The following is a 288,358-nucleotide window of genomic DNA, read 5'->3' as shown; positions in this document are numbered from 1 at the left end:
ACAGAGATTCTGATCTAATTAGTTGGAGTGAGTCCTGAGCATTATTATTTTTAAAAACTGGGACGCGCGCAGTGGCTCACGCCTGTAATCCCAGCACTTTGGGAGGCAGAGGCGGGCAAATCACGAGGTCAGGAGTTCGAGACCAGCCTGATCAACACAGTGAAACCCTGTCTGTACTAAAAATACAAAAATTAGCCAGGAGTAGTGGCATGCGCCTGTGGTCCCAGCTACTCGGGAGGCTGAGGCAGGAGAATTGCTTGAACCTGGGAGGCAGATGTTGCAGGGAGCCGAGATTGAGCCACTGCACTCCAGCTGGGGTGACAGAGAGAGACTTCATCTCAAAAACAAAACAAAACAAAAAACTGAACACACACACACACACACACACACACAATCCTCAAAACCGTAGACACAAAGTTGTGGTAGTTACTCCATTATACACAGAACGACAACAACATTTCACATTGCTCACAGATGCTTTTCAGAATCGATTGACAGGGAAGGCTTCTACCAACTCCAGAACCCACAACTTTTTTTTTTTTTTTTTTTTTTTTTTGAGACGGAGTCTCGCTGTCGCCCAGGCTGGAGTGCAGTGGCGCAATCTCGGCTCACTGCAGGCTCCGCCCCCTGGGGTTCACGCCATTCTCCTGCCTCAGCCTCCCGAGTAGCTGGGACTACAGGCGCCCGCCACCTCGCCCGGCTAAGTTTTTGTATTTTTAGTAGAGACGGGGTTTCACCGTGTTAGCCAGGATGGTCTCGATCTCCTGACCTCGTGATCCGCCCGCCTCGGCCTCCCAAAGTGCTGGGATTACAGGCGTGAGCCACCGCGCCCGGCCCAGAACCCACAACTTTTGTTTGTTTTCAGTGGTGGTGGCCTCCCAGGAGCCCACTTGACTGTGTGTGCACCGCGATTTTTGGTGAATGGAGTTCATAATGACAAAACTTACTACAACTTGGAATGCAGCTGGCTTTGCCCGCATGGTCCCTCTCTGTCGCTGTGGCTGCCCTGTGGTGGGCTCACCTGGGGGAATTGGAGGTGGGAGGCAGGTGAAGGGTCAAGCTGCCTTAGGCAGGCAGGGACTCTCTGTTGGTGGCCACTGCTCCTGCCAGGGTGGCTTCTCTGCAGGACCCTCCCCTCTCACTGTAGGGCCCAGGGTGTGTCCAGCCCCAGGGTTTTGCACCAGCCCTTGTGGTTTCCAGGTGGTATTTTTTTGCATGATCTCCTTATTAAACTCTCCTCCACTTACCCTAGTGGAGGAGGCCTTTTCCACTTTCTGCTAGGACGCTGACCCGAACGAGGGACTGAAGTGAAGAGTGTGGTCAGCTTTATCTCTGAGGCACACTGTGGGCTGCGTGTCCCAGAGGAATCTGCAAGCAGGCTGAGAGGGACAGGTGCAGCACCGCTTGGGGCGCTGAGCTGTGGCTGGGAGTTGGCAGCCAGCGTGATGATCTTGGGGAGGATGGAAAATTAAAATAGGTGGCGGCATGTTTTGAAATACATGAGGGCACTAAAAACATAGTGCAGCCAGGGAAGAAAGTCCAGAACCACTTTCGTGCACTCACACCACACACTCACACACGCCACACTCACACCACACACTCACGCCACACTCATACCACACACTCACACACGCCACACTCACACCACACACCCCCCACACATGCCACACTCACACCACACACACTCCACACTCACACCACACACACACGCCACACTCACACCACACACTCACACGCCACACTCATGCCACACACTCATGCCACACTCAACACCACACACTGACCACATACACACAGCACACAGCACACACTCACACACCACACTCACCACATACATCACACAGCACACACCACACACACCACACTCATCACATACACCACGCACACTCACGCCACACTCACCACATACACCACACACAGCACACACTCACACCACACACACGTCACACTCACCACATACACCACACACACCACACACACCACACTCATACATGCCATACTCGTCACATACACACATCACACACAGCACACACACCACACACTCACACATGCCACACTCACCACATACACACATCACACACACCACACACACCACACACTCACACACGCTACACTCACCACATACATCACACACAGCACACACACCACACTCACCACATACATCACAAACAGCACACACACACCACACTCGAACACGCCATGTATATCATACACTGACACACACCACATAAACACACAGTACACACATCATATGCATTACACGTACCACACATATCACACACACAACACATAGCACACACTCACACTCACATACACCACATAAACACACCACACACCACACATGCCACACTCACCACATACATCACGTACACCACACACACCTCATACATATACCACACACACATGCCACACATACCTTACACTTACACTCACACACAGCATATAAGCACAAAGCACACATGCCACACACACCACACTCACACATGCTACACACCACACACACCACATAAACACATACCACACTCACGCACACTACACACACCAGGAACACCACACACACCACACACCACATAAACACACAGCACACACTACACACACACCACATACACTCATACCACACACCGCATAAACACACATACACACTAATGCACAATACACATATCACACACTCACAATCACACACACCACGTAAACAACACACACTCACACACACTTTACTTACACATTCCACACACCACACACACTCATACCACATCACACATCATATAAACACACACATCATATAAACACACACTCACACATCTCATACACACCACATACACCACACACTCACACATACCATACACACACCACATAAACACACCACACACTCATAAACACACCCTGCACCACACACATCACTCACATATGCCACATACATTCACACATTTACACACACCACATACATACATACTGTACACACATATCACACACACAAACACGCCCCACACTGCACACACCCCTCACAGACACCATGCACTCACACTCACATAGACCACACAACCGACATAAACACACACATTCTCACACACACCAGACACACACACACACACACCCCACACTACAACGGGGCAAGCACATCTAAGCCTAAGACACAGCAACTTGGAAGGTGCCGGGTGGAAAAGGGAGTAGGAGAGGGATGGAGAGGTCTGAAGGGGGCAGCGACATGAAACTGGAGACACTCCTTGCACACACGGATGCTAATTACATTCCACAGACTGAGGAGTGCAATTGACTCAACTCGCTCTACTGGAGGCTCAAAGCATGCGTTTTATAAAGGTATGCTAGCCACTGTTTGGGGGCAGTTCATCAATTACAAAAATCCGTGTTTGGTTTTCTTAAGAAATACTGCTTCTGATATTTTTATTGCCTTTGTGTTTTGCAGAAGGCTTGGCTTTGGCCAAAGAACGTGGAATTAATTCCTCCACTCTGTGTTATGGCAAAACATGTGTTACCATGGTTTCTTAAAACAAAATTTCAATTAGCAGATGGAGCTACTGAGAGGAAAGTCTTATTGGGGTAGAAATTTGGAGCAGAATTAAGGCAAAAATAAACACATTTCAAAGCCCTACCATTTAGAATGATAATGAATTATTGCCAACAGTATGGTGGTGTATCAACTATTGTGTTAAACATTCTTAATTGATATATATCTCACAAAAATTAGTAAATTCAGTACCAGAGTTTAGTTTACAATGTGCTTTATTTTAGTCTATAATATTTTTAAACTTGGAGAATGTTGGATAGAGGTAGATGAAATACAGGAACTTATTTAGAATTCATTGTGGATGATCAAAGACTATTGAAACATGTTGAAATGTTGAAATGAATCAACAGAGATGTTCTAAATCATCACCAGAATTTAAATTATGCTATCTTTGTAGAGTATGTTAAACATTGGAAAATTACAAGGTGAAACTTAAAGTCAGTGGTTTGTTATTACTAACAATTTGTTCTCCCAGGGTAATATAATATTAGATGAGCACATGGCTGTTTAGAACAAAGACTGCATTTCCCAGCTTCCCTTGCAGCTACACATGTTTGTGTGACTCACATCACAAAGGGCTTCAGAATATTTCAACTTCTTGGAGCAGTCCTTAAGATCCAGCAACCTTCACCCTTTGCTGTCTTCTTCATTCATTGCTTCCTCTTGCTTTCCAGCATGTGGTGCTGCTAAAACCTCTAGGCTTGATTTATGTGTGAGAGAAATTAACTTCCACCTACAAGAAGTAGAAACTATCTCGAATTTACTTGTCACTTGCAGAAGAACCTAATTCTAAGTGTTGCAAATTCTTCCATGAATTCAATAGGTTTGAGACTTTAAAAGAGAAGCTGGTGTACTTGACAAGTTCTCATGGAAGACATTGAATATCATGGTTTATAGGGAAACTCAGATACCTGGTTAGCACATGCTCTGTTCACCCACTGTTTCCTGGTACCCACTAGGAATAGGTGGGCATGTGACTATGGACATCAGTCAAAGACTTGTGTAAGTAGAAACTAGCTCATATTTCAGGCAGTTATGTTTGGGGTCAGGGTTGGTGAACAAGATGAATCTGCATCATATAGATCCATTTGTAAAAGGGATCTCCTGCATTTGATGGAGTCTGTTGACACCACCTTATTCTGTTACTCAGCAGACCTTTGGTTTGGTGTAATGCTGCTGCCAGGCTTCAGGCATCCTGAATCACGTGTGTGACCCTCCTGCCTGATTGCTTCTCTCCAGTGCTCTCTAGCTGATGAGGATATGGCCATTTATCTAGTGTGGCAAGCTATGGATAGATGATAGATAGATAGATAGATAGATAGATAGATAGATAGATAGATAGATAAGAAAACAAACTCCAAATCCTGATTTTGGGGGGTAATCCAATATCTGGGGTTTGGGGAGAGGAGAAGGAGTCACCCAAAGCAAGGAGGAAAATGGGGAGGAGAGCATACCCAGCTCTGCCAGATGGTGCTGGGTTAGACAGGGAAGGGGACTGGATCCCTGGATTGGGAGAAGTGTGCATTCCTTGGTGACGTAGATAAGGGCAGCTGTGGAAGACTGCACTGGGGCCATGGGAGGGTGGGCAGAGAGAACACAGAGACCATGCTTACAAGGACACTTGCTATATAGTATAAAATGAAGAAGTGATATGAAGAGGGGTGGTGGCCTGAAAGGGAGGTGGAACCAGGAAAAGAATGCAGTTGAAGAGGAAGTCTGAGGAATCTTCTCTTTAGTTCTGCTAGACTATTGCTTTGGGATCTGTTTTGAAGATGATGATAGATAGATAGATAGATAGATAGATAGATAGATAGATAGATAGATAGAATGATAGATATAGACAGAAGATAGAAAGAAGATAGAAGATGGATAGATGATAGAAAGAGATGATTGATAGAGATAGATATAGATAATAGATAGATAGGTTTGATAGATGATAGAGATGAGGGCATCTACTCAGAGGCAAGGGCCTGACTGGGAGAGCTGCTCCCAGGCTGGTGCCTGAACTTGGCCTGGGCTGTAGAGGGCTTCTACCTACACAGACAGAAAGTCACGTCCCCCTGGCTGCCCCACCTGCTGTCCCCCACCCCCTCCCCCCCCGGGGATTTCAGGGTATTTCATAAAGGGATTTAAGTCGAAACACTTCCCCTTGCCTGAGACATTTTCTATTCTGGGAAAAAAGATATCTGCTGATGAAATGCACTGTGGGATTCAGACTTTTCTTTAGGAACATACTGTATTGTTTTGCAGACACCTGTCTTATTCTGAAAACAGGAAGAAAATTTAGAATAGGTCTCATCTAAGAGAAGAATAAGGAATGTAATTCAATGGCGTCAATGCTGTAAAGTAGGTTCCAAATGAAGAAAATTTAAAGCAACATTTAAGAGAGAGGTAACTGGTTGCAGGAAGTGAAAATTAAAGCAAGATTTTTTTCCTAATGAAATCTGTCAGAACTAGATGTTTTTTGATGTTTTTGTTGCTGCATCACAAGGAAGTGATTTGATGTATTTTAGACTACATCCTGAGAGTGTGTGGGGTGTGTTAGAATACAGACATCGTGAAATGCATGGAAATTTTGGGAGGGATACACCAGGGTGCAGGTAACTTTGAGAGCGAAGCTAGTCCTCCCTCGGAGGCGTGAAGCCTCTGGATTGGAAGAGTTAAGACGTGAACCCAGGAGGAGACATTGATTTACAAAATGGGCCACAATTTGAAATTGCACTGGGGGTTAGGGCCCCTGTTGGAGGGCAAAGATATGTAGGCAGGCTGCTTCCCTGCAGGTCCAGTGGACCAGCAGAGAGCAAGCTCCTGATTGTTTCTGACTCTCCCAGGCAGCCCAGGAGAAGCCAGGCCAGTTCTGCAGGAGGGAGGCCAGTGAAGTGTCTCATCTACTTAGCACCAGGAAAGTCAGGACATTAAAACTGGGTAAAGGAAATGTCCTTTTCCTGGACTATTTCACCTGGTGACAAAGACTCTCCTTGACCAAATGCTAGTCAGGCTCCTCTCCTCTGAGCCCTCTTCCCAGCTAGTTCTCAACGTTTAGACTCCTGTTCTTCTTTGCTGCACTCAGTGCTAGCAATAATCCTGTCAAGTGGGTTTAGCCAGAACCCCTCTCCCTCAATACCTGATGATTCTCCATATCCAACTGGGTTCTTCATCCTCCACCAGCCCTCAGGTCATGTGTGGTCACACCAGCCTGTCTTCTGCAAGAACCCTTTTAGGTCACTTTAGCCAGATTCCCCCATCACCCCTGATGTTCCCTCTTAGTCATTTTCCATCCACTGGACCCCATCCTGCTCCTTGGCTATAAACTCCCATTTTTCTTTATTGTATTTGGAGTTATAATTTGGAGCCCAATTTCTCTCTCCAATTGCAAAACCCCACTGTGGTGGTCCGTATACTTGCCATGATCGTTCCCTCTGAATAAAGTCTGCTTTCCCATGCTTTAACGAGTGTCATGAATCACATTTTTCTTTACCCCTTGCTACATGTTTAGATGGATCCTGCACCTGGATACCTTCTCATGAATCTGGGCATGTCTAGCCTCTGGGGACAGGGGAGCAAAGCTGCCCTGAAGCAGCTCTCAGCACCTCTGCAAGGCCACTGGCCGTGCCCACACTTGTTCCAGTTCACTTGCTGGCTGGGATGTGGTGAGCCCTTTCTTATTTTTAAGTCTTGTTTTTAATGTAAGCCTGTGCTTACATTATGAAATTGTTTCTTCAGCTACTCTGTGGTAACATAGCTTGGTAAATTACATAGGTTTATGAATATGTGTGTGTTACTAAAGATTAGCAGTGAGCCCAAACAGGATGAAATAATGGAAGTGGAAGTCTCTGATGTTAAAACCTTCAAATTGAGTTTTAAGACTTTGGAAATTGCTTCCTTCTGATAGAGCAATACTTATTTTGTGGGCTTTTTTTTTTTTTTTTATGGAGTCTTGCTCCGCCAGGCTGGTGTGCAGTGGCACAATCTTGGCTCACTGCAACCTCCACCTCCCAGGTTCAAGCAGTTCTCCTGCCTCAGCCTCCCAAGTAGCTGGGATTACAGGCATGCACCACCATGCCCGGCTAATTTTTTATATTTACTAGAGACGGAGTTTCACCATGTTGGTCAGGCTGGTCTCGAACTCCTGACCTCAGGTGATCCACCTGCCTTGGCCTCCCAAAGTTCTGGGATTACATGTGTGAGCTATTGTGCCTACCCACGTGGTGTTTCAGTGACAGTATTATCTGTTCCTTTAAGTGGGGAGAACAGTAAGACTGTGGGTCAATGGAGATAATTTTAGTGTTTAATTTTTTACAATTTGGTACATTTGTTTTAATTGCTTAGGAAGTTTACTGACTGGATGAAATATGAGGAAAATAAAAGCAAGTTTGTTCAGGGTGGATCAATGTTTTTCCCAGCTTCCTCTTTAGACATTCTTTGTCTTGCCTCTTAAGAGAGTGGAGAGGGGACCTAATAAGTGGGGGGCTCTGAATGCCTTCTGGGGAATTTGGACTTTATCTGATGTCCTTTCATGTGCCATTGTGTGTGTTTAATTTTCTAGTCCTGCTTTACATGAATTATGTTTACAACTTAATGAGATCTATTTTTAGTGACTGCATCAGAACTTTTATAGCCAATGATATTGACTTTTAAAGTGAAACTGCCTTTGCAGAATTATAATGAGAGAAATCTAACATGACTGACTCCGTCTTTCTTCCAACCTCACAGGCTAAACTATTTTTTTTGCATATTTTAGCACAGAGGCCAAGATAACCATAAGAGGAATGTAGTTTATAGTTCAACTTAGAGGCAAGGGAAACTGACCTGCCTCCTTGTCAGGAGGCTGAAGCCATTCATAAGAGGAGGTTAGAATTATGATAGGGCCTGAACTTTGCTAAAGAATAGGCAGCATTGAACAATGACCTGCCATTGCTGAGCATGTTTTCCTGTAAGTTGCTGACTGCCCTGGAGTCATGTAACTGGGGGTTGCAAGATTCATAACTTCCTCAATTACTCCTATAGATAACATAATTATAGTGAAAACTAAAGAACTGGTCTTTGGGACATTTTTTCAGATTTAGCATCTTAGTAAACCAAGAGACACCACCTGGTCTTGAGAACCTCCCTTTCCCCTGGATGACTCAGCTGCAGGAAGACAGCTTTAGAGGCTCCTGTGATTTCATCCGCAGCCAATCCATTGTTCCAGTGCCCCAGGCTCCTGCTCACCAAAGTACCCTTAAGAAACCCCAGCCTCTGAATCCTCAAGGAGACGAGTTTGAGAAATTTCTCCCTGTTCTCCTCGCTTAGCTGGCCCTGCCATTATTAAATTCTTTCTTTGTTGTAACACCTACTGTTCTCAACAAAACTGTGGTTTTGTTGTTGTTATTGTTTGTTTATTTCAGGGAATCAGGCAACAAGAACCTGTTGGGCTGTGACAAAAGTAGGCATTAGGGAAACTACATTTTTATTTTAATAATTTTTGTGATTTACCAAAGCATTTTTAGAACCAGCTAATTTTTTTCCATTCTTCCCTCTCCCCTCCCTTCCTTTATCACTTATTGAACATCTAGATGGTATAAAATGGATGTGGGTAATTTTAGGTGTCACTTTGACTAGGCTATGGTACCCAGATAGGTGGTCAAACACAAGTCTAGAAGTCACTGTGAAGGTATTTTTTTTTTTTTTAGCTAGATTAACATTTAAATCAGCAGGCTTTGTGTAAAGCATGTGGCTCTCCATAATGTGGGCAGTCCTCACCGAATCAGTTGAAGGACTTAAGAGAACAACACCAACCGCCCCTGAGAAGGAGGAATTCTGCCTCCAGACTGGCTTGCTACTTAAGCGGCAGCACAACGCTTCCCTAGGTCTCCAGCCTTCTGGCCCATCATGCAGATTTTGGACCTCACGTTATAGGTTCACAATTGTGAGAGCCAATTCTATAAAATAAATCTTCCCCCCCTCTCTCTCTTTTGCTACACACACACACACACACACACACGCACACCCTATTGGATCTGTTTCTCTGGAGAATGCTAATATAATAAATGAATTCAAGTCCATTAAGAAGCATTTGTTGACAACGTGATGGGAATGATCCTGACCTTTGTGCAAGTCCATGCAACCAGGGAGCAGACTATCACAGACCAGTGTGATGGGCACAAAGAGATATGTGTGTGGAGTGTCAGGGGAGACTGTGGCTAGAAGCGACAATGTTGGCTTGGTGGTAGGATAAGGCTTTTTAGCAAAAGGCATGATTAGGGCTGGGTATTGAGTTGATTGATGCTCATGTCCTGTAAGAACACCAGTCATGGCCCACACCTGGAGGGACAAAGTGAATGAGGACTGAGGGGCCTCCAGGGGATTGAGGGGTGATTCTGGTCAGCACACAGAGCTTGGTACACACAGTGGGGAGAGTCAGTTGGATTGCTGCCTTTGGAATCAACCAAGCCATGAATCCTGACCCTCAGGTGACTTGACTGATGGCTTTTGCAAATAAATTTTCTCTAACTGTATAAATCCAGAGTATTAGGCAGTAGGCAGAGTTCCTGGGAGGCACAGTGGACCATGACTTGCTGCTACAACCAGGAACAACCAGGAACAGTGCAGCCAGAGAAATCACCCAGCAGCATCACGGGCCCTGCCCTTGAGGCCACAGTCACAGGGAGCAGACCCTGAACTCACTCCCAGTCGTAGCTTCCTGGACATGCCAGCCTCATTTGCCTTCTTATGAGCGTTCCACGCTCTGTACAGGGAAGGCATGACACAGGTGTGGGAAGGCTGCTGGGGGAGCCTGTCTACAGCAGGAGCCATGGCCAGCTGCTCAGAGTAAGCCCAGGCCACAGCCCTGCTCCTCTGCTCCTCTCATCTTTTTTTTTTTTTGAGACAGAGTCTCACTCTGTCACCAGGCTGGAGTGCAGTGGTGTGATCTCGGCTCACTGAAACCTTTGCCTGCCAGTTTCAAGTGATTCTCCTGCTTCAGTCTCCCCAGTAGCTGGGACTACAGGTGCACGCCACCACGCCCAGCTAATTTTTGTATTTTTAGTAGAGATAGGGTTTCACCATGTTGGCCAGGATGGTCTTGATCTCTTGACCTTGAGATCCACCCTCCTCGGCCTCCCAAAGTGCTGGGATTACAGGCATGAGCCACCGTGCCCGGCCTCCTCTCATCCTTTAATTTCTGCATTCAGTACATGTCCTGCAAATGCCTGCTTAGCACAAGTCCTGGTCAAAGGAAGTTTTCTTTGGAAAAATAAGTACCTTAAGTTACACTTGGAAATAGGTTAGAAATGGTGTCACATTGTGCATCCCCAGTGTCCTCTAGCCAGCGATCACTGCAGGCTGTTTCAAGGAAACCTTCTACAGCAAGTGGAGGGGAGACTCTCATTAGAGATGAAACTTCCTGCCAAATACAGCCAAAATACATGCTATTGAAGCACGGAACACTTTTGTCCCTAACTCTAAGCTATTTTCTTTATCTCCATTGATTATAAGTTCTCATTTTCTTTACAACATAAAATTTTAATACTATATAATTCTAGTGATTTAGTTATCACTAGAGAATTATTTCTATGAGTGTGTGTGATTTCACCTATTTTTATGTCTAGGTAGTTCAGGATTTACTTATTCTGTGAAAAATCACTTGTCACTGTGGTGCCATCAGGTCAAAATATAGTTTTGATGTTACAGATTTTGCAACCTCATTGTGGTGGACGTCTGCCTGTGGACTTCCCTTCCTGAAATAGATTCCCAAGGCATTCCAGGTAATACAGGTTAGGGTGGTAAATCACACTTTCCCACCTTCCCCATGCCAAGGATGACCCGTGGCCTCAGTTGGCCCTGCCCAGCTCTTTTCAGGGATTGGTGTGGTTATTGGCGGGGGGAGGATTTTGCTCTTCTCCTTGGATGTTGTATATGGTAAACAATATGAGCCTGGAGTTGCCCCTGGCAATCTTTGCCCTCAAGTGGAGAGAGCTGGCCTGAGGTGAACGTGACAGAGAGGAGAGCAGCCCCAAAAATTGGAGAGGACAGGTCTCGGTGACATCATTTGAATCCCCAGGGCCAGCCACACCTGAACCCAGACTCATGCCTCTAAGCCAATGAATCACTTCCAGTTTTTCTTTGCTTAAGCTAGTTTTAAAAAATTATTAAAGTTAAAAAAATTTTAAATTGTGGTAAAACGCACACAACATAAAATTTAGCATCTTAACAATTTTTAAGTGTATAATTCAGTGGCATTAAGGACATTCATATTGTTGTGCAGCTAACACCACCATCCATCCCCAGAACTCTTTTCATCTTGCAAAGCCAAAACTCTGTTCCCATTAAACAGCACATCCCCATTCCTCCTCCTGCAGCCTCTGGCAATCACCATTCTACTTTCCATCTCTATGAATGTGACTACCCTAGATACATTTCATATGAGTGAAATCACACAGTTTTTGGTTTTTTGTGATTGACTTATTTCACTTAGTATAATGTTGTCAAGGTTCACCCCTGTTGTAGCATGTGACAGAATTTCCTTCCTTCGAAAGGTTGAATAATATTTCATGGAATTGATGTAACACATTTTGTTTATCCATTCACCTGTCAATGGAGGAGGGTGACTTCCACATTTTGGCTATTGTGAACAATGCTGCTATGAACATGGGTGTATTATTATTAAACTTTTAAATTTTGAGATCATTACAGATTTGTTACAGTGGGTAGTCAGACACGAGCAGGGCAGGAGAGGGCCCCATCACCCAGGAATGTCAGGTGACCATCAGGTGATGGTCAGGTGGTTGTAAATTGTCTCTCTAAAATAATAATTGCTCTAATTGGTCACAGCCGGTGCCAGGGAAAGGCAGTCTCCTAGGAAACAGAAAAACACCTAAAGCTGGTGATCAGCAGCTTCCTGATAAGATCTCAGGAGTTGAGTGAGTGGGCTCAAGCATGTACAATAAGAGGCAAAATGGCAGAGTTTAATTGGTATATGACCTTCCCCAAGGAACACTCGACTGATAAGGGGAAAACGCTTCAAGTGAGTATGTGTACAACTTCAGCAAACACACTGCACATGCAGCCCCTTCCACGTGCTGGCAGGTCACTGCACATGTGGACAGCCCACCCCAAGGGAAGAATTAGGGGAGAGGTAATGCAACCCTGGAAGCATGCCAACATCTAAGACCCAAATCAAAGGTCAAACCATACCCTTGAATCTCTCAAGTTGCCTCTTGGCCCTCTTCCGAGTGTGCTTTACTTTCGTTCCTGCTCCAAAACTTTTAAATAAACATTTACTCCTGCTCTAAAACTTGCCCCAGTCTCTCACTCTGCCTTGTGCACCTTCGCCAAATTCTTTCTTCTAAGGAGGCAAGAATTGAGGTTGCTGCAGACCCATACGTGCTGCTGCTAACATACTTTGGTGCTGTGTGACTTGGGTATGTTCCCTAGTGCTAACAGATTCACATTGTAAACAAAAATAAAATCCTAAGCTCCTCAACCAACCAAATAGACACTTTCTGGGCCAAGGGAAACCTGAAAAACTAAATTTCAGGCCATAATGGGAAGGGAGAGATTAGACACCCTCATTATACCCCCTCACTTTTGAAGCCTAGGCACAGTTGACCAGCATTAATATTAAAATAGAGACCATAAGACTGACAAAACAGACTCTTTGGCAATAAGGTACCAAATTCCAACCTGACTCTGGTATAGCCTCACATACAGATAACAGGCCCTAAAGGAAATTAAAGTATTTCACCCCAAAATATATTTCTTTGACATATTTTGAAATGGTCCAGCAAAGCCGTGTGTTGTGGGGAAATTTGCCTCTGTAGAGAATTTCCTTTCCTTTCTAGTATTTCCTAGATCTAGGAGAGATTTAATGAAGAATCTGATACCTTTTCAGGTCTGAAAGGAAACATTTACCATGTACTCTCTCTGAAGCTTGCCACTTAAGAGGCTTCATCTACATGACAGCTTCATGTACATCTCAGCTCCCACAATGCCCCTCGTCTTAACTTCAAGTGTTTCTTTATGCTGACTTTACCTCTTTCGGCAAAGTTTAACTTTTCAACCATTTGCCAATCAGAAAATCTTTGAATCCACCTATGACCTGGACCCTTGTCTCTGAAATATATAGGCCGAGGCGGGTGGATCAATCAGGAGTTCGAGACCAGCCTGGCCAACATGGCGACACTCGTCTCTACTAAAAATATAAAATTAGCCAGGCATGGTGGTGCGTGCCTGTAATCTCAGCTACTCAGGAGGCTGAGGCAGGAGAATTGCCTGAACCCGGGAGGCAGAGGTTGCAGTGAGCCGAGATCACACCATTGCACCCCAGCCTGGGTGACGAGCAAAACTCCATCTCAAAAAACAAAAACAACAACAACAACAAACTCAAGCTATACCTCACCATCTCTGGTGCACTTTCTCAGGACCTCTTGAGACTGTACCCCAGACCATGATCATTCATAAAGTCTCTGATAAATCCCTTTAAGTATTTTACAGACTTTGGCTCTTTTGTCAACAACATGCAGTTGTAAGAAATAATAGAGATAGAGAGATCCTCTGTATTGTTTACCCAGTTTTTCCCAGTGGTAACATCTTGACAAAACTATAGTACAATATCACAGCTAGGGAAACTAATAAAAAAAATAGAGAAGATCAACAAAATTAAGGTTTTTTTTTTAACAAAAGCAATAATGAAGGAAAATGTTGGCATTGATACAATCCACTCCTCTTATTCAGTTTTTTTTTCTGTTTTATTTTACATGTACTTGTTTGTGTATGTGTGCCTGTGTGTAGTTCTGTTACCAGAAAGAGGTCCTGATCCAGACCCCAAAAGAGGGTTCTTGAATTTTGCAAGAATTCAGGGCAAGTCCATAAAGTGAAAGCAAGTTTATTAAAAAAGTAAGGGAATAAAAGAATGGCTACTCCATAGGCAGAGCAGCCCCGTGGGCTGCTGGTTGCACATTTTTATGGTATTATCTTGATTATATGCTAAATAAGGGGTGGATTTTTCATGCCTGCCCTTTTTAGACCATGGAGGGTAACTTTCTGATGTTGCCATGGCATTTGTAAACTGTCCTGGCACGGATGGGAGTGTAGCAATGAGGATGACCAGAGGTCACTGTCATTGCCATCTTGCCTTTGGTGGGTTTTAGCCGGCTTCTTGACTGCAACCTGTTTTATCAGCAAGGTTTTTATGACCTTATCTTGTGCTGACCTCCTATCTCACCTTGCGACTAAGAACACCTTAACCTCCTGGGAATGCAGCTCAGTAGGTCTCATCCTCATTTTGTCCAGTTCCTATTCAAGATGGAGTTGCTCTGGTTTAAATACCTCTGAAGGTTTTATGCAATTTTATCATATATGTAGGTCTGTGTATCCACCACCACAGTCGAGATATGGAATAGTCCATCCCTACGAGCATCCCTGTGTTCTCCTGTCATGCTCACCTCTCACTGCCTCCCTCCACCTTCCATAGTGCCTGGCAACGACTAATCTGGTTTCCACTTCTATAATTTTGTCAGTTGGGGAATGTTATTAAATGGAATCATACAGTAGGTAATCTTTTGGGATTGGCTTTTTAATTTAGCATAATCTCTGGAGAGTCATCCAAGTTGTTGCTTGTATCAATCATTCATTTAAAAAAATACTGAGTAGTATTTTGCACTATACCACACATACTGCAGTTTATTCACTCATTGAAGGACACTTGGGCTGTTTCCAGATTTCAGCTATTACTAATAAGGCTGCTATAAATATTCGTGTGTAGGTGTTGTGTGAATATAAGTTTTTGTTTCTCTGGGATAAATGCCCAAGGATACAAATTGTGGATCATATGGTATTTTTCAGGTTTGGTTATATAAGAAACTGCCAAACTGTTTTCAGGGTGGCTGTACCATTCCATATTCCCAGCAATGTAGGAGTGACTCAGTTTCTCTGTATCATCCCCAGCATTTGGTGTTGTCACTAATTATTATTCTGATAGATGTATATGTAGTGATATCCCATTATGATTTAAATTTGCATTTCCCTAATGACTAATGGCATTAGACTTATTTTCATGTGTTTATTTGCCATCTGTATGTCCTCTTCAGCGAAATGTCTGTTTACATCTTTTACCCATTTTCTAATTGACTTTTCTTAATTGTCAAGTTTTGCAAGTTCTTTGTTTATTCAGGATACTAGTCTTTGGTTAAATACATGGTTTGCAAATATTTTCTCCTGATCTGTAGCTAGTTTTTGCCCTCTTAAAATTTATTTTTGAGTTTTCAGTTTCTCTGGTGACTTTTTTTTTCTCCCTCAATTTTTCCGAATTATTTTCTCTACTTCTAGTCTCTCTCTGGTTGTTTCTTCCTGTTAAGGTTGGTGGAAGGATAACAGGAATAGGGGGAAAGAGGAATACAACAGAGGGGGAAACTGAAATAGTAGATTTGAAAATTAAGATGAAGAAGAATTAAAATTTCTATCCCTGGAAGGAACCTCGGGGAACTGGTGACAGTTGGTGCCATTTGGGAGACAGGCTGGTAAGTGGGGCATACTTTCCATGATTGAATCTTCGATTCCTCATGATGTGTTACTTACTTGTAAACATCTCTGTGTCTCTTTTCTTTCTGTCTTAGCAAAAGCAGAATATAACTTCCAAACAAATACAGAAGAAAAAGAATAGGAAGAAAGGATTACCAATTTAATTGAAAGTAAACAGAAAACTAAATCAGATTAAATAACCAACCAAATATGTCTGTAATCACAAGGAATGAAAATGGATTAAACACATCCAATAAAAGAAATTTCATTTGAAATAAGAAACATTTATGTTCTATGGTTTATGAGAGAGACACCTAAAATATAATAAGCAAGATATGTTGCCAGGGATGTGGTATACAACTTTTTCTGATAGTAACCAAAAGAAAAATGGTAGAGAAATACAAAATTTGGATAAAGTAGACTCTGTCATTACTTGATGATGAAAGAATAATTTACCAGGACGACACACCAATCTTGAAATTATGTGACTTAATAACTCATCTTCAGGGTCTATAAAGCCCAAATATACAAAGACAGTGGCAGATTTTAACATCTCTTTCAGATTAATCAGACAAATATTTAGTAAAGATATAAAATATTTGAAGGGCAAAATTAAAAGCTGCAACTAAATCGTATTCTTAGAATCTTGTGCCAAACAAATAATTGCTAATATTTGTTGACTACTTACCATGTGTGAGGCAACATTCTAGGTTCTTTACATGACCAACTCATGCTAAATCAGAATGTAATGAGGAAACTGAGGCAGAGATAAGTTGAATAATTAACCCAGGATTACTCAGCTAGTAAGTACAGAGCTGGAATCCCTACTCATCTGATTCTGGAACCCAAACTCTGGAATTAGAAAAATTAGATATTAATGAATCAGCCATTCAACTCAAGAAGGTAGACAAAGAGAATACGGTAGACCCAAAATAGTAGAAATAAAGAAGTAATAAATGTGAAAATGTAAATTAAGGAAATTGGACACTAATTTAAAAAATAGAGATGATCAACAAAATTGTTATTTTTGAACAAAAGTAATAATAAAGAAAAATACTTCGCTAACCAAATCAGGATACAAAAAACAGAAAGCTTTTAAACAATGTTAGTAAAGAGAATGGGGCATAATTATTAATATAATACAGACAAAAAAGAGTAAGAGAATATAAGGATTAGGTTTGTATCAATGAGTTTAAAAACTTAGATGAAACTGGCAATGATCAAATAACCAAAGCTGACACAAGAAGAAAGAAAAAACTTTAATGGTCCTGTAATTGGTTAAGAAATTGAGTTTGTAGTGAAAGGTCTATCCATAACTTTCACCCTTCACCTTTTTCCCAGGGTCAGATAATTTATTAATGTGCTTTGTCAACATCAAGGAACATATAATCTCTATTTTATAATAGTTCTGGAGAATGCAAAATGAACTCTGGTTCCCTAAACCATGGGATTGGTATATAATATTTTTTCTTAAAAAGATATAAAAAGCATAACTGACATACAATAAATTGCACATGTCTAAAGTGTAGAATGTGATTAATTTTGACATACGAATATGCCTGTGAAACCACTACGATGATTAATATAATTAACACATCCATCATTCTCCCTTCATAGTCTCACTCCTGCTGTTCCCCACCTCCCCCATCCCTAGGCAGCCACTCATCTGTTTTCTGTCACTGCTTATGAGTTTGCATTTTCTAGAGTTTTATGTAAAGGAAACTCCCTTTTTGTCAGCGTCTTTCACTTCACCTGATTACTTTGAGATTTATTGATATTGTTATGTGTATTAATATTTCATGCCTTTTCATTGTTGAGCAGTATTACATGGCTATGCCATGATTTATCAATTCATCTGTTGGGTTAGTTCCAGTTTTTGGGTATTACAAATAAAACTGCTATGAACATTCATGTAGAAGTCTGAGTATATTTCTCTTGTGTAAATATCCTTCATTTCTCTTGTATAAATAGGAGTAAAATTGCTGGGTCATATGGTATATGTGTGTTTAAATTTTAAATAAAATGCCTCACTGCTTTTTTTTAAGTGGTTGTACCATTTTACATCCCCACTAGCAGTGTATGAGAACTCCAGTTTCTCTGCATCCTCATCATCAATTGGTATGGTTTTCTTTTTAAATTGTAGATATTCTAATAGGTATGTAGTGGTATCTCATTGTAGTTTCAATTTGCATTTCCCTAGTGATTAATATTGTTGAACTTCTTATGTGCTCATTTGCCATTTTTATATTTTCTTTGGGTGAAATGTATTCTAATATTTTGTTCATTTTTTATTGAGATGTTTGTTTCTTACCTGCAAAATCATTATCAAAATAACATGATTATCTTTTTATACCACTAAGTTTTGGGGTATTTTTTGATGCAGCAATAATAACCAGAACAGCTTGTCAGGCTAGAGGGTGCAAGAGACTACTCTACAATTGGCAAGAGTGCAGGAACCTGGAGCGCCTGACCACTGGGAGGACAATGGGCCTTCCCCTGGTGAGTCTGTGAGGGGACCACCAAAATCCAGAGACACAGCAAGAGCAGTCTGGGAGACAGGATGTGTTGCCCACATTCAGGGAGTTGCAGTAGGAGGGATCTCGCAGGGCCACCACCTAACTGCTTCGAAAGGGCTTGTTTTAGGTCGGGCTGCTATAACAAACTGCCATAGACTGGGTGGCTTAAACAATAGAAATTTATTTCTCATATTTCTGCAGACTGGAATTCCTCAATCGGGTGCCAGCATTTTTGGGTTATGGGGAGGGCTGTCTTCTGGGTTGCAGACTGCCACCTTCTTGTGTCCTCACGTGGCAGAGTGCAGAGAGGAGAGGCAAGCTGTCTCATGACTCCTGTAAGGGTACTTATCCTATTCGTGAGGGCTCCACCCTTATGAGCTCATCTAGTCCTAAATACCTCTCAAAGACTCCCCCCTCTAATACCATCACATTGTGGGGTAGGGCTTCAACATAGGAATTTGGTGGAGATACAGACATTCAGTTCCTTACAGTGCTTCTCAGAGGAGGAGTTGGCATTTGATGGCAGCCAGTCCCAGAAAGGACTTAGTCGTTTTGCAATAGTTTCTGTCAGGTAAAGACTCTTGCCCCATCACCTTTCTCTGGCTGAGCCCAGGTAAGTCAGAAAGACTAGCCAGCCAGTGGGGGCGACAGTGACAAGCAAGAAGGAGGAAGCATGACAGCAGGTTCCTTCTGCAGCTCTGCTCAGGGAGAGAAAACAGGGCTACCTAAATGAGACTGCGCTGGTCACTTAAAATGACTGTAAGATTTTTTTTTTTTTTTAACTTGGAAGTGGTCTGCAGGTTTGGGGGCCTGCCCAGGCAGAGGCAATGTTGATGAACATCCTCTGCTGAGTAAATTTTTAAAGAGATAATGGGAAAGCAAAAACAAAGTTGTGTTTTTGTTACATTGTACCAGTTGAGCTTGTTGGGTGTGTTTTATAAACATGCACAACATATGCCTTTTTAAAGGGTCTGTAATATCCAACATGCAAAGAAATATTGAAAAGCATTTACTGTCTATTTAGGGCTGGCTAAGTAATGCACAGCAGTCAGCAACTGGTTGAAAATAATTTTTCCTCTGGCATTTCTCTATTATTGCTATTTATATGCAGGGCGTCTTTATTTTCATATGATATTGCACACCTATAGGAGGCAATGCTGGTTGCTTTTTCTCATTATACTGAGGTAGGGAGATGGAGAGTTGGGATATAAGTGGGTCACTAAAGGGAGCCTGGAGAGGTTGTCCTCAGGGAGGGAACAAGCACTGATTGCAGGAGTCTTTGGAGGAAGTGGGAGGGAAGGCAGGCAGAATGAGCCATCCAGATAGGCTCCTGGGAAAATGGTGTCTTCCCCGAGGGTCTGGACCCCACGCGCTGCACTCAGGGGAAAACCTGGGTCCAAGGTGGCAAAGCTTAGCCATGGGGTGGTTAGTCTAGGTGAGGGTGGGCAGTTCCAAACACCCAGAGCAAGGAATGGGATCCAGAGCTGGTAAGTGGAGCAAGTCAGTGCCCCCGAAGCTAAGCTTTCATACCGCATTGCACAGACTCACCTGATGTTTCCTAAGACCATTCCTTTTGAAAAAGCCAAATACTGTCTTGAGAGAATTAAGGTGAAAAAGGCAGAGACAAACAATGGTGGGGACCAGAAATCAAGGAAAAATCCAGAAGGGGAAAAAATGTTAGTGGTGTCGATCCCATCCTCCTCGCTCTGGCAACCACTTCCTACCTTTGGAATTTTGGGAACCTCAACGGGAAAAATGCTTTTTTTTCTCAGCGTCCATCCACTTAATTTTGTGCTGTGTTGCTATTTCGTCCAGTGTTGAATGTTTATATATTAAGTTTTCAGGTGTTTAAAATTAATAGAGTTTATGGTACCAGAGATTCCTATGACAACATTGGAATGTTTCAAATAACATTGCTGATAAATATGCATGCAAAACTCATGTTTCTGTGGAAGAAAAAGTCTGATGGAGGAGTTTGCATTTTCATTCTCTTGCCTTGTGGGAAATCCAGAGGGAGGATGTCAAGTACGATGATAAAGACATGAGATCGATTCTCCCACACTTCACCTGGTGGCAGCCTCCTTCCTTCATAGTCACTCTCCACTGAAAATTCTGCTTTAACAGGTGAGGGGTGGGATGTTGTTATCTAGGTGCTATACCATCTCAGAAATGCCTCATTAGGGGATTTTGTTGTGGGAGCATCATAGAGTGTGTTTACACAAACCTAGATGGTCTAGCCTACTACACACCTAGGATATACGGTTTGTTCCTGGGCTACAAACCTGTGCAGCATGTGACTGTACTGAACACTGTAGGCAATTGGAACACAATGCTAAGTACTTGGGTATCTAAACACAGAAAAGGTACAGTAAAAATGTGGTATTATAACCTTATGGGGCCATGGTCATATTTGCAGTCCATTATTAACCAAGATGTTCTTTTCAGTGCATGACTGTATTGTAATTTGCAGGAATTTTATTTTATATTTGCAGTCCCTGTAACACAACATTTGAATAAACGAACCAACTATATCAGAGCTGTTAAAAAGGGGCATGAAGTAGAAGCAGCGTGGAATATGGAGTCATTTTTTCCCAGGAGAAACACTGAACAATGGAAGCCCACTGACAACTTCAGTTCCCTCCCCAGCACCGCCTCTCTTCTTCCCTTTTCATCTTTAAAAAAAGAAAAGGCCGATTTGGATTCATGCCTTGGGAAGCCCTTGCTTGAGCTCTTTATTGCCGAATGGTCCTTGCTAGATGATCTTTCTCTCTTGGGAGACGCGGTAACGAGATGACAGGACAGATCTCGCTGTGTCACAGTTCTATGTTGTGTCAATAACATCTACTTTCCCCGATGGGAAAGATGAGATTCGCTCTCAGTACCTTTGGTTAGAGTATTTCCGATTTCAGGGGTTTCTGTAGCCAGCGCTGTGGTTTTGGGCGAGACGAACCGCACGCTCTTTGGGTTCGGTGAGGTCTCTCGGTGCGCCCCCGTGCGCCCTGGGCGTCCGCCGGCTACTGCAGCACCCACGTGCGCCCAGCCTCCGCCGCTGCCTCCTCAGCCCGCAGGGTTTACCCTTGGGGAGAATTTGACAGAAGTAGTCACTACTCGGCAGATTAACCCTATGCAGATCGGGCTCCGTTTCCATAACCACCCAAGTCAAACCGCTCCTGGAGTGCAGGGTGAGGGTCTAAGTGGCACACGTTCGCCATTAAAATGACAAAGACCCAGGGCCGAATAGGAATCGCTTATGAATCGGACGAGCTTCTCGGTGAAATTAAAATGGATTAAAATCCTCTTACTAATAAGAACTTAGAAACGATAATGCAGAAACAATTCATAGCCTGCTTTGCGCGTTGACATGAGCAGTGGCATTTCAGGAGATAATGGTACAGCAATGGGCGGTGGGGGGGGAAGCAGTCAGATCTTCCCAGGGAAAAATGTCCTTAATTGGCTGCCATGGGTGGTGTGTATTAGCAACCACTAGAAAAGGCAGCACAGACTTAGAAATTGGCTTCCTTTTTTATTGTTGCCTTCTACCAAAATATAATTAGTACACTATAACCAAAGTACGTTTATACATAAAGTATATTGCTGCTATATGCAGGACTAAACAGTTCAAATTTCCTGCAAGTAATTTAACTATTTTGCATTCTCAAGTTTCTTTTTTAAAAATGAGGTTAGTGAAACCATATTCAACAATCATTTAAAAACAGACATATTTTGTAAATGTATTTTAAAATATATGTGTAATGTCACAGTGTTCACATATAGTGTCGCAAATAGCTTTTTGAATTATTTGTAATTTCAAAAGACATTTTCATTTTAATCCTGAGGTTAGTTTGTTCATTAAGAAAAAACAAGTGATATATTAAAATAAGTATAGTTTAATAGAAGGAATGAAAGATGGTTAAATAAAAATAAGTATAGTTTACATAAAATTTAACCTTTTTAAGTAGACTATATGAAATCACATGACTTCCCTTGTCTGATCCCTCCATCTATGTTTAAGATCAATTCCTATTGAATGGAAATTTTTATTCTTTCCTCTTTTTATGACTTTTTATTTTGCCCACTCACAACATGAGAGGATTTAAAATTTTTTCACATTGAAAAAAATGTTCAAATATGATAACAGATCATTTTCTAAAGTGTGGATAAAAATATTTTTAATGTATTTAAGTATATTATGAAAAACATTTTAATTTTTAAAAATTTAATGCCAAAGTCTAAAACTCTCTCAAAATTAGCTATTTAGACCTGGGAAAGCAAACACAGCAGAGATATTTGAGGTGAGAATTGAAGGATGAATAACTTTTCAGAGTGGAGTGGGCAGGAGATAGAGAAGCCAGCCTGTGTGCAAGAGCAGAAAAGAAGGACATAAAGTCTGAGTCTCGTAGGGCAAAAGGGCCACGGGGCATCAGACTCAGGTTTCAGAGTGAATCCTGTTTAACTAGCAGGTGACCCTGGTAGATTACGTAGCCTTCCTAAGCCTTAATTGCCTCACACTAAAATGCAGAAAACAAAAGTAACTGTCCCACAGGATTGTTGTGAGGACTACATGGGCATAATTACCTGAGGCTCATCCAAGGTGCTGCTTGACTCAGTAGCTCATTCCTTTTGATTACTGAGTTACTACTCAGCATGGATGTATCACAGTACCACACACTGAAAGACACTTCGGTAGTTCCCCCTTTTTGGTTATTGCAAATGAAGCTGCTGCTGTGAACATTTGTGTACAAGTTTCTGCATGGAAATAAGTTTTCTTTCCTCTGGGGTAAATGCGTAAGAGTGCAACTGCAGGGTTACATGGTAAGTCCATTTTTAGTTTTGAAAGGAAAGGCCAGACTACTTTCCAGAATGGTTGTACCATGTTGTATTCCCACCAGCAACATATGAATGATCCAGTGTCTCAGCATCTTCATGAGCATTTGTTATTATCACTATATTTTATTTTAGCTATTATAATAGGAATGTAGTGATAGTACTTTATGGTTTTAGTTACATTTTCCTAATAACTAATGAAGTTGAACATCTTTCCATGTGCTTGTCACTTGTATATTCTTTCCAGCAACATGTGTCTTTATATCTTTTGTCCATGTTCTGATTGTTCACAGTTTTTAATGTCAAGTTTTGAGAGTCCTTTATATATTCTTGAGATGAATCCTCTGTCAGATATGACACTTGCAAATATTTCCCCTATTGTAACTTGTCTTTTCATCTTAACAGAGCCTTTTGCAGAGAAACATTTTTCATTTTGAAAGGTTCAATTTTTTTTAAATCAATTTTTTCATCCATGCATTGTGCTTTTCAGGTCAAATCTAAGTACTCTTTGCCTAGTTCTAGTCACAGATTTTCTCCTCTTTTTTTTCTAGAAGTTTTATAATTTTACACTTTAAGTTAATGATCCAATATGAGTTAATTTTTAAAAATAAGGTATGAGTTTTATCTGTATTCCTCCCCCAACTCCTTGGAAGTTCAATTACTCCAGTACAATTTGTCACAAAGACTGTCCCTCCACCATTGAATTGCTTTGGTTTCTTTGTACAGACCTAGTTTGGAATTCTCTATTCTATTTCATTAATCTATGTGCCTATCTCTCTACTAGTACCACACTGCCTTGTAGATATAATCCTGAACATCAGGAAGAGTGATTCTTGCTCCCTATTATTTTTTTTCAGAATTGTTTCTGCAATTCTAGCATCTTTCCCTTGCCATAGAAATTTTAGAATAAGATATTATATATATATACCTTTTCTGATAAGAATTGTGTTAAGTCTATAGATCAATTTAGGAAGAATTGACATATTTTCTATGATAAGTCTGCTGATTTATGAACAACACTATGTCTCTCCAAATATATATGTATATATTTTTTTGAGATGGAGTTTTGCTCTTGTTGCCCAGGCTGGAGTGCAATGGCACAATCTTGGATCACTGCAACCTCCACCTCCTAGGTTCAAGTGAGTCTCCTGCCTCACCCTCCCCAGTAGCTGGTATTACAGGCATGCACCACCATGCTCGGTGAATTTTGTATTTTTAGTAGAGACGGAGTTTCACCTTGTTGGTCAGGCTGGTCTCAAACTCCTGACCTGAGGTGATCCACCCACCTTGCCCTCCCAAAGTGCTGGGATTACAAGCATGAGCCACTGTGCCCAGCTCCAAATACTTAGATCTTCTTTTATTTCTTTCATCAGGATTTAAAAAAATTTTTTATCATAAATCTATGATAGAAATGCAAGTGACTTTTGTGTGTTATACATAGATCTTATATCCTGTGATCTTAAGGATTTATTAGTTTAAGAAGGTTTTTGCAAATTCCTTGGGATTTTCTAGGTAGACAATTATGTCATTTGAAAGTAGGAACCATTTTTTTTCCTTTTCCATCTGAGTGCCTTTTATTTCTTTTTCTTGCCTTATTGCAATGCCTAGAACTTCCAATGCTCTGTTGAATAAGAGTGGTGAGAGTAAATATCCTTGTCTTATTACTGACCTCAGTCTTTCACTGTTAAGTGTGATATTAGTTGTAGATGTCTTTTATTGGTGCTCTTTATGAGGTTGAGAAAGTTTTATTTTATTTATATTTTATTTCTGACAAACTGAGAAATTTTAATTATGAATGAATGTTGGAGTTTCTCAAATATTTTAATTGCATTCATTGACATAATCATATCAATGATTTGTAGCCTGTTAATATGGTAGATTACATTGGTTTTCATTGGTAGATTTCACCGATATTAAACCAGCCTTTTAATACATTGTTGGATCCAATTTGGGTTGGATTCCAAACAAGGGATTTCAATTCATGAAATATTAAGGAGATGCATGAGAGATACTGGTCTTAGTTTTCTTTTTCTATGCTGTTTTTGTCTGGGTTTAGCTAAAACCCAGTATTACCCTAATGGTTAATACTGGCCTCATAAAATGAGTTGAGAACTATACCTTCCTCTTCTATTTTCTGGAAGAGAGTGTGTAGAATTGGCATTAATTCTTTACATGTTGGTAAATTACTCCAGTAAAAACATCTGACTTTGAGATTTCTTCTGTGGGAGCTCTTAAATTACAAATTCAATTTCTAGTGGCTATAGGACTACTTAGGTAATGTATATCAATTTGGCTGGGTTTTAGGTTTTTTGTGGTTTTTGAGGAATTGGTACATTTCTTCTAAATTGTTGGCTATATGAATGTAAAGTTGTTCATAGTAATATTCTCTTATTTTTATTTTAATGGCTATAAGATCTGTTGTGATATCCTCCATTTCATTTCTCATGTTGGTGATTTATATCTTCTCTTTTTTATCTTTGTCATTTGCTAGAGGTGTATCAATTTGATTGATTGTTTTCAAAGAACCAGCTACTTGTTTTGTTGATTTCCTCTATTGTTTTCCTGTTTTTAATTTCATTGATTTTTTTCTCTTCACTTTATTATTTTCTCCCTTCTGCCTTCCTTGAATTCGTTTTCCTCTTCTTTTTCTAGTTCCTGAGGTAGGAACATAGATATCTGATTTGAGACCTTTCTTATTTTCTAATAAAACTATTTAGTAGTATACATTTAACTTTTGACACTATGTTTATTTGCATCCCACAAATCTTGGTAGGTTGTATTTTCTTTCTCATTTGATTTTGTGTTTTAACATTTCCTTTGAGGCTTCCCCCTTTGACCCATGGATTTGACCCACACATTTAGGACCGCTATGTTTTTTGCTGGATGGATCATTTTATTATCATGCAAGGTTCCTCTTGATCCACAGTAAGTTTCCTTGCTTTGAAGCCTACTTTATCTGATATTGATATAGCCATTCTTATTTTCAATGTTTGCAGGATATATTTTTTTCTAGCCTACATTATTTATTTGAAGTGAGTTTCTTGTAGATAGCATATAGTTATAGTGTTTTTTAATCCACTCTGCTCATCTCTGTATTTTCTTTTTTTGTTGTTTTTGTTTGTTTTGAGATGGAGTTTCGCTGTTGTCATCCAGGCTGGAGTGCGATGGCACAATCTTGGCTCACTGCAACCTCCGCCTCCCAGGTTCAAGTGAGTCTCCTGCCTCAGCCTCCCAAGTAGCTGGGATTATAGGCATGAGACACCGCACCTGGCTAATTTTGTATTTTTAGTAGAGACAGGGTTTCACCATGTTGGTCAGGCTGGTCTCAAACTCCTGACCTCAGCTAATCTGCCCTCCTTGGTCTCCCAAAGTGCTGGCATTACAGGCATGAGCCATTGCGCCCAGCCCACCTCTGTGTTTTCACTGGTGAATTTAGATAATTTATGTTTGAACTTATTACTGATAGTCCCAAGTGTACTATTTTATTATTTGCTTTCTGTTTATTCTTTCTGGTTCTCATTCCTCTGTTTCTTTCTCTCTTTCTTTTTCTCCTTTCTGTGGATTACTTGAACTTTTAGTTTCATATTTATTTATTTAAACTAGAGTGTTTTAGTATATTGCTTAGTACAGTTTACTTGGTGATTGAGGTAGGTATCACAATATACATATGTAACTTATTACAGCCTACCATTACTGACATTTTACTAATTCAACTGAAGTCAAGAAAAACTAATTCCGTTGAGATCCCTTTATTCTCTGCAATTTCTAAGCATAATTGTCTTAAATATTTCCTCAACATACATTGAGCACTGCATCAGATGTGTTATAAGTTTTGCTTCAATCACAAAACATAGTTATGGAAACTCATGATGTAAGGATAGGCTATCATATTTACCTCTAATTTAAGCCATTCTGTTGCTCTTTTTTTCATTTCTAAGGGCCCGCCCACTTCTGTTGCCATTTTCTTTTGTTTGGAGAGCTTTCTTACCTATTTTTAAAGGGTAAGTCCTCTAACAACAAATTATCTTAGTTTTCTTTCACCTGAGAATGTCTTTATTTTCCCTTCCTTCCCAAAGGATAGTCTTTACCAGATATTGAATTCACAATTAATAATTCTTTTCTTTCAAAACTTGAAAAATGTTTACTTCCTCTGGCCTCCACGGTGTACTATGAGGAATCTACTGGCATTTGAACTGGTGTCTTTCTATAGGTAATATGTCATTTCTGTCTGCTATTTTTGAAGTTTTTTTTGTCTTTATTCATCGGAAGTTTAATTATAATGTGTTTTGGTGTGGATTTCTTTGAGTTTATCAAATTTGGATTTTGCTCAACTTCATAGGTATATGGCTTCTGCCAAACTTAGGAAGTTGTCACGTATTATTTATCTGAATACTTTTTGAGCTTTACACTCTTTTTCCTCTCCTTCTGGAACTCCAATAATATGAAGATTAGATTTTTGTTGTTGTTGTTACTGCGTCACAGATCTCCAAGACTCTGTTTATTGTTATTTTTTAAGTATATTTTATATCTGTGGTCCTGGCTAAGCAAATTCTATTGATGGGTCCTTACGTTCATTGATTGTGTCCTGTCATCTCCACTCTACTACTGAGTCAATCAGTGTGTTATTTAAAAATTTCAATTACTACATTGTTTAGTTGTATAATTTTCATTTGATTCTTTTTATAACTTCTAATTCTTTGCTGAGATTTTCTATTTTTTAACACTTGCTTTGAGATAATTTGTAATTGTTATTCCCAATTCTTGGTAGGATGAATACTTTTCAATTGTATTGGGGCATAGGATTTATTATGTTAGGGGGATCTGTATTTATTATTTTTATAGATTTAGGGGTGTAAGTGCAGTTGTGTTACATGGATATATTGCATCTGGGCTTTAATATTCCCATCACCTGAAGAGTGTGCATTGTACTGAATAGGTAGTATTTCATCTGTTAGGAGACTGTTGATACTATTTAAGCCCTCTATTTTGGCAGGTAGTTATCCTGTTTAAGTTTTTAATATACCGTATACTTTTTAAATGTCATATTTAAGTTTAGTGTGTAGGTTCTAGTCTACTTTCATGGGCTATGGGTGGCAGGTGTTTTTTCAGAGCTTTTACAATGTTATTCTGATCTGCTTCATCTTTTGGTGCTGCCAGAGCTCCTACATGATCCTGCTGTTGTCACCTGCAGGAAAAGAAGGCTCTTCCACGGGCTGCCTGGTGTTGCTGGCCACTTTTGAGGCCACTTTGTAGGGTAAGGAGCAGGCTCTGCTGGGCTTGGGTTTTCTTCCCTGGCTGGAGGGTCAAGAGATGCTGGTCTCCACTGTTGCAGGCCCTGCAGGTGGACTGTTCCAACTGCCTGTGCTCTGGTTGTGGAATTGTGTTTGGGTTGCCTGCTGGGGCTCTGAAGCTGCCACTGGGTACAGGATCAGCCAGCCAAGGCCATCAGGTCCCTGTTGGAGGTCCCTACTAGGTCTCTTGGGATCTTCTTTCCCTTGTCCTTTGGTGGGGGGTTGGGAGGTGGCTATCTTTATTGTTGGTTTTATTTTGTGGTTGTTTTATTTCCTTTTCTGTGTTTTTCTTTTTGCCTATACCTGTTGCTTCCAGGTTGCAGATTTTTTCAAGGCCTATTCTGAGATATATGAGAGTTAAAAAGAAAACCCAGGGAACTCACCACATTGTCATTCCTCAAGTCCTGAAGTCCATAGTCAGTTGCTTTCTTTATTCCTGCTTTCAAATTCCCTTTGTCATTATCTGCTAAGTTATTTCCAGGGTTTTTAATTGTATTTACAGGGGAGGAACAGGGACAACTGAGTCTACGAGATCTTCTTCTGGAGCCAGAAGTCTGCAACTGACATTTTTAAAACCTAGATTATTAATTTTGATAATATGTGTCCAATTGAACTGAGGGTTTTTTCCAAGCAAAAAGATCATTGCAAAATAGTAGATTTCTCTGAAAGGTTTCCAGAGCTTACTTCTAGGCTCAAGGTAGGCCAGAGGTCCAGGTAGGTGGGATGCCCAGAGTCACCAGGAAATTCCTCTGGGTGGGAGGCATGGCCTGGTTCTGGTGCTCCACTGTTTCCCAACACTCGATGAAAAGCAGTAGAAAGGCTTTTTCTCCTTTCAAGAAAAAGAGGCAGTGGTGCATACACACATATTCCTCACTTGTAGGTATTTTATTTTTGAACTTTTTCCTCTATTATTAGCAGTTTTTGATTTTTATGACAACAGCCTACATACTGAGAGGTCAAATTTCAGTAACTTTCATTAGTTAGAAAGGCGGGGAACAAAACTAATTGAACTTGCCCCCTGTAAGAAGTTCTGGGCCAGTTTAAACCAGTCAGTATAAATCAGAAGGAGGTTCACTGCATGGATGGAGGGAAAGAGAGCTCCTAAGCTAACAAGAAAGGGTCACCAGCAGACTTAGAAAAAGGCTGGTCGGTTGGCAGGTTTTAGAGAGGAGCAGAGGGAAGCAGCAGGAGATGCCCGGTGGGAGGAAAAAGGGTCACATTTTTCTGACTACAGGGGTGGTGAGAGTGAGTCTAGGGCTGGATGGAGCAAATGCTTGCTAGGTTTCCTGGGCAACAGGCCCCTCCCTTCTGGCAGTCTATTAGGCTCTGAAAGGCTACAGGCAGATAAAGCTACACAGTGATAGAAGAGCATGCCTGGATCAGCTGACTCCTCAGAGAAGGCCCTGGGAAACAGCATTTCAGAAAGGCGCCCATGAAGGAGGACTTGGGGAGACAGGGGACAGGGAGGCTGGGGGCCCACTGGGCCCTGCATGGCTGCTGCAGCTCCTTCGGCTTGGGTGCATGGATGTACACACAGACTGGGAATTTGTGAAGCCACTTTGCCTGGCTTAGCAGGGCTGGGAACTGAAAGCCACCCTGCAAGGCAGGGACTGCCATTCTCATTTGCTAAAGAAGGATCAGCCAAGGCAGGACGCCTGCACGTGGCTGCCCAGCCAGCAGGCAGCAGCGGGACAGGGCATCTTCTGGAATCTGTGGGGCTGCCTTCCTCTGGAAAATGGTGACCCAGGAGGAGAAACAGAGAAAGAGAAAAATCATAGCCTAATTACCAAGCGCTTTTGCATTCCACTCGGTAGGGGTGGCCCTGAATCCTTCATTCCGACCTTTTTCTTTCCTGCTGCAGAGAAGTCCAGCCTGGGCAGTTGAGGGATGTCTCAGATAGCATGGATTAAAAGCAAGGGAGGAGGCCAGGGCTGCAGGAGGCAGGCGTCCAGGAGGAATTCTTCCAAGGGGAGGTTAGAAACATCACTGCAAAACAATGTCTGTGTATAAATTATAAAGTACTGTGATGTCAGAGAACATGGAAAGTGCCCTGGATACTGTTACAGAAGATGGTTGACTCTTTAACATATTTGAGAGAGATTCACACCCTCAAAGATAAATACAAAAGTAGAACCCAGTATTCATGCCTGATACCTTTTCTCCCATTGTGTGGCCTTTGGGGGTAAATAAATAAAATGTGTCCATTTCTTCTGGGAAAATGTGGCAAATCAATGATGAAATCATAGCAGTAAGGTCCTCAGAACCCGTCAAAAATGTCATATGTCCAGTCAGTGTGAGAATTTGGACTCTACTCACCAAGGAGGCTGTTGTGGAGAGGGCCAGAAGAGCAAAATGGCCCAGAGTCACGTGGTTTTTTGAAGGGTGGGGAGAGTCTCTCTTTGGCATTCTGGAATAGTCCTGCTCAAGCCATGTGGTTTATGTGGCACTGGTCCAGCCCTGGACAAGCAGATGTGTGTCCTTCGGGCACAGTGATGGGCTCAAGTTCTGGCCTGTCACTCATACCAGACAAACCATTTTTCCTGGGAGTTTAGCTCAGAAAATCCCTCACTCTCTCTGGATGGTGATGACGAAAGGAATCCCATGCATCAGGAGCCAAAGGAGCATCTTGCTTCCACCTGGAGAGAGAGTACCTACTTGAGAATGAGGCCAAGGAAGGCCAGCAGGGAGGGAGAGACAGAGAAGAGAGAAAGAGGAGTGCTGATATCACTTGAACACCTGGATCCTGCCGTGTCTGATGCTAGATACACCCGCTTTGGATTTCCCAGCCACACAAGCCAACACATTTCCCTTTTTAAAAAAGCTTATTTGAATTGGGTGTCTGTTACTTATAAATGAATGAGTCCCAATGAATACTGCTAGTGTAAAATATAACTGTTGTGCCAGAGTGGTCTGGAATTCTCAGCTGGGTTGCCCCTAAATGGATTCCACTGTTAGATTAAACACACGAACCTTTCACGAAGGCCTCATAATACTCTTAATAGCTTCTCAGTTGGCTAACTAGAGTCAAGATGGCTCTGATCACCAGCTAGCAGCAAGAGGGCCACTGCCTTAAACCTAAATAGTGAGGTGCAGTGCACTGAATTGTATCCCCCACAATTCAAATATTGATGCCCTCGCCTCCAATGTGATGGTATTTGGAGGTGGGGCCTTTAGGAGGTAACTAGATTTAGATGAAGTCTAAGGGTAGAACTTCCATGATGGGATGAGTGTCCTTATAAGAAGAGACAAAAGAGCTTTCTCAGCTCTCTTTCCCTTCCCTACATCAAGAAGGTGGCTGTCTGTAAGCCAGGAAGAGAGCCTTCACCAGAACCTGACTATGCTGGCACCCCAGTCTTGGACTTCCAGCCTCCAGAATGGTGAGAAATAAATGTCTGTTGTTCATGCCCCACAGTCTATGGTGTTTTGTCATAGTAGCCTGAGAAGACTAAGACAAGGGACTTAGAGAAGTCCCAGGAGTTGGAACTGGCCTCTTCAACTCTTGATGTGCTAAATCCTTTCCTTGGGAAGTGTAGCCCCACACCTCAGAGGGCAGGCTTCCTTCAGATGGAATATGACTTTAGTGCAGTGGTGTGAGCCATTTCTTGTTAAGCTTCATCTACTGACCATTCCCTTCCCCTGTCTTCCTTGTGTTTTTCTTCCTGAAGACAGAGAGAGGAGGAAGCAGGAGCCAGCACCATCAAAAGGCACTCGGAACACTGTGGAGGGAGGGAGGGAGGGAAAGAACTGAACTAGTGGAGAACAGCCTGTGACTTCTATCAAATGATGAGGCCCATAGGTCCCCAGAGATGAGAACCTCTGCCTTCCTACGCTGGAGGAGCTCACCCAAACTTCCTGTGTCCACAGTGTGCATTTGGGCTGTGAAGTGCACTGGGAACAATCCATGTTCAGGGCTGACTCAGGGATCTCTCATGTTTTCCATGGGGACGTCCCTCCACCAGAGATATAGAATCACTGTCTACCCTGTTTGCTTGGGCTACAGAAGAGACCAACAACCTTTTTTTTTTTTTTTTTTTTAAATAAAAAGGCAGATGGTAATATTTCAGTCTTGGCAGGCCATGCAGTCCTGTCATAACCACTCAGCGCTGCTGTTGCGGTGTGGACAGTATGCAGACAGAATGTGAACACATGGGTGAGGCTCTGTGCCCAGCTGCCTTTATTCATTAGTTTGATTTTCATATAATTTTCATGTGTCATTAAATAGTATTCTTTTGACATTTTTCTTCACCATTTAAAAAGGTGGGAACCATTGTGTCATGACCAAATTCATGACACTTTTGAGACTTTCTTCTCTTAGTTTTGGTCATTTCCTCCAAGTTGCTTCTTCCTGTTAGTCTCCTGATCTTTCTTTAGGAAGAGACTTGCCCCAGATGCACGTGGCTGCTGCTCACTTTGGGGTAAAGGCATTGCAGAGGTGGTTGGGAGCTTTGGGGCTTGTTCTGGGCATGTCACTTGCATATTCTGCCACATGGGGATTTAGGGGGCCTTCACAGGGGACTCCCCAAGGTCAGCACCCTTTGATTTCCTCTTGGGTTCCTCTTGGGCCCCTCTTGGGACAGAGTGCACACAAGGTTAGTTTTCTGTCAGAGGATCCCAGCCTGGCTGCCAGTTTCTGGGAGCAAAGTGGAAGAAGAAAGCTGGCAAGTTCCCCACAGTTAGGACTCAAGCATTCCTTATACCCCCATTTTCCCTAAGACTCCCCCCACCCTCAACCATACCTGGCACATGCCAGCCCAGAAGCCTCCAGAGAACTACCCTTCAGTCTTGCGTTGGTTTGGAGAGGAGGACAGCTGGGATCTAGTGGGTCCTGTCCTGCCAAGCCATCTTCCTCTTCAGGCTACCTGTTACCTCACTTGCAGAGGTCTCTGGGGCCTCCAGTTTCTGAGCCTGTTAGGTGCTCTATAGTGAAACTCAGGCTGCTGCTCATCTCTGCACAGCCAGCTTAGAATCCAGCTCTCCTGGGCCTGCAAAACCAGATGCTTGCCAATGCCCCCAGTTCTGTTGCTGTTGTCTCTCTCCCATTCTCTTTTATCTTGTAGATTTGTGCCTTAAAAAAATCTATTTATTATTGCTTTAGCATAGTCTTGGGAGGGGATGGAATTAAAGGCATGTGTTTAATCTGCCATCTTTCCCTCAAAATTCCAGTGAGTTTTACTGAAATACTCCATGTGCAAAATGTTTATAATTAACACCTGACTATAAAGTAATGAGACTGAGATAGCTTATGAAGTCTATGTTTTTACTTTATAAGCATATATGACTTAAAAAGATTTTTGTAAGTCTACCAATTGGGTGATTGGGTCAATGATCTATTTACCATCTATTTCCTCATCTTCTTCCTCATGAGCACTCACCATCTGAGGCAGCATTGTGCAGCCAGTGTGCTGAATTTTGCAGACTCCCTTGTGCCGGAGGTGGCTCCATGGCACAGTGTTGGCCCTTGAGACATAAACCTGCTGTAGGTTTCTGGGAAAATTTGGCTAGCCTTTCTTCCTTGTTGCTTCCTTCTCCTTTCTGAGTGGAATGTGGAAGTGATGGCTGGAACGGCAGAGCCATCTTTCACCCTTGACTTGAGAAAAAGACCACGATAATACATACTCTTCTGCTCCTTGACCTACTGATATAATGCTAGGACTGCGTGGCTCCTGATGGCTTTTTGTATAAAGAAAAAATAACTCCTAATTAGTTTAAACCTTGGTTTTGCTAGGTTTTCTCTTACAGCTCCAAATACATTCCTCAATAATATTTTTGATGAACACAAGACAATATGGAAGTCTTCCTTAGAGCCTGACTGGGCTCTAGTTGCCTGCCGGCTGCTGCTATTGTCTGTTCTCCTGAAGTCAGCTGCTCTCTAGTATCTAACATCAATGTAAAGAACCTAAAATGATGCTCTATGGCTTTCAGAGTCTTCAGTAGCCTAGAGAAACCATAACGGATAATGTTTTCCCTGGGGGAAAAAAAAGAGTGTGGCGATTAAAATCTGCAGTGGTCCCTTCTGTCCTCAGGGAGATGATAATGTCTGGGAATGCAATGGCCTGACAGGGACAGGTGAACTGTGTTTCTGAAGCTGATGCAACTGGCTGTGATATGGTACTCCAGTGTGTGGGAAAGACAGCACCTACAGGAGGACCTTTCTGTTCTGCAAGTTACAACTTAACCCTCCTGAAAGGGCAGTGATCTTACACTGGAAGCAAGTATTACAATGGCAATTCTTCACCTTAATTTTAGGATAAAAGGGGGAATAACACCAAAATAAAGCTAATGTGTGGAGCTTAAAGACAAGGGAAACTCAAGATTGTATCTTGGATGGCATTCATATTTACAATAATTTCCCATATCATCTACTACACACATCAGAAGGATTAATTATGACCATAGCTGGAGGAAATCATTCATCACAATAATACTTAATCACACTTTGTAATTTTTATTTATTAAGGCAAGGGAGTTTGAAACACATTTAAGAAAGTTTTTCGTGAGAAAGAATTGTAAAAAGTTTTATACTTTTACTGCATGGCTCTGCAAATGATTGAGTAAGGCATCCAGATGATCCTTGTATTCCTTTGCTGGGGCTGCCATGACAAAGCACCACAGACATTTATTTTGTGGGCTGGAAGTCCCAGATCAAGGTGTCAGCAGGGATGGTCTCGCTCCTTGGCTTGTAGATGGCATCTTCTCTTGTGTCCTTACATGGTTGCCCCTCTGTGGGTGTCTGTGTCCTCATCTCCTCTTCTTATGAGGACATGGGTCATACTGGATCAGCACCCATCTTAATGGCCTCATTTTACCTGAATCACCTCTTTAAAGGCTCTGACTCCAAATACAGCCACATTCTGAGATAATGGGGTTGATGCTGGTGTGGGGTGGGGTGTGTGTATGTTTGCATGTTTTGTGCAGGTGTGTGCTGCATGGTGTGTGTGTAGTGTGTGGTGTGTGTCTGTGGTATGTAGGGTGTGAGTGTGGTGTGTAGAGTCTGTATGTGTGTAGAGTCCCTATTTGTGTGTCTGTATGACATGGAGTCATGCACATGGCCTGAAGACATCATCCCTGGACAAAGGAGGCGGACATCGTCCTGGGCCATCTCTATTTAGGGAAGGAAGGGTGCACTGACTGAACATGGAGAAGTTGGATAAGAGTGGATGAGATTCTCACCTTGGGTTGTGTGATGTGCATTGCGGTAGAGATGGGGTCCTGTAGCATTTTGCCTCTTCAGGATGAGTCAGCCCTCAAGAGCCAATCTTCCTGTTTTGGAGTGGAGTTATAAGGAAGGTGGTCGCCTGGGGTGGGGTGTCTCCCAGAGCCGCTGACTCAGTGCGTCAGAGCCAGCAAGTTCACTTCTTGGCGTCCCCTCACCTATCCCTCATCAGGAAGTTTCCTTGGCCTCTCCATAAGCCACCAGATGGGGTGATGACTGCCTTTGGGTTTGTGAGAATGCTGTGGAGCAGGCCTGTGAAGGGCTTGACAGCCCACCTGCCACGTGGTCAGTGCTTGGCAAGTGGCTGCTGATTTGAGTTTTTGTTTTCCAGCCTTGGGGTTGTAGAAACAGGGAGGGCCATGGAGGGGCAGGTCCTAAGACCCATGCACACTCCCCCATCACCAGCCCTCATTCCCCATCAAGACAGGCCAGCTTCAAACCTGTTTCTGTGAAGCTCGGTCCCTCTGGCTTTTCATTGCTCTGCTTTTTCTGCAGGGAAAGTTCATTGGTTGCTTTTTAACCGTCCTCACCAAGGTCACACACAGCAGCTCCTGGGGCCAAGCACAGGGCTTCCTCCAGGTTTTCAGAAGCTGACCTGACCAGGCACGCAGGGCCAGGGCCAGGTGTTCACCCAACTTAGGCCTCGCAGGGGCTTGTCAGTGTGACAGCTTTCCCACAGTCATGAACTGAAACTTTTTCTTTTGCAAATGCAGAAAGGGCCAGTTAATTAAAAGGGAAACACTTGGGCAATTCATTTTCACTTTTTTCCACATTCATTTTTCATTTTGCAGATATTTGTATATCGAATCTGAATGTTGAGATACAGTTTCTGAGTGAAACTGAAGGCCGACTGCACAGGAATAGCCTGGACTTAGCCAAGAAGGAAGGTTGGGACTGATGATAAAACTGTCAACTCTACAAGGTGCATATTCATTCATCAGCATGGAAACCAGAAGAGCTTCAGGGGACATAGGGTTCTTTGGAATGGGGAATTTCAGGTGCACTGTGATGGCTGGTCATCCTGAGGCAAATGCCCTGACCACTAGCTCTCTTCTCCACACCTTCCCCTGGTCCGGGTGAGTGTTGAGAGTGCAGGAATAGGTCCAAGGCAGCAGGGAAGGAGGTGGGGCAGAACAAACCCCCCAGGAGCGGGCATTCATTCTGGGCTGGATGAAACTCCACGCTTACACCCGCCTGAGAGTTCCTGGGTGGCTAGGCTTGCCCTGGCCACTTGTGGCTGCCTCTCCTGGCGCTTCAGCATCCTGGCTTCTCGATTTCACCAGGTGGCCCCAGAACAGACCCCCTGGTGGGGATTGGCTGAGGCATTGAGAATTGCATCTGGCTGGTACTTCCCTTTTGTCACCACGCATGTAGCTGGAGGGTTGGAGAGTTGGTATCAGCATGGCTCTTCCAAGGCAGTGGGTGCCCAAGGTAGCTAGGAATGCCTGTCTCCTGATGCAGTACATTTTCCCAGTTTGCACTGGATGAGTCCCGCATAAGGTTTTCAGGGGTTTTCTGATCAAAGACAACCACCATAGTATCAACAGGAAGGTCCTCTTTCATTATACAGAGTCAGGAGCTAAAGAAAATGCAATCAGGAAATGAGCCACTTTAAGGAATTATCCCTTACAATAATAAAACTTGTCCCTAACAAATAACACAGTCCATGAAAGTTGACTGGGTGGAAGATTCTGGATTCCAATCAGGATTTCTGATGAAATGTTACACAATCTGTTTGCCAGAATACGATTTCAGAGACATTGAAAGGGAGACTCCAAAAATATTTTGATTTGCTTCATTTGGGGCTTTCTAAACATTTACTGTTTAATATCTTTCAGATTAATGATTCAAATGCTATTTATTTCTGACAACTTATGTTTGGTTTATACTTGCCATTTATAAACATTCAACAAAAGCAGTCTCGTGGCATTTTAGTAGTGTTTGTAATTGCTATTATTGTTTTTTCTTATGATTCTAGCGTCGCTAAGTCACAGGATGATGGTGAACAGGTTCTAAAAGGAAGGTCGATGTAATTGAAACAGCATGAAAGCCCAGAGGATAACCTAGGAAGTGGCCATAGTTCTCCTTCTCACAGGGACAATCTCTAACAGTTTCTGGTGAATGCATTGTGAGTAGATGAAAGAAAATGGCACTAAATTAAATCTAAATGTTCCAGCCAACCTGGCCTCTTGGGCTAACACCATCTCAATGCTGCAGATAACACGCTGATGTACTTACGGGGTCCCCCCTTAGCAACAGAGTTGCCATGGAAACACATTGTGACTCGCTGAGAGGAAGCAGACATAAGGAGACAGGAGGAGTTCGCAGGAATTTCTCATTGAAATAATTACAGTAGTTCTCAGCGTGTTTAAGAAATGAATGCGGCATGTTTTCTTAAAAAAATTGTTTTCAAAGCCTGCTTGTGACATTCTTGCATCCAAAGAATTTTGCTCAAATGCTTACTATTTTAAATCTAAATCATAATGTATTTTTTGAAAAGCATGATTGAGAAACAATTGGAGGGCAATTATTTTTTCTAGAATATGGAGAGACATATGTGTTTTAAATGTTTACCTAGATATGAAAATCCCATGGAAGGGGCTGGCTGTGTTTGTGCACAACAGGAAGGAGGTGTATGGTGCCGTTTGTTTGCTTTGTTTTTTGTTTTTGTTTGTTTGAGACTGAGTCTTGCCCTGTTGCCCAGGCTCGAGCGCAATAGTGAGATCTTGGCTCACTGCAACCCCTGCCTCCCGGGTTCAAGTGATTCTCCTTCCTCAACCTCCCGAGTAGCTGGGATTACAGGCATGCACCACCATGCCTGGCTAATTTTTGTATTTTTAGTAGAGAAGGGGTTTCGCCACATTGGCCAGGCTGGTCTTGAACTCCTGACCTCATGTGATCTGCCCGCCTCGGCCTCCCAAAGTTCTGGGATTACAGGCGTGAGCCACCACACCCGGCAGGTGCCATTTTTATAACAGGTTTGTCAAAGAGCTAACTGGATTTTGTGTTCATTGAGCCACTATGTACCATTTGTACTTTTGCTTAAATACTATTTATAATGAATGATCACTTTTTGTGGTTGATTCCATTTATCCCAGCATAGGCGGATCATGTCAGTGCTGGAACTAGAGTTGACCTTCAAAATGTCTGATCTTTTAAGAAATTTTACGGTTGCTATGAGAATATACAATTGAGTCTAAATCCTCTACCATTTAGGGATCCTGGGTGTGGTGGTTTTAGTTCACTGTGTTAACCACAGCAGCATTTTAGCTGAGAGGTGCTGTGTCCACTTGCCCCTGGAGTTTCTGTGGGCTCTGCCATCAGAGTATCATACCTTGGACTAGAAACCAAAGACCAGCTGGAGTCAAGGCTTGAAAATCAAGTAACGGTACAATTCTAACTAAATCTAGTTAACCAATGGCTGGGTTCCTTTTTCTGCAAAGAGACTTTGGAAGCTGATTGTGTGACTGTGGACATCTTAGAGAGTCCCTTGACCATCACTATGTACTGCAAAGAAAGTGCTTGAGATACTTTATTCTTTTTTCATATTTACCAGCAACAGGATAAGGGAGGATTTTTAAAAACTGTTTTTGTGTTGTGATAAAATATGCACAACATTTGGCATTTTAGTTGTTTTTAACTGTACAATTAGTGGCATTAAGTACATTTACAGTGTTGTGTACCCATCATCACTATCCATTTCTGGAACTTTTTCATCATCCCAAATGGAATCTCCATTCCCATTAAACACTAACTCCCCTCCCAGCCACCATTCTACTTTCTGTCTCTGTGAATTTGACTACTCTTGGTACCTCGTATAAGTGGAATCACACAGGATTTGTCCTGTGTCTGGCTTATTTCACTCAGTATAATGTTCTCAAGTTTCATCCATGTTGTAGTGTGGGTCAGAACTTCCTTCCTTTTCAAGGCTGAATAATTTTCCGTCACATGTATGTCCACATTTTGTTTCTGCATTCGTTAATGGACATTTAGGTTGCTTCCACACTGTATCTATTGTGAAAAACAGTGCTGCTATAAACACGTTTCTACAAATATTTCTTTGAAACCCTGCTGTTAATTCTTTTGGGTAGATACCCAGGAGTGGAATTGCTGGGTGCTGTGGTAACTCTGTTTAACATTTTGAGGTACCACCACAATGTTTACCACAGCAGCTGCATGATTTTACATTTCCACCAGAAGTGCATGAAGGTCCAATTTTCCCCCTACCTTTTTGATAGTAGCCATCCTAATGGGTATGAAGTGGAGGAGGAAATATTTTTAGGAGAAGGTGGTAGGAGTTGGGGCAGAGACCCAATGGCCAATGTGGCTTTGCCCACAGGACCAGCTCTCCCTCATTCTGGAACAGACGAAGGACACTGTCTATCCTCCAACCCCTGCCACGGCCATGGGGATAGCCTGGCTCCCCTTCTCATGGAGAGCCTCCCCTTCATGTTTTCACTTATCTTTTTGAGCCAGGGAAGATCACGGTAGGAAATCATAGTTTTATGTCTGGGTTAATTTAGTCTATACTGTGAATAAAAAGAAAGTGTTTGTATAGAAAAGTGTAACTTTTGAGAAAAGAAACTGAAAAGCAAACTCAAGTGGGGTGCCCCTCTGCTGTGGATGTGGATGGAGATTTGAATGGCCACAGCCCCTACTATTCACCACTGCTGCCATCTGTCCACACTACCCTCGAAGAAAGAGACACAAGACTTAGCAAACTAAGCTCAGTGCTGACTCAACTCCTTGAAGTCTTTTCCCAGGCCCTTGGTCAGTTGAGGGTCAACATTTGATTTCTAATATGGTAAACATCTAAAGGAAAGGACCCCTCTGGAGTGTTTTCATGAAGCTATTTGTTGAGTTCAGATGCCACCCAAGGGGAATTGTCCTGAAAATTCCTAGGAGGAATGTGTTACAATCCCGCTTCATTTCCTCCAGGACCTCCTGGGTTGTAAAACCCTGTTTTGTTTCAGAAATCGCAATCACTTGTGGGGAACGGCTGCTGTTTATGCAGGACCTTGTGGGGTTAATGCTGGTCTAGACTGAGAGGAAAAAGCCCTTGTTGGAAGTGCTTTCATGGTGTCAGCAGAAATTTTGCCTTGTACCCTTTTAAAAGGCTGGAAGAAACAGAGGCTTCACAAATTTTACTAGGGCTAAGCGTGTCGGCTCATCTTCCTGCTTCACCAGGTGGAATGCCGCAGGTTCAGGGATCGGGCCCCCCCTTCCTTTTTGTTACAGAACTCTGAAATGGTGCTCAGCATTTCTTTAAACACTGTCTTGTTTGGACAACTGCGGCCTGGCCTATCTTCTGCGTCCCTGTCTTCCACTCTCAGGGAAGCTCAAGCCCTACTGTTGATCTTCTCTCCTTACTGGGCTCTTCTTCTACGTCCTTCCTCTTGGTACACAGAACATCTGCCCACTCACACTCTGAACCTGTCCCTTTCTCCATCCTCACCACTGAATCCAGCCCTCCCTCCCTATCACCTGGCTGCCCCTCCACGCCTCAATCCAGTCTTGACCCAGCACTCAGAGGGACCCTCTGGAATGCAAATGACAACATGGCAGTGCTGGGCTTCATACTCTTCCATTGTCTCCACTCCCAGTGCCCCTGCCTGGGAAGTCTCGCTTGATCTAGTCCCTGGCCTCCTTGCCTCCTGGTCACCTGCACACTCATTCCCCACCAGATCCAGCGGAGCGCCCATCTCCCCTGCCTCCAGCAGTTGCTGGGGACGCCTTTCCCCCAACCTGAGGGGCTCAGTGGCAGTTAGAAAGGCAAGTCATTGGAAAGGCCCCCAGGCTCGCCTGGTAAAACCCGAGCCTGGAGCCTCACTTGCTATTCTCCAAAACCACTCCTCACTCTCATATTGTTCCTCAGCATTCCTACCACAATGGTGGAATTACATGCTGATGTAAAAAATTTTTACTTCCTCCATTCTATTAATCTAAATGTTGCATGCTAAATATATTCTATCTTGCATTTTTTGGGGGAATTACTTTGTATTTTTGTCTGCATTTAAATTTTCAAATGTTTGATTGTACTTTTAATTTTGATAATTAAAAGTACATGATAATTGTGGATTTGCATACAATTGTAAGAAATAATACTGAGAGATTCCATGTACCCTTTACCCAATTTCTTCAATGGCCACATCCTACAAAACTGTAACAGGGTATCACAGCTAGAGTGCTGATATTGATACAGAACATTTCCATCACCACAACATGATCTCTCATGTTGCCTTTTTTTTTTTTTGAGATGGAGTCTAGCTGTGTCGCCCAGGTGGGGCACAGTGGCACGATCTCGGCTCACTGTAAGCTCTGCCTCCCAGGTTCCTGCCATTCTCCTGCCTCAGCCTCCCCAGTAGCTGGGACTACAGGCACCCGCCACCACACCCGGCTAATTTTTTATATTTTTAGTAGAGATGGGGTTTCACCTGTGTTAGCCAGGACATGTTGCCTTTTTATAGCCACGCCTACTTCCTTCCACTGTTGTCCTCTCTTTAACCCTGGGGCAAGCACTAATCTGCTATTTCTATGATTTTGTCATTTCGAGAGTGTTACGTAATGAAAACATACAGTATATAATATTCCGAGATTGGCTTTTTCACATAGTATAATTATCCAGAGATTCCATCCAGGTTGTTGCGTATATCAACAGTTTGTTATTTTTATTGTTCAGTCGTATTCCATAATATGGACACACCAAATTTGTTTAACCATTCACCTGTTGAAGGACACCTGGGTTGTTTCCAATTTTTGGCTATTACAAATAAAGCTGTTATAAACATTGGTCCACAGGTTTTGTGTGCACATAAGTTTTCATTTCTCTGGGATAAATGCCCAGGAATGCAATTTCTGGGTCATGTGGTAGTTACATATTTTGTATTTTAGGAAACTGCCAAGCTGTTTTCTGGAGTGGCTGTACATTTTACATTCTCACCAGCAATGTCTGAGTGATCTAATTTCTCATTGTGGTTTTAATTTGCATTTTCTAATGGCTAATAATGCTGAATATTTTCTATGTGCTCATTTGCTATCTATGTGTCTCCTTAGTGGAATGTCTGCTTATGTCTTTGGTCCATGTTCTAATTGGATTATTGGGTTTTTCCTGTTGAGTTTTGTGAGATCTTTCTATACTCGAGCTACTAGTCCTTTGCTGGATATGTCGTTTGCAAATACTCTCTTCCAAACTTGCCTGTTCATCCCTTATTTTCCTAAATGTCTCCTTATTTGAATGTAAATTCTATGAGATTCTAGGGAATTTCATGAGATAGACCAATGTCACCTTAGTTACTACAATGTCTCAGTCACCAGAGACATGCCAATTAAATGGAGAGTGAGGAGTAAATGTAAAAATGGTAGAATGCCTTTAATGAATTTTATTTACCTGAAATCATTGTACACATGGTTTTTTTAATTTTGTTTTGTTTTGAGACTGAGTCTTGCTCTGTTGCCAGGCTGGAGTGCAATGGCGCGATCTTGGATCACTGCAACCTCCGCCTCCTGGTTCAAGCAATTCTTTGCCTCAGCCTCCCAAGTAGCTGGGATTACAGGTGCCTGCCACCATACCCAGCTAATTTTTGTATTTTTAGTAGAGATGGGGTTTCACCATCTTGGCCAGGCTGGTCTTGAACTCCTGACCTCGTGATCCACCCACCTCGGCCTCCCAAAGCGCTGGGATTATAGGCGTGAGCCACTGTGCCTGGCCATACACATAGTTTTAAAAGTGTTTTTATTGCTTTGTTTCTGATTGCAGATAATACGTATCAGTTATAGAAATGTGGAATGTGAGCATAAGAAAAAGAAATGATTACTTGTGACACCATCATCAGAGGTAACTATGTTTGTATACATATACTAACGTACAATACATATACATATTTGGATCTATGCATATGTATACAAACATTACATAAAGAGATAGTTGGGTCTGGCATTTGATTTTATCCCTGTTAGTCTTTTGTGGATTCTGACAGTTGCTACAAGACTTCTAGGTCACAGACAACATTATTACTCACAGCACAGCAAGCAGCCGGACCATCAGCATGTTTGTGTCAGTTCCTCTTGCTCCCAAGTCCCATGAGGCTGACACAGTGAACCCACACAGCACTTGCACAGGCAGTGAGTTGCACACAGAAGAAGAATGCAAGCTTGGAGGAATCTGTTGCTTTTATAGCAAGCAGTAAGCAAACCTGCTCCTTATTCCAGAGGGAAACATGATCTCATCCTTCAGTGCAGCTTGCTGCAAACACAACCTTGAGAAGTGGCCTTGGCAAAGAGTATTTAGGGCCTCTTTTTTTTTTTTTTGAAATGGAGTCTTGCTCTTTTGCCCAGGCTGGAGTGCAGTGGTGCAATCTTGGCTCACTGCATCCTCTGCCTCCCAGGTTCAAGTGATTCTTCGGCCTCAGCCTCCCAAGCAGCTGAGATTACAGGCACCCGCCACCACACCCAGCTAATTTTTGTATTTTTAGTAGAGATGGGGTTTCACCATGTTGACCAGGCTGGTCTCAAACTCCTGACCTCAGGTGATCCATCTGCCTCGGCCTCCCAAAGTGCTGGAATTACAGGCGTGAGCCACCATGCTCGGCTTGGGGCCTCCCATTCTTGTCATACCTGGTAAGATGTGTAGAAGCATGAGAGATGCATACGGGACTGTCTCTCTCAACACATACATTTCATATAAGGAGCATAGTTCATAACGTTTTGTAACAAGATTATTTTCCATGTAGCAAAAATATATTAACATTTTGTATAAAATGCATACAACTATAATATACATTACATGTACACGTCTATGTATATATCACTTTAAATATTTGAGATCAGAGTACTTGATGTTTCCTTTTTTTTCTTTCTTTTTTTTTCTTTCTGAGACAGACTCTCGCTCTGTCACCCAGGCTGGAGTGCAGTGGTGTGATCTTGACTCACTGCAAGCTCTGCCTCCCGGGTTCACGCCATTCTCCTGCCTCAGCCTCCTGAGCAGCTGGGACTACAGGTGCCCACCACCATGCCCGGCTAATTTTCATGTTTTTAGTAGAGGTTGGGTTTCACCGTGTTAGCCAGGATGGTCTCCATCTCCTGACCTCATGATCTGCCTGCCTCGGCCTCCCAAAGTGCTGGGATTACAGGCATGAGCCACCGTGCCCAACTGAGTACTTGCTGTTTTCTGATGTGCTTTTTCATTTAACCAGATACGTTAAAATAATTTATAATTTTTAAAGATTGCATATTATTGCAAATGAGTATGCTGTAGTTTATTTAAATGAATTTCTATTGTATGTTTAAATTGACAATACAACTTTTATAGAAAATTTTCTTGATCATAACATGATTTTAGAATAGGAACTAGCTGGGAAGTTCTACCTTACTTTGGGGTTGTTAATGAGACAGGATGGGTTGGAGGTTAAAAGCACTGGGTCTGCAGTTGAACATACATGGGTTGGAATCTGGCCACCACTTACAGCTGTGTGGCCTTAGCTATGGTTTTAACCTCTTCTGAGTCTATTTTCTCATCTGTAAAATGGAATAACAATTCCTACAGGTCTGCTGTCAGGCTTAAAAGAGATCGTCTTTGTAAATTCTTACCTCAGCTTCTGTGCTATGGACTGAATGTTTGTGTCCTCCTAAATTCATCTGTTGAAATTCTAATCACAATGTGATGGTGTTAGGAGGTAGGGCACTTGGGAGGTGATCACATCATGATGTGTCCGGAATTGGTGGGTTCTTGGTCTCACTGACTTCAAGAAAGAAGCCGCAGACCCTTGCAGTGAGTGTTACAGTTCTTAAAGGTGGCGTGTCCGGAGTTTGTTCTTTCTGATGTTCGGATGTGTTCGGAGTTTCTTCCTTCTGGTGGGTTGTGGTCTTGCTGGCTCAGGAGTGAAGCTACAGACCTTCGCGGTGAGCGTTACATCTCTTAAGGCAGCACGTCTGGAGTTGTTCGTTCCTCCTGGTGGGTTCGTGGTCTCACTGACTTCAGGAGTGAAGCTGCAGACCTTCATGGTGAGTGTTACAGCTCATAAAGGCAGTGTGAACCCAAAGAGTGAGCATCAGCAAGATTTATTGCAAAGAGGTAAAGACCACAGCTTCCACAGCGTTGAAGGGGACCCCAGCGGGTTGCCACTGCTGGCTCCGGCAGCCTGCTTTTATTTCCTTATCTGGCCCCACCCACATCCTGCTGATTGGTCCATTTTACAGAGAGCTGATTGGTCTGTTTTACAGAGAGCTGACTGGTCTGTTTTGACAGGGTGCTGATTGGTGCATTTACAATCCCTGAGCTAGACACAAAAGTTCTCCGCCTCTCCACCAGAATAGCTAGATACAGAGTGTCGATTGGTGCATTCACAAACCCTGTGCTGGACACAGGGTGCTGATTGGTGTGTTTACAAACCTTGAGCTAGATACAGAGTGCTGATTGGTGTATTTACAATCCCTTAGCTAGACATAAAGGTTCGCCAAGTCCCCACCAGAGTAGCTAGATGCAGAGTGTCCATTGGTGCATTCACAAACCCTGAGCTAGACACAGGGTGCTGATTGGTGTGTTTACAAACCTTGAGCTAGATACAGAGTGCCGATTGGTGTATTTGCAATCCCTTAGCTAGACATAAAGGTTCTCCAAGCCCCCAGGAGACTCAGGAGCCCACCTGGCTTCACCCAGTGGATCCCACACCAGTGCTGCAGGTGGAGCTGCCTGCCAGTCCCGCGCTGTTCGCCGGCACTCCTCAGCCATTGGGTGGTGGATGGGACTGGGCACTGTGGAGCAGGGTCGTCGGGGAGGCTCCGGCTGCACAGCAGCCCACATGGGGCGGGGGTGGGGGGGAGGCTCAGGCATGGTTGGCTGCAGGTCCCAAGCCCTGCCCTGCGGGGAGGCAGCTAAGGCCTGGTGAGAAATCAAGCACAGCAGCTGCTGGCCCAGGTGTTAAGCCCCTCATTGCCTGGGGCTTGCGGGCCAGCTGGCCGCTCCAAGTGCGGGGCCCGCCGGGCCCACGCCCGCCCAGAACTCGCGCTGGCCCGCAAGTGTGCACGCAGCCCCGGTTCCCGCCTGCGCCTCTCCCTCCACACCTCCCCTCAAGCTGAGGGAGCCGGCTCTGGCCTTGGCCAGCCCAGAAAGGGGCTCCCACAGTGCAGCGGTGGGCTGAAGGGCTCCTCAAGCGTGGCCAGAGTGGGCACCAAGGCCGAGGAGGTGCCCAGAGCGAGTGAGGGCTGCAAGGGCTGCCAGCACGCTGTCGCCTCTCAATGGGGGCAGAGCTTCATGAGGGGATGAGGACCCTCATAGGCTAAAGAAACCAGAGTGCTTTCCTTCAACCATGTGAGGACACAGTGAGGAGGCACCATCTGTGAACAAAGAAGAGAGCCCTCACCAGTCATGGAATCTCTGAGAACCTTGATGTTGGACTTCCAGCCTTCAGAACTGTGAGAAAGAAATGTCTGTTGTGTATAAGCCCCCCAGTCTGTGGTATTTTGGTATAGCAGTCTGAATGGACTGAGACAATCTGACATTTAATAATACATACTTGCATAGTTGAGAGGAATCAAGCTTCTTGAATAGAGCAAACAGCTATGGACTATGCTTGCCTCAAACAGAAGCTATTGTTGATTGGACCCATTCATTCTTGCTTTTGCTAAACTACATTTTCAAGAAGTTGGGAAACATTGCGGATGCATCATCTGCTTGAGTGTAGAAAAGATTTTGAACTAGGAAAAGGTGCAAAACCTGCCAGGTGAGAGTCACAGTAATGTGGTGTATTAGTCCGTTCTCACACTGCCATAAAGAATCGCCCAAGACTGGGTAATTTCTAAAGAAAAGAAGTTTGATTGGCTCACAGTTCTGCATGGCTTGGGAGGCCTCAGGAAACTTACAATCATGGCTGAAGGGGAAGCAGGCACATCTTACATGGCAGCAGGTGAGATAGTGTGTGAAGGAAGTGAAGGGGAGAGAGTCCCTTATGAAACTATCAGATCTCGTGAGAACTCACTCACTATCGTGAGAATAGCATGGGGGAAACCAGCCCTATAATCCCATCACCTTCCACCAATTCCTTCCCTCGATACCTGGGGATTACAATTCGATATGAGATTTGGGTGGGGACACAAACCCAAACCATATCATGTGGTCCTCCCTAGTACTCAGCAAGACTGGGAGACAGGTGACTGAGGAGAGCCTTCTGTAGCTCAAAGTCTTCATCAGTACTGACCATTTCAGCCCAGTGTTCAGGAGAAATTCAGGGAACTGTTGAAGCAGTGAAGACCAAGAGATAAAAGTGCTTCTGTGGAAACCTCTGTCACAAGGGTTGGAGGCTGTGGGGATTTGCACAGCAACACTGTGTGACAGAGGAGAGAAGATATGAGGGAGCAGCTGCCAACGTTCACAAAGATTGCCATGGATGGGGTCATCTGCTCAACACATTCTCTAGGTAGAGAGCACATCTGTTTTTGAAAGTGAAATGGTAGTCCTTGTTTCAGAAAAGAGAACAAGAGTTTAGCATTTTTGAGGGATCACCCCCTTTGGTGGAAGTCATCTGATATGAGTGAATTTGGACCTGTGAATAGTGGAGATAAGCCCATTCCAGAGCAGGGCATGGGGTGACCATGTGGAGGAGATGACAGTGGATTCTACTTCACAGGGTGGACCCAGGCTTGCCTGCACTGCTCTGGCCTTTGCCACCTGGATGCCAGGCACCTTCCAAATAGCTCATGGTGATTCCTAGCAGGCACTCAGTTCACATTTGCCAAGAACCCAACAAATGGAAGGAGTGCTTCAGCCTTTCCTGCACTTTGAAAATATCACTGTCCCTAACTCTGGCATTCTTCTTGAAAAAAGAGAAAAAACTTTGCAATCCTCCATTTAAATTTAAAACTAGGGGTATAAACATTAAAAAAGAGAAAAAAAGAAAGGTCAATATGAACCTCTTGGTTTCCTGGAGGCAAAGGAAAGCAGGAAGATTCTCATATATTGTATAGATAAGGGTATGAGGATTAAAAATGCAGTTGTTGTCAATTGCTTTGTAATTTACAAAGCACTGTCATACTCACTGTCCTCATTTAGAAAAAAAAAATGGCTGTATGGAATGGAATTGTGATTCTCATTGTGTAAATAGAGAAAAAGTTTAGAAAGGTGATAAAACTGGCACAAGCCCACCTGAGCAGTGGCAGATGGCCAGTGGGTGCTGGTAAATGCTTAATAACCACTTTACTGGAAAGCAAACCAACCAACCATGATCAGTAGTATTTGCTGATATCTGTGGTATAAATGCCCTACTGTGGCCAATTTCAAACCACTGATGATTCAACGTGAAGCTCACGCAGTCAGTAAAAATTTAACAATTGGCTCTAATGAGATGATACAGGCTGGCTACCTCATGCCACTGGTTGGCAAAGAACTTGAGTTCGTGCATGTCTGTCTTTGTCCCAAAAGCTTCCGGTGACACCTCACTGCCAGGGGAAAGTTAAGAGTAATAATTTGCATTCAGAGGAAAGAATGAGGAAGGGCTTAAAATTGATAAGAAATTTTGCATGACATATGGTATTGCATGAACCAGTATTTGAGACCACCTTTGCAAAAATTATGACAATAAGAGAAACCTGACATAGCTGACTCCATCTTGCTTCTAACCTCACAAGCTAACTGTCTTTGCTCATTCCTGGGTGTAGGCCAAGCTAACTGTAGGAAGAATTTAGTTTATAGTTTAACATTAAAACAAAGATGATAACAGTCCTTTCCCAAAACTAACCCCCTCCATGCTCAGGGACTGAAACAGCCTTTGTAAAACTAATACATTAGCCACAAGGTTAGAATTATGGTTCAGGAGTCATGTAGCTAGAGGTCACAAGATTTGTAACCTCCCCAATTGCTCCTATAGATAACATCATTATGGTGAAACTTAAGACTGGCGTTTGAGGTACTTTTCAGACCTTGCATTTTGATGGGCCAGCTGGGGCCACCTGAACAGGTAATCCTTACCCAGGAACTGACCCAACTAGTCCTGTGACCCCCACCCAGGAACTGACTCAACATAAGATGACAGCTTGAACCCCCTGTGATTTAATCCCCAACCCAACCAATCAGCACTCCCCATTCCCCCGCCCGCAGCCTGCCAAACTATCCTTGAAAATCCCTAGCCTCTGAATTCTTGCAGAGGTGGATTTGAGAATTATCTCCAGTCCTCCTTGCCTGGCTGGCCCTGCAATTATTAAACTCTTTCTGTCCTGCAACACCTGCTGTTCTCACTGCATTGGTTTTTAAGGGTGGTGGGCAAGAAGAACCCATCAGGCTATAACATCTTTCCTGAGCCTTTGGATGTGGAATTCTTTCTACTTGCATTCTAAGGCTGAGCATCAGTTCATTTACATGAGTTGTGTTGTTCCTCCCTTTAGCGTGATGATAACACAGTCGCTGTATCTACTGGTTTTGTGGCAGGCCTTGGTTTTTATCAGCCCAACTATATTTCTCACATTTCTGCAAGACCCCCACAGCCTTCACAGGTGGGAGGGGAGTGGCTGGACCTCTTGTGAGGCTCCTGTGGCAGATTTTCTATGTGTGTTGAGCTGCTGTCCATTGTGTTTGGGTTTATAGAAGGCATGAGAGCGTGTTGCTAAGGAGACAGCCTTTCAGGGAGGGACCCAGTGGGAGTTATTCCACAGAGTGTCATGGCTGGGGATGGCTGCACATCCTGCAAATTCAGGGTCTCTGCTACCTGATAATGCAGCAGGAGGTATTGCCAGCGCAAGTGGCAAGTGGCCCACCACTGTGATAGTGGTGACCCTGCTGCATGAACGAGATGAGGCTACACCAGATGCTGTACCAGGGAAATCTCCCATCCTCGCTGTGGGAAAATCAGTGTGCCATCTTCTCAGGGCTTTGACCGTTAGAAACATAATTTGTAATTTTAAAGTCATCTCAATCCCACCTGTGCCCTTTAAGGAAGAAGATAGAGGTAGTTAATTACTAACATTGATATTTGCAGTTAACCTGGATGCAGATTTTGGCTTCCTGACTATAGGCTACTCATCAGCATGCAATTCTGTTGGAAAAATAGTTTTTTCGGGCTTTCTGGTAAAATAGACTCACCCCAGAGTTAGAGTGTTGTGGAAACATGGTAGCTATATTAGTTAGGGTTTTTTGGAGACACAGAACCAATAGGATATGTGTGTGTGTGTGTGTGTGTGTGTGTGTGTGTGTGTGTGTGTGTGCATGTTCTGTCTGGCTGAACTCCTGGTGGAGGCACCCCAAAAACAGTGGCAAGGGAGTTCCCATAAGCGACTCTGACTCAGGGTAGAGGGTTCGTTTTTACATGTTTAGCAACATGTTTGATCTTTTCATGTTTTGGGCACAACCTTAACAACTTTATCAGTGCCTGGGAACATTCAAAGTGTCCGCATGAGTTCGAGCCTGCAAGAGAAAACATGCAGCCAGCTGGGTCACAGAGTGGTCAGGCCTGTATTTCTTAGTCAACACAAGGAGAGGAAGTAGGGGAAAACTGAGAGGCCCTGCAATATGTGAGGGGATTTATTACAGGAACTGGCTCATGATTACGAAGGCTGAGAAGTCCCATGACATGCCACCAGTAAGCTGAAGGCCCAGGAAGGCCCATGGTATAATTTCAGTCTGAGTCTGAGGCTCATGGTGGTGTGGAGCTCCAAAGTTTGAGGGCAGGAGAAGACGAATGTCCCAGCTGCTCCAGGAGAGACAGAGAATTCACTCTTCCTCCACCTTTTTCTTCTATTCAGGCCCTCAAGTGATTCGAGGGTGCCCAGGCTGGTACGGGTAGATCTCCTTCACTCAGTCTACCAAGTCAAATGTTAACTTCTTTCCGAAACACCTTTCCAGGCACACCTGAAAATAATTTTCTCAATTAGTTCAAAGGCACCTTTTCTGTTTGCTTACATTGGGATCACCATGGCAAATTTTGGTGGGGGATGAGGATAATTGCCCCTAATGAAGTGTGACTGTCCGTTAGAACATGACAGACCTTGGAGAGTGGACTCTCACTCTCCTCTCCCCAGCCTGGACTGGACTTGAACCACAAACCCAGGTGATTCCTTTAGATCCCAAGTTGCGATTCACGTTTCCCTCTCTGTTTTTAATTGATGATTGATAATAACTCCATTTGCTGAACAAGCTCTGTAAGAGTGTGCAAAATAGTACTGTTCTACACAGGTAAAGAATACGCATGCCACTTTCATGCTCATCATTGGTGTTTTTGGATCTTATTCAGGACTTTAAAAAATCCTCAGAACTTTTTTCATTTTTCCATTTTAGTGTGGGAATGAGGCATCAGAATTGGGTGGAGAGACTGAATGAAAGTCTTCAACTCTGATTAAGTTAGTATTTTAACCCTAAATAGATTCACTTTTTTTTAAGGGAATTGTTAAATTTTTCTTCTCTTATATATTTATTTTTAAAATAAAAATTGTGTATATCTAAGGTGTCCTATGTAATGGCTTGATATACCTAAACAATGTAAAACAATTACTATAGTCAAGCTAATTAACATATCCAGCACCTCACATAGTTACCTTTGTTTTTGTGTGTGGTTACAACACTTACTACCTCTCTTAGCAAATTTCAAATGCATGGTACATTATTATTAACTATAGTCACCATGCTGTTCTTTAGGTCTCTAGACTGTTTATCCTACATAACTGCAACTTTGTACCCTTTGATGTCTCCCCTGCCCTGCCCACTTGCCCCTGGTAACCCCATTCCATTTGGAATTTTTTTGTCTTTTTAAATTATAAAAGTAATACAATATACAATACAGAAATGATGGACTTGGGTTACACTTTGCTGGCTGACTCTATTGTCTTTTCTCACTCTGCCAACATCCTTGTTCTGCACTAGCCTCAAGCATCAATGAGATGGCCTCTCTCCTCCCCACAACTGGAAGATGCAGGGCAATTCTGATGGTGGCCGTATACGAATAAGAATATGTAACTAACCTGCACATTGTGCACATGTACCCTAAAACTTAAAGTATAATAAGAATAAAATAAAATTAAATAAATAAAAAAAAGAAAATAGAATGAGAGAAAGTCACAAGAAGTACTGTGAAAGCAATTAACTGAAGCCCTCAGGAATGGGCTTAGTCCCCTTATTATAGAGGTCCCATTGAGCTCCCTCACCCCTTCCTCCATGTGAAGACACAGTGAGAAGGCGCCACCTATGAACCAGGAAGATAGCCCTCCCCCATCACCGAATCTGCCAGTGCCTTGGATCTTGGACTTTCAGCCTCCAGAATTGGGGGAAATAAATTTCTGTTGTTTATAAACCACCCAGTTTTTATGGTATTTTGCTATGGCAGCTGGACTAAGACACCTTCTCTTCTGCTCCCCCAGGCCCCCAAATTCTAAGAAGCCCCAAACCGGCCTGCCAACCCCTATCTCTTAGGCAGCATAATTACTCTATTTGTGCTCATCATCTCTTAATTCTTACCATTTATTACATTGTGCCAAGCTGGCTGTATACATGGAGTTCCTGCTTAGATTGAAAGGAAGTGTATTAGTTCTCATGCTGCTGATAAAGACATACCCAAGACTGGGCAATTTACAAGAGAGAGGTTTAATGCACTTACATTTCCAAATGGCTGGAGAGGCCTCACAATCATGGTAGAAGGTGAAAGGCACATCTCACATGGTGGCAGACAAGAGAAGAGAGCTTGTGTAGGGAAACTCCCCTTTTCAAAACCACCATCAGATCTCGTGAGACTTACTCATTACAAGAACAGCACAGGAAAACCTGCCCCCATGATTCAATTACCTCCCACTGAGTCCCTCTCACAACACGTGGGAATTCAAGATGAGATTTGAGTGGGAACACAGCCAGACCGTATCAGAGAAGTGCCTGCTTTCATTACCATTGTCATTGATTAGCATACTGCAGGGCACGTGATGGAAGCACTAGGAAGCTTTGTATAGGAATAAAGTTTTAAACAAAATCTTTTGTGTCACAGTGTATAAAATGTACAACTTGGTGCTTTTCCCTCCTTTAAGCAAGCCAAATATCAGGATGAGATAATGCTGTAGCCTAGTCCTCTTTAGGCAAATTTAATGTATGAAATCAGCACTAAAAATGCTTTTCAAAAAGAATCTCATGTTACAACTATGATTTCTTAAAAATGAAGGATGTTCTGGTGGAGAAATCTGGTGGGCATATCTTTCACCAAAAACTTAAACTTAACCAATACTGGGTCAAACGAACATGATGAGATGCTCTAGGGATGACATGGCACCCTTGTTATTGGGAAATGCACATGGAGAGAGTTGGGGGTGAAGTGCCATGATGTTTGCAGTGTGCTTTCAAAGGGTTAAAAATGTGCTCAAATAGGAAGACAGCAAGCGAATATTGCAGAAGGCAAACAATTGTGAATCATGTGAAGGACACATTCCTCTTTGATCTACTCTTCCAACCCTTCTCTAGGTTTAAAAATTTTCACAATGGAAACTTGGGGTTGGAGAGGGTGGATGGAGAAAGCTGCAGGGAGACTGAAGCCTCTGATGAGGGGGGATGCCCAGGAAGCTCTGACTTGGAGAATGTATCATGACAAGGTGTCTGGCCTTTGGTCTGCAGACCAGGCGTTTCATGTGGTAATGACACCCAAGTTCTTCTGTCCATCCAATCACCATCTCTCATCATGGGAGATGGCAGGGGGCAGACATTTCCGAGGGGGTCATTCTGCTTCCAGTCTCACCTGTCCAGTCTATTCTCCATCCTACTTTCCAATGCTGTAAACCCAGTCCTGTGACCTGATGGTTTATCATACTTCCAGAGGTTCCCCCTAAACCAAAGAGTTAGTGCAGATCCTTAGTTCTGCCTGAGGGGCTCTCTAGCCTTCTCCCTGACTCTCCTCCAGCAGGCAGACATCCCTGTGACTCGGACTCAACATCTGGCTTACAGGCTTGGTTAGCCTCCAGTCTGGTGACCTTCTTGTCACATCACCTTGAGGCCTCTTCTGGGTCTGACCTTGCCCCAACCAGCACAGTTGTGTCCCCTCCTCCATTCCCTGTGCTCTATGAAGCTCTGATGCAGATGCCCACTATCTGCAGTGCACTCACCATGCCTTATCAGTCTGCCCATGTGTACCCAGCCTCCCTGTGTGAAGGCAGGCTGTGCGGTTCCCCATACGTAGTGTAGTGCCCAATGAGGACTGAAGGGAAGACACCTGTAGGTCAGAATCCTGACTAGGTAATTTACTGGGAACTACAACATGCAGTTCAGGGTTCTACCAGTGCAGAGTTCCCCAGGCCAGCACATCCTCCTCCTACAGGAAACAACACAGTAACACTTGGGTTACTTCCACTTGGAGCAACTGTGTTACTTGAAGGACACTTGGGTTACTTCAACTTTGGGCGACTGTGAATAATGCCGCTATGAACACGGGTTTACAAATATCTTTTCAAGTCCCTGCTTTCAATTTGTTTGGGTATAATACCAACTAGTGGAATCCTTAGATCATATGGTGATTCTATGTTTAATTTTTGGAGGAACTGCCATGTTTTTCATGGTGGCTGTGTCATTTTAAATTCCCAACAACAAAGATTCCAATTTCTCTATATCCTTGCCAACACTTATTTTCTGAGTTGTTTTTTTTAATAGTAGCTATCCTAATGAGTGTGAGGTGGTATTTCATTGTGGTTTTGATTTGTATTTCCCTAATGATTAGTGATGTTCAGCATCTTTTCATGTAGTTATTGGACATTTGTATATCTTTGGAAAAATGTCTTTAAAATTCCTTTCACCATTATTTTTATTTTATTTTATTTTATTATACTTTAAGTTTTAGGGTACATGTGCACAACGTGCAGGTTTGTTACATATGCATACGTGTGCCATGTTGGTGTGCTGCACCCATTAACTCTTCATTTAACATTAGGTATATCTCCTAATGCTATCCCTCCCCCCTCCCCCCACCCCACAACAGGCCCTAGTGTGTGATGTTCACCTTCCTGTGTCCATGTGTTCTCATTGTTCAATTCCCACCTATGAGTGAGAACATGTGGAACATGCGGTGTTTGTTTTTTTGTCCTTGCGATAGTTTGCTCAGAATGATAGTTTGCTCAGAAGTTTCCAGCTTCATCCATGTCCCTACAAAGGACATGAACTCATCATTTTTCATGGCTGCATAGTATTCCATGGTGTATATGTGCCACATTTTCTTAATCCAGTCTATCATTGTTGGACATTTGGGTTGGTTCCAAGTCTTAGCTATTGTGAATAGTGCCGCAATAAACATACATGTGTATGTGTCTTTATAGCAGCATGTTTTATAATCCTTTGGGTATATACCCAGTAATGGGATGGCTGGGTCAAATGGTACTTCTAGTTCTAGATCCCTGAGGAATCGCCACACTGACTTCCATAATGGTTGAACTAGTTTACAGTCCCACCAACAGTTTAAAAGTGTTCCTATTTCTCCACATCCTCTCCAGCACCTGTTGTTTCCTGACTTTTTAATGATCGCCATTCTAACTGGTGTGAGATGGTATCTCATTGTGGTTTTAATTTGCATTTCTCTGATGGCCAGTGATGATGAGCATTTTTTCATGTGTCTTTTGGCTGCATAAATGTCTTCTTTTGAGAAGTGTCTGTTCATATCCTTTGCCCACTTTTTGATGGGGTTGTTTGTTTTTTTCTTGTAAATTTGTTTGAGTTCATTGTAGATTCTGGATATTAGCCCTTTGTCAGATGAGTAGATTGCAAAATTTTTCTCCCATTCTGTAGGTTGCCCATTCACTCTGATGGTAGTTTCTTTTGCTGTGCAGAAGCTCTTTAGTTTAATTAGATCCCATTTGTCAATTTTGACTTTTGTTGCCATTGTTTTTGGTGTTTTAGACATGAAGTCCTTGCCCATGCCTATGTCCTGAACGGTAATGCCTAGGTTTTCTTCTAGGATTTTTATGGTTTTAGGTCTAACATTGAAGTCTTTAATCCATCTTGAATTAATTTTTGTATAAGGTGTAAGGAAGGGATCCAGTTTTGGCTTTCTACATATGGCTAGCCAGTTTTCCCAGCACCATTTATCAAATAGGGAATCCTTTCCTCATTTCTTGTTTTTGTCAGGTTTGTCAAAGATCAGATAGTTGTAGATATGTGACATTATTTCTGAGGGCTTCATTCTGTTCCATTGATCTATATCTCTGTTTTGGTACCAGTACCATGCTGTTTTGGTTACTGTAGCCTTGTAGTATAGTTTGAAGTCAGGTAGCTCCTTTCACCATTTTTAAATCAGATTGCTTATTTTCTTTGTTGTTCTTGAGCCATAGTATTTTTTAGAAAAATAATCTAGATATTAATCCCTTATCAGGTGTATCATTTGCAAGTATTTTCTCCCATTCCATGGGTTGCCCTTTTACTACATTGATTGCATTCTTTGATGCACATAAGTTTCTAACTTAGATGCAGCCCTATTTATCTATTTTTTCTTTCATTGACTGTACTTTTGGTGTCATATCCAGGAAATCATTGCCAAATCCAACGTCCTGAAGTTTTTCCCCTGTTTTTTTTTTTCTAAAAGTTTAATAGTTTGAGGTCTTATATTTAGGTCTTTGACCGATTTTGGGTTAATTTTTGTATATGGTGTAAAGTAAGGGTCCAACTTTATTCTTTTGCATGTGAATATCCTGTTTTCCCAGCATCATTTGTTGAAATGACTGTCCTTTCATCAATGAATGGTCTTGGCACCATTGTCAGAAATCATTTGACCATATATGCAAGAGTATATTTTTGAGCTCTCTATTCTGTTTCATTGGTCTATATGTCTGTCTTTATGCCAGTACCACACTGTTTTGATTACTGTAGCTTTGTAATATTTTTGAAATAAGAAAGTGTGATATCTCTTTTTTTTAAATTAAAAATTTTTTTTATTTCAATAGCTTTAGGGGTACAAGTGGTTTTCAGTCACATAGTTAAATTGCACAGTGGTGAAGTCTGGGCTTTTAGTGTATCCATCACCCAAATAGTGTGCACTGTACCCAACAGGTGATTTTGTATCCCTTTCCAACCTCTCTCCCTCCCCCATTCTGAGTTTCTAATGTCTGTTATACCACTCTGCATGCCTTTGGGTACCCATGGCTTAGCTGCCACTCATAAGTGACAACATGAGGTATTTGGTTTTCCATTCCTGAGTTACCTCAGTTAGGATAATGACCTCCAGTTTCATTGAAGTTGCTGCAAAGACATTATTTCATTCTTTTTTAATGGCTAGGTAGTATTTCATGGTATACATACATATACATATATATATGCATGTATATACACATATGCATATGTGTATATTTTATATATATATATCTCTCTCACATTTTCTTTATCCATTCATCTGTTGATGGGCACTTAGGTTCATTCCATATCTTTGCAATTGTGAATTGTGCTGCAACAAACATATGAGTACAGGTATCTTTTTAAATATAATGTTCTTTTTCAAGAATACTTTGGCTATCAGATCTCTTAATATTCTGTATGAGTTTTAGGATGGACTTTTCTATTTCTGCAAAACAAAACAAAAGCACCATTGAGAGTTTGATGAGATTGCATTAAATATGTAGATTACTTTGGGCATATTGACATTTTAACAATATTAAGCCTTCCAATCCATGAACATAGATGTATTTTCATTTATTTGTGTCCTCTTTATTTTAGTAACACCTTGTAGTTTTTAGTGTTCAATTCTATCACTTCCTTGGTTAAGTTTACTCGTAAGTATTTTATTATTTTTGATACTATTATAAATGAAATTGTTTTCTTAATTTCCTTTTTGGATTGTTCATTTTTAGTGTACAGAAACACCACTGACTTTTGGATGTTAACTTTGTATCCTGCAACGTTTCTGAATTTGATTATTAGTTCTAACGTGTGCGTGTGTGTGTGTGTGTGTGTGTGTGTGTGTATAATCCTTAAGATTTTCTACATATAAGATCACATCATCTGCAAACAGGGATAATTGTACTACTTCCTTTCCTATGTTTATGCCTTTTATTTCTTTTCCTTGACTAATTTCTCTGGCTAGAACTTCTAGTACTATATTGAGTAGAAGTGGTGAAAGCTGGCGTCCTTGCTAAGCTCTTAGTCTTTTATCATTGAATATAATGCTAGGCGTGGGCTCCTCGTATATGGAATTTATTATGTTGAGATTGTTTTATTCTACTTCTAGTTTGTTGAGTGTTTTTTTGTCATAAAAAGGTGTTAAAATTTTTTGAATGCTTTCTATGCATCAAATCAGATGACCATGTTGGGTTTTTTTCCTTTCATTTTGTTTATGTGTATATTATATTGATTGCTTTTCCTATGTTGAACCATTCTTGCATTCTAGGAATAAATTTCACTTAGTCATGGTGTATAATCCTTTAATGTGCTGTCGATTTCTCTGTGCTAATATTTTGTTAAGGATTTTTTTCATCAATATTTCTCAGATATATTTATCTGTACTGTCTTTTTCTGATTAGTGTCTTTGGCTTTGGTATCAGGATGATATGGTTTGGATCTGTGTCCCCACCCAAATCTCATGTTGAACAGTAATCCCCAGTGTTGGAAGTGGGGCCTGGTGGGAGGTGATTGGATCATGGGGTCAGTTTCTCATGGTTTAATACCATCTGCCTTGGTGGTGTTGTGGTGAAAGTGAGTTATCATGAGATCTGGTTTTTTAAAAGTGTGTCGCACCTTCTCCACTCTCTCTTCCTCCTGCTCTAGCCATGTAAGATGTGCCTGCTTCCCCTTCACCTTCTGCCAAAATTGCAAGTTTTCTGAGGCTTCTCTGAGCAGATGCCTGCCTCATGCTTCCTGTATGGCCTGCAGAACCATGAGCCTCTTTTCTTTGTAAATTACCCAGTTTCAGGTATTTCTTCATAGCAATGTAAGAACAGACTAACACACAGAGCAATGCTGCCTTATAGAAGAGTTTGGAAGTATTCTTCCTCTTCTAATTTTTGAAAGAGTTTTAGGAGAACTGGTGTTAATTCTGTTTTAGATGTGTGGTAGTATTCTTGGTAAACCCATTTTGCCCTGGGCTTTTCTTCACTGGGATGCTTTTGAGTATTGATTCAATCTGATAACTAGTTATAAGTTTGTTCAGGTTGTCTATTTCTTTATGATTCAGTATAAGTAGATAGTGTGTGTCTAGGAATTTATCAATTTCATCTAGGCTTTCTAATTTGTTGATCTATAATTGTATAACAATTATGTATAATCCTTTTAGTGTCTGTAAAATTGATTGTAATCTCTTTTATTTCTGATTTTAGTTATTTTAGTCTTCTCTCTTTTTAAATCTCAGTGTAGCTAAACGTTTGTTTTGTTGATTTTTTTGAAGAACGAACTCTTGATTTTGCTGATTTTTCTCTGTGGTTTTTCCAGTCTCTATTTTGTTTAATCTCTGCTCTAATCTTTTTTGTTTTCTTTCTTGTGTTAGACTTGGGCTTAGTTATTTTTCTTTTTCTAGTTCCTTAAGGTAGATTGTTGATTTGTAATTTTTTTGATTTTTAAAGAAACAGCGATAACTTTTAAAATTTTCTTTTTAATTGACACATAACAGTTGTACATATTTATGAGGTACAGCGTGATGTTTTGATACATATATACATTGTGTAAAAATCAAATCTGAGTATGTAGCATATCTATCACCTTATACATTTATTATTTCTTTGAGGTGAGAACATTCAAAATCCCTTCTTATAGCTATTTTGAAATATACAATGCAATATTGTTAACTGTAGTCACCCTACTGTGCAATAAAACACCAGAACGTTTTCCTCCTATCAAACCAAAAGATAGTACCCGCTGGCCAGTCTCATCTTATCTCCCTCTCCCCTTCCCAGCTTCTGATAACCACCATTCCACTCCCTACTTCTATGAGATCAACTTCTTTAGACTCCACATATGAGTGAGATCATGTGCTATTTATCTCTCTGACCTTGTTTATTAAACTTAATATGACGTCTTCCAGGTTCATCCACATTGCTACAAATGACAGGATTTTACTTTTTTTTGTGGATGAGTAGTATTCCATTGTGCATATGTACCAAATTTTATTTATCCATTCATTTGTTGATGAACTCAGACTGATTCCATATCTCGGTTATTGTGAATAATGCTACAGTAAACATAGCAGTGCAGATATCTCTTTGACATACTGATTTCATTTACTTTGGACATATACTCAGTAGTTGGATTGCTGACTCACACACAGTTCTATTTTTAATTTTTTGAGGAGCGTCCCTACTGTTTTCCATAATGGCTGTACTAATTTACATTTCCACTAACAGTATATAAGAATTTTCCTTCTTCATATCCATGCCAGCATTTGTTATTTTTTGTCTTTTTGATAATTGCCATTCTAATTGGAGTGAGGCGATATCTCATTGTAATATTCATTTGCATTTCTCTGATGATTCATGGTGTTGAGCATTTTTTCATATATCTGTTGGTTATTTGTATATCTTCTTTTGAAAAAAATGTCTACTTAGGTTTTGCTATACTTGGGATGTTTGCCCCCCCGCCCGAAACCTCATGTTGAAATTTGATCTTTGGCCAGGTATGATGGCTCACACCTCTAATCCCAGCACTGTGGGAGGCCAAAGCAAGAGGTAGGTGTTCAGGAACAGCCTGGGAAACATAGAAAGACTCTCTCTACAAAATATAAAAAAATAAAATTAAAGAAAGCAATTTGATCCTCAATATTAGAGGTAGGGCCTAATGAAAGGTGTTGAATGGCTCATGAATGGCTTGGTGTCATCCTTGAGGTAATCAGTGAGTTCTTGATCTATTAGTTCCCATGATTGCTGGTTGTTAAAAAGAGCTTAGCACCTCCTTTCTCTCTCTTTTACTTTTTCTCTTGCCATGTGATCTCTGCATATGCTAGCTCCTCTTTGCCTTTGGCCTTAAGTTGAAGCAGCTTGAGGCCCTCATCAGAAACAGATGTTGTAGCCACGCTTCTTGGTCTACAGAACTGTGAGCCAAATAAATCTCTTTTCTTTATAAATTACCCAGACTCAGGTATTCCTTTATAGTAACACAAACAGAGTAAGAAAGATCTTTTACCAATTTTTAAATTGGATTTTTTTTTTCTTGCTATTGAGTTGTTCAAGTTCCTTATATGTTCTGGATATTAACCACATGTCAGATGCATAGTTTGTAAATATTTTCTCCCATTTTATAGATTGTCTTTTTATTCCATGGATTGTTTCCTTAGCTGTGCAGAATATTTTTAGTTACATATAATCTAATTTGTCTATTTTTTGCTTTTATTGCTTGTGCTTTTCAAGTTATTGAAAAAACTCTTGCCCAGACTAATCTTATCTTAATAAACATTTTCCCTATGTTTTCTTCTAGTACTTTTAGTGTTTCAGGTCTAACATTTAAGTCTTTAATTCATGTTTAGTTGATTTTTGTATATGGGGAGAGATAGAGGTATACCTTTATTCTTCTGCATGTGGATGTCCAGTTTTCCCTGTACCACTTACTGAAAGGATTGTTCTTCCTTCATTATGTGTTCTGATGCTTTTGTGGAAAATCAGTTGGCTACAAATATATGAATTTATTTCTGTATTCTCCATTCTGTTCCATTGATTTATGTGTATATTTTTATACCAGTATCATGCTGTTTTGGTTACTGTAGTTTTGTCATATATTTTGAAGTCAGGTAATATGATGTCTCCAGCTGTGTTATTTTTGCTCAATATCGCTTTATTTGAGGTATTTTGTGTTTTCACAATAATTTGAGAACTGTTTTTTGTATTTCTGTGAAGACTGTAATTGGTATTTTTATAGAGATTATATGCAATCTGTGGATCACTTTGGGAAGTGTGGGCATTTTAACAATATGAATTCTTCCAGCCTATGATATGGAATATCTTTCCATTTATTTGTGTCTTCTTCAATTTCTTTCATTAGTGTTTTGTTTCAATATGAAGATCTTCTACCTCCTCGGTTAAATTTGTTTCTAAATATTTTATTTGTAGCTCTTGTCAATGGGATTGTTTTCTCAATTTCTTTTTCATATAGTTTGCTATTAGTGTACAGAAATACTACTGATTTTTGTATGTTAATTTTGTATCCCACAATTTTGCTGAATTTCTTTAATAATTCAAAACTGCGTTTTAGTGGAGTCTTTAGGGTTTTCTACATGCAGGATCATGTTGTCTGCAAATGAACAATTTAACTTATTTCTTTCCAATTTGGATGCCTTTTATTTTTTTCTCTTGCCTGATTACTTTTCTTTTTTTCAAATGTAATCATTTACAGGTTTACATTTTCCTCTTAGTACTATTTTTGCTAGACCCCATAAACTTTAGTATGCTGTGTTTTCATTTTCATTTGGCTCAAGATATTTTCTTATTTTCCTTATAGTTTCTTCTTTGACCTATTGGTTATTTAAGAGTGTATTGTTTGATTTCTTCATATTTGTGGATTTTTCAGTTTTTCATCTGGTATTGATTTCTAGTTAAATTTCGTTACAATTAGAAAAAATACTTTGTATGATTTCAGTGTTTTAAAATTCATTAAGACTTGTTTTGTGGTCTTACGTATTATCTGTCCTGGAGAATGTTCCATGTGTACTTGAGAAAAATGTGTATTATCCTTTTGTTAAATGGAGTGTTCTCTGTTTGTGTGTTAGTTGATTTAGTCTATAGCATTGTTCAATTACTCTCATTCTTTATTGATCTTCTGTCTGGTTTTATTCATTATTGATAGTGGAGCATTGAAATCTCCTACTATTATTTTAGAGCTATTTCTCCCTTCAATTCTGTCAATGTTTGCTTCATTTATTTAGGAGTTTTGATGTTTGGTGCATGTATGTTCATAATTATTATATCTTTTTGATGAATTGACCCTTTTATCATTATATAATGTTCCCTTTTGTCTCTAGTAACAGGCTTTTGACTTAAAGTCTATATTTTTCTGATGTTAGTATAGCCACACCTTCTTTCTTTTGGTTACTATCTGGATAAAATATCTTTTTCCAGCATTTCACTTTCAACCTATGTGCATCCTTAGACCTAAAGTCTCCATTATGCAGCATAGTTTTAGACAGAATACTGTCTTAAAATAAAATTTATAGAATTTCAAAGGCAACCAATTAAGTTGTCCCTCAGTATACATGGGTGCTTGGTTCCAAGACACCTCCCCTCACAACCTCATGGATACCAAAATCCACAGATGCTCAAGTCCCACAATCTGTCTTGCTAAACCTGTGGATATGAAGAGTTGGCCTTCCATATCTATCAGTTCTGCATCCCTCAAATAGTGTATTTTTGATTTGTGATTGGTTGACTCTGAGGATATAGAACTTGCAGACATGGAGGGCTGACTGTGTATGAAATGTAATTATCAATATTAAAAAACATGTCATATACTAATATAGATGCTTCTTTATTAATTCATAAAATATCCAGATATAGTGGTGGTAATTATTACTACTATAATTTTGGGGGAGTAAGAAACATAAATGATATTTTAAAAGATATGTAGCAACTGTACTGTGATAACCAACTACTGTGGCTATTGCCTGCATCTATATGTTATTGAAATGCTAAATTACACTTAATGACTCATTTTCCTCCCACTGACATTCCATGGACCCCAGGTTAAGAAGGTAGCTTTCTTAGAAGAATGTCCTTTGGTAAGGTCAAATACTCACCATATCACTAAATGAAAAAAATGGGAAATGAAGCCACATGATTTTATTCATGTGGAAAAATATACTCAGAGAATAAAAGAGCAGACAATGTTAGCCATGGTTTAATTTTCTTCTTTATGTGTGCCTGTATTTTAGGTGTCTATTTAAATGATCCCAGAAGCCCTGTTCTTCTCGTTTTATAACACGTAATTTCATGATTACCTGTTCTACATTTATCTTCTCACTTGGTCATGGGGCCATGTGGGCAGGCCCCGTTGCTCTTGAGCATGGTAGGTGGCATTCCTTCATAGTAAAGGCTCTGGGCCTTTCTTTAGTCAAGCTCTGGACTATGTGGCTTTAGGATTTATTGTTCTTCATTCATTACCATACATTGGGGTGGTCTTTCCTGAGATGTGAATGAGCTTGTAATGTGTTCCAGGCAGAGCTGAGATGATGAAGATACAGAGATGCTTAGGGCAGCCTAGCCAGTAGACATGAGTGGCTGTGGAACACTGCATTGCCATTCACCAATCATTGCTCTCCCTCCCTGGAAGGATTGTGTAGCTCCACCCTGCTGTACTCAGGCATGGCCATATGACTTGCTCTGGCCAGTGAAATGTAAGCAACTGTGATTTATGTTGCTTCCTGGTGGAAACTTGAAGGGCTGCATGAGCATTGCCAGCACTCTTTCTTTTGCATACAGTTGTGTGCACAAAGTCCAGATAGAGTTTACTTTGTCTGCTTCATTCCAGAGAGTAGACAACAGGGGACAGAGCCCCATCTGACCAGGGATGGATGTGTGGAGAGAGGAGTAAATGAGCCATGGAGATGTTGAAGTCTTTTGTTGCCATAGTATAACCTAGTCTATCCTGAAAATACCAAGCCAATCACATGTTGACCTATAGCTTTATTCTCCTATCAATTAACATAGTCATTACAGGTGGCGTGGATACTAGGTAGTATTAAGTAACGGTTGTTCTAAACCCCCATTTGGAACATTTGGATTTGAAAGGCTGTCTCCTCCTGGAACACAGCCCTAGAGCCAGTGTCTAATGCAGGGAGGGAAATACAAGGCAATGCTAACCTATAATCACAACTAAATATTATCAGACAGTAGCCTGCAGGCTCAGGGTATGAAAATGTTCACATATGTATTACAGATTATATATCACTCATATATTATTCACGTATAGCATTACAGATTACTGTGGTATTACAGATCATTATCTATCACTCATGTTTTATTATATTATTCATATGTAGCATTACAGGTTATTATCAATCAGTTCTCTGCTATTCTCTGTCTTTGAAAGGGAGATTTCAGGTGATGCTAAATGCAGTCATCTCCTTTTAAATCCATCCTAACTCTTTAAAGATATTATACTTTTCTGGTTTGATAAAAGCTGCCAGGAAAACCAAACACAATCAGCAAAACCTGCAAGAAGGTCACACAAAAATTGTTCAAGTTTTTAAACAAATGACTTTTTAGGGTAGGTCATGGATTAATATTAGGCACCAATTTTCATTAGTTTTTGTGCGAATTATTCTCTCAATGTTATATTTTTGTGACTATCATTCCACATTTGCACACTCCAAGACTCTCTCCAGATGGGAGTCAGTCACACCACCACTGACTAACCTTTAATGTTGAGAAGTACCCTAAGGGAATAACTTCTACTGCAAAATTTAATGTCATGGGTACAGTTCCTTCAGAGAAACCTCAAAGTATAGGGCACTTAATTTCAACAACTTAATAATTATCTCTCTTTTGCTAAAGTTGCAGATCCTTTATTTTGTCAGATCTCTTTCTCCCTATCTCACGCCACTCCACCCCAACAGCTACGCTGCTAGCAAGGTGCAGGGCAGCTGACTTGATGTAACATCTTGTATGAGAAACAAATGATTATAAGGCCTAGCCCATAATATCACTGGGAGAATCACAATGGAAATGGTTTTATATAAAGTAATATCTTAGTTTCTGTTTTTTATAAATGTATTTCCACACACCTTTTCTTAAAACAGGTTTTTTTCAGGCATGAGTTACATGCTATAAAATTCTCTCATTTCAAATGTACAATTCAATATCTTAGTAAACTTACAGGATTATAAAACCACCACCACAATCCAGTTCTAAAATGTGTCCTTTACCCTTTGTCATCAGTTTCTGATCCTGCCCTGGACCAAGCCTCTGGTATGTACTGATCTGCTTTCTGTCTCAATAGATTTGCCTTGTCTAAACATTTCATAGAAATAAAAGAAATCATACTGGTGGTCACCTATGGCCTGGATGTGTAGAGTGGGAAGGGGACTGGGGAGATCAAACTGCTTTTTAAACAGGCTTCCATCCAAGCCTCCTCATTTTAGCACCTGCCCTGCTTTTGCACTTACTTCCCAAGTACCCGGTGTTACTCACTCCTAAAGCTGCAGAGGTCAGTCATTCACAGCTGAGCCTGGAGTCAGAGTGGCTGGAGCTGAGTCCTGGCTATAGCCTTAACTGGCTGTGACCTTGGCAGGTTACTTAGCTGCCCCATGCCTCAGTTTTCTTATCTGTGAAACAGGGATAATGACAGTACCTACATCATTAGCGTGAAAACACATTTAAAGTACTTAGAAGAGTGCCTGGCACATATTTTTTGGCTATTCCTATTATTTTGAGGGGTTCTTGGTTTAAATTCTTGGCTTTTTAAATTAGGATGTGGCCAGGGCTGGGAACTCTGTTGCAGAGGGACTTTGCGTCACGGGGTTCTCCTGAGCTCCACGAAGCTGCTGTGTCAGCAGCTCTGCTAGGATTTTGTCTTGCTAGCCCTCTCAAGGCTGACCATCTTGCTGTTCCCCAGATTCTGGGCAGGCAGATATGTTCAGTCTATTCTATCCTATGCTTGGAATGTGTCCAGAAATTTTATTTTCAGTTTGGAATTACAGAATTGCACAGTGGCTGAGCAGTCAGAAGGCCTTGTTTAGGTGGGAATCAACTGAGTATCACTGCCATCACCTGGGAGCCACCCACACCTACTGAGTCAGGAACCCTGGGGTGGGACCAGCGGTCTGTGGGTAAAGAGCTTGCTGGAGCATTTGGAAGCTTGCTTAGGTTTGAGAACCACAGAACATGGAATGGCTGCTCGTGGCTTGTAGTGGGAAACACAAAGTCTTGGTGGTCTCCGCCTCTCTAAGTTCTTCAGGTAGGGAAGGCCTTTCTGGAGTGTCTGCTATCTACAGACTGACGCCCCTGTTTCACTGTTACTGATTCTTATATGAAAGACAAATAGAACATATGTAAATATTGTACCAATGTAGGCTTTCTATGGATATGAATATATAATTATGCACATAAATTAACCACATGAAAGTAAAATAATACATATAATTAATTTACATAAATATTATACCAGTATAGGTTATGTGTAAGTATATATAATTATGTATATATCCTAATGCGTAGCATGTTATATGATATATATAAATTGTATCACATAATGTAACTATATTATACATAATTATATGTGCAAAAATATTTATCAAGAAAGATAAAAATGGTAAACATTTGACAACTGTAGGGAAAGCTCACACAGAGTCCAACAGAAATGATCTAATTAAAAGTAGCTTAAACATTACTGTGTCTCCAGAACTGAGACTCAAGTTTAGAGCAGGCCACTAAAAATTTTTTTGTATTTAAAATAATTTAAAATACGTATTATATAATTATAAATTAATATATGTTTATATAATTATAAATTAATATATTTATTCACATATATAATATTATATAAATATATACATAAATTTAGAGGCAGGCTGTCACTCTGTCACCCAAGCTAGGCTGCAGTGGGGCAATCATAGCTCACTGAAGCCTCAAACTGCAGGGCCATTTGTTGATGGAAGGTGTAGGTAAAGTTAAGCAAGGTTCAAGTGCACAGGCAGACTGCCTACCACTGAGGTCTGGTAAATCTCTACACTTTTTATTTGGAGCCAACCAGTCAGAATATAGTGAGAAGGTTGACATTCCTTCCACCAATCAGAAGCCACAAATTCTTGAATAACCATATTACAACTACTCAATGAAACACCATTTCCAACTATGAAGATAGCAAAGATAGCAAAAACCAAAGCTGCTGAGTTTGCAGGAAAATTCATATGCTCCTAGTGATTACTGCCAGTGGTGAAAACTGACAAAACATTTAGCAACATCAATCGAGAGTTGTAGAAATGTTCATTTCCTTGTGAATTAGGTTCAGAAATAATTCAGTGGATATAATAAAAGCTGCATGCGCAAAGGCTCTCTTTTATGTCAACATTTGCAGTACTGATAAGTTAGAAACAACCAAGTGTCCAGTGATAGCAGAGGGCCTAAGGGAATGATCATGTCTTGACACCATGGACTATTATTCAGCTGTGAAACGTATTTGTGGAGATTATATTATACAACAAAACGTCTCTAAAAGTAGGTCTTTTAGAGGGAAAATGAGGAAACAGTAAATTGTTTCTACATAAAACTAGATACGCATATAGTCAAGGAACTGAAAGGAATACAGAGTCTCGTTTAAATTTTTCTAAATGAAGCAATTCTTCTTCAGGAAAAGCTGTAATTTATTGTTTTACAAATGACATAAGGTTCTTACATATTTCAATCCAGCAACTATTTTTGAGCACACGGTGGCCTCCTAGCTATACCGTATAGTGCAAATTCTTGTAATTCCCTCTTCTTTTTCTGATGAATTGTCCCTTGGGATTCTCCCTTCTGAAACAAGAATTGATTTCCTAGCATTGTCTGCTTTACAATGTTTCTGTTTTCTTCCTCTCCTCTCATATCTCCCCTAACTAGGCCAGCATGGGCCTGGGGATGGACGTTTCCCAAGATTTATTTCATCCCTTTTCTATATATGAAGTAGGCAGTGACTTAAATGTTAAATATTTGAGGTAGTGGATATGTTGTCTAGCTTGATTGAAATATTCTACATTGTTTTCATAAATCATAACATCTCTTTGTGGCCTGTACATGTATACAATTATAAATTATTACTTTACAGTAAAAAAGTAGGCAGTGACATGTCGATCTTTCCCCAATAATAATAAAAATACCTCATGCTGAGCCCACATGGCTCTTGTGTTCTGCCGTCTGATAACCATGGCAACAGTGTAAGGCAGTGGTAGGCTGTGTTTTTTTTCTCCCTTCATAAGGGTGGGAACTGAGCAGTGGCAGAGCTGGAATGAGGACCCTCTTTGTGTGTTATTTTTGTGGGAGCACTGGGTCAGGCTGGCTTTGGTGTGACTCACTGCTCTGTTGCCTGCTAGAAAGTCACCTGGTCTCTCCTGGCCTCATTGTTCTTATCTGTAAAATGGGGTGATAATAGGACTGTCATCGTAGGGTCATGAGGAATAATGGACCCACAGGAAGCACTCAGCATGGTGCCAGGCCCAGTGAGCAGTAGCCTTTGAGGAACTGTGGCTCCCACCCCAACTCCCACATGTGTGTGGGGAGTTGAAGCTGCTTGGAGGGAGGGATGATAATTTGAAACTTACGTCATTGGAACCTTAGAAATACAGAATATGGAGGGCGATGAGGGCTGGTGAGCCAGCGCTCTGACCCATCCTTGGAGCTGGCTGAGGCTCAAGGCCCTTCTCTGAGGACAGGGAGCCTGGCCCCGGCCTCCAGTTGTGAGGAACTCTCCTTGGTGCTGAAGCATTGGGTTCCACTGTTGGGAGCCCTGTTCCAGATTATTCTTAACCACAGGTATTCCTACATCCAGTCCTGCTCTCCATTCCCACAACAGGGAATGGGCATGTGGTCCCCTGAGGGTCCCTGCAAAGAGTACGTCTGCCCCTCTGCCTGGGTACCCCTCCCTCTACTGTCAATATGAGGTGTGGCTCTTCTGTCTTCTAAACAACTTGTGCCCTCATTTGCTCTTCCCTGAGTGCCCAGCCATCTCACCCTTCCCACATTGTCCTGGAGAAGCTCTCTTCTGTTTCAGCCTCCTCCCAGGATGACTCCAAACTCTGGCTTCAACAAAACTGGAACTCCCCACCCCCCAACACTGTGGTGAGGCTGATCCTTCTCCCCACCTACACCTCAAGAGGCACCATTAGGGACCTGCTCCCATGCACCTCTCCATGATGTGCACCCCAAGGCCCCAGGTTGCAATCTTCCCAGGGCCTTGAGAGCACTGTGCCTGCGTTTGATCCTCCTTCAGTGGCCATCCTATCCTTCTCTACCCCACATCCATTCCTGACTCCTGCTGGCTGTGTCCTCCAGGCCCTCCCTCCCGTGCCTTCATCCTAGAATGGACCCTGTAGCTAATGATTCACTGTCTTCCATTTCATAAACAGGCAGATGGATGCCCATATCTGGGCTCTCTATGACTGGTTCATGGTGCCATGCAGCAATCCCTTGCTTATCCTGACACATTGGCAGCACCTTTCGCCCCCCTCAGTGGCCATTCTGTACCTTCAACTGCAACTCAAATGCCTTACAGAAATGAAATCATCTCACTTTTTAAGTACATCCCTGCCTTTTATTCATGGTGAAAGTCAGGTGTAACGTCCAAATCAGACATAAAAGCTTTGAGCTTCCTACCATCGCCACAGACAAATTGACGTGCAGACACACTCAGCATGCACTTCCCCTCAGCCTTCCAGTCTGCTCTGTGCCTGGGGGCTGCCTCTCCCCATGGTCCCATCACCAAGCTCCCTGGACCTCTGGCTTCCCATGGATGTGGCCAATGGGAGGCACCAACAGGAGATAAGAGTAGGGAAAGAGACAGTCTGGGTATTTCCCCTCTCTGGCCTCCTCTCTGTCAGTAACTTTTGCCCTCTGAAACTTCAGCTGCCTCTGACAACCTCCACTCCAAAGTTCCAGCTGGGATTCTCCTGGCTCCAGTGACTCAATTCCCTTTCTGTTGCTTTGGTCCTGGAGCTGGAGATGGCCTCTGAGTCTTGTGACTCAGAGATGATATATCCCTGGCATATCACCATCCTTTGGGGCTATGTTAACCTCATCTTTATGTCTGTTATATTAAAGTCTCTGCCTTTGAACCACTTCAGAGGGGAGGGACTCCTGTTTCCTACTTTGGACCCTGAATGGTCTGCTCATCAAGTCCTCCTTCCCACCAGAGGATGAGATATCCCACCATCCCCACAGGGCAAGAGCTACCCAGGCTCTTGACCTGTCTCCTTCCTGCATTGATTTCTCCCACTCTGCTCTGCTCCCTGCCCCTAAACACACTCCTAACTCTTCCATCCCCTGCTTTGTACTCTTCTGCTCTACTGCTGGCTACTACCCTATGTCCCACCTTTCATTTCATTCCATCTTTTGGAAAGTATGATCTTTTCATTCATTTCTGGTCTCATTCAGCTGGCACCATCCTGCTACCTAAGCAGAAGCCTCTCCATCCCCATTGTTAAGATGTCGGGTGATGGCTGATCACCACCTGCCAAGGATGGGTCTCAGCAGGTACCTTACACAAGCTGTCTGAATAGGGGTGATGCTGGGTCATGAACGTGGCTTTGGAGTAAGACTATTCTGTCAGTTCCTCACTGTATTAGTCCATTCTCACACTGCCATAAAGAAATGCCTGAAACTGGGTAATTTATAAAGAAAAAAGGTTTAATTGGCTGACAGTTCTGCAGGCTGTATGGGAAGCATGGCTGGCGAGGCCTCAGAAAACTTACAATTATGGCGGAAGGTGAAGGGGAAGCAGGCACATCTACATGGTAGGGGCAGGATGAAGAGAGAGCAAAGGGGGAGGTGCTGCATACTTTTAAACAAGCAAATCTTGTGAGAATCCTATTATGAGACAGCACTGGGGGACAGCTAAACCATTAGAAACTGCCCCCATGATCCAGTCACCTCCCATTAGGCCCCACCTCCAACACTGGGGATTACAATTCAACCTGAGATTTGGGCAGGGACACAAATCCAAACCATATCACTCACCCAGTGTGGCTCTGGCACATTTTGTAACTCCTCTGATTCTTGGTTTCTTTTCATTCAAAACAGGCTGTAAACCATCTATCTATATCTCTCTATAGCAGGCATGCATTGGTGCCTAGGGACACTCAGTCAAGGTGGTTATGACTGTCATCATTACATTTGTTAACTATCACTGGTTTTTCTCTTGAAACTCTCCTCCATGACATTCATCAAACCAGGTTTCCATATTTATTCTCCAAATTATGACCGTTTTTTTTTCTTAGCTCCCATCTGGGAAGTCTGGCATTTGCAAGTTTCCACTTCCAGCCCTGACTGCTCTTCGGCTCTGGCCATCTCTACATGGAAGATCCCCACCCCTCACACACATTCAAGCCCAGCCCTTGCCTTTCCCCATGACCTGCCTGTCATGGGGATGCTCCTCATCCTCATGGCTAACATTCAGCTCAACCCAATGGTCCAAGTTAGAAACGTGGGCTTTGCTTGGCATTCCTTTCTTTGGGAGAGGCTGGGCTGCAGGGTGCCATGGGCACACAGCCTTCACATCAACTTTTTCTGGGGGTGCTCAGCTGTGGGGTGCCACCTGCTGGAGGCTGTTCCTCCCTGGGCAGCCCACACTAAAGAGGTGAATGTGGGAGAGAGTGAGGGAGTGCGTGAGAGTGAATGAGGAGCCCTGCAGGCCAGGGGATACTCTCTGTGGATGGCACTCTTTCTCCAGAACTCTTGGAAGGACGAGGTGTGTGGGGCCTGGGTCACAGCCCACTTCTGCCTCTGCTCCCTCCTGCAGCCTCCCCTGCTTTCTGTGGAGCTTGATCTCTAATAAGCATCTTGCATTCCAAACTCTGTCTTAGCTTCTAGCTGCAGACAGCCTACCCAGCCTCGCTCTCTCTTACACTTCCTCATCACAGAGACAGATCCTTTACCTTCCCAGCTATCTTGAATCCATCCCTCTCTTTCCAGCTCCACTGCTCTTGCTTTCATTCAAGCCCTTGTTCTTTTTAACTTGTCCTGTTGTCTCCTACCTCCTCTCAACTTCCCAGAGCCACCCCAAGTCACTATCAAAGTGGTCTCCATAAAAGGCAAACCTGACTATGTGACCCTCTCTCAAGCCCCTTGTGTCCATTTGTTCTTGCATTGCTAAGAAGGAATGCCAGAGGGTAATTTATAAAGAAAAGAGGTTTAATTGGCTCATGGTTCTGCAGACTGTACAGGAAGTATGGTGTTGGCATCTGCTTGGCTTCTGGTGAGGGCCTTAATTGTGGCAGGAGGTGAAGGCGGAGCAGGAGTGTCACATGGCATGAGCAGAAGCAATAAAGAGAGTGAGAGGGGAGGCGCCACATTTATTTTATTTTATTTTATTTTATTTTATTTTATTTTATTTTATTTTATTTTATTTTATTTTATTTTATTTTTATTGTTTTTGAGACAAAGTCTTGCTCTTTTCGCCCAGTCTGGAATGCGATGGTGCGATCTCGGCTCACTGCAAACTCCTCGTCCCGGGTTCAAGCGATTCTCCTGCCTCAGCCCCCCGAGTAGCTGTGATTACAGGGGCCTGCCACCATGCCCGGCTAGTTTTGGTATTTTTAGTAGAGATGGGGTTTCACCTGTTGGCCAGGCTGGTCTCGAACTCCCGACCTCAGGTGATCCATCACCTCGGCCTCCCAAAGTGCTGGGATTACAGGCATGAGCCACCACACCAGGCCGCCATATTCTTTTATCCAAGCAAATCTCATGTAAGCTCAGAGCAAGAACTCACTTATCACCAAGGGAATGGTGCTAAGCTATTCATGAGGGATCCACCCCCATGATTCAGTCACCTCCCACCAGGCCCCACCTCCAACACTGAGGGTCACATTTCAACATGAGATTTGGAGGGGACACACATCCAAACCTCATCACCCCTCTAAGCCTTTATGAGTGCCCAGCCTCCTGACCTCCTCACCAACCCAACCAACCTACCAGGGATTCTGGGAGACTCTGGACTGCTCAGGCCTGGAGCCCTTGCCCACACAGTTTCCTCCTGTGAAGTCACCTGGAGGATGCCTCCACTGGGGTCAGGGGTCACCTCCGCATCCTCAGGACAAGCTCACTCCTTTGGTCAAGTTTTTGTATCTCACACATATTACAAAATTCACATAGTCTTAACTAGGTTATAACATTAATTTCAGATCTTCTGCCTTCCAGAAGGCAAAACCACTTTCCCCAGGGCCCAGCTCATGGCACCTTCTCAGAAATTTGTGGATTCTCCCTCAGAGCCTCCAGAGGAACCAGCTCGGCCCACACCCATGCTGGATCCCAGCATGACCCATTTGGACTTCTTACCTACAAACTGGAAGATAATAAATTGTGTTATTCTAAGCCATTGATTTTGTGGTCATTTGTTACGGCAGCCATAGAAAGCAAATACGTGTTTAAGCATTGATTTAAAAAAGAAAAACCACAACATACTGGAAAGGCTCTCATTGTAAATTGCCCCAGACTGCCTGGCTTTGGTGAATCTCAAGGCTGACTTTAAAATGGAGTTTTTTTTTCCTGCTTCCTTCCATGGCTATCAAGCAAGCCAGCAACAGAAAATTTCATTTACATTTAGCATTTTCTGTCCCAGTGGTCTCCTCTCTCATCTGTCTCTATGTTGATCAAGAAGATATGTGGGCTTTCTGGTACAGGGTCTAAAATAAACATGAACAGCTCCCCAGAAAGGGCAAAGGGTTTTCTCATGAGTAGGGTGTGTGAGCTTCTGTGTGGGCTGCACAGCCTCCTTTTGATGCTGAGAGGCCTTCGGGTTTTTCTTTTTCCATCTTTCTGCTACGTTCCAAAATGTTGATACTATTTTCCAGGTAAGTGAGGTTTTACCGTACTACTGTGTTCTTGGAATATTAATTTCTGTCTTTGATTATATATCTTTTCATATATAGTAAATTTATGTTGCTATTTATATTTTAAAATGACCAATTTCCCTCCACTGGCCTCATAATAAAAGAAATAAAAGTCTCCTGTTGGCTAAACGTTAAGTACATAGCTTTGGATTTTTTTTCCTCCCTGGAGCCTCAGAACGTGTACAGGTGTCCTACATGCCTTTTACAAAAAAAGAATCAAGGGCTAGGAACCTAGGTTTTGAACGTGCATTCAATGTACATTCATAATAAAAGCTGAACGACTGGCACATTCATGGTTGCTCCTTGATGTAAATGAACGGCTGAATGAAAGTTTAGGGGCACAGCTCACCTCCAAGAGAGACCCTCTTCACACTTAGACCTGACCAAGGGATCTTGAATTCCCTTGTAAAACTAGCTTTTCCTCTCCATAGCAGCTGGCCTCTTCCTCCCGGTATCTTTGTAATCCGGCTGGGTGTTTTTTTTTCTTTTTCTTTTTTTTTTTCCCACACTGCCGTTGGATAAAAGATCCCGCCTTTGATTGAAATGGAATCTTCCACTATTGAGCAAGCCTTTGTTGAATGAGTCATCGGGGCGGCCGCTCATTGGCTGAGGCCGCTGGAGCCCAGGGGATTGCCTGGCACCGGCTGCAAGGCCCTGCTTCATTCACAGAAACGCTGGCTCGCTCGCTAGCCTTTTCATTCACACAAACAGCATTTCATTCACATTTTGCGGTTTTTGTCTGCATCTAATGAAGATCTCGCTTTGGGAATGATAGGGCTGTTTCGCTACAGATCTGGGGAGGACTCTGATAACCATCAAAATCATCTATGGGGTGTGCAATTGCTGTTGCTATGCAAGCTAGGGAAAGGGAACAAATGAGTGCCGTGTAGCTGTTCTGCTAGGGCTGCGGCACAGGAGGCGAGCCGTGGGGACGCGTTTCCTGTACCGGGGACGCCGCGGCTCCTCTGCGCTCTTGCGTCCTAGGGGTTGGCCTCACCCGCTCGCCCGCCATGAGTGGCGCTCATTAAACTCTGCTCCATAGAGCAGGGTTCAAGACTCAGGACCTCACGTGCCCCACATGTTCGGTCATGGGAGTGAGAGGACTCAGGGTGACCTGAGAGTGTGCTAGAGCTGAATTTATTCGCTTGCTCAGAAGTTGCGGGAAAACTTTGATAGTGAGTGTTTCACTGTGGAGCAGGTGATCCTAATGCATGAGGAAGCCTGGCAGAGCCCACTGAGGTCAAGAGTCAGAGGGCTTCAGTCTCGGGCAGACCTCTGGGGACAGCGAAAGCCTTGCTCTCCTAACTGAGAGGAAGAAGGCCTGTGCATTTTACTTGCAAGCCCGAGCCTGACTCCTGAAAAGAAGGCATATTTTCCTCCTTGTGGATTTGATGTGCAATAAGAACAGCTGCATTTTTTCCTTCCTGACTGCAGGGTTGCAAGCAGCAACTGAAGGAACATTGAAATGTATTTGTAGCATTTCTTAGGCGTTTTTCCAGAGCTTAAACACATTCAGTAGGATTAAAGCTTCAAATGCAGCCCCTTTTTTGGAATGGATTTCTGGAGCCTGTTGCCACTCGTGAAAGAAGCACTCTTCTTTTTTGGAAGTGGATATTCAACTTAACCCTGGCTGAGAAAGACTGCTGTAAATGAGCAGGGAAGACCCCTTGATTGGCACTGTGCAGAAGTTCATATGCAGATTTTTTTTTTTTTTTTTTTTTGAGGAACTGCATTGCCACAAAGACACTTGTCATCGCTGCTCTGTTAATTTGAAAAGAAAAAGCAAAACCCAGGAAATTGGTATTTTACAGTCACCTGGGGGTGAATATCCTTTTTGTTTTTTTCTATTTAAAAATTCCTGCTGCCTTCCAAGTCAAGATTCATCAGGATTCGCTGAAGATCTGATTCTTAAAAAGCCTTCGTCACATTTTAACGCATCGCTGTTAGACACTTTTACAGGCTCACACAGATGGGCTGAGCAGGGACGAGCAAAACCTAACAGAATAATGGGTTTCAGAAAGTTCATTTGACGATTTGAAGGAACTGGATTGGATTTACCTTTGGCACAAATGCAGATTGCGGGGGATGGGAAGGTGAAAAATCAAAGGTTGGAAGGAAATATCTGGGAAGGTAGAAAAAGGAAATTTGAGAATTGATTGGCTATAGTGTGCTGTCAGCGGGTGGATGTCGTTTTTTTCTTCTTTTTTTCCTTTTTTTTCTTCTGCTACAGGAAGTGATTTGCAGTGCTCACCGAGCCTTTGTTGAGAAGGGTCTCCTCTCAGAGTGAGTCATGCTTTTGCTGTGAGCAGCCCCAAGCAGCTGGGCGCTCCATCAGAGGCAACTATGACTTTTGCAAAGCAAACGTGCAACCCCAAGCAGCGGTCTCCCGGGCCGGGGCTGCGCGGCCGCCGCTGTGCTGGCTTTTAACGGTGGGAGGGCACCATCCTCTTGCTCTGCTCTCGTTCTCCAGAAGGCTGTCCCGGGGCCCCCACTCTCCGTCCCGCTCCGGGGACAGTGGCTCGCCTGCTATGCGCGGCAGCCCGCGCCGGGGCCGGCACCAGCAGCGCCCGGGCGGATGCAGCGAGCCCACGGAGGGGCATGCTTCCACGCACCAAGTATAACCGCTTCAGGAATGACTCGGTGACATCGGTCGATGACCTTCTCCACAGCCTGTCGGTGAGCGGCGGCGGAGGCAAGGTTTCGGCGGCGCGCGCGACCCCGGCGGCGGCTCCCTACTTGGTGTCCGGCGAGGCGCTGCGCAAGGCGCCCGACGATGGGCCCGGCAGCCTGGGCCACCTGCTCCACAAGGTGTCCCACCTGAAACTCTCCAGCTCGGGCCTCCGCGGCCTGTCGTCGGCCGCCCGGGAGCGGGCGGGCGCGCGGCTCTCGGGCAGCTGCAGCGCGCCCAGCCTGGCCGCCCCGGACGGCAGTGCGCCCTCGGCGCCCCGCGCCCCGGCCATGAGCGCCGCCAGGAAGGGCCGGCCCGGCGACGAGCCGCTGCCCAGGCCCCCTCGGGGGGCGCCGCACGCCAGCGACCAGGTGCTGGGGCCCGGAGTCACCTACGTGGTCAAGGTGGGTGCGGGCGCGGGCCGCCCTGGGGGCTGGGGGTTCTGGGGCCAGTTCGGGGCAGACTCCTTCATTCCCTGAAGCCCGGGGTGCGGGGCGCTCCCGCGACTGTCACGTTAGAGGCAAGCAAATGCGCACTCCTTAGCAATCAGCTCGCTTGACAGCGGTGAGGAGGGAACTACAAATGCGCTTTTCCCGCATCCATTGGGAAAAGGTTTACCACTCGGGTGGCCCGCTCCGTCCCGGTTTTCCCTAGGCTCCACTTTTTTGGCACGCCTTTGCCACCTGGCTTACCAGATGTCTGACCAGTGTCATGGGCGCCCAACCCTGGGCAGCGGGGGTCCGGCCTGCCTAGTATCTAGGAAACGCGCTGGGGAGAGCTGGGCAGCCCCCGGGAGGAGAGATGCACGGAGTGGCGGCCCTACTCCTGCTGTGTCTTCCCCGGCGGGAGGGTGGGTATCTTGTTGCCCCCCGCAGCAAGAATTCCCAGCTCCTTGCAGAGCAGGCCAAATGCTGTGCTGCTTTCTCTTCGACGGGCTTTACTTTCTCACCCAGTCCAGGTTTTCTTGGGGTTTGTCTTTCATTCCCTAAGGAAAGGTTCTGGTTTACAGCAGCGGAATGAGAATTCTGGGACTATTTTTCTGGTGACTGTAGTCTTCCATTTAAATGTGCTAAAAGGGAACTAGGGCGCTGCGCTTGGAGCCACAGGCTGGAAAGGAGTTTTTTCCTCCAACACAAAGATGATAAAATCACGATGTAGTCAATAAAATTCCACCCTTATGCAAGCATGTTATGATATTTAAGGAAAAATGCTCAGCACAGTTCAAGTAATCTGCCACGCGGTTATTTCCTTCTGCCGGTTGGGCAGCTCAGAGCTTTAACAGCCTCCACAGCCGAGCAGACAGGGGTTAAGGATGGAAGTTGCAGTATTTCAATCCTGCCACTCCAAGGCATGGCTTTGTATTGAGAAAGAAATGAGACACAAACTCTATCCCCACCGTGTCCTCAATAACACTGAGAAACCCCCAGGATGTCTGTTCCGTAAATATTGGCTGCAGATTCCAGTGTAAAAATTAAATAGAACACATCCTCAGGTAAAATGCAGTGTCTGGTAATTTCGGAACCAAAATATTAACAGAAATACTTAACTTTGTGGATTGCCTTTAACTATATAAAAAGTACTTACAGATGAATGTGGCCATTGTTGTTAAAAGAGGGCTTCTTCACCTTTTCAGTCTGCTTTTTAATTTAACCTTCAAACTATGGATTATTATATTTTACCAAAGGGGTATAGATGAGCATAATATATGCATATTTGGTTGAGTTTATTTTAAGAGGTACTGAATATTCTTCTTGTTTTGCTTATTTAAATTATATAACCAGGGGCCAAAACAAAAAGAAAAAAACAAACCAAACCAAAAATCCCTGACAGCTTTGAGGTTGTGTTTACTTCTGGGGTGTTAGCATAATTGCTGTTTTAAAAAGCCTACATTTCAAATAGACAAATAGACCTTGGCAAAGCTTTTTCTACCTGTCATATTAAACAGAGTAGTTTTCAAATTGAGGGAGAATTCTCAAACTTATGGCTTTAAATTTTTGTTTTAATCACTTTGCTTAGAACTTTGCTTTTGCTTTTTAAAGAAGGAAGGCCAGCATCAAGTTTGAAAGGTCAAATGTGGCAAAATAATGATGAATGTACGAAAATAAGACGGCTCTGCGTCGACAATCTGTTGCTGTAAGGTTTGTGACTTACTGGCAGCATCAGCAGTAGTATTCATAGTCAAAGGGCTGGATCTGCACAGAGCTTGTCTGTGTCTTGGGGTTACTTTGTGTTGCCTCAAATTTAAGGGGTTGCAGTGATGGGTTGAGGGGTGCATGGCATGACTAATTAGGGCTCTGTACCATCCATGTTTTGGTTCCTTGTTCATTAGCAGCCATGAATGGTGCTGTGATGTGAACATAAACGCAGGCATTGTCCTCTGCTGTCCTGGAGAAGTTTGAAATCACGCAGAAAGAAAACCAGATGCTAAAGTGTGTGTGCATGTTTGATTCAAATTATCACATGGCCCTCTGTTGGCGCACATGTGCAAATTCCCGCATTGCCCATGTTGAGTTTAAAACCTCGAACTTATTTTATTGAAAAATTGTTAAACTGAAAACAATCTTAATTTGGCGTTATTTAGAATTTTTGAATAGTTCTACCGGTATCCTTACTTTAAAAGATTTCTGGTAGATAGAAATGGGCCATCTTTATCATATGACTAGATACCAATAGTAAAATATAAAGGTTTAGGGTTTGGGAAAGGATGCATTATTCTCTTTGATATAATTTTTTTCTAAATTAAAAATAAAGCCCCCAAATGTTTTCTAGTTTCCTGGAAAATTTATATACTGTATTATAGATTTTCCCCCTCAAAGAAATACCTACTTACAGGTGATATTAGGATATTGCACATATGAATTATAATTCAAAAATATTTCAACTTAATCTGAGAACAGGGACTGTAAAATACAGAAGTCTGGTGAATTTTGATCATCTAGGAAACATTAAACTATTTGAGCAACAGCTTAGAATGTGAATTAATGAAGGACTTAAAATTTAAACATGGAAGAAGTTCCTGAGCAACAGTAGAATTCAAAGCTCAAAGCATGTCTAATTGGTCCATCATTGAGTTTGCTGCTAAATAACAGAATGGGGCTATGCACACAGAAAGGCTGCAGCTTACTCTGCCTAGAGGTTTATATTCTTTTCAGCTGGGCCTCATTGGCAGCACCTTTTTACTCCCCTAAGTATCTTGACATTTCCTTTTTTCTTTTGGTGACGTAAAAGAAAGAACAAGGAACTATGCTCTTGATAGAAAAGAAAAATCCAACAGCAAAGAACAATGACTATTTTCATTAAATTTCCATTTTAAAAGTATTTGATATTTGGACCTAAAAGAAATACCAATGAGTATTGATTACGGTGCTGCCCACCTTTAAATTATCTTATCCTAAAGTCAAGCCTGGGTAGGACCCCAATCACTCAAGGAGGCTGCTGGTCTTTAGCAGGTTCAAAAGGCAATATCCTGGTCCTCCACCTTCTCTGTCCTCAGATCCACGGTGGGGAAACTGTAGGAAGGAATATGAACAGTGCAGGGGACAGGAGGCAGGGGTTCAGTTTTTAAAGAGCCAGTGGGCCATCTGAAGACAAGCACAGCCTTGACATTCAGCTCTGAAACTGCCTGCTGGAGGGGCGAGGCTGGAGCAGGAAGCAATGCTGTGTGGGCTGCACCGGGTTTGCCTTTGGCCCCAGCGTGGTCCCCAAAAGACGGGCTCCTTCTTAGAGCACATCACAGCACAGACTTCAAAAGGATAAGAAGTGACCATATTTAGAAATGACCCAAGTGCCAAGGGCAAGAATCAGGAGGCCCAATGTAAAAGCAATGGTTTTAGGTGCCCACTGCTCAGAGCTATTCCAACAGCGTCAGCATTCAGTGAGCCAGCAGATTACGCCATTCATAAACACCTGTGAAGGCTCCAGCGAAGTTACATAGGTTTCAGCTTGTGGAGTGTTGTATATTTACTGACAGTGAAAATGGCGAGCTATTTATAGGAGATTTAACGATCAGAAAAGTACTGCATTATTTCCTGATACACTGGACCCTTCCTGATATGCTTCCCTTTTGGAACAAAGCTCTGTTTTTACAAGGACTCTTTAAAAATTATTTTATTACTCCCATTTGTGCATCTAATGATATTTGGGGTGGTATAAATCATTTGCTTTATTTGTAAATGCTCTACTGCCTTTTATAGGTGGTCTTCGTAAATTACATTTACTCAAAAATTTATTCTTAATTTTTTTCACTTGACAAAGTGTATAAAAATATCTTAAATTTTCATTTTCTCAGAGCTGTATTCTTTTGGTAACTGTGAGCAAAGATCATACAAAAGTTATTTTAACTATATTAAAATAACTATATCAATTCTACTATAATATTGTAGAATTTTATTTTACCTCTAGACTGAAAAATTGATTTTGATGTGGAGTTGAACTTTAAAAAGTTGATTTTTTTCTCAAAATTCTTTCGAAATCTTATGATATGGATGGCTTACACGTAAATATCTAAATGGTTTGAAAAATAGTTTAAGAATTTCTTTTGACATTAATATATAAAGTTATTAATTTGATCTGGATAGTGAGTTGTCTCTTTTTATGTGACACAAACATAGATGTGTTAAAGGCACACACACACCACACACATATACACAAACCACACACACACCTCACATATACACACACATATGCACATACACACCATGCACCCACACACAACCATACAGACACTGCACACACACAACACACACACCCCACAGCCCACAGGTAGATGACTTGTGATGACTTTGGATGGGGGCTGTTTTCTTTCTTGTTAGAAAATAGGAAATGTCATATTTCTAGAAATACCCAATTATCTCAGTCATTTCTTTTATATTCATGTTTAAGAAAAAGATAAGCTACGACAAAACTTCCATCCTATAAAGAACAGATGGCTGCTTCTCTGCCTCCGCACGGTGTCTTACCTTTGAGTATATGTCATAGTTTTGAGGAATATATGATTACTATCATTAAAGCAGAGTCCTGGGAACAGAAAGCCTGGGCAGCAAACACGTGAACCCACTTGCAAGACTGGCTTTCCAGCCAACAGGCTGGCCCTGCAGGATGTGCCGGTGCTGCTGGCCTGCAGTGCCTGGCTTAGGGTAGGGGACATTAGAGCAGACACCTGGCCTGGTGAAGGTCCTGGACTGGTGAAAGGCAGGACACCTGGGCTGCAGCTCCACCGCCAGCTTAGTGTGGGGCTAGAGCAGTCAGCTCACCTCTCTGGACCTGGCTGTCCCTGGCTGCAGCAAGTTGAAGGCAGGGTTGTGCTGGGGTTGGTCTCTATGGGTTGGAGGCCTGGCCGAGGCAGAAATGGTGGCATCTGTATTGTTTTTTGCACCAGCATCTAATGTAATTGGAAGAGACGGGCCCAGGGAAGCACACTGCAGTATCAGGAGTGTGCTCACCTGATGGACACCTGCTGGATCACTGGGGCCAGGGCCAGACCCTGCAGTACAAGGATCCAAGTCCATGGTGGGGCTCAGAGGAAAGCAACAAGGAAGAGCCAGCATGTTCAATGAAAATACCCAAGGGCAGTAGAGTTAGTGAATTATTTAATTCATAAATAAAATGGTTTCAGATGCAATGGAAAGAAATGACCAGTTATGTGTGTTTCCTGGGTAAAGGACAAGAAAACAATTTTGCAATTTATCATAAGAGTTCTATAGTATGTGGTGGAAAAATAATATCTTTAAGGTGGGAGGCAGTGAGCATAGGAACAGCCTACTGAGTGGGTGGATGTTGACCATCGTGTGTGTGTGTGTCTGTGTGTGTGTGTGTCTGTGTGTGTGTGTCTGTGTGTGTCTGTGTCTTCGTGTGTGTGTGTGTCTGTGTCTGTGTGTGTGTGATGGGGTGTGGGGATGTGCAGCTGCACAATATGCCTTACAAGTTGGTTTTGGTCTTACAAGTTCATAATTACTCATTTTCTGTTGAGTTAAAAAACAAAACAAAACATTTTGACCCCACTGTGATTTTGCCTCTCCCCTCCCAACCAAAACAACAACAGTGTGACAAGGATCCACTGAGGGTCCACTGGGAGTAATTAATCCATGTCTCCCAGTGCTAGAATTGGTGAATTTTCCCTGAGTGGCCACGTCAGAGTTGCAGAGCAGTCACGGTTATAAATAAGCAGAGTGGCACCAGTTACACTGGGGTCAGAGGGATTAGGCATCCCTATTTGGACCATTTGAACCCCAGTGAGATACCAGGGGCCAAAGGCCATGTTTCCATGGTTACAGGCCATGCTGATCTTCTTTGTCTTTGTGAGGAGAGTTGGTGAGAAGGTGCCGGATATACCTCAGCCCTCCTGTACCACCTGACATGACTGGAAGAGGCACTGCTCTTCTTGGCTGGCGAGCATCTTCTCAGCTCTGGATGGCACCTCTGGCGGGTTTCTTTTTGAGGCAGGTGGCAGCAGTTTAGTTAGATCCATGGATTCTATGATCTATGGATTCTGGGCTCAGACATGCCTTGCTCTGCACCTCAGCTGGTCTGGCAGATACCACTGCCATCTAGTGAAGATTTGGGTTTCTAGCCATGAGCCCAGGTGCCTGTGAGGATCTGCAGTGAAGCCTAGATGCTGGAAGAAGCTGCAGAAAAGGGAAATCGAGGAGACAGCTTGAGCAGGTGCCTTACCCTGTCCATTGGAGCTTCCAGGTGCCTGATGCCTCAGCAGCTGTCTGGATATCTGAAGCTCCTCAAAACCAAGAAGAAAAATGTTCAAAGAGCTCATTGTTATAATGCTGCTTACTTCAGACTTGAAGCCATCCTTGGATATCATCTGAAATGCATGGTTTCCCCGAAGTGGAGAACCCCTCAAAAGAGGCTTTGCTCACTTTCGTCTATTGAATAGGCAGAAAAAGAAGCAAACAGTCCATTCCAAATTTCAAGAATTTAAACTCGTATGAACCCTTCAAACTCTGGAACTTGGCCTTCACCCAGCCTCACATCAGAAGTGCTCTCTACTCTGAGGTCATTCTGACAAACTTCATTTTATCAAATTCCATTAAATATAATTGTTTGGCAATCTACTGACAATAGTGCTTTTTGCTTTGCAAACATTAAAAATTTCCACTGCCACCTGCCCAAATAGAAACTTTCTGTTTTTTTCAAAAAAAAAAAATCAAAATATGGTTCTAGCTCTGTTGACAAGGAATTTACCCCTAAGGTGGTATTTAGCAGAGGTACTGTATACTCTGGGCCTCTTACAGTTTACCAAAGCAGGAGTCACAGATGGCTTTTATTTCTTAAGATAAAATGATGAAAACCTAGTTGTTTTGAGTGTTCTTTGCCTGGAAGACACAGCCCTTCACAATGACTTATTGTCCCTCCGGAAGATGGACAAAATGTAAGTGAATTATGAGGGGTTTGTGTACAATCATCCCTTGAGATCTGAGGGGGATTGGTTCCAGGAACCCCATGGATACCAAAATTCGAGCATGTTCAAGTCCCTGATATAAACTGGTGCAGTATTTGCAAATAACTTATGCACATCTTCCATACACCGTATACTATAAATGTAATATCTCTAGATTACGAATATCTATTATAATGTAAATGCTACACAAATATTTGTTATACTGCATTGTTCGATTTGTGTTATTTTTAATTTTTGTATTCTTATTTTTATCATGTATTTAAAAAAATATTGTCATGAATTTGGAGGGCCAACTGTATTCCATTATTCCCTAGCATATGCACTTGTTTATTTCTGAGATGGAGTCTTGCTCTGTCGCCCAGACTGGAATCCAGTGGCCTGATCATGGCTCACTGTAGCCTTGACCTCCCAGGCTCAAGCGATCCTCCCTCCTCAGCCTCCCGAATAGCTGGGACACAGGCACACACCACCATGCTTGGCTAATTGTTTTACTTTTTGTAGAGATGGGGCTTCCCTATGCTGCCCAGACTGGTCCTGAACTCCTGGCCTCAAGTGATCTGTCTGCCTCAGCCTCCCAAAGTGTTGGGATTACAGGCATGAGCCACTGTGCCAGGCCGACATATGCATCTTTCTAGGATTAAAGTGAGTAGTGCAGGTGTCTCTTCTGGCCATGGTGGGCCCTCCCTGCTGATTTTGACTGCATGAGCTATGCTTCAGGCTGGCAAAAATACAGGTTGGCCCATGCCAGGCACATTGTTTAGTTCCTGGATGTGCCCCTGTGCTGTACCATGTCGAATCCCAAACAGGAGCCCCTCACCACCCAGGATTTAGCGCATCCCTCCTTGCTGCCTCTCCCTCTTGAGTCTTGGTTTGGACGCCTCGGATCTTCCCAAGGAAAAGGCCTCCACAACCCACTCAGCAGGAAAGGCCCCTAAAAACTGGCAGCAGGAGAAAGAGAGCCTTGAGCCCATTTGTCCTGCCCATCCCTGACCTGGCAGGAGGGGTGAGGGAGCCTAACCCGCCTCACACTGATCTCCACCTCCTCCGCTTGCAGCCCTGCCTGTCTTGCAAGGTCACCTGCCAACCTTGTAACATGCCTTGTAAACCACCCTTTTATGAAATTTAAACATTTATTATGAGGATTTTAAAACATACATCATCATAGGAAACATATAAACACAACAAAATAGAGAGAATGGTAAAATGAGGCCCCAGGGACAAATGGCCCGCCACCCAACTTCAACAGCCATCAGCTCAGTGCCATCTGCACCCCACCCCCGCCTTGCACTATTTAGGAGTGGTTTCCAGACTTTCGGGTTTTGCCTGTTGCTCTTCTGTGGACTTGTGTGGGCCTGCCTTTGCCCTGGTGTGGGTCAAGCAGTGGCCTGGATGTCCAAATTCCTTCTAGACATGAAGGCCCTCCTCACGCAGTGGGAATGAGGGCCTCAAGTTGGCACGTGGTGACTGTCCTTCAGGAATGAACTTACAAATGTGTTAGTGGAGCTCTAGAATTGTGCAGGTCTGGGTGGTGCCTCCGCCTCAGTGCTTGGAGAGCACACCATGTTCTTGACTAATAAGTTGCAGCCTTGGGCTTAACAGTGATACCAAATATGGCCAAGTGGTTCAGGGTCCCGTTATGTGCTCAGACGTCCTGGATTTGACTCTGTGGTCCCTGAGAAGCACTGAGAGCTGTGAGGAGGGGCAGGCCTCCTAGTCCTCAGGTGGGGAGGTGGGAGTCACACCTCTCAACCTCCTCTGCTCAGTGTCCGGCAGGGCCTCTTCCAGCATCAGAGGAGCCTTCTGGAAATGGGTGTTCTCCCAAGTTGTTTTTAATAGTATTAGTCAGGGTTCTTCAGAGAAACAGAACCAAGAGTTGCTTATTAAAAAAGAGATTTATTATAAGGAATTGGCTTGCATAATTTTGGAGGCAGGCAAGTCCCAAGATCTGCAGGGTGGGCCAGACCCAGGAAAGCTTATGGTGTCAGTTCCAGTTCTGATGCTGTCCTGCTTGAGACCCAGGAAAAGCCAATGTTTCAGTCTGATCTGAAGGTGGGAAAAAATAGTGTCCCAGCTTGAAGACAGCCCAACAAGAGGAATTCTCTCCTATCCAGGGGAGGGGTCAGGCTTTTTGTTTTATTCAGGCCCTCAACTGATTGGACAAGGGCCACACAAATTGGGGAAGGCCATCTGTTTATTCAGTTTATTACTGATTCAAATGTTAATTTTATCAAAAAGGAAAAAACTCTCACAGACACACCAGAATAATGTTTAACCAAATATCTGGGCATCTCATGGCTCAGTCAAGTGGACATATACAGTTCACCCCCAAAATATACATAAACTCTAGAAGTATTTTCTAGAGTGGCCACTAGCTGACCTGAACCACTTGTAGGGATTTCTATTTCTTAACAATATGGAAATATGGGATAAGGAATGATCAAATAAACTTGCCTGAAAGAGTCTCAGATGTTATTATTATTCCTGTGGGCATCAAATAGAGAAACTTTTTTTTTTTGAGACAGAGTTTTGCTCTTGTTGCCCAGGCTGGAGTACAATGGTGCAATCTCGGCTCACAGCAACCTCTGCCTCCCGGTTCAAGCAATTCTCCTGCCTCAGCCTCCTGAGTAGCTGGGATTACCGGCATGCATCACCACGCTCAGCTAATTTTGTATTTTTGGTAGAGAAGGGGTTTCTCCATGTTGGTCTGGCTGGTCTCGAACTCCCGACCTCAGGTGATCCACCTGCCTCAGCCTCCCAAAGTGCTGGGATTACAGGCGTGAGCCACCGTGCCCGACCCAAATAGAGAAACATTTTCAAATTCCTCAAATGTTTGTTTAGGGTTTACTATAGATGGATGCTAGAGTAGGGGTCTGAGCTACAAGATGGATAAACTGTGACTCTGCCCACAGGGAGAGCTGTAGGTAGGTCTTTATGGGGCTAAGTGGCAAGGGCCCATGGCTGTGGTTCGCAAGCTGGCTCAGGGTGTGGGGGCCCGGGTGGCCGCCTGCCCCTGGAATCACACCTGATATGGTCCCTCGAGGTGGGGGCAAGCCCAGCAGCAGGGCATGTAGCCACCTTACATTGATGCTTTTGAGTCACAGCCAGAGGCAGAGGCACCCAGGAGGGGAAACACGCTTCTGTATCAAGGTGTTTCACCAGTAAAATGGAAAAGCCATGGGGTTTTTCCCCCTAATTTGCAAACAATAATAGCATAATAATAATTTATAGATGTGATTTTCTCAATTTAAGATTTGCTGTCATGGAAGTTCTAAAAAGTATACTCGTGCATGTTTCTATTTGGGTTTGACCAAATTAAAGAACAAATAGCAAGTAAGTACTCTCAGAAAATGGAACTAGGCAGGGTGATGCCTCTTTTGGGAAGTTGGGCTGAGAACAGAAGGTCACGGTCAGGTGGGTGAGCTGGGAGGGCCTGGGACCTGGCAGGTGCCCCTGATTCCCTCCTGCTTCCCACATGCTGAGAAGCCTCCTTTCATCCTCTGACTTTCCACATCCATATGACTGATGGGATCATGGTACCCCTTGCTTGGTCAGCCCGCCTCTCCCCTTCCTTGGGCTGAGTTCTCCAGGGTCTCCTCTGGTCTCTGGGATAGAGAAACTGCTTTTTAAAGGATTGTTATTTGTAAGAAGGTGATGGCTGCACTATCTAGAGAACTGAGCTGTGACTTTTTTCACTGGAAGTAGCAACTCCTGTAATAGATGAGAACCTCATTTGCAGAATGGCTTATTAACTCAGGTGAGAGGAGAAAATAAGACTCACAAATAACAGCCAGAGGGGAGAATTCTGATGTCCGGGTGTTGACCACAACCCCTGTCACCCTCATTGCCCTCCCTCCCTCCCTCCTGCTGGACCCCCAGGGCAGGGGTGTGCTGGCCAATGGTTAACATCTGGCTCTCAGGACAAAAAAGTCATGATTTGAAGTTTTGCCAGCTTTCGTGCTGTGAAGAGCCACTGCCCTGCTGCCACTGGGAGACGGGAAGAGGAGTGCAGTAGCTCAGCTGGTAGAGTCTACACCACACAGTACAGTGGATTCAACCTCAAGGTGCAGACAACAGCAAAGTGTAATACAGTCATTAGAAGGTGCTGCGTTTTTAGTACTTATTACCTTCGCCTGTCTTATAATTACATATACAGGGAGAGAGACACACTCCTGAGGTCTGTTCCCCGCTAAATCAGCCTTTCCTGCATCCTGCCTCCACTTGAAGCCCTCTCTCTTCCCTTGCGCATCCTTTCCTTCCCACTTCACTTCCTCTCTTCTTATTCACATCAACATGCAGTGATCGGCTTCTCCCAGTCTGTGGATAGTGATCTGGAAAAGGTTCATTGGTGCCCCCTCGTATGAAATCTAAACCCCTTTTCGATTCTTTTGCCGCCTGACCTCCCTCCCCGCAGACCCTGATGCTGTTGGCTCACAGCCTCTCCCTGGAGGACTCCCAGTCTCGGCCTTGAAGCGTTTTCTCCTTTGGTTCTTGTGCAGTCCTCTTGTCTTCCCATTTTTGTTTCTGGATTTTTTCCAGTCTTGCCATCCCCATCCACCCATTCACTAGTGTATTCCTTCATCAATTTTTAAATCAATTGTTTTATTCAACGGGTATCTATTGAACCCCTATTCTGTGCTAGGCCTGTGCTAGGATTGGGGATAGAGTGGTGGATTTTTTGCTTCCTGCTCCTTCAGTGCCAGTTGGGGAGACGGAGGAGAGAAAATACCAGGGGCTGCACTAGTTGTGGTGACATGGAAATCAAGGATGGCTTCTCCCAGATGATACTGAAATGGAGCCCAAATAATGGGTGGGATTATCTGGCATGTGGATGGGACATGTGTGTGTAGGTGTCAGTGCATGAGTGTGTGGGCCCATCTCCAGGAGGCGACAGAAGCAGAGTGCGCCTGCGTGGCTGGAGTGTGTGGAACCAGACGGGGTGTGAGGTCAGACCTACAGCTCACTGGACTTTGGCAAGTATGGTGGGAAGCCACTGGCAATTTTCCAAAAGATTATTCTACCTTCTGTGTGGAGAAACCATCGGAAAAGTAAGAATGAAAGTAGAGGCAATTAGAAGACAATTAGGAGTGATGTTGGAAGCTGAGACAAGCGTCATGGGCTCAAGGCTACTGAAACATCTACCCAGGTCTGTGTCGCTAACTGGTGGTGCAACCTGCCCATCTACCATTTCGGAGGCCTTTTAAGTGTAGCATGTCTCAAAATAAATTCACAATTTTTCCCTCTGGCATCTGTTTCTTGTTCATGTGTCACTGCACTGTTCATCCTCTCCCCAAATCTGAGACCCCCCAAGTCATCACTGAACACTTCCTTTTTCTAAGCCTCTTACATCTGTTGTCACCAACCTCTCATTTCCACCTCTAAAGGGTTTCAAGTTTTTCTTCTTTTCCCTTCCTTTTATTCTGATTCATGCCCTCACCATTTTTTTTTTTTTTTTTGCCTTGATGATTGCAATAAACTACTGATCTTGCCAGAAAATTGCTTTGGGAAATACTTTTCTTATTAAATTAGAGAAAAAAATGATACAGCCTCTCTGAAATGTTTCAAACAATACACAAATGTTTGGGGTGAAAAGTGAAAGTTTCCTCTCAGTTCTCTTCCTGACACTTACTAATTTTATTCTTCTCAGAGATAATCCCCAAAAATGATCTGCTACTTATATTTCCAGGGTGTGTGAAAACACACACACACACACACACACACAAACACGTCTTTTTCTTTTCTTTCTTTCATCTTTTCTTCTTTTCTTTTACACAACACAAAACATTCTACATATATTGATCTGTGACTTGCTTTTCTAACTTTATATGCTTTGGAGATCTTTCAATATTAGTACCTATAATTCTGTCTCTTTTTTTGGCATTCACTTGGCAATCAAATTATGGGTGAACTAAAATTTATTCCAACAGTTCCCTATTGTTAGACAGGTAGACAGTTTCTAATTTCTCGCAAATTATAAAATAGTGAATATTCTTCTATATTCATCTTTCCACTTGGAGAGATATTTTTCACTGTGTGTATACTAAGTTTATTCCTTTCCTTCTCTTATTGCCTTGGCTGGGGTTTTGAGTGCAGTTATCAATTCTATTGGTGAAGGCTACTTTGTTGCTCCTGGCTACAAAGTGAGCTCTTCTGTATTCAAATATCAACAACATTTACTATTATATACATTTTTACAAGTTAAGAAAATTTTCCTATGATCCTAGCTTTTTAGAAATCTGAAATGGTTGCTGAATTATATCAGGTTTTTTTCAGCATCTAGTAAGATAAATATGCATTTTTCACCTTTTTCTGTAAATGTGGTGAATTATTTATCTTTCTAAAATACATGTCTGTCATCTCATCTGCCTAATTAAAAGCTCTCTGCTGCTTGCTTGCCTTGCTTACAGAATTCAATCCAAATTCCTTATTATGAGTGTAAAAACTTTCAGTTTGGCTTCATCTTACTTCTGGAGCCTCATCTCCTGTGCCCCTACCCCCCGATACTCCAACCATATGGAGAAACTTGTTTTCTCCCAAACCAGTTGCACTTTTGGGCTTAGCTCAAACTCTTCCCCTCTGGGCCCCTTCTCTCCTTCTCATCTTGGCCTAAAATAATGCTCTTTGTCCTTCAAGACTCAGCTCACATAAGCAAACAGTTCTGTCCTGCCTCTCCCTTTCAGACAGCTGGTGCCCTCTGCTCAGGGTCTCCAGAGCTCTGTAGCCTTCAAGTCAATCCATATGAAGTGAGACTCTATCAGATGCCCAATGCCGGAGCCCCTGAGAATCCAAGATGAATTGGATGAATGGTCCCACTCTCAGGGAAACCATAATCTAGGTGGGCTTACATGTGTGTGGCATCAGACCATGAATTTTGATATGTGATATGTTATGGACTGAGTGTCTGTGTCCTCCCAGAATTAATCTGTTGAAATCCTAAACCCTAATTCGATGGTGTTAGGAGGTGAGGCCTTTGGGAGGTGATTAGGTCATAGGGGTGGAGCTCTCATGAATGGGATTAGTGCCCTTATAAAAGAGGTCCCAGAGAGCTTGCTTGACCTCTTTCTACCATGTAAGAATGCAGCAAGAAGACAGTCTTCTGCAACCAGTGAGCGAGCCCTCACCAGACACTGAATCTGACAATACTTTGATCTAGGATGTCCAGATTCCAGAATGAAAAATAAATGTGTGTAGTTTAAGCCACCCAGTCTGTGGTATATTTTTTTTCTTTTCTTTTTTTAATTATACTTTAAGTTTTAGGGTACATGTGCACATTGTGCAGGTTAGTTACATATGTATACATGTGCCATGCTGGTGCGCTGCACCCACTAACTCGTCATCTAGCATTAGGTATATCTCCCGATGCTATCCCTCCCCCCTCCCCCCACCCCACAACAGTCCCCAGAGTGTAATATTCCCCTTCCTGTGTCCATGTGATCTCATTGTTCAATTCCCACCTATGAGTGAGAATATGCGGTGTTTGGTTTTTTGTTCTTGCGATAGTTTACTGAGAATGATGATTTCCAATTTCATCCATGTCCCTACAAAGGACATGAACTCATCATTTTTTATGGCTTCATAGTATTCCATGGTGTATATGTGCCACATTTTGTTAATCCAGTCTATCATTGTTGGACATTTGGGTTGGTTCCAAGTCTTTGCTATTGTGAACAATGCCGCAATAAACATACATGTGCATGTGTCTTTATAGCAGCATGATTTATAGTTCTTTGGGTATATACCCAGTAATGGGATGGCTGGGTCAAATGGTATTTCCAGTTCTAGATCCCTGAGGAATCTCCACACTGACTTCCACAATGGTTGAACTAGTTTACAGTCCCACCAACAGTGTAAAAGTGTTCCTATTTCTCCACATCCTCTCCAGCACCTGTTGTTTCCTGACTTTTTAATGATTGCCATTCTAACTGGTGTGAGATGGTATCTCATTGTGGTTTTGATTTGCATTTCTCTGATGGCCAGTGATGATGAGCATTTTTTCATGTGTTTTTTGGCTGCATAAATGTCTTCTTTTGAGAAGTGTCTGTTCATGTCCTTCGCCCACTTTTTGATGGGGTTGTTTGTTTTTTTCTTGTAAATTTGTTTGAGTTCATTGTAGATTCTGGATATTAGCCCTTTGTCAGATGAGTAGCTTGCGAAAATTTTCTCCCATTTTGTAGGTTGCCTGTTCACTCTGATGGTAGTTTCTTTTGCTGTGCAGAAGCTCTTTAGTTTAATTAGATCCCATTTGTCAATTTTGTCTTCTGTTGCCATTGCTTTTGGTGTTTTAGACATGAAGTCCTTGACCATGCCTATGTCCTGAATGGTAATGCCTAGGTTTTCTTCTAGGGTTTTTATGGTTTTAGGTCTAACGTTTAAGTCTTTAATCCATCTTGAATTGATTTTTGTATAAGGCGTAAGGAAGGGATCCAGTTTCAGCTTTCTACATATGGCTAGCCAGTTTTCCCAGCATCATTTGTTAAATAGGGAATCCTTTCCCCATTGCTTGTTTTTCTCAGGTTTGTCAAAGATCAGATAGTTGTAGATATGCGGCATTATTTCTGAGGGCTCTGTTCTGTTCCATTGATCTATATCTCTGTTTTGTCACCAGTACCATGCTGTTTTGGTTACTGTAGCCTTGTAGTATAGTTTGAAGTCAGGTAGTGTGATGCCTCCAGCTTTGTTCTTTTGGCTGAGGATTGACTTGGCGATGCGGGCTCTTTTTTGGTTCCATATGAACTTTAAAGTAGTTTTTTCCAATTCTGTGAAGAAAGTCATTGGTAGCTTGATGGGGATGGCATTGAATCTGTAAATTACCTTGGGCAGTATGGCCATTTTCACGATATTGATTCTTCCTACCTATGAGCATGGAATGTTCTTCCATTTGTTTGTATCCTCTTTTATTTCCTTGAGCAGTGGTTTGTAGTTCTCCTTGAAGAGGTCCTTCACATACCTTGTAAGTTGGATTCCTAGGTATTTTATTCTCTTTGAAGCAATTGTGAATGGGAGTTCACTCATGATTTGGCTCTCTGTTTGTCTGTTGTTGGTGTATAAGAATGCTTGTGATTTTTGTACATTGATTTTGTATCCTGAGACTTTGCTGAAGTTGCTTATCAGCTTAAGGAGATTTTGGGCTGAGACAATGGGGTTTTCTAGATATACAATCATGTCGTCTGCAAACAGGGACAATTTGACTTCCTCTTTTCCTAATTGAATACCCTTTATTTCCTTCTCCTGCCTAATTGCCCTGGCCTGAACTTCCAACACTATGTTGAATAGGAGTGGTGAGAGAGGGCATCCCTGTCTTGTGCCAGTTTTCAAAGGGAATGCTTCCAGTTTTTGCCCATTCAGTATGATATTGGCTGTGGGTTTGTCATAGATAGCTCTTATTATTAGTCTGTGGTATATTTGTTATGGCAGCCTGAGCTGACAAGGACATGATGTAAGGCCATGGATTGTGGGACGGGTGTTCAGCCGATGTATTAGCCCATTCTCGCATTGCTGTGAAGAAATACTCAAGACTGGGTAATTTATAAACAAAAGAGGTTTAACTGGCTCTGCAGGCTGTACAGAAAGCATGATGTTGAGATCTGCTAAGCTTCTGGGGAGACTTCACAGCAGAAGGTGACGTGGGGAGTAGGCACATGGCAGAAGCGGGAGCAAGAGAGAGAGAAGGAGGGCGCCTACACTTTTAAATGACCAGATCTCACGAGAATTCACTTGCTATCGCCAGAACAGCACAGTGGGGATGCATGAAGGGGGTGGTGCTAAACCATTCATGAGAAACCTGCTGCCATGATCGTATGGGGTCCTACGAGGCCCCACCTCCAACATGGGGATTATATTTCAACATGAGATTTGGGTGGGGACCAGATCCAAACTCTATCAGCCAGCCTCTCCCAAAGCTTCCCTAGAGCAGGAGCCCGTGTTAAATACTTCATATGCGACAGACGACAGAGGAATGGGAGCAGCTGCAGGGCACTGGGGGATGTGCCTGATCAACAGCAACTGGTCCAGAAGGTGACCTGGAGCCTATTTGTATACTGCTGGGGATTAAGAACATAATTCCATGGAGGCTTATTTTGAACTCTGTTCTATTAGTAAATTCCTTGGTAATTGTTCCTTCCATGAACTATGTATGCCACAGCCCACCCAAAATCTTTAAAGGCTGTTTGGTAGTTGGAAAGCATTATTAGCAGGCCCTTGAATTCTGTGTTCTCCTGTCCTTTCTCTTGACAGCTAATTACAGAAAGGTTTCCGTAAGAGACTCAACTTTAATGACAGCCATGAGAGATCATTATTAAGATAAAATATTGTATAGCCAAATTTTACCAGCACATTTCCAAACAGAAAGCTAAATAAACTCCTTAACACTTTCACTTGCCCCCACCTCTAATTAAAATTACATGGATTTATGAAAAAGAAAGGGGGAAATGAATGGATCAACAAGTATTTTTTGAAAGCTCAATTACACGTCTTGTTCTGTGGAAGGTATTGCAGGTTGTTAAAGAGGCGCAGGGTGATTGCCTAAAAGGAACTTTTAATTCAGTTGAACGGGGAAAAAAAATCTATGTTCTAAAAAGGTGTTAATTATGTGGTAAGAGATCAGTGGTGGGCTGGGGTTATCAGAAAATGCCTCGCCAAGGAGGTGGGATTTATTCTGGGTCTGGAAGGACTATCCAGATCTGGGTAGGTGGAGGAGTGGAGGGTGTTCACAGCAGGAGAATCAGAGTGAGAAGCTCTTTGGAGGTGGGAGGGTGCACAGTGTTTGCCAAGGGGATGGGGAAGATGTGCCACTGAAGGATGGCTGTAGTCAGGGACACCTGACACTACATATCAGCTGTCATTTGTCTGTAACATGGGCTGTAGCCCCTTAGAGTTGGAATGCACTCAATCAGGGTTAAAATCCTTGGGAAGCAGGGTCTGTGCGAAGTCCTCCCATGGCCGGGATTTCCCTATTAGATGAAGTGACCAGTGTGTTGCTGGCCATTGAGCCTTGCACTCCATGACCTCTGTGACGGTTAATACTGAGTGTTAACTTAATTGGATTGAAGGATGCAAAGTATTGATCCTGGGTGTGTCTGTGAGGATGTTGCCCAAGGAGATGAACATTTGAGTCAGTGGGCTGGGAAAGGCAGACCTTAATCTGGGTGGGCACCATCTAATCAGCTGCCAGCATGGCTAGAATATAAAGCAGGCAGAAAAACTTGAAAAGGCTAGACTGGCTTGGCCTCCAAGCCTACATCTTTCTCCTGTGCTGGATGCTTCCTGCCCACGAATATCCGACTCCAAGTTCTTCAGTTTTGGGACTTGGACTGGCTCTCCTTGCTCCTCAGCTTGCAGGCAGCCTATTGTGGGACCTTGTGATCGTGCGAGTTAATACTTTATAAACTCCCCTTTATATATATGTATCTATTCCATTAGTTCTGTCCCTCTAGAGAACGCTGACTAATACAACCTCCCTTCATCTGGGTGACATTTGCCCTCTCAAGCCCGGCAGAACGGAGCTCCTTCCTTACCAGATGACAGTCCTTGAAGTAGCTAAAGAGGTGTTTTTCCTTAGCCTTCTCTTCTCCAAGCCAAACATTTCTCACTTCCTCAACAGTTGTGATCCCACTGTATCTAGATTCTCTTATTGTTTACATTCTGGTTTGTAAATTAAATTTAAGACACCCTGCTCATAGTAAGGAATGAGGTTGAGTTACTGTGTTGGCCACATTTGGCCTATATTCTATCTGTAGAGTTTTGTCCTATCCTAAGAATAATTTGGTCTTTAGTTCATGTGCCTACATGACTAAGAGATAATTTAATCTTTGTCTAAGATATCACTACTCTTTTTTAAAGAAAAGATGGTAGAGCTTTCTTTATGGCTTATTATGACCTACAAGCAGAATTATTGATGGTTTTCAAAGTCACACATTCTTTTCTCAAAAGGCCTAATACAGACTCATGTCTACCCTGCACACTTCTACCCCCTACTATATGCTATGGTCCACTTGACTACTATGAGTTTCCAACTATCAGCCTCTGTCATCAAAATTCAGGCTTGTAATTGAGAAAGCCGGTGGAATTTTCACTGAGGATTATTTTGCCCACCCAACAAAGCAAATGTCACACTACAGAGTGGTAGGGTAAATTCTGGTACATTTACACTATGGAATAGTACTATGTAGCCATTTCTAAAAGTGAACTAGAGTCCTATTACAGTTGATTTGAAAAGATTTTTACAAGGAATTGTTGAGTGAAAACAGCGTGGTGAAACAAAGCATGTGTATGAACCCATCCTTGTAACAGAAGCAATCACAAGAAAGCATGTATATATCCACAATTATAGTTGGAGACTTCAACAGCCCGCTAGACAGAATAATCTAGTAATTGATACCACTAGCCATTGATGGAACTACTAGACAGAAAATCGCAAGGATGGACAAAAGCTGAACAAAATAATCAACCAACAGGATCTAACGGACATACATAGAGCCTTCCACAAAATCACAGCAGAGTAAACATTCTTTTCAAGTGTTCATGAAACATTCACCAAGATATACCATGTTTTAGGTCATAAAACAAATCTAACCAAATTTAAAAGAATTAAAGTCATACAGAGCATGGTCTCTGATCACAATGAAATTCAATTTAAAATGGAACTAAATTAATAATTGATAATAGAAAAACAATAAGAAAATCTCCAAACTTTGAAATTAAACAACATGGCTGCAAATACTTAATGAGACAAAGGAGAAGCTTCAAAGGAAATACAAAAAATACATAGAATTGAATGAAAATGAAGCCACAACATGTCAAAATATATGGGACATAGCAACAGTGCAAAGAGGAAAATTTATAGCACCAAATGCTTACCTTAGAAAACAGAAAAGTTCTTCAATCAGTAATCCAGCTGTCTACCTCAAGAAACTAAAAAAAAGGGTTAAAGCAAGCAGAAGGAAGGCAATAACAAAGATAAAAGCAGAAATCAATAAAATTAAATATAGGAAATCAATTGAAAAAATCAATGAACGCACAATCAGATTTTTTGAAAAAAATTGATAAAATTGATACACCAGCCTGGGCATGGTGGCTCACACCTATACATATCCTATGCACTTTGGTAGGCGAAGGTGGGAGGGTCACTTGAGGCTCAGAGTTTGAAGCCAGCCTGGGCAACATAGCCAGATCCTATTTCTGCAAAAAAAATTTTTTTTAAATTAGCCTGGCGTGGTGGCAGGATGCCTGTAGTCCCAGGTACTCAGGAGGCTGAGGCAGGAGGAGCACTTGAACTTGGGAGTTGGGGGTTGCAGTGAGCTATGATTGCACCACTGCACTCTATCCTGGGCAACAGAGAGAGATCCTGAATAAAAAAAAAATTGTTAAACTTAGGAAGATTGACAAAAATTAAAAAAACATTTTGGCAATATATTAGTTTCTTGTTGCCAATCTAACAAATGACCACAAATTTAGTGACTTAAAACAACAGAAATTTATCTTACAATTCTGGAGGTCGGAAGTCTGCCCTGAGACTTACAGGACCACAGTCAGGGTATCTGCAGGGCTCATTTGTTCTGGAGGCTTCCGGGGAGAGTCTGCATCTTGTCTCTGGAAGCTTCTAAGGCTTCTAGCTGTGAGAACGCTTTGGCCTGTGGCCACATTAATCTCTGCTTCCATTATCACTTTGTCTTTTTCTCACCTGTGGTCAGATTTTCCTTTGCTTATCTCTTATAACGACCCTGTGGTTATATGTATGGGCCACCCGATAATCCAGAATGATCTTTCTATCTCAGGATGTTACTGAACTGAACTGGGGTCCACTCACCCAGTGCAGTAGGGCCAAATATTTATTGAGGTTTGTAGTGGGAGAAAGGAGGGTGTTAGCGGGAGGGTATTTAAGTGTAACCCTTACTTGTAGGGTGCCAAGTAAGGAGAATTGGGTTGCTTACGCTTGACACCCGACCTCCCAGATGGCTTAAACGTAAGGGTTTATGGAGGCAGGGAGGCATAAGTTATAGGCAAGGTCATAAATCAACACAGGGAGGCTATACATTGGTTTGACTTAAAAAGACAGGACATCTCCAAGCAGAGGCCCACAGGTCATAGGTGGATTCCAGGATTTTCTGATTTGTGATTGATTAAGGAGTCAAAGCTTTGTCTAAGAATGTGTGATCGGCAGAAAAGAAGGTGAGCTCTGGTTCATAGGCATGACCTTCTCCAGGCCCCTCAGGAAGAAATTTAGAACAAAGAATAGCAATCAGAGTTGAGTCCTCAGCCTCTCCTTACCTGAGATCTGTGTGCCAGTGGCTCCATTTGGTGGGGTCTAGGTTTCTGGAAAACAACTCAGGGACATATTTTAAGATGTTGTCTTTGGTTTTTACAGGGAACCAAACATCTTGTGACTTTAGTTTGTTTGGCTATTAAGTTTTTTTTTGTTGTTGTGGTTTATTAAGTTTTTATTTACTTTTTTAGGACTAGTTAAGTGACTGGAAGTTTTTTGAATGCACCGAAGATTAAAAAAATTATGTCTTTGGGGGCCCACAGGCTCCTAAGAGGGGTTCCTGCTCTGTTTTAAGGATCCTTAACTTAATCATATCTATGATGTTTCAGTTCAGTTTCAGTTCAGGGTCTTCCCTGAAGTTATTAGATGTCAACTGGGACTGTAATCGTCCGAAGGTTTGACTGGGGCTGGAGGGTCCACTTCAGGATGGTGAACTCCTATGACTGGCAGGTGGTATCTGGCTATATGCAGGAGGGCTCAGTTCCTTTCCACATGGCCCGCTCCATATTTTTCCCATAGGGATTCTTGAGTGTCCATATGACATTGTGGATGGCTTCCCCCAGAGTATGCAGCAATCAAGGCAGTAATAGATTTTATGACCTAGCCTTGGGAAGCACACACTGTCACCTTCACAGTATTTTATTGGTCACATGGGTCAGCCCCATTCAATGGGGGAGGGCACTCTATAAGGGCACAAATGCCAGGAGGCCTCAGAAACATAAATATTTTTGCTATGGGTATAGATTCATGGGTTTTAGGCTGGAAGAAACCACAAAAATACCCTGGTTGACAGTAAGAATCAGTCCCATTGATGATAAAAGATGGAATTTAAAAGCTTAATAGGGACAATTTTCTTCTGCAAAGAGGTAGATGGGGTGGCATGAATTTCTTGTGTTAGAGACAGTTTTAACAGATGAACCCTCAGGTGCCAAGTCAGTTAACCAGAGCTGGGTTGACAATCAGGGATTTAGGAGGGAAAAACCCAAGGCAAGGAAAGTCCTTGTGAATGTGACCAGGTGGAGAAACAGGTAGATGACGATTTGCCAACTCCATGTTCAGGGGCTGAGCTGAGGCCAGAGTCGGCAGCTGGTATTTCTTCTCCAATGGGCTACTTAGGGTGGCTTTTTGGGCTCAGTGGCACTCCAGAACAAGTCTAGCATATTGGCTGGTGGTAGCAGGACCTTACTGACATTCCATATGGAATGGAGCTGGAAGCAGTCCTGTGAGGTCTGGGTGACACTCGCACATCCTGTAAGGATGGAGAAGCAATGGACTAGGGAGCTGAGACCCCCAAGACCATCATTCTTGCCCAGGCTTCAGAGACAACTGAACTTCTTCTTGGTCATTCACACCAGACTGGAGATGGCTGAGTGGTTGTTCCGTAAGAGCAAGGAGAGAGAAGCCGGCTCCGGGAATTAAGGGCGTGTGGCATCGGGTAGAATGCAAGCCAAGCATTCAGAAATGGTCCAGTCCAGTGAAATGGAGGCTTGTATTGAGTCTGGGGCCCAAGGCTGAGAGAAGGCTGGCTCCGTCGAACCAGAAACAGCACTGAGAACCTGGCTGGTGGCACCGGCTTCAGCTGCACAGAGAGGGGGTCAGCAGGCCACACAGGGTCATCCTGACCAGCAGTCTTTTTTGTGGGGTGTCGTGAAGAAAAGCAATGCTCAAGGGTAGATAACGAATTTTCTAAGACTGAGCAGCCAGCTTAGTGGCAGAGTGAAAATGAGAATAGAAGTGGAAGTACACTGGAATGAAGATGGCTGCTTAGTTTTATCTGCCTCACCCACTAGCTAGAACGTGGCTTTAGCCATAATACCAATATGTATTTTTGGAACATTCCTTTGCTCTTTTCCTTTGACTTTGGATAGCAGATGTGGTCTATTGCATTGCTGTGATTTTCAGATGAAATCAAGCACAGTGGTTTACTTTTAACCAAACCCCAGTCATACTTCCTCTCTCTGACTCAGCTTCCTTGTCGTACGTAAGATTGATGACACACGCCACCAGCTCACATTTACAAAGGCGTTCTAGGTCTTTTGATGAACACCTATATGGCATTTATATTAATATAATTTTCTCTGTGAGAGGAGAGATTTAAATGAGAGTTGTCTTAGTAGCTGAGGAAACAGATACATGATTAGGGGAATAGCTAATTTCTTGCCTGATGTAATGTATGGAAACTGAGAAAAGCCTGGAAAAGGAGGTTGGAAAACTGAAAGTGGGTGGGCACCACTTTTCACACCCAACCCTCTTTCCATGCCCAAAACACCGTGGGGCATCCCCTCCTCACAGGGCCTGTGTGCTGGGCTGCACTGACATGCATTCCGGCTCAGAGTTGGCTTCACCCTTAACAGCGGGTACTGGGACTCTGTGGACACATGGACAACTTTACTTAACTCTAAATCGGGGTGTCCAGTGTTTTGGCTTCCCTGGGCCACATTGGAAGAAGAAAAATTGTCTTGGACCACACATAAAATACATTAACACTAATGATAGCTGATGAGCTAAAAAAAAAAAGAAAAATCACACACAAAAAAATCTCATAATGTTTTAAGAAACAGAACGGCTTCCAACCAGTTAGTAACCTCCCAGGGGTAACCACTATTCCAAGCCATCCTGGGCCACATATAGCCCATGGCCAAGGGTTGGACTAGCTTGTTTAAGCCCTCCACTTCTCTTGGATGATGCCTGTCATATGGAGGTGCACCTGCACCTCAAGTTCTTTATCTGTAAAATGGGTGTAACGGCAGCACTCTGTTTATAAGGTCGTCAGGAGGAACGAAGGGAATGTCTGTGAAAGGCTCTGCGGAGTGCCTGGCAGGTGGCAGAGGCTCACTGAAGGTCCGCAGTCTGAGCCATCCCCAGTCCTACTGTTAAACCCAGAGCTCACTTCTCCAAAGCCCCATGAGTCAGGGCCAACCTCGCCTTTAGTCATATTTCCTTTATTCAAGAGAGAGTACTGTGATATCACATGATAGTGACTCCAGCCGTGTGTCAGCTCAGCCTTTTAGCTCAAGTGAAATTTGTTCTGCTGAAGGTGATGTCGTGGCACCGTTCTTGCCACCCTTGAGGTGGACAGGAGGTTGAGACTTGCTGGGGTGAAAGCTGGAGTGACTGAGGGGCCTCCCTGGCCCAAATGAGGGTTCTCAGCTTTACAGCTTTGGGAAATCACTTTTGGGGCCACAGCAGTAACAGCATGAGCCAATCACAAAAGGCAAAGGACAAAGTGATAACCAGGGAGGAGTTTTGAAATGCTCTGAGTGAGAGCAGCGTGGATGAAACGCTGTGAGTGAGAGCAGCATGGATGTTGGGGTAGGTGATGTTTGTGGTGTTAGTGCTGAAGTAGGCGATGTTCATAAAAAGCTCCCAGCGGCCGCTGCCTTATAAGTAGGGCATCAGACAACATTCTCATAATACCAAGTTATTCTGGGGGGATTGCCTATGAATGATTTTAACTTTTTGATGCTTGTTTGTATTTTCCAAAATTTTCTGCAATGAACATACATTATTTACTAGGAAAAGGTGAGTGTTAGAAAGAAAATAATTTCAAGGACCCCTTAAAATAAATGATTTTTTAATTCTTTTTTACTGAGCACAACATACATAGTAAACCACAAAACCTTAAATAATCAGCTCAACGAGCACATATTTATACACACATCACACCAGTGCAAACATCAACAGACTAAGATCTAAAGCAAATTTCCAGTCCCACCCCCTGAGTTCTTTTGTATTTGATACCTCCCAGGGGTATCCACTCTTCTGACTTCTGTCACCATTGATTAGTTTACGGCAATTATCTTTTAAATTAAACAATACTAATAATATTTGGTCAAATTAGCACTATTAAGTATAGCCCATTTTTTCTAAGTATGGATTGTATCTTTTAAATCAATTCAAGGTATTATTTAGAAGAGAGTTCATAAATATATAACTTTGATGGTGCAGAATCCTGTATAAAGTACATTAGACAAATTAATTTATGAAAAGTAGAGTTTCCCTTTGCTCAAATACATATAAATGCTTGTAATAAATCATCTTAATTTTAACATTACTGAATCAAGTCATTTTGGAACTTCACATTATTCCAATGCCAATATCAGACGGATGTGCCATGTTATATAAGCTGGAGAGTGGGCAGTGGTTGACTTTAAAGAATTGTGAGAAGGTGCGATTGCACACAGGCATCTAGAACATGTGTGGTGGACTTGCTAAGACAGTTGGACATAGATATTGAGGATGTCTATGGTGGACCCACTAAGACTGCCAAGCCACAACTAACTTGAGCAATTCTGAAGGATTTTGAAAACGTAAATATTCTGGAGCAGAATTTTGCTTGAATTTCAAATGGTCCTGTAAATTGATTTCATTTGACCTCTATTTTTTACAGTGCATGGTAATTGATCTATGCCCAGGCCAACTGGCCACCACTGGGAGAGGAAGAACAACCCATAGGATTCGGCTTAAAGAGATGCCCAATTCACAGGACTGTGGATTCTCCCGTTTTTAACAAGTGACAATTCACTAAGTCAGAGTTAAGACTTAGGAGCTTGATTGCAGTGTTAGTTTACATCCCATATCTTTAACTCTAATTTTCCAGAGAGCAATATGTAACATATGGCCACTTCCCCTGACATAATCTGAAGCTACTCAAATCACTAGGGGCTGGCTCCGCTAACAATATAATCCTAGAAAGAGAATCATCAAACATTATTGCAAATCCAGAAGTCTGGGCACAACCTTACTGAATCTGAATACTTTTAGTACTGAATCTGAATACTTTTAGTTAATAATATTTAGCTTTCTTTTATTAGGGCAATACATGCTAATTGCAGAAAAAGAAGGACATAAAGAAAAACATAAAGAAGAAAATTAAAATCACCTATAATCATAATCCTCCATGATGATGTCTTAAAATGTCCATGAATTATTTTAGCCCTTATTTTTATTTATGCAAATGTGAGATCAGGCTCAATGATTCCCCAAATTGTTAAATATTATTGGCAGACATAATTTTTAATAGCTGCATAATATTCTATCCTGGAATATGTAAAGAATACTTACAACTCAACAATAAAAAGAAAAATAACAGAATTTAAAAACAGCCCCAAATTTGTCTTAGTCTGTTCCTGCTGCTATAACAAAAATACCTTAAACTGGGTAATTTACAAACAACAGAGGCCTGAAGTCCAAGATCAAAACACCAGCAAATTCAATGTCTAATGAGGGCTTTCTGCTTCATGAATGGCTCCTTCTCATGTCATTCACACATGGCAGAAGGGACAAGTGCTCCCTTCAACCTCTTTTATGAGGCCACTAATCCCATTAATGAGGACAGAGCCCTCATGACTTTATCAGTTACCAAAAGGCCCAACCTCTTTATATTATCACATTCAGCAGCAGGTCTCAATGTATGAATTTTGGGGGGACACTAACATTCAGACCTTATGAGGATTTGAATAGACATTTCTTCAGAAAAGACATACACCAGCCTGGGCAACATAGTGAGACCTCATGTCTACAAAACATTTTAAAAAATAGCCAGGCACCGTGTCACATGCCTGTAGTCCCAGATACTCAGGAGGCTGAGGTGGGAGGATTACTTGGTCCCAAGAGGTTGAGGCTGCAGTGAGCAGTGACCACAGCACTGCACTCCAGCCTGGGAAACAGAATAAGACCATGTATCAAAAAAGAAAAAAAAAAAAAGACATGCAGATGGCCAATAATCACATGAAAAGATGCTCAACATCTTTACTCATTAGGGAAATGTGAATCAAAACCATAATGAAATGCCACTTTATACCCTTTAGGGTATAACAAAAAAAGCTATAATTAAAAAAATGGACAATAACAATTATTGGTGGAATTGAGAAATCAAAACCCAGCTTAAAATACACAGCTGGTGGGAACATAATATAGTACAGCTGCTTTGGAAAACATTTTGGCAGCTCCTCAAGTTAAATACAGAATTACCATAAGACCCAGCAATTCCACTCACAGGTATATACCCAAGAGAACTGACAATGTATATTTACACAAAAACTTGTACACAAATGTTCATAGCAGCTTTATTTACAATAGCCCCCAAATAGAAACAACCCAAATGCCCATCAATTGCTGAATAGATGAACAGAAGGTGGTATATACATACAACGGAATAGTATTCAGCCATAAAAAGGAGTGAAGTACTGACCATGCTACAACATGGTGAATCTTGAAAACATTATGCTAAGCAAAGGAGCCAGACACAAAACGGCACATATTGTACTATTCCATTTACATGGACTGTACAGATTTGGCAAACCTATAGAGACAGAAAGTAGATTAGTGATTACCAGGGACTGAGTGTGGGAGAGGATGGGGAGTGGTTGTTAAGGGGTATGGGTTTTTTTTTGGGATTATGAAAAAAGACTATAGAATTAAATGGTGATGGTTGTACAGCATTGTGAATACAATAATCTCCTCTTATCCCTGGTGGCAATGTTCCAAGACCCCCAGTGGGTATCTGTGATCATGGATAATACTGAACCCCATACGTGCTATGATTTTTCCTATACATACATACCTTTGATAAAGTTTAATTTATAAATTATTCACAGTAAGGGATTAACGACAATAACTAATAATACATCAGAACAATTATGATGACAAGTCAGCATCACTACTCTTGCACTTTAGGGCCATTATTCAGTAAAATAAGGGTTCCTTGAACACCAGCACTGCAGTACCATGACAGTCAGCCTGATAACTGGGATTGTTACTAAGTGACTAAGGGATGGGTAGTATAGGCAGCCTGGAGATGCTGGGCAAAGGGATGATTCACACTGCGGGTGGAGCAACTGGGGCTTCATCATGCTGATCAGAAGAGTGTGCAACGGAAGACTTATTAATTGTTTATTTCTGTAATTTTCCATTAATATTTTTGGACCCCAGTTGATTGTGGGGAACTGAAACCACAGAAAGTGAAACTACAAATAAGGGGGATCTACTGTATACTCAAAATCACTGAATTGTACACTCTTAAAAGGTGAATATTTATGGCATGTGAATTATACCTCAATATAAAATACTTGTAAAAAGTACAGCTATATTAAATAAAATGAACCAGAGGTATGTGGGAATTTGACTTCATTAGAGTTCTAGGATCTAAAGGTAGGTAGCAGTTATCCAGATGAAGAGGGGAGGAAAAAAGACTTTAGACGACAGGATCCTAGTGTGAAAAGGTCTTAGGAAGAGGGGTGCAGAGAGATTGATCATGCCTCTTCTTCATGCATTTTTGATTATTTCCCTAGATTAAGTGAAAAGGATGGGACATTAAAATTTAAATAAAATGTAATTTCTGAAGCATTTTATAATGCTTTATTTTACAATGAAGTTCATTGTAAAAATTATAATATTCAGAGAAGTAACAAAATGAAAAGAAGCCACCTTGTAGTCACATCCTGCAGAGCTGGCAGAGGGAGGAGAAGGAGCCCTAGTGCACTATGAGTGGATGTGTAAATTGGTGCAAATTTTAGGAAAAGCGAATTGAAAATCCTTACCACACCAGTGTGCGGTGGAGACTAGTCATTGTTTAGAATGCAGCATGTCTAACTTGCTTTGATTATGCACACAGCGATGCCACTTGTCCAAAATCCATGCCCTCTCATGTAATTCTCACCATATTCCATTCTTCAGGCGAGTAAACAGAGACTCCACAAGCTCAAGTAATTTGCTGAATGTTCACACATAACATTCCATGAAGTGGGCCTTTAACTGAGGGCTGTATGACTCCAACTTCTATTCTTTTCTTACTAAAAAGCAGAACGCAGAAATACATGCAAGTTTTATAGGGCTTTGTCATATGCCAGCCCAGGGAAAGTGACGTATGCCTTTCATAAATCTGTAGTCTCAGGCTTTTTAAAGAACAAAAGATAGAGTGAAATTTGGAGTCAGTGACTTTTTCTTCTTCTATGTGAGTGCTTGGCACATAGAAACAGTTAATCAATGTTGAATGGTGTAATTGTGGTAAATTCAGCTTAAAAGTGTACTACCAGGTAATATTTACACTTAGAGATTAGGTCATTAACTTATAGAATATCCATTCATCTTATATAACCTGTGATTCAGTTTGGAAAATGTCAACTTATTGATCTATTAGGAAATACATCTGAGCCCCAGTTGAAAGTTACCTGTATCCTTTTCAGCGTATTGCTCTAGACAGGAAACAATGGGTACCCAGGTAAACTGAGAGAAAAAGTTGAAATTTATAGCAATGGTGCTATATAGTCTTCTTTTCTCCCCCAAAATCTGTGCAGTTTTTTCAACAATGTCTTTTGAAATAATTACAGAGTCACAGGAGGTTATAAATAGAATGCACTTTTTACTCCTTTCTTTCTTTGCTAAGATCAGATTCCATTTTTTTAACCCTCATTGTTCTTGAACTACAATGTCCAAGTTCTCAAACATCCACCTGAATTCATATAGCTGAGGGGAAGGCCTATTTAATCGCGAAATATCGAAATTCCAGACTGATTTCACAGAAACGCAATCAGACAATGTTCAAGTTCATTACAAATTGCAAACCAATACAAATTGGTGCTAATAAGTGAAATAAAAAGTTAATGAAGAAATTATGATTCATGAGATTCCTGCATTATCAAATGAAGTACTATCAGCTTTCCAGTCCTACTCACTAGGGGTTTATCAAGAGCGTCTTTAACTTCATTAGCCCTTAGTGAATACATTCAACAACATTTATTTTGTACCCATTACATGTGAGGCCTTAGTCATAGGCAGAGGAGCGAAGGCACAGCCTGCCCATGTGAGTGACAAAATATACACCTGGGTTCTGGAGCCTGTGCTGGGTGTCTGGGTGATGGGGCAAGGCTGACACCGACTCAACATTTCGGAGGTGAGCTGGGGTGTCAGGCTATCATCAGGGAGGAAGGGAATGTCAACACCAGAGAGCCTTAAAGCTTTAGATTTCCTTTGTTTTGAGTTTCAGCAGCATGATTTCCTTATATTCTCGGTGCCTACCTTTTTGGTGTAATAAAAGGGGAAAAAGGCATCGTGCAAACTGGCAAAGAAGTCAATGTTAACAGGACACAGAGCGTTCTATTTCAAGATCAGAAAGGTTTTTACTCGAGGAGTGAGGAGGGCTTTCTTGGCCACATGATATTTGATACAGATCATTAAGGATTGAAGAGATCTGAGAAGTGGAGAAGGGGAAGCGGAGAGGGAGGGAGGGAAGGAAAAAAGGGATTCCAGGAAGGAGGAATCGCATATGCAGAAATGGAAGGGGCACAATGTTGCTGAAAATTCAGTTTGGCAGGAGGATGGGTGGGGAGTTGGCACAAGAAGGGCAGAAGGTGGGTGAAGCCAGGCTGGTTATTTATTCATGTTTATTACCTACTTTCCTGAGCAAAGTGAATTATCAGTGAATGTAGAACCTCACTAATTTTGTTCACTGGTGCCCTACCCAGCACCAAGATGAGTGTGGCACAGAGTGAGGCTTGGTCAACATTTACTGAATGAATGGTGAGGGTTGAAGGGCTTTTTTTTTTTAATTTTTTTTTTATTTTGCCAGTTACAGAAAGGCTGTTGCATGCAGTTGAGGCTCTTCTATTCTCATTTCTATGCGATATTATATTTCATGAACATATCACAATTTGTTCATTCATTACGCTGTTGATGGATATTTGCTTCTTTTCCAGTTTGAGGCTATTATGAATAATGCTGCTATGAATATTTTTATACATTTGTTTTGGTGGACATACGGGTTAATTTCTCTTGGAGTGGAGCTGCTGGGTCATAGGACATGCACATGTTCAGCTTTGGAAGAAAATGCCAAACATTCGGAAAATGGTTTCCAAAGTGTTTACCCAAATTTATACCCGTGCTAGCAGTGAATGAGAGTTCCTATTACTCCACATCCTCAACCACACTTGATAGTGTATATTTCACTTTACCATTCATGTGTATTTTTGCCACTACAAATGACCTTAAGTTTTAATGCACACGTTTAAACTAGTATTTTTCTGGCACTAGTTCTGACATCTGAAGGTAGGCAGGACTCCAGCCCAAAGGAGATGAGGGCCTCTGCCTCCTTTCCCTTCCCCTCATTGCCATTCTCCCTCTCCCATGTTCACCCCACCTTCTAGGTTAACATGGGATTTTACTTCCAGTCTATTCCTATATTAAAACACAACCACAGCACTTATTTAGACCTAATTAATTTCATTGATTATTCAACATTGCTTCTTGCTTTCCATTTCTTTTTCTTGGATTTATGTTAATTCTTGCTTGAGTACAGCCTCAGTTAATTCTTTCAGGGAGTGTTTCTGGGTGGTCAGGTTTTTTTTTGTTTTGTTTTGTTTTGTTTTTGGAGACAAAGTCTCGCTCCGTCACCCAGGCTGGAGTGCAGTGGCGCGATCTCAGCTTACTGCAACCTCCGCCTCCCAGGTTCCAGAGAGTCTCCTGCCTCAGCCCACCAAGTAGCTGAGACTACAGGCACCCACCACGACCCCCAGCTAATTTTTGTATTTTTAGTAGAAACGGGGGTTTCACCATGTTGACCAGGCTGGTCTTGAACTCCTGAACTTGTGATCCGCTCGCCTCAGCCTCCCAAGGTCACCTTTTTGAATCTGAAAATGTTCACTACTTTCCCCTCATCCTTGCAGTATATTGTAGCTGCATGCTGAAGTCCAAGTTCAAAATTCATTTTCCCTCAGAATTTTGAGGATGTTGCTTTATTGTGTTTCATGTTTAAAGTTGCTGATGAGAAGTTTGTTGTCCATGTGCTCATTCTTTTTAAAAAAAGTAATATATATTTTAAAACTGTGGTAAAGTATACATATAAAACTTAACAGTTTAACCATATTAAATGTAAGTTCAGTGGCATTAAGTACATTCACATTGTTGTCTCGTTCTTTCTTACTTTATCTAATACTAATCCCCTATTCCCGAGGACTTTAGAATGTTCTCTTTATCAGTGTTGTTCTAACATTGCACCAAGAATGGAAGATTATTTTCATTTATTTAAAAAAAATCTTGTTAGGCATTTAGTGCAACTTTTCAAATGAGGACTTGGGTCTTCAGTTCTGGGAAAGTTTGTCCTATTACTCCTCCTGTGTATTCTTACTTCTGTACTTTGTATTTGATGGACACCGGAACAGCCGAATCTATCTTCATATCTCTTACATTTTCTTTTACTCATCTTATCGTTTTGTCCATTTGTGCTGTTTAGTGTTCACTGTGGTTGATTCCTCAAGGTCCATTTCCCATTGTGTAGCAGTAGTATGTTTTTGGAGTTGTGCACTGTCTCTAGGGGTGGTCTTGATTACTTTAAGCGAATCATTGTAATCATTTTCCCCTTGGAAATAATTGGTTCAGGAAGCAGAATGAAGTCCATCTATACAAGGCATTCTCTTGGCAACTTTTACTTTCGGTCTCTTAGTGCTCTCTGTGCTAATGCGTCAGTCCTCTGATGTATGCATGGTGTTTGTGAATTTCCTATTCAGTCCTATCCTGATTGGCTTTCCCTTTTTCAGGGATGCCTTAATATAGTTGGTCCACCAACATGCCACTTCTTCTGTTTTAGGGATTTGCTTATTCTTTACAACTCTTCTGTACTCCTGGGGATGTGGGTGGAGGGAGAGGCTGCTGTGTGCATGCAGACTGCCAACATCATCCGGAACCTTCAGTCGATTTTTAAATGGGAAAAAAAAATTCTCTCCATCATGATATACATGTATTTCCTTCTTGATTTCCTTGGGTTGGTGAAACCTATTTGTATTTTAGGATGCTGCCGTTTGTTAAAGAAAGGATATATCCTCGCCAGCCCTGTATGGTGTGGAGTGAGAGGGCATCCCCACATCCTGGCGTCCTGTTCAGATTCACACCAGAGTTGTCATCTTGGGGATACACTGCATTGAGACCAAAAAAAAAAGGCTCATGACATAATTAACAAAAAGTACCAAAGCAATAAATACTTAACAACTTTGAAAAACTACAGAAAGCATACTTGTAGGACTTTCAGGATGAGTTGATGTTATATTTAAAAATCCAATAAATACATTAAAAATATATTTTAAGAAAATGATCAAAAACCAAATTCCCCTTAATTCCATCACACAGAAGTAGCCCTGGTCAGCAAATGGTTGAGGTCAAGAGTTAGGTCTAATGTGATGTAGTCTGGGCTCAAATCCTGGCTCCTCCAGTGAAACCTGAAGCTCAGAATTCCACCTTTCTAAGACACTATGTGGTCTCTGACCAGATCATTAGCATTAGGCTCCACCCAGAGCTACTGAGTTAGAAATTCTGGGGTGGGGCCTAGCAGCTTGCGTTTAACAAGCCGTCCTGGGGTGCCAGTGCATACTCCAGTTTGAGAGCCATCCTGTTAGGCATCAGTTTCTTTTACTTGTTCTTTCTAATTGCATAAGTAACACATGAATACATTCCTGTTGGAAAAATTTAACACTGTAAGACATACATAGAGTAAAAAATCAAAAGTCACTCTTCCCCACACCAGGCATGAATCCTTCTGATGGTCAGTGCAGTTCCTAGCCTGGTGTCTGTCCTTATAGACTTTTCTGTGCGTATGCACACATATTTTATTATGACTTACCCTACCATTTCTCAGGTTCATGGAACTTCAAGCTATACTTTCTCTTTCTTTAAATAAGACCTTTTATGGATAGATCCTTGTGAAAACTCAGAATCAGGCCCTGATATTGAAGAGTGAACACTAGGGCTCAAGAGACAAACCACACCACCACCCTAAGGCCCCCAAGAAGGGTGCAGGACACTTTGATGGAGTCCAGACATATATCAGTGGCTTAAAGGTTTAGTGGTACTTCCCTCTCGCCTGAAAATGAGGGATATATGTTTTGAGTATGACCTTACAGTTTACAAAGCACACTGACACACTAACCCCGAAAAAGGCCAGTCTGCCCCTTGGGTCCCTGGAGGTTCCAAGCAACAGGCAATAGCAAGATCAATTTCAGAGCGGCAGCATTCATTCAGCCCTAAAAGCCATCTCTGACCAACCAGTTCTCCTGTGACTCAGGAACACAAAAAAAATTTCTGTTATACTTGGACCCCCATCCCTCTGTCTCTAACTTTTCAGATTCTGTGGAAGCTTCTGCAATTCTGCCTACAATGATGCGTTTCCCAACTCCCTTCACCTTCTGAAACTCCTGGGTGGAAGTGTCAGAGGCATTTGAACCAGAGCAACTCCATCTTGAATATGGGCTGGATAAAATGAGGCTGAAACCTGCTGGGCTGGATTCCCAGATGGTTAGGCATTCTAAGTCACAGGATGAGATAGGAGGTCGGCACGAGATAAAGGTCATAAAGACTTTGCTGATAAAACAGGTTGCAGTCAAGAAGGTGGCTAATTCCCACCAAAACCAAGATGGCAATGAGAGTGACCGCTGGTCGTCCTCACTGCTACACTCCCACCAGTGCCATGACAGTTTACAAATGCCATGGCAACATCAGGGAGTTACCTTATGTGGTCTAAACAGGGGAGGCATTAATAATCCACCCCTTGTTTAGCATATCATCAAGAAATAACCATAAAAATGGGCAACCAGCACCCTTTGGGGCTGCTCTGTCTACGGAGTAGCCATTCTCTTATTACTTTACTTTCTTAACAAACTTGCTTTCACTTTTGCCTATGGACTCACCTCAAATTCTTTCTTGTGCGAGATCCGAGATCCAATATCCCTCTCTTGAGTCTGGATCAGGACCCATTTCTGGTAACATCTTTCTGGTGACCATGGAAGGGACAATACTGAGGAAGCCCCCAACCCAAAGGCTAATTTGGGGTAAGTGGTGGGGTCCGGTAACATCTTTCTGGTGAACTCCAAAGGTATGATACTGAGGAGACCCTCGACCCGAAGGAAAATTATCTGTACACACACCAATTGGCTGACTTTGGGCAAGTGGTGTGCATATATGTGAGTAAAGGATGGGATTGGGTTAGAGGCCAACTTAGGGGAGTTAGAATCTCTCCTAAGACAGAGTGGGTAAAAGACACCCCCCGCCTTTTTTTTTTTTTTTTTTGACAGAGTCTCACTCTGTCGCCCAGGCTGGAGTGCAGTCGTGCGATCTCACTGCAACCTCCTCCTCCTGGGTTCAAGTGATTCTCCTGCCTCAGCCCTGAGTAGCTGGGATTACAGGCACCCACCACCACACCTGGCTAATTTGTGTATTTTTAATAGAGATGGGATTTCACCATGTTGGCCAGGCTGGTTTTGAACTTCTGGACCTCAAGTGATCCACCTGCCTTGTGGGATTACAGGCACCCACCACCACACCTGGCTAATTTTTGTATCTTTAATAGAGATGGGGTTTCACCATGTTGGCCAGGCTGGTTTTGAACTCCTGGACCTCAAGTGATCCACCTGCCTTGGCCTCCCAAAGTGCTGTTATTACAAGTGCAAGCCATCGCACCCAGCCTTAAAGGCCCCTCTTAATAAAAGGCAAGGAAACTCGACTGAACTTGGGTTCAAGGCCCAACTTAAGAAGGTTAGAGTCATTCCTAAGATTTAGGGGGTTGGAGGAGCCATTTAGTAAAGTCCTTCTGGGCTAAGAATGGATTTGGCACCATGGGATGTTAATTCCTATTCTTTTTTAATTAATCTGCCTTACATTCTTTGCTGATGGCTGTGGGCGACAGAATTAGGCATGTACAGGATGAAGGGACATGGGGAGCTTTTTTCTCCCTAAAGGGGAAACATGAGAGCTGATGGAACTGCTGGAAAAGATCCCTCCTATGACCGACAAATGGCCACCTGAACTTTTCAGTGTTGCTGCAATAGATGGGTCTTTCTCTGGCCTCCCTGACCTCTTCGCCTCCCCCACCCTGCTGCAGACAACGCATTTCTCTCTCTCTTTTTCCTTTCCTATATTTTTTATTATTCAGGGTGATCATCTTGCCCTGTGACCGCAAGTTGAAACTGCTGGTCAGAGGTTGGATTAATGATGACAGGGCCCAATCAGGAGCAAGTTTGAGCCATAGTAGTTTGACATTGGGTGCTAAGCAGGGCAGCTAGTGTCTGCTTTGTCACATGTATTTTTCTCCGGCCAGAACAGAAAAAGACAATTTTCCTTTATAATGTGGCTTGGCCCCCAGGGCTGTGGTGCAGCCCACAGGTCACTAGGGCTGTTCACTAGGGAAAGGGAACCCAGAAGCCTGGCATGCTGGCAAAAGGGTAAAAATTTCTTACCAGTCAGACTTCTGGCCTCTCTCTCTGTGCAAACCAGTTGAATGAATGGTAAAAATCACTGTTTATCTCCTTCATAAAGTTTTGATTAATGGAAAAAAGATTTGTGAGGCTACTCTTAAGCTGTGGTGAATCTGGCATGATTTGTGTGTCTTTCTGTATTGTTCTGTCATAAAGAAGGGTACCGTAGGATAGAACACAGCCCTGGGACTCCACAAGCTCGCTGTTCAAGACAGCCCAGCAAACTGGTCAGTTATGTCCTTGGGAGCTTGACCTTGTAAATACGTGGCAGTACTTTCTCTTGGTCTCTGCCATTACAATGGCATCCCAACTTCAGGGTCAATTCCCTGCTTAGGGAATGAGTTCTTTCTTGTTTGATATCTGCATGACCATTACCATTTGTTATTCTCTTCTCCTCCAAAAACTGTCCTGTATTTTCCTTTCACTGAGCCAGAAATATTGGCTGTTTGGCCTGGCTAAAGTCTGGTAATAAGAAATTTACCATGACTTTTTAAAAGAGCGCTATGGTTAAAAATCAGCTTAATTAATTTAAAATATGGATATCTAAACTATATATATTTAAAAGGGCTTTATCTTTTTCCCCTTCTTGAATCTTGTTCTTTCTGAAAAAAGTTTTTCTCCTCAGTCGACTGAACTGTTTTTCTTCATTTTGTCTTTTTGCCACTGTTAATGCCGACATAAGAGAACCTGAGATAATTACTAACAGCCTAGAACTCCTGGAGAAAAACAGAGGAAGTGCCACGGACCCTGTTTTGGGAAAATTCTCTTTTTTTTCCTCATGAAACCCCAGGAATTAAAAGCAGTTAGTTTCCTCTCAAAATCTAAGGCTTTGTTCTGTTTTGCATTGCCGTATCTGATGTTTTTGACTTTTGCAGGTATCAGAAATTGTTTTGCATTATGAGAGAATTTGGTGTGTAATAACTAGGTAGGAAATATACTTTTGGAGATGGCTAATGGCAGTTATTGGGAAATACTCAGCTGTGCATGCTTGGATAAGAAACACATGCTCTTGGCCACCTAGGAAGTATGGAGATGCGCCCCCCCACCCACCACCACCGCCACTGAGAGATAAGACTTCCATGGGGAGGGGCTGATTCCTTCTTTTTGGGATCCAAGATCTGGTATAAAAGCAGGACCCTTAATCTGGGGGGGGGAATCTGTTTGCCTTCCAGCTGTCCCTGCTTATTAGCCCTAGAAAATGCATGCTTTCCTGGCTCTGGGCTCCACCCTGAAGCCAGTAATCCAATTAAGAAACTGGTAAATGAAAAATCTTACAACTACTGGGTCTTCTTCTGTCATGTATTTATGTGTGTTGTGTGTTTGTGATATAAAAAAGAAGCTTTCATTGGTTTAAAAACAATGACTGCTTAAATCAAGCATTTTGTCAGAAAAGTAAAAAGTCTAATGGCTTTTAGTTCATGTGACTTTAGTACTCTTCAAGAAATGACAGTTTTAAAAATTATTGGTAAAATTAAAATGTCTTCAAAATTTAAACATTTGGTCTAAATTACTCAGGTCAGATATTAGGCTTGCTAAATGCTTTAAGGTAATAAACTGTTTCTTTAAGTTTTGAAAATTGTTCAATTTACCTACTTTAGAGCATTAGATTCTAAATAAGGCCTAGGGACATATGGAGAGCCATGCTCCCTAGCTAGGCTCAAGAGTCAGCCTTTATCAGCCCTTTTGCAATAGGACAGAATTGGAGAAACTGGTAATTTTACCAACGCTTTGACTGTAATGGTGTTCTTTCCTTTAAGGAATCAAACTTGATTTGTAAAGCTAATAAAAGCCCCTTGAAGAAACTGGCCTCATGCCTAGTCTACAGCAGTCTCTGTACAGAATTCCTGACCTGTGTGATAAGTAAAGAATGGCACTTATCTTAGGCCCAGGAGCCCCAAGTTATCTTGGGATTTCAAAAGGAAAGGAATTGACACAACTCATAGGTATTTGAGGGTACAAACCTATGGCAGGGCTCAGCTTTATAAAAGTCTTATCTGAGATTCCTTCTATGGAACAGAGTTTCACAAAAGCCAATTTAAAAACAGCTTATGTGAAAAATAATTATTCTTACTGCACTTTATACAAATAATCAGGCCAAGTGTAATAAAGCAAAACAGTCTTACCATGATTTGTCCTTAGTAACAATGGTAAACTGGATAGAGAAAGATTATGTTTCAAGAACTATGGTACACTTGTTATTAGATTCTAGTCTCATTGGTTGTTTTTGAGTTTTTTCTTCAACTTAGGCTGATCTGGCTCATTCCTGTGAACCAACCAGCAATCTCTGACTGCTGCTCAGAAGAAATAAGAGGGATGGGTAATGTAAAAAACATCTGGATAAAATCAATATTCTAATTCTGGGTGCATTAGAATCAGCTAACAATCCCATATCAGCCTGGTTCCAACAGTTTCCCAATTCATGGAAAGACTTCTAGTTTAGTTTACTTGAAATAATTGTACTTATTTTGCTTTACTGCTGTGGAATGTATTACTGTTGTACTCTTCGTGTAGGAATGCAGGATAAGCTTACTCAATGTTTTCTTAAATTGAATACTTATTAATCTTCCAGATACCACCTTTTCTCAGAACTCAAGAGTCATGAATCACCCTTACTATACTGATGCCTCCTGACAGAGCTCCTTTCTATGCCTAATATAAGAGACCCTAATAGGCAGGAATATCATCACCTCTAATCATCCTGAAGAAGTTACAGAAGATGGATCTTTATCCCTCCGCAACCCTTAGGATTAAGGGTTCTCTTAGAAAAGGGAGAGGGGAAATGTCAGAGACATTTGAACCAGAGCAACTCCATCTTGAATAGGGGCTGGATAAAATGAGGCTGAAACCTGCTAGGCTGGATTCCCAGACGGTTAGGCATTCTAAGTCACAGGATGAGACAGGAGTTTGGCACAAGACACAGGTCATAAAGACCTTGCTGATAAAACAGATTGCAGTCAAGAAGCTGGTTAAATCCCACCAAAACCAAGATGGCAATGAGAGTGACCTCTGGTTGTCCTCACTATTACACTCCCACCAGCTCCATGACAGTTCACGAATGCCATGGCAATGTCAGGAAGTTACCCTATATGGTCTTAAAAGGGGAGGCATGAATAAACCACCCCTTATTTAGCATATAATTGAGAAATAGCTATAAAAATGGGCAACCAGCAGCCCTTGGGCCTGGTCTGCCTATGGAGTAGCCATTCTCTTATTCCTTTACTTTCTTAATAAATTTGCTTTCACGTAGTTCTATGGACTTGCCTCAAATTCTTTCTTGTGCAGATTCAAGAACCCTCTCTTAGGGTCTGGATTGGGAGCTCTCTCCACCAGTAGGACAGATCTGCTGTCACCCTTGCCCTCAGATGCATGTTCTTTGTCCCCCAAGTCTCTGTAGCTGGCAGCTCACGGCTTCCCAGGGCAAGGCGAGAAGCATCAGAGTCTACAAAGGGTGACATCTATGACTAATCTTTCCCAACTCTGGTTTGGCTTCCTGCCCTTTCAGTGCGTTTGCAGCCTGCACAGACTCATAGTTGCAGAGGAAAGTCTTTGTGAAGACTCTGTTACAAAATAATGGCTTTGTCTTTGTACTATGGGCTGTTATCGTTCTTTTCTTATGGATTGAAGGAGCAACGTGTTTCATTTATTTTCCTCTTGCTCCTGATGAATTGAGTTTGCTTTTGGGGTCTTTGTAAGTTGCAGCTCTTCTGATGACTCTGATTTCTTGCCTACACACTCTCATTATTTCTTTGAATTCTTTAGCAAGCTAGCTCAGTTTATTCTATCACTGACATTCTCATTTCTGTTACAGGAACTCTGTCTCCACCCCTAGACGTTTTTGCTTTTAATATTTCTCATTCAGAAAGCTAATTTTATTCTGTGCCCTTGAGTTATTATTTTTAATAATAGTGCAGTTTGCTAATATTCCTGTTTCCCAATAAAAAAGTTTCAGAAACTTGATTGGAATTTTTTTATCATGAACTTGAGTTTTCACAAAGTCTGTCTGCCACAATTGTACCATCAATTTCTTAAGATTTGGGATTTTTTGGATGTCCTAATTGGAAGTTGTGTATCTAAGGCTTATTGCAGTTAACTGGAGGTGCCAAAAACCATAATGTGTTGAGATCCTCAAAGTAATCTTGAGTTTGAGAAATAAAACACACTGAAACTTAAGCCATTTTTAGCTAAGTGTGAACTGTTGCTGAGCCCTTAGCCATGTGTATAAAGATGCTCCTGAGAATCTGGACTAAAGTGGAAAAACAATGGTATCTCCATGACATGGTTTAGCTTTGTGTCCCCCCACTAAATTTCATGTTGAATTGTAATCCCGATTTTGGGGGAGGGACCGGGTGCAAGGTGATTGGATCCTGGAGGTGGATTTTCCCTTTGCTGTTCTCATGATAGTGAGTATGTTCTCACAAGATCTGGTTGTTTAAAGGTATATCCACCTCCCCCTTCACTCTCTCTCCATCCTGCTCCAAGCATGTAAGATGTGCCTGCTTCCCCTGTACCCTTCTACCATGATTATAAGTTTCCTGAGGCCTCCCCAACTATGCTTCCTGTACAACCCGTGAAACTGTGAGTCAATTAAACCTTCTTTCTTCATAAATCACCCAGCCTCAGGTAGTTCTTTATAGCAGTGCAGAATGGTCTAATACACTCCAGCCATATTGTTACCTGAAAGTGGTCCCAATCCAGACCCCAAGAGAGTATTCTTGGATCTCGCACAAGAAAGAATTCGAGGCAAATCCATAGAGTAAAATGAAAGTAAGTTTATTAAGAAAGTGAAAGAATAAAAGAATGGCTACTCCGTAGGCAGAGCAGCGCCAACGGCTGCTGGTTGCCCATTTCTATGGTTATTTATTGATAATATGCTAAACAAGGCATAGATTATTCATGAGCTTTCTGGGAAAGGGGTGGACAATTCCAGGAACTGAGCATTCCTTCCCTTTTTATATAGGGTAACTTCCTGACATTTCCTGGCATTTGTAAACTGTCATGGTGCTGGTGGGAATGTAGCAGTGAGGAGGATCAGAAGTCACTCTCATCGCCATCTCTGTTTTGGTGGGTTTTAGCCAGCTTCTCTGCTATAAGCTGTTTTATCAGCAAGGTCTTTATGACCTGTATTTTGTGCTGACCTCCTATCATACCCTGTGACTTAGAATGCCTTAACTTCCTGGGAATACAGCCCAGTAGGTCTCAGCCTCATTTTTTCCAGCCCCTATTCAAGATGAAGTTGATCTGGTTCAAATGCCTCTGACATGTTTCTCCTCTCCTTTTTCTAAGAGAACCCTTAATCCTAAGGGTTGAAGAGGGACAAAGATCCATCTTTTGTAATTTCTTCAGGCTGAATAGGGGTAATGATATTCCTGCCTAACTACTGGGGCTCCTCAGGGTAGAGAGGAGCTCAGTCAGAAAGCATCAGTTTGGTGAGGGTCATTCATGACTCTTGAGCTCTGACAAAATGTGATATCTGGAAGATTAATAAGTGTTCAATTTAAGAGAATATTGCGTAAGCTTATCCTGCATTCCTACACAAGGAGTACGACAGCAATATATTCCACAACAGTAAAGCAAAATAAGCAAAATTATGCCAAGTAAACTAAATAAGAAGGCTTTCTATGAACTGGAAAATTGTTGAAACCAAGCTGATATGGGGTTGCTAGCTGATTCCAGTATATGCTGAGAATTAGAATATTGATCCAGATTGTTTCTACATTACTCATCCATCTCAATTCTTCTGAGCTGCAGCCAGAGATCACTGATTGATTCACAGGAATAAACAGAGTCAGTCTAAATCGCAGAAAAAAAACCCTCAAAAACAACTGATGAAACCAGAATTTTATAACAGGTGTACCATAGTACTTGAAACATAATTTTTTCTCTCTCTCTATTATCCCACTTTTACTCAAGACAAATCATAACAGACTGATTTGTTTGCAAAAATAAGCCTTAGTCTTATACTTGACCAGATTATTTGTATAAGGTGCATCAAAAATAATTTTTTTTAAATATGCTTTTTAAATTGGCTTTGATGGAATTCCTTTTCTATAAAAGGAATCTTAGATAAGACTTTTTTTTAAAGCCAAACCCAGCCATGGGTTTGTACCCTCAAATACCTGAGTTAAATAAATGCTTCTTCTTTTGAGGTCTGAAGAAAACTTGGGGCTTCTCAGCCTGTCAGAAAGTGACATTCTTTACTTACCACAGGTCAGGAACCCTGCACAGGGACTGCTGTAGAAAAGGTATGAGGCCAGTTTTCCCAAGGGGCTTTTGTTGGCTCTACAAGTCAAGTTTGATTTCGTAGAGGAAAGCACACCGTTTGAGTCAAAGCCTTGGTAAAATAACCAGTTTCTCTAATTGTTTCCTGTTACAAAAGAAAACATGATTGTTGTACTTATGCAAATATTTATATTGCCATAAATTAAGATTACTCAAAAATAATTTCTAAATTCTGGAGAAATCACATAAAGAGAAACAAATATGCTCTGAATTTTGTTTACAGGAGTATACTTTACTCAATTGCTAAAGGCTGTAAATACCTCAAAAGAAAAGTTTCCTTAACTCTGGAAAACAAAACAAAAGATCAGCTACATTTTAAGCAAAAGTCAGAAAGATTACTTCAGTCTTCTATTAGTTCAGCCCATGCAGTTAATTTCTGTTCTGCTTGATATTAATAAACATTTCAGCTCTCCATGAGAGCCCTTAAAGATTTTTCCTCTATTCTAATGTTACAATCTCCAAAGTTATCAGAAACCTGCATTCGTTAGTACCTGTCAAATTCTATAGCTGATTATAAACCACCTTTTGAAGAGGATCAAAACAAGAAAACAATTGTCTGTGGATGGCAAAGAGTCTTAGGACAGCCACTATTAAAGTCACAATTGACAAGGAAATTTTGGTTACATCTATGGCACACAATAATTTAACATAACAACTATAATTATTAGACAAATCTATTCAATCTTAATCAGTTCAACTGTAAGGCAAGATTCTTATAAACCCTTTATAATCCCTTAACAATTTTCAGTAAAGAGCAGATCAGTGCTCTGAGAAAATCCTGTTGTGCTTTTATTTTAGTGTTCAACTATTATTCAGAAAAACTGAATAATACCCCCTTTAACTCTAGATAATATGTTCACACAAAGAATCTTTTTAACAATTAATTTTTTAATAAACTTTCCACAACTTGTTCAAACCTTTAATATTTTTCTATCTCACTTTAAAAGAATCCTTTTACCCTTTAAACACAGGCAAGAAATCCACATTCCCAGGCCTTCTTATAATCTTTTACCAAAAGTATATTCTACTTTCCTTACACTCCTTGCATATTGTAGAACTGTTTCTTTAGTAGTCTCAAACACATATTGCACTGTTAACTTTTAGCAACTTTTACTTTTGGTGAAAAACCTGGTTCATAAGTGATTATAATTATGTGCCAGGTGTGGAGCCTAGGACACCAGACAGAAGTGCTGTAAGAGCTGACTCTTTCCAGCATGGCTAAGGGGCATGGCACTTCACATGTCCCCAGGCCTCATCTAGAATCTAATGCTTCAAAGTAGATATTCTGAACAATTTTTTTATTATACTTTAAGTTCTAGGGTACATGTGCATAACATGCAGGTTTGTTACATATGTATACATGTGCCATGTTGGTGTGCTGCACCCATTAACTCATCATTTACATTAGGTTTATCTCCTAATGCTGTCCCTCCCAGCTCCCCCCACCCCATGACAGGCCCCAGTGTGTGATGTTCCCTACCCTGTGTCCAAGTGTTCTCATTGTTCAATTTCCACCTATGAGTGAGAACATGCAGTATTTGGTTTTCTGTCCTTGCGATAGTTTGCTCAGAATGATGGTTTCCAGCTTCATCCATGTCCCTACAAAGGACATGAACTCATCCTTTTTTATGGCTGCATAGTATTCCATGATGTATATGTGCCACCTTTTCTTAATCCAGTCTATCCTTGGTGGACATTTGGTTTGGTTCCAAGTCTTTGCTATTGTGAATAGTGCCACAGTGAACATACGTGTGCATATGTCTTTATAGCAGCATGATTTATAATCCTTTGGGTATATACCTAGTAATGGAATCACTGGGTCAAATGGTATTTCTAGTTCTAGATCCTTGAGGAATCGCCACAGTGTCTTCCACAATGGTTGAACTAGTTTAAAGTCCCACCAACACTGTAAAAGTGTTCCTGTTTCTCCACATCCTCTCTAGCACCTGTTGTTTCCTGACTTTTTAATGATCGCCATTCTAACTGGTGTGAGATGTTATCTCATTGCGGTTTTGATTTGCATTTCTCTGATGGCCAGTGATGATGAGCATTTTTTCATGTGTCTGTTGACTGCATAAATGTCTTCTTCTGAGAAGTGTCTGTTCATGTCCTTTGCCCACTTTTTGATGGGGTTGTTTGATTTTTTTCTTGTAAATTTGTCTAAGTTCTTTGTAGATTCTGGATATTAGCCCTTTGTCAGATGGGTAGATTGTAAAAATTTTCTCCCAGTCTGTAGGTTGCCTGTTCACTCTGATGGTAGTTTCTTTTGCTGTGCAAAAGCTCTTTAGTTTAATTAGATCCCATTTGTCTATTTTGGCTTTTGTTGCCATTGCTTTTGGTGTTTTAGACATGAAGTCCTTGCCCATGCCTATGTCCTGAATGGTATTGCTTAGGTTTTCTTCTAGGGTTTTTATGGTTTTAGGTCTAACATTTAAGTATTTAATCCATCTTGAATTAATTTTTGTATAAGGTGTAAGGAAGGATCCAGTTTCAGCTTTCTACATGTGGCTAGCCAGTTTTCCCAGCACCATTTATTAAATAGGGAATCCTTTCCCCATTTCTTGTTTTTGTCAGGTTTGTCAAAGATCAGATGGTTGTAGATGTGTGGTATTATTTCTGAGAGCTCTGTTCTGTTCCATTGGTCTATATCTCTGTTTTGATACCAGTACCATGCTGTTTTGGTTACTGTAGCCTTGTAGTATAGCTTGAAGTCAGGTAGTATGATGCCTCCAGCTTTGTTCTTTTGGCTTAGGATTGTCTTGGCAATGCAGGCTCTTTTTTGGTTCCATATGAACTTTAAAGTAGTTTTTTCCAATTCTGTGAAGAAAGTCGTCGATAGCTTGATGGGGATGGCATTGAATCTATAAATTACCTTGGGCAGTATGGCCATTTTCACAATATTGATTCTCCCTATCCATGAGCATGGAATGTTCTTCCATTTGTTTGTGTCCTCTTTTATTTCGATGAGCAGTGGTTTGTAGTTCTCCTTGAAGAGGTCCTTCACATACCTTGTAAGTTGGATTCCTAGGTATTTTATTCTCTTTGAAGCAATTGTGAATGGGAGTTCACTCATGATTTGGCTCTCTGTTTGTCTGTTAATGGTGTAGAGGAATGCTTGTGATTTTTGCACATTGATTTTGTATCCTGAGACTTTGCTGAAGTTGCTTATCAGCTTAAGGAGATTTTGGGCTGAGACGATGGGGTTTTCTAAATATACAATCACGTCATCTGCAAACGGGGACAATTTGACTTCCTCTTTTCCTATTTGAATACCCTTTATTTCTTTCTCTTGCCTGATTGCCCTGGCCAGAACTTCCAACACTATGTTGAATAGGAGTGGTGAGAGAGGGCATCCCTGTCTTGTGCCAGTTTTCAAAGGGAATGCTTCCAGTTTTTGCCTATTCAGTATGATATTGGCTGTGGGCTTGTCATAAATAGCTCTTATTATTTTGAGGTATGTCCCATCAATACCTAGTTTATTGAGAGTTTTTGGCATGAAGCGCTGTTGAATTTTGTTGAAAGCCTTTTCTGCATCTATTGAGATAATCATGTGGTTTTTGTCTATGGTTCTGTTTATATGATGGATTACATTTATTGATTTGCGTATGTTGTACCAGCCTTGCGTCCTGGGGATGAAGCCAACTTGATCATGTTGGATAAGCTTTTTGATGTGCTGCTGGATTCAGTTTGCCAGTATTTTATTGAGGATTTTTGCATCGATGTGCATCAGGGATATTGGTCTAAAATTCTCTTTCTTTGTTGTGTCTCTGCCAGGCTTTGGTATCAGGATGATGCTGGCCTCATAAAATGAGTTAGGGAGGATTCTCTCTTTTTCTATTGATTGGAATAGTTTCAGAAGGAATGGTAACAGCTCTTCTTTGTACCTCTGGTAGAATTTGGCTGTGAATCCATCTGGTCTTGGACTTTTTTTGGTTGGTAGGCTATTAATAATTGCCTCAATTTCAGAGCCTGTTATTGGTCTATTCAGGGATTCAACTTCTTCCTTGTTTAGTCTTGGGAGGGTGTATGTGTCCAGGAATTTGTCAATTTCTCCTAGATTTTTTAGTTTATTTGAGTAGAGGTGTTTATAGTATTCTCTGATGGTAGTTTGTATTTCTGTGGGATAGGTGGTGATATCCCCTTTATCATTTTTTATTTCGTCTATTTGATTGTTCTCTCTTTTCTTCTTTATTAGTCTTGCTAGTGGTCTATCAATTTTGTTGATCTTTTCAAAAAACCAGCTCCTGGATTCATTGATTTTTTGAAGGGTTTTTTATGTCTCTATCTCCTTCAGTTCTGCTCTGATCTTAGTTATTTCTTGCCTTCTGCTAGCTTTTGAATGTGTTTGCTCTTGCTTCTCTAGTTCTTTTAATTGTGATGTTAGGGTGTCAATTTTAGATCTTTCCTGCTTTCTCTTGTGGGCATTTAGTGCTATAAATTTCCCTCTACACACTGCTTTAAATGAGATTCTGGTATGTTGCGTCTTTGTTCTCGTTGGCTTCAAAGAGCATCTTTATTTCTGCCTTCATTTCATTATGTACCCAGTAGTCATTCAGGAGCAGGTTGCTCAGTTTCCATGTAGTTGAGCAGTTTTGAGTGAGTTTCTTAATCCTGAGTTGTAGTTTGATTGCACTGTGGTCTGAGAGACAGTTTGTTATAATTTCTGTTCTTTTACATTTGCCGAGGAGTGCTTTAATTCCAACTATGTGGTCAATTTTGGAATAAGTGCAATGTGGTGCTGAGAAGAATGTATATTCTGTTGATTTGGGGTGGAGAGTCCTGTAGATGTCTATTACATCCACTTGGTGCAGAGCTGAGTTCAATTCCTGGATATCCTTGTTAACTTTCTGTCTCGTTGATCTGTCTAAGGTTAACAGTGGGGTGTTAAAGTCTCCCATTATTATTGTGTGGGAGTCTAGTCTCTTTGTAGGTCTCTAAGGACTTGCTTTATAAATCTAGGTGCTCCTGTATTGGGTGCATGTATATTTAGGATAGTTAGCTCTTCTTGTTGAATTGATCCCTTTACCATTATGTAATGGCCTTCTTTGTCTCTTTTGATCTTTGTTGGTTTGAAGCCTGTTTTATCAGGGACTAGGATTGCAAGCCCTGCTTTTTTTTGTTTGTTTGTTTTCCATTTGCTTGGTAGATCTTCCTCCATCCCTTTATTTTGAGTGTGTGTGTGTCTCTGCAAGAGAGATGGGTCTCCTGAATACAGCACACTGATGGGTCTTGACTGTTTATCCAATTTGCCAGTCTGTGTCTTTTAATTGGAGCATGTAGCCCATTTACATTTAAGGTTAATATTGTTATGTGTGAATTTGATCCTGTCACTACGATGTTAGCTGGTTATTTTTCTCGTTAGTTGATGCAGTTTCTTCCTATCATTGATGGTCTTTACAATTTGGCATGTTTTTGCTGTGGCTGGTACTGGTTGTTCCTTTCAATGTTTAGTGCTTCCTTCAGGAGCTCTTGTAAGGCAGGCCTGGTGGTGACAAAGTCTCTCAGCATTTGTTTTTCTGTAAAGGGTTTTATTTCTCCTTCACTTATGAAGCTTAGTTTGGCTGGATATGAAATTCGGGGTTGAAAATCCTTTTCTTTAAGAATGTTGAATATTGGCCCCCACTCTCTTCTGGCTTGTAGAGTTTCTGCCGAGAGATCTGCTGTTAGTCTGATGGGCTTCCCTTTGTGGGTAACCCGACCTTTCTCTCTGGCTGCCCTTAACATATTTTCCTTCATTTCAACTTTGGTGAATCTAACAATTATGTGTCTTGGAGTTGCTCTTCTCGAGGAGTATCTTTGTGTCATTCTCTGTATTTCCTGAATTTGAATGTTGGCCTACCTTGCTAGGTTGGGGAAGTTTTCCTGGATAATATCCTGCAGAGTGTTTTCCAACTTGGTTCCCTTCTCCGTGTCACTTTCAGGTACACCAATCAGAGGTAGATTTGGTCTTTTCACATAGTCCCATATTTCTTGGAGGCTTTGTTCATTTCTTTTTACTCTTTTTTCTCTAAACTTCTCTTCTCACTTCATTTCATTAATTTGATCTTCAATCACTGATACCCTTTCTTCCACTTAATCAAATCAGTTACTGAAGCTTGTGCATGTGTCACGTAGTTCTCGTGCCATGGTTTTTAGCTCCATCAGGTCATTTAAGGTCTTCTCTACACTGTTTATTCTAGTTAGCCATTCATCCAATCTTTTTTCAAGGTTTTTAGCTTCTTTATGATGGGTTCGAACATCCTCCTTTAGCTCAGAGAAGTTTGTTGTTACTGATCGTCTGAAGCCTTCTTTTCTCAACTTGTCTAAGTCATTCTCCGTCCAGCTTTGTTCTGTTGCTGGTGAGGAGCTGCGTTCCTTTGGAGTAGAAGAGGTGATCTGATTTTTAGAATTTTCAGCTTTTCTGCTCTGGTTTCTCCCAATCTTTGTAGTTTTATCTACCTTTGGCCTTTGATGATGGTGACGTACAGATGGGGTTTTCGTGTGGATGTCTTTTCTGTTTGTTAGTTTTCCTTCTAACAGTCAAGACCCTCAGCTGTAGGTCTGTTGGAGTTTGCTGGAGGTCCACTCCAGAACCTGTCTGCCTGAATATCACCAGCGGAGGCTGAAGAACAGCAAATATTGCAGAACAGCAAATGTTGCTGCCTGATCCTTCCTCTGGAAACTTCATCTCAGAGGGGCACCGAGCTGTATGAGGTGTCAGTCGGCCCCTACTAGGAGATGTCTCCCAGTTAGGCTGCTCAGGGATCAGGGACCCACTTGAGGAGGTAGTCTGTCCATTCTCAGATCTCAAACTCCGTGCTGGGAGAACCACTACTGTCTTCAAAGCTGTCAGACAGGGACGTTTAGGTCTGCAGAAGTTTCTGCTGCCTTTTGTTCTGAACAATTTTTAAAAGTCAAAGTAGCAGTTTGTGACTTTAAAACCATTTAGCAAACCTAATATCTGACTTGTGTAATTTAGACCAAATGTCTAAATTTTGAAGACAATTTAATTTTACTAATAATCTTTAAAACTGACTTTATTTCTCAAAGCTTACTAAAGTCACATGAACCAAAAGGCATTATATTTTTTCTTTTTCTGATAAAATATTTTATTTAAACTCTTATTATTTTTAAACCAATTAATCAAAGCCCTTTCATATGTAGACATCACGCACACAACACATAAATACACTGGCAGACAGAAGAAGATCCAGTGGTTGTATTTTTCATTTGCCAGTTTCTTAACTGGATTACTTGTTTCAGGGTGGAGCCCTCAGAGGAACAGGGGTAGGAAAGCATGCAGTTTCTACAGCCTAATAAGCAGGCACAGCTGGAAGGTAAAACAGATCTCAAAAATTAAGGGTCCCATTTTTATACTGGATCCTATACCCCCAAAAAGAGGGAATCAGCCCATCTCCTTTGGGAGTTTTATTTCTCAGTGGTGGGGGGGGGTGGAGTGGGGACATTGCCATACCTTCTAGGTGACCAAGAGCATACTTCTCTAATACAAACATGCGAAGAGGCAAGTATCCCCCCATAACTGCCATTAGCTATCCCTCAAAGTATACTTCCTACCTAATTATTATACACCAAAGCCCTTTCATAATGGAAAGTAATTTCTGACACCCTCCAAAGTCAAAAACGTCAGATAACACAATGCAAAACAGAACAGATCCTCAGATTTTAAGCAGGATCTATCCACTTTTAATTCCTGGGGTTTCATGAGGAAAACAGAGGTTTTTTCCAAAACAGGTTCTGTGGGGCATCTCCTGTTTTTCTCAAGGAGCCCCAGGCTGTTAGAGCTTGAATATCCACTTTAAATTAAGCTGACTTTTAACCATAGCACTGTTTTAAAAAAATTCTTTTAAATCTCTTATTACCAGACTTTAGCCATGCCAAACTGCCAATATTTCTGGCTTTTGAACTGTACCAAAGGTAACCTCCCAGGTGCTTAGAGAAAGGAAAAATTCAATAAGGGAAGCCAGAAGTTGTTCATCATGGAGGGGAAGAGAATTTAAAAAATGACAAAGGTCACACAGATATCAAACCAGAAAGGACTCATTTCTTAAGCCAGGAATTGAACCCTGAACCCAGGCCACCACTTTGAAAAGAAAACCTTTAGCTACTGAGCTACAGTACTGGGCAGTCTCCATTGCTTTTCCCAGGAGTCTAAAGTGGTGAATTTTGAGCTTGCAAAGGCTTTTAACTGCTTAAGACAATTTTTAGGGCTAACTGTGATGTGAATTCCAAAATTCCTGTTCCCTGGATGGCAGAGACTAAGAGAAAGTACCACCACATGGTTACAAGGTCAAGCTCCCAAGGACATAACTGACCAGTTTGTTGGGTCATCTTGAACAGCAGGCTTATGGGGTCCTAAGCCCATGTCTATACTAAGGTACCCCTCTTTCATAGCACAAACTATAACAGATTCATGACAGCTTAACACTAGCCTTGCAAATCCTTTTTCCAATGAATCAAAACTTTACAGAAGAGATAAACGGTGATTTTTATCATTCATTCAGCTGGTTTGCACAGAAAGAAAAAAAGGGAAGGGAGAAAAATATTCCCTGCATCAAGGGTGGGGAAAGTGAGGACCCCAGGGAGACCAGAGAAAGACCCACCCATCTCAGAAATGCTGAATCAAGAGTTCAGGAGGCAACTTGTCCATAGCGAAGAGATCTTTTCCAGCAGTTCCATCAGCTCTCAAGTTTCCCCTTTTGGGGAGAATAAAGTTCCCCATGTCCCATGATCTTGAACATGCTTAATCCCATCACCTAAGCCATCAGCAAAGAGTGCAAGGCAGATTAATTAAAAGAGAATAGCAGTTAATATCCCATGGTACCAAACCCATTCTTAGCAGAGAGAGACTCTACCGAATGGGGCCTCTAACCCACTAAATGTTAGGAAGAACTCTAACCTTCCTAAGTTGGGCCTTGAACCCAAGTTCAGTCACTCATCCTTGCCTTTTATTAAGTGGGGCCTTTAACCCACTTTGTTTTAGGAGAGTCTCTAGCTCCTCTAAGTTGGGTCTCTAACCCTATCTCATCCTTTACCCAAGTATGGGCACTCTGCTTACCCATAGTCAGCCAACTGGTGTTGTGTGCAGATGATTTTCCTTTGGGTTAGGGGTCTCTTTAGTATAGTCTCTTCCATGGTTCGCAGGAAAGATGTTGCCTGAACGTGGTCCTGATCCAGATCCCAAGAGAGGGTTCTTGGATCTCGCACAAGAAATAATATGAAGCAAATCCATAGAGTAAAATGAAAGCAAGTTTATTAAGAAAGTAAAGGAATAAAAGAATGGCTATTATATAGGCGGAGCAGCCCCAAGAGCTACTGGTTGCCCATTTTTATGGTTATTTTTTGATTATTTGCTGAACAATGGGTAGATAATTCATGAGTTTTCTGGGAAGGCGGTGGGCAATTCCTGGAACTGAGGGTTCCTTCCCTTTTAAGACAATATAAAGTAAGCTCGTGACGTTGCCTGGCATTTGTAAACTGTCATGGCGCTGGTGGGAATGTAGCAGTGAGGACAACCAGAGGTCACTCTCATCACCATCTTGGTTTTGGTGGGTCTTCTTTACTGCAACCTGTTTTATCAGCAAGATCTTTATGACTTGTATCTTATGCTGACTTCCTATCTCATCCTGTGACTAAGAAAGCCTTAACCTTCTGGGAACGCAGCCCTTTAGGTCTCAGCCTCATTTTACCCAGCTCCTATTCAAGATGGAGTTGCTCTGGTTCAAACGCCTCTGACAATATGGTGTGCCAGGAGCTGTGTGAGATACTTAGACTTAAAATAAATCCAGGAAGTAGACACCACCATCACTGTTCTCATTTAAGAAAAATGAGGCTCAAGGAGACTTAATTGAAAAAAAAAAACTAACATTAAACAATTAAAGAACCAAGATTTGAACTTATCTGTCCTGAACACAACACTGATAAGACAAAGCAAACTCGGAAATTTAGATGTCTCGTACAGGCAGATCTCACACTTGACTGGACATCAGAATTTCCTGGGAAGCTCGTGGGAGGTTTGGGGTTTGTGTTCTTAACAAGCTCCTGGTTGATGTTGATGCTGCTGGCCTGAGCACTTGGAGACCCACTGCTGCAGACCCACAGCTCCCATGTAAGTTGTTCCATGGTACCCTTCCTTGAATCCCAGAAGTTTATCTCTAATTCTGGCTTCTGTGTATTTCTTTTGCTGCCCCACATGATGACTTTCTCGGGCATGACTAGTAAATTCTAAGGTCTTTGAATGCAATGCAAGATTTAGTTACTCCCTACCAGAACATCCTAACAGGTGCAGATACACATTTATTAATTGAGTGATGAGGGAGATATTTTTTTCCTTTTTTCAGATTTCTTATTTTTTTTTTTATTTTACTTTAAGTTCTGGGATACATGTGCTGAATGTGCAGGTTTTGTCACATAGGTAGACATGTGCCATGGTAATTTGCTGCACCTATCTACCTGTCATCTAAGTTTTAAGCCCCGTGTGCATTAGGTATTTGTCCTAACGCTCTCCTTCCCCTTCCCCTCACCCCCTGACAGGCCCCGGTGTGTGATGTTCCCCTCCCTGTGTTCATGTGTTCTTGTTGTTCAACTCCCACTTATGAGTGAGAACGTGCAGTGTTTGGTTTTCTGTTCCTGTGTTAGTTTGCTGAGGATGATGGTTTCCAGCTTCATCCATGTCCATGCAAAGGACATAAACTCATTCTTTTTTATGGCTGCATAGTATTCCATGTTGTATATGTGCCACTTTTCTTTATCCAGTGTATCATTGATGGGCATTTGGGTTGGTTCCAAGTCTTTGCTATTGTAAATAGTGCTGCAGTAAACATACTTGTGCATGTGTCTTTATAGTAGAATGATTTATAATTCTTTGCATATATACTCAGTAATGGGATTGCTGGGTCAAATGGTATTTCTGGTTCTAGATCCTTGAGGAATCGCCACACTCTTCCACAATGGCTGAACTAATTTACACTCCTACCAACAGTGTGAAAGTGTTCCTATTTCTCCACATCCTTGCCAGCATCTGTTGTTTCCAGACTTTTTAATGAAAGCCATTCTAACTGGCATGAGATGGTATCTCATTGTGGTTTTGATTTGCATTTCCCTGATGACCAGTGATGATGAGCTTTTTTTTTTTCATATGTTTGCTGGCAATGCAGGAGTTTTTATATGTAATTAGGAAGCAAACACTTCTATTATTAGCTACAATTGAATGATTGCTTAAATATTTTAAAGTCATTTAAGAGACCCTTTTTGCCCAGTACCAGATGCCTAAAAGGCAAATTAGTCAGCATACTAACAATAAAATGTTCATATTATAATAGATTTTCCATCAGGTCTAGCATGGATGACATTCCCATTTATGGGCCCTTCTTGGAAACAACAGGCCTGGGCACATCATAATTCCAAATGGACCTCAGAAGATGGCTCTAATAGACACTGAAGGTAGAAATCACCAGGGTTAATTATCCATGAATTCTTATAAATTCCTCTGGCCAGGAAAGTTTGGTGGCTGAGAAACAGGAGGACGGAATGATGTATAGCTCTCTGAAGCTGGATTTGACTTTGTCAAAAACAAAAAGCAGCCGGTACTCCCCGCAGTTCTAGTGACACCCCCAGATCTTGACACACTGGCTTGGCTGGGATCACACACCCACCCCTGACCAATTCCTGAAGCCAGGAGGATGGATTTCAATGATGAACATGGACAAGCCCACCTGAGACTTATTGGAGGAAGAGGGCTGGCTGGTCTCACTGCCTCCCCTTCCCTCTTCCATCTCTCATCAGAATGAGATGACCCTCAAGAGGATCATTGAGGAGGGAGGTTCCAGATAGTTTCTAATTGGAGTCACCAGACATCTGTTGATTGCTCTGTGAGCAATTCTGATCACACCATGGAGGTCCAATTTTATTAAGCATGGTCTTTTTTGGTGGAAAATATTTTTAGTTTTTTTATTATTTGAAGTTGTGCAAGTAATTAGTAAACACATTCTTTTTACAACATGTTTAAACAAAACAGAAGTATAACCACAGGACCAGCTGAAGCTGATTAACCATTGCTTAAGTTGTTAGCAATGGTGGAGAGCAAAAATTGCATCATATAGCCCATGCATGTGCAATAGGGAAAAGCTTCAAACTCCTAATTCGTAACACCACCCACCTGGCAGATTGGCTGCATTGGCATCACCTGGGACTAGTTAGCAATCCCATAAAAGCATGACCCACTCCCAATATGCGGAGTCAGATTTGAGCCTTGCCTCCTGCCTCCTTGCCAGTTGACTTGCCATAAAGCCTTTCTTTTCACAAAAGCTGGCGCCATAGTATTGGTTTCTATGCTGATCGGGAAGCAAGCCCATCCCTTGGTAACAGAAGTATTTAGAGGTAAAAGACCTCCTTCCCACAATTCCTACTCCCCCACCTGACTCCCCACCCTAGCAGCACCTGCTCCATCCAAGTCTCCTCTCTGCTCACTTGTCTCCAAAGGTTGACTCAGTGAGCCAAGTCTTCTCAGGTTCATACCCTTAGGTGGCCCTTTCCCATGAATCTGGCTGACTCCGTGACTTGCTTTAACTAATAGAATGTGGAGGGAGTGCTGGTGTCTTTTGGAGAATCTAAGTTTGCATCATTTTAAAAATGGCTGCATTTGGTCTAAAATCCCCAACATTTAATTGAATCCCTAAGCCATATGGTAGATTTGGAAATAGGTGTTGTCAAGCCTTCTAAAAGTGAATTTCAAGGTATTACCAACAAAGGTTGTTTTTTTCCATTCAGCCCAATGCATTTGGTAGACAATTTAGATGAGTGGATTGGCCACATGATATGGCAATGACGACAATTTTAAAAATGCATCATTTCTCTGCATTGGCATTCCTGCCAGCTAGTGACATTCCAGGAGCTTTTAGTGAATTAAAGCTTCATTTGCCTGAAGAGGGTAGCAAAGTTACTGACTGCTTCAGAAATAATTATGTGCATGATAGGATAAGAGGACATTTATGCAATGGTATTGCTGTTCTGTCACTGGTATTATTTTCACCAATAATGGTCTGTGTATGAGTGCATGTGAAATGGATTCCCAGGTGTCCAAAACAACATAGAAGCATGGCTCAGAAGATGAAAAAATTTAATAGGGAATGCTTGTGTTGGGGTATATAGAATTGTGGAAGAATTTCAAGAGCATCACCATGGAGAAAATGAATGTGAATTTATTCTCCAAGGAGAGCCATGACCTAAAAGAAAAAAGCAGTAGTTTCTCATGATGCAAGGCTTCCAAATATAGTTACTGATAGTGAAAGTTGGCCAGCTCTTATGGACTACCTCTGTGCAATTGCTGTAATTTATCCTCATAATACACTTCTTCATGTCGAATTTTCTTTTTAGGTTTATAAAGTCCTTAAAACCTTTTCCCCCATTACTTTAAATTGTTAGCATTATTTGTTTATAATTCACCATACTATGCATTTCATCTTTGCATCATTTCCAATACTGGAAGTATAAATTGTATAAAGACTTTTAGAGAGTTCTAATTCTTTTTATGCATTTTCATGCAAATTTGACTCTACACTAGTGCAGTATCACAACATTGACTGTGTGTAAGCATTGTGTGTGTACTTAAAAACATTGAAACTTCCAGCCAGCACAGTGGCTCACACTTGTAATCCCAGCACTTTGGGAGGCCAAGGTGGGCAGATCTCCTGAGGTCGGGAGTTTAAGACCAGCCTGACCAACATGGAGAAACCCCATCTCTACTAAAAATACAAAATTAGCCGAGCGTGGTGGTGCATACCTGTAATCCCACCTACTCGGGAGCCTGAGGCAGGAGAATCGCTTGAACCCGGGAGGCAGAGGTTGCGGTGAGCTGAGATCGTGCCATTGCACTCCAGCCTGGGCAACAAGAGCGAAACTCCATCTCAAGAAAAAAAAAAAAATAGAAACTTCCTCCTTTTTGTACATTTGCATTGGTGAAAGAATTTCTTGATCTCAGTTCTTTGGGTGAGTGCATATGTGGTAATGACACATCACAGTTTTTGATTGATCTCATTAAAAGACTTAGGTTGTCCATCACAATAGTTCATATGACAGCAGTCATATAAGCTTTAAGAGTATGAATATGATTTGTAGGCCCATAACTTATGCCCAGGTAACTGTTGTTTAGCATGCCTAAGTGTTTATGCTTGCAAAAATACGTATGTTATTATTGCCTACTTTATTGTGTAAAGTGGCCTGTGAAGTGTTCAGTGGTTTTTATATGTTTCTCAAATAAATCCTCTTTTAAAATGTAAATAAATTTCTTTTAAATAATTTTTAATTTTTATTTTAAATAATTTTTAGTTTTAAATAAATTTTATGTTTATTTTATTTTAAATAATTAATTTTTTCCGGAATTGTATCTTTGGGAGTTTGATCTTTCTGGGATTTCAACATTTGGGGTTATGGCATTCCAGATTTTATCTCTCGGAATTATGGCCCAGACTCTAAACTCTATATGGGAAAGAAAGTAACAAATATCTTTATGGTTTTATGCACTTACACATGAATAGAGTTCTACAAATAAAGTTAGTGGGTCAAAGGGCAAGTGCATCTTGTATATCCATAGATACTTCCATATAGTTTTCCAAGAAGGCTTCATCAAAGTACATTTGCTCGAAGAATATGTGAGAAGGCACATTTTCCTGTGTTCTCACCAAATTTGACCATTCTGCTGGGTGAAAAATTGTATCTTTTTCAGTGTTAATTTTAATTTCTCAGATTACTAGTCTTTACAGATGTATATTGGCCAATTGCCTTTCTTCTGTGAATTTCCTTTTTGTACCCTTTGCCTATTTTTTTCTATGGAGTTGATGGGCTGACTTAATGACTCACAGAAACTCTTTGAGTACCCTGGATATTAAAGGTTTTGTTTAATTTATTACATTTTTCTCAGTCTTTCACTTGCCTTTTCATGCTACCTATGTCATTTGTTTTGTTTTACAAAAACTATTGATTTTCATGAGTTCACTTATGGCCTTTGAGTTTTAGGTCTTGTTATAAAAATATTATTCTCTAGATTCTTATAATGCTTTTATATCTTGTTTCTTAGGTTTGGCTCTTTAACCATTTTAGCGTTTATATTTGTGTATGGGGTACGCTGGACATGCTGGGGGGAATATCCCATTCTACACCACAGTAACACACGCCTTACACAACCTTGCACAATGGCGCTGGGCTAGGCTGCATTGCTCCATGGATTCTCTTCTTAATGTACTAGCTAATCACAGCATCACCTTATGGCTCATCCTTTCTTCAATGGTTCCCATGGACATGTGTGCTCTTTCTCCTGGACTGTCTTCTAATTCCTTGTATGACTCGCCTGTTCCCACATTATTTTCACCAGTTCCTTTTTATCTTCTTCAGAAATTTCTTTGTGTTCTTAAGGATCATCTTTTATTACATATACTTTAGAATTAATTTCCCATGTTCTGGGGGAAAAGTGCTGTTGGAACTTAATTGTCATCACAGTCAAATTGTAGATTAATTTGGGGAAGAATTGGCATGTTTTCTATTGAATCTTCCAATCCAGAAAGCATGACATGTCTTTCCACATAAGCAGGTTTTCTTTTATTCACTCACCTTTCATTAAAGTTTTCTTCTATTTGATTTTGTACATTTCTCATTAAATTCATTTTATGTTTTTTCGTTCTTGCTATTGTAAACAAGATATTTCCCCATATTAAACCCCTGTTTTCTTTTGCTAGCATTTGTCTGATATAGAATATGTTTTATATATCTAGTATTTCCTTTGTCTTCTTTTCATCACTTTGTTTAACCCATACATATTTTTAACCTGTGAAGGGCTTTGACTTTTAATTGGCAGGTTTGATGCATTTATGGTTATTGTAATTAGAGGTATTGGGAACTATTACTGATGTTTATACTTTATCTTTGCCTTTCATCTGTGCATATTCTACTTGTATCCCTTCTTTTTATTGGCTGGGCTATTTTTGTTTCTTTCTTTTGTTCTATAGTAGTTTGAAGGTCTCTTATTCTATTCTTATTTTTACAGTGATATATAATTTTTTACACACATATATAAACATAATTTTTTACTGTTACCTAGAACTACTCAGTTCCGGACCTACCTCCACAAAACTGAACAGCGCTTGGCATGCTATACCTTTTCTTCTCCCACCTCTCCTGGCCATCGTTCCCTTACCTTCCATGTTTAGATCTCCTGAGATACTAGTTTCTGATCATTGTAAAAAATACATATTTAAAGTTACGCATCAATAATTATTAAGGCATAAGGTGTATCTGCAACTTTTACTGATTCTTTTATCGTCATTGTTTCTTGCAGCCCACATCCTCCTCTTCTTTGTATTCATTGTTTTTCTGGAATAATTCCTTCAGAGTGTCTGTGGGTGGTTAAATTTCTGAGTCCTCGCTTTGCCCTCCTACTGGGATGCTAGTTTGGGTGCATATAAGATTCTTGGCTCAATATTTCTATTCTTCAGACTTTTGATGATGTTATTTGTCCTCATGTATTTGGTGCTGAAAGAGAACATTAACATTCCACACCTCCTTCCTTTTTAAGTAACCTGTCTTTTTTTTTTTTCCTACTCCTGGAAAACTTTTAGAATGTTTCTCTCTTGATCTGTGTGTCTGAAATTAGGCAACTGTGGTCCATGAGTGCATGTTTCTTTGCATTTCTCCTGGGAGCCATGAAAATGTGACCAACCCTGTCTCTAACACTAAACATTTTGTTTTGCTGATATTTGAATATTTCTTTTCTTCTTTTTAAAATTTTCTTTTTCTGGAATTCCTATGAGGCAGATGCATCTAAACTCTAACACTTTACATTTCCATTTGTGTTTCAGTCTTTTTGGCACTAGGAGATTTTCTGGGCTCCATTGTTTAGCTTTCATAATCCAGTTTTGTGTATCTCTGGAGCCCACTGCTTGAGTTTTCTCTTTTTACCCTAAGTCAATAGATTTTGTCTCTGTTAGCAAAAAAAAAAAAAAAATAGGTAGAGACGGAATGGAAAAAATTAAACTCTCACTCCCTGTGGTGACCAACACTTTAAAAAAAAAGTGCCTTGGAATACAATGTAGAAGAAAAGTATAGACTGTAATATGAAATTTCAATCAGAATCTAAATCATTTTTGAGGGGTAAGGAAACTTCACAAAATGATTTTAAATCTCTTCAGAAAAAAAATACATACAAGAGACAGCAGTTGACAAATGAAGAGAACAGAATTCAGGTAAAAGTCCACACAGAAATAGGTATTTAATATACTGTCAAGTTGGCACCTCAGTTCAGGAATAAATGGATGACTTATTAAATAAATGGTATGAACATGAGTGACAGTCCATCTGGCAGCTAAATATCATAACTCTTCCCATATCCTATGTAGACAAATGCATTCCGAATGAATTGAAAAGCTAAATGAAAAACATTAAATAAAACAAATAAATGAATGCATAAATAATAAATATTATTAAAATAAAAGGAGAATATTAGTAAGAACTTAAGGTTAGGAAGACCTTCTTAAGGAAAACAAGACTCTCAGAAGCCATCTAGAAAATGACCAACATATATGATTATTGTAATTACTACAGTCATAATTTTCTTTTTTCCCAAAATACCTCTAACAACTGAAAGCAATAATTTTTGTCAGATAAAATGTAGATGCCACCAAAAGAAAGATGATTGAATAAGAAGTTAATATCAATTAATCTAAAAGAAAAAGATAAATAACTGAATTGAAAACTGGGCAGAAAGATATGAACAATCAAATAACAGAAAAAGAAATGCAAATGGCCAATAAGCATGTGAGAAAAATCACCTTATTAGATTTGAGGGAAATGCAAACTAAAACAAAATGAGTTACTTTTGCTCATCCTTGGCAAAGATTCAAAAAATTGACACTGCAGTACTGGGAAGGACAGAGACCACTATGCTTGCTTATGCCGGGTGATGAGAGGACAAATTGCTGCACATCTTTGAGAGGGCAATTCAGGTCTGCGACGTTGGTGCTGGTATTCACATTCACTGCAAAGGTGGTGTTGCTGGTAATATAACTACAAGAAATTAGGCCCAGGCTACACATAACTCTGTAAAAGAAGTGGTGGTATTTACATAATTCTGTGACTATATGTTAGTGGGTGGTAACCACATCACTCTTCAATGTACATTGTGATATTTACATAAATCTGCAAACTCGGTTGTGATCTTAACATAACCCTATGACAGAGGAGCAGGGCATCATCCCGAAAATCTGTGATGCTGATTATGGTCATATTTACATAACTCTGCAATGTTAATTGTTATTCATGTGATAGTGGTGATGGTGGCATTTCCTTGATTCTGTGCTGGTGGATGTGGTATAAACAGCACTCTGTTATGGTGTCGGTGGTACTTACATAACTGCAGTATTGTCATGGTATCCACATAATTCTGCCATGTTGTTCATGGTATTCATATTTCACCTTGTGACATTGATGGAGGTATTCACATAATTCTGTGATGTTGATGGCGATATTTACATAACTCAGTGATACTGTTCACGGTATTCACATAGCTGTGACATGGGAGGTCATAGTATTCATATAACTCTGAGTGTTGGAATTGACAATTTTGCATCATTGTTTATGGTGTTCACATAACTGTGATGCCAGTTGTGGTTTTCACATCTTTTGGTGTTGGGGTGTTGGTGTTGGTGGTATTCACATATTTCTGCAGCTTTGGTTGTGGTATCCACACAACTCTGTGGCATTAGCCACAGTATCCATAAACTCTGTGGTGGTGGTGGTGGTTGTATTCACGTAACTCTGTGATAGTGGTGGTGGTGTATCCACATCACTCTGTGATGTTGGTTGTATTCACATAACACCATGATGGTGGTCACAGACTGCAAAGTTTGTCATGGTGTTCACATAACTCTGCAACGTTTGTTGTGGTGTTGACATAATTGTGCAACACCGTGGTACTGTTAGTCTCATAACATGGTGACGTTGTTGGTGATGTTTATGTAATTCTCCACTCATGGTTGTGGTATTTACATGACTGCAATATTGGAGTTGATGGTGGGGTTCACATAACTGTGAAATTTGTCATAATAGTCCCATACTGCAACCTTCATCACAGTATCACGTAATTTTGCAACATCGATGGTGGTACACACATAACTGTGCTATGGTTCTGCTGCTGATAGTCACATAATTATGACATTAATTATGGTACTTGCCTAACACTGTGACATTGGTGGTGGTGGTATTTACATATTTCTGCAATGTTTGTGGTGCTATTCACATAACTGTGATATTGATCATTGTATTCACATAGTTCTGTGATAATGGTTGTGGTTGTGTTACTCTAAGTGCAAGAGTGGTGGTTGTATTCAGGTAAATCTGTGACATTGTCATTGCTGTTCATGTGACACTGCAGTGTTGTTGCTGGTGGTCATATAACTCAATGACATTACTCATGGTGTTCACACAATCTTTTGAAAGTGGTCCTGGTATTTGCATGACTCTGCAATGCTGGTGGTAGTAGGGTTGACATGCACTGTGCAGTTCATCATGATGTGCATTCAACTCTAAGATGATTGCTGTGGTATTCACAGAACTGAGATTCATCATGGTGTTAACATAATTATGCATTGGTGCTGCTGGTGGTATGCACATGGCACTGTGACATTGCTGATGATGGTATTTACATAATTCTCTATTGGTGGCAGTGGTATTCACATGAACCCATGACATTTGCCATGATAGTCACACAATTTTGCAGCATTGGCGGTTGTGGTATTTATAATATCTCTGACAGTGAATGTGGTGTTCCCATAACTCCCTTGCTGATTATGGAATTCACATAATTTTGCATCATTGTTGTTGGTGGTATTCATGTAGCTCTGTGGTGTTGGTTATGGTGGTATTCACAATATTCTGTGATATTGGTCATGGTTGTAAACAGATAACTCTGCAAAGTTGGCTGTGTCATTCCAATAAATCTGTGAGGTTATCAGTGGTGGCATTGACATGACTCTGCAATGACAGAGAAGACAGTACTCATCTAACTTTGAGATGTCAGTCATGTTATTCGTATATGCTGTGAAGTTGATGCAGGTGGTACTCTACTCTGGTGGTCATGATATTCATATAACTGTGATGGTGGTCATGGTATTCAAATAACCCTGTGACTTGGTTGTGCGAGTCACATAACCCTGTGACAGTAGTGTTGTTGGTATTCCCATAACTGTGTCATTGGTTGCCTATTTACATAGCTCTGTCATGTTGAACGTGGCATTCATATCACGCTGCGACATCAGTGGTAGTGGTATTCACCTAACTTTATGATACTGGTGGGGATTATATTCACATAACTGCAGTGTTGCTGCTGGTGGTAGTCTTATAAACATGTAATTGTGGATGAGGTTGCAAATCATAACTCTGCAACAATGGTGGGGGTATTTATATAACTCTGCAACATTGGTCATAGTTTTCACTTAACTCTGTAATAATGGATGGAGTATTTGCATAATTCTGTGACTCTAGTCATGTTATTTATATAAATATACTCATCACCTAGCATCCACAGAGTGGTTTCAGGACCCTCTAGGATACCAAAATCCATAGATGCTCAGATCTCTTATATAATATGGTATAGTATTTACATGTAGCCTGTGCACAGCCTCCTTTATACTTTGAATCCTCTCTAGATTATTTACGATACCTAATATAATATAAATGCTATGTAAATAGTTGTTACTATATTGTTTATTTGCACTACTTTTATTGTTTTTTTTTCTATTTTCAATCCACAGTTTGTTGAATCTGTGAATGTGGGACCTGCACACATGTAGGGCTAACTGTATACGTCCATGGGGGGACAGGTATTTTCAAAACTCTGTAATAATGGTGGTAGTGTTAACATAACTCTGAATTGTTCATAGTTTTCAAATAACTCTATGGCATTGGCATGATATTTACGTAATTCCACAATGATAGTGGTAGTGTTCGTGTAACTCTGCCACGTTGGTTTTTTTGTGGTATCTTCATAATTCTCATAATTCTGGAACAGCATGGTGGTGGTGGTATTCCCGTATTCCCACAATTCTATGACATTGATGTTCATGGTATTCACATAACTCTGTTGTCAGTTGTAGTATTCATATAACTTTGTGACATAGGTGGTGGTTTTCACGTAACTCTGCAATGGTGGCTTTGGTGTTTGGATAATTCTGTGGCTTTGATGCTGGTGGTATTCACATAACTCTGTGACATTGGTCCTATTATTCACATGAACCTGTGATGTTGGTTGTTGTAATCACATAACTCTGCAATGTTGATGGTAGCCTAATTCATATTTCTCTGACATTGGTCATGGAATTCACATAACTGTGATGGTAGTGGTGCTATTCAAATATCTGCCTTGGTAGTGGTATTCTCTTAATGCTGCCACAGTGGTTGAGGTATTCAAGTAATTCCATGATGATGTTTTTGTGGTAGTCATATAACTCTAATGGTGTTAGGTATGGTAATCCCCCGAGTCTGCAAAGTTTGTTGTGGTCTTCACATATCTTAGTGACAATAGTGATATTGGTGGTGGTGCAATGGTGGGAGTAATAATCACATTTATGGGTGTATAGACAGGCTCAGATAAATTTAAAGTTATAAGAAGATATGACAAAGCCAGCCTCCAATTCACATTTTCTAAATAATTCAAATGCAGTTTTTTCTTTTTTTCTTTTTTGAGATGGAGTCTCGCTCTGTCGCCCAGGCTGTAGTGCAGTGGCATGATCTCGGTTCACCAAATGCAGTTTTTTCTGTACCATACCATGAGATCTCCTTCTGCTAAATCTAAGGCATTTATCTAAAACATCTGTATCTTCAAACTCCCCAAAGGCTTTGGAACATAACTATTGGATCTAGCTCTTTATCCATAACTTTAGCTATGTCCATATACTTACACATATACATTTTCATGTGTGAAACTGATCAAAATTTAGCTATGCATTTAGATGTATAAATCTGAGCTTCTAAAAATTTATGATCATGCAGAAGATCTGGTAAACCAAAGTAAATCACCTTTGAGGGTAATCTATAGTTCATAGAACCCAAAATATATTTATCAGATAATGACATTTAATGTTGATGAAAATGTTGGTCATATCATGTTTTCATTCTTTCTCTAAAAATTGTAAACCTGTAGAAGCCTCGTAAAAGACTAGAAATGCAATGTTGAGGTCTGGGTGGTGGTTTCATGGCAAATATATGTTTAAACAATCATTGAATTAAACATTTAAGATCCCTGGATTTCACAGTATATAAGTTATACTTCCATAAAAACTTTAAAAAGTGTACATCCAAATAAGATGAAAATACTAACAGGTTTTAGAAAAATCCAGTGTAGTGCCAATCTAACCACTCATGATATTTTCTTGTGGCTGTGAGTTATTGCTTTTATAGAAACAAAACAAAGCCTCACCCTAGAATTTAAAGTTAAAATGTGATTTAAGAAATGTGTATGGCTCCCAAAAATGCCCTTGTATAGTTAGGAGTTGTCTCTTTATCTCAAATCTCAGGGCTCACGATTTACATTTTTTCCCCTTGCAGTACTTGGGGTGCATTGAAGTTCTGCGCTCAATGAGGTCTCTTGACTTCAGTACAAGAACACAAATTACCAGGTAAGCCCTCTTGAAAATGGACTCCTGTGATTTTACTTCTGAAGGAAGGATCTCAGAGATTAACAGCTGACACATTTTTAGAAGAAAAGACCGGCCCTTGGAGGGTTAGTGGCTGGTGACAGTGAGTCAGTACTGTCCTCATCTCAAGACATGTGCTTGTTAGTCCATGTTTGTGATGTATATCTCTCAACCAAAGTACCTTGAAGGACACTCTGCCCTTGCACGCTCTTTTTATAATTTAGCTGCAGACATATGGAGCAGCTGAGTATTTATGTTTGTTTCTTTAATGTGTGAAACTCTAACACAAGATTGGTATTTTAAAATGTACTGAACCATGTTCTTTTTAAAAAAGAAAATCAAGATGTCAAGAGAGACTTTCCAACAGTATACACAGAGAGTAAGATGCATAGAATTGGAAGCAGAAACAGCCATGGGAGTAGGTCATTCAGCAAGCAGACCAATTCTTTAAGGTGTCTGTGACTTTGAACAGGTTTTGTATATTCTCCACCACCAAGTAGAATCAAAACTTCTTCAGGGGCAGTATTTAAGCACTGGTTTTTTAAAAATAAAATCTTATACTCTAATATAGCTCCCAGTAGAGCTTACACCTTTAGAAAAATGCCAGTTTCAAGCCAGCTTGAAGAGGAGAATTGGAAAGCTAGGACAGAGTCTGTGAAACTGCTACATTTCTGTGGTCAAGGAGCTTAGGTTCATTTGGTACTTATGCAGTAGCTTAATTTAAATAGTCACCTCAGAAAAATGCCTCATATTTACTTGATTCAAATCATTCTATTGTATATGTTTGGATTAGCAAACCAAGTCTAAAGATTGAGCTTTAGAAAGCAACTGGTTTAGTCATTAGCTGCTAAGAAACATACACACCTCAATTCTGTTATAGGTACCATAATAATACCTCTTCCTCCTCACTGAAGAAATTCATGGTCAAAGAGTTAATGTTTTGTTTTTTTTTTTTCTCTTTCCTAAGTGCCTTGAGACATGTAAGTTGTGAATGTACCAACATCAGTAATCTACCTGAAGGAAGGAATCCACCTCCACATATTTGTAGAAAATGGTTCATGAACATTTCAAAGACAATGGAATGATGTTTTGAATAGACAGCACTGTGGTTAAAAGAAAAGCTTGAGTGTTTCTTAGTCAGTCATTTATTCACCTTACCCATGAAAAGGTATGCCAGTGGCATCACGGTGGGCAGAACACTGTGCCAGTGACTGGAGGAATATGGGAACTGTGTGAAATTGGTCATGTTCTCCTGTGTGGTGATAGTTTTTAAAGGAATGACAGTCAATTGGGAGAGAACTGTCAACCATTCCTACTGGGTTTCCTTTCTAGATGCTAGGATTTCTGAGGTGATTTCATGCCATTTTAGTTCTCCTGATGTAATTATTAAGCATCTACTGCTGATTGTGCACACACAACACACTGGACAACGTGACTCTCCGGCTTTGCTAGGCCTCTCAGTGTTGGAGAAAGGTGTATACATAAATGATTGAGGGGCATTTGAGGGGCACAGAACAAGTCCTGCTCCTTGGGGTAGTGGTGGGGTGGGGGAACAAGTGAATAATTACAGTTTGCTCTTTGATGAGGATACAACTCCTGGGACTCTCTGTGGTAGAACCCAAATGGACAGAAGTAATAATAACATTGTAGAAGAAAGCAGTTGGAACAGACACTGATGGGTTTGGAGGTTTTGATGTCTTTCTTCAATCCCATTCCATTTAGATTTTTGGGAAGGTGAAGCAGCATAATGGGACAAGTGGAGCATTATTCTTGTACTTAAGAAATTTGGTGTTGAATTCTAATTGTGCCAGAATTGCCTTGGGTTTTATTAGACCTCTTGAAAGCTAAATTTGCTCGTCTCCATGATGCTTTCTGTCTCTTGCATCATTTTCAGTAGGTGACATGTTTCTTACTTTAGCTAATAGCTGGAGGTCACTCAAAGGAAACAATTTGACAAATCAACTTCAGAATGAAGCACTTTGCATCCAGTTGAAGAATACACAGCAATGTCTTGCAGATGTAGCACACTGTGGAGCTTTTAAGGTCTCCATGGTAACTAAGTGTTCAACATACCTGTGATTAAACTCCACTGCCATGGTTTACTTTATATACTAAAGAAATTCTTGGAAGTTTATAGGGAAATCTAATGTCCTAATTAAGTTATATTATACAGGCACCAGGAAAACTGGTTTCCAAAGGCACTCCAGTCACACCTTTTATTAAAAAATATTTTTATAAGCAGATAATTAATCCCTAATTATCTGTTTAATTTAAAATTTTGCCCCTACGGCTGGGCTTCACTCCCAGCATTTCACTTTGTATACACAAATGTGAGGACTCCACTTCAGAATTGAGGTGATTTGAAAACTCCCCAGGAATATGTATAAAATCTTCTTAGTTTGAAAGCCAAATCAAACTTGTGAAAGGAAAACATCTTTCTTTTGGAAAGGTGTTTCCTTTTTGTTCTTTTTCAGTGTATTGGCTGGGTTCTGAGGAGAAATTTATCACTCATGTCAGTGTATGTGTATATTGCAGTTCAGAGTGTTGCTTGCTTACCTTAATAAAACAATGAGGCATAGGTATAAATGAAGGAACATGCAGGTCAGCTGTCAGTGCATGAGTGGACTGAATGCTATGAAATTGCATACTTTTCTGTTGGATGTTTCATGGGAGAGACTTTGCTTAGAAGTTAGCTGAGTAATCATGTGATCTTGGTATGAGTGTTAAGCATTCAGCATGGCTTTGAGTCTGAACAAAAGAGCAAACAAGCCCTGGTGAGATGAAGAAGGGAGCAGGAGCCTGGAGATGCCTGAAGATGTTGGTGAGAATCACAACCTGGAGTGCATGGGGGTGGTCTCCTCACCAACCCTTGGCACAGTGGGTTTCATCTTCACCTTGAAGGAGAGCAGGCCAGACAAGATCTCAGCACAGCTTCGCAACTGCGTCCACCCTCTCTTCTCTTCTAAGAGTTCACTTGGAAGGCTTGGCAAAACTCAGCTCTCAGGTCACTTCTGGCTTCCAACATTCTATAAATGCTCTCAGAAAACAAAAGTCCAAGGTAAAAACTTTCACCACACAATCCTTTCACTCCATCATGTCTCTGAGCACCCTTATCCATGTACATTCCGTCCCAACTCTATGTATGTATTCTGTGTGCATGAGCCTGGGTGTGCACCCTCGCTGGACTTCCTGAAAGGGAGGGGCCAACCAGACTGCATGCTGGGCACCATGACCGGAGGAGGGACCCCCTTCACCCATGCATCCTCTGCGACCCCTCTACCTCTCTCTTCAGACATTTCTGGGTTGCATGGACCTTTAATCACAAGTTCATTTGGGGATGGAAACAATGCATATTGTGCAGTATTAAGACAGGCTGCATTTACTAACAAGATATTTATGTTGTTTGTAGAGGATTTCCTATCCCCAGGACCTGGCCCAGGCTGAGAGAAGCTGTGTGGAGTGGAAGATGGACATTGAGGAAGAAGGGCAGGTAAGGTCAGGCCTCCTTGGAACCTCAGAGAATGTCAGAAGTCGAGGAATGCTTTGAAGGTTCTATTACAACTGCCCAGTTAAATGATGTGTATTCCCAGATGCAGGGCAGTGGGATCTGAATATTTTTTGTTCAGATTTTTTGGTAATAATTTCTTCTTTGAGAGTGGTTAGCACGAACTCTACTAAGTGGACATGAATTGGCTGCAGCTGTTCTATGCTAATGAAGGGCATTCTGTTAGTGTTAGGGCGACTTTCTCATTTTTGCAAACACTGGGATGTAACTCTGAAGAGTCTCATATTTGGAAATCCATTGTATAAACCATGCTAAGATGTTTTTACAACTGGTGCAGGGTAAAGAAATCAATGTAGACTTTTATTCATGGGCTTCCTTAGATCTGATAAGAAATCTTATCCGTAAATTAGATTTCAATTAATCTTAAATTAGACTTCAGTCATGCATCAGGGATAGGTGTGTATGTGTGTATGTGTGTGTGTGTGTGTGTGTATGTATATGCATTTTTTTTGAGACAGTGTTTCACTCCTGTCGTCTAGCCTGGAATGCAATGGTGCAATCTTGGTTCACTGCAACCTCTGCCTCCCAGGCTCAAGTGATCCTCCCACCTCAGCCTCCTGAGTAGCTGGGACCACAGGTGCATGCCACCATGTCCAGCTAATTTTTGTATTTTTTTTTTTTTGGTAGAGGTGGGGTTTTGCCATGTTGACCAGGCTGCTCTCTAACTCCTGGGCTCAAGTGATCCATTCACCTCAGCCTCCCAAAGTGCTGGGATTACAGGCATGAGCCACCGTGTCTGGCCAGGGATAGTTCTGAGAGATGCGTCATTAGACAATTTTGTCATTGTGTGAACATCGTAGAGTGCACTTAGGCTAGATGCTCTCACCTACTGCACACCTAGGCTATATAGCATAGCCTATTGCTCCTAGGCTACAAACCTGCACTGCATGTGTGACGTACCAAATTCTGTAGGCAATTGGAACACAATGGTAAGTATTTGTGTATCTGTCATATGCGAGCATAGAAAAGGTAGAGTGAAAATACACTATTATACTCATGGGACCACCTTGATGTAGTTGGCTCATCATTGACTGAAATGTTTATGTGGTACATGTACTTGATTATGATATTTCAGAATTCCTTTTTCACTGCAAAATAAATACCTTTAATGTTGATTTAAATTAAACATGCCAGGGAAAGGGAAAAGAGTGAATCTATTTTTGTAGATTCTCTGAGGCTGGTTGAATTTCGGAATTAGAACAGAGAGCAGTCATGTGAATTACCTACCACCCCACCCCACCCCCAACCCTGATCCCTGTGCATTTGGGTGGTGCAGAATGGCTAGCTTTTGGATTTTAGCCTTACAGGCTCTTACTAAATGTGCTTATTCTAAACATGTTTCATGGCCAAGCCTCTCTCAGCCTGCACCTGCAGAGGGGTGAGGCCTGGCAGGAAGGGGTTGATGCTGTCCTGGTTTAGAGTCCTTTTTGAAAACACCAGCTTGCCTGTGTGCATGTGCATCCCGCCTTTGGAATAAAGTAGGCTGGATGCCTCCACTTCACTTCTGCACTATTACTCTGATTTTAACACCAGCTAGAATAATACTGTACCCTCGTGTTGGCTTCATGGGCATTTGTGTGCAAAAATGCATTAGACATAGGGGTGCAGGGATTATGAGTCCTCAGGGACCACAACCCAGGAAAGGAGCCCAGAGTCACAGGGCAAGGGGCCACATACTTACTGCAGTCATGGGATACTACCCCAGAAACATGGAAGAGGGTCCTTGCGGCCTGGGAGACTTCCCAGAGGAGGGAGGGAGCACTTAAGCCAGAGTGAATTTCTTCCTCAACAATATGGCAGGTGTACGACTTGGGCCGAGTTCTCCAGCCAGCCCATCAGGGTGACTGGAATGTAAGTGGTCACTCCTGACAGTCCCTTAGCTGGTCCAACTCTGTGCAGCAGTTCTAATGCTTGCCAAAGAGTAGGGACCTGAGTGAGGCTCAGCGAAGGACCATGGAGACAGTCTGAACCCATTAGGCTGGAGCCTTCCTGCCGTTAGAACACCAGCAGAGCCCTGAAACAGGGATTGGGGCTCTGCTTCCTCCAGGCCTCATTCTGCTCTATTTTCGTGTTCAGTCCCTCAACCATAATGCATCTAGTAGGTTTATTTTTCATTTGTGAGGTTAAACAGACATCACTGTGGAAATGTCTGATCCAGCTGTGGTGAAGGGAAGGGACCCACAAGCCGTTTTCTTGGTTAGACCGAAGGTATCTTCAGTTGCATTCCCCCAGCAGCCCCTGAGACTTGGTGCCAGGAGGCTATTTGGGAGGATACCTAGGGAGCAGTGGCAGGGGTGGGCACAGCCAGTAGGAAGGGAGAACCACCCCCAGGACCATCTGGAGCAGGGTCCCGCTGTGGGCGCTGGGCCCTTTGGGGAAGTGCGTAGGAACTGGGGAAGCTAGGATGTCTGCTCACCGACTGCCTCCCCTCACTACTGAAGGACAGTCCCCTGCTCCTCCAGGCTGCCCTGTGTGGGCTGAGAAAGCTGGAGAAGCCACCACTGAAGGGGCGGAGACTAGATGCAGGCACTCCCAGGAGCATGGCAGCATTTACGGGACTGTCCATGTGGCTCAGAGTGTCAGGGCCTGCCAGGCGACAGCGCTGGCTGGAGCCACACAGTGTCAGAGCACTTGGCTCCCATGTCTGACTCTCTAAATTAGATTTTTTGGTTGAGGCACCTCTGAACAGCTGCCTGGTCCAGTCTTTGGACAGCAAACTCCTGACCCCTTGGAGCAGAGCCTGTTGATGTAGGGTGAGCTTCCTACTCTTAGGGGATGAGGAAAGGGTTCCTGGGTACCAGCCCACACTAATACTCAGCAGAGACACTCATTCCACCAATGAGATTGACCTCTCTAGGGCTGGGGTCCTCATCCAGAGAACATGCATGACACCCCTGCTTCGAGGCTTGTTGAGAGACATAGAAATGAGACCTGAAAGTGCTGTGGCTGCACCTGGCACATAGTGGATGTTCAATAAATCTGCATGGGGTTATTACCATGAATATCCTTTTGCTACTCACTCCTGATAAAATTCTGTGTATAATAATATCAGTTGCTGATTGGTATTGTTATTATTAATATCTACCAATTCATTCCAGGGTGTTTTTTCTAACTGAAGGGAAAGATTGGTTTGATGCAACAAACTGAAGTTATTGAAAATATGTGGTGATGTGGCATTAATTTTCACTTGAGCTGATATTGTCTAGTATTTCATTCTGTGTTTCTGCTTTACTAATTCTAATGATGATGATGAGGATGACACTAGGATAGAATACTTACCCTGCTCCAGACACTGCACTAAGGTGTCATTCATACATTCAACAAATATTTATCAAACACATACCATGTCTAGTCACTGTTTAGATATTGAAGATAAAACACTAAGTAAGTGCTTACCTTCTGTTATGGGGAGAGGGAAATACACAAACATATACATAAGTAGGATATCAAGGTGAACCATATGAACATGCCATTTTTATAGATGAAATGATCCAGTATCAGCAATTTTATATAGTTCAGCACGGTAATTTCAGATAGCGATGAGGGTGTGTGTGGTCTTTTCTCAGTAACCTTGGGAGGCAGATTGTGTGTATTTTGGGGATGAGGATACAGGATCCGAAAGTTTATGCAAATTGTCTGAGACCAGATAGCTAGGAAAGGGCAAAGTCAAGATTTGAGCTAGAACAGTCTGAACCCAGAGACTACAGTCAGGAGTAGCAGTTATACTGCTGCTTGAGTAAGGGGGCTCACATCCTTCAGAAAGGCAGGAGGACTGGCAAACCCCACAAGTACAGAGGGGCATCATTACAAGACCATCAAGATGGATTTGCTGACCACTGTGGTGTGATGGTCTTGAGCAGGGTACAAAGAAAATGAGTGTAAGGTTAGAGTCTGTGAGAGGCACTTGCAGTCGGCTGGGATGCAGTGGGCAAGTGCATGTAAGAAGGGTCAGCTGTAGGGGCAGCATTGCCTCTGTGAAGACTGCACTGCCTGCATTCACCTGACTGTGCTCATCCCGGGCATGGCGACGTCCCTCCTTTCTGTGCTTCAGAAACTCTTAGTTGAATTTCCCCAAATAGTAAAAGGATATGTAACAACATAGAAATCTTCTTTAAAAATTGAATATGAATAATTTATAGAAAACATAAGGCCCTCACTACCTCAAATAGCAAATGAAGGGTGGGATGGGGTGGGGAAAGGTTGGATTGGAGGGTGAGAGGATAGATAAACTGAGGAAGGATGGGCTTGGTGTGGGGATGAAATGGGCGACCCCCAAGGTGGTCCTGCTACCTAGCTCAAGGTGGTGACAGCAAAGTACAGAAGATCTCTGTCATCACAGCAGTGGGAAAGCACTTCTCACCTAATGTGGGCTCCGCTGCAGCACAAATTCCTTTAAGAATCCATCAGGTTGGTTGCAGAGGGGCCACAGAGCTGGTCTGTATTCTGTGGGCACTCTGACTTGGCACAAGGCCCTCAAAGATTTGCTACACATACTTAAATCATTTCATTTTTTAGAATAGTGGTTCTTGGACTGGAGCATACATACATCAAAATCACCTGCAGAGTTAGTTACAACACAGATTGCTGAGCCGACCCCACAGAGTTTTGTGATTCAGTAAGTCAGAGGTGGGGTGTGAGAATGTGAACTTCCAAAAAGTTTTCAGGGGTTGCTCATGCTGCCCATCCAGGTACCCCAGTTTGAGAACCAGTATTTAAGAGTTCTATTTTTAACTTTGGAACCATTTGCAGCTACCATCTATGAAACCACAGCTTTGAAAACGAGTCTGTTTATTTTTTTTTTCAATTGATCCCACTCATCCAGAAATTTTAAAAATGGAGAACATAGATGACTTGGTGACTGAGAATGGTTTAAATAGAATCCATAAAATGAATCCGTGGTGTTCATTCCCCTACTCTCCTTGAGAACCATCTGGCATGGTGCATTTTTATAATCCTCATGCCAGAAGCACATTTGTGTCAAAATGTACCTCTCTGATTGCTCCTTTTCTGTCTTTTCCTCTGAGTTCACTTATCACCCAAACATATCATTCCATAGGGATCCCTTTGCTCCTGACAGAGGCAGCCTCTGGTAGTAGGTTTAGAGTCTGACTATCTGGGTTTTTGTCTAGGATCCACAGTTTTCCAGCAATGTGACCTTGTGCACATGACTTAAGTCCTCTGTTTCTCAGTTCCCCCATGTTTAAAATGGGATTCACAATGGCATCTCCATCATAGGGCTGAGAATTAATTGAGCTAATATCTGAAAAGCATTTAACATGCTGCCTAGGAAATGCAAGAGCTCAAACATGTTGACAAATACTGATATTCTCATTTTTATTTTATGCTCTCCGTATTGATAATCTCATTGCTTCAAACAACACTTCCAGGTATATAAGTCACAAATCTCTATCTCCACATCCGGATTTTCTCTTAAGGTCCAGGCCTGGGCTATAGTAGCCTAGCCTCCTGGACATGTCTTTTTGGAGGTAGCCAAGCAGCTGCTGAGTCCTGAGTCCTGGCTCTGCAACATTACTTCTCATAACTTCACCCATTCTCCCCTCCATTACTGGGGTCAGGCTCGGCTCCCATCTCTGAATTCTTCTTGTAACTGCAATCCACGTGGTCTCCCAAACTCAAAAGCTTGGAGTTGGTTTCATCTCATCTTTCTCCCTGTTCAATTACGAATACCTGTTGATTCTCCCTCAGAAGCTCCCTTGTCATTTCTCTTTTTCCCGTCTCTCTCTCTCCTTCAGTTTCCTTTGTTCTTGTGAATAGGTTAACGTGCCTCAAACATATGACTCCCTATTAAACATCGTTGCTTATCCATTCTTTGCTGAACAAATGAAAACTTTCTTAGCATTCATCGTTAAGTTCCGCTTGCCTGGCTGCAGCACACCTTTCCAAACATTCCTCCCAACTTCCATTCAGCATATCCTCCACACTGAATTCCTGCTGTCCATTCTCCTGGTCCACAGTCCATGCCCCACCATCACCCTCCAGGCTAAATATTGAGCCACAGTTGGATTTACTTTTGTCCTGAGCTACAAGGCCACTATGTTCGTATTCATCTGGAGACTTTGATTTCATTGCACATCATATTGAACTTTTAAAGACACAGACCATTTTTCATCTACTTCTAAAGACAGTAAGTCCTCACTTAACATCATCAATGGGTTTTTGGAAACTGCAACTTTAAGTGAAATGGCATATAACAAAACCAATGTTTTTTTCTCACCAATGGTATAATGAAATGACTTTGCTGTACATTGTTTAGCTTAAAGCCAAAGTTTCCAAGAACCTATACATGACATTAAGTGGGGACATACTGTATCATCTGCTGTTAAACACTTCATTATTTTACAACTACAAAAAAAACCTGCCAATTAAAATATGACACAATGCTTTCATATCACTTAGAATCAGTTCATATATATTGAAAACGCTATTTTGGGTTATTACAGACACAGACATATCATTATAACACTTGCATATCTCTTAAAAGGAAAATACAAGCAATATAAAAAAGGTATTCCTAAAATTTTCTTCAAATTCAGAGTCTGAATATACAGACTCATTCCTTGATCCAGAGTCATTACCATCTGTTTTTTTCATAAGTTTTATTGTCCATTAAGTCATTTGAAGAGCATTGGAAATGAATAAATTTGGAATCTGAAAAAAGATAGAGGAAATATTGAAAACCAAAGGTGGTTTTTAAAAAGATCAATGCCATGATAAACTGCTAGTTAGAGGGATCAAAAAGAGAGAGAGAAGTTCAAATGACCAATATCAGGAACAAAGGAGAGGCCATCATCCTTTTAGATGCTGTAGACACTGAGAGAATAATAAGGGGCATTAGGTTAAACTTGATGCTAATGAATTTAACAACTTAGATGAAATGAACAAATTCTTTGAAAGATACAACTACTAATGTTTGCTAAAGAAAAAAAGAGATAATCTGAATAGGCCTGTATCTATTAAATAAATTAAATGATTGTAAAAATATTTTTAGAGAGAAAACTCCAGGGTCAGGACCACTAGTGAATGCTACCAAACATTTAAGGAAAAAATAACATCAATTCTCCACAATCTTTTCCAGAATATAGGAGGGAACACTTTCCAGTTTATTTTAGAGGCAGTATTATCCTGATACCCAAACCAGACAAAGGCATTACAAGAAAAGAAAATTTATGAACCTAGACACAAACCCTAACAACATATAAACAAATTGGATCAAGCGATATGTCAAAAAGAAAATAATGCATTATACCCTGTAGGGGTTTTCCAAGGATTGTAAGGTTGAGTCAACATTAAAAAAAATCAGTGTAATTCCCCATATTGGCAAATTAAAAAAAATATATATATATATATGAAAATCTCAACAGATACAGAAAAGCCTTTGACAAAATTCAACATACATTCATTATAAAAACTGTCAACACACTAGGAATAGAAGGAAAGTTCCTCAATCTGATAACAGGGCATCCACTAAAAATGTACAGTCAATATCATAGTTAATGGTAAAAACCGAATACTTTTAAGATCAAGAACAAGGCAAGTCAATGCAATAAGGCAAGAAAAAAATAAAAGCCATTCAAATTAGACAAGAAGTAAAAGTATCTTTTTTTTCATATAACATGGACATCTACATAGAAAATCCTGACAAATCTACATGAAAGCTATTAGAATAAGTGAGTTTAGCAAGGTTGTAGGATACAATGTCAAAATACAAATATCAATTGCATTTCTATGTACTAACAAAGGTCAATTGGAAAATAAAATTAAAAACTAACCATTTACAATAGCATAAAAACATAAAATATTTTAGTGTTACATTTAACAAAATATGTGTAAGATTTATATGCTAAGAACTATTGAACATTGATGAGAAAAATTAAAGAGCTAAATAAATGGACAGATATACCGTGTTCATAGACTAAAGACTCAGTATTGTTAAAATGTCAAAACCTTTCCAAATTGATTTATAGATTTAACACAATTCCAGTAAAAGTACCAGTAGGCTTTTTGTAGAAATTGACAAGCTGAATCTTAAATCTAGAATAACCAACAAAAGAATTTTGAAAATCAGTTCAAAGAGAATTCACAGTGTAGAATCAGCATAAGAACAGACTTAAATGAAATAATTCTAAGCAATAAAAACAGGTAATATGTACAACAATGTGGATGGATCTCAAAAACACTATGCCAAGTAAAAGAAGCCAGATACAAAAAGCTTCATACTATGTGATTCCCTTTATGTGACATTCTAGAAAAGGTAAAACTATAGAGAAAGAAATTAGATCACAGGTCGCTAGGATCTGGAGGTGGGGAAAAGTGATATTGATTACAAAAGGGGCATGGAGAAACCTTTTGGGGATAAAAGAACTATTCTATCTCTTGATTTGATGATAGTTACGTGACTATATGGGTTTTTCAAAATTCATAGAACTAAGGATGGGCATGGTAGCTCCCAGCACTTTGGGAGGCTGAGGCAGGATCACTTGAGGCCGGGAGTTTGAGACCAACCTGCGCAACATAGTGAGACCCCTATCTTTGCAAAAAATTAACAACAACAACAAAAACCCTCATAACTGAACATCTAAAAAAGGTTTATTATACCTCAATAAACTTGACTCTTAAAAAAGTTCTCAACTTTTTGGAATTCTCTTTCAAACTAATGATACCCGTTCTGCAAGCTTTGATGCATATGTGCAGGAAGTGGTAACTACCTCATGACTGCTGCCTGGCCCACAGCGATTTCAGAAATGTTAAAATATGAAAAAAAATATGCATCTTGGATCAGTTCTAAGTGTTACCTTCTCTTTCTGACTGGACTTTAAGACCCTTGATGGTACCATCTGAGTTTGGCTTTTCCTTATGTCTCATGAGCTTTTAATTAACGTTTATTGGGTCAATTAATGAATTCTACAGCAGAGAAGCTCCTTAGACCTGAACTAATAGATGGATAAGTTTGTGCGATGGGAAACATAGGAAATGCACAGATAAAAATCAGGCATGAAATTCAGAGAAAATAACTATGTCTTGTGAATCAAAATGTATTCATTTTTTCTGATTACAAAAACACCAACAAATTAATATGTGCTTATTGATACAAAATTGGAATGATCTCCCATCCACAAACTCAACGCTGTTAAGATTTTTAAATATCACATTTTAATTCCAAGATGCACCCTTTTCACATGTTAATATCTCTGAAATCTGGATGCATTTTATATTCACGGTGTCTTCACAGTTGCTTCTGTCAGGCCCATGGCAGTTGTGTGGTTGCTGTCAGTCCTCGGCATGGGCACACTTGAAGCTGTTTGTGTCGGCAGAATTAGGTCAATGATCAGTACACCAGCATTTCAGGGAATGACAGTCCTCACTGTTGGCCAAAGTCCTTTCCCCAATCCCTTCTGGAAAGGTCAAGCATTAAAGCTTGCAGGATAGGGTTCAGTGGCTTGGAAGAAAATACTGGAAATAATCATGGAATATTCTTTTGAAAAGCTGCTGTATCACCTACATTCTTGATGGCTCAGAGGATGATATTCCATAGAAAAGCACAAACGTGAACAATTCTGAATCAAAGGGTTCAGAAGTGTTGAAATTGGCATGTGAAGAAGTTGGAGGATAACTTTAACTTATTTCACTTACCTGTTTGTTTTTATATGTACAAAAGAGTGATATAGAATAAAAATTGATGCATTAGCAAGTCTAAAAGAGTTCTCTAAAAGTGTAAAGAAAAAGCCTAAGTGATAGGAAAATGTTGTGTCATCATCTTATTGGCTATATTTTTTCTTTACTTGTGAAACATAAAATATAATCTATTTTACAATCACTTGCTACTTCAATTCTATTGAATATAGCTTGTAATTTCTTCATTGTTTCTGTGCATTTTCAAACTTTCTATATGATTTTAAACTAATTAAAAAGATATAAGAATATGACAAAGGAATCCTGCATATTTCTTTTTTAATTAATTAATTAATTTATTTATTTATTTTGAGACAGAGCCTTGCTTTGTTGCCCAAGCTAGAGTGCAGTGGCACAATGTCGGCTCACTGCAACCTCCACCTCCCAGGTTTAAGCAATTCTTCTGCCTCAGCCTCCCGAGTAGCTGAGATTACAGGTGTCCACCACCATGCCTGGTTAATTTTTTTTTTTTTTGAGATGGGGTCTCATTCTCACCCACGCTGGAGTGCAGTGGCGCAATCTCAGCTCATTGCAAGCTCCGCCTCCCAGGTTCACGCTGTTCTCCTGCCTCAGCCTCCCAAGTAGCTGGGACTACAGGCGCCTGCTACCATGCCCGGCTAATTTTTTTGTATTTTTAGTAGAGACCGGGTTTCACCGTGTTAGCCAGGATGGTCTCGATCTCCTGATCTCAACTGATCTGCCCACCTTGGCTTCCCAAAGTGCTGGGATTACAGGCGTGAGCCATGTGCCCAGCCTAAATTTTTTTCTGAACTATTTGAGAATAAGTTGGAAACATCATACCTCTTCAACACTAACTAGTTAAGTGCACATTTCCTGAGGACAATGTTATTTTCCTACATACTCACAGCACAATGATCAAGTCAGGAATTTTGACACTGACAGAACACAATTACCTAATTTAATAGTCTAAATCCAAATTTCATCAATTGTCCCGTAATGTCCTTCATTGATGGTTTTTTTTCCCCTCATTCCAGGATTGTTTAGAATCACACATTGCATTTTGTTGTCACATCTCTTTCATTTCCTTGAATCTGGAATAGTTCTTTAGCCTTTCTTTGTCTTTCTTGACATTGACATTTTTTGAGAGTGCATGCTAGTTACTTTATAGAATTTCCCTCAATTTTAATTTGCCTATTGCTGTCTCATGATTAGTGTCAGGTTATGCATTCCTGGCAGGAGACAATAGAAATTGTTGTGTCCTTCCCAGTGCATTATCATGGAGGTACATGATGTCACTGTGGCCCAATATTGATGATGCCAACTTTGATGATTTAATTAAGATGGTTTATTTTTATGTGCATCTTTGATATAATAGTGTTCCAACTGTATAGAAAATGTCAGATTCATCTTTCTTCCTTTAGAATCAATCATAAGCATTTTCTCATCATTAAATGCTGTTAATATTTTTTATTTATTATTGAAAAAGCACAAAGTCTAAAGTGTCTAAAAGCGATGGAGATTGAACCCCATTACTTTGCAAACTTGGGTTTGAGATTCCTTGACGAACCCTACTGGGAGGCATCCTCTGGTGGCCCACAGAGGTGACAGGCAGCCCTCAGAAAAGGCCTGTGGGAGCTCCTGGCCCAGCACATAGTAGGTGCTCAATCATTATTTGTTGAAATCTTAAATTTTCAGGAATCCAGGGGAATGACTAAAAATGAAGCAAGCTGCTAAGAGCACCAGCTCAGAAGATGTGACTCCTGAGACAAACTCCATGCGAAGAAGTTATATTCGATAATTCCTCCTTCCTTTCTGCCCCCAGGGCCTTTTAAAAATGAAGATTAGTACATCTGCATCTGCTTAGTAGGATGGAAGTCACTTATTTTAGAAAACACAGCTTCTTTTGTTTGGCACAGTGCTTTTGTATAAAGTCCTTTCTCTTCATGTTTTCATTTTACTGCTTATAACCTTGAGAAATGAAGACTTGTTATATAAAGATTAGGAACTTATAGTTCCTTTTGAAGTAAAGCCTTTGAGCACTGAAAATTAAATTAAATTGGCCAATGTGTAATTTCCTATAATTTAGTTAAATGCACTTTAATACCTAAAATATCTGCTAAGAGAGATGTACTTTGTTGGATGTTGGATCTGATCCCGCCTCCTCTGAGGAGATGGCTTGTGGCCTTGTTTTTTTTTTTTTTTTTTTTTTTTTTTTCATGAGAGCGAGCACCTTCTGGGCGCTGCCCACTGGTGTCCAGGGCTGGCTGGTGGCCTCCTCGCTGCTGAGATCCTCTCCTGACCTGGTGTCTGCAGCGCCCTCTCTGGTGGACCCTGGCTGGTCCAAGCAGTTGAACACCTGCGTGGATTGAGTCCCTACCTCCCATCACACATTCTCTCTGGTACTTTTATGAGGTTCTGCCCATTCTGTCTTGCTCTCTTCTGTTTAAACAAAGCAATCTTAACTTCCCCATCTTGGCATGGTCGACCTTTGGGACCAGCTGTCCTGTGCATTTTAGGATGATGAGCAGCCTCTCTGACCTTCACTCTCTAGATGCCAGTAGCACGTCTCCCCCTAACATTGTAACAACCTTCAGACTTTGCCAAATGTCCGCTGGGGGTTAAAACAGCTGCGCTACGCTAACCTACATTCTTTAGAAATAAATTATATTGCATTATAAAAGTAATATATACATATGCACTAGAGAAATTTTAGAAAACAAAGAAATGTACAAAAAGAGGGCTTGGGGTTTTCAGTTTATTTTGCACATATTTGCAGTCACACTTTATACAAAAATCTCGTGCCCTTCATTTTCCTCTTATGAGTAATATTAAGCAATCATGTCAATACATTAATTTAATTGTATGTTGTATGCATATATGAATATTATCACTGTCTACCCCTCCAATCCATTTGCTTAGTGTTCATGGAAATTAGCTTGTAAACTCTTGTACGTTTAGTGGGAGCTGAGTCAAAGCACAGATCTCCCTTGGTGGCGCATTGGATGGAGCCTGCCTCATGTCTCTGGGCTCCTGGAACCCCAGGGACCAAAGCAAGTAAGGATTTCCTGGCTTTCTAGGAATCTCCAATCATCTCATGCCTACTTAGTAGAAGGCAAAATTTTAACATGTTTGGTTAAATTCTTGTTTTTATCTGAACAAGCCTCTCTCATGCGTATTCAACGTTTGTGCGGGTAGTTGAAGAGAACTGGCTCCTTGGAAATCTATGTGCATAGCTCTCTATGTGTTATTTATTATTTTTTAGCTGTGGTTTGTTTACATCTGAGGCAGCACTTTCTGACATGTGGCCAGACGCCCACAGAGCCTTTTAATAGCTGCGGAGGACAGGGAGTGCTAAGGGATGCTGCCTCGGGTGTCCCACGAGGAACATGTTATCATCCAGGTTTGGAAGTGTCTTAGCTCAATTATTTATAGCCTCAGGCAGGAATTCTATCATTACAGGCATGAAAATGCACCGCAAAATGATGATGAATTTGGAATACTGGAGGTACTAATTTTGCTCAGAATGAAGAAAGAGAGGAAAATCAATATGAAAGTCAGTTTGTCTGTCCCTGCCCTGGAGGTGGGGGTGTCAGGCTGCAACTGAGCCCTGTGACTGTGCCCATAGCTCTCAGTGTGTGGCTTTCCCGGGAATAATGGTTTTTTTTTGGCTTTTACTTAGTTGCTACTTATTTTTAAGTTGTGGTAAAATATATACCACATAAAGTTTACCATTGAAACCATTTTTCACAGTGGCATTAGGAACATTCACATTGTTGTGCAACCATCACCACCCTCCATCTCCAGAACTTTTCATTTTGCAAAACTGAAACTCTGTCCCCATTAGACAACAACTCCCCACTTCCCCCTCCCCGTCCCGATCCAGCAACTCCCACTCTGCGTTCTGTCTCTATGAATTTGACTGCTCTAGCATCCTCATCTGAGTGGAGTCATACAGTATTTGTCCTTTTGTGACTGACTTATTTCTGTTCGCATAATATCCTCAAGGTTTATCCATCTTGTAGCACGTGTCAGAATTTCCTTCCTTTAATATTCCATTGTCTGCATGGACCACATTTTGTTTGTCCATTCATCAGTTAAGGATATTTGGGTTGTTTCTACCTTTTAACCAGTGTGAATAATGCTTCCATGAACATGGTGTACATGTATGTGTTTGAGTCCCTGCTATCACTTATTTTGGGTATGTACTCAGAAGTGGGGTTGCTGGATCATATGGCGATTATATGTTTAATGTTTTGAGGAACCGCCATGCCGTTTTCCACAGTGGCTGCACAATTGTATACTCCAACAAGTTCCTATTTCTCCACATTCTTGCCAACACTTGTTGTTTCCTGTTTTTTGTTTGTTTGTTTGGTTGGTTTTTTTTGTTGTTGTTGTTAGTGACCATTCTGATGGGCGTGAGGTGGTATCGCATCATGGCTTTATCAGGAATGATCTTTTGCACTTGAATCATGTTTTGCTTTACATCCCAAAGTCCCTGGGCATGCAAGTTGACATTGGCTCTCCTCTTGAGTGGTGGGTGTTTGCTCGTGACTGTAATGCCAGGCGTCCCAAACTGACCTCACCATCTTCCTTCCAGTATGCAGGGCTTCTGTTGCAAACAGTCTCACCCCCACCTCCCTACTGTGTGACCTCAAGCAGGCTACTTACCCTCTCTGGTCTCAGGTTCCACTAATGAAAAGGAAATCATAATGATCCCTACAATATTAAAAGATTAATATGTGCAAAGTTGTAGAAAAGGGCCAGACACTTAGTAAACACTCTATAAATGTCAATTGTGGCTGTTATTACTTCTACAATCTTCCTACCTTTTGCATGTCATTGAGTCATCATCTTCAAATTGTGCGTGCTCTTCTTTGAAATGTTTCTTGGGCCCCTGCCTTCCTTCCACCCAGCCTTAGGCCTTCCCAGGCCTTGTCACTTCACCCAGTGGCTGATGCTCACATTCATCCCCTGAGAACGTGGGCAACTCTTCTTCCCTGACCAGGGCTTCCTGAAAAAATGGCCAATTCCTGTTCTGAAATCACTTTCAACATATTTTTCCCTAGCTTCAAAAGCTACAATGGCTCCTAGTGACACAGCAAATTACATCCCAAGCCTGCTGCCTCGTGTTTTTGTTTTCATTTTGGGATTTAAATATGAATTTGTTGAGGTCTCATAGAGTGCACAAATCTTTTCTTTTCTTTTTTTTTTTTTTTTTGAGACAGAGTCTTACTCTGTACCCTAGGCTGGAGTGCAATGGTGCAATCTCGGCTCACTGCAACCTCTGCTTCCCAGGTTCAAGCAATTATCCTGCTTCAGCCTCCTGAGTAGCTGGGATTACAGGTGCCTGCCACCACACCCAGCTAATTTTTGTACTTTTAGTAGAGATGGGGTTTCACCATATTGGCCAGGCTGGTCTCAAACTCCTGACCTCAGGTGATCCACCCACCTTGGCCTCCCAAAGTGCTGAGATTACAGGCATGAGCCACCGCGCCCGACCAGTGCACAAATCTTAAGTGTGTTGTTCATTGGAGTTTTATGTATGCATTCACCAAGTAATAGTCACCCAGATCAGAATATTCCAGACCAAAGAAAGCCCCTGTTCCCCACCCCATCAGTAACACACCCCTCCCCCAAGCCCCTGTCCTTTCCTTTGAGTGCTTTTGTGTACCAGAAATGTGAACACTTTTTCACATCTATGTGCTGGCTGGTTTAATTTCCTTTGTTATGAATTATCTGTTCACATCACTTACCCTTTTTTTTTTTTTGGAGACTCTACTTTCTTATCAATTTGTGGGAGCTTTTTGCATATTTTGTATGTGCTGGAAATATCTTGCCTTATCATTTTAAAGATGTTTATTAGACAGTAACCAAATTCTTGATTCTTGATTGCTTCATCCATGCAGTCAAGAACATTTCTACCACTCCCAAAAATCTCTTGTGCCCTTTTTCAGTCAGCAGCCTTTTCCAAATCTCCCTGAGGACCTTTCTGGCACTATTATTCTGCCTTTTCTAGAATTTCCTGTAAATGGAACCATTCTATGCAATTCTGTACAAATGGAATTATTCTGTACAAGATTTTATGTGTCTAGCTTCTTTCACTTAGCTTAAGGTTTTGAGGGCTACCTGTGTTGTGTGTTATTGCTGGTAGGAATGTGAAATTGTACAGGTGCTTATGAAAACAGGTGGACTGTTTATTATAAGGTTAAAGATAAATCTACCATGCTATTCAGCAATAAAAATGTATGTCCACAGTATGTCCATGTTCATAGAAGCATTCTTTGTAATGGACTCAAACTACAGCCCAATTATCCATCAACTAGTGAACAGATAAACACATTTTGATATGTGCATGATACAAATACTACCCAGCAATAAAAAGGAATGAACTACAATGAACTACCAATGCATGCAACAACATGAACTGATTTATTTTTTTAAATTAAAACAATAGATGCTTTTCATAATGAGTCAAACAAGATAAAGGTATAGAAAGAAAAGATAAAGATGACCAGTGTTAATAGCTTTCCAGATTTTTTGGTATACACACACACACACATACACACACACACACACACACACCTTCCTTCTTTTGTGTTAGAAATGGGAATCATACCATCTTCATCATTCCACAATCTACTTTTTCCTTGAATGGATCAGTAGATTGGGGCCTAAAACCTGATTTTTTTTTTTTTTTTTTTTTTTTGAGACAGAGTCTTGCCCTGTTGCCCAGGCTGGAGTGCAGTGGTGCAATTTGGCTCACTGCAAGCTCTGCTTCTGGGGTTCACACCATTCTCCTGCCTCAGCCTCCCGAGTAGCTGGGACTACAGGTGCCCGCCACCACGCCTGGCTATTTGTTTGTATTTTTAATAGAGATGGGGTTTCACCGTGTTAGCCAGGATGGTCTTTATCTCCTGACCTCATGATCTGCCTGCCTCGGCCTCCCAAAGTGCTGGGATTACAGGCGTGAGCCGCTGCGCCAGGCCAAACCTGATTTTTTATAGTTGCAAATCATATGGCTGTATGATAATATAGTCAACAATTCCTGGTTTTGCTTTCTTTTGCTAGGCAAAACAATGCTGTGAGGACCCTCAATGTCCCTACACCCTTCTGTGCTGAACCACACTCCAACAGGTGGGCCGCTGCAGATGACTCCTGAAATTCACATATCACATGCAATTTAGGAAAGTGGCCCTTTCTTCACAACTATGCAGCACTGAGTGCTAATATTGCTATCAACCAGTTTTATCATCAAAACAATAGTTGCTATTGTTTTCCTTTGAGTGTTTTTGCATACAGAAATGTGAACACTTTTTCACATCCATGTGCTGTCTGGTTTCATTTTCTTTCTTATGAATTACCTGTTCACTTCACTTACCCATTTTTTTTATTGGAGTCTCTTTACTTTCTTATCAATTTGTGGGAGTTTTTGCATATTTTGTATGTGCTGGTAATATCTTGCCATATCATTTAAAAAATGTTTATTAGACAGTAGCTGAATTCATGAAGATAGAAAGTAGAATAGAGGTCTCCAGGGGCTGGCCAGATGAGGCAGTGGGGAGTTATGTGGAATTATTATTTAATGGGTACAGAGTTCAGTTGGGGAAGATGAAAAAGTTCTAGAAACAGATAATGGTAATGGTTGCACAACAATGTGAATGTACTTAATGCCACTGAACTGCACACTTAAAAATGGTTAAAATGGTAAATTTTATATTAAAAAATGTTTTATTAGAGTGCATCCATCAGCCATTCCTTTATGGCTTGTAGTTTTCCTGTCTTGACAATCTCCTTCACTGTAGATCAAACTAATCTTCTAATATTTTCATTTATTTTACTTTGTATGTATGGATTTTTAGTTTACCTGTAATAAGATAGCCAGTTAGGCCCAAATCTCCCCACTGTGTTGAAATGCCATTGGACTGTATGTTAAATTACCACACACTCTGTTTCTGAACACCTAATTTCAGTCCACTGGTAACATTTGTTTTCTGCTGATGCATTTGTTTGTGTGCCATTAACTTCTGGTTCTGATTTTGGTTGTGTTATAGTCATGTTTTTCATCTGGCAGAACATATTTCTCCTTGCTATTCTTCCTTGTTGTTTTAAAATTTTTCTTCACAATTTTTGAAATTTCTTATGCACTCTAACATATTGTTCAGTGCAAAAAGATATCAATTAGGATGACAATTATAATTCAATTAAATTGATAAATTAATTTAGGGAGAATTTACTTCATAATAATGTTTCATCCTTATCTCTGGGAACATAGCATGAGTTTTCATGTGTTCAGATCTTGCTTTATGTCCCCCAATACCATGCTATGCTTTTCTTCACGCAGGCTATATCTGACTTGTTATGCCATGTCTTGCACAGTTTTGTCCTAGATGTGCCTGGGGGATCCCCACCCCACCCCGTCATTTCCATTTCTATTAGAGGGAAAAGATTCTTCCTCATTTCGCTCTGCATCAGCAAACCCTGATATTCATTTCCTTGTAGTTTTCACTACTTAAATCTTTAGGAAAGTCCTCTCACCTGGCATTCATGATACCACCCATGTTGATTTCTTGCCTGTTTTCTTGGGTTCCCTGTTGTGGGTCCTTCTGCAGGCCACTCACTCCCCTTTCTCTGTGGCTGCACCCTGGTGCACCCCCAATCCGCATGGGCTCAACTGACCTCTCTCTTCATCATTTCTGTGTGCTCAGCTCACACTCTCCTCTCTCAAACCTCCTCAGCCTCCAAGGCCCTGTGCAGCCTCACCTCCTGGGGGAAGCCTCCCATACCCACCAATCCCCTGGAGTGACAGCAAAGTGGCAGTTATTGATCACACTGACCTCAGCATTCTACTTAACAGAGCAGCCGGCCAAAACTAGTGGGGTGGCAGTCAGCTTGCATTCAGGTGCAGAATTACTTCCCAACCATAACCTTACACTGGGAGGCCATGGTCTTGCCTTTCTCCAAAGCCGTTGGCACATCAGGTGGCATGATCTTTGGCTGGATAATCTTTGTCACTTCTCTCCACTGCATGCATCTAGTCTCATGTTCTCATGTCACAGAGAGCCCAGTTCAAGAGCTTTGTGGTCTTGGCCAATGTCCTGGACTCTCTTTGCCTCTGGAGGAGAGAGAAATGGGTGGAGATAAAATTTTATATATAATATGTGGGTGGAGATATATTTTATCTCCACCTTGGAGTAAGGGCAACATCCACATCTCCTACTGTCATAGAAATCAAATGAGATGCTGTCTGCAGGGCCTCGCTGACCGTGATTTATCCATGCTGGCGCTCAGGGCTCCGTGTGTTTGCTCGTGGGCCTGAGGATGTGCATGGGTGGTTTTTAAAGGCAGGGCAGGTAAGTTTAGTTTAGTGTTTTTCCTCTAGAGCTGGCGGCCCTGCCCGGCAGGCCTCTGGGTGACGCACTCTGCCTTGCCTGAGCCGTGGCCCTTGGGGGCTTCCTACTCCTCACTCCAAGAAGGTGCTGGCTGTGGTGTGACCTCCTGGGTCGCTGTGTGGACTGCTGAAGTCAAAGCAGTCAGGGGCTCCTGTGGGCTCTGACCCCTCCCCATCCTCATGCCCCCAAGAAGACTTGGGACCTGGGAAAAAGTGGCTCTGAAGCCTGGAAGAGCTCAATTCAGATTTTGACTCCACCAATATTGTGTGATTCTGGGAAGAGTTAAGACCCTCCTCTGAGTTTATTTCCTTTAATTTTGGTTTACTTTTCCCAAATGGGAAGGATCACTCCTTTGTCTTAGGTATGGTGGTTCAGTGTGTCGGGGGGCATAAAACCCAGCAGCTGCCCCCTTGCCTAAGGGCAGTGCTGGCTTCTGGTGGTGTGTGAGCTTTAAGGTCTGGAGCTGGTTCTCAAAAAGCTGGACACTCTGCCCCAGGTCCCAGTTCCCTCCTGCTCCACCCCCCAGGCTCCAAGATCAGCGTTGCACATGGCACCTAACTCCAAGATCAGCGTTGCACATGGCACCTCCAAGATATACTTCCTAGAAATTTTATTCTGTCTCACTCAGGTCCTTTCTAAGGTTTCCTCTTTCTTTCTCTCTTCCTCCAATTCTATCAGTGGGGCTTCTTTTCACATGCACATAGAAATACACAAATATTGATAGAAAGAGGTCAGAGATAAGGACTAAGATGGGACAGCCAGCTTCTGGTGCATCATCCAGTAGAACTGCCCTGGAATGGACAGGCTCTGTGCGGTGATCAGAAAGGGGAAATACCTCTCGAAGGCAGATTCTGCCACAGAACAGTGCCACCGAGTCGATAGCACCGTCTAAATAAATACTTGCAGGAAGTGCCCCTCCAGCAGGAAGCTTTGCAGATGAGGAACACCGTTCACAGTTTGTGAAGAATAAACCAGCATCTTCTCTCTTGCCTTGCAGGTGTGGTCTCACCCAGAATGGTTCCTGCTGCTTCCGCGGTGCCCAGGCTTTTCTCACGGCCTCTGCTGGGTTCTCCCCTGGGTGCTGTGGATGCATCCTGCCTGCTGGAAATTCTGTGCTCTCTGTTTCCATCCCTTTGTCGTGGTAATGACCGTATACCTCTCCCCTGTACCCTCCTCTGCCTGCTCTCCGTGCAGGCCCCTCTCCCTCTGGTTGTCCCATCAGCATTTCCCCACAGCTCGTTGTTCCTCCTTCCTCTTTTCTGGTGACCTTTCTACTGATTGCATTGTACCTCTTTCCCTGATATTAAAGATGTTTTTAAAAACAACAGACCCATTATGTCCATGGAGTTTTTATTTCTAAAGGCTTTATGTTGATTTCTTGTATTCTGTGTTTTTCATCTTTTTGACAAAAACAGTCAAACTCTGTAAAACATTTGAAGAGGTTTTTTTCCTGAGCCAAATATGAGTGACCAAGGCTGGAGACACAGTTTCAAGAGGTCCTGAGAATATGTGTTCAAGGTCATTGGGTTTTAGCTTGATTTTATACATTTTAGGGGAATAGAAGTTACAGGCAAACATCAATCAATACAAGTAAGGTGTACATTGGTTCAGTCCAGAAAGGCAGGACAACTTGAAGCTTCTAGACCATAGGTGGCTTGAAAGATTTTCCTGATTGGCAATTGGTTGAAAGAGTTATTATCTAAAGACCTGGAATCAAATGAAAGGAGTGTCGGGGTTAAGATAAGGGGTTGTGGAAACCAAGGTTCTTAGTATGTAGATGAAGCTTCCAGGTAGCAGGCTTCAGAGAAAATGGATAGTAAAGGTCTCTTAACCAACCCTAAAAGGTGCCAGAATCATAATTAAATCTCTCCTGGGTCAGGAAAAGACCTGGAAAGAGAAGGGGATTTTCTACAGAGTGTAGATTTTCCCCACAAGAGACAGCTTTGCAGGGCCATTTCAAAATATGTCCTAGAAATGTAATTTGAGGTAAAATACTTTCATTTCCTTCAGGGCCTACTATCTGTCATGTTGGTATCTTATTGCTACAAAGAGTCTGATCTATCAATCTTAAGGTCTCTGTTCTCATCTTAATGCTGGTCTGCCTTGCCTGAATTCTAAGGGAGGAGTGTATAATGAAGCATGTCTGACCCCCTCTTCCCATCAGGACCTGAACTAGTTTTTCACGTTTACTTTGGAATCCTCTTGGCTAAGAGGAGAGGTCAGTTCAGTTGGTTGGTGGGCTTAGAATTTTATTTTTGGTTTATATCATCTAGAATTAGTATATAATAATAGTAATCTGTCATTGCCTTATAAATGCCTAAAACAAAATGTCAACAAGGGAGGAAATTTTTGAATGAGCAAAGTGGACCACCACAAGAAGCAGGCATGTGGGATCCCCTGGCTCTCCCTCCCACACTGATTGCCTGGGCTCTGTGGTGGACCTCGTCCCCCTGCAGGCACCCCAAGAGCAGGGGGAGGCCATCACACTTCTGTTTTCCTCTAAGCACTGCTTGGTGAGGGGAGGGGAAAGTTCTGATTCGTTCTGATTTGCTGTGGTTAGTCTCACAGAGTATTTCCACATTAGTTTCTCCTAATGTAGGGGCCAGTGTTGGAGAAATTATGCTATGGCAAGGTGATCTTCACCCTAGGGATCAGGGAAACATAAGTTAGGCTACTTGGATGAAAGAACTTCTGGTATTTTCTGATTGACGATGTTTACTATTATGTGTTTGACTTTGTTGCCATCAGTTTCCTTGATTGGAAAATAGGAAAATTAGCTTTAATTCCAGTTCTCCTGTGGACTTCCTGAGGGTTTGTGCCTCATAGCCAAGGACATCTGGAGTCCCTTGATGCACATATATGTGTCATGTGGGCGGATGGGTGTGCGCATGCATGGTGGAACCCACGGTAGTGAGGAGGACGTGCAATCACCCCATGGGCCACGTATGTATGTGTATATATTTATTGTATATATGTGTATATATTTATTTGCATATAAGATATATCTTAGGATCAGTGCATGTGCCCCCAACGACTGAAAGATAACATGCACAAGCAGCTTTGATATGGATACTGTGTACTGTGAAATATGCATTTGGTCTTTGTCCTGTTTGCTGGCATACAACTAAAAGATTCTAAAATCCTTGGAATCTTCAAAGTAATGTGTCTTTTGTATGCTAATGAGGTGACTGGTGGCTGGGGGCTTGTCACAGGAAAAATCAAAGCAGGGTTAGAGGTTGGGACTTCCAGCCCCGTCCCTAATCTCTGGAGAGGGGAGAAGGGCTGAAGATTAAGTGATCACCAATGGTTAATGATTTAATGAATCTTGCCTATATGATCAAAGCCTCTATAAAAACCCAGCAAGACTGGGTTCAGTGAGCTGCTAGACAGCTAAACATGCAGAGGGTCCTCTCTAGGGCGTCACATCCTGGGAGGGCATGGAAGTTCCACGCTCCTTCCCCCATACTTCATCCTATGCATTACTTCATCTGCATCCTTTGCAATATCCTTTAGAATAAACCAGTAAATGTGTTTCCCTGAGTTCTGTGAGCCGTTCTCGCAAATTAATTGAACCCAAGCTGGGGGTGGTGGGAACCCTGATTTGTAGCCAGTTAGTCAGAAGGAGAGGTAAAATAAACTGGGACTTTATTTTACCCCTGTGGGACTGAGATTGGCATCGGAAGTGGGGCACAGTCTTGGGGACACTGAGCCCTCAGCCTGGGGATCTGAATTGGAGGACACCCAGCTGGCATCTGCTGCAGAATTGATGGCTTGTTCAAGCGGTGGTGTGACAGCAGAGGAAAACAGTTTTGTTTCTTCCATGGAGATATTGATGATGGTAACATTAATGGTTAACTTGCATGTGCCCCATGCCAGGCTCTATTAATGCTAAGTTGTATAGATTCATAGATGTGTCATTTAACCCTCACAGAAAGCCCCCACTGCACGTTTGGTTGTTAATCACTCATACAGATCCATGGCTGGTGGCCTGGGTGGAAGCCACTGTACTGTAAATCTGGAAATGTGGGATCCTGAGGATTTTATTGAGGAAGGAACTCGTGTGGCTGCTCACTGGGCACTCCTTGCCAGGTTGATGAGGAGGCGTTTGGAAAGCATTTCTAGAACTCTAATGCCTTGAGGGTTGATGAGCCCTGTGTCCTTATTTTGGAGAGCCAATGTGTGTCTTTGGGAGGTGGGTTCAGTGTTACCTTCTGCAGGTTTGTGCCCCAGGAAAGCCTTGTATGAAGCTGAATTAAACAGAAACTGGATGGAAACCATTAGGTCCCGGAGTGGAACAATTATGGAGAAAATGTCTGTGTGGCTCAGGACTGCCCATCAGGGCTACATTCGGAATTCTATTGTCTCAGCCTATTTTTAGTGGCCTCTGAGACCTGTGTCTATCTACCTGCAGAATCCTACGGAAAAAGACTTTATTGGGAAGCTCTTATTGGCACATTTCTTCACTGCCTCAGGGATCTGGCATGGGGAACTGCGAGAGCACGGGAGACAGACTGGCCTCTTCATCTTAGAGCCGTCTGACTGCCTTGGCTGAGGAAGGCACCTGAAATGATTTAGCTGCCATTTTACAAGGAAAAGTGAACAGAAGGCTGAGGGAAGAGACCAGGGATTCAGCCCAGGTTTACGTGGTTCAGTCAAGACTGGTGCAAAAGGGAGACGCTGTGATGGAGACTTGCCCTGAGCTTCATGGGATGCACACATAATGCCTTCAGAGCACTTAGAACAAGTCCCAGCCTGGTGTCAGGCACCACAGTGGTCCCCTTTTCTTTTGTGTGTGTGTTTCCAAAGGGCAGAAGCTTTGGGGCCAAGTTTGCTCACTTCACCTGTATTCATGCTTTACGACTAAGGAATCAGTGGAACTGAGATCTTTAAAGCCTGTGGTATTTGATCTCACAAAATGCATCTTTCCCAAAAGATAAGTAATTCCTAAAAACTGGCAGTGAAGACAGGTGTGTGCAGGGTTCCGTGGGTCTCTAGATTCCACACTGTATTGGGCAGCCCCATCCAACCCAGTCCAGCCCCTCATGGGTCCAGCGCCTTGGTGGTCCAGCTTCTTGATGGCTCATCTGAGAGACATGGCACCATCTCCCTCAGGGTGCAGCACAGATTGGAGGCTTCTTCCTCATTGCCTGAGAACTTGGCTCATTTACGAAATTGTGGGAAAACTGAGGAGTGTGGATTTCTCCCCTTGATTGGCATATCGGCATCAGGAAGCAGTCAATTTGAGAGCAGAAGGCTTATTCTAACCCAACTGTTAGAATTCTAAAGGAGAAAAAATAATTCAATGAAAGTGTTTATAAGAATAAAGCAAGTCTCTGATCTGTCCAGTGAAGATGCCTGTGACATGACCTGTGACCTCAAGTGAACTTTATTAATTAGTTACTTAAACCATGAAAGGAAAATTAGCCTCAATTTTGTCTCTGTTGGGCTTTACTTTTTTGGTCAATACATTCTTAGTAATCCCAAGAGCTTATCTTTCACTTTCTGAGATCTCTTTCAGCATGGTTTAGGAACCTCTTTTCTAGTTTCATTATTTGGGCTTTTATGTGAATATATAGGATACTTTTTTTGACATCTGTTTAATAATTACCAACCAGTATTTATTTACCCCTGTGTGTATATTTAAACACCTTTCTGGAGTAAACCAAAGGCTGAAGCACAGAATGAGGTCTCAGGAGAATGCTGGGATTATAATGGCACAGGTGAACTGCTAAGGTGTAAGGGAAGTCAATTTCTCCAGGGGTGTGCAGATTCTGAAATCCATGGCTCTTTTGTTATGTCTGCAACATACAAGATTAAAGTGATTTCAACACATCTTGGTCAAATGACTTTTTAAAAAATCAGGTTTATGGTATTTTTGATGCCTATGATTTCTGACTCTCAGTTTCTCCGAATGGTTTGGTTATGGCTGGATGCTTAGTGTGCTGGAGCTGGGAAACTAATCTGCTTGGCTGTGGATGAAACTGGGAAGAAGCCATTGGTTCTGTGTCCCTCTGCCCTTGAACTCTCACTCCTGGTGCCTGGGCTCCTACGTGCCCTCGGCCTAGCTGGCAGCCTCCCAGCTCTGTCCCTACTGCAAATCCAGCTCTCAGACATGGCCCACCTGGAGTCAACAGCTTCGGGATGGAGAAAATGACCCATGAGAAAAAGAGAGAGGCCGTCCCCAAGATGAAAGAGTGAGTCATCTGTGGGGCTGCCCTCAGCAACAGTCTCCATAATGAAGCAGGTCTGTGGGCTTCTTCTCCAAATGGTCTTCTTTTCGTTTTCACTCTCACCATCCAAGTCTGGCCGTCACAACATCAGTAACTTCCCAGCTCATCTCCCTGCCTGCAGCTTCTCAGCCCTTTCTGCCTGTCTACACACTGACACTATTTCTATCATATCAGGGTCTAGTAAAAAGGCGTTGGTTGCTTCCTGCTCCTTGGCATATCCTGAAATGCCTCTAAGACCTGAATCAGAAACCTCCATGGTTCTGCCTTATCCCGGGATTCTGTACACCTGGCCCCAGCCAGCTGGCGCTCCTGCACGTCCACTGTCCTGCTGTGCTCCTTCCTGGTCTGGGCTCCAGTTTGTATTTTTATAGGATCTTCCTCCACTGCCTCTTTCAGCACCTGCTTCTTTGGCATTGAGGCTTCTTTGCTGACCAGGTAACTGACCTCTTGCTCCTCTGAAAGGTAGAATTGCACACTCCAGTCCTTCATAGTACACGTGTGACTGTGTTATCCTGTCTCCTCCACTACTCTGAAGGCTTCTGGGGAGTGCAGCCTGGCTCACCTTCCCCATGGAGGCAGGGTGGTGATGGGTTTGGTGTGTGGCTGGTAAGGGAGAGACCCAGGACTGCTACCTTGTGTGGGGTGAGAGCTGCTGGGTGGACCACGGTGCTGTTTTCTGTCCTGGGAAGGCTGGAGAGAAATATTATTGGTGGGAAAAATTAAGGCTGTGTTTGAAAACTTCAAGTTTGTGATGATTTTAAGACACTGAAGCGGAGCTAACAATTGGGTGTGGTATCTATCTATAAAATTCTGGTACTCGGAGATGAGCGGGCCAGTGGGGAAGGTGGGTGAGCCGCCTGCTGCTGAAGCATTCAGAGTCCAGAGACTATGAGGTCCCTTCAGACAGGAGGGCGGGAGGCAACCGCAGGTTAAAATGGGACTCTGGTAAAGTTTGCCTGGGGTCCGTGGGGCATAGGAGGACTCCAACAGTTCAAGGGAGGGCTGGCCCTCCTACAAAGGGCTTGGGAAGAGGGGTGAGAATCTATTTTGCTGCACTTTGCCCAACCCTCACCCTAAAGTTATAAAGAGAATAAGAGCAAGTCCTTAGTGGCCTGTGAGTCCTCCCATGGAGGAGGGGCGATGGTTCCCTCTAGCTTCAGAGTCAGTGAGGGGCTTAGGAGATGACCAAGACTTTGACACATGTCACCAGGGCCTAGGTGGCCCCATGGACCGATGTCCAACTCACACAGGGAAGCATGCAGCAGGAGTGGCTGTGTTTGAGGAGCAACTGCCCTCCTGCTATAGCCTGGCAGAGGTGCTGGTTCCAGGGAGGGGTACCTATGTGGCCCAGTCAGCTTTCTGCTGATGACAGGAGCCATGTCACCAGCAAGAAGCTGGAGCTTCCCTCTGGTGTGGATGCTGGGAGGGAGCGGGTGTGTGGGGTGAAGAACAGACACTGTCCATTGCACCCATGGGTACCTCCTTGCTCCTGGGGAGGAGTCTTCAAATAAAAAAGGAAAGTGTCCCTGAGAGGAGAGGGGTTGGGTGGAGCCCTGGAGGGGAGGTGCTCGCCATGGCTTAGAGGCTGGAGATTTAGTCTCAAGAATCTCAGAGGAGACAAGTAACTTACACAGGGCATGGGGGTGGGAGGACATCCAGGAGCACCAAGGGGGTCGCCTGTTTCCCTGCAAGGTACTACCAGCCTGGCCAAAGGGCTCAGCACTGGGGCTGTCAGTGTCACCTCTCCACCCCTGACCTCTCTGTATCCACCCCCTGCAGTCATCCCTACCTCACCAAGGGGTCAGGAGCTGCAGCTGAAAGGTTAGGAGGCACTTTCTTCCGTGGCCACCTGGAGGTTCCCTAGGCAGGCCTTAGGGAGGGAGGAGAGGAGGTTTAAATGAAGGTCAGGGTTTTTACTGTTCTGCTGGGCCTGGACATGTTTATTACTAAAAATAGATAAATAGGGTTACACGTTAAGTGATGGAAGACTTTTTCTTGTGTGGAGGTGAGTGGATTAGATTCATGGCTCCATCCAGCCCAGGGAGGAGCAGGGCCAACTGAATGCATTGAATTAGAAAGGACTAGGGGGGTGGGATATTCTTATTGTACCAGCACACATTCACTCAGGGTTCTGGTCACACAGTGGCCAGAAGAGGGGATAAGCAGGGGGAGGTTCAGAGGCTGGAACTTTAGAGTCTCAGGGTTCTCAGAAGAGGCAAGAAACTCACTCAGGGTGTGGGGGTGGGAGGGTATTATGGAGCACTGAGTAGGGTGCCTTCTTCCCTGCAAAGGACTGTAAAGCTTCAATATTTGGCTATGAAAATAGAATTTCAGTATAGGCTTTAATCTGCATTCTGGTTACCATTAAAGTTGAGTATGTGTTTGTGTTTTTTGGAGCCATGTGTATTGCCTTTCCTGAGAACTCTTTATCCATATCCTTTGCTCCGCCCTCTATTGGGCTTTTGATAGTTTCCTTGCTGACTTTTATTAAGACAATTACTTTGTTGACTGTGAAATGTTACATATTTTCTTGTCCATAAATTTTTTATGCTATTGAGTGTGTCAATATTTTTCTTTTATGGCTTCTGGATTTTGTAACATCCTTCCACTAAAAGATAATTTTAAAATATTCTTCCCGGCCAGGCGTGGTGGCTCATGCTTGTAATCCCAGCACTTTGGGAGGCCGAGGAGGGCGGATCATAAGATCAGGAGATCAAGACCATCCTGGCTAATACGGTGAAACCCCATGTCTACTAAAAATACAAAAAATTAGCTGGGCGTGGTGGCCGGCGCCTGCAGTCCCAGCTACTTGGGAGGCTGAGGCAGAAGAATGGCGTGAACCCGGGAGGCGGAGCTTGCAGTGAGCTGAGATAGCACCACTGCAGTCCAGCCTGGGTGAAAGAGCAAGACTAAGTCTCAAAAAAAAAAAAAAAAGTATACATACATATATATATATATATATATATATTCTTCCTAGTTTTCTTTTACTACTTTCATCGTTTCATTACAAATGATTTCAATTTGTGACCCATCTGTAATTTATTTGCATATAAGGCAAGAGATAGGAGCCCAACATAATTTTTTCCTGCATAGCTGCCCACTCACTCAAATGCTGCTTCTTGGGTATCTCTTTCTCTACTGATGTGCATTGACCCATGCCAGTCACATAGACCATTCCTTGTGGGGCCTTGGGATGGGCTGTAGTGAGATGGATGAGGAGGGAGAAAGATGCTACTACATGATTTCAAAGAGTCCAGTTCTGAAGGGAAGATGGTGAAATCATGAGGACAATGAGGGTTCACATCTGGCGGTTGGGCTGGCTTCCGAGACTTTCAGATGACCACAGAGGTTGCCAAATGTCCCATTTTCAAATTAGCCGAGTTCTGAGGTCTTGATTTGGCTCACAGAAACAGGGTCATACTGAACAGAATGTTAAGAAGCAATCCCTATGATTAAAAACAGGGCAAAATTGGTACCTGAGACTCAAATGGGGATTAAGTGGAACTACATAAAGCTAAATAATGATTGCTAAACGAACAAATGGAAACAGTACTGCTTACCAAAACGTACTACACTTAAACAGCAAGAAGGGGAATTGAGAATAGTTACATTTAAAATTAGATTTTGGAGTTAAAGTAACTCATTCCAGGCATCTAAATATTGCAGTTATTAATAGTTATGCTGCATTTCTATTTCAAACAGAAATAGATGCCATCAGCGTGGTTGAAATGAGAATTCACACACACGTGTTATCGTATGAGCATTAGGAAGGAATTTATGCCAGTGATGAAAAGAGAACATTTTTCTAAAAAGCAGTTTCATTTGAAAACTCCTTTGGGGATTCTAAAGACTCACAAGTGGGATCCTTAGGATTTTCCCTGAGTATATGAGCTCTGAGAAATTTTTGGAACTTCTTCTATCTGCGAATGTGCCCTGAGACCTGTGCATTCTGTTCTGTGTGAAAAGGTATTGGAAAGAAATGTTAACAGTTTTCAGAGCTTTGTAATTCCTTCTAACTGGTGATGCATAGTTTCTACCTCCCTTCCCCAAAAGTAGCACAGAAGCAGCTGGGTCCTGTTGCAAGCTCCAGGGCCTGACTAGATGAGACATTTGATACTATGTGTCTTTTTGGATAACTGTCCTTGGAGTCTGATTTTTTTCTTTTAGACTCCATGTTGGTGGATGGTAAAATAAATACGGTGCTTATCAGGAATATTTATGGAGTGATTAAAGGGAGACACTTCAGCATGTAATATCTTTCTACCCTGCTGGAACCATCAGAGGTTTAGCTGCCTTGCTCAACTAAGTATGTCACTTAATATAAGAAATACAATGCAGCGATTCACTGTACTGGTTTTCTAAAAATTAAACATAAAATATAGATAATGGGTTTATATAGTTCTGTAAAGAGACAATTTGACCTTCTTTAATAAGAAGTTAGCTTTTAGAAAGTACTTTAGATGATACGTGATTGGTCACTTTGATAGAAACACAGTTAGAATATTATTATAAAATGAATAAGAGTAAGCATAAACATCAAAAACATTTGTTTCTTGCTTCACTTTTTCCATGTCATGATGATTCATTGCCTACGGTTTTCCTGGCATCTGAGCTTTTAGGAAAATGTTTCCTTCCCTGCTCTCTACAATAAATTGAGTGGCAAATGGGAAGCTTGTCCTGATAGTCTGTTGCGTAACTGATATGGACATATTTCTCTTCAAAGCACTGTGTTGTTATGGTGATTATTTTTCGTCCACATGGTAGAAATTAATCTGAAGAAGTATTGAGCTCGGAAAGTTTATAGAATGTTTCTGAGGACCTATTATCTTCTCTTGTTCACCGTGTCTCCAAGTCCCTGTTGATTTTTTTCTATGCAGTAGTATTTTCTCCTCCATGTGTGAGTGGGAAGGGTCACCAGCTCCTTTCTGGACCCCTGACTTGGAACCACCTTTGCCCACCTCCCAGGCATTTCTCACTTAGGCTGGATCATGAGGTTGAGCTGTGTTTCCTCTCCAGCATTCCCTTCCTGCCACCCTAGCCCTCAGCTGTGACCATCCTGTCTTGCTTCCTCACCCTCTGGGGTCCTCCTGCCCCATGCAGAACCACGTGTTGGACTCTTGCCCCCGGCCACTCAGCACCAGGACACTCTGCCTCCTCCACCGGGACCCATGCCTGCACGTCCCAGCAGCCTCACCAGTGCGGTTCCATGGAACTGCCCTGCACATCACCTCACTGCCGGGTTCTTTATACACCCTGCAGTTCCTCTTCTCCTTCCAACCCCTCTTGATTTTGTAAGATTCACTAACCGCAGAAACTGGGAATAAAACTCGGGATGACCATGTTTCTTTTAATTACATTCTAACTCACTTAAGAAGGATCTCAATCAATCAAGGTGGTTGATTAGGTTTGGGCCTGATGTCCTGACCAAAGCCATGGAGATAGATAGCATCACAGTGTCGGGAAGAGAATATTTTAGGGTGCTGACTTACAAAAATAGAATCTTAGCAAAATGTAAAAAAAAAAAAAAGTGTAGCATTGACACAGATGACATTGTTAGTATCCAGCCACCACAACAAAGAGAACTAGAATATTGCCAGGAGAGGTTTTACGATGACCTGTTTGCGTTTTGTTTAGTTTTGTGTTTTAGAAGAAGAATCGGATGACTCCCAAATTGGCAGCTCTGTTTTCTATACTGAAATAAACAGGCAGTTATTTTCTTTGGATGTGCAAGTGTAGCATCTCTGGGTTCCATAATCCCGACTGACACGTAATAAAATTGCTTTTTCTTCCTGTCCTAAGGGAAGCCATCAGCCGCGTCTGTGAAGCTGTGCCTGGTGCGAAGGGAGCCTTCAAGAAGAGAAAGGTACTGTCCTCAATGCTCTGTGTCTAACTGTGTCTCCTCTACTTCCTCTTTTTTGCCACTCGGTATCTTCAGTCACACAGAATTATTCATTGTCCTCTTTCTGTGGCCCGGCGCTTGCTACTTCTAAAAGCAGAAAGGGCTTAGATTGCTTTCTCTCTCACGTGGTTGAGGACAGTTAGCTGTCCCTGTCTCAGAAGTAGACACCCTGGTTACTCATTCACTGTGGCTTAAACTCTGAAGATAATGATAACAACAGACACTTAAAACAGGGTCAGGCTTTCCTTTAAGCACTTTCAATACATCAATTTACTTAACTACAACAACTGAGTTAGATATCCCCAGTGGTGTGCTGGTAAATGTTTAACAACCAGCTCTCCAGGTTGGGCAGGGGAATGAAAAAGAAAGTTTGTAGCATTTTCTGATTTGTGTGATGTCAATACCTCTGCTGTGGCCGATTTCAATTTCTCAAAATTATATCCCGTGAAAACAGAGTCGGGAAGAGATATGTAGTAGCTCATGGTTGTATAATGTTTCTGCCATACAGGTACTGTGGGCATAAATAACTTGAAAAACAGTTAGTAGTTAATGCAGCAAAAGAATTAGGAAGTGATGCATGTTGAGCATTTATTGTCTGTTTTTTTTTGTTTTTTTTTTTGTTTTTTTGAGACAGAGTCTCGCTCTATCCCCCGGGCTGGAGTGCAGTGGCGTGATCTTGGCTGACTGAAATCTCCGCCTCCTGGGTTCAAGCGATTCTCCTGGCTCAGCCTCCCGAGTAGCTGGGATTACAGGTGTGCGCCACCATGCCCAGCTAATTTTTGTATTTTTAGTAGAGATGGGGTTTCACTGTATTGGCCAGGATGGTCTCGACCTCTTGACCTCGTGATCCACCCGCCTTGGCTTCCCAAAGTGTTGGGATTACAGGTGTGAGCCACCATGCCCGGCCCTATTGTCTGTTTTTTTAAAGGTAATTTATTTAATTGTAAGTTTACATACATTCATTTTTAATAACAGCTGTGATTAATAGTCAGATTATAAAATTCTGAAAAATTTAATAATTGGCTCCCATCAGCTGGGCCAAGCCAGCACTAGAATACCACTGGATATCCCCGTATTACAGATGATGACAACTGTGAACGGAGGGGAAAGGCCACAATGCAGGTAGATGTTGTCTGAGAGCAAGCTCAGAGGGCTGGGCTCCACAGGCTGCATGTTCAAACACTGCACTAGGACTTTTCATCCTGAAGATATTTGAGTCAGAAGGAAAAAAAAAAAGCCTGGATTAGGAGAAACCATGAAAACCTCTTCAGTTAAGTTGTCTAGTGAATACCCAGCTAAATCCACAATCAAGGCTTTTCTATGCCTAACCTGAATTGTGGAGAAAGCGTCCTTCAAAGAACCTCTGAATCTGCCCTGAGGTTGCACATTCCTGATTCCAGATCATCTGGGCAGCTGCATGTGTGGCTCTGCTGATCCCAGGCTCAAGCTTGTTTCTGTCTTCAGAGCTTGGGGACTTTCACGCACCCACAGGGCAGCTGGGTTTCGGAAGAGAACTCTGAATGAAGACTCAGATGTGCCAGCCCATGTTCTGGCCAGTCCATGGGGAACCAAGTAAGGCTCCAGAGTCTCCACTATAGGAACTAGGACGGCAACTGAGAACGAAGAAGGGGAATCTCATCTTCCAGGTCCCAGCTCATCCTGGGGCATCCTCATGGTTCTCTTGGTGGAAACGATGCCCGTTTCTTGGCTCCACCCAGAATCTCATGGGTGGGGCCTCAGCATCTCTGTTTTTAAATATCTCCTTCAGGGGATTAAAAAGGGTGTGCACCTGGTTAGGAACTAATTAGCATATCAAAAGAGAGAGTGTTCTAATCCAAAAAGAAGGGATGGGTTGGTACCAAAGGGCATTGCCCACCCAGGTACCTAGGAAGAAGGTCCCTGGCCCCAAAACACAGCTGTCAGTCCCCTGTAAGGACATTTCTGACAGGGTAATGGGAACTGTATACCAGTTACAGCCAGGCCATGTCTATCTATCCTTATGCTGGCTCTAGGCCCATGGGTTTTTAAGAGGACAGTCCATGAGAACCTTGACCAGGGAGAGTGTTTGCTCCAAAAAATTTGTGGTCCATTCCCTTCGGCCGCGAACATCCTTGCATCTCTCTGGGATTCTTGTAATCCCCTAGAGCTGGCCTGCTTTAGTCTTCCTCTAAGTTAGTTTGACTCTTCCTCTGAAGTAGGTGTGATGATACCAGGTTGCTGAGCGTACAAAATGTGATGGGCTTTCCCCAGGTTTACATATGAGGACTTCTCCATGAGACACTTCCCAACAGGGCCAGAGAAAAGGCCTGGAAGACTGATGCCTCTGCCTGCCTGCAAGAGTTTTCACCTCAGCATTTGCATATTATATGGTTTATAATTTGCATGTTGCATATTCTAAAATTTGCTTATTAGCTTCGGATCCCCCTACTCCCAGCTTATTCATTTCACATTTTGTCTTCTTATGCCTAAGGAGGGAGGAACAGTTAGTGAGAGTTTAGGGGTATGGCAGGCATCCACATCCCCACCCTTTGAGATGGAAATGAAACAGCTAAAATAATGCTCTTTAATTTCACAGCCTCCAAGCAAAATGCTGTCCAGCATCTTGGGAAAGAGCAACCTCCAGTTTGCGGGAATGAGCATCTCTCTGACCATCTCCACGGCCAGTCTGAACCTGCGAACTCCGGACTCCAAACAGGTACATGGGTGCTCAGATCCCCTGTCCCTGCCCACAGCCCCAGGTGATGAGTGTTTCGCAGGCTTCTTCCTTGCAGCTTTACTGAGCTCACATAGCATATTTTGTGTCAAATTTTTACTAGAGTATGAACTTTGGCCACTTTGAAGGATCACCAAGAGAATGATAAATGAAATTGGCTCTCTTTAATTCTGCTTTTTATTTCTTTGGAGTATAATGCACAAAATCATTGGTTTACTTGCAATGTAAAAAAAAAAAAATGATGTGTGTGCAAAGTCTCTTCTTAATGTCCTTGCCCTTATTTTTTTCTTTTACACCATATTTAATTGGTTTTACAGGCCATATTTTATTTTATTACCTTTGAAGTGGACGGCATGTCATGGTCTAATTGGTGATTTTTTTTTTTTTTTTTTTTTTTTTGCTTTAGTGGCTCATTGTTTTGGAGCATCTTGTAGTACATAGTGTTGTAGGGGTAATAAGAAGTGGTGTTGTCTATGGAATAGCCAATGTGGAATGAATTTGGAGCTGACTGAGACACCACAGCCACAGTGTTAATTAAGGCTAATTTTATTGAGGATGGTTGCGTTCCTGCACAATGTCTATCTTTTAGATTTCTCTGATCTAGTCATCATTAATTTCTTTAGCTGGAAAAATAGGTGTTTGAGTAGCTATTTTAGCTACCAACAAGGCACTTCTGAAGGTCAAATGAGGCGCAGGAGGTGAAATGCTTGAGCAGTATCCAGGGGGGTGTGGAGTGTGGACTCTCCTCCCTTGCTGTGCCCCGGCTCAGCTTCTGGGGCTGGCTATCGGAGCTGGAGCTCGGATGGGACCTCTCTATATAATACTCTACCTGATTCCGACATTGTCACCAGGGATGCCCGCAGTGACCTTTATGTTACTATACATACTTCTGTTGATTGACTTCCATATTCCCCAGGTTAGTGAGCAGCATCTCCAGCTTCATTTATTCCTCCACCTGCCACCCAAGATGTTGAAATAAATCCTGGATCTAGCACAGAAATGGGAAGCAAAACCCAGGCTTTGTGTTAACATAACTAGATACCACTTCTCACTGCCTCCTTTTGTCCTCACAGGACTGATAGATAATTTCTTGTCTTTTTATCTTAACTTGTCTAAGGGACTAGTTCACTAGCTCTGGAGGTTGTGGATTCTGAATATTCACCAGGCTCAGCCTTTCTCTGGCATGGTCCAAGACTGCGCTGTTCATGAAGGCTTGTTGGCTGGGCTCACCTCTGCACTCTCCTTCATGCCCGGAGCTGTTCCTTTTCTATGTCTCCTGGACCTTTTATTTGGTCCTCAGACTTCTTAAATCTGTGGGATCTTCTCCCTGAACTCCCCTCCCACCTCAGTAAAATAGAAAACAAACTAAGAGCAGTGGGATGAGACTGGGCTGGCCCTCTCTGTCCTGGAACATGGCAGCCGAAGCAGGTGTCCAGTTCATGTTTTCCTGCCCTTGGTTTGGGCGGATGGGGCAAAGTGGCAGGTTCTGGACACCCAGGGGACTGGTAGTTTGGTTGATGAGTGTGTGAAGGTTGGGTGGGGGGCAAGCACACAGGGTTCTGACTCTCCCTTCCAGCTGACTTTTGGGCCCAACTGTAGCAAATTGAGAACAGCCTGGCTAGACACTCCCTTCTCCATCCAGTGAGACAGCAGCAAGACAACAGCCGCTCCCCTCTACAGAGTTCCTAGTGGAAATGAGATGCAACACCCTCAGGGCAAAACACGTGATTTAGGTCAATTAGCTCTAATTTTCTTACCCTGGTTTTCAATTTCTGTCTTACCCAAAGAGATAACATACAATCACACAATAAGGCTCACGCATCACGTCAACCAAATATGACTTTCATTTTTTTTCCAAATCACAGCTTCCAATTTAATTTCCAAACTCCAGTTTTAGACCTGCCTTATAAGCAAAAATTAAATAAGCAAAAATGTAAAACTTTGAGAGCCATAGTTTATCATTTCCTGGTGGTTGCTATTTCCTCATTATTCTCTTAGGAGCCCTCTACCTTTGCGCCAGAGGGAAGATTCCAGAGAGCTGCAAAGACCACTGTTTTTAGTTTAACTCAGCTGGGGCTTGGGTGCAGCCTCTGTAGCCAGCCTCATTCTCTATTCACTTATGTACTCAGGGGTTTCTAGATCCTGAGGTGTTGTAAGTGCCAATAACCAAAGTAGGCATTTAAAACTATCTTATTTTCTATTATAATTCAATTATATTTTATTTCAAGTTTTACAGGAGCATGTTTGGACAAATCCCTGGGATGTATGATTATAGCTATATAAATCCTGACTGCCTGCCCGAGGACAAGGGCCCAAGGGGACTCTGCAGAACTAAACCTGGTTATGTTGGGTTAGAGATGAGCTCTGTTCTCACCCCCGGAAATTTACTTCAATGTCATTACATTGTCTTTAAAAAGATAAAATTAGCATGGAAGACTTATGTAGCTTTTTAAATTTAGGGCAGCTTCTAATTTACTCAGTGTCTACTAAATTCCACTGTACGCTGCAGTTTATAAAGCTAATGGAAATTTCCCATTTCAAAATTAACATGGATTGTCTGCTCTGGATTTTACATTGATAAATTACAAGAGTGCTTTAGATGGCGCCGAGTTGGAATCTTGGATGCTGGCTTTCTAATGGGATAAAATGGAAGATGGGCCACATTTCCCCCCATTCTAGCTGTGAGTTCTGTGTCAGAGACCTCAGTGTGTTTTTGGAAACATAATCTATAAGTTGAGATGTTTTGGTGTGTGGGTGAGACAGATTCCTTCTGGAAGAGGCATGGTTGTTAAGACCCTGGCCTCGGGGTGGGCCTCCCTGTCATAAGCAGCTCAAGGTCAGACATAACCAGGTCCATGCACATTTGTGTCTTTCCACAAGGTCAGACTTTTATTGAGGCTATTTTAATAATGAAAACCATGAGCTACATGGAGTTCACTCTGTATCAGAGCTGTGGGCACACAGACTGAAGCCACTCCACAGGTCAGTCAATATTGCAAACCATACATAAGAGTATACTTAATCAGTATATAAATGTTACAGATTAAACATTCCACATCAAACCAAGTAACATTTAGCATCAAGAGAAAAAGAGATAGGAGTAGGGATTAATAAACCAGTCTGGGGCAAGTGATGTGGACAAAGAGAGTGTCCTGGCTTGATCCAGATGCACAACAATGTCTTGCAAGGAAGAGTCTTTGATGTGGGCAGAGCCTTCGTTGGCAGATGCTGGCTGCTTATCACCAGTGACAGCAAGACGGTGTCTGTTAAGAAGGCTGTTTCAAGCTGGTGAAGTCCTCCTTTTTATGACCAGAGTCCTCTGGTGAGGACTGATAGTAAAAGAGTCTGCCTTTTTATGTCCTTATCTTGTTGGGTGCCATCTTCATTAATTAGGCAAACATCTGGTACCTGTTGGCATGTTGCTTCTTGAAATGTAAGATGGAGTCTTTTTCTAAGATGGAGTCACTTATGTTAAGGGTGCTCTATACGCCCCCGTGTTAGATCGCAGCTCTGCTAATCACCAGCTGTCTTAATTTGAGCAAGCCACTTGACCCCTCTGGGTTCTGGCTCCTCACCTGTAAAGTGGGATGACGATAGTTCCCACATCACAGGCTGCAGCGAGGCTTCACGGACACTATTCTGGCAAAGCAGCTGGACAGCAGCCATCAGATTTTGAAAGGTGATCTATTGCTATTACTTTTATAATCATTATTTTTATATAGATACCAATTTTCAGGAAAACATGTCAATTTGTAATGCCTGCCAACAAACAGTTGCTTTTCCAAAATGTGGAAAGGGCGATAACAGCACATCTCGTTTCTTGTTTTGGGCCTGGCAGATCATAGCGAATCACCACATGCGGTCCATCTCCTTCGCCTCTGGGGGAGACCCGGTAAGTACCCTTGGGGTTGGTCTCTTGCTCTTGTTGGGAATTTCTGAGAAGGGACCCCTGCTTCAATAATATGCCTTGCAAGACACTGTAAAAAAGGTTAATTGTGATGGCAACTAATTTCCCCCTCCTGATTTCCATAGAAGATCTTCTTGGCCATCGTTTTATTTTTAGGGGTAAGCTGTGACAAGGACCCCACCATTAGTTTTCATTTCATTAGCCAAAAGCTGTCAAAAATCCTGGAGGCACTGGCGTTCTTACCAGGTGATGAAATAGTCCCCCTGGCCCCAGAGTTGCCACAGGCTTCTCACGCTGTCACTCGGCTCTTGCCCTACTTTTTGTTTTTTTATTGGACCTCCATATTAATATTTTAAGTCTGCCTGAAGAATGTGAATTTTCTTAGTCTGCTTTATTCATAAGCATTTAAAATCAGCATTTTTCTCTCCCAGTGTAATACTGCAGCCTTTAATAGTTTGCTTTGCCAACAAGGAGGGAGTTGCAGAGAGAGAGAGAGAGTAAGAAGAAGACTCGAGAACAGAATGAGAATGTTCTATTTTTGCTTCACATCTTTAATGAAGAAGGTGGAATAACAAGGGAATTTGCTTCCCACATTTGGGCGGGAATGCTACAATAGGATGTCAGCATCCAGCTTCAGAGTGGCCATGTCATCTAAACTGTACTGTCACGAAGTTGAACTCAGAAAACCACCTCCCGCTCCCGGGACAGGGCGGAATCCACACACAAATTGGCTGCTCACTGTGGACAGCCTGGGCCTGCAAAGAAACCAGGCAGGAAATTGGTCACAAAGGAGTGAGGCACAGAGGGCAAAGGGAAGAAAGCCAAGTCAGCCCTTTCCAGAAGGGAGAGGGAAGAAGGCTCACCCTCCGGAAAGTTCTCATCTTAATTTTTATGCGTCTGGGTAAAGTTTCCACCAGTTTGGAGAAAAGTTTTAAAATTAGGATAATAGATTGAGTTTTTCCTGGAGCTAAATTTATTCAATTGAAAAATGATCTTATATCCTAAGAAGCCATCTTTTATACTTTTTTGTGTTCAATAGCCTTTTAATATAAAATAATGTCCTAGAGGTGGTGTTTTTGTTATTATTGCTATTTTGCATTCTTTAGCCAAATTATGAGTAGGCAATCTTCAGATGTTACATAAAGGTTTACTGGTCCAAGATCTCTTCATTTCAAGGTTGAGGACCCTGTGTTTTACTAGCACAAGTAGGAACTTTTCCCTGTGACTTTTCTACCTTTTCTTCCCATACCCCTTCTACCTTGGAAACTGGATTAGAAAATTGCTGTTGGCACATTGGAAGCCAAATTGAAGGAGCAATGTCAAAGGTAGACTCCAGAGCCTTGACATTTCCAAAGGACAGTACAATTGGGCCACGAATCTCAGCAACAGGGAAGTGGTACTTCTCCCTGCCCTGCTGTGGCAGCTGCCAGAGGCAGGCATCATGGCCATTCTGGGCATCACTCCTGCCTGGGCCAGCACGAGCTGCCGTGGAGAGGCTTGGGCCCTGCTGCTTCTCAGTGACCCCATCTCAGACCCTTGAGCCAAGGGCACTCTGCAGGGGAAGGTATTTGCCCACCCAGCAGATGGTTCTTTGCCCTTATATCTCTGCTTAATTGTCAAAGGATGGTCAGAGCACTGTTTAGCCCTGAGATCTGCCATTCCATAGGGTCAAGTGGCTTGGGCCTTGTTTTCATACTTTCGATCTTCTTGTCAAAAGTCAACCACAATGGCTTTCTCTTCTTTTTTTTCTTCCCTTCCCTTGCTATGCCTTTCCTTTCTTTCTAATCCTTATAATTTCTTACACTTTATTGTAAGATGAAAGTCCTTATTGAGATGCATATTCAGAAAGTGGAAGTCTTCCCCAGTTGAACTCATCCAACAGGGTCTCATTCTGTCACCCAGGCTGGAATGCAGTGGCGCCATCACAGCTCACTGCAGCCTTGACCTCCCAGGTTTAAGTGATCCTCTCACCTCAGCCTCATGGGTAGCTGGGACTACAGGCACACACCACCATGCCTGGCTAACTTTTTGTATTTTTAGTAGAGACAGGGTTTCACCATATTGCCCAGGCTGGTCTCAAACTCTGGGCTTAAGTGGTCCACCCACCTCGGCCTCCCAAAGTGCTGGGATTACAGGCATGAGCCACTGCACCTGGCCCAAGGTGCATTTCTTCAGATGCTGTCTATATGTGTATGTCCACCTATTTGCTACCTAATTTGCAGTGGTTGTCTAATTGCTTGCCCCTTGTGATGTTTGGAACCATAGTTTCTTAAATTTGGAGGATAACCCAGTTTGACATATAAAAGGCAGATGTCTTGTATATTTGCATTAACAGCTTCCTTCAAGAGCTCTTCTTAAACCTGTCTTAATGTTGACATTATGAGTGAAGACACACATATCTAGATTGTTGGGAGCCAATTACATTGGTTTGTGTCAAAACTATTTTATTTTCAGGATGCACATAGGACTATACATTTTTTTTTTCAGATTTCCTCATCACATCTTATTTTTTTTTAAAAAAAATTGGAAACATTTAGTAATCCTTAAAGTAATCCACAACCTTTTATATTTTCTGTGATTTCTTTTTTCTGGTTTATAAAATGTCATAACACAGGACAGGAAGCCTAGTTACTTTCCATTTTAACCAATCCAAATGCATTTTATATTGTGCATGAGATTACATTCCAAATTGATTTGTAACCATGAATTTAGCACATTATAATTGGTAGACATTTTTAATAAAGCTGACAATTCTATATTCTAGTCCTTGTTCTCCTGCTAAGTGTACATGTCACTTATTGCTTAGTGCCTCAGTTTACCCAGTAGGAAAATGGTATTTTGAAATAGCAAACAAGATAGACTAGAAAACTTTATTAATTCCTCTCTAAAAACGGCATGCTGTGATTATAATCTACTGTAATTAGCAGTGTTAAAAGACCACCACAAAAATGCCAGAACAATGGCCAGGCACAGGGGGTCTTGGGGAGTGGGAACAGGTATAGAATAGATGCAGAACAGCACTTCTCAGCTCTGTCTTTGGAACTTAGTGCTTCCTGATGACAAGAATATTGTTTTGAATGGTAATATATTTGCCTGCTCTGCCAGAAAAGGATCAATATTGGCATCAGAAAAGCTTGGCCATTGACCATCTGAGAGACAGGGACATATTATGTCTCTCTATTCTCCCTCCTTTCCCAACTTTGAGCCAGAGTAAGAACGTAAAAAAATATATTCCTTGTATTCATTACTAATGCTGACTCTAATTTTGTTACCTGAATATGTGCAAAAACAAATTAAAAATAAACTTCTTTTATTTATACTTTTTATTTAACTCTCCCCCTACTTAAATTTGAAAGTTAAATACAAGTAAACATTGTAAGGCCAATGACATTCAATGTAATATTACTTTGCTATGATGGACAAAGTTCGCTGAAACTAAATCTCCATCTGAATGTGATGCTGGCCTGGCCACCATGGGGCAGAATTTTTTAAGTTCAATGTCTCTTCATTACCATGGGCACCTGGATGACTCAATTCTTCCACTAATTTCTTCTATTCAAGCAGAAACTTCAGTTGTACATCATGTACAAGTATAATGTCAATTTGCTTTATGTGGGCAGAGAAATCTACCCTGTGTCCTTTTCTTTCTAATTCTTTGAAAACCTAGCAATCATAATGTTGGAAATCCAGCTGCAAATCCTGGCATTGAAATTGTGTGCAGAACTTGATAACACAGTGGTCACCTAAATGATCCCAGTTACTCTTATATTAATTTTAAGATAATCATGGAAATGAAAATAAAAATTTTTTAAAATGCTGGTGCCACCTCAAACACTGGAGAAGACACCTGTCCAACCCTAGGGTTCTATGAATTTCAGCTTGAAATCTAGTGCTATCTTAGATGCTCTCTAAGGATCCTTCTGACATTCACGTCTTGTGAGTTCAGGAAGTGCCTATGATTACAAGCTGTTATCCTTGTTTTTGCCAATAACTTCAGATTCTGACTGGATCCTCCTTGATGGAAATGACCAGAAGCCAGTTTGACCAGGTGGACGATCTTTCATTTCCTTTCCCTAGTCAGCCTGTGAATACACCAGGGAACAGTGTCCTGAGCAGAAAAGAAAACAGCTTAGCTGAGCCACGCCCTGCAGAATGACCGGGGAAGCAGCACCATTGTCTCAAGAGCTGCTGGAAGAATGCTACACTGGTGTGGTCTTGTTGGGCTGTGTAAGATCCAGCGGGATGGGGTGTGGAAAAGTGCCCAGCACCACCCACCTGAACCTACAGCAGATGTCCCACAACAGTGACATGGCCACCCCATACTCATTCTCTCCCTCATCTCTCTCTCCTTGGAGAGCTTTTGTAGGGCACTGTTGAGAGAGAAGGGGATGTCTCCTTTGCCCATAGAGAAAACAGTGGAGCAAGTCACGACAGAGCCTTTTAGGTGCTGGCAACATCGGGAGCGTATCAATAACCTGGAAGCCCTTCAAAGCAATGACATATGGGAAATGTCTGCCAAAATGAGGTAGACTTTTATCAGTTGCCCCACAGAGTCTTGAATGCCGAAAATACCAACTTTGCAGAGGAGTCTTTTCTGCTTTCAGGAGTTAAGATAATTATTGGTTTCTCTGCTTATTTGTTTATGAATTAAAATGCATATGGTTGCCGTGGTCTACTTTTGAGGTCATCATTTTCCCTATGCACTGATTATATGAGAAGGCAGGCAAAGAAACTCACATTTCATATGGAAGGATGAGACTTCTCAATAGAGCTCATATTTTTAAAACATATTAAAGTATTAAGATCATTATTTATGTCCAAGAAGAAAATAACCATTATATCTCATCCACCAGGAAGGCAGCATTTGCAGTCAGCCTTTGAACATCCACTCTGGTTTTCTTCTAGCCTAGTGGTTCTCAAAGTGTGGCCCCCAGAGCAGCAGCAGCTAGAAACTTGACAGAAATGCAAATTTTGAGCCCTTACCCCAGAACTACTACCAAATTAGAAACTCGGGGGTATGGCTTAGCGTTCTATTTTAACAAGCCCTGCAGGGGATTCTGATACCAGCTCAAATTGGAGAACCACTGGTGTAGACAAAGCTGAGAGCAGTGGTTCTTAACATGTGGTTCACGTTACAGTCATCTAGGGAGCATCTAAAAACGAATGCACAGGCCTCACATCCAAACCAATTAAATGGGATTATCTGCATGTTGGGACGCAGGTATCAGTGTGTTTAAAGCTTCTCAGGCGATCCAACATGCCTTTTCTCCTTGCTGCTCAAAGTGTAAGTGGACTTCTAACCAGTTCCGGTGGGATACTGAGACACTGCAGCCTCAGTATACATGGGAGCTGGTTAGAAGTACAGGACCTCAGACCCTACCCCTGACCTGCTGAGTCAAAGTCTGCAATGTGAGACCTCTGGGTGGTTGCTACCCACATTATATAGCTTGAATCTTCTGGGGGCTGTTTCTTAGGCAGCATTTGATTCTTTAGCTGTTTGGTGGTTGAGTCCTTCTAAGCTCACTGGTTTGTGCCCTGTGTCCCTGACTGTGTGGTCTCTCACTTGTGATTAGTGACATAGACATCTCTTTTTTCTTTAACAGGACACAACTGACTATGTTGCATATGTGGCTAAGGACCCTGTTAATCGCAGAGGTAAGCGGTGCTTGACCCCTTTAATCTCTTGTTTGTGTACAGCCAGGCTTCACATTCTATACAAGCTGGTCCTCGTTATCTCAGCCCCCTCCCAACAAATGAGTAGTGCCATCTTGTATTACTAAGGATGAATGAGGTTTGCAAGGGTTGTAGATCGCTTGGCTGAGTTAGGAGGTACCGGACCTCTCTGACCACCAAACACACGCTTGTATCCAGATAGCTGGTTTGGTACAATTGATTTACACACAAACAGCCCCTGCCCATATTCTGACAGTGGCCTCGGTTACTCCTGGAAGACCACCTGCTGCCTGTCCTCCTGCCCAGCTTCAGCTCCTGGTGTGTGCCCAGTGCCCACTAAGCCACCCCTAGCTACTTCACTCTGCCCTGCCAGCCCTAGAGGTTAGTGTCTGAGCTCAGGCGCTGTCTGATTATATCCCTTTCAGCTTCTAAGTCTTCAGGAACAGGCTGGATGGGGGGAGTCATTTATAAAACCAAAGCCCATTGGATGGTAGCATACCTGGGGTGGCTGGGACTGACCAAGGTGCACTACCCTGGAGTTCCAGGCAGCTATTGATGCACCACACCACAGCTGCAATTTAAAACTCATTGATGAAATAACAAATGGAATTAATAACGGCACAAAACAGCACTCCCTTTCACTACCCCCCTACCCCAGGTACCAACTAAGATTTTCTAGTTTGCTTTGCATAATGCTTATCCGTATACATACCCTCTCTTTTTAACATTTTCATACAAATGAGATCCTAATATTCTGTTTTGCTACCTTACCCTCCAATGCTATACCTTGGATATATTTTTAAGATAGCCCATACGGAAGAGATGAACTGATCCATGATGCGGCCTTATGGAGAATCATCCCCCACGCCACTGCCTGGGGAGCTTAAAAAAACCTCAATGCTCAGGCCTCAGAGAGTGGGGCCCAGACAATACAATTTTCTAAAAGCTCTTCAGATGATTCCAAGGTACCGCCAAAGCTAGGAAATAAGGCTTAGGTCCAGATCCTGAAGGAGTTTAGCCCCGAGTCATTGACTTCATTTCTCAGGGGCAAACCAAGAGTACTTTCTGCCCACAATACAGTTCCTGTCCAGCGACATGGGAATCAGGATCGATTCCACATGTCCCGTGGCTGCCTCACCAGGCTCTCTCAGGTTTGCATGTGGTGATACTGTGAAGACAAATGCCAGACCTGTGATGCAGAAAAAGATCTCCACCATTTTTGGTGCTTGAGGGCACCACCAACACAGGGGCCCTCTTATGGACTGAATATTCACGTCACCCCCAAATTTATATGTTAAAATAGAAACCCCCAATATGATGGTATTGCATTAATTAAAGGCCCCAATTGAAGGTGATGTCTTTGGGAGGTCATTAGGTCATGAGGGGGAAGCCTTGTGAATGGGTTTGGTGCTCTTGTCAAAGAGACCTCAGAGAGCTCCCTCACCCTCTTCCACCCATGTGAGGACACAGCAAGAAAGCGCCGTCTGCAAACCAGGAAGAGGGCCCTCAGTAGACATCAAGTCTGCTGGCACCTTCCAGCCTCCAGAACTGTGAGAAACAAATGTCTGTTGTTGAAGTCACCCAGCCTGTGGTGTTGTTACAGCAGTCCCAGCTGATTAAGACAGGCCCTTTGTTTGAGACAGTTAGTGGGAGATACTCACTCTGTGTTCCCACCTATCTATTGCCTGTAACAAACTACTTCAAGCTTAGTGGCTTAACAACAACCATTTTATTATAATAGAATGTGGGTCAGGAATTCAAGCAAGTGTCAGCTGGTCAGTTCATCTGCCCAAGTGGCATCGACAGGGGTCATCGAGTGGTCTTTAGCTAGAGAGTCTGGGCTGGTCTAGGAGGTCCAAATTGGCTTTGCTTCCACACCTGGGACCTTGGCAAGGATGACTAGAGGCTCAGCCCTCTCCATGGAGTCTCAGAGACTCTCCAAGTGGCCCCTTCATCCCTCTGGGAAGTAGGGCTTTCTGTATGGCAGCTCTAGGTTCCATGAGACCCAGAGTAGATGTGTCCAGTGCTCTGAAAGGCCGGGCTAAGCTTCACTTCTGCCATAGATTTACTAGTCACAGCTGTCAGCCAGGTGTGGTGGCTCACGCCTGTAATCCCAACACTTTGGGAGGCCGAGGCGGGCAGATCATGAGGTCAGAAGACCGAAACCAGCCTGGCCGACATGGTGAAACCCCATCTCTACTAAAAATACAAAAATTAGCTGGGCGTGGTGGTGCACACCTATAGTCCTAGCTACTTGGGAGGCTGAGGCAGAAGAATCGCTTGAACCTGGGACACAGAGGTTGCAGTGAGCCGAGATCGCACCACTGCACTCCAGCCTGGCGACAGAGCGAGACTCCGTCTCAAAAAAAAAGCTGTCACAGCCAGCTCAGACTCAAGGGGGAAGGAAGCCACATGTACCCTTCAAGGAAAGAATGTCAAGGAATTTGCAGCCATCTTTACCCCTCAACCCTGCTTTCACCATGTGTGAGGAGGCCCAGCCTACCGGATGACAGTGTGGGCAGGGAGGGTGGATCTAACTGCATCCCTCCAGCAGCCCAGCTATGAGCATGTTCTGCTCCATCTCATCAGTGTCCTTACCAGGATGACTTCCTCCATGAAGGAGCCAGTGGCAGGGCTTTCTCCCAACTGCTCTGTTTTCTTTCTTCCTCCCCTATGCCATGTACAGGGGTTAATTTAGGAAGATTGGCCTCTACCACTGGGCAGAGTAGCAAGAAATTCTGGGTGTGAATGTTCTTATTTGGGCTCTTAAAAGTCCCCACACTGGGGCTTCTAGCCCTCTGTGTATGAGCAGACCTTGTAGTGTTGTGGCTGCAGGCACAGCCCCTAAAGACCATCAGGGACAGAATGCATCCCAGAAAGTCTTCTGTAAAATTTTACAGTTACGGGTTCAAGTCCCTCGATGCTGTTACTGTTTGTCTTTTTCCGTGCTGATTCTTGCTTCTATATTCTTATATGTGTTTGTGGTTAATCTAGAATAATTCTAATGAGAATCTATATTTGTCTCTCTGGTATCAAGAATCCATGGCTTCTATAGTTAATCCAGTGAAAGGACAAAAGGTTCCTGACCCAAGTCATTAAGTTGGATGGTAACCACCACCACCACCATCTCAAAGAGATAAGGGTGGAAAATGAGCCATGTCTCACAAGGTTGATAAATTATAGCTAAAAGTCAGGACCATAGGAGGCCTAGGTGATGACTACTGGCACCTGTAGGGATGCAATTCCCAACAAGTCAGGCTTTGCTAAATTCTAACATATCATTTTCTTTTTACATTGGAACTTTCATTACTACCGGGTGACTCCCATGCCCTGCAACCTTATGTATATATTAGACAGTTCCAAATGGACTGTTTAGGTCACAAAAGTAGCTACCAAATGATGCTCAAATTAGGCATACGACTGCCTACAGAAGGCATGTAATTCGTATACTTTATAATTGTAATAGTATCCCTGATCAGGCGCCCTCTGGTACTCCCTGAACCAAGACATGGAAAGTTGTTTCCTATATAGTAGTTCCCCCTTATCTGTGGGGGTATATTCCATCCAAGTCCCCCAGTGGATGCCTGGAACCACAAATAGCACCAAATCCTACACATACTATGTTTTTTTGATCTGATAACTGAGTCAGCTACTAAGTGAGTGCCAGGCATGTAGCATATGCAGTGCGAATACTTGGGACAGAGCGAGGATTCACGTCCTGAGAAGGACTGGACAGGATGGCATGAGATTCCATCACACTACTCACTCAGAATGGCGTGCAATTTAAAACTTATGAACTGTAAATTTCAGAAATTTTCCATTTATTGTTTTTGGACTGAGGTTGACCATGGGTAACTGAAACTGTGGAAGGCACAAACTTCGGATAAACCGTGATGACTATGCTTAGGTGCTGCTGACCCAATGGGAGAGAAGCCTACATATCCAGCCTGAACAGCGGCTCCTAAGACATCTTGCTGCTCTTTTCCCAAGATTTTCTGGAGAACAGGAGGTCTTAGGAGTGAGTGGGCTTGAGTGGGAAGCCCACATGGGGAAGACAATGCTTCACACAGCCAAGCTTGCCTCTTCTGGGCTTCTCGAATATGGTGGTTTCAACAAAAGGAGTTTCTGTTTCCTTTGGCCCTGGACTGCTGTAGGCCCCAAGAGGTGACTTTCTAAAAGAGGCCTTAAATATTTTGAACTCATTGGTGGAAGTAACACAGCACTGCTTCTAACTTTTCTTTCCCTTGGCAGCAAAGCCTCAAGTGTATAATGGGTGAAAGCAATGGCTTATTTTTTTTAACCAGGTGGTTAAATATGCCATCGAATGACACTGTGGCAGGAGGTGAATTTTCTGATGGTTGGATGTTTCCCACATTTGGCTATTATGAGCAGTGTTTTTACAAACAAAGCCAGGCTCTGTGCTTTACGTACCATGCCTGGGCTGAGAATGCTGAACATATTTTTCCAGCCCTGGCCTCTGCCTGAAAGCCAGCTCTGTGTCTCCACTTGGGAGTCTCACAGGCCTCTCAAACATAGGCAGACACAGATAGGTCCAGCACTTTCCTCCTGAAGAGCACCTGCTGGTTTCTATCAACCGCAACCCCTTCCCGACTTCCCCAGTTCTCTGCCTTCTTTCCTTCACCTGCACCTGCCGGCAAAGCCTTCCATCTTACCAGTTCTTGCCACTGCCCTGCTGCCCCCTGACAGGCTCCATAATTAATCATCAGTCACTCTGTGCCCGCTCTTCCACTCTAAAGTTTTTTGTCCACATGGCAGACAGAAGGATCCTTTTAAAATGATGCAATCTTGTTCCTTCTCTGCTCACTCCAAATAAAATGTCCCATTCCCCCAACACCCACAGGACCTTCTGTGAGCTCACTCCCACTCCATCCCGTCTCACTTCCTATGATCCCCTCTCCCTGCCACTCCAGCTACACTGGCTTCTGGGTCTTCCTTGACCCTGACCGTGCCAAGCAAGCTCTTGCCTCCTGGGCCCTGTGCCTGCCTTCTACCACCGGCCTTCCTGGACTTCTCTCCCTGACTCGCTTCAGGTATCTTCTCCAGTGCCGCCTCTAGGGCCACCTCCCCTGATCATCCTGTGTACCATCCTACACCAAGCATCTTCCAGCATATCTTCCACCACCATCCTCCACCACGTCCTCTACCATGTCCTCCACGACTGTCCTACACCACGTCCTCTACCACGTACTACACCACTGTCCTCTGCCACTGTCCTCCACCATGTCCTCCACCACATCCTCTACCTTGTCCTCCATCACCGTCCTCCACCACATCCTCCACCACCACCCTCCACCACGTCCTACACCATGTCCTCCACCACATCCTCCACCACCGCCCTCCACCACCGCCCTCCACCACGTCCTACACCATTGTCCTCCACCACATCCTCCACCACCTCCTAACACCATCATCCTCTGCTACTGTCATCTACCATGTCCTCCACCACGTCCTAACACCACCATCTTCCACCACATCCTCCACCACCATCCTCCACCATGTCCACCACTAAATCCTCCACCATCGTCCTCCACTGCGTCCTTCACTATGTCCTCCACCACATCCTATATGACATCCTCCACCACTGTCCTACACCACCATCCTCTGCAACGTCCTCCACCACCATCCTCCACCACCATCCTCCACCACATCCTATATGACATCCTCCACCACTGTCCTACACCACCATCCTCCACAACGTCCTCCACCACCATCCTCCACCACCATCCTCCACCACCATCCTCCACCACGTCCTCCACCACCGTCCTGCACCACCATCCTCCACCATGTCCTCCACCACCATCCTCCACCACCATCCTCCACCACGTCCTCCACCACCATCCTCCATCACGTCCTCCACCACGTCCTCCACCACCGCCCTGCACCACGTCCTACACCATGTCCTCCACCACATCCTCCACCACGTCCTCCACCACCACCCTCCACCACATCCTACACCACTGTCCTCCACCACATCCTCCACCACGTCCTAACACTATCATCCTCTGCTACCGCCCCCCACCATGTCCTCCCCCACGTCCTAACACCACTGTCCTCCACCATGTCCACCACTAAATCCTCCACCATCATCCTCTACTGCATCCTCCACTACGTCCTCCACCGCATCCTCCACTACATCCTCCACCACCGTCCTCCACCACCATCCTCCACAACGTCCTCCACCACCGTCCTCCACCATGTCCTCCACCACATCTTCTACAATGTCCTCCACCACCATCCTCCACCACATCCTATATCACATCCTCCACCACCATCCTCCACCACCGTCCTCCACCACTGTCCTCCACCATGTCCTACACCACGGTCCTCCACCACCATCCTCCACCACATCCTCCACCACCGTCCTCCACCACATCCTCCACCACCATCCTCCACCACCATCCTCCATCACGTCCTTTACCACGTCCTCCACCACCGCCCTCCACCACATCCTCCACCACGTTCTCCACCACCGCCCTCCATCATGTCCTACACCACCGTCCTCCACCATGTCCTTCACTACTGTCCTCCACCATGTCTTCCACCACGTCCTCTACCACGTCCTAACACCACCATCCTCCACCACGTCCTTCACTACTGTCCTCCACCATGTCTTCCACCACGTCCTCCACCACGTCCTAACACCACCATCCTCCACCACTGTCCTCCACCATGTCTTCTACAATGTCCTCCACCACCATCCTCCACCACATCCTATATCACATCCTCCACCACCATCCTCCACCACCGCCCTTCACCATGTCCTACACCACTGTCCTCCTCCACGTCCTCCACCACCGCCCTCCATCACATCCTACACCACCATCCTCCACCACATCTTCTGCTACTGTCCTCCACCATGTCCTCCACCACGTCCTCCACCACGTCCTAACACCACCATCCTCCACCACATCCTCCACCAGCATCCTCCACCATGTACACCTCCACCATGTAAATCCTCCATCATTGTCCTCCACCGCATCCTCCACTACATCCTCCACCACTGTCCTCCATCATCATCCTCCACCACCATCCTCCACCATCATCCTCCACCACCATCCTCCACCACATCCTATACCACATCCTCCACCACTGTCCTCCACCACATCCTATGCCACCATCCTCCACCACGTCCTACGCCACCATCCTCTACCACCGTCCTCCACCATGTCCTCCACCACCATCCTCCACTGCATCCTCCACCACCGTCCTCCACCACCATCTTCCACCACGTCCTATGCCACTATCCTCTACCACCATCCTCCACCATGTCCTCCACCACCATCCTCCATCTTCTTTGTTTTACATTGTCTTCCTTGCTGTGTTCATTTCCTAGGGCTGTTATAATAAAATGTCACAAACTAGGTGGCCTGAAACAACAGAAATTGATTCTTTCACCATTCTGGAAGCCAGGAGTCTGAAGTCAGGCAACAGCAGAGCCATGCTCTAGGGGAGACTCCTTCCAGCTTCTTGTGGCCCAGCCATTCTTTGGCTTGTGGCAGCATCAGTCCTCTCTCTGCCTCCCCTTCCTATATGTTTGGGCCCCTCTTCTCATCTATTATAAGGACACTTGTCCTTGGATTTAGAGCCCTCCCTAATCCAGGATAATCTCATCTCGAGATCCTTAACTTAACCACACCTGTAAAAACTCTTTTCCACAGGTTCCAGATGGTCAGGGGGCATGACTTTTGCGGGGAGGAGGGCACCCTTCAATCCACTACAGAGGTATATTTTTATTTATTTATTTTCAGTGTCCACTGAAACTCTCCCTAGATCCTAGGGCAGGGCCTTGTGCACAGTAGATGCTCAAAAAATGTCTGCTAAATAAAGTCTTCAGTAAATATTTTGTATATGTTTTTTTTTGTGCTCTCGTCCAGGAATTTCCCTAGGCTATGTACCTGGAGGCCAAATCACTGTTTTGGACATCCTCAACTTTTCTGAAATGGTCATTTTACTTTATAATTCCAAGGGTAGTATATGAAGTCTCCTTTTATTCAACAATTGGCATTTTTAGACTTTTAAATTCCCACAAATCTGATGGGTGCAAAATGCTATACCCTTATTACTTTAATTTGCCCTATCTGGGGCTAGGACATGTACTGAGAAACTCATCATAGCAGGGTGGCTGAATGTTGGATTTCTTACTCTTCTCTGATTAAAAAAAAAAAAAAAAAAAAGAAAAAGGAAAACTGGATCAATTCAGAGTGCATGGCTACATTGAATAAACAAACTAAGGTTGTCTGACCAGTCAGAGATTGAGGAGCCCTCGTCTCTCTGGTAGAATTCATTCGTTTTTGATATTCCTTTTAAGGTGTGTGGGTTATCAGCTCACTAAGATGAAAAGACAGCCGTCCTTGTTGAGCAGGACATTTCCTCATTTGAGTAATGACTTCGAATATCTCCAAGGTTCCCCATGCCCTGGCCAGCTGCTCTGGAATGTGGCTGGATCAGAGGCTACTGGTGTCTGGATCAGCAGCCACTGGAGAACCCCAGATGGACTGTGGGAGCCAAGCCACCCTGGAGAGGCTGATGGACAGCACCTGGGACCCATGAAGTGTGAGGCTGGGGTGTGGCTTCCTGAAAGTGGGGCATGGATCCCGATAAGTTTTTTGCCTTGGCTTGGGCAGGGTCTCGCTGTTCACACAAAGCTTGCCGAGGCAATGGCCTATGCCAGAAGTGTGCAAACAGCCCACTGTGTGGGACATGAAGGCTGGAGCATTGGCTCACAGTTCTAATCTGGAAACAGGACGATCTTAGCCCGTAATAGCAGAGGAAGGGCAGGATGGCTGCACAGCAGGCAGGGCTCTCTGCTGCCAGCCCATGTGCTGGGATGTGGGGTGAGCGGCGAAGCAAAGTGGGTTCTCAGCTGTGTGAACTAGTTTTAACTGAACTAAACCTCTTGGAGAGAAACTGTACATTAGGGATTACACCCATCATGGCAGCTCAAACAAATAAGAAAGAAATGGAAGAGGTGGGTGGGTATGGTGGCTCATGTCTGTAATCCCAGCACTTTATCACTTGAGGCCAGGAGTTCGAGACCAGCTTGGTCAACATGGTGAAACCCTATCTCTACTAAAAATTAGCTGTGTGTGGTGGTGGGTGCCCGTAATCCCACCTACTCGGGAGGCTGAGGCAGGAGAATGGCTTGAACCCAGGAGGCTGAGGTTGCAGTGAGCCAAGATCGCGCCATTGCACTCCAGCCTGGGCGACAAGAGTGAAACTCCATCTCAAAAAAAGAAAAAGAAAAAGAAAAGAAATGGAAGAGCTGATAACATTTACTTCCATTTTGAAAACTTCACAGGCTGCATTTCACAGTAAAAACACTGATCATCTATTCATATAAGATAAGAAATCAGCCCTTCCACATTCAAGATGATTAAGAAATGTACCTCCAGGATGGAAAGATGAATTTTTATCCATCATAATAACAATAGATCACACCTAATGTGGTTGTGTCTTGAGATACTGACTGACAGAGTAATGCTTTCACGGCTAACAAGACAGCTTAAATTTTTATTTTTCTCTTTATTGCATCCTTTTTGAAGACAAAAGATATCTTTTAAAAGATGTTTTTATGATACACATAATATTAATACAGGAATGCACGTTAATAATTTACAAATAGACACTTATTGGGGATGCATGGTTGGAAAGTTCTTTGTGGTAGGCATGAGTGAGAAGCAGCATGGATAACTGTGACTTAGAGAAGGGATTCAGTGGGTGTGATGGGCATTCCTAATATCCTGCTCTCCTATCCTTCCAAACTTGCAAAAGATGGCATCTGCCAGCCCCCTCCTGCTTGGGAGAAGCCCATGACAGTTCTGTGTGACGGGCTAAGAGCAGAACAGAAGGTGCATTTGGTTCTGGTGCAAGGCCCTGCTGTCTGTTTCTTCTGCAGATTGTGGGAAAGGCCTTGCGTTGAGTTGCAAGATCAAAAGATCAAACCAGCCTGGGCCACTGAGGCACCACAAGAGGATGGCTGCCTTAGAGAGGTGCCCAGAAATGAGTAAGCAAGAATGAAATGGTTGATTTCAGCCAGAGACGTTGGGATTGTTTCTTACTGTGGCATAACTTGCCCACCCTGACTCACAGAATAGGTGTCACAGGTAGGGTGTTGAGAGCGTGCTTAGATGAACAAGCCTCACACCAGTTTACTGGATGCCCTGTTGCAGCAGGCAGATGGCCGGGGGCCAGTCCTGAGCGCCAAGCCGGGAGCAGCTACTAGCCTCTGGGCTTATTTGGGGAGAGGAGGAAGCTGAGAACTGGAAGTCTGGTGGATTGGGATGCATCTAGGTACTGCCTTCTCATTCACCACTGTTAACCATTCTTCAGGGAGCGGGAGATGTGAGTGGACATGCCAGGAGCTACCATATGGCTGAAAGCCACCACATCCCCAGCTACTACAGTGTGACTACAGAGCCACAATACATTCCTAAGGGAGTGGTTTGCTTTCAAGTTGCCCATCTCAGTTATGGAGTAGTCCTTGTGATGTGAGCTCTTGAAAGTCCCTTTGCTGATGTCATGGCTCAGGTGGCTGCTCCGGGGCAGCTTGGGCTAGTGCTCTTAGAGAGTGGCTTCAGCTTTTTTTATTGGCGGGGCAAAATAAGAGAGAAACCAGTGTCAGCAAAGGATCCCTGCTTTTAAGTAAATGAACTATTGCAGGCTGTTGGTACGAGTTTCCCCAGTGGGCAGTTTCCTCAAATGAGGACTGTGGAATTCCCTGTCTTGCTGACCTTGTTTACATTGAGCTATGTTTTAGATTTTGCGTCATTTGGAATCTCGATTCTGTGCACGAATGGGCTGCATACCTCTCTTGGTTTCTTCTCCATTGTTTGTGAATGACATCTTTGGTTTTGTTGTTTCCTCAGGGAGAGGTGAAGCCCAGCAGGCTGGATGACTGCCTTTGGGGAAGGCCTCATTATTTAGTGCACACATCAAATCACACAGGGCAGGCTAGAAGATTGTGGCTTTTGGCTAAGTGTCAATACTCTCAGAAGAAATACCAGGCCCAGAGAGACAAAGTCCAGGTTTAACTGGTTTTGGAGTGAGTTTCTGGAACATGTAGAGGCCATTTTATAGAAGGAATCCTCAGACCAAAGCAACAGGTGACTTGTTTTCTCCATTCATTGAGGACTCTGCCAGGTGCCAGGAGCTGCAGGCATGAGTTAATTCCCGAGAGTCCATGGGTCTACTCACAATCTGCAGGGCCTGCCCCCGAGTTAGTCACTTGGAGTAACATGCCCATTTCTCAGCATGCTAGAGTGCTTTTACCTCAAGCCCTGACCTGCTCCACATGTCCTGGACCTTTCCCACAGAGGCCCCTTCCCAGGCTTCATGCTCTCAGGTGTGTAGAAGGTTAGTAGCATGTGGATGAGATTGTACAGCCCACTCTCAGTAAATCGTATTCTTCGTTCTTCATCTTAAAGGCTAGGATACCTATTTTCTCCTTAAAAAAAACAGGCTACCCTTTCTGACCCTTTTCCAGTCTTTTTTCTCATTCTCCAAAACACCGACCAACCAGTCCTGTTGGCTGGTGCTGATGCTGGACAGCAGGGCCGGGAGGGGCGTGGCACAGGACAGGTCAGGGGAACGAGGTGTCTCACTGGCTTTCCCTTGCTCAGGCCTGGACTCCTACTTCCTTCTTAGCTGGAAAGATGGTTGCATTTGTATCAGTCAGTGACCTGCACAACTGTAACAGCTGCTTGGCATTGCTTTGTGACTACCTGGGGGCAATGCTTAGTAAATAATAATGTCAATACTAAAATAATATCAATAATTGATCATCAGAAGACAACCAGGATGTCTGAACCTTTGTAGACACATCTCTTGGCAATATCTAAAATAACACTGCCGTATCCAAGGGGTTGCATTGCCCCCCAAAGCAGAAATACATTTGTACTTGCTCTTCCGAGGAAATACATTTCCTGTGTCCACAGAAGTCTCCCTGCCCTGGAGTCTGGGAGAGAAGGAGCTGAGGCCCCAGGGCCTAGCTGGCTGCCTCCGGGGTAAAGTCCCAGTGCCGTATTATGCTGAGAGGCTCCACACTGTGCAGAGGCATCCGTGTCTGTCTCTCTGTCCCCTCCCTGACAGCTTTCATCTTTCCAGTATGTACTGGCTTCTCCTATAGGGAGGGCACAGTTCAGTGTCTCCCTAATCACTGCCAGGGCTGGGGAACAACAACTCATGAAGAAATGCATCCTCCTCACTGCAGGGACCAACGCGGCTTTTGGAGGAACCCTCCTTGGCATACGATTGTCGGCAGGAGAATGGTGGGGTGTGATGAAGGCAGCTGTCATCCTTCCCAGGAATTCCTGAGAATTCCTTTATCCCATTGGTAAAAAGATCATGCTAGGCTCCTCATGGCGACAGCCCTGTGGCTCCTTCAGGAGGGACATGTGGACGCTTATGGTAGGGCACGGTGGAAGTGGGTCTGGAGAGTAGAGGTATTTTCCAGTACCCTGGAGAAAAAGTACTACTTCCTTATGAGGCAGAGGCTGGCCCTCTTTTCTCTGAAGGTTTCACATAGATAATCCTGCAGCCTTGCCACTAGGACATCATGTCCTTGTGTAACAGCTGGTGCCTGCTTCAAGCATAAGGACTGCTCCAGGCCTTACCACCAGGCCTCATTTTGGCCTACCGCCACCCCTAACTTTTATCTACTCTTTACACAAGCTGCTTTTCTGAGAATCTGCATGAATAACCAGTCTCAAATTTACGTAGATGCATGTGTCATGTTATTGGCATGGTCACACTGATAATTAATATCTCTTTATATTCATCTTCAAAGGTTTCCTTATTGTTTTGAGTGGCCACATATGGTGATCAACACTTTACCCCCACTAAGAAGCAAGTGAACTACTTGCTCTAAGTCCACTGAATAAATCAAGATTCACTCAACAGATGCTGGTTTCAGTCCATTTTTTAAGGCCTCATGGGTTTGAAGGGACCTAGTTCATGTCGAGATCAGGCTCTTTGTCGTGCTGAAGTCTCCTTCTAAACAATTTTTCCCTATTGATGTCAGAATTGATGCTTTATAGACTAAAGAAATTGAAGAACATCAAATTGAACTTGAAAAATCTTTAATTTATTTAAAAATGAAACCTATAATTTTGTAGACAATAGGCTATTAAGAAATGCATGCCTATTGTGAGATGTTATAGCTGTAGGATTCCCTACCTGGAGATAAAGCTGTGGTTGGATCTGCTAGGACATATTATGGAAGAAGCATGCACCTCTCTGTCCCTGTGTCCTCAGCAAGGGCTCTTTGTAGAGGAGCCCAGGTAGCACCAGTGTCTGTCTCTAATAGGCCCATGTCACTTGCTTTCCCAGCTTGTCACATTTTGGAATGCTGTGATGGGCTGGCCCAGGATGTCATCGGCTCCATCGGACAAGCCTTTGAGCTCCGGTTTAAGCAATATTTACAGTGTCCTACCAAGATTCCCGCTCTCCATGATCGGTGAGTAGTGCTGTGACACCATTTGCAATAGCCTATGTGGGTTTTATGACCTTTCCTCTTAAAACCACATCCCTGAGCTGTGTTCTGGACAGGCACAATTAATCACAGGGCTTCCTGGGCTCAGAGACACCTGGTCGGTGCTGGGATATGGCACAGAAAGCCAACAGATGGAAGCCAACATATGGATGATGCTTTGAATGTGTAGAAAAACATTTTCTTGAAACTATAGTGACGGTCGCCAAGGTTACAGAAAAGCGACTTCATTATAAATTTTTTTGTTCTGTTTCCTCTGCAGCCATGTGATGGTTCCATATGTCACCTCTTTGGGTCTATGTTACCACCGGTTCTGTGTGTCCCATTGTCCTTGTCGTTACGATTAGCCAAAGTCGTGCTACAAGAGGTCCCCTCCGTGAGGCACTGTGCTGGCTACCGGCATAGTTTCGGCTTCGCTGGCCTTTGCAGCTTAACAGCTTGGTAGTTTGTTTACCTTCCAGGTGGCCCTGAGCAAGTTCTGTAAACTCCTTGAGTCTCAGCAGCTTTATCTGTGAAGTAGGAATAAGAATGGCACCTTAGGTTTTTTTTTCAGTGTTTAACAAAATAGTGAGTGTGAAGAGGAATTGGGAGATGTTTAGTTTATTATAAAAAATGTTCAGGTTCTATCACTGAGTTTCCTTAGGATGTAAGAATATTCCATACAGCATCAAGCATTAAAAGAAAAGTAATATGGGGCATATTGGTCATTCAGTATTCTGTCCTTGATTGAACTTGCATAATGAAAATCTATTCTAATGTTGTGATCGCTAGAAACAAAACTTTACTGTTCCTAAATTTACTCTATACTTTTTTCAAACTTCTAAAGCCACATTCTTCTATGCCTTAGTTCTAGAGTCAGACTCTACCTTTGTTCTTATGATTATGAAGACTTCTTTCATCTCCCTTCTCAGTCTTTGCCGTTCTTCAAAGAGACTTTTCATTTCTTTTCCTCTTTCCCTGGAAAATTCCGTTTAAGACATTCATTTTGGAGGTGCCTCTGCAGGACCCACCATTTCCACATTGCTAGAAACTTCACTCCAGAGGCTGAAAATGCTAGAATTCAATTCTCCCTTATGGCCATCATATTAAAAAAAAAAAAAGAACGAAAGAAACTTCAGCAAGCTGGGACAGGAGGATGTGTATAGAAGAGTTAGAGGCAGACAGTGACAGCAACCCAAATGTAGGTAGGAGACTGAGGAAACAAATTTTTTATTTTGTGTATAATGGGACATAGTAGTTAATAAGAATTCACCAATATACATGTACTACCAGCATAAATCTCAAAATTTATAATGAAATAAAAAAGAGCAAGTTACAAAAGGATATGAACCATTTATGAAAATTTTGAAAACATAAATGATTGCATATATAGTATATGGATAAATAAATGTATGGAAAGACTATAAAAACATACACAAGGCCGGGCACAGTGGCTCACACCTGTAATCTCAGTACTTTGGGAGGCCAAGGCGGGTGGATCACCTGAGGTCAGGAGTTCAAGACCAGCCTGGCCAACAGAGTGAAATCCCGTCTCTACTAAAAATACAAAAATTAGTTGGGCATGGTGATGCATGTCTGTAGTCCCACATACTTGGGAAGCTGAGGCAGGAGAATCACTTGAACTCGGGAGGTGGCGGTTGCAGTAAGCTGAGATTGTGCTGCTGCACTCCAGCCTGGGTGACAAAGCAAGACTCCATCTCAGAAAATCAAACACACAAACAACAACAAAAAAATGCAAAAATGCTATACACAACTCCAGGATATCTGAAGACAGGACAGAGGTGTGGGTAAATGGGTTGCATTTGACTGTATTTGTCAAGCATATACCCCCTACACCATTTTATAATAAAAATGTTCCAATATACACAAAGAACTGTATAGACAACATCTAGCTTCTACCATTAACATTTTACTTATAATATCACATATCTATGTATCCATCCAACGTAAGTTTGACAAATTTTATTAAAAAGGGAAGCATGTAATTGATAAAAGAAAAATTTCAGCCGAATTAAATTTAAAGGAGTTTAATTGAGCAATAAACAATTCCCAAACAGAGCAGCCTCCCAGCCAGAGTAGACTCGGTGACTCCAGGGCAGCCACGTAGTGGAAGAAGATTTATGGAGAGAAAAAGGAAAATGACTTACAGAAAATGGAAGTGAGGTTCAGAAATAGCTGGATTGGTTACAGCTCGGCGTTTGCCTTATTTGAACACAGTTGGAACAGTTGGCCGCATTTGATTGGCCAAAACTCGGTGATTGGCACAAGAGTAGGCTACAGTCTGTTTACACCTCCACTTGTATAGTTCAGGATTTACAGAGAAACCTTTAGGCCAAATTTAAATACGTAAGGAGGTAGCTTTAGGCTAAACTTGATTTAACATAATAGATCAAAAGGTTAACACTTATTTAATCTCCATGGGGGATGCATAAGTATATTTCATATTAATTATTATGCTAGCCTTTGTTTCTGAAATGTTGAATAAAAGCCAAATAAATGCTATTAAGATAATACACACAAAAATGAATGGAGGGAGTTAGTTTAACTACCATACTTCTCTGGCAGTGTACATAATGTATGAAGTTCTGTATGTGTTTGTATGTAGTGAAGTTTGAAGGACTTTTGGGGAAAGAAAATGTAGTAGACAGGATCTTATCCACTGAGAAAAATGTCGCCTCCAAATGCAAGTATTGGCATATCATTTCTGGTTTTGTTTTGTTTTGTTTTGTTTTGTTTTGTTTTTAAGAGGGAGTCTGGCTCTGTCACTCAGGCTGGAGTGCAGTGGCGCGATCTTGGCTCACTGCAAGCTCCACCTACCGGGTTCGCGCCATTCTCCTGCCTCAGCCTCCTGAGTAGCTGGGACTACAGGCGCCTGCCACCACGCCCGGCTAATTTTTTGTATTTTTAGTAGAGATGGGATTTCACCGTGTTAGCCAGGATGGTATCGATCTCCTGACCTCGTGATCCGCCCCTCTCGGCCTCCCAAAGTGCTGGGATTACAGGCGTAAATCACCGTGCCCGGCCGGCATATCATTTCTAAAGCAGAGCAGTGACAAGGGGCCCTGCCTGTAGCTTCATACTGTCGGTGACCTGACACCCCCCTCACCTTATCCTGCAGAGGCTCCTGGTGTCCCGCAGGGTACTATCCGAGAGCGGGGTGACGGGGATCTCCTGAGCTTGCCCTGCCTTCCGTTTCAGCTCCGCTCCTCCAGCAGGGTGCAGCCTGGGAACATGAGAGAACCCACACTGCATCCAGCTGTTCCAGCCCCATTCTCTGGGGACACTGAAAAACAAATCAGATGCCACTAAGACTCCATTTATTATTATTTTTAAAATTGATAATTCATATATAATCAAATTGCTCTTTTAAAGTTTACAGTTCAGTTGATTTGTTATATTCAAAAGTACAATTATCACCATTAATTCCAGAACGTTTTCATTACCCCCCAAAGAAACTCTATACTCATCAGCAATTACTCCCCATTCTCCACTCCCCACTCTTCCACCAACCACTAATCTACTTTCTGTCTCTATGGATTTGCCCATTCTGGACATTTCATATAAATGGAATCATACTGTATGTATCTGGCTTCTTTCACTTAGAAGAATGTTTTCAAGATTCACTCATGTTGTAGGATCTGTCAGTATTTCTTTCATTTTAGAGTTCTTAATAATATTTGAGTGTATAGGTATATGACCTTTTGTTCATCCAGTCATTAGTTTATGGACAGTTGGGTACTTCTACCTTTTTTTTTTTTTTTTAATGGAGTCTTACTCCATTGCCCAGGCTGGAATGCAGTGGCACGATCTCAGCTCACTGCAACATCCACCTCCCGGGTTCAAGCAATTCTCTCGTCTCAGCCTCCCGAGTAGCTGGAACTACAGGTGTGTGCCACCACGCCTGGCTAATTTTTGTATTTTTAGTAGAGACAGGGTTTCACCATATTGCTCAGGCTGGTCTTGAACTCCTGACCTCATGATCTGCCCGCCTTGGCCTCCCAAAATGCTGGGATTACAGGCATCAGCCACTGCGCCCGGCCCTACCTTTTAGCTCTTATGAACAATGCTACTGTAAAGATGTATACAAGTTTCCTTATGGACATATGTTTCAATATTCTTATGTATATACCTGGGAGTGAAATTCTGTGGTCATATGGTTATGCTGAAACTGCAAAGCTATTTTCTAAAGTGGCTGCACCATTTTACAGTCCCATGAGCAATGTGTGAGGGTTCTAATATCCCCACGTTCTTATCAACACTTTTTCTTGTCCATCTCTTTGATTATAGCTACCCTAGTGGGCATGAAGTGGTCTCTGGTTGTGGTTTTGATATGCATTTTCCTGATGACTAACGATGTTGAGGAACTTTTCATGCATGTATTGGCTTTTTGTGTATCTCTGGAGAAAAGTCTGCTCAAATCCTCAGCTCATTTTTAAGATCGGGTTGTCTTTTCATTGTTGAGTCGTACGAGTACTTTATATATTCTAGATACATGTCTCATTTAAGATACATGTTAGCAAATATTTTCTCCCATTTTGTAGTTTGTATTTTTACTTTCTTGATAATGTCCTTTGAAGCACAACAGTTTTTTCAAATAGCAGAAGGGAGAATTTTGAGAGGTTCATATTCTACCATTTTCCCTCATATCACTAAATTTCCATTTTGTAGTTGGTTTTGTTTGGGATCAATTTCATGGCTTACAAAAATGTGTGCTGTCCCTTGAGGAGCTGGCTATCCTTAGGCATAATTTCTTTTTTAATTAAAATGTACTTTTACAAAAGGACATCCTTCAAACATGATTGAAATGTTCCAATGAGTGAAACTCTGAATATGGCAGAGATATTTTGCTAAACCACTCATCTGCTTTTCATCTATGCATGAGACCTGGATGGCTGAGGAGGCACTGACTAAACTCTCTTTTCTTAATAACAGGCGCTAACATTAGATTTGTTGATTTTGGCTGCAAGTTCAACTTTTGGCTAAAGCCCTTGGAAATCTTCCTTTAACAGAATGCAGAGTCTGGATGAGCCATGGACGGAAGAGGAGGGAGATGGCTCAGACCACCCATACTACAACAGCATCCCAAGCAAGATGCCTCCTCCAGGGGGCTTTCTTGATACTAGACTGAAACCCAGACCCCATGCTCCTGACACAGCCCAGGTAAGTCTTATAGTTTTTTTCTTATATAAGGAATGGAGGCTAACTCTACTTTATTTCCTTTTGTTTTCTTTGGTTTTATTTCAGGCTGATGTTCTGTTTCATTTTTGACACAGTAAATCATGAGCTTTCTCTCACTGGATTTCATGAGGCATGCAGATGAAGAGAGGCTTTGGGTTAACATCATAAAGCATTGGCCAAATGCTTTGGAACTGTGTGGTGATTCCTGGGATATGAGTCTGGGGGTGTCCTCTGTACCCTCAGACATATTCCATCATACTGTGATCTCAGTGAGGGAAAGAGAGAATTTAAGATTTTAAAAAGGCTTGGGAGGCATTGGGTTCTCTGAAAAGGAGTGAATATAGACGCTTAAAATGATGAGAATTTTATGAGTTTTCTATTTTATTCATTCCCTTGTTTTATGTCCAACTCAAAATTCTAGTAAGGCAATTGCTTTCTAGAGTTATGATATTTCTGTTTTGTTATAGGAAATTTTTTAACGTTACTACCTTATGTGAATGATAATGACACCACTAAAAATGGCAAAATAACGTTGAGCTCAGGGATCTGACACTGAGAGGGAATTTCCTGATTTTTTGAAGGAAATTTCCTGGTTTACAGAGTGGACTTGACCAAGTGTGAACGATCATGGGCGTATGTGTTATGTGGGAAGTGTGTTCTGACACATAGATACTCTGTAATTGAAATTTATTTTAGGACATACATATGGAAGAGCTTGATTTACAGTCACACTTCGGGAGGGGTGGGGGGGGTAATGAAAACAAGCGGGGGGGCATGTGTAGTTTTGATGGAGATGCAGCCTTTTCCTCACACCCACACAAACTTATTTCCCAAATCTTAATGCCAACCATGAGGCATGAAGGGAAAATTGGGTGTAACAGAGGATGCGAACCACCTTAAGGATCAACTCGCCGACTGTCTTGTGGCTTTCAAAAGTGGTGAAATGAGAAGAAAATAATTTTTTCATTCTGTGTATTTACATGTGTCTATAGTTTGCAGGAAAAGAGCAGACTTATTACCAGGGAAGACACTTAGGAGACACTTTTGGCGAAGACTGGCAGCAAACACCTTTAAGGCAAGGTGAGAGGCAAGGTGAGATGGGTGAGAAACACAAAAGACACTTTTCAAAAGTAACATGCTCACCACTGGGTCGCCTATTTTCTGTGGACTGACAGAGTGACCCCTGGATATATGTGCTGTGTGTGTTGCTATAGAATCCTGACTAGACTATAGAAATAGAAGCAACGGTGTGGTCAGGCGCGGTGGCACACGCCTGTAATCCCAGCACTTTGGGAAGCTGAGGCGGGACAATCACCTGAGGTCAGAAGTTCGAGACCAGCCTAACATGGTGAAACCCCAACTCTACTAAATAAAAAAATTTGCCGGGTGTGGTGGCGGGTGCCTGTAATCCCAGCTACTCAGGAGGCTGAGGCAGGAGAATCACTTGATCCCAGGAGGTGGAGGTTGCAGTGAGCCAAGATGATGCCATTGCGCTCCAGCCTGGGCAACAACAGCAAAACCCCATCTCAAAAAAAAAAAAAAAAAAGCAACAGTGTTGCAGACATCTCCTGGCACCAATCAGATAGTGCCTCCCTGCAGCTCCAGGACCATTCACACCCCGTCTGCAGTCACTGCCTCATGCCCTTGAGACTGTACACCTCCATGCTGGGAGAGCTTCCATGCCCAGGGGTGCTGAGAAGTTGACATCTCAGGCATACTTCACCCCAGTTTCCTATGGGAACTGGTGAGGCAACTCTAAGGTGGAGGTTGAGCCCCCGTGACTCCTACAACAAATTGTTGCCTTTCCTTCCTTGTCTCGTTCTCCTTCCCTTTACTCAGGGTCAGCTTCAGGGGGGATGTGAAGCCCCCTACTCTAAGCTGGGGATTGAGGCAGAGGTGGCACCAGGGATATACGTCTCTCACAGGCCCTGGATACTCTCAGAGAACACTTCTGCATCTTACAATCATAATATGCACCTACATCACACATTAAAACTAATGTCGATATAACTGTCTATAAGTCAGATATCTGCAAATAATTCAAATATATTTAGATACAGCCATCATAATTTAGATACAACTATCTAAGAAGTAACTGCTAATTGCTCACATAAGTCTTTATTCTCTAGACAGTTATATATACACATACAAATATGTATGAATGTATTCATATCTCAATCTAATCCTTTAAGAATGTCTTTTAATTTTAACCTTTTTCCCTTCTCAAAAACATTTATAACTCTTTCACTAGCTCTGGGATCCTGGCTACTAAGTCTATAAGATCTGAAGGGGATGGATGCAACTGATGCTTCTATGTATCTAAATTTAAACATTATTGGTTTAATGTTGAGGCTTATTCCTTCATTATAGCTATTTATGCCAGGAAGCAAATGACAATACATTTTTAAAATGTCCTCTGTGTAAGAGAATTTCGTCTCGCCTGCCCCAGATGCAGGAAGACCCACAGTGCTGGCCCAGTCAATAAAACATAAGGCCTGGCAGAAGCCACCACATGTTCTGCCTCAGAATAGGCTGGAAATAGCAAATCAGAGTCATAACTTTGCCAGAGGGACATTTTCATTATGGGCTATTTATCCTTGTTCTACACACATTTAAAATGCATTTCCATAACATGTGTGTGCATAGACATATAATAACTGCTAAAGAATAAAGGAGACACATTATTTCCCTTAGATATTTACTTTATTGTAAAATATATCAGGTTTATTTTAAAATAGGCCTTGTTTTTGATATATTCAAGTTATTCCAGCCAGATCGAGAACAGATGATGTCGCAGAATGAACTCCTGGCCTGGAACTTGAGACTCAGAGCTCTCAATAAATTTCCAGCTCTTCTTTGAAAACAATAAATAGGCAGGGCATGGTGGCTCACGCCTGTAATTCCAGCACTTTGGGAAGCCGAGGCGGGTGGATCATCTGAGGTCAGGAGTTCGATGCCAGCCTGGCCAACATGGTGAAACCTCGTCTCTACTAAAAATACAAAAAATTAGCTGTGCATGGTGGTGGGCACCTGTAATCCTAGCTACTCGGGAGGCTGAGGCAGGAGAATTGCTTGAACCTGGGAGGTGGAGGTTGCAGTGAGCCGAGATCATGCCACTTGCATTCCAGCCTGGGTGACAGAATGAGACCCTGCCTCAAAAAAAAAAAAAAAAATAAATAAATATCTTTTCTCACATAACAAATTAGAATGTCACTTATTAATTTGCTGGCAGATACTGTCCCTAATGGAAGTGAACTCCAGGTATCACGATGGCACGTGTCCTCCTGCCCCGGCTCAGCACCTGTTGTCATCTATGGTGGGAAAGGGCAGTCAGGAAGATTATGCATTTGGGCTCTTGATCTTCTCCTTTTAAAATTTTTTAATGAAATTCTTTTCTAAAGGCTGATTCGTTTGCAATGTACACAAAGGTGTAAACTGCAAATAGCTGTCACTAAGCAAGGATGCGTAATCTGACTAGACTCTTCAATGTAGAAAGCATGTTGAGAAATAGGAGAGTAGAAACACAGTCCATGATGTTGCAGGTGGTGCTCCCCAGCGAGGGAATGTTAGCACGACACTTCATTCTCACACCTACAGCCTGGGAGACAGTGGTGTGCTGGCAAATGTCCAGCCACAGGCTCTTGGGAACGCTTTTTAAAAAGCCCTGAACCAACTCCTGCCAGCTGGATTGAGCTGGCTTCAACACACCACCGCCCATAGGGTATGAAAGACACCCTCTTTCCAGAAATGTGAATACCACAGGGTGTTCTTGCGAACATGTTTACGTAAGAAGATTGGAGACAGGGCGCACACACAAAAAGACTCCGAGAAGGATCTGAACAGGCGTTCTCCGGCAACTAGGTCTGGGTGTCACTTTCACCCAGGGTCTGGGTGACAGAACAGCCCGGGCCCAGCCTCAGCACACCCACTGGCTAGCTGTGAAGTCCTGTCAAGGCACTAGGTCTTTCACACTAGGTCTCGGTGACAGAACAGCCTTGGCCTAGCCTCAGCACACCCATTGGCTAGCTGTGAAGTCACATCGAGGCAGCATCACTGCCTCAGCAGAGGGGGCTCTTCACTTGCACACCCACCCTGGGCTTCCTTCACAGACCCAGGGGCAGTAACTGCAGCCCTATTTTATAAGGAAGGAGTCTCTCTCAGTTCCTTAGGAGGTACAGAGCTTCTATTGTATTGCTTGAATGAAGTTAATTTATAAAGCATTTGCTTATATTTAAAAAGAAAACAAGAGCAATTAATATAAGGCTTGTGGTCCTTCTGCTCAGTTATTTGATCTTGGAGCATTTGTCAAGGAGAGGAGGTCAGGCATGTTCTGCCTGCCAGGCTCCTGCGGTCTTGGGGCAGCAAGGGCCAAAATTTTTGCTAAGGCCATCACAGTGGAGCCATCAAGGTGTCCACCCTGACATTGGCTGGCAGACCCCATGCTGATATGAAGGACTGGAAAACATCCTAGCTGGGTCACAGCAGTGTGTGGTGACAAGCTCAGAAGAGGAGAATATCACCCATAGGAATCCGAAGGAGGAGGTTTCCCATTTGCAGGCAGAAGAGCTTCTTTGTGAAAGGCTGGGTGGCTTGAATAGTGTCACCATCGTAAAAGAAAAGGGGCTCACTTTCTTGTTGCAGGGTCCTCGGACATCTACAGCACGCCAGAAGGGAAACTGCACGTGGCCCCCACGGGAGAAGCACCCACCTACGTCAACACTCAGCAGATCCCACCACAGGCCTGGCCGGCTGCGGTCAGCAGTGCTGAGAGCAGCCCAAGGAAAGACCTCTTTGACATGAGTGGGTTTCTGTTTGTCTCTGGTTTTCTTTTCTTTTGAGGTTGCTTTTTATCCTGCCTTTTATTTGAAATCTGTGTAATTACTGAATTTTCTGATAGTAGGGTTTTGGTTAATGGTGATGATTAGCTGTACTTTTCTGGGTGATGATTGGGTTTGTTTAAGGCTTTAGGATTATAGCCCTCTCTGTAGTCAAGAGACAGAGCAATTTCCCCCTCTTTTTGGAATTGACGTTCCTCTTGAAGATCTGCAAATGTATTGAGACAATATACATACACAAATGTTTATTTATTCATTTAAATAGTAATTGGCTATTATGTGCCAGCTACTGTATTAGTTGCTAAGGATGCAAAGATGAAATGGCATGGCCCGTGTTTCCACGGATCTCTAGGTCTATGAAGCAGACCAACATTTAACATATAGGCAAGAAATTGCAACACACCTCTCTCTTATGAGGGTTTTCTCTCTCTTTCTCCTCTCCTCCCACTTGTGCTCTCATTTTTTTCTCTCCTTTTTTCTCTCTTGCTCACCTTTTACCTCACTCCAAATATTTACTGAACACTTACCATTTGTCAAATACTATTCTACTTGATGGAGATATACAGGAAAACAAAACCAGCAAAGTCTCTACCTCGTGGAGGTATCTATTACCAGGTAGTGGTACATGCTCCTCAGTTATGAAAACTAAACAGGATAAGGAGAGTAATAGGAATCTATTGCAGATAGCATTATAGTGGGATGTGTACCACAGACTTTCTGTTTGTCATATAGACTGAGGAAATTAAATCGTTCATGAACTGATTAATGAAAGTGAAAATTTTTGTTAAAAAATTTTGAAAGAGCATCACAAGCTCACAAGAGCTAAATTTGCTTTTCATATTCCTCGAGAATTTTATAGGCTGAAGAGGGAGGGAATGGAGACTAGTTCTGAATGATTTTCTACCATGTGCTAAACACTTATTTTTAAATTTTTACAGGTAGGTATTACGATAACTACTGTTATCTTTATTTTACAGAGAAGGAAACGAAGAATCCTAGAAGTTAACTAACTTTATCATTTGTGAAAGGCAGCCTTGCTGGTCCAATATCTGTGATTTGTGGTATTTTGTATGAGTGAGGACAGTGTTAAGTGCCTTTATAATTAGGCAGCCTCATGAAAACAACACTGTTTCTCTCCAGCAAATTTGACTTCCCAGACACACTGGACCCCCATTTTGACTTAACAAAAATAATCTAAGCAAGAACTGTAGAATCTTAATGCTTGAAGCCACCTTCAATGCTAGATCACCTAATTCAGTCCCGCCAGTGCCTTTATTTTTAAAAATGTGAAAACAGCTTGAGAAATGTGAAGCCACTTTTTCAAGATGCAAAGCACAGTGGTGGCTCTCCAAGCTTTTGCTGGAGTTGTTATAGTACCTCCAAACTGCAGTTTAATAGTTCCATGTCTGGTTAGACCATTTTTACTGTTTAATATAGTCAATTTACCAATGACTCCTGGACACGGACCCTAAGGAAAGTTAGATTGGCTGGTGTTTGGGATGAAAAAATGAGAACCAGAGCTACCCTTTTCCCACCAGTTAATTTCTCCTCCTGCTTTCAAAACCTAAGGAGGGGAAACAGGATGTGAAAAGAGCCTTAGAAAGGCTGGTGCCTATTGAAAAGTATGGAACTAAATAAAGCCAGCACTCTGTGTTCTTTATTTTGAACCAGTAGATCTAAATATAGCGGTGCTGATGTGATGATGGTGGTGATGATGGTGCTGCTGCTGATGGTAATTTTGATGGTGGTGGTGGTGGTGATGGTGGTGGTGATGATGATGATGGTGATGATGCTGCTGATGGTGGTGGTGTTGATAGTGATGATGATGGTGATGATGATGGTGGTGATGCTGCTGCTGATGGTGCTGGTGGTGGTGATGATGGTGGTGATGATGCTGATGATGGTGCTGGTGGCAAAGGTGGTGGTGGTGATGGTGATAATGGTGGTGAGATGGTGGTGATGCCGATGGTGGTGGTGGTGGTGGTGGCAATGGTGATGGTGATAGTGCTGATGGTGCTGATGGTGGTGATGCTACTGCTGCTGCTGTTACTGCTGCCGCTCCTGTTGCTGCTGGTGACAGTGATGGTGATGATGATGGTTATGCTGGTGACAATGATGGTGATGATGATGATGATGACAATGGGGATGATGGTGATAATGGTGATGATCCTGATGATGCTGATGGTAATGGTGGTGGTGATAATGGTGAGGGGATAGTGATGATAGTGTTGATGGTGGTGATGCTATTGCTGCTGCTGCTGTTGCTGGTAGTGACAGTGATGGTGGTGACAATGATGGTGATGATGATGGTTATGATGGTAACAATGGGGATGATGGTGATAATGGTGATGACGATGGCGACGATGGCGGTGATGCTGATGGTGGTGGTGGTGCCAATAAAAGTGAATGTGGGGATGGTGGCGATGTTGGGGATGATGCTGACGATGTTGATGATGTAGATGATAGCAAAGGTGGTAATGATGTAGAAACAGTATAAAACAAATGACAATTCCAGGTAATCAGGAAAAAAGTCAGATGAAAAAGAACTTCCACAGACATAATTTTTGCCAATGGTTCTAACTTATTTTTATCTCCAAATCTGTCAAAGATTAATAAGCATCAAAAAGAGCTAATTTTAGTTTCATTTACTCACCTCACTTCTGCCCACGCTGTACTAACATCGAACAAGTTTGGCTTATTTTACAGCATCTGTTGACTATACTGAATGAACTGTGTGCTAGGAGCAATGCTGGGCTCTGAGGGTGTAGTTATGCTCAGGAAAGAACCACTCCTGTTCTTGTGCTGCTTATGTTGTATGTATGTGTATGCTTATGGGTAGACAGCGTAGTCTGAAATAACCATCGCACTACCTTCCACTTGCATAGCACTGTGCATTTTTCAGAGTCCTTTCATACACACTACCTTATGTGAAAATCGAACATCGGGATTTAGTTAGACATGCCTGGCTACTTCTTTTGCTGCTGGTATTTCTTGTTAGAGCAGCAGTCTCACCATTCACACATGCCTTGCACTGAGAAGTGTGCTCTGAAGGGGATGAAACCAAGTATGGTCTCAGGCACTCATGTGAGAGCCTCGTTCCACAGGGAAACAAGTGAAGGTTAAGGGAAGGTGGAGCTCCTAGCCTGGGGCAAGTCACACAAGAGGAACCCAACACCCGTCAGCTTTCTCTTTTAAAAATTTGCCTGATGCAAAGATTTTGAAATAAACCTTTGGTGGATTGGGCTCAGGTTTTGCATAAAATCAAAGCTTTGTAGCTTGTCTTTCCCTTTGGTATTGGCAGATTTTTGTTCAGAATTTGTTAAAGAGGCTGGCTGAAGTTCCAGAGAAAGTACGTGGCATGTGATATTCATGGCCTCTTGCAGCATGCAAAAATGAAGTCATTCCAGCTAGCTAGACAAAGGGTGTGCTTGACTCCTTGGCACATAGCACAACTCCCAGCTGTCTTGGGAAAGCAGACTCATCAGAAAGTCATGCCAAAATTTGGGCTGTGCTTTTCAATGCTTGTTATGATGGCTCTTGTTATATTACCAGCCAGTTAGTTGTCTCCATTGGTTTTTGTTTTCCCCTTCTGGAGGAGTTGCCTTTGCATTTCCATCTCTCTCACTGTATTTTTTTTTTTTTTTTTTTATCATTTGCTCTTCTTGGGATTGACTTGTTGCTGGTCAATATTGTTGATGACAGAACCTTTTGAAGATGCTCTCAAGAACCAGCCCTTGGGGCCCGTGTTAAGCAAGGCAGCCTCCGTGGAGTGCATCAGCCCTGTGTCACCTAGAGCCCCAGATGCCAAGATGCTGGAGGAACTGCAAGCCGAGACTTGGTACCAAGGAGAGATGAGCAGGAAGGAGGCAGAGGGGCTGCTGGAGAAAGACGGAGACTTCCTGGTCAGGAAGAGCACCACCAACCCGGGCTCCTTTGTCCTCACGGGCATGCACAATGGCCAGGCCAAGCACCTGCTGCTCGTGGACCCAGAAGGCACGGTGAGCACCCAGTGGGGGTGGGGCCGGACCTGCCAGTGGGTGCAGACCTGCCTTAAACAGTCTCCACTTTGTCAAATGCCCTCCACATTCCCACCTCTATCCACAAGTGCCTACTGAGTCCTCCAGGGGAACGCAGGGACAGACAACTCCTGTCATCAGGCCAGAGCCAGGAGCCAGGAGCCAGTGGTCAGGGCCCCACACAAGTTTTAAAACTTTTAGAATTATGGCCTAGGCTGAAAGCCTTGACTTTTATGTCCTTTAAAGTAAATAAATACAGAAACTGAGAGCATTTTCCTTACAAACACATTTCTAGTAGACAAGGAAGTACAGGCTCCTAGGCTTTTAATATTTATCTTGAATGCTTATCTCGAAAAGTTGAATCACTGAGGATTTTGTTCTAAGGCTGTAAAATGTGATGATCAGTAAATGAAACCCCCATTGCTAAGTCTCTTGTTTTCCCGTTTAGAGAAGTAACTCCTACTGATGTTGGCCATCCCTGGCACTACAGCTGTATCTGAATAATCCCGTAGGTTTGGCTGAATTTTTCATCTTCCCGTCAAGAAAGACATTCATCTTTACCTGGGGCATAGTCCAAGAATTGCTAAGTTTAATAAATGCAGTTAAATCAACCTAACCATTGAGTGAAATTCCAGGATTGTTTAAAACCTTTTATCCAGTGAAAACAACAAAGCAGGGTAGAGTTATTTAATAGGAGTTAAGAACATTGCATTTTCTGATTGACAGGGAGGGATGAAGCCTTTGTCTCAGTTGGACTGGAACACAATTAAACTGCATGTGTCGGGGGTGGGGGTGTTACCCAAGACAGTTTATTACCTCAGGTGCCAAGACTCAGTTGCCTGAATACCCCAGCTCCTGGCACTCTGAACAATTCCCCTTTCTGTCTCTGCAGAAGCAGCCACTTCCCACTTCCAGCCAGTAGCTAGTTCCTCTTTCCCTTCCGCGGAGACAGCCACTTCCTCATGAATGTAACCTATCTCCTTCCAATCCACCTTCTTTTTTTTTTTTTTTAACATATATGTACTTCTGAGAAAACATATTTTGTGTTTGTGCCTTTTAGAAATTTGCAAATTAGCCAGGCATGGTGGCGACTGCCTGTAGTCCCAGCTACTCAGGAGGCAGAGGTGGGAGGATTGCTTGAGCCCCGTAGGTCAAGGCTGCCCTGAACTGTGATCGCAACTACTCCACTCCAGCCTGGGTGATGGAGAAAGACTCTGTTTCAAAAAAAGAAAAAAGAAGTTTGCAAACATGTTATTGTTCCACAAATCCCATTTTGTTTCTTCCTTTTCCACCACTGTATATGTTGTTGAGATCTGTCCATGGTGGTTTCTGTTTATCAGATCATTACTGTGGTGGGCTGCCTGGGGCCCGTCACGTATGCAGTCCACATGTCACTTACTGAGCTCTCTTGAGAAGGATGACTAAGCTGCTACAAACTCTCACGCATGTTTTTCTCTGTACCCGGGGACGGTATCTCTGGGACAGGAGCCAAGAGTGGCGTTTTGGTCACAGGGTACACGTACATTGAATTTCCCTAGGGCTTGCATTTGCTTTCAGAATGGCTGAGCTACTAAGGCGCACACCAGCAACATCCTTGCTCTTCCTTGAGAGAGTCTCTAGGTTTGCTAGTTTGTGGGAGTAGGGAGAAAGGGAATACCTCATTGTTTGATTTGTAATTCTTTGGTTGCACTTCATTAGTAAATTAGCAGATTCTTCCTGTAAATTTTATGTTCTTATCTTTTCTCCATGTTTTTCTTTTGACTTTCAGATTGGGCTTTCTTGTTGAGGTTTTCAGCAACAGAATTTTCACATGTATTCTCTTGCTTTTTTCATCTATCTGATAATTTTGTCTGTGATACTCTTCATCAAATAGAAGTCTTTCATGGGATGCATCCGAATCCATCAGGTTTCCCCCTTTGTGCTTGATGGTTTTGACTTTTAAAGTTTTTCTCCCCCACAAATCACAAATATACTGGATTTGAATATATATTTTCTTTTGTTAGCTTTATAGTTTTATCTTTCACATGTAGACTTTAATTCCAACTGAAGGTACTTTTGAATATGAAATGAGATAGAGACCCAATACACACACACACACACACACACACACACACACACACACATCTATATATATATATATATATTTTGTTTGTTTGTTTTTTGCTTGTTTTTGTATTTTTAGTAGAGACAGGTTTTCTCCATATTGGCCAGTCTGGTCTTGAACTCCTGACCTCAGGTGATCCACCTGCCTTAACCTCTCAAAGAGCTGGGATTACAGGTGTGAGCCACCACACCTGGCCGAGGCTCAACACGTTTTTAAATCTCCAGATAGTAAGCCAGTTTTTCTGTCACCATTTACTAAATCATTCATCTCTTCTCTGCTGTCCTGATGTTCCTTCTGAAACATACTAAGTTCCTTGCATCATGGTCTGTTTCTGGGTGCTGGATTCTATTCTACTGATCTGACTGTTTAGTCCTTGTATAAGTACCATGCTATTACATCCTTATGGCTTTGGAACTCTCCTAACATCTGGTGGTGTGAGTCCTTCCTCTTGATTCTCCTTTTTCTAAACCGTTTTACTGAGCTTCATATATATATTCTTCTTTATACTGATTTTAGAATCAGTTTTTCAAGTCACCAACAATACATGCTGGGATTTCAATAGGGCTTGCAATGAATGTATGTAGATTAATTTGAAGAAGAACAGACATTTTTGTTGGGGAGATCAGACCCAACGCCAGGTCGTGGGGCTGACAAAGTCCGGCAGAGTCAAAGGATTGAGAAAAAGACAGTTTGAGAGAGGAAGGTGGGACACCAGAGGGCCATCGCAATCGTGGAGGTTGCAAAGGCCCTGAGCTCTGGGAACCCGCACTATTTATTGGTAATCCAACAGAGGAACAGGTGGTGAGAATGTGGAGGTCAAAATGACACGTTGCATTAAGCACATGATTTACAGCTGTGATGGTTTAACATTTATATGGAACATGTTCTGCTACTTGAGATAATGGGAATACAATCGATCTAGGAGCCTAGGAGGGCTAGAAGCAAGGAGCCAGCAAGTCTAGACACATTCCCAAGGACATTATGCAAGCCCTGCCTCAGTTTCCCTCCCAACATTCAGCTTTTTCCCAACAATTTTTCTGTATTAGATCAGCACAACCATGAACATGGCATAAGTCTCCAGTAACTTAGTTTTTAAGGTGTCTTTTGATAGAGTTTTAAAATTTTTCCCACAAATTCTTCTGTCTCCTTTATTAGATTATTTCCTACAGTGTCTAGATTTAGCTCCTGTTGTAAGTGGCATGTTATTTTGAGTTTCTTTTTCTTGACGATTTTTGCTGGAGAGAGAAGAATGTGGTGTGATCTTGTGCCTGGACACTTTGCTTCTTCCAGTAGTTTTACAGGAACATTGGTCCTGCCATTGCAGACCTGGACAGTTTCACCTCCTGCCTTCCAGGGCTCACCCTTACGTGGTATTTCACCCCATTGCTCTGACTAGGGGCGCCTACAGAGGCTGACCAGGGGAGAGTGTCCTTGTCCACTCCAAACCTGAAAAGGAATGATTGCACTGGTTGCAGTAGGCTTTGGGGAGATTATCTTTTAGATGATTGTCCTAAAAAATTTCATTCATCCATTTATTCATTCATTCAACAAATACATACTGAATGCCTACTATGTCCAGACATTGTGTTTTGGCAGCTGGGATATGTCTAGGAATCTGTTTAAAAAGAAAATCTCTGCTCTCATGGAACTTACACATATTATTTAATTACTTTGATTATATATAGGTGTTGAACTTTATCAACTACTTCAGCACCTTTTGAGATAATAATTGTTTTTTAAATTGTTAATATGGAGAATTACACAGCTAGATTTTTCTGATGTTGTAATCCTGTCATAAACTCTACTTCACCTTGACATAGTTCTTGTGAAATGCATTATTGGATTTGGTCACCGAATGTTTTATTTAGGATTTTGTTGAATCTCTGTTTGTAAGTAAAACCTGTCTTGTCTTTGCTGCCTTTGCTTGTATATGCTCATATGGTTTTGGTATCAAGATTTTGCCATTTTGCTCACCTCTTAAGATGAGCTAGGCTTCCTACACATCAAAGAAGTCTTTTCAGAGAAGCCTTCCCTAATCTTTTTATCCCAAATAGGATCCCCTCTATACCCCCTGTTTCTGCATTCTTCTTTGTTTTTACCTTAAAGCACTTACCACAAACAAACATTCATTTCTTTGTTAATTTCTTCATTATGTGGCTAGTTTCTTCTACTAGACTGTATTCCCCATGAGGGTAGCAAACTTGTTTAGTGCCATAGTGCCCAATATGTAGAGTAGTGCCTGGCACATAGCAGTATTCAACAAGCATTTGATGAACAAACACAAAGATTGGCCTGGGCTTTTACAGGTTAAGAGTTGAGAGCCTGTGGAGGTGATGGGGTGCTGAGGGTTGCATGCTACTAGCAGATGTAGAATCAGAAACGAAATTTTTAGAATCAGCTCATACTTCTTCCTGTTTGCATAGACTAACAGTTGTGGTTATCTAAAAGAAAATAGGGGAGAAGATACCCAAGCAATTCTATGAGAATATAAATATTTCAGTTCAAAATTTTAGATATTTAAAAAAACAAAAAGCTAAAATCTAGTTAAATATGTCATCTTATAGAACAAAGATTATTGAATTTGTTCACTTAGTCTGTATAGATCAAAGAATGACTTAAAAAAGAGCTGTGTACTCCTAATAACATATTTATTATACATTAAAAATCAGTATCATAATGTAGCAGATAAAGAGGGTATGAATTTGTGGAAATACGATTAAACCAGGTATCCAAGCGAGCCAATGCCCAAAGCTGTGTTTACCATACAATTTTAATTTTGGAGGAGGAACTTGTAGTACTGTTGAGAAAATTTGTCAAGTCATACCTACTAATGACTGTTCTTCGGTGGGGGGGCTTTTTTGTTGGATCTAATTTTTTAGTTAAATTGATCCTATGGAGGACAGCTTTAGCTGAAAAAGAAAATGGAAATGAAAGACTTAATTAAAAATGTAACATCACATTCTTGCTGTGGGGACACCAAAATAGGCAATGAACACATTCTCTTCAATATTTATTCATCTGATTTTCATGGTAATTGGTTGGTCCCTGACTATAAAGGGGGAAACTTGGCAGAGAACAGATTACTCAGAGAAATAAGGATGAAAACAGTTCTGCGTCTAAATTTACTCCAGAGTATACTAACCTTTGTGCCTTCCCACCGTCCACTGAGATCACTGGAAACGTGGTGAGAAGCTGCGTGGGGCATCTTCTGAGCCCTGTTCGTAAGGTGTCAAGAATATTGACTCTAAAATAGTATCTGGAAAGTGCCAGTAGCTGGGTCTCTAAGAGAAGCCTCAGAGATGGAGTCTGGAACACTTTACTTTTCAACATCTTCAGAATTGTTTAGTCAACGCTCTTATGTCTAAAATTATTCCCTGAGTCATTTATCATTGATTCATCTCTTTGGTCTTGAAGGACCAGCTAAGCGAGGTGGGCACTGTGCTTGCATTTGAATGTGTTGCTACCGCTGGTGGGTGGGTTTCCTGTGGGCGTGATTCACATGGTGTCTGGTCATTGCACATTTAAGAGCACATGCTGGAAATTTTGTTCATAAAATCACAAAACATTGATGACAATCCAACGCCCCCACATTCACTAGTTTTTAAGAGTAGTTTTTAAATGTTCCCTAATCCTCACTTTATAATGCCCTGTTGTTATTTTTAAATTCCCTTTGTACCAGCCAGTCTAGGCTGTTCTGCAATAACAAATAAAATCTGGATTCTCAGTGGTTTAACCCAGCAGAGCTCAGTCCCCCGCATGCCAAGTCACGTGTGTGTTGTGTGGCTCTCCAGTTCCCGCAGGTCCTTGGGTGACTCAGGATCCAGATGAACTGTTGTCCATCTCCTGGGCTCATCTTCTCAACACGGGAGCTCAAAGGAGAAGAGAGGCTGGAGGAAACTCGTGGGCTCTCAATGGCTGTGCTGTGGAGGGGACTCACATCAGCTCCCTCTAGTCCATGAGTCCCAGCCTCACTCCAAGGAAGCTGAGAAATGCTGAGAAACATGGAGCATTTGATCCAAGAGCCTGTCTCAGCAACATACCTTTTACATTTTTATCAATGTAAGACTGAAAAACATAAACAAAGGAGATAGAAGGCTTTTAAAGAAAAACACTGATCTCCCCCAAACCATTTCCACCCTCACCCCATTCCCACGCAAAAACTTGTGCACACATAGTTATAGTAGCATTATTCATAATAGCCAAAAGGTAGAAACAATTCAAGTGTCATCAACAGATAAATAAGAAAGTAAAATGTCGTATATCCATACAATAGAGCATAATTCAGCTATAAAAAGAATGAAGTATTGACACATGCCACAACTTGGATGAACCTTGAAAACATTATGCTAAGTGAAAGAAGCTAGTGACAAAAGACCACATATTATTCTATTCATAGTAAAGTTCAGGATGAAAAAATCTACAGAGACCGAAAATAGATGAGTGATTCCTAAGGGCTGGGTGAGAGAAAGGGATGGGAGGACAGGGAGGTGATAGCTGAAAGGTATGGCATTTCTTTTTATGGTGATGAAAATGTTCTAAGATTGACAGTGATGATAATGAATGTATCTGCGAATATACTGAAACCCATTGAATTGTACACCTTAAATGAATGTGGTGTCTAGATTATATCTCAATGAAGCTGTGTAAAAAGAATCTCTGTATCTGCCAGTTTATAGAAAAATACAGGTCAGGTGTGGTGGCTCACATCTGAAATCCTAACATTTTGGGAGGCTGAGGTGGGGTGATCACTTGAGGCTGGGAGTTCAAGACCAGACTGGGCAATATAGTGAGACCCCATCTCTAAAATAAAAAATTAGCTGGGCATGGTGGTATGCACCTGTAATCCCAGCTACTTGAGAGGCTGAGGCAGAGTTCAAGGCTGTAGTGAGCTATGATCATACAACTGCTCTCCAGGCTGGGTGACAGGTGACTCTGTCTCAAGAAAAAAAGAAAAAAAATTACAGGGGACAGAGGAACAAGTTATACAATGCCAGAAGGAAGCAAAAGCCAAATCATAAGGTGGGGTATTCCACAGACAAATATCTTGTTTTTCAAACAAATCACTGGTATGGAGGAAAAACGGAAGGAAAATATAAATAGAATAGAAGAGTGTTAAGAGAAATAATGAAATGCAAATGCAGACTACATCTATTTGGGTTCTGATTCCAACAAACAGGTAATAAAAAGAACATCCTTGAGACAATTAGAAAAATTTGATGTTCTGTTATTAGGTGTATATGTGTTTTTAACTGTTGTATCTTCCTTATGGAGTGACCCTTTATTAGTATGAAATGTCCCTCTTTATCTCTAGTAAGTTTTTTAGATTATGAATTATCTTCACTTGTTATAGGTCTATTCAGATTATCTATTTCTTCTTGAGTCAGTGTTGATATTTTGTGTCTTTCTAGGAATTTGTCCATTTTACCTAAGTATCAAATAGGTTAGCATGTATAAAGAATGTCGTTGCATGGAGTTCTTTATAGATATCTATTAGGTCTAGTTGGTTTCTGGTGGTACTCAAGTCTTCTGTTTCCTTGTTGGTCTTTTGACTAGTTGTTCTATTCATTATTAAAAGTCAGGTATTGAAATGTCTATTATTGTTGAATTGTCTATTCTCCTTTTATTCCTATTAATTTTGCTTTATGTATTTTGGTGTTCTGTTATTAAGCGCATATGTGTGTATAACTTTTGTATCTCCCTGATGGATATACCTTTTATTAATGTGAAATGTCCCCCTTTATCTCTAGTAACATTTTTTGCTTCTTTTGTTTTAAAATCTATTTTATCTGGTATTAGTATATGTACTCCAGCTTTCTCATGGTTGCTATATATGAGACACATTCTTTTCTCTCCTTTATTTTCAATCTGTTTGTTTTATTTTGGCCACTCTGAAAATCTCTGCCTTTTGATAGCATTTTTAATCCATTCATATTTAATGTTATTTATGATATATGATTTATAGCTGCCATTTGACTTTTTGTTTTTTAATGTAATATGTATATTATAGTTCTATATATTAGGCATAACATTGCATTACATATGTACTTTTTTTACAGATGCTTTTAAAATCAGTTAATCTTGAAGTTTCTAATTGCCCTATTCTTGAGAGAAGACAGCTATGTTTTCCTCACAATGTCTTTACCCTTAACCAGTGCCTTGCTCATTCCATCTATTTCTTAGGACACACAGACAGATGGACTTCCTCTTCTAAGGTGAACTAATAAATTTCCAGGGCAAACTCATCATCCCAGGGACATATTTTCATTGGACTCTTGGACTTGTATCCTATATCTTCCTCTTTCTTGGCTTTCACTCACTTTTTACCAGACTGCTTCCTTAAGTGCCTTTCTCGGAAGAGGTGCATGAGCATAAATTTTCTCATCCTTGCGTGTCTGAAAATATGTTTTTCAGTCACTTTTGATTAAAAGTATGGTTAGTTGTAGTATGACTGGTGTGATTCTTCATCCCTTATGGTTATTTTTTTCTATAAATTTTTAATTTTTTTCTTTTGTCTTTGTGTTCTGTAATGACATAGGCATGAATCTACATGTGTGTCTTTTTCTATTCATTGTTCTAGGAACTTGATGAACACTTTCATTCTGAAGACTTGTGTTTTCCTTTAAATCAGAACAATTTTCTTATATAATATTTTTGATAATTTCCTGCCTTCTATATTTTTTCATCTCAGAACTCCTGGTTGAGGGAGTAGACCTTCTGGATTGACCTTGTCTCTTGTCTTTCCAAAAAGTTTCCAGTTCTTTGAAATTATGTTCTATGTTCTGGGAGCTTTTCTTGACTATCATACAAACTTATGTGTGTATAATATAGATATAATCTAGATCTATATATAGATTATCTCTCTCTATAGATATCTATATAGATATCTATATCTATATATATATTCTGCCTCAGAAGATAATTTGGAAAACAGAAAAAAAAGTTAAAAAACTTATATTAATAGATATAGATTAATAGATATAGATTATATCTAGATATATATCTAATCTATATATAGATATATTTACACACATGTTTGTGTGTATATATATGCTATATATAGATATAGATGATCTCTCTATATCTCTCTATATCTATATAGAGAATATATATATAGAGAGAATATATATCTATATAGAGAATATATATTCTCTATATAGATATATATAGAATATATAGATATAGATTATCTCTTTATATAGATAGCTATATCTATATATATTCTATATAGATATCTATATAGAGAGATAATCTATATCTATAGCATATATATACACATAAACATGTGTGTAATATATATCTATATCTAGATTAGATATATATCTAGATATAATCTATATTAATCTATATCTATATAGATATAATCTATATTAATCTATATCTATATAGATATAATCTATATCTATTAATATAAATTGTTTAACTTTTTTTTCTGTTTTCCAAATTATCTTCTGAGGCAGGTGTTGGTTTGCTCATCATGATCTTTCTCTTCATGGTACTGGTGTTTTTAAGATGTCTGGCATTCTTACACCATGAGATTTCAGAACAAGAGGCTGGATGGATTTTCCTGGGGTTGTTCTCTTCTGCTGTGATACATATAGCTCTCTTTCCCTCTAGTCTGTCCCCAGTATCAGAAGACTGACTGAGATTATGTGTGAATTGTGTGTGTGGAGGTGATGTGGGCAGAGGATAGAGGGAATGACATGTGTGGGCGTGGTTTTGTCATCTGAAGTTTAGACTTTAGGTTGAGAAGGGGAGGGGGCTTGGACTTTTAGCCTGGGTGCCTCCCAAGAGTTCTTCACTTAGGGTCACCATCCTCCTCCTACTGCCTTAATTCTCCCCAGGCAGCATGTTTAATTTCTTTGGATTAATGTTCCCTAGACTTCTTCCCCAAAGGCAAAATGCTAGTTTGTCTGTAAGGAGTTGGGAGCAGCGGGAGCTGCAGGCTCAGTTACTGAGGAGTGGTCTTTCTGCAGCCTGGCTGCCCTCCTTCCCACTGTTGCAAGGGTCCCTCTCCTCCACTGCAAGACTCCCCTGCCATGCATTCTAGGCTGCCCTCCTCCTCACTCTCTTTTATCCTTCAATATACTTCCATCTTTTCTGTTAGTCTGTAATGTGTTGAGATCACTGCCTCCTTCCCTTTTGTTTTTAGAAGTTGTTAATTCCTGCACTGTCCTTTTTCTGGGTTCGGAGAAGGTGGGATAGGGCAATTCCTGTACTCATCCTAACTGCTATGAAAAATCAGCATTTTGGCCGGGCACAGTGGCTTATGGCTTATGCCTGTAATCCCAGCACTTTGGGAGGCCTAGGCGGGCGGATCACGAGGTCAGGGGATTGTGACCATCCTGGCTAACATGGTGAAACCCCGTTTCTACTAAAAATACAAAAAATTAGCCGGGTGAGGTGGCAGGTGCCTGTAGTCCCAGCTACTCGGGAGGCTGAGGCAGAATGGCGTGAACCCGGGGGGCACAGCCTGCAGTGAGCCGAGATCGTGCCACTGCACTCCAGCCTGGGCGACAGCGAGACTCAGTCTCAAAAAAAAAAAATCAGAATTTCACCCATCACTAGTTGTCTACTGTCAAAAACTTCAAAATCAAGCAAAATTAAAGAAATGAAAACACACAGGTAAATTTTAGCATCATGCTCACTTAATAACTGGTAAGGAAGTTTCCTCTCTTTTCTGTGTAAATACACAAATGACCAGGACAATGCGTCTAGCCCCAGGGGAACTCAGAGCTGTGTCCACAGCTTCTCTGCTCTTCTCTGACCAGGCTCTGAAGAAATCCTGACTGGGAACAATTTCCTACACATTTCCTGTTTGGTCACCACGGTCAGTTCTCTACCATTTTTTCATTTCTATTGTCAAGAACAGACTTTGCTGACTCTTGGGCAACCTTGGAGATGACAAGGGGCTTCTCAGTAGCTCGGAACTAGAAAAGGAAGTGAGATCCAGAAGCAATAGGGCCAGGGAAGACCAGGAGTCTCCTCCTTTCCCTGGACAAGGCTAGTCCAGAAAACCACAGGAGCATGAAAGAGAGGACTTGTCCAAGGGCCCAGGTGTGCAGGGATTCAAGGTCAGGCTCACTCCTCAGGTGGAAAGTGAGTGCTCGCCCAGGCAAAGGGGTTGCTTGTGGGCATGTAAGCCCTGGGCGGACAGGGTTCCAAGCTGGGCTCTTGGCATTTGTAAACCAAAAAATATCTGAGGCAAATCTCAATCATTTCAGAGGTTTATTTAGCCAAAGTTAAGGACATGCCAGTGACACAGCCCCAGGAGATCCTGAGAACATGTGCCCAGGGTGGTCAAGCTACAGCTTGATTTTATACATAAGATATTAATCCGTACATGTAAGATGTACATTGGTTTGGTCTAGAAAGGCGGGACAATGTGAAGTAGGGGGCTTCTAGGTTGTAGGTGGATTCAAAGATTTTCTGATTGGCAATTGGTTGAAAGAGTTTATCTAAAGACCTGGAATCATTAGAAGGGAATGTCTGGGTTAAGATAAGGGGTTGTGGAGACCAAGGTTTTACCATGCAGATGAAACCTCCAGGTAGCAGGCTTCAGAGAGAAAAGACTGTAGATGTTTCTTTTTCTTTTCTTGTTTTTTTTTTTTTTTTTTTTGAGATGTAGTTTCACTCTTGTCACCCAGGCTAGAGTACAGTGGCGCAATCTCAGCTCACTGCAACCTCCACCTCCTGGGTTCAAGCCATTCTTCTGCCTCAGCCTCCTGAGCAGCTGGATTACAGGCATGCACCACCACGCCCAGCTAATTTGGGGTGTGTGTGTGTATTTTTAGTAGAGATGAGGTTTCACCATGTTGGCCAGGCTGGTCTCGAACTCCTGACCTCAGGTGGTCCGCCTGCCTTGGCCTCCCAAAGTGCTGGGATTACAGGCGTGAGCCACTGTGCCCAGCCAATGTTTCTCATCAGACTTAAAAAGGTACCAGACTCTTACTTAATTCTCTCCTGGATAAAGGAAAAGACCTGGAAAGGGAAAGGGATTCTCTACAGAATACAGATTTTCCCCACAAGAGACAGCTTTGCAGGGCCATTTCAAAATATGCCAAAGACATATTGCCAAGGACACATATTTTAGGGTAAAATACTTTAATCTCTTTCAGGGCCTGCTATCTGTCATGTGATGCTATGCTAGAGTCAGGCTGGAATTGGGTGTCTTATTGCTACAGAAGTCTTAAGGTCTCTGTTTAAATGTTACTGCTGGTCAGTTGTGCCTGAATTCCAAAGGGAGGAAGATATAATGAGGCATGTCTGACCCCCACTTCCCATCATGGCCTGACCTAGTTTTTCAGGTTAACTTTGGAATGGCCTTGGCTGAGAGGATGTGTTCATTCTGATGGTTGGGAGGCTTCAAATTTTATTTTTAGTTTACACATTGCAGGCCTGGGGGCTGATGTGGGCCCAGCTCTGTGGCTCAGCCTTCAGGTTTGGGATGGACCTGGATCACGTCTTAATTTCAAATGTAGGAGAGGCTTGGGCAGCATGTCTGTGTCTGGGACAGGTCTACATCACACCTGGGTTAGGCTGGATCCAGGCATGAGCCTACAAGCCTGGAGGTGGGGTGGGGTCTCTCAGTGGATCCAGCAGAAGTGAGAAAGTGGGCAAAGGTCAGCCCCTGTGTGTGTGTGTATGTGTGTGTGCGTACGTGTGTGTGTGTGTGTGTGACCTGTTCCAGGATAACTCATGTTTTAATCACAAGATGTCCCCATCTGACGGCTTTGCCTCTTCTAGGAATGTGACCCTTTATAAGGGGCAGATGTAATCATTTTGTCATTGATGGAGTGTCGTCATTAATGGAAAAATTTTAACCAGTATTTCTAACTGCCCACAGGGCAACTCCACTTACACGTTTCCCAGGCAATTGAAGCCCATGGCGTCTGCAGTGGAAGGTGTTGTCCCCACCTCCTCAGCCCCAGCTGCCCCTCCTGGGTTCCCCGCCACACCACACCTCTCTTCTCATACTCTGCATTCAGATGCTGAACAAACTCCCCTAAATATCCCTGTAAGCTGCCTCTTCCTCCTGACCCACCTGGACTCCCAGTGACAGCCCCAGCCCACCCTGCAGGAGGCTCTGCTGATGTCCATTCCCTGCTCAGAATCCTTCTGGGATGCCATCACCTCCAGTGTAAGGTTAAACTGTGCAGTGTGGGTAAGAAAATAGGAATAGCAAATGTTCCCCAGCATGTCCTTGATGCCACGCACTGTACTAACTACTTCACTTGTATTAATCCTTTCATTCTGAAAACGGTCCTGTGAAGCAGGACTCGCGATAGCCATCTTACAGAGAGGTCAGTAACTTCCTATAAGGAGTGTCATTAGCAGGTGGCAGGCCAAGTTGTGGCAGGTGCTCAAAACTGTCTTCTCCTCACTTGTCACTGCACTGGACTGAGCAGGACAGGCAGTATTTAATAACGCACACAGGGAGTGGTGGAGTGCACCTGTAGTCCCAGCTACTCAGGAGGCTGAGGCAGGAGGATGGCTTGAGCCCAGGGGTTTGAGGCTGTAGTGAACTATGATCGTACCATTGCACTCCAGCCTGGGTGACAGAATGAAACCCTGTTTCTAAATAAATAAATAAAAATAAACAAATCCATAAATAAATAAGATGCACAGGATGCTGCTTGTGCACCCAGGAGAGAAAGGGCTTCAAGGGTAATGGCTTGGGATGACCATGCCCTTTACACATCAGGGGAGCATCCTGAGAGGGGCTGTTTGTTTCTGATTGGACCATGAGAGGGGGCTGAGTGAACTGGGAAGGCATTGTTGCATTACAGGTAACTTACGAATCACACCCACAGCTGGAGCTGCTGTTCTAGGCCAGCCATTAATCTAGCAGCTTCAGCATCAGAGAGCTTGCTTAGAAACGAGATCCTCAGCTCCCACCCCAGATCTGCTGAGTCAGGAACTCGGAATGGGGCCTGGATGTGTGGGATGGAGATGAGGCAGTAGTCTGAACTTTCACAAGCCCTTCAGGGGCTAGAGTTGGGAACCACAGGTCTAGGCAACAGACCCTTTTAAAAATGAGGAAGGATATGTTAGGTAACTTGTCAGGCAAACAGAGCACATTAGCAGTAGAAACAGGATTTGAACTGATGACTTGTGATATCTTGACCAGTGGTTTTTCTCTATGTGGTCATACCTTCTGATTCTGTTCTGCTGTCTATGGCCAGTTAAACACAGAAGTGGATCATCTAGATGCTTGGATGAATAAAATTTGAAAAATTAATTTCTACTGAATTTCTGGAAAGTATGTAAGAATAGATGGTAAAAGAAGTAGCCAGGAAGAAGTTCCACCTCCCCCAAGCCAAGCAGTTTTCTGGAGGTTGTGGCAGAGAAGAGAAACAGTAAGATTGGTTATGGCCTCAATGGCAGATTTGGGAAATCAGAATATGCTGCATATTTCTTAACGATTTTAATTTCCCACACTTCTGAGTTGCTTCTCAGGCTCCCAAGCATCCTTGGGCCTAAATAAACCCAGCCTTTCTGAATGCATGGAGCTTGATTCCTTCCCACTGAGCTGCTGGCAGCTTTGATCTGTGGGATCTGATTTTCTTCTACTCTGAGACTTTCTCAGATGATTAAAAATATTGTAAGCAACTCAAAGAGACCTTGTTGATAAGGCTTATCAAGCTGGCCTCAGAGTTTATTCTGGGCTGCTGACTCCTGAAGGGCAATCAGCTCTCATGCTAAGATCAGGGTGGGCCTGAGGCCCCAGGCTGACCTCTCTCCCTGAGTGTTCGCTTCTCATAGAGGAAGCCTGCGCCTGCCCTCCCTTCCAAAGAAGGCAAGGCCAGGGGTGGCTGACTCACTCAAACCCATCACATGCCTGGAAAAACCTTCCAAGCTGTTTATGGTTGTTGTGAGACCTCAGTTCTTGTCTTCTTGATTTAGAAGAATTTGAGCAAAAGACAACACAGCAAGGGAGGTGCAAAATAGTGCAATTTATTACAAAGGAGAAAGAATATTTTGAAAGTTAGGTGCAGAATAGACAGTACACCGTAAGAGAATTCAGGGCAGGCTTCGGGGTAAGGATGAGACAAATCCATAAATAAATAAGATGCACTTAAAATAAGTGCACTAGGCACTTATTTTAAAGACGGGCACTAGGGGAGACTCCCTTTATGGGAGGCTTTCATGATTTTTCATAAGGAGGTGTTGCTATAAGCATGTTCGGATGGTCCTCTGGGTGCACATGCGCAGTAGCTGTACATGCTTGTTCATAAGTCACATCTCATTAGCATCTTAAATCTCCACCCAGGGTTGTGTTTTTTTGCTATTATGATGAGCAAAGGGTCATTCTGAGGACAACTAAAATTAAAGTGCGCATGCTCTCTAGAGGGGGAAATTCCTTACTGAAGATAGCTGTGCTTGAATTAGCTGGACTACAGTGTGAATGCTGAGGCTTATTGTGTTGACTGTACGTCCCACGGTTGCCACGTCCCAAAAACTTCCTTGACTACCTATCCCGCCGCAAAGCCACAGGTGACGGTGGCCAGACTGGTGGAGCAGGCTTTGAAGAAGGAAGTGGGAGGTCTGAGCTTTCCCCACTGTAGGAATTTCCCCCCTCCCCCAACCCTCCCTTCCTGCACTGAAGTGTCCTTGAATCTCCTTCTAGGCTCCTGGAGCCCCGACAGGACCGCCAAAGTGTTTAAATAGTGCCCGAGGCTCTTCAGGTTCCTGCCCTGGGTCTTGGCTAAGATCATGGTCCAGCCCTGTTGGGATGTGGGGTGGGGCGGAGTTCCCTGCTCAGCAAAATGAACTGAGGCCTCAGTTCTGTTTGCTGGAGGACCAGCTGACTTCTCTCATTGACATTGTGCCTTTGTTCGCTACAAAGGAAATATGGAAATTACGCAGCCCATTCAGTCACCTCTGGCTCGGGCAAGTCGTGTGACTTACAAGTTCTGAGTGGGAAAGACCACCCCGTAGTCTTGCTCTGGAAGCCCCCAGGGGCAGGCAGAGTCCTGAGAATGCTCCAGGGCCGACCTCCTCCCATTTTATTCCCAAGTCATATATCCTGGGTATCCAGGTAGGGCTGTGTGTGACAGAGTTTTTCCATGGCTAAAAAAGAAACGTCTTAGAGGGCAACAACAGGCAATGCGGAAGTAGCCCTCCATCTCTCAAGGTTCCGATTCCTAGCACTGTGTTCTACTGGCCCCGAGGGGTGCTGGAAACCCTCAGTTTCCACCTGGTGCAGGACAGAGGAGCCTCACCTGGGATGGCCCAAGGCAGGTGAGCCCTGGCATCCAGGCAGGGTTCAGGGAGAGCCACTGCTCACTTTCCTGCGGTACTTCCTTCTCTCTCTCTGCTTTGCTTCTGGTTTGTGGGTTTTTACACAGGTTTCAGGTTAGTTTTGTGGGTCAGCTGTGCTTTCCCAGAGGTGACCTGGGCCTAGGCCTTCCACTCTGTGAGCCGATCTGGTGCTGTCTTTGGTCACTGAGGTCATGGCTGTGGGGACATTGAGTGCGGTGGTGTTGGCCTCCCTACTCTGGCAGCTGAGTGAAGACTTCTTTGTGGTTTCTGGAGCAGTGACTCATCAAATGCTGTCCTGGAGGTTTCATGGAGATGGCACAGTTCCCAAGGTAGCCTGGGCTTTTCCCTGAGGCAGAAGGAGACTACCCCTCTATCCAGCTGCAGAGCTCCTGAAAAATCATTTTTAAGGTAGAATTGGCAGTGATGATAGTCAATACTAACACGAGTGTACTTTCCATACAGTTGGAACAAAAGTTTCAAACCTGATTCTGCTAGAATATTAGTGTTCCAGAAGGCTGGTGCAACTGGCGGGCATCTCCTGTGTGGGCGCTGAAGCTCAGTGCGAAATGTCCCTGTGAGGTCAAACTGGGGCTGCAGCTCAGCAGATCCCTACAGCTCCCCTGGGCACCTCCCCAAGCCCTGAGTGTCCTCATGAGGCCCATGTGTGCCACCATAGGGCAGGAGGCTCTCCCCTGCATCCTTCCACCACTGGGCACTTTGGAGGATCACCAAGGTACCGCACCCAGTGGCAGAGCTCCACCCAGACACACAACCCTGCAAACAGACATTTGTGCCCAGCTTAGTCACTGCTGATGGAGGAGACATGGAGAGTTGGTGAGGGGGACTCACCTGTGTCCCCTCCCCTATGCCTGTACATTCCACTCACAACACCCACATACTGAGGTTGGCCTGCCCATTTTGCTCTCCTCCTGGGCCTGCATCTCCTACTGCACATGAGGGCGGTTTTGTGCCAGCCCCTGCAAGAGCTTCGGTAAGGATGATTTATCTGTCTCATTCTGTTGCTGGTGATAGTTTAGTGTCCCCCTAGATCCTGGCACCAGAAACTGTCCCTGTTTTGTCCTGCTTTGACATGGACGTACGTCACAGCCAGAGGAGGAGCCCTCACCTTCCCACCAACCACCTGGGGACCTGAAGGAGGCCCAGAGGGAAGGATGAATATGACAAGTCAGACCTGCTGTTGTCCACAGACCACAGAGGCCCCCACACCCACAATGTGGCACAAAGGAGCCTGCCCCACAACTGGCACCCCACCTCCCTGCCCTGCTGCCTCTCACCCTCCACCTTCACCTCTCACCCCCACCCTTCCTATCTTCCACCTTCCAACCCCCTGTCACCTCTCCCTCTTTCACCCCTTAACCTGACCCCCACTCTCCTTACTTTTGGGCACTGGGGGTGATGCCTGCTGACCACAGGCCACACAGAGCTGAGTGTGCATTTCTGCCCTAGCCTAGGGAAGAAGCATATTTTAATTAAGCTGCTGTGAAACCTTGGGGATCTCTACCTAAAAACAATACACATTTTTAACAGTAAAGGTCTACAAAAATCAAATCAAAGAAGTAATTCCTTACTATGAACCATTCCAGAGGCTCCAAAGTGCCCTTGTTTTAGGAGTAGATGTTGCTTTCGTTTCTTTGTAAAACCTCACTTCCTCCAGCTTCTCTCCCTGAAAACCGAGTCCCACCCAGTGCTCTCAAGCTGAATATTCATTTATTATTTTTGTTTTTAAATAGACTGTATTTGATATTATTTAATAAATATTGCAAAGAACTGACACCTTGACAATATTGAGTATTCCTATCCATAAATATGAAATATCTCTTCATTTATTTAGTTCTTCTTTGATTTCTTTTATTGGACTTTTGTAGTTTTCCTCATGTAGATCTCATAGGTATTTTGTTAGATTTATACCTATTTCATTTTCAGGGGTGCCAATGTAAATGGTATGGCATTTTAAATTTTAAATTCCACGTGTTCATTCCTGATATATAGGAAAGTGATTAACTTTTGTATATTTACCTTATGTCCTGCAACCTTACTATAATCACAATTAGTTCAAGGAGATTTTTTTTATTCTTTCAGGTTTTCTTCTAGACAATCATGCCATCTGTGAACAAAGGCAGTTTCATTTTTTACTTCCCAATCAGTATGCCTTTTTTTTCTTTTCTATCTTACTGTCTTACTTTTGGACACTGTAGGTGAGGCCTTCTGACCACAGGCCACACAGAGTCAAGTGTGCACTTCTTCCCCAGCTTAGAGAAGAGGCATATATTAATTAAGCTGCTGTGAAACCTTAGAGACTTCTACCTAAAAATGGCAACACATTTTTAGCAATAATGGTTTACAAAAATGAAATCAAAAAAGAAATTCTATAGGTTTTCTTTGGAATATTAGGACTTCCAGTACGATATTGAAATGGAGTGGTGAGAGGGAATATCCTTGTCTTGTTCTTGATCTTTGAGTTCCTCAGTATCAGATATAATGTTAGCTGTAGGGTTTTTTTGTAGATATTCTTTTTTTTTTTTTTTCTCTGAGACAGAGTCTTGCTCTGTCGCTCAGGCTGGAGTGCAGTGGCATGATCTCAGTTCACCGCAGCCTCCATCTCCCAGGTTCAAGCGACTTTCCTGCCTCAGCCTTCCGAGTAGCTGGGATTACAGGTACCCACCATGACGTCCGGCTAATTTTTGAATTTTTGTTGGTAGAGATGGGGTTACACTGTGTTGGCCAGGCTGATCTTAAACTCCTGACCTCAAATGATCCGCCTGCCTTGGCCTCCCAAAGTGCTGGGATTACAGGTATGAGCCACCATGCCCAGCCCATAGATATTCTTTATCAAGTTGAGGAATTTCCTCTCCTACTTTATCAAGAGGGTTTTCTTTAAAAAAAAAAAAGAAAGAAAGAAAGAAAGAAAAAAAAACTACTTTATCAAGAGTTTTTTTTAAATAACATTTTTAAATTACAGTTTAAGTTCTGGGATATCTGTGCAGAACATGCAGGTTTGTTGCATAGGCATACACGTGCCATGGTGGTTTGCTGTGCTCATCAACCCATCATCTACATTAGGTATTTCTCCTAATGCTATCCCTAGCCCCCCACCCCCTGACAGGCCCTGGTGTGTGATGTTCCCCTCCCTGTGTCCATGTGTTCTCATTGTTCAATTCCCACTTATGAGTGAGGGCATGTGGTGTTTGGTTTTCTGTTCCTGTGTTAGTTTGCTGAGAATGATGGTTTCCAGCTTCATCCATGTCCCTGCAAAGGACATGAACTCATCCTTTTTTTTATGGCTGCATAGTATTCCATGGTGTATATGCCACATTTTCTTTACCCAGTCTATCATTGATGAGCATTTGGGTTGGTTCCAAGTCTTTGCTAATGTGAACAGTGCTGCAATAAACGCACGTGTGCATGGGTCTTTTTAGTAGAATGATTTAAAATCCTTTGGGTATATACCCAGTAATGGAATTGCTGGGTCAAATGGTATTTCTGGTTCTAGATCTTTGAGGAATCACCACACTGTCTTCCACAATGTTTGAACTAATTTACACTCCCACCAACAGTGTAAAAGTGTTCCTATTTTTCCACATCCTCTCCAGCATCTGTTGTTTCCTGACTTTTTAATGATCACCACTCTAACTGGCGTGAGATAGTATCTCGTGGTTTTGATTTGCATTTCTGTAATCACCACTGATGATGAGCTTCTTTTCATACGTTTGTTGGCTAAATAAATGTCTTCTTTTGAAAAGTGTCTGTTCATATCCTTTGGCCACTTTTTGATGGGGTTGTTTTTTTCATGTAACTTTGTTTAAGTTCTTTGTAGATTCTGGATATTAGCCCTTTGTCAGATGGGTAGATTGCAAAAATTTTCTCCCATTCTGTAGGTTGCCTGTTCACTCTGATGATAGTTTCTTTTGCTGTGCAGAAGCTCTTTTGTTTAATTAGATCCCATTTGTCAATTTTGGCTTTTGTTGCCATTGCTTTTTGTATTTTAGTCATGAAGTCTTTGCCCATGCCTTTGTCCTGAATGTATTGCCTAGGTTTTCTTCTAGGGTTTTTATGGTTTTAGGTCTTACATTTAAGTCTTTAATTCATCTTGAGTTAATTTTTATATAAGATGTAAGAAAGGGGTCCAGTTTCTGTTTTCTGCATAGGGCTAACCAGTTTTCCCAACACCATTTATTAAATAGTGAATCCTTTCCCCATTGCATGTTTCTGTCAGGTTTGTCAAAGATCAGATGGTTGTAGATGTGTGGTGTTATTTCTGAGGCCTCTGTTCTGTTCCATTGGTTTATATATCTGTTTCAGTACTAGTACCGTGCTGTTTTGGTTACTGTAGCCTTGTAGTATAATTTGAAGTCAGGTAGTATGATGCCTCCAGCTTTGTTCTTTCTGCTTACAATTGTCTTGGCTATGTGGGCTCTTTTTTGGTTCCATATGAAATTTAAAGTAGTTTTTTCTAATTCTATGAAGAAAGTCAATGGTAGCTTGATGGGGATAGCATTGAATCTATAAATTACTTTGGACAGGATGGCCATTTTCACGATATCGATTCTTCCTATCCATGAGCATGGAATGTGTTTCCATTGTTTGTGGGAAAAAAAGACCTTTTTTTAAAAGAAAAAATCTCTTGGTAAGATTTGTTGGATTTTGTCAAATGCTTTGTCTGCATCCATTGATATGATCATGTGATTTTTCTTCTTTAACATGATGGATAAAAGCAATTGATTTCTGAATATTGGACCAACTTCGCATACCTGAAATAAATTCCACTTGGTTGTGGTGTATAATTCTTTTTATACATTGTTGGGTTCAATTTGCCAATATTTGTTGAGCATTTTTGCATCTATGTTCATAAGAGATATTGCACTATAGTTTTCTTTTAATGTCTTTGTTTGGATTTGGTATTCAGGTAATGCTGGCTTCATAGAATGAGGAATTATGTTCTCTGATTCTATCTTCTGAGAAAGATTGTAGGGAATTGAAATAAATTATTCCTTAAATGCTTGATGGAATTCACTAGTGAACCCATCTAGGCCTTGTGTTTTCTGTTTCAGAAGGTTATTAATTATTGGTTCAATTTCTTTAATACATATATGCCTATTCTGATTGTTTATTTCTTCTTGTGTGAGTTTTGGCAAGTTGTGTCTTTCAAGGAATTTTTTAATTTAGATTATCAAATTTATGAGCATAGAGCCATCCATAATACAGATGTTCCTCAACCTAGGATGAGCTTACATCCCAATAAACCTATCATATGTTGGGAATATTGTAAACCAAATGCAAATAAGATCCTGATAAACTGGTCACAAAGTTGAATTCCGTTATTCCTGTATTTCTTTATTGTCTTCTTAATGTTCTTGGGATCTGTTGTGGGGTCCCCTCTTTTCTTTCTTATATTGATAATTTGGGTCTTATAATCTTTTTTTCTTAGCCTGGCTAGAGGTTTTTTGGGCCTTATCATCTTTTTTTCTTAGCCTGGCTAGAGGTTTATCAATTTTATTGATATTTTCAAAGAACAAGCTTTTGGTTTCATTTATTTTTTCTACTGATTTGCTGTTTTCAATTTATTGATTTCTGCCCTAATTTTTATCTATTATTTCTTTCCTCCTGCTTACTTTAGATTAATTTGTTCTTCTTTTTCTAGTTTCCTAAGGTGGAAGCTTAGATGATTAATTTTAGACTTTTCTTAATTTCTAGTATATGCACATTTTAGTCTCTTCTGTAGCCTGACTAGAATGAAGGCTTTCATCTTGATTTTTATTTCCTCTTTACGATGCACAGCCTCAACCAGTTGTCTGGGGTTAACATTCCATGTGTCTTCACTGTGGCAGAATCCTTGCAGGTGTGTCTGGAGTCTAAGTTTGTCCTGGCTGCCCAGTGGTTTTAATCAGCCATCAGAATTTCTAGTGCATAACGGGTGGGTCCACACAGAGAGTTCTGCTGGCTATAAGTTCTCTGGGCAGAAGCCAGACTTGAGTATTTACGGTAATGAAGTGAACTAGCCTCTCTATTTCCTTAGTCAGTAAATACATATATGTGTGTTTATGTTGGCCAGCCTGTATACTGAAATATGCTAACTGGTGGTTCTCAGCTTTGGCAGCATGTTGGAATCACTGGAGGAGCCTAAGACACTTGGTGTCCAGGCCCCACCCTGAGCTCCTTATGGAATTGGCCTGGGGCCTGGGCTGTGGCTACTAAAAGGTCCTCAGGAGTATTGGAGGTGAGACCACATTGAGACTATTGTCTCAGACACTTCCCTGCCCTAAATCACTCTTCACCCATTCCAGTTCACCCAGAACTTACGTGAGTGTCAGTCGTTAAGGAATGAGAATAAGGAGTCAATGTTAAGGCAACACCCCAATACTGGTCTCAAGTTGAGTTCCTGGGTGCCCCTGGCTTCCAAATAAGTATGCTTCTTGAGTTACTCAGGGGGTCTTTCTGGGGCAGGAATGCTGAGGAGCCCCAAGAGAATTAAACAACCTCAGTAGAAAGATGCTGGGAAGTCTTGCAAAAAGCTTCCTTTTGAACTTGCCCAACAGGTTACATCCTTAGTGAGGCTTAGTGCCCAACAATCAGGAGACCCTCTGGTCCTGAGAGCTCTTCTCCCTCTGGTGCTTACAGAGATGGGGGGAGAGGGTTCCTGCAGGGGGAAAACATTCTAATTTCAAAGTTTTTCTGTTCCTTCAGGTGCTAATTGGTAGAGCCATGAGCAGATGGTATGAACTTCTCAGAGCACCTTGGGTGGGGATTTCCAATATGCACACCTGAAGTATAGATTTGGGATGGGAGCAGGATGGGGGTTGAAAGTCCAGAGGCTGATGTTTCTTTGGTAGGTTGATGGAGAGGGAGGGGCAAGAGTGGCCACATTAGTGGAAGCAGGAGTCACAATGAGAATTTGGGGAAAAGAGAATATTGGGGAAAACAGGAGAATGAACATTGCCTCAGGAGTCCCTGCAGGAGGGCGAGGAGAGCTGGGTGTCCCATGAAAGGATGGGCTCCTGGAAACTCATCTGCACACACTGATGGAGAGGAGACCACTGCTAAGGCTGGAGAGCAAAGCCAGGGAATTCAGCTGACCCTCGAGCATAGCCGCGAGGGTGGCCTGTGAGGGTGAATGGACCTAGCCAGGTGGCTGCTTTCTGCCCCCATCTCCCACTTATCAAACATGCAACTCCCAGGAGATTGTGTCCAGACCTCCTCGAAAAATTGCTCCTGACAGGCCCCACTCCACCTTTTTCAAGTGTGAGTGATATCTGTGAATGTGCCGGCTCAGAGTGGAGGCGGCTGATGGACCCCAGGGACCACAGTGCAGGCCAGCAAGCAGGGCAGAGTGTTCAACCTCCTCTCCCCTGACATGGCATTAAAAGTTTATGGGCAGGCTGTAGAATTGAAAGCCCAGGAACACGGAGCCTGTACCTCTGACCCAGCCTGGCTCACTCTCCAGTGGGGGACTGCAGGGGCAACAGGAGCTCCTCTGGGGAACTGTGAGGCTTGCCCCTGGTGGGTGCCCAGGATGTCTGGAGAGGAAGGAAGGCTGCCTGGAGGTGCTGGCATTGAGGTAGGGCCAGGCTCAGGTGGAAGACACTAATTCTGGGCCGGGAGATGTCCATGCAAAGGCCTAGAGGTGGGAGGGTCATGGGAGCCTGCAGAGCCCAGTTCAGGGCTATCCTGAGAGGGCCAGGGAGGGAGCAGGAGAGACAGGTGAGGTGACCTTGGTTGGTGAAGGTGGAGGAGGCCATGCCTATAGGACAGTGGGCTGGGACATTCCAGAACTGAGTCCTAGGGGCCTGGGCTTATGGTTACTGAAAGGTCTTCAGGTAGTTTGGAGGTGAGCCCAACCAATGAAATGGATTGGCCATTGCTCTTTGCAGACAGCATCTCTAAAGTGGTGGAAGCCCCTTGTCCCCCCCTCCTTTCCTTCTGGGCCAGTTCAGATGGTCTGGCTGATTCTGAGCAAACCATTTTCTCTTTTTGCTGCCTGTGAGATGTGCTTAACCTTTCCTTTGCTTCATTCATAGATCCGGACAAAGGACAGAGTCTTTGACAGTATCAGCCACCTCATCAACCACCACCTAGAAAGCAGCCTGCCCATTGTCTCTGCAGGGAGTGAGCTGTGTCTCCAGCAGCCAGTGGAGAGGAAGCAGTGACCTGGCCAGCACTGCTCCCAGCACTGCGCACCAGGTCAGGAGGACCTGGAGTGGACTAGAATCGGGGCTGCTGGAACTGGGACAGCTGCCTGTGGCTCAGAGCCTTCTTCAAAAGCTTCAAAAGGAAGGCTTCCTTTAAGGTCAAGTTTCATAAACTTGGTTCTGAATTTCTCATATGCATATTAAAGGTGTACATACCTATACATCCTGTACAAATTATCCCTCTATATTTATATTTTTTAAGACTAAGAAAGATGTAAGACTAATGTTCTGTGCTGTATGTTTTTAATGAAAAAAAAAAATAAGTTTAACTGTAGTTGTCCAGGCAAAAATTTAATTCAACTGACCCATCCCACCGGGAAATGCCACTAGGAAGGTGTAGCCTGCAGTTTTACCTAATAAGCACAACTGGAGGGGAATAGAAACACAGAATTGTGAGGGAATCGCAAGGCATGCTGCTCAGAGCATGCCTAGCCCTGCACTGAAAGCTATGAGATACTGGTTCTGAGGCATGGCTGTGCTTGCTGGTGGGAGCGGGCATCCTCCCTTGGCCTCCCTGGGACACCTCCTGTGCTCCCTGCACTGCACTCCACGTGCCTGGGGTGTCTACACAACTCGCTGCAGCTTCACTAAAGAACAGGTGGCACTCCAGCTTCTCCGGGTCCTGCTGAGCACAGGGCCCCGCCACCCTTGACCCCAGTTGTGCGAGGAGTACTTGGGAATTCATTTCATGCCAAAATGGCACAAAATAAGCTTCACCAACCAAGATTTTGATTGACAAGTGCTTCCCTGTTCTCATGTATCTAATGCTAAAATGGGTATTTGTAGAAGGGTGGTCGGGGCAAATTCCTGGTTTGTGTCTCCCTCTAGTCAGCGGTTGACTACAGGCTGCTTATGGTAATTGCTAGTAAAGTCCCCCGCCCGCCTTATACAATAGGGGAGAAGCCTGTGTGACAGCAAGAGCAGGCACCCATCCCAGAGCTCAGTCCCGAAGACTCAGGTATTGAGGCTTCTGGGGCTGCATGTGCCAGAAACCCAGGAGTCACTGGAATCCATTTGAGGTACTGCCTCTGGCATGAGGGATGGGGGAAAGGCCTGCTGTCCCAACAACAAGGTTTCTCCGTTGCTGCAGGGAAGAGCATGTGCCTGCCCCCACTCTTTGTCTTGACTCCCTTTCTTCCAGGTAAAATACTGTCATTTCCTGAGGAGTCATTTGGTGTTAGAAAGCTGGCAATGTTTATACCTTTCAAATACTATCTGGGCTGAGATTGCCCTGTGATTTTCACAGATGCCCTTTAAAGAATAGATGGATCCATTTGCTTGCTGGCAGCGTGGCTCTTGTTCTGGTGAGACCCCACAGGGTACAGCACCCTGTAGGGTATGGGTCAGCAGAACAGAAAGACACACTAAACACGCTTAGAGTTGGATAGTGATAAATCTGATCCTGTAAGGAGAGTTATGAGGAGACTGAAAAATCTGGCAGATAATAATACTGCTAAGTTCTAATGCCAATGGTATGAGCCCCATTTCTGCCTTGGGGTGTGCGTGTGGCCAGATGGAAGGACAGGTTAGAGCTAACCAGTGAGGATGAGTCAGGGCAGGCCCCAGCCTTCATACATGGCCTTCTAGGGAGTCTTTGCCTTTGAGGGTCCAGTGAATTTGAGATGACAGTGAAGTCAGTGTTCTAGAATGTTCTGCAGTGGATTGAAACTCTGGAGAGTCTGACACTACTGTAGACTGCACTGCTGTTTTCTGAAATGGTTTTGGCTTCAGGCATCATGTGGATACTCTGCTTAGTGATCCAGAAGCAGACGGCTCCACGGGGTTGCTGGCAGCAGCTGCATCAGGCTCCTGCCCCAAGACAGCATAGACTTGGGTGCTCTGAGAGCTGCCCTGCACATCTGTCCTCTGGGAGGCTGGGAGCCCTGGAGAGACACACACAGCTCTGACCCACCTGTGCATGAATGTGCACCACATAGAAAAATGTGCGAAATGACCTTCTTTCTACATTCATGCATTCCCCACTTGTGAAAGGTCAAAATGCTATTATAACATTCAGGGACAATAGCAAAGTAGGAAATGCAAGTTAGGAGCTGTGAATGCTGTAACATTTGATTTACTTTATTTTTCTCTTGGGGGGACTTGAATGGTAACCTGCAGCTTTAGTAGCTCTTGCTGTGAAGTCAGTGTCTAGTTCGATGGTGATAGAAAATATATATATTTTTTGCATGAGAATCAATTTAGAAAATTTAAAGTATTGGAGTCGAATTTTTTCTTTTTAATATTAATTCAAAATATACATTTTTAAGCTCAGATTATATATTGGTTACACTAGAATAGTGCCAGTGAAGTGAGCAGGCTTCAGACATAGCAGATGGCAGCGATTTTCTAATCTTTGTTCCCTCCCATTTGTAAAGTGGGTTAGAGCACACATTAGTTATCCCAACTCTTCCCTCCAGCACTGTGTGGTGGGCCATTCCTGTGAGCCTCACAGACACATGGGGAAAGTGAGGCTGGGGCTGGTGCCACACCTTCCTGGAGGCCATGTTGTCATCTGGCTGCAGAGCTCTTCTGCTCACTCAGCATTTCGTGAGCCCTGCTGTGTGCCAGCCTGTGCTTTGAGCTCAGGATTCCAAGGCAAAAGCAATGGAGGCTCCTCCCTGTCTAGCCTGGGCCCCTCTTCCCCACACTTTCTCAGGCCACATCTCTGCCTGGGCAGGGCAGGGAAGCTGAACAATGAACGCAGCGGGAATGGCATTAGGCCTTGCGTTCCAGGGCCTCAGGCTTCCAGGGCACAGTCGCTGCTGCTGTGCTGGGCCACCCTGGTCCTGCAGAGTGCACCTGGGCCCTGCTGTCCCTCCAATGGGCACCCCCAACACTTAACCCCAAACTCTATGTCTTCTGGGAGTACAAGGTGGGGGCCAGCAGTCCTAAAACGGCCCCTCTGCCCTTACCGAGTGGCCCTAGAGACCCCCACCCACCTCCCCTAACCCCACGAATGAATCAGCTGTGCTTCAAATGACATCTCTGTCCCACGGAGGCCGGCTGGGCCTCTCATGGGGGTGCTCATTGTGGTTTAAGTCAGCTTTGATTCTTGACCTCCAAGGCTGCCTCTGAGTAGCTAACCGGAGAATCGGGTGGGGAGGTGAAAAACACCGCAGTCAAATGACTCAATCTTTAATCCTGTGCTTAAGACACCACTGTTGCTGTTTTTTATATTTGAAGCACCCAAAGACTGGGCGTCCGCTCAGCCTTGATGAGCGAGCAGCTATTTTGTCAGGCCATCTATGATGTTGGGATAATGGACAAAGGCCTGATTGGGCCATATATGGCCTTCTTTAGGGCCTCCTGGAGGTGGAGGAAGTTGTGGGTAATTTCTAATAAAGACGGGAAATGACAAGCCGTGTGTGTAGGTAAAGTCCTAACTTAAAAGGAAGGACAGGCCTAGGGAAGGGTGGACCCTAAAGGGCCCATGTGCCAGGGGAACAGTGGACATGTGTGTCCAGCCCAACCTCCATGTCTGGTGCTGGGATTCTGAAGGTGGCCCCCAGCTCCCAAAATAAAGCTTTCCTTTTCAGTAGCGTCCGACACTTGGGTAGCTTCTTTCTATAAGCAATGCTTGAAGATGGACGTCTGGGTCCTCATTTCCTCCAAACTGGCTGCTACCTGAAGGCAGTCACACATTTCTTTTCTGTTGGGCTGAGCTGGGCAGAAGCCTCGGACTATAGGCCTTTCCAGGGCAGAGGCAATGCGGGCCACGAGTAGATACCTCCATCCAGCCTCCACCCTGGCACACCCAGAACGGCGTGGACTCAGGCGGGTTGCTGGATTTCTCTGAGCCTTGGCGTGCTCTACACTGCAGGGCTATACATGTTCCCAGCTTGAGGGCGTGCTGGGGATTGACAAATATATGAAACATATAAGCGCAATGATTTTCTAAAATTGTGCATTCCCAGCGTGCCCATTGGTTCTCTCTCGCTGGCCCAACTTTGTGTGCTGTCCATAAATCCCTTTCTGTGGACGGTGACAGTAGGATTGGGAGTGAGTGGGAAGATTGTGGAAAGATTGCAAAGAGGTCATTGCAGGACTCAGACAGACCTTGCAGTGGGTTTCAGAGTAATACTCAGGTTCTCCCATGGAACTTTCAAAGCTGGCTCTAAGAAAGATGAAGAGGACAAACCCACTCCTGGACATAGTGCCAACCTAGAACTGTCAGCTCCACACAGGATCACAGGGAAGGGAGCTTGGTAAGACAGCCCAGTAGGGGGCCCTGCTTTTCAGAAGAGGAAACTGGAGCCATGCAAGGGCCTGGGGATCAACTTAGAAAAGAGCACAGGACTCACAGTCCTGGGCCTGCACGTAAAGCTAGCCCCCTGCCCCACGGAAATGGCAAGCAGTGCTTCCCTCCAGGGGTTCTACATCTGTGCTCCATCTCAAAATGCATAAAAGCCTGAGTCATTCAGATGGGAGAGACAGTGTTTCTACTTCCTCTTAGTTGGGGTTCCTCCAGAAGGAGACCCTGAGAGAGGACTTGAGGTTATGTAGTTTATTTGAGTGAAGATCCCGGAAGTAGGGAGAGAAGGAAGCTGACGGGGAAGGCGTGCATTATCAAGTAAGTTACCGTCATGTGCACAACTGGAGCTGAATCCCACCGGGGAACCCCGAGAGACAGAGCTGACACCCCAGAGTTCACCCAGCAAGGCGGGGAGACAGCTGGGGTATTTATTCACCAAGTCTATCACTTATGAAAGGCTGTTTCTGGAAACAATTTCTGACTGGCCCTGCACACACCTGAGCATACTTCCTAAGCCGGGGATGTCCCTGAGCTGAGACAGGCGTTCGTGACAAGCAGACTTCGAGTGGAAGGCAGGCATCAGAACCACCCTGTGAGCTGGTTCAGACAAAGATTGCAGGCCCTTCCACCCCCCTGGCCCCGCCAAGTTCCTGACTCCCTAGGTCTGGAGTGGGGCCCGGGAATTTGCATTTCAAAAAATCTCGAGGTGATGCTGGTGCAGCTGCTCTGAAGTCTTGACTTTGAGAACCACTCACTAGTGAGAGTTTCCAGCCCTTACCTGTCTCTTATTGATGGCTTTCCCCCCTCTAATTTATAATTATGCTTTCACACCACTTCATGTCACAGATCCCAGGGTCCGTGCTGTGAATTTAAAAGTGGAGAATTAATAAGCATTTATAACTCCATGCAACCATTGCTGGCAGCTTAAATGCCATCTGCCAGCCATAATTTATTTATAATGGGGTTTATACATATTTATAAGTTTGCAAGCAACAAATGCACAGTTTTAAAACTGGCACATTTTATAGCAGCCAGAAAAATTGCAACTTTATACCAGGACTTGTGAATGTGAATTGCATATGTATATACATATACGCATATACTTACATTGATTAAAAACGGATCTGCATCTCTGTACACACGCAGATTGGCTCTGTGTTGTGCACCTTGGGACTCCTCCCTGGGCTTTGGTTTTACAGCTAAGTAGGAAGTCAAACAAACGTGAAGAATTTGGGAATTGGCAGGCTGTGGCATCAGCCATGGAGGATGGTCCTGGATGCTGTAGGATGTGAGATCCAGCACAAAGAGAACAAGAACAGGACATGAGGACCACAGGGATTGGGGGAACCCACTGTGGGAAATGACAGAGAAGCCAGTGGGGGAAGACAAAGAAAGAAGAAGGTGGAGGCAGAATAAAGGTGAGAAGAAGGGAAGGGGAGGATAAAACAAGTCCAGATTTAGATCTTCCTTCATGCAGCCATGCATAGCTGTCTGAGGCCAGCAGGGAAGGAGGAGAAAGGGAAGGTGTGGTGGAGGAGGCTGTGCTCGTGATGTCATGCTTTCGTGTATTCCCAGGTGCAGCTGCATATACTTGGCACAGTTTCTTGGGATTTCTAGCCAGTTTCTTGGCCTCATTTGTGCATTAGTTAATATGTGGCTGGCCCTGTACTGGGATGGTGGGATAGAGAAGTGAATGTATGAGGCCTCTGCCTGAGTTTATAACCTAGAAAGAAATAAAGACACACACACACAAAGGTGTTGGAGTGTGACAAGCCTTAAGGTACCCGTGTGTCCAAGTAAAGTAGAACCAGCAAGGGTGGAGTGCCCAGGTCAGTCTGGGGACTCTGGAGGCTTCGCACTGCAGGCGTCAGATACTGAGTGTTAGTGGCACGGAGAAGAGTGTGGAAGGCTCAGGATGGGGGTGGACAGCCTGGAGTTGTCACTCTCAGTAGAGATGCTAGAAGGGGCGGGAGGTGATCCCAGCCTCCCTTCTTTCCTCCTCCTGGCTGTCACAGATGCTCTGAATTGATGAATCCTTCAGGCCAAAAACACACAGGCTCCTTCCCTAGGTCTGGAAAAATGGTTCTCGCTGAAAAAGCACCAGGAATAAAATCTCATACAATTTTAGGTGTCTATTTTGTTGTCTCACCTTGAAATACTGCAGACAGAAAAACATGCACATGGGGAGCTGTGGTCCTGAGCTTTGAGGTAATGAATTCCCACTCATGTGATCATTTTTACCATAACCAAAGTTTCTAACCATCAAAATCAAGTGACAATTAAAACAGGCATTAATGGATAAATCCGTCTTTAAATATTAATGGGGTTAATTTTGTTAACAGCTATGTGTTGGTTGCAAGTGGAATGTTCTCTGTTCATTTGACTTTTGAATATAACTTGTTCCAGAATATTGTAAAATTAAGTATGTGAATGTTTCTTTGTATTCAGAATTAAACATTTGGTGTTAAAATCCCAGGATTAGGAGACAACTCCATGTAAATTTAATGTGTAATAATAAGATAATAACTTTTTAAAAAGCATTTGGATGGCAAATTATACATACTGACAAATGAATATTATCTGAAAGTTGTTTTGTTTCCATTAACTTTTGTGAAACAAAAAGAATTACTGTAACAGTCTATGTCTTGGCGTATTGCCAATTCACCACTTTCTACTTTGTGCTGGAACAGAACTGGCTTTTTTGACATCCCTGAGGAGTGGAAATGCAAAACGAATTTCAAGTTCTCTAATCTTTGTTCTATGACAAATGAAAAAACCTAAGTTATCTGGTGTTTTGGAGATTTGAGAATACAGCAGGTGAAGAGAATTAGCTTAAATTCCCTCCTCCCTTTTGATAAATCCACAGGGATTCCTTCACTCTGTCAGGAAATGGTGTGGTTTCCAAGCATTAGCCCTTCATGATCTGTCTGGTGCATTTCTGTGCTCCTGGGATCGCCAAGTGCAGGCACGGCATCGCATCCCCAGGTGTCATCCTGTGACCCAGGAGGGGAAGATGACACACCCAATTTAGGTAATGCTGCACTTCTTGTTATAATTGGTTATTGGAAAATGTGCCTTTATTATCAGAACAGTGGTGTGCGCATTTCTGATTATGGAGCTAACTTTTGGATATCTGACTTAGATACTAAAAACATTTGGGTGTTGCAGTTTTGCACTTGTAGATACAACTTAAAAGCATGAAACTGGTGATTTAATTAGATGTTTTCTATAAAATGCACCTTGTTACATTTCTGTGAAAGGGTCTTACCAGCGTGGAATAACTGGCTCAAGGGTTGAGAGAAACAACCATTTTCTAAACAGTTAATTGTTTAAAGGACTATACATGTAAGTCTGCAGGCAATAAAGGCTGTTGTGAAAAGTATCTTTCATTTGGATGATGGATTTTGTATTGCCTCACAAAAGAGAGGAGGGGAGCTTGAAACTTTTCTCTAAGAAGTAGGTATTTTCAGTGATTCCCTGGGGGACTGCTTAAAAAACAGTCACAACAAAGCCTCGTCCCATTCATCAAGGCTGCGGAATGAAAATGCATCCGGGCAGATGTACTCCTAGAGAACTCACCTTACCTTCTAGCTCTGGGGCGGGCAGCTGCGTCCTCACTTGCGTTGGGACATTTCATCATGAGTTGTAACAAGCATCGCTACCAGAACAGTTATGCCGAGCACTGGCCTCCTCTTTACATAGCAAGTGGGACAGAGAGGCTAAAATGGACCGTTTGTGTGGGAGAAAGCTAGTGTGCAAAGGTTGGTTCTGACCTATTCTCTCCTGCTGCATAAACAACAGCAAATGGGGCAGGACAAGAGGTCCCATGTCTTTGAGCTGCACTTTTATTACCATGGGTCTTAGAAATTTCTCCCTATCAAAAGACCATTCTCAAAATAGTATGACCTACCAAAATTGGTGTAAATAGCACCCAAGGCACAGACGCTTCATTAAAATACCACCTATGATAGTGGGTAAGAAGAAAGGGGAAAGGTTATTTGGGGTTCTGAATGTGGTTTAATTCCTGAAATGCTAAGAAACACAGGTGGGTAGCAAGCCTGCAACAACAGTGCGCACCCCTGCAGTGGGGAGGGCACCCGGTGAAAACGATAAAACAATCCCATCACATGGACTACGAAGAGTGGGTTTCCACAAAGGCTTTTGGTTTTATTATTATTATTTTTAACAAACATACATTGGAAATAGTAAAGGTTTCTAATTGAAAAGAGACCTAATGCATAGTTTCTCTGCAGCATAGAAGACCACCTGTTTCCAAACTTCAAGGTTAGGGCTTTGAAACATTCCCTGGTAAATTATCTCCAGCTGGCTAGCTAGTTAGGCATATTGGTGCACATTGGTATCAAAGGTGATTATTTTTTGCATTTAGCAAATGAGCGCTATTACTTTTTTGATGTATTTTTAATTCAGATTGCTCAAAAGTCTTGTTATTTCAAGGGAGCCTTATGTCATACCACAAATATTGATACCTCCTAGTGGAAATGGTGGCTGTGGGCTCCCTAGTAGAGTTAATGGATGAAGGCTGAGATACTTAGATACTGCGGACATCAGGGTTATGGAGCAAAGTGTTATGAACAATAGCTACAGAGAGCTCCAAGTCTCCCAAAGCAACTCATAACTATAACACAGATAAAGTTCCAAAGTCATTTCATCACCTATGTGAAAATGCAATACTGAATGTTTTGGCTCTCTGATGCATTTTGTTGTTGTTTTATTTATTATTATTATTATTTTTTGAGACAGAGGGTCGCTCTGTCACCCAGGCTGGAGTGCAGCGGTGCGATCTTGGCTCACTGCAATCTCCGCCTCCCGGGTTTGAGCAACTCTCCAGCCTCAGCCTCCCGAGTAGCTGGGACTACAGGCACGTGCTATCGCATCCAGCTAATTTTTGTATTTTTAGTAGAAACAGGATTTCACTATGTTGGCCAGGCTGGTCACAAACTCCTGACCTCAGGTGATCCACCCGCCTCAGCCTCCCAAAGTGCTGGGATTACAGGTGTGAGCCACTGCGCCCAGCCTGTTGTTGTTTTCTTAATCCAGTACTTTAACGTTTTACTGTCCTAGAAATGCCCTGTGTTTTCTCATGCTATTTCATAAGAGAATATGCTACTTTTCATTGATGTCAAGAAGGCAACAGAAATGCTCCTGGGGAAGATCTCCTTACAAATAGGTTTCATCTCATCAGTAACAAAAATTAGAAAAGCCTTTGGTCAGCCCATGGAGGTGAGTTACTCTGAACCTATGAAAATGTCTCTTTATAAGAGCAAATTGCATCAGATGACAAAACAGGAATCAATTTCTCTTAGAAAAAGTTAGTAATGTGTTAAGACTACTCTTTTAGGTTTTATTCAGGCAAATGCTCACTGAACCTAAAATACTTTAGGGGACTCTGATGGGAGGTTCCTTTGAACGCTGGTTGGTTTTGTCCTTGTTTTTAAAGAGAACTCAACACAGCAACTGTGTGCTTATGAAAGTTCTACAAACGTGTTCACTTTTCTTTCCATCTATTTGTATAATACGTACAATCCTTGGGGAAGAGCATGTACAAAAATGTCTTCTAAGTAATCCCTTTACAAGGTAAACAGACTGCTACGGGTTCAACTTATGTTGAAAAGTAAAATTACAGCATCACATAGGTATTATTACATTACTCTGAAGAATGCATAAACTGCCAGATCACATTTTCTAACCTGAAAATTAAACTTCTTTCACTGATAGTCACGATCAGTGCCAGCTTTCAGGATGCTGTGAAACTGCCGGTGGCCACAGCTACTTAGCTGTGATGCCACGGGGGATTACTGACTTGCTGCTTTTCTAATATAGAAACAAACTCAACATAGAATCAAAGTGCTGTCTTGTGAATCTCTGCTCATTTCCTGGACAGCTTCCATTTCCTGAAGCAGACCCCTGCCCCACTGGCGTGGGAAGGTGAGCCAGGCCAGCCGTCTGCTTCTGCTTCTCCTTCATAGGCTCTTTCTTTGGCCCATCTGGGGGCACAAGCTCCTGGGTGATCTTGGCTGGCTCTTCTGTAATTTGCAGAAACCTGAAAACCATCACATAATTGGGCTTTGGAATACGATTAAAATTACGCAGGGACAAATGACTGAAAGGACAGGACACAGGGCTGGTGTGGGTCAGACCCACACATCTGGGGCCAGCCTTGGACAAGCCTTTTTGGGGAATTTGAACTTTTAAAACTTGGTTAACATGAGAATCATGTCAGTCTAAGGAGACCAGGGATGGCATGTCCACCTAGTTCAAAACAATGTCCTTGTACTGGGGGTTCAGTCTGAATCCACTTGTATAACCTGTTACCTGTGTGTTGTATGGAGATTCTATGTAGGTACCACATGGCAAACACCTGCAACACAAATTCTGTGTAACATAGAGATGTACGAATATACAAGCATCCATTCTACGCACAGGAAATGTAGTGTAAAATCATCAAAACACCATTCAGAGGCACACGGAGAGGGTCACACAGCATTGTGTGGCCCACGACCTTCCCTCTCTGTGAACAACAGGGAGGGTGTCTAGGATGCAGCAGAAGGCAGTGGATGATGTCAGCAGCTTAGTACATCTGAAAGACTCTGGAGCCCAAAGTGGACAAGGCACGTTGTTTACACTGAAGCGGGGTGGTGATTCCTTGGGCCCCCTCTGTAAGAGACATCCACACTGGGCAGGCTGTTGGTCAAAGTAAGGTAGCTCTCCCGAGTCACAGCTCTTGAGGGGCCCCTGTGGAAGCGACGCATGCAATAAATAAGAACACAGCCGCAGAGCAGGGCGCATGGAGACGATCAGTTGCAGAAGATCCCATTCTGAAGTGCTGCGTTCTTGTCCATGATGCAGGATGAGGGGGCTGTGTGGGGCAGGTCTTCCTTGACCTTCGGAGAGTGGCTGCTATTGTTGCTGCTGCTTGATTTACTTCTGCTTGGGTCGAGCGCAGGCTGGATGGGTGAGGCGCGGGCCCCCCGTCCCCTGACCAGGCAGTTGCAGACCAGACGGAAGAAGGCCCGCCGCATCTCCTTGCTGGCCAGCGTGTAGATGACCGGGTTCATGGCGGAGTTGAGCACAGCCAACACGATGAACCACTGAGCCTTGAAGAGGATGGGGCACGCCTGCACCCTGCAGGCCACATCAATGAGGAAGAGGATGAAGAGTGGGGACCAGCAGGCGATGAACACGCTCACCACAATCACCACGGTCCGCAGCAGTGCCATGGACCGCTCCGAGTTGTTGTGGTTGGCCACCTTACGGCTGCTGGACTTCACCAGGAAGTAGATGCGTGCGTAGAGGATCACGATGGTCACCAGGATGGCCGTGAAGATGCTGATGCAGAAGGCAATGTACTTCTTGGAGTAGAGGGGCAGGATGGTAGAGCAGTCAGGGAGATTGTGCAGGCAGTTCCAGCCCAGAATGGGCAGGGCGCCCAGCGTGAAGGCAATGAGCCAGCACATCCCGATCAGGAGGAAGACGCGGTGCCTCTTGTTGGCGTCGTAAGGCCTCATTTTGATCATTGTCAAGTGCCGCTCGATGGCGATGGCCAGTAAGCTGCAGGTGGACGCCCCAAGGGCCACGAACATACTGCCCTCCCTGAGGAACCAGACCGTGGGAGACAGGCTGAACGTCTTCTTGCCAGACATCAGAATGTTGACCTTGTAAGCGATGCCGGCCAGCAGGTCGCAGAGAGCCAGGTTGCCAATGAAAAAGTACATGCGGTTGTGAAATTTATTGTTTTTCCAGATGGCAATCAAAACCATCAGGTTCTCCAAGACGATGAAGCTGCAGATGACCAAGAAGAGCACGGTGGTGAGCGTGCTGCCCTCGGAGGCCTCCTTCAGCCTGCCCGCCAACTTCCCCACGTACTGGTAATGCTCCCGCAGGGTCTCGTTCCCCCGCACCGGCTGGAGACGCGGCGGGAGGGCAGTTGCCATCACTTGGCATTCACAGACGATTAGCTCCAAAATCCACGAGAGGGCGCCCCAGGAACATTCATTTCAAAGGGAAGCGGGGCTGAGGTTCCGGCTTCATTCAGCAAGGCGTGCAGGCCAGACTCCAGCGAGGGCGTTGAAAAAGGGCTCCTGCCAACAGATAAAAAGAGGGAGCGACCATTGATAAAACGATCGCCGCCTAAGGGGCCACGGCAACGCTGTTGGAGAAAGGCATGAAAAACGTGGAAGTACTGGGATGGCTAGCCACGTCAGGCTGCAGAGAGGGTCTTTAGACACAGGCTAAATTCCTAAGTGATTGGGGGACACCATGGGAAGCGATTTGGTGTCTGGAGTTGCCGGGAAGGGAAATTCAGTGCATGAATTATTGAATCCTGTAACAAAGATACACAGACCCAAGTACAGCTTCCATCTGGAAATCTCCAGGCACTAGAAAATGCTAACTAGTCCTCATCTAGGGCATGGGAGCTGGTGACCCATTATCCCAGTTACTCAGGGAAAAGCAGGATTTTCTCAGGACCAAAAAGCAGGATGGAATCTGAATGATGCCGGTTCAATTTCTAAAACCTCCCTGGTGAGTTTTACAGTGACATCGTGGGAAGATCCCGCACTTCCCAGATGGCATCCCCTGGATCCAGGCCCAGAAATCAGGTCTGTATGGGCTGTAGGTCGGCCTGGCAGAGAGCCCTGAGGCCTGACCATGCAGCCATCGAGGGACCAACAGTGCATGTCTGGGCAGTGCCCATGCAGACACCGCACTCGTGAGCAGTGAGTCCAGAGCCCAGCGAAGACAGAACATCAACCTGCAAAAACGGGACCCAAGTCTACAGATGATAAAGGAAGGACAGGAAAGCAGTGACAATCACACTGACTGAGTCTGGCTTGAAATTCAGAGCCCTGAATATCAAATAGAGCATGGGTGCATGTGAGCCAACAGAAAAGTGGCACATTTGGGAACACAGCGAGAGAGGGAAAGTGGTGAGTGAAGGCCTCAATGGATTCTGAATTCCAAACTCTTCCCCCACGAGACCTCAAACACTTGCACTCAACCACACCTGGTAATATCGATCAGCCTTCTGTGATGTTGATGACGCCACACACCCAACTATCAAGGTAGAAACCGCTTTCAGTGGACTCACTTATTTTATTTTATTTTTTATTTTTATTAAAAAAAATTTTCTTTTGAGACACAGTGTTGCTCTGTCACCCAGGCTGGAATGCAGTGGTGCGATCTCGGCTCATTGCAACCACTGCCTCCTGGGTTCAAGTGCTTCTGCTGCCTCAGCCTCCCAAGTAGCTGGGATTACAGGCACCCGCCACCATGCATGGCTAATTTTTGTATTTTTAGTAGAGACGGGGTTTCACCATGTTGGCCAGGCTGGGCTCGAACTCCTGACCTCAAGTGATCAGCCTGCCTCAGCCTCCCAAAGTGCTGGGATTACAGGCATGAGACACCGCACCCAGCCATCATTTATTATTTGAGTATTTAAATATGTAATTAAGTTCAAATGAGGCTAATTTAAAAGAGCCTACTGTGTGTATCCAGTGAATTTTTTTTAACTTTTACGATGTTTGAACCACAGCCCTAAATTTGCTTCAGAGACACATGAACAACTCACCAATACTATGGGCTCTGCATTTTAGGGTGTGATTGACTCTGAATCTCATCCATGCATGAGTTTATTCCCAGGTACAAATCAGTCCCTTGAAGATCCAGGGCTTGCCTGGGTGGGGCTGAGAAGCAGAGGTGGCTCCAAATGGTTTCTGTATCCTCGTGACCCTCTGGAGTGCTGAATGCTGTCAAAGCCCTCCTCTCCCTACATCAATTTGGGGGACCTGGATTTTCTGAGATGGCCCCTTGCTTCTTTGCAAAGATTTTTTTTCCAGTGTCCTGGAGCTTGGTGGTGTTGGTTGCTCTGGAAACCCCGGGGGCGGGGGGTTGGCGGGGGGTAGGATGTCTGAGCTGACGTCTGTGCTCTGCCTGGAACTGCCCTGACCCTTCCCAGCTGCCGCCTCCTGAAGTCACAGAGGCCTTGGGTCGAGGTCAGCTGGAATGCCAAGTGCTGGCAGAAAGGCTTATGTGTTGGCCAAGGCCCTCTGCTAACTGCAGAAAGAAAAAGCAGCCAAGTTCCAAGTCCAGGCTGATGATGCAGGATGAGAGGAGGTTGCCTGCCCAGATCTCTCCCATCACTCATGAGCCATGACAGGCAGCGCAGGGCCCGGGGCCTGCCTCCTCGAGCTGTGGCTCACCCATGCCAGCCCTACTTGGCTTCCCATTCACCTGAGAAGAGACCATGTCTTGCCTGTAGGTTCTCCTGGAGGCAAACAGGACAGTCCAGTGGGCAGCCTTCCCCCCAGCCCCTCCCTCTCTACCGTTTCTGAATTTTATTTAAATCTTGCCCATCCTTCAAGCCTCAAGTCAAATTCCACTTGCTCTGTAACATTTTCTGGAATCATGCCAGCCCCTGGTGACTTTTCTCTGAGGCTGCATGCCACTTCTGAAAACGTACTGCAAACTGTCTCTTTAAATGGGGCAATACCACAGTCAGCAGCATTTTCTGAGCATTGAGCTTATCCATTAACACAGGGACTTTCACCATGGGTAAGTTCACAGTACCCTCCCCAGCATCCTGTACACTGATGGGTGCTAAAAAGATACTGTCCTTTTAGTTGTTTTTGTTTGTTTTTTGTTTTGTTTTGTTTTGTTTTTGGGATGGAGTCTCATTCTGTCACCCAGGCTGGAGTGCAGCGGTGCGATCCCGGCTCACCACACCCTCCGCCTCCCCGGTTCAAGCGATTCTTCTGCCTCAGCCTCCTGAGTAGCTGGGACTACAGGCGCCCGCCACCATGCCCGGCTAATATTTGTATTTTTAGTAGAGACGGGGTTTCACCATGTTGGCCAGGCTGGTCTTGAACTCCTGACCTCAAGTGATTGCCTGCCTTGGCCTCCCAAAGTGCTGGGATTACAGGTGTGAACTACCACACCAGGCCTAGTATTGCTTATTATTTCTTTCTTTCTTTATCTGTGAACAGGAACTGGAGAATCACTATTTCTGATTTTCACTTTGCTGGGTTTCCACCCCTGATCAGGGGCCTCTCAGGGACACATGTGCTATGCCCGGCATGCACCCTGGCATGAAGCCGGGTATGAAGACAACCTGGGCCATCAGGCTGTCTCCTGCCACCTCCGGTACCACTGCACAGTGCTGATGGGGACCGCGAGGGCTCTGCCGTTTCCCACACGAACAGCCACTCATGCTCATGGAAAAGGCATGGAGCAAAGGCAGTCTGTGAACAGTGCCCTGTGCCAGCATCCTCCCTCCCATAGCAACTGGGGCCAGAGCCCTCACCATGCTGCCAAATGGATGACCTGCCCGGCTCACATTGCAACCAGAGGGGCCATCACCTGGCAGACAGCCAGCTATCCATGACACCACAGTGTCCTGGTTTATCCTACAGATTGCTGGGATACCCACTCCAGTATGTTGGGTTTCTGTCCCAGAAACCGACAAGCTGCAGACAAACCTTGGTTCCAATGTCAGTGATTCCTGAGGCCCCTTTTCCCCAGCTCACGTAGGGATTCAAGTACAGCTCCATGTTCCTCATCCTTTTAGGTAATACTGGCATGTCGTTATGATTCAGACTGTTCTTGTACTAACTCAGCTTGCCTCCTGTGCCTCAGTTTCCCCCATGACAACCTGACCCTACCATTTTATACATGTCCTGTCTCCTCTGAACCTTCTCCACACCTTTGCTTTTGCCATGCATCCAACAGCCAGATGTGGACTTGCTCCCGGGAATGGAGAGAAGAGGGTGAATAGACCCACGGCTTATACAAAAATTGATCAGAGCAGAAAACAAGCAAACAATTAAAAACTAATAACCAGCAATAAAATAACCCCAATAAACATAGTATAAGATTTGCCAGAGACCCATCAAAATCATGAATCTTGAGGGCAAACATATTTTCCCATTAATGTTTGATTTATCATTTCCCTTATAATTAAATATTCATCCCTCAAGAAGCATATTTGTCCAGAACATCTTTTGTTAAATATGATTCTCTGCATTTTGCATAAGTGGAAGATATCTGGCTGTCTTTGGAATCTAAAAGCTCATTTTCTCTGGATTATCAACATTTACAAAGCAGGCCTCATCCCAAGAGTTAAGTGCTGGGCTAAAGGCCAGATTGATTTTGGATGCGTCTACACATTATTGCGCACGGTTAAAAGCATCTCATGGACAAGAGTTCCCCTCCGCTCCTGAGGGGTACCAGCCACAGACCTCAAGTTTGCTAGAAGAAAGCTCAAAGCCCACCCCGCCCTGAGGCTCCTGGAGTCAGCAAGCCCTACTCAGGGCAAGAGGGGAGTCAGTCACTCTGGCGGATTGGTACTAACACTGCCAGGCACGGCAGGAGTGCTGGGCACTGCAGGCACCAGCAGGCCTGGGAGGCTGACCTGCCCCACCACACAGAGATCAGTGAGACCAGCACCCAGGCCAGCAACAAGATGGGCCGGACCCTGCAGCCTTCCTTGTGCCCCTCCTAGTCACCACCTGTCCCCAAGCATGACCACTACCTGGGATAGGACTCTCCCCTAGGTGAGTTTAGCCTGCTTCTGACCTTCACGTGAATGAAACCCTACAGGATACAATTGTGTCCATTGCTTTCCTCTCCCCATGATGCTTGTACGAGTCATGCACATAGATGCACCTGCATGCTGAATATTCTTGCTCTCATGGTGTGGGTAGATACACTACCCTCTATTCATTCTTGTTTATGGACATGGGGTAATTTCTTCCATGGCCCATGTGTTGATTATCATCAAGTAGCACTGCTGGGATTGATTGAGGATGTTCTCTTGGCGAACACATGTCCATGTTTTCGCAGGTCGATGTTGATTTGTGAGCGGTGTGTTGGTGTCTGAGATGGGCTTTAACCATGACTCGGAGGCACTGGGTTTCTCAGACCCCAGCCAGCCCATCTTGCAAAACTGGTGTGGGGAGAAGGGGCGGCCCCTAACAGAGGGCAAGACTGATGCAGTATTAGTGTTCACTCTTTGCTTTATTCCAAAAGTAAGTGTCCAGAGCTGGCAGTGACATTGTAAATTTGATCGCGGCTTAAATTCCACCTGAACACTTAGAAATAAAGCCAGATGCTGAGACATATGGCTTTTTGCAGACTAGTTTTGCATATATTCAGAGAGCTTGGCACATTACGGAAGACACAGGAGTACAGACAGCTGCAGGGTAGAGACGCTCCTCCTCATTAGCGGTGGTCTTCTAACCAATACAGATGCTGACACTGGGCTGCTCCCACTGCCCACCTCCACGGCACATCCTTGCCTGGTCGTTCCACTCTCTTCCAAGTGCTACACTAACACATCTCCCTGACCACCTGGGAAGACCCCCGCCCACCACCCAGCTCTTCAAGAGACTTAAGTATTTGATTGTCTGCATCTTCAGTCTTTTCATGTTTACTGAGAGACACTGCTTACATCTGAACTTACCTGAGTTCTACTCAATAAAGACCCCATTAGCTAAGGGTTTTCATGTCATCCTCACTAAGCTGGGTTCATCCAGCCTACCTCAAAGCATTTTAATACCAACACATTTTTTTTTTGTCGAGGAGGAATAAGACGCCTTCTGGAAGATGAGTATGCAGTGGATGACCCCAAGTTAGACCCTGCCAAGGTCAGAGGTGCCTACCTTCCCCCAACTTCCAAGGAGAAACATTGCTGGGAGGAGGGTGAGCCAGAGAGAGGAGGCCGGATGGATTCCAGATGTGCTTTCTATACTAGCGATTCGCTTTCTCTACCCATGTCAAGTTGAAAAATAAACAAACTATAAAAGGAAGAAAAAGAGAAAAAATAAAGAAAATGTTTCCACAGTCTGGTCTCCTTCCCAACACCCCCCTTTCTCTCTCCGCATAAAAGATAGGCACAATAAGATAGTAAGATAGCATCTTGGTCAGATGCAGGATGCTATATTTTTAATAGGCATGTACTCCCAGGGAAATTAACTAGTTCATCCTCCAAACTGAATCAAAACACCAAACATATGCCAACAAGCAAAATTTCTTGGAAAGCAAGATGTTTTTTAAAATTTCATTTAAAATAACTTGGAAAGGAAATAATGAGTCGGCCGTTACAAGGCTCCAGCAAAATTCCTTTGCTAATGAGTATTTTCCCTTGCTCTAGATTTCTTGGGTGACCTCGCTCTGCTTTTGGAGACAGTCCATTGCAAAATGCATGCTTCACACACCCAGCTGCACAGGCTTGGCCCATTAATGCAGCTCCCCTGAGAAATAACAACTGTTACAGACAAACCAGGTGAGGGTTTTGTATCTTTTCTCCCTTCTCTTCTTCAAAGCATGCAAGTCAGTGCACTTCCCTGGTTAGACTTACTGCTTCCCGGTGGCTTTTCCCCAAGTCCTTCTCCATCACAAATAAGGCTGGGACATTATGAGCTATCTGGGCATAGTCCAGGGAACCCCAGATATGGAGGCTGTGCCCCAGGAAACTCAGGCCCCGGCCCCGAGCATCTGCCTCCGTGAACACCATCCTGAGCTTCCAGACTTGTGTGTGGGAAGGCAAGTGCGTCTGAGCCAGGAGGTGTTTGACCGCTTTGCCTGTCCATGAGTCTTTTTAAACCTTCTCCATTCTGCTGCTGCTTCATGACAGCATAGGATAAATGATTCTCAAGATTTCCACAGGGATGAATCCACAGGGATGTGGAAATAGGCTCTGTGAGGTGGCTAAAGGCACATTCAAATAAGAGGCATCCTGCCCACGAAGGCTACCGGAGATCCTTCCTATCCCTTCCCAAAGCGGCAGTCTCACCTGGTGACTCGGCATGCGTGCCACCTTGCACCATGGACATAGCACACATGGCCTCATGGCAGCATCTGCCTTCTGAATGTACACAGGAGGAGACCGAGGCTGGGGGAGGGGGGGTGTCACTTGTCCTTAGTCACAGAGCTGGGAAGGGGCTGGGCCGGTGTCCGTGCCATCTGATTCCAGGATGTCACATTAGGGATGAGCTCTTTGGGAGGCTGCCACCTTGCCACTGGTTCTTTGCCTAGGTAGTGACAAGAGATTCTCTGGCATGTTTTAGAGACAAACTGCCTCATGCTCCCATGCCAGCAGAATGTTAGCATGTCATTCTGGGGGCACTGAAATATCTGGAAAATTTTGAAGCCAGGAAAATGGAGCGGCATCTGCAAGGCCGAAGAGCACCATCCACTGCTTGAGGAGCGGACCGTCACCTCGCTGTGTGAGCTGACCCCAGTCCGGCCTGTGAGCAGTGAAGATCCACTCACTGGGCACCAATCTGCACTGGACAATCTCGTCACTGATTTAACCCAACTGGCCTATTGTCTCTTACAGACACAGCTTCAATGCCTCAAAAATAGGATTCAAAAAAGGGAAGGAGACTTTATGCCCAGTAGCTATAACAGTAACATCAACTGAAACATGTTATTAACTGAAACTAGATACGATTCCACTCAGTCTATTCTTTTTCTTTTTTCTCAAACATTATACATTTCCAAAAGCTTAAGGAAAATCTTAAGGCAATTAATTTGGCAGAAAACATATGGCAGAGGAATAATAGGAAATGCCTCCAAAACTGATAAGAAAGGAATTACAAAGCCAAATATGAAGAAACAGAAAGTTTCATAGAACCCACAGCACAGCACCCTGGTTCCAGCTAAGGTAAACAGACTGCATAAGGCTGGCGGCCTGGCTCTGGTAACACTTGGGAAACAGTACAAAGTCCTGGCAGTTAAAGGGTTCTACAGCAGGGCAACCTCAGATTTTTCAAGATTGTGGCATGCTCAAATTCTCCTTTTTTTGGTAATAAAAATATACCTACAGTATATAATAAAAATATACATACAGCACAGGCATTGAGGAAGATGAAAGAGATACCATGAAATCAAGTTAATGTCATAATTTCCAGAAAGAGGAAACCAGTTCCTGAATTTTGAGAAATAAGATCCTTCGGCCACTATGTGAAGTTTCTTCTATAGGAAACTGTAGTCTCTACCCTTTGTATATGGTAGAAAATCAGAGACTCATGCATTTGAATAAAAATCACAATGATAAAGGGAGAAATGGCACTTTCAAAGATGAAAACTGGTTGAGAAATCATTCTCTCTAAATCTTAGGGGGAGGCTCTTAAGGGCTAGCTTCAGTTTGTATCTCTGGTGTTAGGTGATGGAAGTGATTTCAGAGGCCCAAAGTGAGTGCTTACTGGTTTGCTAATGAAAAAAGCCTGACGTGCGGTTCTTCTTCTATGGCAACAAAGTTATTCAACCTAGCATTAAGGTCTGCATCCATGAAATAATACTTTACAGATATGAACACTTCCACAACTCCTCAAGCGCACACACACACACACACACACATGCCCCGCACCATCACCACCTCCTCAACCAACACCAGCCCTGGGCATGGCCAGCTATCCTTGTTAGTCATGTATCTGCAGAGCATAATCCTTCCCTTGTACTTTCTAGGAATTATATTTTTCTTAACTATGCCTGCAAGATTTTCATCTATGAATAAAAAACATTGAAAAGATAAATTATGAATATGTGGTTATATACAAAGTCTGTGACTTCTAATGTCCAGATTTTAGAATGATGCCTAATTCTGGAGGTCTCAGAGGTCCAAGTGGGAGTGGGTACCATGAATGGGGGGGCCTCCATTTAAAAGTAACCTTCTAAAGAGCTCTCTGTTCCTGTAGCTCCCCTTTCCTTATTGGAAGGGTCAAAACGAAGTGTGTTCCCTTAAAAATCCAACAAGAAGTTCCTCTCTTATATCCAAATATAAAAACACCACAAAGAAATATACCATTGGGAGTGTCCAAAGCCAGAAAGTCAGAGGAAGAGAGAGAGAGAGAGAGAGAGAGAGACTGACTATTGGGAGACTCAAAAAGCCCAAAGCCCCTTCTCTAGCTGTTATCTCAGTTACGAACACAACGTACTGATTTTCCGTGGGAACCTCATTATTGCACTGTGGGGACTTCGTCTTCCAGCACCGATTCTGACGGCCCTAATTGCCTTGTTTGAGAAATGTTAGGAAAAAACTAATTTTCCGGCGAATATTGTTTAAAAGAATGATTTTCCCAGGCTAACGACCACAACCCTCTCCCACGTCCAGCATCCCCAGGCCCTGGCACTGTGGAAGCCTAACTTGTTAATTGTCCAAGGAAAACGACTGATGGAACTTCTCCACGAACAGCCTCTCCACTTTCATCCAGGTATTCAGCTCCAGCCCGTTGTAAACGCTCCGGGTGCGGTGGAAAAGGCCTCCTCCCTGTTCCTGCAGCGGCTCTGGGGGAGGGGTGCTGATGTGGAGCGCTCCGGCCGCCGTGGCGCGCCCAAGTCCCCGTCGCGCCCGGGATCGGTGGGGATTTTGTTGGAAAGGTGGGTCCTTCGGCCCCCAGCCCCCCACCCTGGTTCCGCGCCCCGCCCGGGCCCGCCTCTCACCTCCGTCGGCTGAGGGCGCTGGGGCCACCGGCATCCTAGCGGGTGGCGCGCGGCGGTGCCGGGGCGCCCGGTCCTGCGCTCGAATGCCAGATGGGCTGGGAGGCCCGGCAGTCTCAGCGCTCGCGACGTCGTTCCCGGGCCTGGGGTCCTGCTCGGTCGCGTCCTGCAGCCGCCTTCTGGTCCCTGAGTCCCTGTTGCCCGTCCCCGGAACCGGCTTCCTCGGCCTCTGCCCGAGCGAGTCAGAGACTAAACTTTTCCAGCGGCCCGCCGGGGCGGGACCCGCGCTCCGCCCCTCCCCTCGCCGCCCCCGACTCCCGCCCCTCTCCCCGCCCCCCTCTCCCCGTCCCCCGCCCGCGAACCCGGCACTCCTCCAGCTCCCCACCTCCCGCTCAAGCCGCCTGGTCTCCGTGCGCCCCGCCCGCCCCTAGCCTGGACCCCTTCTCCCCGACCCTACCAATCCCCTAGGGTCCGGCTCGCCCTTCGGCCCCTGTTCCCAGGCCGGCCTCCAGACCTTGTCCTCATCGGGCGAGCTCCAGGTGCAGAAACCGGGCGCCCAGAGACCCAGCGGGAACAGGCTTGGAACCAGGTCCGAGGTCTGGGCTTGGGCGGGCGCCTGTCGCCCTGACAGCGAGGGTTTGTTTGGGCCGATTCTTAATAGGAGGATTAATACTATCATTATCGTTGTCCAGATCCTGACCATTTCTTTTGTAACTGGCCGAGCACCGGCTTGGGCTTGCAGGTGGGCGCCTGGCGCCGGACAGCGTTTTTGTTTGGGCTTCTTCCTTTTCCGCGCGGGTCCCCTCCGGCGCCTGCCTGGTCCCTCTCCGCGCTCTACCCCCAGGCACGCAGAGACTTGGGCTCCAGGCGGGGGCAGCACTCTCCCCCAGCCTCTGCTGGTGCACCAGAGCCCACTCCGGCACAGAGCAGCGCCCCTCCTAGACCGGCAGCCAGCAGATCTCAGCCGACCCCCATGCGACCCCCTTCCTCACGCGGATTTGCCCCTTTTGTGTGGCAAAAATAATAATAATAATAATAAATCCATATGAAGGCTTCAAACAGAATTCCGAGAGAAGGAACTGCCAAATTTTCAATCAATGCCAAAGGCCATGATTGAGCGAACACAGAAACAACTGTAGAAGCTTGGGGAGAAAGGAGAAAATTAAAGAAAAAGGAGGAGGAGGAAAAGGAGAGAGGAGAGAAGCGGGAGGAAGAAGACGAAAAAGCAAGGAGAGGCCTGTTATCCGACCGTGCATTCCTGGGCCGGCAGGATTGGGCCGCAGGGGCCGCTGCAGAGAGTTGAGTTTGTGCAAAGGCCGCTCGTTACTTTCTGTCTTTTGCCCTCTTGCCTCCAGAGGATCAGCCCAGCGCATCCTTCTCTTGGAGCAGGGTGCATACGCTTATTTGGGGTGCAGTTTGAGCGGTGAAGGGCACCAAGAGTGGAAGTCGGCGGCACTCCTGTTCCCTGCAGAGAAACGCAAGCCCTCAGCAATTGAGCTGAAGGAGGCAAGTGACTCTGCCTGCTGAGGCTGCCAGCCCTAGAGGCTCTGGCCCCCGGGAGCTGGGGTACTTCCCAGCGTTTTCGCCTAAGCCACTTCGCCTGTGCTACTGTGGAGTCTTCCGGCACTGTAGCCTTCCAACTTGTTCAAAGTGCCTGGTGCACGGCTCTGAGAAGCCACTTCTGTCCCAAGTTTCATGTGGGCCTGAATGTGCTTCCCTTTGTTGGACTCCTACAGCATCAAGTCAAGAAAAGAAGGAAACATGCTCCTTTGGCATTGGTCACAACCAGGATAACAATACAGCATACTGTGGCCACTGTGTCTATATTACCAAAGTGGTCAGTAGGTTCATCACACCTCTGTTCAATTAGTTGCTTCCCGTGATGAAAAATTTACTGCTAGGATACTGGCTGAGGGTTGTTTTAAGGGGCACCCAAGTCTCCGTTCCTAGAGAAAGTCAGTTACCCTGATATAACAGAGCAACCTTGAGGCGTGGTGATGCCTCCAAAACTAGTCTGCGGAATCGGAGCCCAGAAGCCCTGAGGAGTAATGTGGCTCTCATGCTTTATGGCAGGTTTCCCTAAGAGAGACCCAGGATCTGACCCATGGCATCACTGAAATTCCTCTTTCAGTGAGGCTCCGTTTGCCTAAAGATCCCTGTCCTCAGTGGGTCTCCCCACACACGGGCCTCTCACTCACCCACTGCCCCACCCCCATCTGCTGCCCTCTTCCTGGGCCTTAAAGCTCAGACACTAGACTCTGACAAGGAGCCCTCCATGCCCCGGTAGAGACCATCTTCTCTCACCACTCCTTTTGAGAGAAACAGCCCTCCCTACAATTCTGTTGAATAAGTCTCCTCCTCTGCATCCTGTTTCACAAGTGAAAGCAGTTTAACAGAAGAATGCCAGCTCATAAACGTAGAAATGCGAGAATGAGGAAATCCCCATTCTGTAACCCTTAATGAAATAATTAAATCAGGCAGTGTGCACTAGTGGGTGTCAAACCCTTAGGTGAAAGTGTGCAGGCGAACGGGTGCTAATTGGAAAAAAAAAAGAAAAAGGTTTTCCATTTTCCATTTTTTTATGGAGACATCTGGCTGTACCTTACAGGAAGATCAAACTCAGTGTCACTAATACTGGCTCAACCTGGCATTATGTGATGCAAAAGAAACACACAACATCATTGTTGCTGTGTGCTTGCCAAAGATGCTTCAATTGAATCAATTGCAAAGCCTCTAGACTTTACTGCAAGTTTACAGGAAATGGAAGAGTTTGAGCCATGAGTTAAATGACACCATGGGAAAAACTGGACTACCAGAGTGTGGGCATTCTGCAGTCCTGAGCTCTTCCAAAAAAAATCAATGTCAAGAAAAAGGGGTGAAGGATTCTTCTGGTATAAGAACAGCTGAAAAGAAGAAGTATAACAATAAGTACAAATCCGGATTGACTCCCAGCTGGACAAATCAGCACACACACACGCACACAAAAACATTTTGGAGGAAATTACAAATTGGAGGGGATATTGACTGATAGTATAGAATTATTGTTAATGTTTTTAGGTGTGATAATGGCATAATGTTTGTTTAGGAGAATGGCTTTAATTTTAGGAGGTGCTGCTGAAGTATTAAAGGGTAAAATGTCTTCATGTCTAAAACTTATTTTAAATTGTTCAGCACAGTACGTGCACATAAGCTGATATGACAAAAGGTTGGTGATTATTGGTTCTACGTGGTGGATTTAGGGAAGGGGTTGTACAATCTGTTCTCCTTCTTTGTATCTTTGAACTTTTTCCATAATAAAAAGTTGGAGAAAAATAAAATGGCAGGTACTAAACAACTAAAAAATTTCTCTACCTTTGCGCTTAGACTTTAAATCAAATCTAGGCTTATGGGAATAAAATTGAAAGATACTATGAGTTATATCTGTATACTTTTGAAAATCATGTGGCCCCAAACTTAAATATGATTTGAATAAATGTATTATATATCACAATTATGTAATATAACCTTACATGCTTTTTTAATTAAAAAAATGAAATATATTCACTTTCCCAACAATTTAGTGTCCACAGCCTGGTGAGCAGGTACAGTGTGGTTAAAGGACATGCAGTTTTAAGATTCAAACTCAAAGTGAGCCCTTTCTCCAGCAGAACGAGTGCACCGCAGGAGAGCAGAATTGTCTCAGAAGAGCTGAGTAAATGCACCTCCTTTCTCGGTCCCCTCTGCCCTCCCAGCATCTGCTTCCAGGATCCCAGGGTGCCTCCCCAAGTTTCTGGGTCTGAGTTAATCTGCACTATCTCTACTCTTAGCTCTGTTTAGCGTAAAGGCTGCAACAGACAGTCATTATCTGAGTAAATGTGCATGCATGATATTTTTTTGTTTGTCTGAGGCCTCTTCTCAGGAAAATGTGTGTTGGTCACAGTTTGCACACATGAGCTTGACACTTCAAGTCCTGAAGGTTTCCAGAGGAGGACTGCCCCCTGCAAGGTGGGGTCTAACAGATAGTTATGATGGTTAATTGTATGTGTGAACTTGACTGGGGCATGGGGTGCCCAGATATGTGGTCAAACATTATTCTGAATGTGTCTGTGAGGGGGTTTCTGGATGAGATTGACAAGTGAGTCAGTAGACTGAGGAGAGCAGATGGCCCTTCCTAGTGTGGGTGAGCCTCACCCAATTAGTTGAGGGCCTGAGTAGACTGTTATTGAAGACAAAAAGCCAACACTCTCCCTAGTTAGAGAGAAGTCTCTAACTAGGAGAATCCTCTTAGGACTGGAACTGGGACCTTGGACCTATAGACATTGGATGTGTCAGCTTCCATAATTGCATGGGCCAATTCCTTATAATAAAGCCTTTGTGTATGCTATAGGTATACCTCCTGTGGATTCCGTTTCTCTGGAGAGCCCTGACTGATGCAGTGGCCCCAGGGAAAGGGCAGAACCTCACAGATATGGCCACTGTGGCAGAAGGGAGCCCGGAGCTACAGTGGGGATAAGCGGCTTGTGGTCAGTCCATCTGCACCTTGCCAGATATCTCAGAGCCATTTCTTCTCTGTCAGCTTGCTCTACACAGAACTTGGGGGAAATCACTTTAAAATATTGACCCCGATGTGGATTTGTAGAATGAAACTTGGCTTTTTGTATAATAACTCTGTCTTGACCCAAATGAAGCCTTTGACTCACTGCCAGAGCTCTTTAGGGAGGCGTGTTCATTTGGTGACAGAGATGTCTTCCAATGCTGAATCTCAGCACTTCAATTGTGGCTCCACAGTGGTTACATCACTGTGTCCCATCATTAAGCCCTTAATGTGTTCCCACTTCCAACCTCATGGTCAGCCAGAAATCATCAGAAGCTTCAGGAATTGTTCCTTTTTTTTTTTTTTAAGACGGAGGCTTGCTCTGTTGCCCAGGCTGGAGTGCAATGGTGTAATCTCAGCTCACTGCAACCTCCGCCTCCTGGGTTCAAGCAATTCTCCTGCCTCAGCCTCCTGAGTAGCTGGGATTACAGGCGCCCACCACTGTGCCTGGCTAATTTTTGTATTTTTTAATAGAGACGGGGTTTCACCATGTTGATCAGGCTAGTCTTGAACTCCTGACCTCGGGTGATCTACCTGCCTCGGCTTCCCAAAGTTCTGGGATTACAAGCATGAGCCACCGGGAATTGTTCTTTGTACATTTCATATTTTGTAATGATGTTTGTAATATTCAGAAACATAAGTAGTTGTGTGTGTGTGTGTGTGGTGTGGTGTGTATGGTCCGTGTGTGTGCATGTCTCTGTGTGTGCATGTTTGCATGTTTGTGTTTACTGGAGAGGCAGAGAATGTGTCTGTCCCTCTGTGGAAGATGCAAACATGGCCTCTGAGGCCTCTTTTGGTCTCCTGCTTGGCTTTCTGCTTGCTCTGAGCTCTGCCTTCTCCTTTCTTTCCCTGGTTACATCTTGCCCAGGGAGAGTTCGTGTTACCCTCAGGTGCAAGTTACACAGCACATCTGAGTGGGAAACACACACCCACACCAGGTTCATGAACTTCTAGGGGCCTTAAGTCATTGTTGATGAAAAATATATTAGTACCCTTAATAACCAAAAGGCGAACTCAAACAACACAGCACTTTTCTGGGTGAAATATTTTCCCCTAATCCCTTCCCTTGGCTGGTAACAGAATGGGAATTCACCACCACCTTGGGCAAGTGATGACTTCCTTTCCTTTTTCAACCATTATATAGTAAGATGAAACTCTCAAACGACCTGAAAGTGAGATGAAAATCACCTCAAAAGAACCAGTATGATGAAACAAGTTTAAATTAAAAACAAAGAATATTTCAACAATCTGTCTTCAGCATATCCATGTGATGAAAGCAGGTGGCCCCATTGAGTGTGGGTGGGCCTCACCTAATCAGTTGAGGGTCTGAAAAGCCTTCACTCTATCCATCTGAATTGTGAGGACTCAAGTGCAGTTAGACATACGAAATGAAAGAATTATAATAAATGGGATAACAGGCAGGTTTAGCTCTTTTAAACATAGAAATAGTTGTAGAAAGGCCATATGGATATGGTGGGGACAGAGAAGGAATGCCCACTGAGCTTATTGGAGACCATGCTAGGGTTGCTTCATATACCCTTTTATGAAGCAGAGAGGTTGCTGTCATTGCAGCAATGAGTAAATAAAGGCTTGGAGAGGGGACCTCATTCAAGTCTACACAACCCATAAGGAGGAGAGCCATTGATTCTTATAGAACCACACCCTGTCTCCTCTCTCCATTCTGTTCCCAACCTCTTGCCAGTGATATTGATGGTAAACATGCTGTTTAACCACAACGTGAAAGGCACAGGAGCAAATATCCAAATTATTGCAGCAAACAGCTGGCGGGAGACATTTGCTCAGAGATGCCCTATCACTATGAATTGAGCATTGTTATCTACAGTGCATTCTCGGAGAACATACATCAAACTCAGAGTTTGCTACCTGAAGCATCACTTTAGGATCTGGAAAAAAATTAACAAATTATTCTGGCATGAGGAATCGGACTTACACTGGGCAGGATGTAGGGTTTTCAGATGCAGTGGGAGCAGACAGGGAAATAAGAACTCAGCTGGCAGAGGTGATGAGGGTCTAATATGTTCTTGCACATGTGTTTTTGTTAAGAGCCTGTACATTCTGAGAGCCAGGAGAAAGGTTAGAAGACACACTGCTGGGGGAGGCACTCTTGATTCCCTCTCTACTGTTTTGACTGAGGCTTACTGGAGACTCATAGTGAAGCCTGCATCTGAATTCCACAAACGGGCAGTGCCATCTTTAGCAGTCTTGATGCTCTGAGTCAAATTAGTCCAAAAAACTTTCTTGTCTTTGTGGATACCACACCTAGGGGGTGTGGTGGGGGCTGGCTTGCTGGAGGAGTGCTCTTCACTTACAAACTGTTTATACACACTGTAAACTGTAAGTCAACAAAAGTGCCCAGTTGTGTTTGAATCGTTCATTCAATGGCATGCAGTGGATGGGGTGGTTATGCACAAACCTGTTTGCATTCTGCATAGACTGGTTCGGCGTATTCCTCCCCTGCCCCTGGCTCTTTGAACAAGTGTCGACAATGTTGTGGAATAACTTTTCTTCTTCTTGGCTACCAAAAGGTTTACTTTATGGTAGGAATGGAGAGAGAGGGTGGAAATGAATATAAAGGGTAATTGCCAATTTCCTTATTCTTCTGACATCAAAGCCAGTGGATTTTAAGCAGAGAGGACTGAAGGAGTTTTGATGGGGCAATAAGGGCAAATGCCAGCCAGTACTGCTGATCTAGTGCTTATGCCATGCTGGGCACTGTTCAGAGAGCTCTATACACAGAGACAAACTTACTCCTCATAGCAACCCTGTGAGACCAATACCAATATCATCCCATTGTTCGATGAGAAAACCAAGGTACAGAGAAACTTTGTACATTTGCTCAGAGTCACATGGCTGGTAGGTGGCAGAGCTCTGAATTGACCCTGGATACTGTAAAGATGGCTGGGGTGCCTTGTCCAGGTGAAGTTTGTTGATGCATTTTAACCCTTTGGAGGTTGCAACTCCTGAAAGACACTGGGCTGACTTTTTTTGTGGATGACCACCACCCAGGGTGCCTGCAGAGAGCCAGGGGGTCTGGCTGGAGCCCAAGGACAGAGTGGGGAGGACAGATGCCATCACAGACCCTCAGTCTTGCCACTCCCCACATCTACTCTCAAATCTGGAGTACCATGGGCTGGTTTGGGTGAGACTGGATGGAGCCCACCCAGATTCCTTTTGGACAGCCCCAGCTGCAGACCTTGAGGACAGCCATTACAGGCTGGATGCTGCCGTGGGAAGAGCAGTGTGGGGGTGGGGAGAGGGGAGAGGGCTTGCTTCTTGTCTTGCTTTCACCATAACTCTTGGTTAATAAAGAAACTATTTAACCTTTGGGTTTGTCCTTATCTGAAAATGGTACACTCTAGCGATCAGTACAATGTTAAATATTGGGGCATTTAAAAGAATAGTAGGATTCTACAACTTTACACAATATACACATGAGTGAAAAGTTTTTTTTCCATATTAGTTGAATTGAAACCATGCAAAACCTTACCTCTTAATTAAAAAAAAAAACTAAATCTGAGGTTTAAGAGAGAACATGTCTCCATAATCTAAGCTCTCACCTCAAGAAACTAGAAAAAGCTAGCAAAATGGATGTCAAGCAAGCAGGGAAGGACACAAGAAAGATAAAAGCAGAAATTAAATTAAAACAGAAAAAAATCAACGAAACAAAAGGTACATCTTTGAAAAGATCAATAAATTGGCACATTCTAGCAAGACTGACAAAAAAAGAGAGAGAGAGAAGGCAGAGATTACCAATATAAGGAGTGAACAGAGGCTATCGCTACACACCCCACAGACATCAGAAGGATACTAAAGGAATACAGTAAACAATTCAACACACATACATTTTATGACGTAGATGAAATGAACCAATTCATTGAAAAGCACAGCTACCACAGTTCTCGCAATATGAAATAAGCAATTTGAATAGCCCTATTAACTATTAAGAAAATAGAATTTATAAACTCTCATAAAAGAAACTCAAGGCCCAAATTGTGTCACTAAAAAAGGCTACCAAACATATAAAAAATTTCATAACCATTCTACACAATCTCATCCAGAAAACAGAATAAGTAGAGATGCTTCCTAACTCATTTTATGAGGTAAGTAGGATACTTACTCCAAAACCAAAGACAGTACCAAAACATGATACAGACCAGTATTCCTCAAAAATATAGACACAAACATTCTTAAGAAAATACAGCAAATATAATTCTACAATATACAAAAATAATTATGTACTATGATCAAGTTGGGTTTATTCCAAAGATAAAAGGCTGGGTTAAAATTTTAAAAATCAAGCCCTATAGTCTACAATACTAATAGGCTTAATGAGAAAAATTATGTGATTATATCAATTTATACAAAAAAATTTGACAAAATTCAAGGCCCATTTATGATAAAACTCTCAGGAAATTAGAAATAGAAAGGACCTTCCTCAATGTGATAAACAGCATCTGCAAAAAGCAACAGCTATCATCATAGTTAATGGTGAAAGACTGAATGCATTCCTTTGAGATCTGGGAAAAAAACAAGATGTCCCCTCTCTCTACTTCTATTCAACATAGCACTGGAAGTTCTAGCCAGCACAATAAGAAAATAAAAGAAAATGAAGGCATGTAGATCTAAAAGAAAGATACAAAGTGTCCCTATTGCAGATGACATGATAATCTGCATGAAAAATCTCAAGGCATCTACAAAAACAAAACAAAATAACACAAGGCAAAACAAACAAGCACATGAATAAAAACCTCCTAGAACTAATAAGCAAAGTTGCAAGATATAAGACCAACCCAATGGTATTTTTATATACTCACAATGAACATATGGAAACTGAAATTAAAAATACAATATCTCATACAATCAGTAACACAAAATAAAATTATCAGGTGTAAATCCAACAAAACACTTACAGGATTTGTATGCTGAAAAAGACAAAGCTGAAAAGAAAAATCAAAAATAAAAATAAAGACAGACATACCATGTTCATGGATTGGAATACTCAACATAATAAAGGTGTCAATTCTTCCAAATTGGTAAACAGGCTTATCACGATTACTATCACAATTTCAGTAAGATTTTTTGTGAACATAAATAAGATTATTCTAAAATCTATATAGGAAAGCAAAGGAACTAGAATGGCTAAAACAATTCTGAAGATAAAAAATATAATCAGACCTATCAGTTTATCAGACTCCGATACTTAATACGTAGGTACATTACTCAAGACTCTGTGCTACTGGTAGAGGGAGAGACACATTTATCAATAGAACAGAATAGAGAGCCCAGAAATAGCCCCACACAGGTGTGGTCAACAGATTTTTGACAGAGGTGCAAAGCAGTCCAATGAAAGAATGATAGTCTTGTCAACAAATAGTGCTGGGTCAGTTGGATATCCAAAAGCAAAAAAATGTACCTTGACCTAAACCTTACGCTTAATACAAAAGCTAACTCAAAGTGGATCACAGATTAAAATGTAAAGGGTTTATACCCCCTTTACATTTAAATGAAGCTTTTATATTTAAATGAAATACCCCTTTACATTTAAATAAAACTTTTACAAGATAACATAAGAGAATATCTTCGGGACCTACGGCTTGGTGAAAAGTAATTTAAAATGATAGCAAGGTGTGATCTATAAAAGAAAAACATCAACAAAGAGGACCTCATTAAAATGAAACCTAGCCCTGCAAAAGACACCATGAAGAGGGTGGAAAGACAAGCTATAGACTGGAAGAAAACATTTGAAAACTGCAGATCTGACAAAAGGGCTCGTAACTAGAATTTGTAAAGAATATATTAAAAACTTGACAGTAAGAAAATCAAACAATTCAAATAGAATATGGGCTAAAGATATAAAGAAGACACATGGATAAAGGCACATGACCAGCCATTAGGGAAATGCAAATAAGGTCATGATGAAATTTCACTACAGATCTATGAGAACAGCTAGAACAAAAGATACTGCCAATGCCAAATGTTTGTAATGATGTGGAGAAACTGGATCACTCTAGCAGGAATGTAACATGGTACAGCCACTTTGGAAAAGAATTGGGCAGTTTATTAAAAAATTAAACATACAATACCAAACAACCCAGCAACTGCTCTCCTGGGCATGCATCCCAGTGGAATTAAAAATAAATTCATCCCTGTGGAATTCTATGGAATGTCGACAGAAAACCTGCACATGATTGACCATAGCAGCTTTACTTGTAATAGTCAAAACCTGGAAACAGCCAAAATATGCTCATTAGGTGATTCACTAAATGGATGGTGGCCATCTACCAAGGAGTTTTACTCAGCAATAAAAAGAATCCACTGTTGATACATACAACAACTTGATTGAATCTCAAGACTATTATGCTGAGTGAAAAAACCCAAAATCTGTGTGATTTTTGTGGCAGGCCAGGTCTCACTGACAACTGTTTCAGTACTGATTGAATGGTTAAGTTAAATATTAGAAACCAATGCCCTTATACAAAGGCTGGGATGTAACAAAAGCCCATTAGGAGTTTGGCCTAGGCTTTTCCTGGGCCTTAAAGCATGACAAAATAATGAAGGAATTCTTAGCAGGGCCCATTTAGGATTAAACAAGTTTTATTGTGGGTCTGAAGAAACTCCCCAGGCCTCCATAAACAAGTTTACTGGGGATCTGAAGGAACTCCTCAAACCTCCGTGATTTAGCAGGAGACAAAATAAGGGTAATCACCTCAGCACCTGGACCCATTTAGATTAAGTAAATTTACTGAGGCTCCAGAGGAAGGTCTTCAGGACTCAGACCTTAGTTACAGATTAAAATAAGTTAATCACTTAGCCTTTAGATGAATGCACACTTACACATAGATATATAGCTTAGAAGGTAATATAAGCTCTGAAAAACTTTGTAATTTTGACTTGGTCTGGTGATAATTTACAGGCCTTCTCCCTGTAACTGGTTATAGAAATAAAAACTCTCTTCCTCCCCAGTTCATCTGCATCTAGTTATTGGGCCACAAGAAATAGCAGCCCACCCCCACCCCCACCCCCCACCCTGCTCAGTTTGGTCCAGGAAAAATTTCACTTACATAATATACATGGAGATGGGAAACAGATTAGTGGTTGCCAGGGGCCAGGACTGAGGGGCTGGTGGCGAGAGAGAAATGGGTGTAAACATAAAGGAGACTAGGGAGATCTTTGGGCAATGAACTCGTTCTGTAACTTGATTGCAGTAATGGTGACATGAATCTATACATGTGATAAATGGCACAGAACTACACACATCACACACATACACACAACATGCTGTGCAATGTCAATTTCCTGGTATTGATATTACAATTATGTAAGGTGTAACCATTGGAGGAACTGGGTGAAGGGTACATGGAACTCTCTGTACTATCTTTACTTATACTTGCAAATTCCTGTGATTCTACAATTCTTTCTAAATAAAAAATTAAACATTTAAATAATTAAAAATCAGAAAACCCACTTTTGTGTCTGTGGGTGTGAAAAATTTAACAAGAGATGTCCCTCTGTTCTACTAGGCAACTTAAAGGGTAAATGTGTTCTAAAGACCATACCCAAGTATTGAAGAGTAGACCCCTCCATGAGAAGGAACTGGGTTATCTTCTCATTAGGCAAGTGGGGTGGCAGGAAACTGCACATAGAAATACCATGGACTTGGTTTGGAATCATGTTGCTGTTCCTGGAGCCTGCGGTCTCAATGAGGAATGGCTTTTTTCTAAACTATTCTCTTTCCAGACAATGCAAATACAGCACATAGAACTCCAAAACCTTGAGCCACAAATCCCAGGATCCCTTGGGTAAGCTGGAGGAAGGCTAGGGGCTGCAGGCTCTCTGTATCCAGAGAGACATGCTCAGGGCTGGTGGCCGGCTTGGCCATTTCCTGCTTCATGGAACTGAGCTTGGCACCAGCACTTCTTGCCATTTCTCAAGTGGCTCATTGCCCTTAACTCTGACTTTTAGATGACCACATGGCTCCCAGCTGTAGACTTTATTTTTCCTGAATTTATCCACTTATCTCCTCTTGGTTAGCCTGAGCATCTAAACTTAAAATCATAATGCTACAAAACTTTTTCTTCCTTTTTTCCCTTTTATTTATCCTTAAATGCCTATGTGCCCATTATAGTCATTGAAGCCCTGGTACATCCCGCAGTCCCCACAACTTTTATTGAATGGAATTAACTGTATTCCTTATGAATTACAGATGATTTTTTCTAGCACGGTGGCATCTATTTTCAGGTGATTATAGACGATTCTGAATTACCTTTGGGGCTTCAGACAACAGGTTAGGCCCTGCAGGTAGGCGTTTTTCTGGGTTTATCATTTACCTCTGCTTTTTATCTGGTTTTGCAAAATCCTAAAGCCACAACTAGGATCTTGCATCTGGGGGCTTTCCTAATTAGAGATTTCAGTCCTAAAGCAAAGATCAGAAGCTGTCTTAGACTTCTGGAGTTGAAGGACTCTGGTCATTTTGTTTCTTCCCTTTTTGTTTGGGACAGCAAGAGACAAGAAAGTCGTGGGGAAGGGAGGCGGGGATGGTGTTGATGGGCTTGTGTGCTGGGTTTATGAAAGACTGAGGGCATTTATAAAGAAGAGCTTCAATGTTTCTTAAGTACAATTCTTATTAGGCGACTGTATAAAATTCCATTTTAATCATTAAAAATGGCGGTGCAGGTGGTCATTTCACATGGCTCAATGTAACACATTCTCCTGGGAAACAGCCTTTCTTCATCTGTCCTTTCCCTACCAAAAATACACAGGCTTCTTTCCTCTTTTTGTCCCTCGACACCCTCTTCCAACAAGCCTCCTCTCATCCCAGCACTTCCATCCCAACCAACCACAATATTTACCGGTTCCCAGGAGACAGCCGTATTTGATGTGGTTTGCAAACATCAGCATTGTAGACCAAATGGGAATGGGCTTGACAGGAAGCTGATGGGAGAGAATTCTCCTGGTGTGAACCCTTCAGGCTTCCCAGTGGCAGTAAAAGGAGGAGGAGGAGGAGACGGGGAGATGATCATTAATGAGCCTTCTGCGTAGCTTCATCCTGAGATTCCAGCTCAGGCACCCAGGGATTTGCTTTCCTGTGCTCCTGAGTCAGGTTTCTTATACCCAGGGCCCATGTTGTTCCCTTTCTTGGTTCTGGAGGAAAATCTAGCAAGCTCACTGTCAGCACCCTCCTCGGCAAGTCCGAGTTGCAGCCTCTTCCACTTTGCTAAGCCAGTTTCCACCCCTCCATCCACTTCTCTCCCAAACGCTTGCTGTCTTTCTCCCTAATGTCGCTGGCCCAGCTTTCTTCATCCCTTTGGCCTTCAAATCTGGTAAATTTATTGCCGCTAGAGTGGAGTTTCAGGAGTGTGAGAAGGTAAGTGTGGTGAATGCAATATATTCAGGTGGAAAACGCATTGGGTTTTAAGCACAGGGAAATCATCTCGTTTTAAACAATAATAACAACAGCACAACATTTCCTTAGACAACTTCATCCTCCTCCTGCCCACAGCTACCATCTTTCCTCATCTTCCTAGAAAAGTACTATTTCCTCTCTTTCTCCTCAGCTCTCTCCCATTTAGCTTGAATCCATTACTGCAAGCAGAGCACCTCCTGCTAACGCTGCCCAGGTCCTCGGTGCCTACACCACTGCCCTTCTCCTCCATCGTGACCACCCAGCCAGCTCTGCCAGTACGGATCCTGCTTTGGGGCAGTTGTTTTTCCCTAGATCATCTGTTGATTCTCCTGTCTGCTACTCCTTTGCTCTACTTTGCAGATGCCTCTGGTTTTACTCAGGGTTGCACCTGGGGCCTTCTCATTTCTAATTTTCTCTTTAATTTCCATAATAGTCATGCATCGTTCACAACTTCACTCTTCCCAATCATGCCTCGCACTGTAGCCAAAGGAGTCTTCTCAAAATGCCCCTCTATAGCTCCTCAGCTCCTGGGGTGAAGTCCACACTCTTGCACGGCCTAAGTGCCCTGTGTATCCTGGCTCCAGCCACCTCTGCCTTGTCACACCCATACTCTCTCGGCTGTCTCCTCCCCACCTTCAGAAAGCTCATTCTTGTCATGCTGCCTCCTGCCACAGGGCTTTTGCTGTCCCCCCTCCTTAAGCGTTTGCCTCCTTGCTTACCACATTAAATCCCACACATGTTCCAGACAAGTGGTCCTTCCTGCAGGAAGCCTTCCGTGATATGTCTGATTTGCTCCATATTACCTCCTGGCCATTGAAGAGGTAAATCTCCCCTAATTCCCCTTCCTTCATCCCAAATTGGATTCTGCATCTGCCTTCAGACCTTGCTCCCCACTCTCCAGAAGGCTTGGATCTCTGTTACACTTGAGCAACACATTTGTGAGATTTTTCCTTCACTCAAGCCAGTTTCAAGGCATGATGCAGAGGGTTGTTTCTGTCTTCCCACGCGGTAGAAACATAGTTTTTACTCACTTCCGCCTGCTTTGACATGATGGAAGTTCCTGACCTTTCTTGAGGAGGGGAGGATTTATCTTTTTTCAAATTACTCACATAAACTGATCTTTTTATTTTTAAAATTCACATAATTAAAATGCACATTAACATTCAGGATGTGTAGACTATTTTCAGTCTCACCCTGGCATGCCACAACCACCCCATGCCAGGACCTGGCACTCAGGAGCCCTGGAAGTTCTCCTGGGGAGTCCTGCATCCAGACCTGCCTGCTTACCTGGGGGTATCAGCTTGATGACCCTCCTGGTCGGGGCTGGAGCTGTAGAGGTGGCCAGATGTGCCCAGCAGAGCCACAATGCAGAGAAAGAACAAGGTTTCATCTCACTTACAGTCTTCCAGGGTCAAGAGATTTTTATTCACCAAATTAAAATGTTCGACAGTTGGTTGCTTAATACAAGCGGGCAGGAGGGACCAGGGCCCTGGGAGAATAGACAGCCACTTTGGCTAGATTCCAAAAGCTGGAGACAGTAGAAGTGTAGGCTCAGCAACTCTGTGGTCCTGAAGCTCAAGAGGACCCTGAGAAAAGGGTGGAGAAAGAAACTGTGTGTGTGTGTGTGTATCTGTGTGTACAGCAGGGATCTCAGAACCTTACAAGGCAGTTTTCTGTAGGCAGGACAGGCTGATTTGAAGTGGTTGCCCGGTTTACCTCCCTCGGGCTCCTTGCTGATCAGTTGCTTCTGATGCCTTGGGGATCTGACAATATATTTGGAATGTTTTATGCCAATTACCGCTTTGGTTACTAGCACTTTCTTTCTTTCTTTTTTTGAGACAGAGTCTCACTCTGTTGCTCAGGCTGGAGTGCAGTGGCACGATCTCGGCTCACTGCAACCTCTACCTCCCGGGTTCAGGTGATTCTCCTGCCTTAGCCTCCCGAGTAGCTGGGATTACAGGTGCCCACCACCACACCCAACTAATTTTTGTATTTTTAGTAAAGACAGGGTTTCCCCATGTTGGTCAGGCTGGTCTTGAACTCCTGACCTCAGGTGATCCACTCGCCTGCCTCAGCCTCCAAAAGCACTAGGATTACAGGCATGAGCCACTGTGCCCGGCAGTTACTGGTATTTTCAATTCATTTTCTACTATGTTGGAAGAGAATTTAAGATGAAAACAGTCTTATTTTTCTCTCACTATCAATCTTATTTGATTCAGATGTCAAGAAAGCAAGGTGTTTTCTGTGTTAACCTAGAATTTTTAAATACTGCTGCTGGTATTATATTATGCTCTCCTAAATTTGCAGGACAATAGCCATGCTGTGAGCATCCACAAAGTGGAAGATAAGATCCACTCATTATTCAAGCAACATATATTTATATTCTTGTCACTTTTAATGAAATTTTCAACATAAACTTGCTACATTTATCAGTGTTCTTTCTGCCATGCACTCTGTCACATAGAGAGTAAATTCCAGGGCCCTTTAAAAAGAAACTAGAACATATGGTTTGGACAACTAAGTACTTTCTGCTCTCCCTCCCTCTCTCTGTCCCTCCCAACTATCATTCATTGATTTCTTTATCTAATCCATTAACTAATGTTGCCATGCCAGGCCCAGAACTGGCACTGGGAGCACAGTGATGAATGGGACTAAATATCTGTCCTCAAAAAGCCTATAATCTAGGAGAGAGGGAAGAACAGAAGATAGAAGTGGTGACAAGTATGACAGCTGCTCTCATGGAGGGGCAGCAAGACTGGAAGCATGCAGGGTGGGGCAAAGGCCTCCTGACAGAGGAGGGGCTTGCCCTCCAGCTTGCAGGACACACACACACACACACACACACGCGCGCGCACATGCATGCACATGTGTGGCACAGACCCCAGCCCCCAGCTCAGGGGCGCTGGGAAATGGAGCTAGCCTGGAGTGTTCCAGCTCTCTGAGCATTGCCATCTGTGTGTGTGTGTGTGTGAGAGAGTGCATACACGTGTGTGTCTGTCTCTGTATTTACACGTGCATGTTTGTGCATGTGTGATTGTGTGGGAATGTAAGAATGTGTGTAGAATGTGTGTAAAATGTATGTTTTGTGTAGTGCGTAGTGTGTGTGTGGTATGTGTGTGTGGTGTGTAATGTGTGTGCCTGTGCGTGTGGTGCATGTATGAATATAAGTATGTGTTGTGTAGTATGTGTGTTGTGTGTAGTGTAGTGTGTGTGTTTCTATGTTGTGTGTGGTGTGTGGTTTTTGTTGTGTAGTGTGTGCTTGTGTGGTGTGTGTGTGTGTTTGTGTGTGGTGTGCATTGTGCAGTTTGTGTGGTGTGTGTGTGGTGTTGTGTAGGTTGTTGGGTGGTTGTGAGGTGTGGTGTGTGCATGCGTTTGTGTGTGGCATATGTGAGTGGGTTGTGTGTTGTGTAGTCTGTGTATGTGTGGTGTGAGGTGTGTGTTTTGTGTAGTCTGCATGTGTTTGTATGGTGTGTGTGTTGTGTAATCTGCATGTGTTGGTTTGTTGTGTATGGTGTGTTGTGTGGATGTGTTTGCATGTGGTGTATGTATGTGTGTGGGTGTTGTGTAGCCTGCATGTATTTGTGTGTGGCATGTGTTGTGTCATCTGTTTGTGTGTAGTGTGTGTGCGTTGTGTAGTTTGTGTGGTGTGTGTGTGTTGTGTAGGTTGTTGGGTGGTTGTGGGGTGTGGTGTGTGCATGTGTTTATGTGTGGTGCATGTATGCGTTGTGTGTTGTGTAGTCTGCATATGTGTGATGTGTGTTTTGTGTGTGTTGTGTAGTCTGCATGTGTTTGTTGTGTGCGTGCTGTGTAGTCTGTGTGTTTGTGTGTGTGGTGTGCATTGTGTAGTTAGTATAGTGTGTGTTGTGTGGTGTGTGCCTGTGTTTGTGTGTGGTATATGTGAATGTGGGTTCTGTGTTGTGTAGTCTGTGTGTGGGGGGGTGTGGTGCGCATTGCGTAGTTTGTGTGTGTGTGTTGTGTGCATGTGTTTGTGTGTAGTGTATGTCTTTGTTGTGTGTTGTGTAGTCTGTGTGTGGGGGGTGTGGTGTACATCGTGTAGTTTGTGTGTTGTGTGCATGTGTTTGTGTGTGGTGTATGTGAGTGTGTGTTGTGTAGTCTGCATGTGTTCGTGTGGTGTGTGTGACTGTGTGTATGGCACGTGAAAGTGTGAGTGTGTGTCTGCATTGCAGGGGCCGGCAGTGGGAAGGGAGAGATGCTGAGGATCCCCGCCTGGCTCCTGGAGGTATCCCGGCCTTTTTGCAGGCTTCACAGCTGGTGGGTGTCCTGGCCTGGGGGCATTAGACAAGCAAGGCTTCAATGATGAGGCTGGAGCGTCAGACCCTGTGGAATCAGGGAAGCTGGGGACCTTAGCTTCCTGAGGTGGCTCGATAAGACTTTGCTCAACCTGAGCAGTGGCACCTAGCAGAAGCAGGCGGGAGGATCCCAAGCGGACATTTTCTTTAAAGCTGGTGGTTAAGGTTCCTAGACAGGCACAGGGAACTTGTTGGATAAGTCCCAATCACCCCCACTTCTGCATATATTGGATCAGTGTCCCTGCATTGATGCTGTTGCAGCGTCCTCATTTTCCAAGCGCCCATGGCCTAAGAAAAGGCCAAACAGGACCTAATAGGTGTCTGAGGAGGCTGAGAAAAGAGGCTGGAGGCTGACTGCTGGTCTTGGAGACTCCCCCCACCGGCAGGGGGCTGAGGAGGGGCTGCGGGGAGCAGTGAGACCTCTGGAAGCTGCACAGTGGTTCACAAGCGTGGCTGCACATTTAAATTCAGAGGAACTTAAAGCAGCACTTTCACCACACTCCAGCCCAACTGAACACGAATTTCAGGCTTTGTGGTTTTGAACCCCAGATAATTAGGTTTGTGATCGAGGTTGAAGACCAGCATCTGCCTAGTTCCTAGTGTGGTCCTGGGATCACCTGTGTCTAGACTGTCCAAGTTACAGAGCTAGATCCTTAGACCTAACACAGACTTGGGGTCTGAGGCTATGGGTGGGCCTGGGAACCTGTATGACAGTGCAGTTAATAGGATATTTTTAGTTACACCCCAGTCAAACCAAACCGATTGGGCTCCACATAGGGCAAGGGAAAAGTAAAGAAAGGATGCTTGGCTGGCGGAAAAGGCAGGTGGCCCCACTAAGCATCAAACATGTGGCAGGGATAAGCCTGGGCTCTAGGGGGTGTATAGCCGTGAAAAGAGCAGGCTCTGCTGTCAAAAACATGTGGGAGGCAGACAGCCTATAATTAACATGTACAATAAAGTGTGCAAATGCTGCATGTGCAGTGCAGCGTGAAAATGATACATGTATGATGCAGAGTATATATGCTGCATGTGTGATACAGGATGTAAGTGAAACACGTATGCTGCAGGGTGTATCATATCCTGGGTGTAGGCGATGCATGTATAATGCAGAGTGTGAATGCTACATGTATGATGCAGGCTGTAAATGCTGCGTGTGCAATGCTGGGTGCAAATGCTTCATGCCGTTGGGCCCTGGCACTGAGGTGTGTGCTGGTATCTCCCCAGTGTAGTGATGTCTCAGAACCTGAAGGATGAAACATTGGTCAGAGTTCTTGGTTGCAGACAACAAAATCCACTTTAAAAAAAGAAAAAAACTGGATGGGTCTTAGTAAATTATATTAGTTGGCTTCCACAAGTTCTGGAACAGAGACCCAGCCTGGACACTACCTAGCCAGGAATCAAGCAGCCCTGAAACCACCAGCGACATCCAGAGAGACACTCTGGGGAAAAGCTGTTGCTGCTACCTCTGGCCCTTAGCACCCTCCACACAGAAGCCTGGTCCCCACCACAGCTTCACCCAAAGCAAACTAATGCCCCAGAAGCTGACCTCAAGGGCTCAGAGGCGGAGAAGCTGTGTGAGGGCCGCGGGGAGTCGGGAATGGCAGGCACAGGTTGGTTCTGGGCTTCCTGTTGCCCTTCCCTGCTGAGTTTGGTCAGTTACTTCACTCTGGTGTGACCAGGCAGCCTCTCCCTGGGGTTCCAGCGTGCCCACAGTGAGGAGGTGCTTCCTCCGCAGCTTCCATAGGGAAGGAAGGCAGAGGCCTGGGGAGGCCTGGCCTGGGCTGACCGCTGAGGCTGCTAGAAACGCCACCCTCTGGGCCCCTGGAGCTCTGCGCCAGGGACGGAGGCAGACTGTGGTGGGTGGACAACAATGCGCTCACTCTTGCGGAATGTTTTAGAAACCGTAGCTTCTTTGCTTGCTTTCTATAAACATGTATATTGTCCATCAATGGCAAGCGTACTTGGAGGTCTTTTTGTGTGGACTGGCATGGGCAGTCAGGCAGAAACATGCTTTGTCAAGAACACAGAAGGGGCGGCCACAGTGGGGAAAATGGCGGAGGGGAGGGCGAGAGCGGAGAAGCCTGAAAAGTCACAGCGAGCTGGAGCAGCCAGAGGACCTGAAGAGGAAGCAGAAAAACCTGTGAAAACGAAGACCGTTTCTTCTAGTAATGGAGGGGAAAGTTTCAGTCGCAGCACTGAGAAGGGTCAGCTGAAGGAGCTGCAGACCTCCCAACGGAGTCTACAAAGATCTCCACATTGGATTCGCCATAGGTAGTCAGATGATGAAGAAGACATCAGCCATGGCCATCACACTCGGGTCAGGGAGTGAAGCGGAGGAAATGCCTCCAGAAGCCAAGCTGAGGATAAAGAATTCTGGAAGATCCCCACCAACACCAGCCGGACCAAACTCCTTCAATAAAGGAGTTTGGGTTTTCTGATAACCAGAAGTTATGGGAGCAAAATATAAAATTTCATCTTGGAAATGTCCGTGAACAAGACAATTAAATGATGTGTTTTGAAATTGGGATGGGGGTGGGTGTAAAGTTAAAAGAAACAGTTTCCTTTTTTAAAGAATGGTATAAGGCCGGGCGTGGTGGCTCACACCTGTAATCCCAGCACTGTGGGAGGCCGAGGTGGGCAAATCGCTTGAGGCCAGGAGTTCGAGACCAGCCTGGCCAACATGGTGAACTGTCTCTACAAAAAAAATACAAAAATTAGCTGGGCATGGTGGCAGGTGCCTGTAATCCCAGCTACTAGGGAGGCTGAGACAGGAGATTTACTTGAACCTGGGAGGCAGAGGTTGCAGAGAGCTGAGATCGCACCATTGCATTCCAGCCTGGGCGACACAGCGAGACTCTGTCTCAAAACAAACAAACAAACAACAACAAAAAGAATGGTATAAGACATTTTGGGAGCAGCTTTATTTTTTTCGTTTCCATTTTTTTTTTAAAGATTGAGAGGTACACTAATAAATGAGAGCTTGAAATTAAAAAAAAAAGAACACTCTCTCTAAGGCCTTGCTCCTCAAAGTACCCACAGCAGACAGCACCTGGGAGCTCCTAAGAAAGGCAGAGTCCCTGGCACCGCCCACCTGGACTCCTGCACCAGAATCTGCATTTTAAGGAGACCCCACAGGAGTTTCCTGGGAACACTGAGGTAGAACAAGCTCTGAGCTGGAGCTGTTCTCAGCCTGTGCGCAGAAACATCTGGGGAGCTATTCACACTCCTAGGTCCAGGGCACAGCCCAGATCAGTGGAACCAGTGTGCCTGGGGGTGTGGGGGAGGGTGAATTGCAGGGACACCTGTTAACTTTTCCCCAGGCAAGCAGGGCTGAGCGTCTGCTCTAGGCTCACCCACCAGCTTTAGCTCACCTGAGCCTGCATCTCCATCTACCTACATAGTTGCTAATCATGGTCTTTGCCTGACCTTCATCTCTGGACCCTGTGGATCCAGAAACTTCCACCCTGCCCTCACTCTCCTGTGTGGCCTCTGCAACTCTCAACAGAGCTGCATCTTGAAACCCTCCTGCATATACCACGCTCGGGCCACTCCACACCCATTAGCCAGCACCTCTGGGTGCAGGCCAGGACAGTGTCATCTTTCAATACATTCCTGCCACCCACGTGCTGCCATCGACCTCCCTGCACATCCTCACCTGCCATCCCCCCAGGTAAGAGTCCATCGTGCATTATCATAAATCCCTGTTGCCTGTCCCTGCTACAACTTACACCCTCCCTTCTCCTGTCACCTGTGGGGTCCTTGGCAGATATTTGAACTTGGTTTAATCAAACTCTGTGCTTACTTCATTCCTGCCTCCAAGCAGCCCAGTGCAGGTGGAGGAAACTCTAGAATTCTTGCTAACTAGTCTCATGTTACACTCCCAAGTCAGCATAGCCCTGAGAGGTGACAACTTTCCCTGATCCCTTCATTCAACCCGCGCAGACACAATCACTTCACCTCTCCTTCGTACTCGAATGCCCTATGCCCTCGCCCTTCTCATCACTTGCAGCTGAGAACCTGGCTCATTTTTCACTGGGAAAGTAGAATATAACAAAAGGGACCAGTTACAGGCTCCCACATCTTGTCCACCAACCACTGGCTGTGTCCCAGACGGTGCCTTCCTCCCTGCTGAAGTGGAGAGACTCCCAAAACTTCCCTGGCCAGACTCACCGTGGGCTCCTGAGCCATCCGTCACTCTTGGTCAGTGGCCTGGCTGCTGTATGTCCCCTGCTCTGATGCATGGTCACCAGCTCCCTTTCTCCTGGCTGGATCTTGGTAGTGCTCAGCATGTGGGGGATGGCCCTCTGTCTGTCTGTGGAGAGTAGATGCTGCCGAAACCCCTGCTGCTTCTCCTCCATTCTCCCTGGGATCCGCTGGGGTCAGGCTTTGGTTCCCACCGTCCTACCAGACTGTCTGACCTGTCAGAGGGTTTAACATGGGTGGCTGCATCCAGCTTCTGGAAATACTCTTCATGGATGGAGTGGCCCTCCCTCACCTTCCCTACCTTACTGCAGCTCCTTCCAGACTCCTTGGCTGGATCCCTCCCTCATCTGGCTACTCCACCCCTGCAGCCCCCGGGGCTCAGTCTCCACCTTTCTGTCCTCCACTTTCATCCCTGGGCTTTAAATCTCACCTATGTCCTGCCAAATGCTACCTAGAGACCCCCCGCCTCAACCCTCCCTGAACTCCAGACTCTACATGTCCAATGGACATCCCTAACTGAATAGACAACAGCATATATACATGCATTCAACACACGCGTATGACACAGGTATGCATGAGTGCATACTTGTAAATTCAACATAGTCCTCTCAAACCGACATATATATCAATTTACTTAGGCATATAAGCTTCATACATAGGTACATACATCTGTCTATTTCAGTCCTAAAAATTCTGCTTACTGAGTAAAGATTGTGGGAATTGTTTTGCTTATTTTATTAAAATCCAGCTGTATTTATAATTATTTTTTTTCCTGCCCATGATTCTTTGCAGGCGTGTGGACTGATGATTATCATTTTCAAAGCAAATAAACAGAGCCTTCACTATGGGCTTTTTTGAAAGTCAAAACACTTCCCATGTTTAGGTTCCTGCTTCTCCATGCTGAAGACATGGTGAGAGAATACAGGGGGAGCTGAAGGCGAACAACATAAACTTATGTTTGAGAAGCACCTTTTACTCTATGAAATAAAGTGAGTGTAAACAGTAAATGGAACAACAAGCTTTCAGAGTCAGTGCAGGGCAAGCGCTGGGGAGGGAAGAGCTGGCTGGTCAGGGAGGGTGCACTGGAGAGAAAAACCGTCAAATTGGCCGGGACATTCCAGGACATCAGGGAGACCACACAACAGCCCACTGCATCCTGGGGTTCTGCTTCTTACCTGAAAGTCGTGGCAACAAGGGCCCCTCGGTGCTCCTGTGACTGCAGAGG

At 43.1% G+C, this 288,358-nt stretch overlaps 3 protein-coding genes and 1 pseudogene across 6 annotated transcripts, besides 7 other annotated features; 2 read left to right on the top strand and 2 right to left on the bottom strand.

The window, feature by feature from the left end:
* Positions 1-77,503: 77,503 nt before the first annotated feature.
* SHC3 (SHC adaptor protein 3) lies at positions 77,504-250,551 on the top strand. The gene is made up of 12 exons (NM_016848.6): positions 77,504-78,335; positions 143,696-143,766; positions 178,419-178,482; positions 181,094-181,213; positions 185,070-185,123; positions 190,742-190,793; positions 204,159-204,285; positions 209,328-209,478; positions 210,489-210,576; positions 214,138-214,296; positions 218,034-218,329; positions 242,747-250,551. Exons 1-12 carry the CDS (start codon positions 77,862-77,864, stop codon positions 242,873-242,875), a joined length of 1,785 nt encoding a protein of 594 aa, NP_058544.3. The 5' UTR covers positions 77,504-77,861; the 3' UTR covers positions 242,876-250,551.
* Positions 82,642-83,142: an enhancer, noted in NCBI's record as "H3K4me1 hESC enhancer chr9:91788095-91788595 (GRCh37/hg19 assembly coordinates)". NCBI's record gives its function as "activates a minimal SCP1, AML or CMV promoter by ChIP-STARR-seq in naive H9 embryonic stem cells {active_cell/tissue: H9 hESC(naive)}" and the evidence as "EXISTENCE:reporter gene assay evidence [ECO:0000049][PMID:30033119]".
* Positions 83,143-83,643: an enhancer, noted in NCBI's record as "H3K4me1 hESC enhancer chr9:91787594-91788094 (GRCh37/hg19 assembly coordinates)". NCBI's record gives its function as "activates a minimal SCP1, AML or CMV promoter by ChIP-STARR-seq in naive H9 embryonic stem cells {active_cell/tissue: H9 hESC(naive)}" and the evidence as "EXISTENCE:reporter gene assay evidence [ECO:0000049][PMID:30033119]".
* Positions 178,424-179,034: a silencer, noted in NCBI's record as "S5 fragment used in the reporter construct". NCBI's record gives its function as "represses activity of a beta-globin enhancer-driven SV40 promoter in transfected K562 erythroleukemia cells {active_cell/tissue: K562}" and the evidence as "EXISTENCE:reporter gene assay evidence [ECO:0000049][PMID:30886051]".
* Positions 217,803-218,302: an enhancer, noted in NCBI's record as "H3K4me1 hESC enhancer chr9:91652935-91653434 (GRCh37/hg19 assembly coordinates)". NCBI's record gives its function as "activates a minimal SCP1, AML or CMV promoter by ChIP-STARR-seq in primed H9 embryonic stem cells {active_cell/tissue: H9 hESC(primed)}" and the evidence as "EXISTENCE:reporter gene assay evidence [ECO:0000049][PMID:30033119]".
* LOC124902206 (uncharacterized) lies at positions 248,145-248,804 on the bottom strand. The gene has a single exon (XM_047424308.1). The coding sequence runs from the start codon at positions 248,802-248,804 to the stop codon at positions 248,145-248,147; it is 660 nt and encodes a 219-aa protein (XP_047280264.1).
* Positions 250,552-251,166: 615 nt separating the features above from the next.
* Positions 251,167-265,459, bottom strand: S1PR3 (sphingosine-1-phosphate receptor 3). Of its 4 annotated transcripts, none has more exons than NM_001395848.1 (3): positions 265,138-265,459; positions 264,627-264,852; positions 251,167-255,268 (listed from the first exon to the last, which is right to left on the bottom strand). In NM_001395848.1, exon 3 carries the CDS (start codon positions 255,119-255,121, stop codon positions 253,985-253,987), a length of 1,137 nt encoding a protein of 378 aa, NP_001382777.1. In that variant the 5' UTR covers positions 255,122-255,268; positions 264,627-264,852; positions 265,138-265,459; the 3' UTR covers positions 251,167-253,984. The 4 variants fall into 4 exon arrangements, 2 of the variants coding, with proteins under 2 accessions (NP_001382777.1, NP_005217.2); NR_172883.1 differs by lacking the exon at positions 251,167-255,268 and adding an exon at positions 260,180-264,470 and having other exon boundaries at positions 265,081-265,459; NR_172882.1 differs by lacking the exon at positions 251,167-255,268 and adding an exon at positions 260,180-264,470.
* Positions 256,775-257,274: an enhancer, noted in NCBI's record as "H3K4me1 hESC enhancer chr9:91613963-91614462 (GRCh37/hg19 assembly coordinates)". NCBI's record gives its function as "activates a minimal SCP1, AML or CMV promoter by ChIP-STARR-seq in naive H9 embryonic stem cells {active_cell/tissue: H9 hESC(naive)}" and the evidence as "EXISTENCE:reporter gene assay evidence [ECO:0000049][PMID:30033119]".
* Positions 257,275-257,776: an enhancer, noted in NCBI's record as "H3K4me1 hESC enhancer chr9:91613461-91613962 (GRCh37/hg19 assembly coordinates)". NCBI's record gives its function as "activates a minimal SCP1, AML or CMV promoter by ChIP-STARR-seq in naive and primed H9 embryonic stem cells {active_cell/tissue: H9 hESC(naive and primed)}" and the evidence as "EXISTENCE:reporter gene assay evidence [ECO:0000049][PMID:30033119]".
* Positions 265,014-265,308: a silencer, noted in NCBI's record as "tiled region #209; K562 Repressive non-DNase unmatched - State 10:DNaseD". NCBI's record gives its function as "represses a minimal TATA promoter and a strong SV40 promoter by Sharpr-MPRA in K562 cells {active_cell/tissue: K562}" and the evidence as "EXISTENCE:reporter gene assay evidence [ECO:0000049][PMID:27701403]".
* On the top strand, positions 284,959-285,513 carry PCNPP2 (PEST containing nuclear protein pseudogene 2; annotated as a pseudogene).

This window comes from Homo sapiens, chromosome 9 (assembly GCF_000001405.40).
Source record: "Homo sapiens chromosome 9, GRCh38.p14 Primary Assembly".
NCBI classification, from domain to species: domain Eukaryota; kingdom Metazoa; phylum Chordata; class Mammalia; order Primates; family Hominidae; genus Homo; species Homo sapiens.
Note: the sequence above shows the minus strand (reverse complement) of the source record. Positions and strands in the feature narration are given on the sequence as shown.

Coding starts and splice junctions, on each gene's coding strand:
- LOC124902206 (XM_047424308.1), bottom strand. CDS start 248,804: ATGAGGCCAAGAAACTGGCTAGAAATCCCAAGAAACTGTGCCAAGTAT.
- S1PR3 (NM_001395848.1), bottom strand. CDS start 255,121: ATGGCAACTGCCCTCCCGCCGCGTCTCCAGCCGGTGCGGGGGAACGAG.
- SHC3 (NM_016848.6), top strand. CDS start 77,862: ATGCTTCCACGCACCAAGTATAACCGCTTCAGGAATGACTCGGTGACA. Junction 214,297..218,033: donor GAAAGACCTCTTTGACATGA/GTGGGTTTCTGT, acceptor TGTTGATGACAG/AACCTTTTGAAGATGCTCTC. Junction 218,330..242,746: donor TCGTGGACCCAGAAGGCACG/GTGAGCACCCAG, acceptor CTTCATTCATAG/ATCCGGACAAAGGACAGAGT.